The sequence below is a fragment of the Phyllobates terribilis genome, unplaced genomic scaffold (genome assembly GCF_046119375.1).
Source record: "Phyllobates terribilis strain yellow unplaced genomic scaffold, ASM4611937v1 Scaffold_4__5_contigs__length_816908805, whole genome shotgun sequence".
Classification (NCBI taxonomy): Eukaryota; Metazoa; Chordata; class Amphibia; order Anura; family Dendrobatidae; genus Phyllobates; species Phyllobates terribilis.
The window spans coordinates 367984303-368272660 of record NW_027362764.1 but is presented as its reverse complement, the minus strand read 5'-3'; positions in this window follow the sequence as shown (position 1 = coordinate 368272660).

The window sequence follows — 288358 nt, the reverse complement described above, 5'->3', positions numbered from 1 at the left end:
TGATAAACGCCGGAAAAATGACTAAGTCCAAAAAAAATTTTTTTTCAACTTTTTTCAATTTTACCCCCGTGGGATATATATTCTACCCACACACATTTGGAACTCTCCTGGGGTACCCTCACACATATTATTCCCTCATCTAGTGGATATTTTCACAAAAAAGTGAAATTTTCAAAAATCCAAAATATTGTCTGAAAACGACTAAATATCAAGGACTCATTGGGCGAATCGCTCTGGAACTGAAATCGGAACGCTCACTGACATTTGCCCTATCTGAAAGTCTGATAAACGCCGGAAAAATGACTAAGTCCAAAAAAAATTTTTTTTCAACTTTTTTCAATTTTACCCCCGTGGGATATATATTCTACCCACACACATTTGGAACTCTCCTGGGGTACCCTCACACATATTATTCCCTCATCTAGTGGATATTTTCACAAAAAAGTGAAATTTTGAAAAATCCAAAATATTGGCTGAAAACGACTAAATATCAAGGACTCATTGGGCGAATCGCACTGGAACTGAAATCGGAACGATCAGTGACATTTGCCCTATCTGAAAGTCTGATAAACGCCGGAAAAATGACTAAGTCCAAAAAATAATTTTCTCAACTTTTTTCAATTTTACCCCAGTGGGATATATATTCTACCCACACACATTTGGAACTCTCCTGGGGAACCCTCACACATATTATTCCCTCATCTAGTGGATATTTTCACAAAAAAGTGAAATTTTCAAAAATCCAAAATATTGGCTGAAAACGACTAAATATCAAGGACTCATTGGGCGAATCGCTCTGGAACTGAAATCGGAACGCTCACTGACATTTGCCCTATCTGAAACTCTGATAAACGCCGGAAAAATGACTAAGTCCAAAAAAGAATGTTCTCAACTTTTTTCAATTTTACCCCAGTGGGATATATATTCTACCCACACATTTGGAACTCTCCTGGGGTACCCTCACACATATTATTCCCTCATTTAGTGGATATTTTCACAAAAAAGTGAAATTTTCAAAAATCCAAAATATTGGCTGAAAACGACTAAATATCAAGGACTCATTGGGCGAAAGGCTCTAGAACTGAAATCAGAACGCTCACTGACATTTGCCCTATCTGAAAGTCTGATAAACGCCGGAAAAATGACTAAGTCCAAAAAAAATTTTTTTTCAACTTTTTTCAATTTTACCCCCGTGGGATATATATTCTACCCACACACATTTGGAACTCTCCTGGGGTACCCTCACACATATTATTCCCTCATCTAGTGGATGTTTTCAGAAAAAAGTGAAATTTTCAAAAATCCAAAATATTGTCTGAAAACAACTAAATATCAAGGACTCATTGGGCGAATCGCTCTGGAACTGAAATCGGAACGCTCACTGACATTTGCCCTATCTGAAAGTCTGATAAACGCCGGAAAAATGACTAAGTCCAAAAAAAATTTTTTTTCAACTTTTTTCAATTTTACCCCCGTGGGATATATATTCTACCCACACACATTTGGAACTCTCATGGGATACCCTCACACATATTATTCCCTCATCTAGTGGATATTTTCACAAAAAAGTGAAATTTTGAAAAATCCAAAATATTGGCTGAAAACGACTAAATATCAAGGACTCATTGGGCGAATCGCTCTGGAACTGAAATCAGAATGCTCACTGACATTTGCCCTATCTGAAAGTCTGATTAACGCCAGAAAAATGACTAAATCCCCCCAAAAAATTTTTTCAACTTTTTTAAATTTTACCCCGTGGGATATTTATTCTACCCACACACATTTGGGACTCTCCTGGGGTACCCTCACACATATTATTCCCTCATCTAGTGGATATTTTCACAAAAAAGTGAAATTTTCAAAAATCCAAAATATTGGCTGAAAACGACTATATATCAAGGACTCATTGGGCGAATCGCTCTGGAACTGAAATCGGAATGCTCACTGACATTTGCCCTAACTGAAAGTCTGATAAACGACGGAAAAATGACTAAGTCCCAAAAAAAATTTTTTTTCAACTTTTTTCAATTTTACCCACGTGGAATATATATTCTACCCACACACATTTGGAACTCTCCTGGGGTACCCTCACACATATTATTCCCTCATCTAGTGGATATTTTCACAAAAAAGTGAAATTTTCAAAAATCCAAAATATTGTCTGAAAACGACTAAATATCAAGGAGTCATTGGGCGAATCGCTCTGGAACTGAAATCGGAACGCTCACTGACATTTGCCCTATCTGAAAGTCTGATAAACGGCGGAAAAATGACTAAGTCCAAAAAAAATTTTTTTTCAACTTTTTTCAATTTTACCCCCGTGGGATATATATTCTACCCACACACATTTGGAACTCTCCTGGGGAACCCTCACACATATTATTCCCTCATCTAGTGGATATTTTCACAAAAAAGTGAAATTTTCAAAAATCCAAAATATTGGCTGAAAACGACTAAATATCAAGGACTCAATGGGCGAATCGCTCTGGAACTGAAATCGGAACGCTCACTGACATTTGCCCTATCTGAAACTCTGATAAACGCCGGAAAAATGACTAAGTCCAAAAAAAAATGTTCTCAACTTTTTTCAATTTTACCCCAGTGGGATATATATTCTACCCACACATTTGGAACTCTCCTGGGGTACCCTCACACATATTATTCCCTCATTTAGTGGATATTTTCACAAAAAAGTGAAATTTTCAAAAATCCAAAATATTGGCTGAAAACGACTAAATATCAAGGACTCATTGGGCTAAAGGCTCTAGAACTGAAATCAGAACGCTCACTGACATTTGCCCTATCTGAAAGTCTGATAAACGCCGGAAAAATGACTAAGTCCAAAAAAAATTTTTTTTCAACTTTTTTCAATTTTACCCCCGTGGGATATATATTCTACCCACACACATTTGGAACTCTCATGGGATACCCTCACACATATTATTCCCTCATCTAGTGGATATTTTCACAAAAAAGTGAAATTTTGAAAAATCCAAAATATTGGCTGAAAACGACTAAATATCAAGGACTCATTGGGCAAATCGCTCTGGAACTGAAATCAGAACGCTCACTGACATTTGCCGTATCTGAAAGTCTGATAAACGCCGGAAAAATGACTAAGTCCAAAAAAAAATTTTCTCAACTTTTTTCAATTTTACCCCAGTGGGATATATATTCTACCCACACACATTTGGAACTCTCCTGGGGTACCCTCACACATATTAACCCCTCATTTAGTGGATATTTTCACAAAAAAGTGAAATTTTCAAAAACCCAAAATATTGGCTGAAAACGACTAAATATCAAGGACTCATTGGGCGAATCGCTCTGGAACTGAAATCAGAATGCTCACTGACATTTGCCCTATCTGAAAGTCTGATTAACGCCAGAAAAATGACTAAATCCCCAAAAAAAATTTTTTCAACTTTTTTAAATTTTACCCCGTGGGATATTTATTCTACCCACACACATTTGGGACTCTCCTGGGGTACCCTCACACATATTATTCCCTCATCTAGTGGATATTTTCACAAAAAAGTGAAATTTTCAAAAATCCAAAATATTGGCTGAAAACGACTATATATCAAGGACTCATTGGGCGAATCGCTCTGGAACTGAAATCGGAATGCTCACTGACATTTGCCCTAACTGAAAGTCTGATAAACGACGGAAAAATGACTAAGTCCCAAAAAAAATTTTTTTTCAACTTTTTTCAATTTTACCCCCGTGGGATATATATTCTACCCACACACATTTGGAACTCTCCTGGGGTACCCTCACACATATTATTCCCTCATTTAGTGGATATTTTCACAAAAAAGTGAAATTTTCAAAAATCCAAAATATTGGCTGAAAACGACTAAATATCAAGGACTCATTGGGCGAATCGCTCTGGAACTGAAATCGGAACGCTCACTGACATTTCCCCTATCTGAAAGTCTGATAAACGCCGGAAAGATGACTAAGTCTAAAAAAATTTTTTTTCAAATTTTTTCAATTTTACCCCCGTGGGATATATATTCTACCCACACACATTTGGAACTCTCCTGGGGTACCCTCACACATATTATTCCCTCATTTAGTGGATATTTTCACAAAAAAGTAAAATTTTCAAAAATCCAAAATATTGGCTGAAAACGACTAAATATCAAGGACTCGTTGGGCGAATCGCTCTGGAACTGAAATCAGAACGCTCACTGATATTTGCCCTATCTGAAAGTCTGATAAACGCCGGAAAAATGACTAAGTCCAAAAATGAATTTTCTCAACTTTTTTCAATTTTACCCCAGTGGGATATATATTCTACCCACACACATTTGGAACTCTACTGGGGTACCCTCACACATATTATTCCCTCATTTAGTGGATATTTTCACAAAAAAGTGAAATTTTCAAAAATCCAAAATATTGGCTGAAAACGACTAAATATCAAGGACTCATTGGGCGAATCGCTCTGGAATTGAAATCGGAACGCTCACTGACATTTCCCCTATCTGAAAGTCTGATAAACGCCAGAAAGATGACTAAGTCCAAAAAAAATTTTTTTCAAATTTTTTCAATTTTACCCCCGTGGAATATATATTCTTCCCACACACATTTGGAACTCTCCTGGGGTACCCTCACACATATTATTCCCTCATTTAGTGGATATTTTCACAAAAAAGTGAAATTTTCAAAAATCCAAAATATTGGCTGAAAACGACTAAATATCAGGGACTCATTGGGCGAATCACTCTGGAACTGAAATCGGAACTCTCACTGACATTTGCCCTATCTGAAAGTCTGATAAACGCCGGAAAAATGACTAAGTGCAAAAAAGAATTTTCTCAACTTTTTTCAATTTTACCCCAGTGGGATATATTTTCTACCCACACACATTTGGAACTCTCCTGGGGTACCCTCACACATATTATTCCCTCATTTAGTGCATATTTTCACAAAAAAGTGAAATTTTCAAAAATCCTAAATATTGGCTGAAAACGACTAAATATCAAGGACTCATTGGGCGTATCACTCTGGAACTGAAATCGGAACGCTCACTAACATTTGCCCTGTCTGAAAGTCTGCTAAACGCCGGAAAAATGACAAAGTCCAAAAAAAAATTTTCTCAACTTTTTTCAATTTTACCCCAGTGGGATTTATATTCTACCCACACACATTTGGAACTCTCTAGGGGTACCCTAACACATATTATTCCCTCATTTAGTGGATATTTTCACAAAAAAGTGAAATTTTCAAAAATCCAAAATATTGGCTGAAAACGACTAAATATCAGGGACTCATTGGGCGAATCACTCTGGAACTGAAATCGGAACTCTCACTGACATTTGCCCTATCTGAAAGTCTGATAAACGCCGGAAAAATGACTAAGTCCAAAAAAATTTGTTTTCAACTTTTTTCAATTTTACCCCCGTGGGATATATATTCTACAAACACACATTTGGAACTCTCCTGGGGTACCTTCACACATATTATTCCCTCATTTAGTGGATATTTTCACAAAAAAGTGAAATTTTCAATAATCCAAAATATTGTCTGAAAACGACTAAATATCAAGGACTCATTGGGCGAATCACTCTGGAACTGAAATCGGAACGCTCACTGACATTTCCCCTATCTGAACGTCTGATAAACGCAGGAAAAATGACTAAGACCAAAAAAAATTTTTTTAAAACTTTTTTCAATTTTACCCCCGTGGGATATATATTCTACCCACACACATTTGGAACACTCCTGGGGTACCCTCACACATATTATTCCCTCATTTAGTGGATATTTTCACAAAAAAGTGAAATTTTCAAAAATCCAATATATTGGCTGAAAACGACTAATTATCAAGGACTCATTAGGCGAAAGGCTCTAAAACTGAAATCAGAACGCTCACTGACATTTGCCCTATCTGAAAGTCTGATAAACGCCGGAAAAATGACTAACTCCAAAAAAAAATTTTCTCAACTTTTTTCAATTTTACCCCAGCGGGATATATATTCTACCCACACACATTTGGAACTCTCCTGGGGTACCCTCACACTTATTATTCCCTCGTTTAGTGGATGTTTTCACAAAAAAGTGAAATTTTCAAAAATCCAAAATATTGGCTGAAAACGACTAAATATCAAGGACTCATTGGGCGAATCGCTCTGGAACTGAAATCGGAACGCTCACTGACATTTCCCCTATCTGAAAGTCTGATAAACGCCGGAAAGATGACTAAGTCTAAAAAAATTTTTTTTCAAATTTTTTCAATTTTACCCCCGTGGGATATATATTCTACCCACACACATTTGGAACTCTCCTGGGGTACCCTCACACATATTATTCCCTCATTTAGTGGATAATTTCACAAAAAAGTGAAATTTTCAAAAATCCAAAATATTGGCTGAAAACGACTAAATATCAAGGACTCATTGGGCGAATCGCTCTGGAACTGAAATCGGAACGCTCACTGACATTTCCACTATCTGAAAGTCTGATAAACGCCGGAAAGATGACTAAGTCCAAAAAAATTTTTTTTCAAATTCTTTCAATTTTACCCCCGTGGGATATATATTCTACCCACACACATTTGGAACTCTCCTGGGTACCCTCACACATATTATTCCCTCATTTAGTGGATATTTTCACAAAAAAGTGAAATTTTCAAAAATCCAAAATATTGGCTGAAAACGACTAATTATCAAGGACTCATTGGGCGAATCGCTCTGGAACTGAAATCAGAACGCTCACTGATATTTGCCCTATCTGAAAGTCTGATAAACGCCGGAAAAATGACTAAGTCCAAAAAAGAATTTTCTCAACTTTTTCCAATTTTACCCCAGTGGGATATATATTCTACCCACACACATTTGGAACTCTCCTGGGGTACCCTCACACATATTATTCCCTCATCTAGTGGATATTTTCACAAAAAAGTGAAATTTTCAAAAATTTAAAATATTGGCTGAAAACGACTAAATATCAAGGACTCATTGGGCGAATCGCTCTGGAACTGAAATCGGAACGCTCACTGATATTTGCCCTATCTGAAAGTCTGATAAACGCCGGAAAAATGACTAAGTGCAAAAAAGAATTTTCTCAACTTTTTTCAATTTTACCCCAGTGGGATATATTTTCTACCCACACACATTTGGAACTCTCCTGGGGTACCCTCACACATATTATTCCCTCATTTAGTGCATATTTTCACAAAAAAGTGAAATTTTCAAAAATCCTAAATATTGGCTGAAAACGACTAAATATCAAGGACTCATTGGGCGTATCACTCTGGAACTGAAATCGGAACGCTCACTAACATTTGCCCTGTCTGAAAGTCTGCTAAACGCCGGAAAAATGACAAAGTCCAAAAAAAAATTTTCTCAACTTTTTTCAATTTTACCCCAGTGGGATTTATATTCTACCCACACACATTTGGAACTCTCTAGGGGTACTCTAACACATATTATTCCCTCATTTAGTGGATATTTTCACAAAAAAGTGAAATTTTCAAAAATCCAAAATATTGGCTGAAAACGACTAAATATCAGGGACTCATTGGGCGAATCACTCTGGAACTGAAATCGGAACTCTCACTGACATTTGCCCTATCTGAAAGTCTGATAAACGCCGGAAAAATGACTAAGTCCAAAAAAATTTGTTTTCAACTTTTTTCAATTTTACCCCCGTGGGATATATATTCTACAAACACACATTTGGAACTCTCCTGGGGTACCTTCACACATATTATTCCCTCATTTAGTGGATATTTTCACAAAAAAGTGAAATTTTCAATAATCCAAAATATTGTCTGAAAACGACTAAATATCAAGGACTCATTGGGCGAATCACTCTGGAACTGAAATCGGAACGCTCACTGACATTTCCCCTATCTGAACGTCTGATAAACGCAGGAAAAATGACTAAGACCAAAAAAAATTTTTTTAAAACTTTTTTCAATTTTACCCCCGTGGGATATATATTCTACCCACACACATTTGGAACACTCCTGGGGTACCCTCACACATATTATTCCCTCATTTAGTGGATATTTTCACAAAAAAGTGAAATTTTCAAAAATCCAATATATTGGCTGAAAACGACTAATTATCAAGGACTCATTAGGCGAAAGGCTCTAAAACTGAAATCAGAACGCTCACTGACATTTGCCCTATCTGAAAGTCTGATAAACGCCGGAAAAATGACTAACTCCAAAAAAAAATTTTCTCAACTTTTTTCAATTTTACCCCAGCGGGATATATATTCTACCCACACACATTTGGAACTCTCCTGGGGTACCCTCACACTTATTATTCCCTCGTTTAGTGGATGTTTTCACAAAAAAGTGAAATTTTCAAAAATCCAAAATATTGGCTGAAAACGACTAAATATCAAGGACTCATTGGGCGAATCGCTCTGGAACTGAAATCAGAATGCTCACTGACATTTGCCCTATCTGAAAGTCTGATTAACGCCAGAAAAATGACTAAATCCCCAAAAAAATTTTTTTCAACTTTTTTAAATTTTACCCCGTGGGATATTTATTCTACCCACACACATTTGGGACTCTCCTGGGGTACCCTCACACATATTATTCCCTCATCTAGTGGATATTTTCACAAAAAAGTGAAATTTTCAAAAATCCAAAATATTGGCTGAAAACGACTAAATATCAAGGAATCATTGGGCGAATCGCTCTGGAACTGAAATCGGAATGCTCACTGACATTTGCCCTAACTGAAAGTCTGATAAACGACGGAAAAATGACTAAGTCCAAAAAAAAATTTTTTTCAACTTTTTTCAATTTTACCCCCGTGGGATATATATTCTACCCACACACATTTGGAACTCTCCTGGGGAACCCTCACACTTATTATTCCCTCGTTTAGTGGATGTTTTCACAAAAAAGTGAAATTTTCAAAAATCCAAAATATTGGCTGAAAACGACTAAATATTAATGACTCATTGGGCGAATCACTCTGGAACTGAAATCGGAACGCTCACTGACATTTGCCCTATCTGAAAGTCTGATAAACGACGGAAAAATGACTAAGTCCAAAAAAATTTTTTTTTCAACTTTTTTCAATTTTACCCCCGTGGGATATATATTCTACCCACACAAATTTTGAACTCTCCTGGGGTACCCTCACACATATTATTCCCTCATTTAGTGGATATTTTCACAAAAAAGTTAAAATTTCAAAAATCCAAAATATTGGCTGAAAACGACTAAATATCAAGGACTCAATGGGCGAATCGATCTGGAACTGAAATCAGAATGCTCACTGACATTTGCCCTAACTGAAAGTCTGATAAACGACGGAAAAATGACTAAGTCCAAAAAAAAATTTTTTTCACCTTTTTTCAGTTTTACCCCCGTGGGATATATATTCTACCCACACACATTTGGAACTCTCCTGGGGTACCCTCACACATATTATTCCCTCATTTAGTGGATATTTTCACAAAAAAGTGAAATTTTCAAAAATCCAAAATATTGGCTGAAAACGACTAAATATCAAGGACTCATTGGGCAAATCGCTCTGGAACTGAAATCAGAACGCTCACTGACATTTGCCGTATCTGAAAGTCTGATAAACGCCGGAAAAATGACTAAGTCCAAAAAAAAATTTTCTCAACTTTTTTCAATTTTACCCCAGTGGGATATATATTCTACCCACACACATTTGGAACTCTCCTGGGGTACCCTCACACATATTAACCCCTCATTTAGTGGATATTTTCACAAAAAAGTGAAATTTTCAAAAATCCAAAATATTGGCTGAAAACGACTAAATATCAAGGACTCATTGGGCGAATCGCTCTGGAACTGAAATCAGAATGCTCACTGACATTTGCCGTATCTGAAAGTCTGATTAACGCCAGAAAAATGACTAAATCCAAAAAAAAATTTTTTTCAACTTTTTTAAATTTTACCCCAGTGGGATATTTATTCTACCCACACACATTTGGGACTCTCCTGGGGTACCCTCACACATATTATTCCCTCATCTAGTCGATATTTTCACAAAAAAGTGAAATTTTCAAAAATCCAAAATATTGGCTGAAAACGACTAAATATCAAGGACTCATTGGGCGAATCGCTCTGGAACTGAAATCGGAATGCTCACTGACATTTGCCCTAACTGAAAGTCTGATAAACGACGGAAAAATGACTAAGTCCAAAAAAAAATTTTTTTCAACTTTTTTCAATTTTACCCCCGTGGGATATATATTCTACCCACACACATTTGAAACTCTCCTGGGGTACCCTCACACATATTATTCCCTCATTTAGTGGATATTTTCACAAAAAAGTGAAATTTACAAAAATCCAAAATATTGGCTGAAAACGACTAAATATCAAGGACTCATTGGGCGAATCGCTCTGGAACTGAAATCAGAACGCTCACTGACATTTGCCCTATCTGAAAGTCTGATAAACGCCGGAAAAATGACTAAGTCCAAAAAAAAATTTTCTCAACTTTTTTCAATTTTACCCCAGTGGGATATATATTCTACCCAAACACATTTGGAACTCTCCTGGGGTACCCTCACACATATTATTCCCTCATCTAGTGGATATTTTCACAAAAAAGTGAAATTTTCAAAAATCCAAAATATTGGCTGAAAACGACTAAATATCAAGGGCTCATTGGGCGAATCGCTCTGGAACTGAAATCGGAACGCTCACTGACATTTGCCCTATCTGAAAATCTGATTAACGCTAGAAAAATGACTAAAATCCCAAAAAAAAATTTTTTCAACTTTTTTCAATTTTACCCCCGTGGGATATATATTCTACCCACACACATTTGGAACTCTCCTGGGGTACCCTCACACATATTATTCCCTCATTTAGTGGATATTTTCACAAAAAAGTGAAATTTTCAAAAATCAAAAATATTGGCTGAAAACGACTAAATATCAAGGACTCATTGGGCGAATCGCTCTGGAACTGAAATCAGAACGCTCACTGACATTTGCCCTATCTGAAAGTCTGATTAACGCCAGAAAAATGACTAAATCCCCGAAAAAATTTTTTTCAAGTTTTTTAAATTTTACCCCGTGGGATATATATTCTACCCACACACATTTGGAACTCTCCTGGGGTACCCTCACACATATTATTCCCTCATTTAGTGGATATTTTCACAAAAAAGTGAAATTTTCAAAAATCCAAAATATTGGCTGAAAACGACTAAATATCAAGGACTCACTGGGCGAATCGCTCTGGAACTGAAATCAGAATGCTCACTGACATTTGCCCTAACTGAAAGTCTGATAAACGACGGAAAAATGACTAAGTCCAAAAAAAAATTTTTTTCAACTTTTTTCAGTTTTACCCCCGTGGGATATATATTCTACCCACACACATTTGGAACTCTCCTGGGGTACCCTCACACATATTATTCCCTCATCTAGTGGATATTTTCACAAAAAAGTATAATTTTCAAAAATCCAAAATATTGGCTGAAAACGACTAAATATCAAGGACTCATTGGGCGAATCGCTGTGGAACTGAAATCGGAACGCTCACTGATATTTGCCTTATCTGAAAGTCTGATTAACGCCAGAAAAATGACTAAATCCAAAAATAAAATTTTTTCAACTTTTTTCAATTTTACCCCCGTGGGATATATATTCTACCCACACACATTTGGAACTCTCCTGGGGTACCCTCACACATATTATTCCCTCATTTAGTGGATATTTTCACAAAAAAGTGAAATTTACAAAAATCCAAAATATTGGCTGAAAACGACTAAATATCAAGGACTCATTCGGCGAATCGCTCTGGAACTGAAATCGGAACGCTCACTAACATTTGCCCTATCTGAAAGTCTCATAAACGCAGGAAAAATGACTAAGTCCAAAAAAATTTTTTCTCAACTTTGTTCAATTTTACCCCATGGGGATACATATTCTACCCACACACATTTGGAACTCTCCTGGGGTACCCTCACACATATTATTCCCTCATTTAGTGGATATTTTCACAAAAAAGTGAAATTTTCAAAAATCCAAAATATTGGCTGAAAACGACTAAATATCAAGGACTCACTGGGCGAATCGCTCTGGAACTGAAATCAGAATGCTCACTGACATTTGCCCTAACTGAAAGTCTGATAAACGACGGAAAAACGACTAAGTCCAAAAAAAAATTTTTTTCAACTTTTTTCAGTTTTACCCCCGTGGGATATATATTCTACCCACACACATTTGGAACTCTCCTGGGGTACCCTCACACATATTATTCCCTCATCTAGTGGATATTTTCACAAAAAAGTATAATTTTCAAAAATCCAAAATATTGGCTGAAAACGACTAAATATCAAGGACTCATTGGGCGAATCGCTGTGGAACTGAAATCGGAACGCTCACTGATATTTGCCCTATCTGAAAGTCTGATTAACGCCAGAAAAATGACTAAATCCCCAAAAAAAATTTTTTCAACTTTTTTAAATTTTACCCCGTGGGATATGTATTCTACCCACACACATTTGGGACTCTCCTGGGGTACCCTCACACATATTATTCCCTCATCTAGTGGATATTTTCACAAAAAAGTGAAATTTTCAAAAATCCAAAATATTGGCTGAAAACGACTAAATATCAAGGACTCATTGGGCGAATCACTCTGGAACTGAAATCGGAACGCTCACAGACATTTGCCCTATCTGAAAGACTGATAAACGCCGGAAAAATGACTAAGTCCAAAAAAAAATTTTCTCAACTTTTTTTAATTTTACCCCAGTGGGATATATATTCTACCCACACACATTTGGAACTCTCCTGGGGTACCCTCACACATATTAATCCCTCATTTAGTGGATATTTTCACAAGAAAGTGAAATTTTCAAAAATCCAAAATATTGGCTGAAAGCGACTAAATATCAAGGACTCATTGGGCGAATCACTCTGGAACTGAAATCGGAACGCTCACTGACATTTGCCCTATCTGAAAGTCTGATACACGTCGGAAAAATGACTAAGTCCAAAAAAAATTTTTTTTCAACTTTTTTAAATTTTACCCCCGTGGGATATATATTCTACCCACACACATTTGGAACTCTCCTGGGGTACCCTCACACATATTATTCCCTCATTTAGTGGATATTTTCACAAAAAGTGAAATTTTCAAAAATCCAAAATATTGGCTGAAAACGATTAAATATCAAGGACTCATTGGGCGAATCGCTCTGGATCTGAAATCAGAATGCTCACTGACATTTGCCCTATCTGAAAGTCTGATTAACGCCAGAAAAATGACTAAATCCCCCAAAAAAATTTTTTAAACTTTTTTAAATTTTACCCCTGTGGGATATATATTCTACCCACACACATTTGGAACTCTCCTGGGGTACCCTCACACATATTATTCCCTCATTTAGTGGCTATTTTCACAAAAAAGTGAAATTTTCAAAAATCCAAAATATTGGCTGAAAACGACTAAATATCAAGGACTCATTGGGCGAATCACTCTGGAACTGAAATCGGAACGCTCACAGACATTTGCCCTATCTGAAAGTCTGATAAACGCTAGAAAAATGACTAAGTCCAAAAAAAAGTTTTCTCAACTTTTTTCAATTTTACCCCAGTGGGATATATATTCTACCCACACACATTTGGAACTCTCATGGGGTACCCTCACACATATTATTCCCTCATTTAGTGGATATTTTCAAAAAAAAGTGAAATTTTCAAAAATCCAAAATATTGGCTGAAAACGACTAAATATTAAGGACTCATTGGGCGAATCGCTCTGGAACTGAAATCAGAATGCTCACTGACATTTGCCCTATCTGAAAGTCTGATTAACGCCAGAAAAATGACTAAATCCCCAAAAAAATTTTTTTCAACTTTTTTAAACTTTACCCCCGTGGGATATATATTCTACCCACACACATTTGGGACTCTCCTGGGGTTCCCTCACACATATTATTCCCTCATCTAGTGGATATTTTCACAAAAAAGTGAAATTTTCAAAAATCCAAAATATTGTCTGAAAACGACTAAATATCAAGAACTCATTGGGCGAATCGCTCTGGAACTGAAATCGGAACGCTCACTGACATTTGCCCTAACTGAAAGTCTGATAAACGACGGAAAAATGACTAAGTCCAAAAAAAAATTTTCTCAACTTTTTTCAATTTTACCCCAGTGGGATATATATTCTACCCACTCACATTTGGAACTCTCCTGGGGTACCCTCACACATATTATTCCCTCATCTAGTGGATATTTTCACAAAAAAGTGAAATTTTCAAAAATCCAAAATATTGGCTGAAAACGACTAAATATCAAGGACTCATTGGGCGAATCGCTCTGGAACTGAAATCGGAACGCTCACTGACATTTGCCCTATCTGAAAGTCTGATTAACGCCAGAAAAATGACTAAATCCCCCAAAAAATTTTTTTCAACTTTTTTAAATTTTACCCTCGTGGGATATATATTCTACCTCACACATTTGGGACTCTCCTGGGGTTCCCTCACACATATTATTCCCTCATCTAGTGGATATTTTCACAAAAAAGTGAAATTTTCAAAAATCCAAAATATTGGCTGAAAACGACTAAATATCAAGGACTCATTGGGCGAATCGCTCTGGAACTGAAATCGGAACGCTAAATGACATTTCCCCTATCTGAAAGTCTGATAAATGACGGAAAGATGACTAAGACCAAAAAAAAAAATTTTTTTTAAACTTTTTTCAATTTTACCCCCGTGGGATATATATTCTACCCACACACATTTGGAACTCTCCTGGGGTACCCTCACACATATTATTCCCTCATTTAGTGGATATTTTCACAAAAAAGTGAAATTTTCAAAAATCCAAAATATTGGCTGAAAATGACTAAATATCAAGGACTCATTGGGCGAATCGCTCTGGAACTGAAATCGGAACGCTAAATGACATTTCCCCTATCTGAAAGTCTGATAAATGACGGAAAGATGACTAAGACCAAAAAAAAAAATTTTTTTTAAACTTTTTTCAATTTTACCCCCGTGGGATATATATTCTACCCACACACATTTGGAACTCTCCTGGGGTACCCTCACACATATTATTCCCTCATTTAGTGGATATTTTCACAAAAAAGTGAAATTTTCAAAAATCCAAAATATTGGCTGAAAATGACTAAATATCAAGGACTCATTGGGCGAATCGCTCTGGAACTGAAATCGGAACGCTCACTAACATTTGCCCTATCTGAAAGTCTGATAAACGCCGGAAAAATGACTAAGTCCAAAAAAAAATTTTCTCAACTTTTTTCAATTTTACCCCATGGGGATATATATTCTACCCACACACATTTGGAACTCTCCTGGGGTACCCTCACACATATTAATCCCTCATTTAGTGGATATTTTCACAAAAAAGTGAAATTTTCAAAAATCCAAAATATTAGCTGAAAGCGACTAAATATCAAGGACTCATTGGGCGAATCACTCTGGAACTGAAATCGGAATGCTCACTGACATTTGCCCTATCTGAAAGTCTGATAAACGCCGGAAAAATGACTAAGTCCAAAAAAAAATTTTTTTCAACTTTTTTCAATTTTACCCCCGTGGGATATATATTCTACCCAAACACATTTGGAACTCTCCTGGGGTACCCTCACACATATTATTCCCTCATTTAGTGGATATTTTCACAAAAAAGTGAAATTTTCAAAAATCCAAAATATTGGCTGAAAACGACTAAATATTAAGGACTCATTGGGCGAATCGCTTTGGAACTGAAATCAGAATGCTCACTGACATTTGCCCTATCTGAAAGTCTGATTAACGCCAGAAAAATGACTAAATCCCAAAAAAAATTTTTTTCAACTTTTTTAAACTTTACCCCCGTGGGATATATATTCTACCCACACACATTTGGGACTCTCCTGGGGTTCCCTCACACATATTATTCCCTCATCTAGTGGATATTTTCACAAAAAAGTGAAATTTTCAAAAATCCAAAATATTGTCTGAAAACGACTAAATATCAAGAACTCATTGGGCGAATCGCTCTGGAACTGAAATCGGAACGCTCACTGACTAACTGAAAGTCTGATAAACGACGGAAAAATGACTAAGTCCAAAAAAAAATTTTCTCAACTTTTTTCAATTTTACCCCAGTGGGATATATATTCTACCCACACACATTTGGAACTCTCCTGGGGTACCCTCACACATATTATTCCCTCATCTAGTGGATATTTTCACAAAAAAGTGAAATTTTCAAAAATCCAAAATATTGGCTGAAAACGACTAAATATCAAGGACTCATTGGGCGAATCGCTCTGGAACTGAAATCGGAACGCTCACTGACATTTGCCCTATCTAAAAGTCTGATTAACGCCAGAAAAATGACTAAATCCCCCAAAAAAATTTTTTCAACTTTTTTAAATTTTACCCCCGTGGGATATATATTCTACCACACACATTTGGGACTCTCCTGGGGTTCCCTCACACATATTATTCCCTCATCTAGTGGATATTTTCACAAAAAAGTGAAATTTTCAAAAATCCAAAATATTGGCTGAAAACGACTAAATATCAAGGACTCATTGGGCGAATCGATCTGGAACTGAAATCGGAACGCTCACTGACATTTGCCCTAACTGAAAGTGTGATAAACGACGGAAAAATGACTAAGTCCAAAAAAAATTTTTTTTCAACTTTTTTCAATTTTACCCCCGTGGGATATATATTCTACCCACACACATTTGGAACTCTCCTGGGGTACCCTCACACATATTATTCCCTCATTTAGTGGATATTTTCACAAAAAAGTGAAATTTTCAAAAATCCAAAATATTGGCTGAAAATGACTAAATATCAAGGACTCATTGGGCGAATCGCTCTGGAACTGAAATCGGAACGCTCACTAACATTTGCCCTATCTGAAAGTCTGATAAACGCCAGAAAAATGACTAAGTCCAAAAAAAAATTTTCTCAACTTTTTTCAATTTTACCCCATGGGGATATATATTCTACCCACACACATTTGGAACTCTCCTGGGGTACCCTCACACATATTAATCCCTCATTTAGTGGATATTTTCACAAAAAAGTGAAATTTTCAAAAATCCAAAATATTGGCTGAAAGCGACTAAATATCAAGGACTCATTGGGCGAATCACTCTGGAACTGAAATCGGAATGCTCACTGACATTTGCCCTATCTGAAAGTCTGATAAACGCCGGAAAAATGACTAAGTCCCAAAAAAAATTTTTTTCAACTTTTTTCAATTTTACCCCCGTGGGATATATATTCTACCCAAACACATTTGGAACTCTCCTGGGGTACCCTCACACATATTATTCCCTCATTTAGTGGATATTTTCACAAAAAAGTGAAATTTTCAAAAATCCAAAATATTGGCTGAAAACGACTAAATATCAAGGACTCATTGGGCGAATCGCTCTGGAACTGAAATCAGAACGCTCACTGACATTTGCCCTATCTGAAAGTCTGATAAACGCCGGAAAAATGACTAAGTCCAAAATAAAAATTTTTTTCAACTTTTTTCAATTTTACCCCCGTGGGATATATATTCTACCCACACACATTCGGAACTCTCCTGGGGTACTCTCACACATATTATTCCCTCATTTAGTGGATATTTTAACAAAAAAGTGAAATTTTCAAAAGTTCAAAATATTGGCTGAAAACGACTTAATATCAAGGACTCATTGGGCGAATCGCTCTGGAACTGAAATCAGAACGCTCACTGACATTTGTCCTATCTGAAAGTCTGATAAACGCCGGAAAAATGACTAAGTCCAAAAAAATTTTTTTTTCAACTTTTTTCAATTTTACCCCCGTGGGATATATATTCTACCCACACACATTCGGAACTCTCCTGGGGTACCCTCACACATATTATTCCCTCATTTAGTGGATATTTTAACAAAAAAGTGAAATTTTCAAAAGTTCAAAATATTGGCTGAAAACGACTTAATATCATGGACTCATTGGGCGAATCGCTCTGGAACTGAAATCAGAACGCTCACTGACATTTGTCCTATCTGAAAGTCTGATAAACGCCGGAAAAATGACTAAGTCCCAATAAAAATTTTCTCAACTTTTTTCAATTTTACCCCAGTGGGATATATATTCTACCCACACACATTTGGAACTCTCCTGGGGTACCCTCACACATATTATTCCCTCATCTAGTGGATATTTTCACAAAAAAGTGAAATTTTCAAAAATCCAAAATATTGGCTGAAAACTACTAAATATCAAGGACTCATTGGGCAAATCGCTCTGGAACTGAAATCGGAACGCTAAATGACATTTCCCCTATCTGAAAGTCTGATAAATGACGGAAAGATGACTAAGTCCAAAAAAAAAAATTTTTTTTCAACTTTTTTCAATTTTACCCCCGTGGGATATATATTCTACCAACACACATTTGGATCTCTCCTGGGGTACCCTCACACATATTATTCCCTCATTTAGTGGATATTTTCACAAAAAAGTGAAATTTTCAAAAATCCAAAATATTGGCTGAAAACGACTAAATATCAAGGACTCATTGGGCGAATCGCTCTGGAACTGAAATCAGAACGCTTACTGACATTTGCCCTATCTGAAAGTCTGATAAACGCCGGAAAAATGACTAAGTCCAAAAAAAATTTTTCTCAACTTTTTTCAATTTTACCCCAGTGGGATATATATTCTACCCACACACATTTGGAACTCTCCTGGGGTACCCTCACACATATTATTCCCTCATCTAGTGGATATTTTCACAAAAAAGTGAAATTTTCAAAAATCCAAAATATTGGCTGAAAGCGACTAAATATCAAGGACTCATTGGGCGAATTGCTCTGGAACTGAAATCGGAACGCTCACTGACATTTCCCCTATCTGAAAGTCTGATAAACGCCGGAAAAATGACTAAGTCCAAAAAAAATTTTTTTTCAACTATTTTCAATTTTACCCCCGTGGGATATATATTCTACCCACACACATTTGGAACTCTCCTGGGGTACCCTCACACATATTATTCCCTCATTTAGTGGATATTTTCACAAAAAAGTGAAATTTTCAAAAATCCAAAATATTGGCTGAAAACGACTAAATATCAAGGACTCATTGGGCAAATCTCTCTGGAACTGAAATCGGAACGCTCACTGACATTTCCCCTATCTGAAAGTCTGATAAATAGCGGAAAGATGACTAAGTCCAAAAAAAAAAATTTTTTTTCAACTTTTTTCAATTTTACCCCCGTGGGATATATATTCTACCCACACACATTTAGAACTTTCCTGGGGTACCCTCACACATATTATTCCCTCATTTAGTGGATATTTTCACAAAAAAGTGAAATTTTCAAAAATCCAAAATATTGGCTGAAAACGACTAAATATCAAGGACTCATTGGGCAAATCGCTCTGGAACTGAAATCGGAACGCTCACTGACATTTCCCCTATCTGAAAGTCTGATAAACGACGGAAAGATGACTAAGTCCAAAAAAAAAAAATTTTTCAACTTTTTTCAATTTTCCCCCGTGGGATATATATTCTACCCACACACATTTGGAACTCTCTTGGGGTACCCTCACACATATTATTCCCTCATTTAGTGGATATTTTCACAAAAAAGTGAAATTTTCAAAAATCCAAAATATTGGCTGAAAACGACTAAATATCAAGGACTCATTGGGCAAATCGCTCTGGAACTGAAATCGGAACGCTCACTGACATTTCCCCTATCTGAAAGTCTTATAAACGCCGGAAAAATGACTAAGTCCAAAAAAAATTTTTTTTCAACTATTTTCAATTTTACCCTCCTGGGGGTATATATTCTACCCACACACATTTGGAACTCTCCTGGGGTACCCTCACACATATTATTCCCTCATTTAGTGGATATTTTCACAAAAAAGTGAAATTTTCAAAAATCCAAAATATTGGCTGAAAACGACTAAATATCAAGGACTCATTGGGCAAATCGCTCTGGAACTGAAATCGGAACGCTCACTGACATTTGCCCTAACTGAAAGTCTGATAAACGACGGAAAAATGACTAAGTCCAAAAAAAAATTTTCTCAACTTTTTTCAATTTTACCCCAGTGGGATATATATTCTACCCACACACATTTGGAACTCTCCTGGGGTACCCTCACACATATTATTCCCTCATCTAGTGGATATTTTCACAAAAAAGTGAAATTTTCAAAAATCCAAAATATTGGCTGAAAACGACAAAATATCAAGGACTCATTGGGCGAATCGCTCTGGAACTGAAATCGGAACGCTCACTGACATTTGCCCTATCTGAAAGTCTGATTAACGCCAGAAAAATGACTAAATCCCCCAAAAAAATTTTTTCAACTTTTTTAAATTTTACCCCCGTGGGATATATATTCTACCACACACATTTGGGACTCTCCTGGGGTTCCCTCACACATATTATTCCCTCATCTAGTGGATATTTTCACAAAAAAGTGAAATTTTCAAAAATCCAAAATATTGGCTGAAAACGACTAAATATCAAGGACTCATTGGGCGAATCGCTCTGGAACTGAAATCGGAATGCTCACTGACATTTGCCCTATCTGAAAGTCTGATAAACGCCGGAAAAATGACTAAGTCCCAAAAAAAATTTTTTTCAACTTTTTTCAATTTTACCCCCGTGGGATATATATTCTACCCAAACACATTTGGAACTCTCCTGGGGTACCCTCACACATATTATTCCCTCATTTAGTGGATATTTTCACAAAAAAGTGAAATTTTCAAAAATCCAAAATATTGGCTGAAAACGACTAAATATCAAGGACTCATTGGGCGAATCGCTCTGGAACTGAAATCGGAACGCTCACTGACATTTGCCCTATCTGAAAGTCTGATTAACGCCAGAAAAATGACTAAATCCCCCAAAAAAATTTTTTCAACTTTTTTAAATTTTACCCCCGTGGGATATATATTCTACCACACACATTTGGGACTCTCCTGGGGTTCCCTCACACATATTATTCCCTCATCTAGTGGATATTTTCACAAAAAAGTGAAATTTTCAAAAATCCAAAATATTGGCTGAAAACGACTAAATATCAAGGACTCATTGGGCGAATCGATCTGGAACTGAAATCGGAACGCTCACTGACATTTGCCCTAACTGAAAGTGTGATAAACGACGGAAAAATGACTAAGTCCAAAAAAAATTTTTTTCAACTTTTTTCAATTTTTCCCCCGTGGGATATATATTCTACCCAAACACATTTGGAACTCTCCTGGGGTACCCTCACACATATTATTCCCTCATTTAGTGGATATTTTCACAAAAAAGTGAAATTTTCAAAAATCCAAAATATTGGCTGAAAACGACTAAATATCACGGACTCATTGGGCGAATCGCTCTGGAACTGAAATCAGAACGCTCACTGACATTTGCCCTATCTGAAAGTCTGATAAACGCCGGAAAAATGACTAAGTCCAAAATAAAAATTTTTTTCAACTTTTTTCAATTTTACCCCCGTGGGATATATATTCTACCCACACACATTCGGAACTCTCCTGGGGTACTCTCACACATATTATTCCCTCATTTAGTGGATATTTTAACAAAAAAGTGAAATTTTCAAAAGTTCAAAATATTGGCTGAAAACGACTTAATATCAAGGACTCATTGGGCGAATCGCTCTGGAACTGAAATCGGAACGCTCACTAACATTTGCACTATCTGAAAGTCTGATAAACGCCGGAAAAATGACTAAGTCCAAAAAAAAATTTTCTCAACTTTTTTCAATTTTACCCCATGGGGATATATATTCTACCCACACACATTTGGAACTCTCCTGGGGTACCCTCACACATATTATTCCCTCATTTAGTGGATATTTTCACAAAAAAGTGAAATTTTCAAAAATCCAAAATATTGGCTGAAAACGACTAAATATCAAGGACTCATTGGGCAAATCGCTCTGGAACTGAAATCGGAACGCTCACTGACATTTCCCCTATCTGAAAGTCTGATAAACGCCGGAAAAATGACTAAGTCCAAAAAAAATTTTTTTTCAACTATTTTCAATTTTACCCCCCTGGGGGTATATATTCTACCCACACACATTTGGAACTCTCCTGGGGTGCCCTCACACATATTATTCCCTCATTTAGTGGATATTTTCACAAAAAAGTGAAATTTTCAAAAATCCAAAATATTGGCTGAAAACGACTAAATATCAAGGACTCATTGGGCAAATCTCTCTGGAACTGAAATCGGAACGCTCACTGACATTTCCCCTATCTGAAAGTCTGATAAATAGCGGAAAGATGACTAAGTCCAAAAAAAAAAATTTTTTTTCAACTTTTTTCAATTTTACCCCCGTGGGATATATATTCTACCCACACACATTTGGAACTCTCCTGGGGTACCCTCACACATATTATTCCCTCATTTAGTGGATATTTTCACAAAAAAGTGAAATTTTCAAAAATCCAAAATATTGGCTGAAAACGACTAAATATCAAGGACTCATTGGGCGAATCACTCTGGAACTGAAATCGGAACGCTCACTAACATTTGCCCTATCTGAAAGTCTGATAAACGCCGGAAAAATGACTAAGTCCAAAAAAAAATTTTCTCAACTTTTTTCATTTTTACCCCATGGGGATATATATTCTACCCACACACATTTGGAACTCTCCTGGGGTACCCTCACACATATTATTCCCTCATTTAGTGGATATTTTCACAAAAAAGTGAAATTTTCAAAAATCCAAAATATTGGCTGAAAACGACTAAATATCAAGGACTCATTGGGCAAATCGCTCTGGAACTGAAATCGGAACGCTCACTGACATTTCCCCTATCTGAAAGTCTGATAAACGACGGAAAGATGACTAAGTCCAAAAAAAAAAAATTTTTCAACTTTTTTCAATTTTCCCCCGTGGGATATATATTCTACCCACACACATTTGGAACTCTCCTGGGGTACCCTCACACATATTATTCCCTCATTTAGTGGATATTTTCACAAAAAAGTGAAATTTTCAAAAATCCAAAATATTGGCTGAAAACGACTAAATATCAAGGACTCATTGGGCGAATCGCTCTGGAACTGAAATCGGAATGCTCACTAACATTTGCCCTATCTGAAAGTCTGATAAACGCCGGAAAAATGACTAAGTCCAAAAAAAAATTTTCTCAACTTTTTTCAATTTTACCCCATGGGGATATATATTCTACCCACACACATTTGGAACTCTCCTGGGGTACCCTCACACATATTATTCCCTCATTTAGTGGATATTTTCACAAAAAAGTGAAATTTTCAAAATTCCAAAATATTGGCTAAAAACGACTAAATATCAAGGACTCATTGGGCAAATCTCTCTGGAACTGAAATCGGAACGCTCACTGACATTTCCCCTATCTGAAAGTCTGATAAAGAGCGGAAAGATGACTAAGTCCAAAAAAAAAAATTGTTTTTCAACTTTTTTCAATTTTACCCCCGTGGGATATATATTCTACCCACACACATTTGGAACTCTCCTGGGGTACCCTCACACATATTATTCCCTCATTTAGTGGATATTTTCACAAAAAAGTGAAATTTTCAAAAATCCAAAATATTGGCTGAAAACGACTAAATATCAAGGACTCATTGGGCAAATCGCTCTGGAACTGAAATCGGAACGCTCACTGACATTTCCCCTATCTGAAAGTCTGATAAACGACGGAAAGATGACTAAGTCCAAAAAAAAAAAATTTTTCAACTTTTTTCAATTTTCCCCCGTGGGATATATATTCTACCCACACACATTTGGAACTCTCTTGGGGTACCCTCACACATATTATTCCCTCATTTAGTGGATATTTTCACAAAAAAGTGAAATTTTCAAAAATCCAAAATATTGGCTGAAAACGACTAAATATCAAGGACTCATTGGGCAAATCGCTCTGGAACTGAAATCGGAACGCTCACTGACATTTCCCCTATCTGAAAGTCTTATAAACGCCGGAAAAATGACTAAGTCCAAAAAAAATTTTTTTTCAACTATTTTCAATTTTACCCTCCTGGGGGTATATATTCTACCCACACACATTTGGAACTCTCCTGGGGTACCCTCACACATATTATTCCCTCATTTAGTGGATATTTTCACAAAAAAGTGAAATTTTCAAAAATCCAAAATATTGGCTGAAAACGACTAAATATCAAGGACTCATTGGGCAAATCGCTCTGGAACTGAAATCGGAACGCTCACTGACATTTGCCCTAACTGAAAGTCTGATAAACGACGGAAAAATGACTAAGTCCAAAAAAAAATTTTCTCAACTTTTTTCAATTTTACCCCAGTGGGATATATATTCTACCCACACACATTTGGAACTCTCCTGGGGTACCCTCACACATATTATTCCCTCATCTAGTGGATATTTTCACAAAAAAGTGAAATTTTCAAAAATCCAAAATATTGGATGAAAACGACAAAATATCAAGGACTCATTGGGCGAATCGCTCTGGAACTGAAATCGGAACGCTCACTGACATTTGCCCTATCTGAAAGTCTGATTAACGCCAGAAAAATGACTAAATCCCCCAAAAAAATTTTTTCAACTTTTTTAAATTTTACCCCCGTGGGATATATATTCTACCACACACATTTGGGACTCTCCTGGGGTTCCCTCACACATATTATTCCCTCATCTAGTGGATATTTTCACAAAAAAGTGAAATTTTCAAAAATCCAAAATATTGGCTGAAAACGACTAAATATCAAGGACTCATTGGGCGAATCGCTCTGGAACTGAAATCGGAATGCTCACTGACATTTGCCCTATCTGAAAGTCTGATAAACGCCGGAAAAATGACTAAGTCCCAAAAAAAATTTTTTTCAACTTTTTTCAATTTTACCCCCGTGGGATATATATTCTACCCAAACACATTTGGAACTCTCCTGGGGTACCCTCACACATATTATTCCCTCATTTAGTGGATATTTTCACAAAAAAGTGAAATTTTCAAAAATCCAAAATATTGGCTGAAAACGACTAAATATCAAGGACTCATTGGGCGAATCGCTCTGGAACTGAAATCGGAACGCTCACTGACATTTGCCCTATCTGAAAGTCTGATTAACGCCAGAAAAATGACTAAATCCCCCAAAAAAATTTTTTCAACTTTTTTAAATTTTACCCCCGTGGGATATATATTCTACCACACACATTTGGGACTCTCCTGGGGTTCCCTCACACATATTATTCCCTCATCTAGTGGATATTTTCACAAAAAAGTGAAATTTTCAAAAATCCAAAATATTGGCTGAAAACGACTAAATATCAAGGACTCATTGGGCGAATCGATCTGGAACTGAAATCGGAACGCTCACTGACATTTGCCCTAACTGAAAGTGTGATAAACGACGGAAAAATGACTAAGTCCAAAAAAAATTTTTTTCAACTTTTTTCAATTTTTCCCCCGTGGGATATATATTCTACCCAAACACATTTGGAACTCTCCTGGGGTACCCTCACACATATTATTCCCTCATTTAGTGGATATTTTCACAAAAAAGTGAAATTTTCAAAAATCCAAAATATTGGCTGAAAACGACTAAATATCACGGACTCATTGGGCGAATCGCTCTGGAACTGAAATCAGAACGCTCACTGACATTTGCCCTATCTGAAAGTCTGATAAACGCCGGAAAAATGACTAAGTCCAAAATAAAAATTTTTTTCAACTTTTTTCAATTTTACCCCCGTGGGATATATATTCTACCCACACACATTCGGAACTCTCCTGGGGTACTCTCACACATATTATTCCCTCATTTAGTGGATATTTTAACAAAAAAGTGAAATTTTCAAAAGTTCAAAATATTGGCTGAAAACGACTTAATATCAAGGACTCATTGGGCGAATCGCTCTGGAACTGAAATCGGAACGCTCACTAACATTTGCACTATCTGAAAGTCTGATAAACGCCGGAAAAATGACTAAGTCCAAAAAAAAATTTTCTCAACTTTTTTCAATTTTACCCCATGGGGATATATATTCTACCCACACACATTTGGAACTCTCCTGGGGTACCCTCACACATATTATTCCCTCATTTAGTGGATATTTTCACAAAAAAGTGAAATTTTCAAAAATCCAAAATATTGGCTGAAAACGACTAAATATCAAGGACTCATTGGGCAAATCGCTCTGGAACTGAAATCGGAACGCTCACTGACATTTCCCCTATCTGAAAGTCTGATAAACGCCGGAAAAATGACTAAGTCCAAAAAAAATTTTTTTTCAACTATTTTCAATTTTACCCCCCTGGGGGTATATATTCTACCCACACACATTTGGAACTCTCCTGGGGTGCCCTCACACATATTATTCCCTCATTTAGTGGATATTTTCACAAAAAAGTGAAATTTTCAAAAATCCAAAATATTGGCTGAAAACGACTAAATATCAAGGACTCATTGGGCAAATCTCTCTGGAACTGAAATCGGAACGCTCACTGACATTTCCCCTATCTGAAAGTCTGATAAATAGCGGAAAGATGACTAAGTCCAAAAAAAAAAATTTTTTTTCAACTTTTTTCAATTTTACCCCCGTGGGATATATATTCTACCCACACACATTTGGAACTCTCCTGGGGTACCCTCACACATATTATTCCCTCATTTAGTGGATATTTTCACAAAAAAGTGAAATTTTCAAAAATCCAAAATATTGGCTGAAAACGACTAAATATCAAGGACTCATTGGGCGAATCACTCTGGAACTGAAATCGGAACGCTCACTAACATTTGCCCTATCTGAAAGTCTGATAAACGCCGGAAAAATGACTAAGTCCAAAAAAAAATTTTCTCAACTTTTTTCATTTTTACCCCATGGGGATATATATTCTACCCACACACATTTGGAACTCTCCTGGGGTACCCTCACACATATTATTCCCTCATTTAGTGGATATTTTCACAAAAAAGTGAAATTTTCAAAAATCCAAAATATTGGCTGAAAACGACTAAATATCAAGGACTCATTGGGCAAATCGCTCTGGAACTGAAATCGGAACGCTCACTGACATTTCCCCTATCTGAAAGTCTGATAAACGACGGAAAGATGACTAAGTCCAAAAAAAAAAAATTTTTCAACTTTTTTCAATTTTCCCCCGTGGGATATATATTCTACCCACACACATTTGGAACTCTCCTGGGGTACCCTCACACATATTATTCCCTCATTTAGTGGATATTTTCACAAAAAAGTGAAATTTTCAAAAATCCAAAATATTGGCTGAAAACGACTAAATATCAAGGACTCATTGGGCGAATCGCTCTGGAACTGAAATCGGAATGCTCACTAACATTTGCCCTATCTGAAAGTCTGATAAACGCCGGAAAAATGACTAAGTCCAAAAAAAAATTTTCTCAACTTTTTTCAATTTTACCCCATGGGGATATATATTCTACCCACACACATTTGGAACTCTCCTGGGGTACCCTCACACATATTATTCCCTCATTTAGTGGATATTTTCACAAAAAAGTGAAATTTTCAAAAATCCAAAATATTGGCTAAAAACGACTAAATATCAAGGACTCATTGGGCAAATCTCTCTGGAACTGAAATCGGAACGCTCACTGACATTTCCCCTATCTGAAAGTCTGATAAAGAGCGGAAAGATGACTAAGTCCAAAAAAAAAAATTGTTTTTCAACTTTTTTCAATTTTACCCCCGTGGGATATATATTCTACCCACACACATTTGGAACTCTCCTGGGGTACCCTCACACATATTATTCCCTCATTTAGTGGATATTTTCACAAAAAAGTGAAATTTTCAAAAATCCAAAATATTGGCTGAAAACGACTAAATATCAAGGACTCATTGGGCAAATCGCTCTGGAACTGAAATCGGAACGCTCACTGACATTTCCCCTATCTGAAAGTCTGATAAACGCCGGAAAAATGACTAAGTCCAAAAAAAATTTTTTTTCAACTATTTTCAATTTTACCCCCGTGGGATATATATTCTACCCACACACATTTGGAACTCTCCTGGGGTACCCTCACACATATTATTCCCTCATTTAGTGGATATTTTCACAAAAAAGTGAAATTTTCAAAAATCCAAAATATTGGCTGAAAACGACTAAATATCAAGGACTCATTGGGCAAATCGCTCTGGAACTGAAATCGGAACGCTCACTGACATTTCCCCTATCTGAAAGTCTGATAAACGACGGAAAGATGACTAAGTCCAAAAAAAAAAAATTTTTCAACTTTTTTCAATTTTCCCCCGTGGGATATATATTCTACCCACACACATTTGGAACTCTCTTGGGGTACCCTCACACATATTATTCCCTCATTTAGTGGATATTTTCACAAAAAAGTGAAATTTTCAAAAATCCAAAATATTGGCTGAAAACGACTAAATATCAAGGACTCATTGGGCAAATCGCTCTGGAACTGAAATCGGAACGCTCACTGACATTTCCCCTATCTGAAAGTCTGATAAACGCCGGAAAAATGACTAAGTCCAAAAAAAATTTTTTTTCAACTATTTTCAATTTTACCCCCCTGGGGGTATATATTCTACCCACACACATTTGGAACTCTCCTGGGGTGCCCTCACACATATTATTCCCTCATTTAGTGGATATTTTCACAAAAAAGTGAAATTTTCAAAAATCCAAAATATTGGCTGAAAACGACTAAATATCAAGGACTCATTGGGCAAATCTCTCTGGAACTGAAATCGGAACGCTCACTGACATTTCCCCTATCTGAAAGTCTGATAAATAGCGGAAAGATGACTAAGTCCAAAAAAAAAAATTTTTTTTCAACTTTTTTCAATTTTACCCCCGTGGGATATATATTCTACCCACACACATTTGGAACTCTCCTGGGGTACCCTCACACATATTATTCCCTCATTTAGTGGATATTTTCACAAAAAAGTGAAATTTTCAAAAATCCAAAATATTGGCTGAAAACGACTAAATATCAAGGACTCATTGGGCGAATCACTCTGGAACTGAAATCGGAACGCTCACTAACATTTGCCCTATCTGAAAGTCTGATAAACGCCGGAAAAATGACTAAGTCCAAAAAAAAATTTTCTCAACTTTTTTCATTTTTACCCCATGGGGATATATATTCTACCCACACACATTTGGAACTCTCCTGGGGTACCCTCACACATATTATTCCCTCATTTAGTGGATATTTTCACAAAAAAGTGAAATTTTCAAAAATCCAAAATATTGGCTGAAAACGACTAAATATCAAGGACTCATTGGGCAAATCGCTCTGGAACTGAAATCGGAACGCTCACTGACATTTCCCCTATCTGAAAGTCTGATAAACGACGGAAAGATGACTAAGTCCAAAAAAAAAAAATTTTTCAACTTTTTTCAATTTTCCCCCGTGGGATATATATTCTACCCACACACATTTGGAACTCTCCTGGGGTACCCTCACACATATTATTCCCTCATTTAGTGGATATTTTCACAAAAAAGTGAAATTTTCAAAAATCCAAAATATTGGCTGAAAACGACTAAATATCAAGGACTCATTGGGCGAATCGCTCTGGAACTGAAATCGGAATGCTCACTAACATTTGCCCTATCTGAAAGTCTGATAAACGCCGGAAAAATGACTAAGTCCAAAAAAAAATTTTCTCAACTTTTTTCAATTTTACCCCATGGGGATATATATTCTACCCACACACATTTGGAACTCTCCTGGGGTACCCTCACACATATTATTCCCTCATTTAGTGGATATTTTCACAAAAAAGTGAAATTTTCAAAAATCCAAAATATTGGCTAAAAACGACTAAATATCAAGGACTCATTGGGCAAATCTCTCTGGAACTGAAATCGGAACGGTCACTGACATTTCCCCTATCTGAAAGTCTGATAAAGAGCGGAAAGATGACTAAGTCCAAAAAAAAAAATTGTTTTTCAACTTTTTTCAATTTTACCCCCGTGGGATATATATTCTACCCACACACATTTGGAACTCTCCTGGGGTACCCTCACACATATTATTCCCTCATTTAGTGGATATTTTCACAAAAAAGTGAAATTTTCAAAAATCCAAAATATTGGCTGAAAACGACTAAATATCAAGGACTCATTGGGCAAATCGCTCTGGAACTGAAATCGGAACGCTCACTGACATTTCCCCTATCTGAAAGTCTGATAAACGACGGAAAGATGACTAAGTCCAAAAAAAAAAAATTTTTCAACTTTTTTCAATTTTCCCCCGTGGGATATATATTCTACCCACACACATTTGGAACTCTCTTGGGGTACCCTCACACATATTATTCCCTCATTTAGTGGATATTTTCACAAAAAAGTGAAATTTTCAAAAATCCAAAATATTGGCTGAAAACGACTAAATATCAAGGACTCATTGGGCAAATCGCTCTGGAACTGAAATCGGAACGCTCACTGACATTTCCCCTATCTGAAAGTCTTATAAACGCCGGAAAAATGACTAAGTCCAAAAAAAATTTTTTTTCAACTATTTTCAATTTTACCCTCCTGGGGGTATATATTCTACCCACACACATTTGGAACTCTCCTGGGGTACCCTCACACATATTATTCCCTCATTTAGTGGATATTTTCACAAAAAAGTGAAATTTTCAAAAATCCAAAATATTGGCTGAAAACGACTAAATATCAAGGACTCATTGGGCAAATCGCTCTGGAACTGAAATCGGAACGCTCACTGACATTTGCCCTAACTGAAAGTCTGATAAACGACGGAAAAATGACTAAGTCCAAAAAAAAATTTTCTCAACTTTTTTCAATTTTACCCCAGTGGGATATATATTCTACCCACACACATTTGGAACTCTCCTGGGGTACCCTCACACATATTATTCCCTCATCTAGTGGATATTTTCACAAAAAAGTGAAATTTTCAAAAATCCAAAATATTGGATGAAAACGACAAAATATCAAGGACTCATTGGGCGAATCGCTCTGGAACTGAAATCGGAACGCTCACTGACATTTGCCCTATCTGAAAGTCTGATTAACGCCAGAAAAATGACTAAATCCCCCAAAAAAATTTTTTCAACTTTTTTAAATTTTACCCCCGTGGGATATATATTCTACCACACACATTTGGGACTCTCCTGGGGTTCCCTCACACATATTATTCCCTCATCTAGTGGATATTTTCACAAAAAAGTGAAATTTTCAAAAATCCAAAATATTGGCTGAAAACGACTAAATATCAAGGACTCATTGGGCGAATCGCTCTGGAACTGAAATCGGAATGCTCACTGACATTTGCCCTATCTGAAAGTCTGATAAACGCCGGAAAAATGACTAAGTCCCAAAAAAAATTTTTTTCAACTTTTTTCAATTTTACCCCCGTGGGATATATATTCTACCCAAACACATTTGGAACTCTCCTGGGGTACCCTCACACATATTATTCCCTCATTTAGTGGATATTTTCACAAAAAAGTGAAATTTTCAAAAATCCAAAATATTGGCTGAAAACGACTAAATATCAAGGACTCATTGGGCGAATCGCTCTGGAACTGAAATCGGAACGCTCACTGACATTTGCCCTATCTGAAAGTCTGATTAACGCCAGAAAAATGACTAAATCCCCCAAAAAAATTTTTTCAACTTTTTTAAATTTTACCCCCGTGGGATATATATTCTACCACACACATTTGGGACTCTCCTGGGGTTCCCTCACACATATTATTCCCTCATCTAGTGGATATTTTCACAAAAAAGTGAAATTTTCAAAAATCCAAAATATTGGCTGAAAACGACTAAATATCAAGGACTCATTGGGCGAATCGATCTGGAACTGAAATCGGAACGCTCACTGACATTTGCCCTAACTGAAAGTGTGATAAACGACGGAAAAATGACTAAGTCCAAAAAAAATTTTTTTCAACTTTTTTCAATTTTTCCCCCGTGGGATATATATTCTACCCAAACACATTTGGAACTCTCCTGGGGTACCCTCACACATATTATTCCCTCATTTAGTGGATATTTTCACAAAAAAGTGAAATTTTCAAAAATCCAAAATATTGGCTGAAAACGACTAAATATCACGGACTCATTGGGCGAATCGCTCTGGAACTGAAATCAGAACGCTCACTGACATTTGCCCTATCTGAAAGTCTGATAAACGCCGGAAAAATGACTAAGTCCAAAATAAAAATTTTTTTCAACTTTTTTCAATTTTACCCCCGTGGGATATATATTCTACCCACACACATTCGGAACTCTCCTGGGGTACTCTCACACATATTATTCCCTCATTTAGTGGATATTTTAACAAAAAAGTGAAATTTTCAAAAGTTCAAAATATTGGCTGAAAACGACTTAATATCAAGGACTCATTGGGCGAATCGCTCTGGAACTGAAATCGGAACGCTCACTAACATTTGCACTATCTGAAAGTCTGATAAACGCCGGAAAAATGACTAAGTCCAAAAAAAAATTTTCTCAACTTTTTTCAATTTTACCCCATGGGGATATATATTCTACCCACACACATTTGGAACTCTCCTGGGGTACCCTCACACATATTATTCCCTCATTTAGTGGATATTTTCACAAAAAAGTGAAATTTTCAAAAATCCAAAATATTGGCTGAAAACGACTAAATATCAAGGACTCATTGGGCAAATCGCTCTGGAACTGAAATCGGAACGCTCACTGACATTTCCCCTATCTGAAAGTCTGATAAACGCCGGAAAAATGACTAAGTCCAAAAAAAATTTTTTTTCAACTATTTTCAATTTTACCCCCCTGGGGGTATATATTCTACCCACACACATTTGGAACTCTCCTGGGGTGCCCTCACACATATTATTCCCTCATTTAGTGGATATTTTCACAAAAAAGTGAAATTTTCAAAAATCCAAAATATTGGCTGAAAACGACTAAATATCAAGGACTCATTGGGCAAATCTCTCTGGAACTGAAATCGGAACGCTCACTGACATTTCCCCTATCTGAAAGTCTGATAAATAGCGGAAAGATGACTAAGTCCAAAAAAAAAAATTTTTTTTCAACTTTTTTCAATTTTACCCCCGTGGGATATATATTCTACCCACACACATTTGGAACTCTCCTGGGGTACCCTCACACATATTATTCCCTCATTTAGTGGATATTTTCACAAAAAAGTGAAATTTTCAAAAATCCAAAATATTGGCTGAAAACGACTAAATATCAAGGACTCATTGGGCGAATCACTCTGGAACTGAAATCGGAACGCTCACTAACATTTGCCCTATCTGAAAGTCTGATAAACGCCGGAAAAATGACTAAGTCCAAAAAAAAATTTTCTCAACTTTTTTCATTTTTACCCCATGGGGATATATATTCTACCCACACACATTTGGAACTCTCCTGGGGTACCCTCACACATATTATTCCCTCATTTAGTGGATATTTTCACAAAAAAGTGAAATTTTCAAAAATCCAAAATATTGGCTGAAAACGACTAAATATCAAGGACTCATTGGGCAAATCGCTCTGGAACTGAAATCGGAACGCTCACTGACATTTCCCCTATCTGAAAGTCTGATAAACGACGGAAAGATGACTAAGTCCAAAAAAAAAAAATTTTTCAACTTTTTTCAATTTTCCCCCGTGGGATATATATTCTACCCACACACATTTGGAACTCTCCTGGGGTACCCTCACACATATTATTCCCTCATTTAGTGGATATTTTCACAAAAAAGTGAAATTTTCAAAAATCCAAAATATTGGCTGAAAACGACTAAATATCAAGGACTCATTGGGCGAATCGCTCTGGAACTGAAATCGGAATGCTCACTAACATTTGCCCTATCTGAAAGTCTGATAAACGCCGGAAAAATGACTAAGTCCAAAAAAAAATTTTCTCAACTTTTTTCAATTTTACCCCATGGGGATATATATTCTACCCACACACATTTGGAACTCTCCTGGGGTACCCTCACACATATTATTCCCTCATTTAGTGGATATTTTCACAAAAAAGTGAAATTTTCAAAAATCCAAAATATTGGCTAAAAACGACTAAATATCAAGGACTCATTGGGCAAATCTCTCTGGAACTGAAATCGGAACGCTCACTGACATTTCCCCTATCTGAAAGTCTGATAAAGAGCGGAAAGATGACTAAGTCCAAAAAAAAAAATTGTTTTTCAACTTTTTTCAATTTTACCCCCGTGGGATATATATTCTACCCACACACATTTGGAACTCTCCTGGGGTACCCTCACACATATTATTCCCTCATTTAGTGGATATTTTCACAAAAAAGTGAAATTTTCAAAAATCCAAAATATTGGCTGAAAACGACTAAATATCAAGGACTCATTGGGCAAATCGCTCTGGAACTGAAATCGGAACGCTCACTGACATTTCCCCTATCTGAAAGTCTGATAAACGCCGGAAAAATGACTAAGTCCAAAAAAAATTTTTTTTCAACTATTTTCAATTTTACCCCCGTGGGATATATATTCTACCCACACACATTTGGAACTCTCCTGGGGTACCCTCACACATATTATTCCCTCATTTAGTGGATATTTTCACAAAAAAGTGAAATTTTCAAAAATCCAAAATATTGGCTGAAAACGACTAAATATCAAGGACTCATTGGGCAAATCGCTCTGGAACTGAAATCGGAACGCTCACTGACATTTCCCCTATCTGAAAGTCTGATAAACGACGGAAAGATGACTAAGTCCAAAAAAAAAAAATTTTTCAACTTTTTTCAATTTTCCCCCGTGGGATATATATTCTACCCACACACATTTGGAACTCTCTTGGGGTACCCTCACACATATTATTCCCTCATTTAGTGGATATTTTCACAAAAAAGTGAAATTTTCAAAAATCCAAAATATTGGCTGAAAACGACTAAATATCAAGGACTCATTGGGCAAATCGCTCTGGAACTGAAATCGGAACGCTCACTGACATTTCCCCTATCTGAAAGTCTGATAAACGCCGGAAAAATGACTAAGTTCAAAAAAAAATTTTTTTTCAACTTTTTTCAATTTTACCCCCGTGGGATATATATTCTACCCACACACATTTGGAACTCTCCTGGGGTACCCTCACACATATTATTCCCTCATTTAGTGGATATTTTCACAAAAAAGTGAAATTTTCAAAAATCCAAAATATTGGCTGAAAACGACTAAATATCAAGGACTCATTGGGCGAATCGCTCTGGAACTGAAATCGGAATGCTCACTAACATTTGCCCTATCTGAAAGTCTGATAAACGCCGGAAAAATGACTAAGTCCAAAAAAAAATTTTCTCAACTTTTTTCAATTTTACCCCATTGGGGATATATATTCTACCCACACACATTTGGAACTCTCCTGGGGTACCCTCACACATATTATTCCCTCATTTAGTGGATATTTTCACAAAAAAGTGAAATTTTCAAAAATCCAAAATATTGGCTAAAAACGACTAAATATCAAGGACTCATTGGGCAAATCTCTCTGGAACTGAAATCGGAACGCTCACTGACATTTCCCCTATCTGAAAGTCTGATAAAGAGCGGAAAGATGACTAAGTCCAAAAAAAAAAATTGTTTTTCAACTTTTTTCAATTTTACCCCCGTGGGATATATATTCTACCCACACACATTTGGAACTCTCCTGGGGTACCCTCACACATATTATTCCCTCATTTAGTGGATATTTTCACAAAAAAGTGAAATTTTCAAAAATCCAAAATATTGGCTGAAAACGACTAAATATCAAGGACTCATTGGGCAAATCGCTCTGGAACTGAAATCGGAACGCTCACTGACATTTGCCCTATCTGAAAGTCTGATAAACGCCGGAAAAATGACTAAGTTCAAAAAAAAATTTTCTCAACTTTTTTCAATTTTACCCCCGTGGGATATATATTCTACCCACACACATTTGGAACTCTCCTGGGGTACCCTCACACATATTATTCCCTCATCTAGTGGATATTTTCACAAGAAAGTGAAATTTTCAAAAATCCAAAATGTTGTCTGAAAAGGACTAAATATCAAGGACTCATTGGGCGAATCGCTCTGGAACTGAAATCGGAACGCTCACTGACATTTGCCCTAACTGAAAGTCTGATAAACGCCGGAAAAACGACTAAGTCCAAAAAAAAATTTTCTCAACTTTTTTCAATTTTACCCCATGGGGATATATATTCTACCCACACACATTTGGAACTCTCCTGGGGTACCCTCACACATATTATTCCCTCATTTAGTGGATATTTTCCAAAAAAAGTGAAATTTTCAAAAATCCAAAATATTGGCTGAAAACGACAAAATATCAAGGACTCATTGGGCGAATCGCTCTGGAACTGAAATCGGAACGTTCACTGACATTTCCCCTATCTGAAAGTCTGATAAACGCCGGAAAAATGACTAAGTCCAAAAAAAATTTTTTTTCAACTTTTTTCAATTTTACCCCCGTGGGAAATATATTCTACCCACACACATTTGGAACTCTCCTGGGGTACCCTCACACATATTATTCCTTCATTTAGTGGATATTTTCACAAAAAAGTGAAATTTTCAAAAATCCAAAATATTGGCTGAAAACGACTAAATATCAAGGACTCATCGGGCGAATCACTGTGGAACTGAAATCGGAATGCTCACTGACATTTGCCCTATCTGAAAGTCTGAGAAACGCCGGAAAAATGACTAAGTCCAAAAAAAAATTTTTTTCAACTTTTTTCAATTTTACCACCCGTGGGATATATATTCTACCTACACACATTTGGAACTCTCCTGGGGTAACCTCACACATATTATTCACTCATTTAGTGGATATTTTCACAAAAAAAGTGAAATTTTCAAAAATCCAAAATATTGGCTGAAAACGACTAAGTATCAAGGACTCATTGGGCGAATCGCTCTGGAACTGAAATCGGAACGCTCACTGAAATTTCCCCTATCTGAAAGTCTGATAAACGACGGAAAGATGACTAAGTCCAAAAAAAAAATTTTTTCAATTTTACCCCCGTGGGATATATATTCTACCCACACACATTTGGAACTCTCCTGGGGTACCCTCACACATATTATTCCCTCATTTAGTGGATATTTTCACAAAAAAGTGAAATTTTCAAAAATCCAAAATATTGGCTGAAAACGACTAAATATCAAGGACTCATTGGGCGAATCGCTCTGGAACTGAAATCAGATGCTCTCTGACATTTCCCCTATCAGAAAGTCTGATAAACGGCAGAAAAATGGCTAAGTCCAAAAAACAATTTTCTCAACTTTTTTAAATTTTACCCCCGTGGGATATATATTCTACCCACACACATTTGGAACTCTCCTGGGGTACCCTCACACATATTGATCCCTCATTTAGTGGATATTTTCACAAAAAAGTGAAATTTTCAAAAATCCAAAATATTGGCTGAAAACGACTAAATATCAAGGACTCATCGGGCGAATCACTCTGGTACTGAAATTGGAATGCTCACTGACATTTGCCCTATCTGAAAGTCTGATAAACGCCGGAAAAATAAGTAAGTCGAAAAAAAAAAAATTTTCAACTTTTTTCAATTTTACCCCCGTGGGATATATATTTTACCTACACACATTTGGAACTCTTCTGGGGTAACCTCACACATATTATTCCCTCATTTAGTGGATATTTTCACAAAAAAGTGAAATTTTCAAAAATCTAAAATATTGGCTGAAAACGACTAAATATCAAGGACTCATTGGGCGAATCGCTCTGGAACTGAAATCTGAACGCTCACTGACATTTCCCCTATCTGAAAGTCTGATAAACGCCGGAAAAATGACTAAGTCCAAAAAAAAAATGCTTTCAACTTTTTTCAATTTTACCCCCGTGGGATATATTTTCTACACACACACATTTGGAACTCTCCTGGGGTACCCTCAAACATATTATTCCCTCATTTAGTGGATATTTTCACAAAAAAGTGAAATTTTCAAAAATTCAGAAAATTGGCTGAAAACGACTACATATCAAGGACTCAACTTTTTTCAATTTTACCCCCGTGGGATATATATTCTACCCACAGACATTTGGAACTCTCCTGGGGTACCCTCAAACATATTATTACCTCATTTAGTGGATATTTTCACAAAAAAGTGAAATATTCAAAAATCCAGAAAATTGGCTGAAAACAACTAAATATCAAGGACTCATTGGGCGAATCGCTCTGGAACTGAAATCGGAACGCTCACTGACATTTCTCCTATCTGAAAGTCTGATAAACGCTGGAAAAATGACCAAGTCCAAAAAAAAAATTTTTTCAACTTTTTCAATTTTACCCCCGTGGGATATACAGTGTCTACAAGTAGTATTCAACCTCCTGCAGATTTAGCTGGTTGACACATGCGGAATTAACTTGGCATTGTTACATTTGTACTGTAGATCCGCCTGGAAGTGGGAAATGCAATGCAGAAATTTTTTATTTTTTTTTTTTTTTAAAACGTTAAAAGTTAATTCAGAGTGTCATTTATTATTCAACCCCTCAAACCACAAGAATTCTGTTTGGTCCCCCTAAAGTATTAAGAAGTACTTCAGGCACCAAGAATAATGAGCTTCACATATGTGGATTAAAGATCTCTTTTGCCAGCCTTTTCTGACTATTTAAGACCCTCTCCAAACTTGTGAACAGCACTCAGACATGGTCAACATGGGAAAGACAAAGGAGCATTCCAAGGCCATCAGAGACAAGATCGTTGAGGGTCACAAGGCTGGCAAGGGGTATAGAACCCTTTCCAAGGAGTTGGGCCTACCTGTCTCCACTGTTGGGAGCATCATCCGTAAGTGGAAGGCTTATGGAACTACTGTTAGCCTTCCACGGCCTGGACAGCCTTTGAAAGTGTCCTCCTGTGCCGAGGCCAGGCTTGTCCGAAGAGTCAAGGCTAACCCAAGGACAACAAGGAAGGAGCTCCGGGAAGATCTCATGGCAGTGGGGACATTGGTTTCAGTTAATACCATAAGTAACGTACTCCACCGCAATGGTCTCCGTTCCAGGCGAGCCCTTAAGGTACCTTTACTTTCAAAGCGTCATGTCAAGGCTCGTCTACAGTTTGCTCATGATCACTTGGAGGACTCTGAGACAGACTGGTTCAAGGTTCTATGGTCTGATGAGACCAAGATCGAGATCTTTGGTGCCAACCACACACGTGACGTTTGGAGACTGGATGGCACTGCATATGACCCCAAGAATACCATCCCTACAGTCAAGCATGGTGGTGGCAGCATCATGCTGTGGGGCTGTTTCTCTGCCAAGGGGCCTGGCCATCTGGTCCGCATCCATGGGAAGATGGATAGCACGGCCTACCGGGAGATTTTGGCCAAGAACCTCCTTATGCAGCCTGATGTGACTAAGCCGTTTTTGGTTGAGGTTGATGATTCTTCGGTGGGGGTTGGTGCGGTGTTGTCTCAGGAAAACAAGGATGGAGTACATCCCTGTGCCTTTTTTTCAAAAAAATTTTCCGAGACTGAACTTAATTACGATATTGGTAATCGGGAATTGCTGGCGATTAAACTCGCATTTGAACACTGGCGTCACCTCTTGGAAGGTGCTGAATTTCCCATTCAGGTTTTCACTGATCATAAAAATCTGATCTATCTTGATGCTGCCAAGCGCTTGAATGACCGTCAGGCTAGGTGGGCACTTTTTTTCTCGCGGTTTAATTTTTCCATTACTTACATCCCGGGTACCAAGAATGTTAAAGCAGATGCTTTGTCTCGCAGCTTTTCTCCCATGGTCGGTGTTGAGGAGGAAGAGGAGACCATTTTACAAGAAGGTGTTGTGATTGCTGCTTTGGACTCCGTTTTGGAGGATGAGATTCTTAAAGCACAGGAGAATGCCCCATCTAACACTCCCCATGGGAGGTTGTTTGTGAATAGGACCTTTAGGAGAGATTTGTTTGTTGAGTGTCATGAGTCTCGGTTGGCAGGTCATCCAGGAATTTCTGAGACCAAGAAACTTGTGGGTCGCAGTTTTTGGTGGCCTGGATGGCAGAAGGAAGTCATTAAGTGGGTGCGCCAATGTACTGTGTGTGCTAGATCCAAGTCTTCGCATGCTCCTGCTGCGGGGTTGTTTGCCCTCTGGAGGTTCCTAGTGCACCTTGGACACATCTGGCTATGGACTTTATTACTGACCTTCCTCCCTCTGAAGGTTTGACGGTCATCTGGGTGGTCGTGGACCGTTTTAGCAAGATGTGTCACTTGGTTCCCTTCATCAAACTGCCTTGCGCTAAGACACTCGCTAAGGCCTTTGTCAAGGAAATTGTCAGACTACATGGTGTTCCTACTGACATTGTTTCTGATAGGGGACCTCAGTTCGTGGCTCGTTTTTGGCGTGCCTTTTGTGATAGGTTGGGAGTTCATTTGTCGTTTTCATCTGGATATCATCCTGAGTCTAATGGCCAGACAGAAAGGAAGAACCAGGATGTTGAGCAGTTCTTGCGTTGTTTTGTGGCAGACAATCAAGAGGGGTGGTCTGAGTTTCTGTCACTTGCTGAATTTGCTCTTAACAACCATACATCTTCTTCTGCTGGTTGTTCGCCTTTTTTTTGTTGTTCTGGGAGACATCCGTCTTTTGGGTCATTCTCCAAATTGGTTTCGGCTGTGCCTGAGGAGGAGAGTTTTTCCGGTGATTTGGAGAGAGTTTGGACGGATGTGCGTGGTAATCTTCAGGAGGCTAACAAAAAATCTAAGAGGTACTTTGATAGGAAACGGCAAGAGGTTTTGTTTGCTGTTGGTGACATGGTTTGGTTGTCCTCTAAGAATCTGCGATTGAGGATTCCTTCTAAAAAATTGGGTCCCAAGTTCGTAGGGCCCTTTAAGGTGCTTCAGATAGTTAACCAATCTGCTGTTAAGCTGGAGGTTCCTACGTCCTGGAGGATTAATCCGGTGTTTCATGTTTCTCTGTTGAAAAAAGCTGATGTGTCGGATGGTGACGCCTCTGCCACTGTTACTCCGGTGGTGGAGGACAGGGAATATGAAATTTCCCGCATCCTAAATTCTAGACGGTATAGAGGGAGTTTGCAGTATCTCGTTGCTTGGAAGGGTTTCGGACCTGAGGATAACTCATGGGTGAGGGCGGATGATGTTTCTGCTTCCAGACATGTCCGAGCTTTTCACAGGAGGTTTCCTGGTAAGCCTGGGCCTAGGGGATCCGGAGGATCCTCTTAGAAGAGGGGGTACTGTTACAACTCTCCTGTTAGTTTTTTTTTAGTTTGCTGGTCACATGACAATTTTTGCTTATTTAATCCGGCTCCGCCCTCCTGGCATTGCTGGACTTCATTTGTATTTACTACTGTTGAGCTAGCTTGGTGCTCTGTTGCCGTTCTCTGTTAGTTTTGCTAGGTCTTCTGACCTCTTTACTTTTTGTTGTGTGTTTGTCTTTGACTGCTACGATTTCTGCTAGGAGGTTTCCAACTTTTCCCAGTCCCTAGTTCTTGTAGGGATTCCTCCCTCACATCTATAGGTCTTCGTACAGACTAGCCGAGGACTTTAGCGGGTCTGATCGCAGGATCAGGTTCCCCGTTACATCGTAGGGATATAGTTTAGTTCTATTGTAGGGACAGATCTCCTGTCTTTCCTTAGTCTCTGTAGCAGATCATAACAACAACAACCCAAAGCACACAGCCAAGAAAACCAAGGCCTGGTTCAAGATGGAAAAAGTCAAGGTGTTGGAGTGGCCTAGTCAGTCTCCTGACCTTAACCCAATTGAAAACTTGTGGAAGGAGCTCAAGAATAAAGTCCTCATGAGACACCCAAAGAACCTAGATAACTTGGAGAAGATCTGCATGGAGCAGTGGGCCAAGATAACTCCACAGACCTGTGCCGGCCTGATCAGGTCTTATAAAAGATGATTATTAGCTGTAATTGCAAACAAGGGTTATTCCACAAAATATTAAACATAGGGGTTGTATAATAATTGACCCACACTTTTATGTTTAAAATTTAATAAAATTCAACTGAGCAACATAACTTTTTGGTTTGTAAGATTTATGCTTCTGTTCATAAAACCTACTCTCGTTTGCAGTTTGAAGGCTCTAACTTATTTCCATCTTATCAAACCAGATAAATCTGCAGGGGGTTGAATACTACTTGTAGGCACTGTATATTCTACCCACACACATTTGGAACTCTCCTGGGGTACCCTCACACATATTATTCCCTCATTTAGTGGATATTTTCACAAAAAAGTGAAATTTTCAAAAATCCAGAAAATTGGCTGAAAACGACTAAATATCAAGGACTCATTGGGCGAATCACTCTGGAACTGAAATCAAAACGCTCACTGACATTTCCCCTATCTGAAAGTCTGATAAACGCCGGAAAAATGACTAAGTCCAAAAAAAAAAGTTTTAAACTTTTTTTTATTTTACCCCCGTGGGATATATTTTCTACACACACACATTTGGAACTCTCCTGGGGTATCCTCAAACATATTATTCCCTCATTTAGTGGATATTTTCACAAAAAAAGTGAAATTTTCAAAAATTCAGAAAATTGGCTGAAAACGACTAAATATCAAGGACTCAACTTTTTTCAATTTTAAACCCGTGGGATATATATTCTACCCACAGACATTTGGAACTCTCCTGGGGTACCCTCAAACATATTATTCCCTCATTTAGTGGATATTTTCACAAAAAAGTGTCATTTTCAAAAATCCAGAAAATTGGCTGAAAACGACTAAATATCAAGGACTCATTGGGCGAATCGCTCTGGAACTGAAATCGGAATGCTCACTGACATTTTCCCTATCTGAAAGTCTGATAAACGCCGGAAAAATGACTAAGTATAAAAAAAAATTTTTTCAACTTTTTTCAATTTTACCCCCGTGGGATATATATTCTACCTACACACATTTGGAACTCTCCTGGGGTACCCTCATACATATTAATCCCTCATTTAGTGGATATTTTCACAAAAAAGTGAAATTTTCAAAAATCCAGAAAATTGCCTGAAAACGACTAAATATCAAGGTCTCATTCGGCAAATCGCTCTGGAACTGAAATCGGAAAGCTCACTTACATTTCCCCTATCTGAAAGTGTGATAAACGCCGGAAAAATGACTAAGTCCCCAAAAAAATTTTTTTAAACTTTTTTCAATTTTACCCCTGTGGGATATATATTCTACCCACACACATTTGGACCTCTCTTGGGGTACCCTCACACATATTATTCCCTCATTTAGTGGATATTTTCACAAAAAAGTGAAATTTTCAAAAATCCAAAATATTGGCTGAAAACGAATAAATATCAAGGACTCATTGGGCGAATCGCTCTGGAACTGAAATCGGAACGCTCATTGACATTTCCCCTATCTGAAAATCTGATGAACGGCGGAAAAATGACTAAGTCCAAAAAAAAATTTTTTTTAACTTTTTTCAATTTTACCCCCGTGTGATATATATTTTACCTACACACATTTGGAACTCTCCTGGGGTAACATCACACATATTATTCACTCATTTAGTGGATATTTTCACAAAAAAGTGAAATTTTCAAAAATGCAAAATATTGGCTGAAAACGACTAAGTATCAAGGACTCATTGGGCGAATCGCTCTGGATCTGAGATCGGAATGCTCACTGACATTCCCCCTATCTGAAAGTCTGATAAACGGCGGAAAAATGACTGAGTCCAAAAAAAATTTTTTTTCAACTTTTTTAAATTTTACCCCCGTGAGATATATTTTCTACACACACACATTTGGAACTCTCCTGGGGTACCCTCAAACATATTATTCCCTCATTTAGTGTATATTTTCACAAAAAAGTGAAATTTTCAAAAATCCAGAAAATTGGCTGAAAACGACTACATATCAAGGACTCAACTTTTTGCAATTTTACCCACGTGGGATATATATTCTACCCACACATATTTGGAACTCTCCTGGGGTACCCTCAAACATATTATTCCCTCATTTAGTGGATTTTTTCACAAAAAAGTGAAATTTTCAAAAATCCAGAAAATTGGCTGAAAACGACTAAATATCAAGGACTCATTGGGCGAATCACTCAGGAACTGAAATCGGAATGCTCACTGACATTTCCCCTATCTGAAAGTCTGATAAACGGCGGAAAAATGACTAAGTCCAAAAAAAAATTTTTTTCAACTTTTTTCAATCTTACCCCCGTGGGATATATATTCTACCCACACACATTTGGAAATCTCCTGGGGTACCCTCAAACATATTATTCCCTCATTTAGTGTATATTTCCACAAAAAAGTGAAATTTTCAAAAATCCAGAAAATTGGCTGAAAACGACTAAATATCAAGGACTCAACTTTTTTCAATTTTACCCACGTGGGATATATATTCTACCCACACACATTTGGAACTCTCCTGGGGTACCCTCAAACATATTATTCCCTCATTTAGTGGATTTTTTCACAAAAAAGTGAAATTTTCAAAAATCCAGAAAATTGGCTGAAAACTACTAAATATCAAGGACTCATTGGGCGAATCGCTCTGGAACTGAAATCGGAATGCTCACTGACATTCCCCCTATCTGAAAGTCTGATAAACGCCGGAAAAATTACTAAGTCCCAAAAAAAATTTTTTTCAACTTTTTTCAATTTTACCCACGTGGGATATATATTCTACCCACACACATTTGGAACTCTCCTGTGGTACCCTCACACATATTATTCTCTCATTTAGTGGATATTTTCACAAAAAAGTGAAATTTTCAAAAATCCAGAAAATTGGCTGAAAACGACTAAATATCAAGGACTCATTGGGCGAATCGCTCTGGAACTGAAATCGGAACACTCACTGACATTTCCCCTATCTGAAAGTCTGATAAACGCCGGAAAAATGACTAAGTCCAAAAAAATTTTTTTTTCAACTTTTTTCAATTTTACCCCCGTGGGATATATATTCTACCTACACACATTTGGAACTCTCCTGGGGTGCCCTCAAACATATTATTCCCTCATTTAGTGGATATTTTCACAAAAAAGTGAGATTTTCAAAAATCCAGAAAATTGGCTTAAAACGACTACATATCAAGGACTCAACTTTTTTAAATTTTACCCCCGTCGGATATATATTCTACCCACACACATTTGGAACTCTCCTGGGGTACCCTCACGCATATTATTCCCTCATTTAGTGGATATTTTCACAAAAAAGTGAAATTTTCAAAAATCCAGAAAATTGGCTGAAAACGACTAAATATCAAGGACTCAACTTTTTTCAATTTTACCCCCGTGGGATATATATTCTACCCACACACATTTGGAACTCTCCTGGGGCCTGCGGTACCCTCACACATATTATTCCCTCATTTAGTGGATTTTTTCACAAAAAAGTGAAATTTTCAAAAATCCAAAATATTGGCTGAAAACAAAAAATTATCAAGGACTCATTCGGCGAATCGCTCTGGAACTGAAATCGGAATTCTCACTTACATTTCCCCTATCTGAAAGTCTGATAAACGGCGGAAAAATGACTAACTCCCAAAAAAAATTTTTTTCAACTTTTTTCAATTTTACCCCCGTGGGATATATATTCTACCCAAACACATTTGGAACTCTCCTGGGGTACCCTCACACATATTATTCCCTCATTTAGTGGATATTTTCACAAAAAAGTGAAATTTTCAAAAATCCAAAACATTGGCTGAAAACAACTAAATATCAAGGACTCATTGGGCGAATCGCTCTGGAACTGAAATCGGAATGTTCACTGACATTTCCCCTATTTGAAAGTCTGATAAACGCCGGAAAAATGACTAAGTCCAAAAAAAATTTTTTTTCAACTTTTTTCAATTTCACCCCCGTGGGATATATATTCTCCCTACACACATTTGGAACTCTCCTTGGGTACTCTCACACTTATTATTCCCTCATTTAGTGGATATTTTCACTAAAAAGTGAAATTTTCAAAAATCCAGAAAAATGACTAAGTCCCCAAAAAAATTTTTTTCAACTTTTTTCAATTTTACCCCCGTGGGATATATATTCTACCCACACACATTTGGAACTCTCCTGGGGTACCCTCACACATATTATTCCCTCATTTAGTGGATATTTTCACAAAAAAGTGTAATTTTCAAAAATGCTAAATATTGGCTGAAAACAACTAAATATCAAGGACTCATTGGGCTAATCGCTCTGGAACTGAAATCGGAATGCTCACTGACATTTCCACTATCTGAAAGTGTGAGAAATGCCGGAAAAATGAGTAAGTCCAAAAAAAAATTTTTTTCAACTTTTTTCAATTTTACCCCCGTGGGATATATATTCTACCCACACACATTTGCAACTCTCCTGGGGTACCCTCACACATATTATTCCTTCATTTAGTGGATTTTTTCACAAAAAAGTGAAATTTTCAAAAATGCAAAATATTGGCTGAAAACAACTAAATATCAAGGACTCATTGGGCGAATCGCTCTGGAACTGAAATCGGAATGCTCACTTACATTTCCCCTATCTGAAAGTCTGATAAACGGCGGAAAAATGACTAAGTCCAAAAAAAAATTTTTTTCAACTTTTTTCAATTTTACCCCCGTGGGATATATATTTTACCTACACATATTTGGAACTCTCCTGGGGTACCCTCACACATATTATTCCCTCTTTTAGTGGATATTTTCACAAAAAAGTGAAATTTTCAAAAATCCAGAAAATTGGCTGAAAACGACTAAATATCAAGGACTCATTGGGCGAATCTCTCTGGAACTGAAATCGGAATGCTCACTTACATTTCCCCTATCTGAAAGTCTGATAAACGTCGGAAAAATCATTAAGTCCAAAAAATTTTTTTTTTCAACTGTTTTCAATTTTACTCCCGTGGGATATATATTCTACCCACACACATTTGGACCTCTCCTGGGGTACCCTCACACATATTATTCCCTCATTTGGTGGATATTTTCACAAACAAGTGAAATTTTCAAAAATCCAAAATATTGGCTGAAAACGACTAAATATCAGGGACTCATTGGGCGAATCGCTCTGGAACTGAAATCGGAACGCTCACTGACATTTCCCCTATCTGAAAGTCTGATAAACGCCGGAAAAATGACTAAGTCCAAAAAAAAATTTTTTTCAACTTTTTTCAATTTTACCCCCGTGGGATATATATTCTACCTACACACATTTGGAACTCTCCTGGGTTACCCTCAGACATGTTATTCCCTCATTTAGTGGATATTTTCACAAAGAAGTGAAATTTTCAAAAATCCAAAATATTGGCTGAAAACGACTAAATATCAAGGACTCATTGGGCGAATCGCTCTGGAACTGAAATCAGAACGCTCACTGACATTTTCCCTATCTGAAAGTCTGATAAACGCCGTAAAAATGACTAAGTCCAAAAATATTTTTTTTCAACTTTTTTCAATTTTACCCACTTGGGATATATATTCTACTCACACACATTTGGACCTCTCCTGGGGTACCCTAACACATATTATTCCCTCATTTAGTGAATATTTTCGCAAAAAAGTGAAATTTTCAAAAATCCAGAAAATTGGCTGAAAACGACTAAATATCAAGGACTCATTGGGTGAATCGCTCTGGAACTGAAATCGGAATGCTCACTTACATTTCCCCTATCTGAAAGTCTGATAAACGTCGGAAAAATCATTAAGTCCAAAAAATTTTTTTTTTCAACTGTTTTCAATTTTACCCCCTTGGGATATATATTCTACTCACACACATTTGGGCCTCTCCTGGGGTACCCTAACACATATTATTCCCTCATTTAGTGAATATTTTCGCAAAAAAGTGAAATTTTCAAAAATCCAGAAAATTGGCTGAAAACGACTAAATATCAAGGACTCATTGGGCGAATCGCTCTGGTACTGAAATCGGAACGCTCACTGACATTTCCCCTATCTGAAAGTCTGATAAACGCCAGAAACATGACTAAGTCTAAGAAAAAAAATTTTTCAACTTTTTTCAATTTTACCCCCGTGGGATATATATTCTACCCAAACAATTTTGGACCTCTACTGGTGTACCTTCACACATATTATTCCCTCATTTAGTGGATATTTTCACAAAAAAGTGAAATTTTCAAAAATCCAGAAAATTGGCTGAAAACGACTAAATATCAAGGACTCATTAGGTGAATCGCTCTGGAACTGAAATCGGAATGCTCACTTACATTTCCCCTATCTGAAAGTCTGATAAACGCCGGAAAAATGACTAAGTCCAAAAAAAAATTTTTTTCAACTTTTTTCAATTTTACCCTAGTGGGATATATATTTTACCTACACACATTTGGAACTCTCCTGGGGTACCCTCACACATATTATTCCCTCATTTAGTGGATATTTTCACAAAAAAGTGAAATTTTCAAAAATCGAAAATATTGGCTGAAAACGACTAAATATCAAGGACTCAATGGGCGAATCGCTCTGGAACTGAAATCGGAATGCTCACTGACATTTCCCCTATCTGAAAGTCTTATAAACTCCGGAAAAATGACTACGTCTAAGAAAAAAAAATTTTCAAATTTTTTCAATTTTACCCCCGTGGGATATATATTCTACCCACAAACATTTGGAAATCTACTGGGGTACCCTCACACATATTATTCCCTCATTTAGTGGATATTTTCACAAAAAAGTGAAATTTTCAAAAATCCAGAAAATTGGCTGAAAACGACTAAATATCAAGGACTCATTGGTCGAATCGCTCTGGAACTGAAATTGGAACGCTCGCTGACATTTCCCCTATCTGAAAGTCTGATAAACACCGGTAAAATGACAAAGTCTAAGAAAAAAAATTTTCCAACTATTTTCAATTTTACCCCCGTGGGATATGTATTCTACCCACACACATTTGGAACTCTCCTGGGGTACCCTCACACATATTATTCCCTCATTTAGTTGGTATTTTCACAAAAAAGTGAAATTTTCAAAAATCCAGAAAATTGGCTGAAAACGACTAAATATCAAGGACTCATTGGGCGAATCGCTGTGGAACTGAAATCGGAACGCTCACTGACATTTCCACTATCTGAAAGTCTGATAAACGCCAGAAAAATGACTAAGTCTAAGAAAAAAATTTTTTCAACTTTTTTCAATTTTACCCCCGTGGGTTATATATTCCACCCCCACACATTTGGAACTCTCCTGGGGTACCCTCACACATATTATTCCCTCATTTAGTTGATATTTTCACAAAAAAGTGAAATTTTCAAAAATCCAGAAAATTGGCTGAAAACGACTAAATATCAAGGACTTATTGGGCGAATCGCTCTGTAACTGAAATCGGAACGCTCACTGACATTTCCACTATTTGAAAGTCTGATAAACGCCAGAAAAATGACAGTCTAAGAAAAAAATTTTTTCAACTTTTTTCAATTTTACCCCCGTGGGTTATATATTCCACCCCCACACATTTGGAACTCTCCTGGGGTACCCTCACACATATTATTCCCTCATTTAGTTGATATTTTCACAAAAAAGTGAAATTTTCAAAAATACAGAAAATTGGCTGAAAACGACTAAATATCAAGGACTCATTGGGCGAATCACTCTGGAACTGAAATCGGAACGCTCACTGACATTTCCCTTATCTGAAAGTCTGAAACGCCGGAAAAATGACTAAGTCTAAGAAAAAAATATTTTCAACTTTTTTCAGTTTTACCCCCGTCTGATAAATATTCTACCCACACACTTTTGGAACTCTACTGGCGTACCTTCACACATATTATTCCCTAATTTAGTGTGGATATTTTCACAAAAAAGTGAAATTTTCAAAAATACAGAAAATTGGATGAAAACGACTAAATATCAAGGACTCATTGGGCGAATCGCTCTGGAACTGAAATCGGAACGCTCATTGACATTTCCCCTATCTGAAAGTCAGATAAACGTCGTAAAAATGACTAAGTCTAAGAAAAAAATGTTTTAAACTTTTTTCAATTTTACCCCTGTGGGATATAAATTCTACCCACACACATTTGGAACTCTCCCGGGGTACCCTCACACATTTTTTTCCCTCATTTAGTGGATATTTTCACAAAAAAGTGAAATTTTCAAAAATCCAGAAAATTGGCTGAAAACGACTAAACATCAACGACTCATTGGGCGAATCGCTCTGGAACTGAAATCGGAACGCTCACTGACATTTGCCTTATCTGAAAGTCTGATAAACGCCGGAAAAATGACTAATTCCAAAAAAAAATTTATTTCAACTTTTTTCAATTTTACCCCCGTGGGATATATATTCTACCCACACACATTTGGGACTCTCCTGGGGTACCCTCATACATATTATTCAATCACTTAGTGGATATTTTCACAAATAAATGAAATTTTCAAAAATGCAGAAAATTTGCTGAAAACGACTAAATATCTAGGAATCATTGGGCGAATCGCTCTGGAACTGAAATCGCAACGCTCACTGACATTTCCTCTATCTGAAAGTCTGATAAACGCCGGAAAAATGACTAAGTCCAAAAAAATTTTTTTCAACTTTTTTCAGTTTTACCCCTGTAGGATATATATTCTACCAACACACATTTGGAACTCTCCTGGGGTACCCTCACACATATTATTCCCTCATTTAGTGGATATTTTCACAAAAAAGTGAAATTTTCAAATATCCAGAAAATTGGCTGAAAACGACTAAATATCAAGGTCTCATTGAGCGAATCGCTCTGGAACTGAAATCGGAACGCTCATTGACATTTCCCCTATCTGAAAGTCTGATAAACGCCGGAAAAATGACTAAGTCCAAAAAAATTTTTTTTTCAACTTTTTTCAATTTTACCACCATAGGATATATATTCTACCCACACACATTTGGAACTCTCCTGGGGTACCCTCACACATATTATTCCCTCATTTAGTGGATATTGTCACAAAAAAGTGAAATTTTCAAAAATCCAAAATATTGGCTGAAAACGACTAAATATCAAGGACTCATTGGGCGAATCGCTCTGGAACTGAAATCGGAACGCTCACTGACATTTCCCCTATCTGAAAGTCTGATAAACGCCGGAAAAATGAATAAGTCCAAAAAAAATATTTTTTCAACTTTTTTCAATTTTACCCCCGTGGGATATATATTCTACCCACACACATTTGAAACTCTCCTGGGGTACCCTCACACATATTATTCCCTCATTTAGTGGATATTTTCACAAAAAAGTGAAATTTTCAAAAATCCAAAATATTGGCTGAAAACGACTAAATAACAAGTACTCATTGGGCGATTCGCTCTGGAACTGAAATTGGAACGCTCACTGACATTTCCCCTATCTGAAAGTATGGTAAATGCCGGAAAAATGACTAAGTCGAAAAAAAAAATTTTTTCAACTTTTTTCAATTTTACCCCCGTGGGATATATATTCTACCCACACACATTTGGAACTCTCCTGGGGTACCCTCACACATATTATTCCCTCATTTAGTGGATATTGTCACAAAAAAGTGAAATTTTCAAAAATCCAAAATATTGGCTGAAAACGACTAAATATCAAGTACTCATTGGGCGAATCGCTCTGGAACTTAAATCGGAATGCTCACTGACATTTCCCCTATCAGAAAGTCTGATAAACGCTGGAAAAATAACTAAGTGTAAGAAAAAAAAAAATTCAACTTTTTTCAATTTTACCCCTGTGGGATATAAATTCTACCCACACACATTTGGAACTCTCCTGGGGTACCCTCACACATATTATTCCCTCATTTAGTGGATATTTTCACAAAAAAGTGAAATTTTCAAAAATACAGAAAATTGGCTGAAAACGACTAAATATCAAGGACTCATTGGGCGAATCACTGTGGAACTGAAATCGGAACGCTCACTGACATTTCCCCTATCTGAAAGTCTGATAAACGCTGGAAAAATGACTAAGTCTAAGAAAAAAAAATTTCAACTTTTTTCAATTTTACCCCTGTGGGATATAAATTCTACCCACACACATTTGGAACTCTCCTGGGGTACCCTCACACATATTATTCCCTCATTTAGTGGATATTTTCACAAAAAAGTGAAATTTTCAAAAATACAGAAAATTGGCTGAAAACGACTAAATATCAAGGACTCATTGGGCGAATCACTCTGGAACTGAAATCGGAACGCTCACTGACATTTCCCTTATCTGAAAGTCTGATAAACGTCGTAAAAATGACTAAGTCTAAGAAAAAAATGTTTTAAACTTTTTTCAATTTTACCCCTGTGGGATATAAATTCTACCCACACACATTTGGAACTCTCCTGGGGTACCCTCACACATATTATTCCCTCATTTAGTGGATATTTTCACAAAAAAGTGAAATTTTCAAAAATACAGAAAATTGGCTGAAAACGACTAAATATCAAGGACTCATTGGGCGAATCACTGTGGAACTGAAATCGGAACGCTCACTGACATTTCCCCTATCTGAAAGTCTGATAAACGCTGGAAAAATGACTAAGTCTAAGAAAAAAAAATTTCAACTTTTTTCAATTTTACCCCTGTGGGATATAAATTCTACCCACACACATTTGGAACTCTCCTGGGGTACCCTCACACATATTATTCCCTCATTTAGTGGATATTTTCACAAAAAAGTGAAATTTTCAAAAATACAGAAAATTGGCTGAAAACGACTAAATATCAAGGACTCATTGGGCGAATCACTCTGGAACTGAAATCGGAACGCTCACTGACATTTCCCTTATCTGAAAGTCTGATAAACGTCGGAAAAATGACTAAGTCTAAGAAAAAAATATTTTCAACTTTTTTCAATTTTACCCCCGTCTGATAAATATTCTACCCACACACTTTTGGAACTCTACTGGCGTACCTTCACACATATTATTCCCTCATTTAGTGTGGATATTTTCACAAAAAAGTGAAATTTTCAAAAATACAGAAAATTGGATGAAAACGACTAAATATCAAGGACTCATTGGGCGAATCGCTCTGGAACTGAAATCGGAACGCTCACTGACATTTCCCCTATCTGAAAGTCAGATAAACGTCGTAAAAATGACTAAGTCTAAGAAAAAAATGTTTTAAACTTTTTTCAATTTTACCCCTGTGGGATATAAATTCTACCCACACACATTTGGAACTCTCCTGGGGTACCCTCACACATATTATTGCTTCATTTAGTGGATATTTTCACAAAAAGTGAAATTTTCAAAAATCCAAAATATTGGCTGAAAACGACTAAATATCAAGTACTCATTGGGCGAATCACTCTGGAACTGAAATCGGAACGCTCACTGACATTTCCCCTATCTGAAAGTCAGATAAACGTCGTAAAAATGACTAAGTCTAAGAAAAAATATTTTAAAACTTTTTTCAATTTTACCCCCGTGGGATATGTATTCTACCCACACACATTTGGAACTCTCCTGGGGTACCCTCACACATTTTTTTCCCTCATTTGGTGGATATTTTCACAAAAAAGTGAAATTTTCAAAAATCCAGAAAATTGGCTGAAAACGACTAAACATCAAGGACTCATTGGGCGAATCGCTCTGGAACTGAAATCGGAACGCTCACTGACATTTGCCTTATCTGAAAGTCTGATAAACGCCGGAAAAATGACTAAGTCCAAAAAATAATTTATTTCAACTTTTTTCAATTTTACCCCCGTGGGATATATATTCTACCCACACACATTTGGGACTCTCCTGGGGTACCCTCACACATATTATTCAATCACTTAGTGGATATTTTCACAAATAAATGAAATTTTCAAAAATGCAGAAAATTTGCTGAAAACGACTAAATATCTAGGACTCATTCGGCGAATCGCTCTGGAACTGAAATCGGAACGCTCACTGACATTTCCCCTATCTGAAAGTCTGATAAACGCCGGAAAAATGACTAAGTCCAAAAAAATTTTTTTCAACTTTTTTCAGTTTTACCCCTGTAGGATATATATTCTACCAACACACATTTGGAACTCTCCTGGGGTACCCTCACACATATTATTCCCTCATTTAGTGGATATTTTCACAAAAAAGTGAAATTTTCAAATATCCAGAAAATTGGCTGAAAACGACTAAATATCAAGGTCTCATTGAGCGAATCGCTCTGGAACTGAAATCGGAACACTCACTGACATTTCCCCTATCTGAAAGTCTGATAAACGCCGGAAAAATGACTAAGTCCAAAAAAATTTTTTTTTCAACTTTTTTCAATTTTACCACCATAGGATATATATTCTACCCACACACATTTGGAACTCTCCTGGGGTACCCTCACACATATTATTCCCTCATTTAGTGGATATTTTCACGAAAAAGTGAAATTTTCAAAAATCCAAAATATTGGCTGAAAACGACTAAATATCAATGACTCATTGGGCGATTCGCTCTGGAACTGAAATTGGAACGCTCACTGACATTTCCCCTATCTGAAAGTATGGTAAATGCCGGAAAAATGACTAAGTCGAAAAAAAAATTTTTTTCAACTTTTTTCAATTTTACCCCCGTGGGATATATATTCTACCCACACACATTTGGAACTCTCCTGGGGTACCCTCACACATATTATTCCCTCATTTAGTGGATATTGTCACAAAAAAGTGAAATTTTCAAAAATCCAAAATATTGGCTGAAAACGACTAAATATCAAGTACTCATTGGGCGAATCGCTCTGGAACTTAAATCGGAATGCTCACTGACATTTCCCCTATCAGAAAGTCTGATAAACGCTGGAAAAATGACTAAGTGTAAGAAAAAAAAAATTTAAACTTTTTTCAATTTTACCCCTGTGGGATATAAATTCTACCCACACACATTTGGAACTCTCCTGGGGTACCCTCACACATATTATTCCCTCATTTAGTGGATATTTTCACAAAAAAGTGAAATTTTCAAAAATACAGAAAATTGGCTGAAAACGACTAAATATCAAGGACTCATTGGGCGGATCACTGAGGAACTGAAATCGGAACGCTCACTGACATTTCCCCTATCTGAAAGTCTGATAAACGCCGGAAAAATGAATAAGTCCAAAAAAAATATTTTTTCAACTTTTTTCAATTTTACCCCCGTGGGATATATATTCTACCCACACACATTTGAAACTCTCCTGGGGTACCCTCACACATATTATTCCCTCATTTAGTGGATATTTTCACAAAAAAGTGAAATTTTCAAAAATCCAAAATATTGGCTGAAAACGACTAAATATCAAGTACTCATTGGGCGAATCGCTCTGGAACTTAAATCGGCATGCTCACTGACATTTCCCCTATCTGAAAGTCTGATAAACGCTGGAAAAATGACTAAGTCTAAGAAAAAAAAAATTTCAACTTTTTTCAATTTTACCCCTGTGGGATATAAATTCTACCCACACACATTTGGAACTCTCCTGGGGTACCCTCACACATATTATTCCCTCATTTAGTGGATATTTTCACAAAAAAGTGAAATTTTCAAAAATACAGAAAATTGGCTGAAAACGACTAAATATGAAGGACTCATTGGGCGAATCACTGTGGAACTGAAATCGGAACGCTCACTGACATTTCCCCTATCTGAAAGTCTGATAAACGCCGGAAAAATGACTAAGTCTAAGAAAAAAATATTTTCAACTTTTTTCAATTTTACCCCCGTCTGATAAATATTCTACCCACACACTTTTGGAACTCTACTGGCGTACCTTCACACATATTATTCCCTAATTTAGTGTGGATATTTTCACAAAAAAGTGAAATTTTCAAAAATACAGAAAATTGGATGAAAACGACTAAATATCAAGGACTCATTGGGCGAATCGCTCTGGAACTGAAATCGGAACGCTCACTGACATTTCCCCTATCTGAAAGTCAGATAAACGTCGGAAAAATGACTAAGTCTAAGAAAAAAATTTTTTAAACTTTTTTCAATTTTACCCCTGTGGGATATAAATTCTACCCACACACATTTGGAACTCTCCTGGGGTACCCTCACATATATTATTCCTTCATTTAGTGGATATTTTCACAAAAAAGTGAAATTTTCAAAAATCCAAAATATTGGCTGAAAACAACTAAATATCAAGTACTCATTGGGCAAATCGCTCAGGAACTGAAATCGGAATGCTCAGTGACATTTCCCCTATCTGAAAGTCTGATAAACGCCGGAAAAATTACTAAGTCCAAAAAAAACAATTTTTCAACTTTTTTCAATTTTACCCCCGTGGGATATATATTCTACCAACACACATTTGGAACTCTCCTGGGGTACCATCACACATATTATTCCCTCATTTAGTGGATATTTTCAAAAAAAAGTGAAATTTTCAAATATCCAGAAAATTGTCTGAAAACGACTAAATATCAAGGACGCATGGGGCGAATCGCTCTGGAACTGATATCGGAACGCTCACTGACATTTCCCCTATCTGAAAGTCTGATAAACGCCGGAAAAATTACTAAGTCCAAAAAAAACAATTTTTCAACTTTTTTCAATTTTACCCCCGTGGGATATATATTCTACCAACACACATTTGGAACTCTCCTGGGGTACCATCACACATATTATTCCCTCATTTAGTGGATATTTTCACAAAAAAGTGAAATTTTCAAATATCCAGAAAATTGTCTGAAAACGACTAAATATCAAGGACTCATTGGGCGAATCGCTGTGGAACTGAAATCGGAACGCTCACTGACATTTCCCCTATCTGAAAGTCTGATAAACGCCGGAAAAATGACAGTCCAAAAAAATATTTTTTCAACTTTTTTCAATTTTACCCCCGTAGGATATATATTCTACCCACACACATTTGGAACTCTCCTGGGGTACCCTCACACATATTATTCCCTCATTTAGTGGATATTTTCACAAAAAAGTGAAATTTTCAAATATCCAGAAAATTGGCTGAAAACGACTAAATATCAAGGACTCATTGAGAGAATCACTCTGGAACTGAAATCGGAACGCTCACTGACATTTCCCCTATCTGAAAGTCTGATAAACGCCGGAAAAATGACTAAGTCCAAAAAAAATTTTTTTTCAACTTTTTTCAATTTTAACCCCATAGGATATATATTCTACCCACACACATTTGGAACTCTCCTGGGGTACCCTCACACATATTATTCCCTCATTTAGTGGATATTTTCACAAAAAAGTGAAATTTTCAAAAATCCAGAAAATTGGTTGAAAACGACGAAATATCAAGGACTCACTGGACGGATCGCTCTGGAACTGAAATCGGAACGCTCACTGACATTTCCCCCATCTGAAAGTCTGATAAACGCCGGAAAAATGACTAAGTCCAAAAAATAATTTATTTCAACTTTTTTCAATTTTACCCCCGTGGGATATATATTCTACCCACACACATTTGGGACTCTCCTGGGGTACCCTCACACATATTATTCAATCACTTAGTGGATATTTTCACAAATAAATGAAATTTTCAAAAATGCAGAAAATTTGCTGAAAACGACTAAATATCTAGGACTCATTGGGCGAATCGCTCTGGAACTGAAATCGGAACGCTCACTGACATTTCCCCTATCTGAAAGTCTGATAAACGCCGGAAAAATGACTAAGTCCAAAAAAATTTTTTTCAACTTTTTTCAGTTTTACCCCTGTAGGATATATATTCTACCAACACACATTTGGAACTCTCCTGGGGTACCCTCACACATATTATTCCCTCATTTAGTGGATATTTTCACAAAAAAGTGAAATTTTCAAATATCCAGAAAATTGGCTGAAAACGACTAAATATCAAGGTCTCATTGAGCGAATCGCTCTGGAACTGAAATCGGAACACTCACTGACATTTCCCCTATCTGAAAGTCTGATAAACGCCGGAAAAATGACTAAGTCCAAAAAAATTTTTTTTTCAACTTTTTTCAATTTTACCACCATAGGATATATATTCTACCCACACACATTTGGAACTCTCCTGGGGTACCCTCACACATATTATTCCCTCATTTAGTGGATATTTTCACGAAAAAGTGAAATTTTCAAAAATCCAAAATATTGGCTGAAAACGACTAAATATCAATGACTCATTGGGCGATTCGCTCTGGAACTGAAATTGGAACGCTCACTGACATTTCCCCTATCTGAAAGTATGGTAAATGCCGGAAAAATGACTAAGTCGAAAAAAAAATTTTTTTCAACTTTTTTCAATTTTACCCCCGTGGGATATATATTCTACCCACACACATTTGGAACTCTCCTGGGGTACCCTCACACATATTATTCCCTCATTTAGTGGATATTGTCACAAAAAAGTGAAATTTTCAAAAATCCAAAATATTGGCTGAAAACGACTAAATATCAAGTACTCATTGGGCGAATCGCTCTGGAACTTAAATCGGAATGCTCACTGACATTTCCCCTATCAGAAAGTCTGATAAACGCTGGAAAAATGACTAAGTGTAAGAAAAAAAAAATTTAAACTTTTTTCAATTTTACCCCTGTGGGATATAAATTCTACCCACACACATTTGGAACTCTCCTGGGGTACCCTCACACATATTATTCCCTCATTTAGTGGATATTTTCACAAAAAAGTGAAATTTTCAAAAATACAGAAAATTGGCTGAAAACGACTAAATATCAAGGACTCATTGGGCGGATCACTGTGGAACTGAAATCGGAACGCTCACTGACATTTCCCCTATCTGAAAGTCTGATAAACGCCGGAAAAATGAATAAGTCCAAAAAAAATATTTTTTCAACTTTTTTCAATTTTACCCCCGTGGGATATATATTCTACCCACACACATTTGAAACTCTCCTGGGGTACCCTCACACATATTATTCCCTCATTTAGTGGATATTTTCACAAAAAAGTGAAATTTTCAAAAATCCAAAATATTGGCTGAAAACGACTAAATATCAAGTACTCATTGGGCGAATCGCTCTGGAACTTAAATCGGCATGCTCACTGACATTTCCCCTATCTGAAAGTCTGATAAACGCTGGAAAAATGACTAAGTCTAAGAAAAAAAAAATTTCAACTTTTTTCAATTTTACCCCTGTGGGATATAAATTCTACCCACACACATTTGGAACTCTCCTGGGGTACCCTCACACATATTATTCCCTCATTTAGTGGATATTTTCACAAAAAAGTGAAATTTTCAAAAATACAGAAAATTGGCTGAAAACGACTAAATATGAAGGACTCATTGGGCGAATCACTGTGGAACTGAAATCGGAACGCTCACTGACATTTCCCCTATCTGAAAGTCTGATAAACGCCGGAAAAATGACTAAGTCTAAGAAAAAAATATTTTCAACTTTTTTCAATTTTACCCCCGTCTGATAAATATTCTACCCACACACTTTTGGAACTCTACTGGCGTACCTTCACACATATTATTCCCTAATTTAGTGTGGATATTTTCACAAAAAAGTGAAATTTTCAAAAATACAGAAAATTGGATGAAAACGACTAAATATCAAGGACTCATTGGGCGAATCGCTCTGGAACTGAAATCGGAACGCTCACTGACATTTCCCCTATCTGAAAGTCAGATAAACGTCGGAAAAATGACTAAGTCTAAGAAAAAAATTTTTTAAACTTTTTTCAATTTTACCCCTGTGGGATATAAATTCTACCCACACACATTTGGAACTCTCCTGGGGTACCCTCACATATATTATTCCTTCATTTAGTGGATATTTTCACAAAAAAGTGAAATTTTCAAAAATCCAAAATATTGGCTGAAAACAACTAAATATCAAGTACTCATTGGGCAAATCGCTCAGGAACTGAAATCGGAATGCTCAGTGACATTTCCCCTATCTGAAAGTCTGATAAACGCCGGAAAAATTACTAAGTCCAAAAAAAACAATTTTTCAACTTTTTTCAATTTTACCCCCGTGGGATATATATTCTACCAACACACATTTGGAACTCTCCTGGGGTACCATCACACATATTATTCCCTCATTTAGTGGATATTTTCAAAAAAAAGTGAAATTTTCAAATATCCAGAAAATTGTCTGAAAACGACTAAATATCAAGGACGCATGGGGCGAATCGCTCTGGAACTGATATCGGAACGCTCACTGACATTTCCCCTATCTGAAAGTCTGATAAACGCCGGAAAAATTACTAAGTCCAAAAAAAACAATTTTTCAACTTTTTTCAATTTTACCCCCGTGGGATATATATTCTACCAACACACATTTGGAACTCTCCTGGGGTACCATCACACATATTATTCCCTCATTTAGTGGATATTTTCACAAAAAAGTGAAATTTTCAAATATCCAGAAAATTGTCTGAAAACGACTAAATATCAAGGACTCATTGGGCGAATCGCTGTGGAACTGAAATCGGAACGCTCACTGACATTTCCCCTATCTGAAAGTCTGATAAACGCCGGAAAAATGACAGTCCAAAAAAATATTTTTTCAACTTTTTTCAATTTTACCCCCGTAGGATATATATTCTACCCACACACATTTGGAACTCTCCTGGGGTACCCTCACACATATTATTCCCTCATTTAGTGGATATTTTCACAAAAAAGTGAAATTTTCAAATATCCAGAAAATTGGCTGAAAACGACTAAATATCAAGGACTCATTGAGAGAATCACTCTGGAACTGAAATCGGAACGCTCACTGACATTTCCCCTATCTGAAAGTCTGATAAACGCCGGAAAAATGACTAAGTCCAAAAAAAATTTTTTTTCAACTTTTTTCAATTTTAACCCCATAGGATATATATTCTACCCACACACATTTGGAACTCTCCTGGGGTACCCTCACACATATTATTCCCTCATTTAGTGGATATTTTCACAAAAAAGTGAAATTTTCAAAAATCCAGAAAATTGGTTGAAAACGACGAAATATCAAGGACTCACTGGACGGATCGCTCTGGAACTGAAATCGGAACGCTCACTGACATTTCCCCCATCTGAAAGTCTGATAAACGCCGGAAAAATGACTAAGTGCAAAAAAAAATTTTTCAACTTTTTTCAATTTTACCCCCGTAGGATATATATTCTAACCACACACATTTGGAACTCTCCTGGGGTACCCTCACACATATTATTCCCTCATTTAGTGGATATTTTCACAAAAAAGTGAACTTTTCAAAACTCCAGAAAATTGGCTGAAAACGACTAAATATCAAGGACTCATTGGGCGACTCGCTCTGGAATTGAAATCGGAATGCTCTCTGACATTTCCCCTATCTGAAAGTCTGATAAATGCCGGAAAAATGACTAAGTGCAAAAAAAAAATTTTTCAACTTTTTTCAATTTTACCCCGTAGGATATATATTCTACCCACACACATTTGGAACTCTCCTGGAGTACCCTCACACATATTATTCCCTCATTTAGTGGATATTTTCACAAAAAAGTGAAATTTTCATAACTCCAGAAAATTGGCTGAAAACGACTAAATATCAAGGACTCATTGGGCGATTCACTCTGGAACTGAAATCGGAATGCTCTCTCACATTTCCCCTATCTGAAAGTCTGATAAAAGGCGGAAAAATGAATAATTCCAAAAAAAAATTTTTTTAAACTTTTTTCAATTTTACCCCCGTAGGATATATATTCTACCCACACACATTTGGAACTCTCCTGGGGAACCCTCACACATATTATTCCCTCATTTAGTGGATATTGTCACAAGAAAGTGATATTTTCAAAAATCCAAAATATTGGCTGAAAACGACGAAATATCAAGGACTCATTGGGCGAATCGCTCTGGAACTGAAATCGGAACGCTCACTGACATTTCCACTATCTGAAAGTCTGATAAACGCCGGAAAAATGAATAAGTCCAAAAAAAAAAATTTTTCAACTTTTTTCAATTTTACCCCCGTGGGATATATTTTCTACCCACACACATTTGGAACTCTCCTGGGGTACCCTCACACATATTATTCCCTCATTTAGTGGATATTTTCACAAAAAAGTGAAATTTTCAAAAATCCAGAAAATTGGTTGAAAACGACTAAATATCAAGGACTCACTGGACGGATCAGTTCTGGAACTGAAATCGGAACGCTCACTGACATTTCCCCCATCTGAAAGTCTGATAAACGCCGGAAAAATGACTAAGTCCAAAAAAAAATTTTTTTCAACTTTTTTCAATTTTACCCCCGTTTGATATATATTCTACCCACACACATTTAGAACTCTCCTGGGGTACCCTCACACATATTATTCCCTCATTTAGTGGATATTTTCACAAAAAAGTGAAATTTTTAAATATACAGAAAATTGGCTGAAAACGACTAAATATCAAGGACTCATTGGGCGAATCGCTCTGGAACTGAATGCGGAACGCTCACTGACATTTCCCCTGTCTGAAAGTCTGATAAACGCCGGAAAAATGACTAAGTGCAAAAAAAAATTTTTCAACTTTTTTCAATTTTACCCCCGTGTGATATATATTCTACCCACACACATGTGGAACTCTCCTGGGGTACCATCACACATATTATTCCCTCATTTAGTGGATATTTTCACAAAAAAAGTGAAATTTTCAAATATCCAGAAAAATGGCTGAAAATTACTAAATATCAAGGACTCATTGAGTGAATCGCTCTGGAACTGAAATCGGAACGCTCACTGACATTTCACCTATCTGAAAGTCTGATAAAAGGCGGAAAAATGAATAATTCCAAAAAAAATTTTTTTTAAACTTTTTTCAATTTTACCCCCGTAGGATATATATTCTACCCACACACATTTGGAACTCTCCTGGGGAACCCTCACACATATTATTCCCTCATTTAGTGGATATTGTCACAAGAAAGTGATATTTTCAAAAATCCAAAATATTGGCTGAAAACGACGAAATATCAAGGACTCATTGGGCGATTCGCTCTGGAACTGAAATCGGAACGCTCACTGACATTTCCACTATCTGAAAGTCTGATAAACGCCGGAAAAATGAATAAGTCCAAAAAAAAAAATTTTTCAACTTTTTTCAATTTTACCCCCGTGGGATATATTTTCTACCCACACACATTTGGAACTCTCCTGGGGTACCCTCACACATATTATTCCCTCATTTAGTGGATATTTTCACAAAAAAGTGAAATTTTCAAAAATCCAGAAAATTGGTTGAAAACGACTAAATATCAAGGACTCACTGGACGGATCGCTCTGGAACTGAAATCGGAACGCTCACTGACATTTCCCCCATCTGAAAGTCTGATAAACGCCGGAAAAATGAATAAGTCCAAAAAAAAATTTTTTTCAACTTTTTTCAATTTTACCCCCGTTTGATATATATTCTACCCACACAGATTTAGAACTCTCCTGGGGTACCCTCACACATATTATTCCCTCATTTAGTGGATATTTTCACAAAAAAGTGAAATTTTTAAATATAGAGAAAATTGGCTGAAAACGACTAAATATCAAGGACTCATTGGGCGAATCGCTCTGGAACTGAATTCGGAATGCTCACTGACATTTCCCCTCTCTGAAAGTCTGATAAACGCCGGAGAAATGACTAAGTCCAAAAAAAAAAATTTTTCAACTTTTTTCAATTTTACCCCCGTAGGATTTATTTTCTACCCACACACATTTGGAACTCTCCTGGGGTACCCTCACATATATTATTCCCTCATTTAGTGGATATTGTCACAAGAAAGTGAAATTTCCAAAAATCCAAAATATTGGCTGAAAACGACAAAATATCAAGGACTCATTGGGCAAATCGCTCTGGAACTGAAATCGGAACGCTCACTTAAATTTGCCTAATCTGAAAGTCTGATAAACGCCGGAAAAATGACTAAGTCCAAAAAAAAATTTTTTTCAACTTTTTTCAATTTTACCACCGTGGAATATATATTCTACCCACACACATTTGGAACTCTCCTGGGGTACCCTCACACATATTATTCCCTCATTTAGTGTATATTGTCACAAGAAAGTGAAATTTTCAAAATTCCAAAATATTGGCTGAAAACGACTAAATATCAAGGACTCATTGGGCGAATCGCTCTGGAACTGAAATCGGAACGCTCACTGGCATTTGCACTATCTGAAAGTCTGATAAACGCCGGAGAAATGAATAAGTCCAAAAAAATTTTTTTTCAACTTTTTTCAGTTTTATCCCCGTAGGATATATATTCTACCCACACACATTTGGAACTCTCCTGGGGTACCCTCACACATATTATTCCCTCATTTAGTGGATATTGTCACAAGAAAGTGAAATTTCCAAAAATCCAAAATATTGGCTGAAAACGACTAAATATCAAGGACTCAGTGGGCGAATCGCTCTGGAACTGAAATCGGAACGCTCACTGACATTTGCCCTATCTGAAAGTCTGATAAACGCCGGAAAAATGACTAAGTCCCAAAAAATTTTTTTTCAACTTTTTTCAGTTTTACCCCCGTAGGATATATATTCTACCCACACACATTTGGAACTCTCCTGGGGTACCCTCACACATATTATTCCCTCATTTAGTGGATATTGTCACAAGAAAGTGAAATTTTCAAAAATCCAAAATATTGGCTGAAAACGACGAAATATCAAGGACTCATTGGGCGAATCGCTCTGGAACTGAAATCGGAACGCTCATTGACATTTCCCCTCTCTGAAAGTCTGATAAACGCCGGAAAAATGACTAAGTCCAAAAATAATTTTTTCAACTTTTTTCAATTTTACCCCCGTAGAATATATATTCTACCCACACACATTTGGAACTCTCCTGGGGTACCCTCACACATATTATTCCCTCATTTAGTGGATATTGTCACAAGAAAGTGAAATTTCCAAAAATCCAAAATATTGGCTGAAAACGATTAAATATCAAGGACTCAGTGGGCGAATCGCTCTGGAACTGAAATCGGAACGCTCACTGACATTTGCCCTATCTGAAAGTCTGATAAACGCCGGAAAAATGACTATGTCCAAAAAAAAATTTTTTTCAACTTTTTTCAATTTTACCCCCGTGGGATATATATTCTACCCACAAACATTTGGAACTCTCCTGGGGATCCCTCACACATATTATTCCCTCATTTAGTGGATATTTTCACAAAAAAGTGAAATTTTCAAAACTCCAGAAAATTGGCTGAAAACGACTAAATATCAAGGACTCATTGGGCGATTCGCTCTGGAACTGAAATCGGAATGCTCACTGACATTTCCCCTATCTGAAAGTCTGATAAATGCCGGAAAAATGACTAAGTAGAAAAAAAATTTTTTTTAAACTTTTTTCAATTTTACCCCCGTGGGATATATATTCTACCCACACACATTTGGAACTCTCCTGGGGTACCCTCACACATATTATTCCCTCATTTAGTGGATATTGTCACAAGAAAGTGAAATTTCCAAAAATCCAAAATATTGGCTGAAAACGACAAAATACCAAGGACTCATTGGGTGAATCGCTCTGGAACTGAAATCGGAACGCTCACTTAAATTTGCCTAATCTGAAAGTCTGATAAACGCCGGAAAAATGACTAAGTACAAAAAAAAATTTTTTTCAACTTTTTTCAATTTTACCCCCGTGGGATATATATTCTACCCACACACATTTGGAACTCTCCTGGGGTACCCTCACACATATTATTCCCTCATTTAATGGATATTTTCACAAAAAAGTGAAATTTTCAAAACTCCAGAAAAATGGCTGAAAACGACTAAATATCAAGGACTCATTGGGCGAATCGCTCTGGAACTGAAATCGGAACGCTCACTGACATTTGCCCTATCTGAAAGTCTGATAAACGCCGGAGAAATGACTAAGTTCAATAAAAAATTTTTTTCAACTTTTTTCAATTTTACTCCCGTAGGATATATATTCTACCCACACACATTTGGAACTCTCCTGGGGTACCCTCACACATATTATTCCCTCATTTAGTGGATATTGTCACAAGAAAGTGAAATTTCCAAAAATCCAAAATATTGGCTGAAAACGACAAAATATCAAGGACTCATTGGGTGAATCGCTCTGGAACTGAAATCGGAACGCTCACTGACATTTGCCCTATCTGAAAGTCTGATAAACGCCGGAAAAATGACTATGTCCAAAAAAAAATTTTTTTCAACTTTTTTCAATTTTACCCCCGTGGGATATATATTCTACCCACAAACATTTGGAACTCTCCTGGGGATCCCTCACACATATTATTCCCTCATTTAGTGGATATTTTCACAAAAAAGTGAAATTTTCAAAACTCCAGAAAATTGGCTGAAAACGACTAAATATCAAGGACTCATTGGGCGATTCGCTCTGGAACTGAAATCGGAATGCTCACTGACATTTCCCCTATCTGAAAGTCTGATAAATGCCGGAAAAATGACTAAGTAGAAAAAAAATTTTTTTTAAACTTTTTTCAATTTTACCCCCGTGGGATATATATTCTACCCACACACATTTGGAACTCTCCTGGGGTACCCTCACACATATTATTCCCTCATTTAGTGGATATTGTCACAAGAAAGTGAAATTTCCAAAAATCCAAAATATTGGCTGAAAACGACAAAATACCAAGGACTCATTGGGTGAATCGCTCTGGAACTGAAATCGGAACGCTCACTTAAATTTGCCTAATCTGAAAGTCTGATAAACGCCGGAAAAATGACTAAGTACAAAAAAAAATTTTTTTCAACTTTTTTCAATTTTACCCCCGTGGGATATATATTCTACCCACACACATTTGGAACTCTCCTGGGGTACCCTCACACATATTATTCCCTCATTTAATGGATATTTTCACAAAAAAGTGAAATTTTCAAAACTCCAGAAAAATGGCTGAAAACGACTAAATATCAAGGACTCATTGGGCGAATCGCTCTGGAACTGAAATCGGAACGCTCACTGACATTTGCCCTATCTGAAAGTCTGATAAACGCCGGAGAAATGACTAAGTTCAATAAAAAATTTTTTTCAACTTTTTTCAATTTTACTCCCGTAGGATATATATTCTACCCACACACATTTGGAACTCTCCTGGGGTACCCTCACACATATTATTCCCTCATTTAGTGGATATTGTCACAAGAAAGTGAAATTTCCAAAAATCCAAAATATTGGCTGAAAACGACAAAATATCAAGGACTCATTGGGTGAATCGCTCTGGAACTGAAATTGGAACGCTCACTTAAATTTGCCTAATCTGAAAGTCTGATAAACGCCGGAAAAATGACTAAGTCCAAAAAAAATTTTTTTTCAACTTTTTTCAATTTTACCCCCGTGGGATATATATTCTACCCACACACATTTGGAACTCTCCTGGGGTACCCTCACACATATTATTCCCTCATTTAGTGTATATTGTAACAAGAAAGTGAAATTTTCAAAATTCCAAAATATTGGCTGAAAACGACTAAATATCAAGGACTCATTGGGCGAATCGCTCTGGAACTGAAATCGGAACGCTCACTGACATTTGCCCTATCTGAAAGTCTGATAAACGCCGGAAAAATGACTAAGTCCAAAAAAAAATTTTTTTAAACTTTTTTCAATTCTACCCCCGTGGGATATATATTCTACCCACACAAATTTGGAACTCTCCTGGGGTACCCTCACACATATTATTCCCTCATTTAGTAGATATTTTCACAAGAAAGTGAAAATTTCAAAAATCCAAAATATTGGCTGAAAACGACAAAATATCAGGGACTCATTGGGCGAATCGCTCTGGAACTGAAATCGGAATGCTGACTGACATTTCCCCTATCTGAAAGTCTGATAAACGCCGGAAAAATGACTAAGTTCAATAAAAAAATTTTTTCAACTTTTTTCAATTTTACTCCCGTAGGATATATATTCTACCCACACACATTTGGAACTCTCCTGGGGTACCCTCACACATATTATTCCCTCATTTAGTGGATATTGTCACAAGAAAGTGAAATTTCCAAAAATCCAAAATATTGGCTGAAAACGACAAAATATCAAGGACACATTGGGTGAATCGCTCTGGAACTGAAATCGGAACGCTCACTTAAATTTGCCTAATCTGAAAGTCTGATAAACGCCGGAAAAATTACTAAGTACAAAAAAAAATTTTTTTCAACTTTTTTCAATTTTACCCCCGTGGGATATATATTCTACCCACACACATTTGGAACTCTCCTGGGGTACCCTCACACATATTATTCCCTCATTTAGTGTATATTGTCACAAGAAAGTGAAATTTTCAAAATTCCAAAATATTGGCTGAAAACCACTAAATATCAAGGACTCATTGGGCGAATCGCTGTGGAACTGAAATCGGAACGCTCACTGACATTTGCCCTATCTGAAAGTCTGATAAACGCCGGAAAAATGACTAAGTTCAATAAAAAATTTTTTTCAACTTTTTTCAATTTTACTCCCGTAGGATATATATTCTACCCACACACATTTGGAACTCTCCTGGGGTACCCTCACACATATTATTCCCTCATTTAGTGGATATTGTCAAAAGAAAGTGAAATTTCCAAAAATCCAAAATATTGGCTGAAAACGACAAAATATCAAGGACTCATTGGGTGAATCGCTCTGGAACTGAAATCGGAACGCTCACTTAAATTTGCCTAATCAGACAGTCTGATAAACGCCGGAAAAATGACTAAGTCCAAAAAAAATTTTTTTTCAACTTTTTTCAATTTTACCCCCGTGGGATATATATTCTACCCACACACATTTGGAAGTCTCCTGGGGTACCCTCACACATATTATTCCCTCATTTAGTGTATATTGTCACAAGAAAGTGAAATTTTCAAAATTCCAAAATATTGGCTGAAAACGACTAAATATCAAGGACTCATTGGGCGAATCGCTCTGGAACTGAAATCGGAACGCTCACTGACATTTGCCCTATCTGAAAGTCTGATAAACGCCGGAGAAATGAATAAGTCCAAAAAAATTTTTTTTCAACTTTTTTCAGTTTTACCCCCGTAGGATATATATTATACCCACACACATTTGGAACTCTCCTGGGGATCCCTCACACATATTATTCCCTCATTTAGTGGATATTTTCACAAAAAAATGAAATTTTCAAAACTCCAGAAAATTGGCTGAAAACGACTAAATATCAAGGACTCATTGGGCGATTCGCTCTGGAACTGAAATCGGAATGCTCACTGACATTTCCCCTATCTGAAAGTCTGATAAATGCCGGAAAAATGACTAAGTAGAAAAAAAAATTTTTTTAAACTTTTTTCAATTTTACCCCCGTGGGATATACAGTACAGACCAAAAGTTTGGACACACCTTCTCATTTAAAGATTTTTCTGTATTTTCATAAGTATAAAAATTGTACATTCACACTGAAGGCATCAAAACTATGAATTAACACATGTGGAATTATATACTTAACAAAAAAGTGTGAAACAGCTGAAAATATGTCTTATATTCTAGGTTCTTCAAAGTAGCCACCTTTTGCTTTGATGACTGCTTTGCACACTCTTGGCATTCTCTTGATGAGCTTCAAGAGGTAGTCACCGGAAATGGTTTCACTTCACAGGTGTGCCCTGTCAGGTTTAATAAGTGGGATTTCTTGCCTTATAAATGGGGTTGGGACCATCAGTTGTGTTGTGCAGAAGTCAGGTGGATACAAAGCTAATAGTCCTACTGAATAGACTGTTAGCTGCTTTTTTCTTGCCATAATACAAATTCTAAGTAAAGAAAAACGGGTGGCCATCATTACTTTAAGAAATGAAGGTCACTCAGTCCGAAAAATTGGGAAAACTTTGAAAGTGTCCCCAAGTGCAGTTGCAAAAACCATCAAGCGCTACAAAGAAACTGGCTCACATGAGGACCGCCCCAGGAAAGGAAGACCAAGAGTCACCTCTGCTTCTGAGGATAAGTTTATCCGAGTCACCAGCCTTAGAAATCGTAGTTTAACAGCAGCTCAGATTAGAGACCAGGTCAATGCCACACAGAGTTCTAGCAGCAGACACATCTCTTCAACAACTGTTAAGAGTAGACTTTGTGCAGCAGGCCTTCATGGTAAAATAGCTGCTAGGAAACCACTGCTAAAGACAGGCAACAAGCAGAAGAGACTTGTTTGGGCTAAAGAACACAAGGAATGGACATTAGACCAGTGGAAATCTGTGCTTTGGTCTGATGAGTCCAAATCTGAGATCTTTGGTTCCAACCACCGTGTCTTTGTGCGGCGCAGAAAAAGTGAACGGATGGACTCTTCATGCCTGTTTCCCACCGTAAAGCATGGAGGAGGAGGTGTGATGGTGTGGGGATGCTTTTCTCGTGACACTGTTGGGGATTTATTCAAAATTGAAGGCATACTGAACCAGCATGGCTACCACAGCATGTTGCAGCGGCATGCTATTCCATCCGGTTTGCGTTTAGTTGGACCATCATTTATTTTTAAACAGGACAATGACCCCAAACACACCTCCAGGCTGTGTAAGGACTATATGACCAAGAAAGAGAGTGCAGGGGTGCTACGCCAGATGACCTGGCCTCCACAGTCACCAGACCTGAACCCACTCGAGATGGTTTGGGGTGAGCTGGACCGCAGAGTGAAGGCAAAAGGGCCAACAAGTGCTAAGCATCTCTGGGAACTCCTTCAAGGTTGTTGGAAGACCATTTCCGGTGACTACCTCTTGAAGCTCATCAAGAGCATGCCAAGAGTGTGCAAAGCAGTCATAAAAGCAAAAGGTGGCTACTTTGAAGAACTTATAATATAAGACATATTTTCAGTTGTTTCACACTTTTTTGTTAAATATATAATTCCACATGTGTTAATTCATAGTTTTGATGCCTTCAGTGTGAATGTACAATTTTCATAGTCGTGAAAATACAGAAAAATCTTTAAATGAGAAGATGTGTCCAAACTTTTGGTCTGTACTGTATATTCTACCCACACACATTTGGAACTCTCCTGGGTACCCTCACACATATTATTCCCTCATTTAGTGGATATTGTCACAAGAAAGTGAAATTTCCAAAAATCCAAAATATTGGCTGAAAACGACAAAATATCAAGGACTCATTGGGTGAATCGCTCTGGAACTGAAATCGGAACGCTCACTTAAATTTGCCTAATCTGAAAGTCTGATAAACGCCAGAAAAATGACTAAGTACAAAAAAAAAATTTTTTTCAACTTTTTTCAATTTTACCCCCGTGGGATATATATTCTACCCACACACATTTGGAACTCTCCTGGGGTACCCTCACACATATTATTCCCTCATTTAGTGTATATTTTCCCAAAAAATGAAATTTTCAAAACTCCAGAAAATTGGCTGAAAACGACTAAATATCAAGGAGTCATTGGGCGAATTGCTCTGGAACTGAAATCGGAACGCTCACTGACATTTGCCCTATCTGAAAGTCTGATAAACGCCGGAGAAATGAATAAGTCCAAAAAAATTTTTTTTCAACTTTTTTCAGTTTTACCCCCGTAGGATATATATTCTTCCCACACACATTTGGAACACTCCTGGGGTACCCTCACACATATTATTCCCTCCTTAAGTGGATATTGTCACAAGAAAGTGAAAATTTCAAAAATCCAAAATATTGGCTGAAAATGACAAAATATCAAGGACTCATTGGGCGAATCGCTCTGGAACTGAAATCGGAATGCTGACTGACATTTCCCCTATCTGAAATTCTGATAAACGCCGGAAAAATGACTAAGTAGAAAAAAAATTTTTTTTAAACTTTTTTCAATTTTACCCCCGTGGGATATATATTCTACCCAAACACATTTGGAACTCTCCTGGGGTACCCTCACACATATTATTCCCTCATTTAGTGGATATTGTCACAAGAAAGTGAAAATTTCAAAAATCCAGAATATTGGCTGAAAACGACAAAATATCAAGGACTCATTGGGTGAATCGCTCTGGAACTGAAATCGGAATGCTGACTGACATTTCCCCTATCTGAAAGTCTGATAAATGCCGGAAAAATGACTAAGTAGAAAAAAAATTTTTTTTAAACTTTTTTCAATTTTACCCCCGTGGGATATATATTCTACCCACACACATTTGGAACTCTCCTGGGGTACCCTCACACATATTATTCCCTCATTTAGTGGATATTGTCACAAGAAAGTGAAATTTCCAAAAATCCAAAATATTGGCTGAAAACGACAAAATATCAAGGACTCATTGGGTGAATCGCTCTGGAACTGAAATCGGAATGCTGACTGACATTTCCCCTATCTGAAAGTCTGATAAATGCCGGAAAAATGACTAAGTAGAAAAAAAAATTTTTTAAACTTTTTTCAATTTTACCCCCGTGGGATATATATTCTACCCACACACATTTGGAACTCTCCTGGGGTACCCTCACACATATTATTCCCTCATTTAGTGGATATTGTCACAAGAAAGTGAAATTTTCAAAATTCCAAAATATTGGCTGAAAACGACTAAATATCAAGGACTCATTGGGCGAATCGCTCTGGAACTGAAATCGGAACGCTCACTGACATTTGCCCTATCTGAAAGTCTAATAAACGCCGGAGAAATGAATAAGTCCAAAAAAATTCTTTTTCAACTTTTTTCAGTTTTACCCCCGTAGGATATATATTCTACCCACACACATTTGGAGCTCTCCTGGGGTACCCTCACACATATTATTCCCTCATTTAGTGGATATTGTCACAAGAAAGTGAAAATTTCAAAAATCCAAAATATTGGCTGAAAACGACAAAATATCAAGGACTCATTGGGCGAATCGCTCTGCAACTGAAATCGGAATGCTCACTGACATTTGCCCTATCTGAAAGTCTGATAAACGCCGGAGAAATGAATAAGTCCAAAAAAAATTTTTTTCAACTTTTTTCAGTTTTACCCCCGTAGGATATATATTCTACCCACACACATTTGGAACTCTCCTGGGGTACCCTCACACATATTATTCCCTCATTTAGTGGATATTTTCACAAAAAAATGAAATTTTCAAAACTCCAGAAAATTGGCTGAAAACGACTAAATATCAAGGACTCATTGGGCGATTCGCTCTGGAACTGAAATCGGAATGCTCACTGACATTTCCCCTATCTGAAAGTCTGATAAATGCCGGAAAAATGACTAAGTAGAAAAAAAAAATTTTTTAAACTTTTTTCAATTTTACCCCCGTGGGATATATATTCTACCCACACACATTTGGAACTCTCCTGGGGTACCCTCACACATATTATTCCCTCATTTAGTGGATATTGTCACAAGAAAGTGAAATTTCCAAAAATCCAAAATATTGGCTGAAAACGACTAAATATCAAGGACTCATTGGGTGAATCGCTCTGGAACTGAAATCGTAACGCTCACTTAAATTTGCCTAATCTGAAAGTCTGATAAACGCCGGAGAAATGAATAAGTCCAAAAAAATTTTTTTTCAACTTTTTTCAGTTTTACCCCCGTGGGATATATATTCTTCCCACACACATTTGGAACACTCCTGGGGTACCCTCACACATATTATTCCCTCATTTAGTGGATATTGTCACAAGAAAGTGAAAATTTCAAAAATCCAAAATATTGGCTGAAAATGACAAAATATCAAGGACTCATTGGGCGAATCGCTCTGGAACTGAAATCGGAATGCTGACTGACATTTCCCCTATCTGAAAGTCTGATAAACGCCGGAAAAATGACTAAGTAGAAAAAAAATTTTTTTTAAACTTTTTTCAATTTTACCCCCGTGGGATATATATTCTACCCACACACATTTGGAACTCTCCTGGGGTACCCTCACACATATTATTCCCTCATTTAGTGGATATTGTCACAAGAAAGTGAAAATTTCAAAAATCCAGAATATTGGCTGAAAACGACAAAATATCAAGGACTCATTGGGTGAATCGCTCTGGAACTGAAATCGGTATGCTGACTGACATTTCCCCTATCTGAAAGTCTGATAAATGCCGGAAAAATGACTAAGTAGAAAAAAAAATTTTTTTAAACTTTTTTCAATTTTACCCCCGTGGGATATATATTCTACCCACACACATTTCGAACTCTCCTGGGGTACCCTCACACATATTATTCCCTCATTTAGTGGATATTGTCACAAGAAAGTGAAATTTCCAAAAATCCAAAATATTGGCTGAAAACGACAAAATATCAAGGACTCATTGGGTGAATCGCTCTGGAACTGAAATCGGAATGCTGACTGACATTTCCCCTATCTGAAAGTCTGATAAATGCCGGAAAAATGACTAAGTAGAAAAAAAATTTTTTTAAACTTTTTTCAATTTTACCCCCGTGGGATATATATTCTACCCACACACATTTGGAACTCTCCTGGGGTACCCTCACACATATTATTCCCTCATTTAGTGGATATTGTCACAAGAAAGTGAAATTTTCAAAATTCCAAAATATTGGCTGAAAACGACTAAATATCAAGGACTCATTGGGCGAATCGCTCTGGAACTGAAATCGGAACGCTCACTGACATTTGCCCTATCTGAAAGTCTAATAAACGCCGGAGAAATGAATAAGTCCAAAAAAATTCTTTTTCAACTTTTTTCAGTTTTACCCCCGTAGGATATATATTCTACCCACACACATTTGGAGCTCTCCTGGGGTACCCTCACACATATTATTCCCTCATTTAGTGGATATTGTCACAAGAAAGTGAAATTTTCAAAAATCCAAAATATTGGCTGAAAACGACAAAATATCAAGGACTCATTGGGCGAATCGCTCTGCAACTGAAATCGGAATGCTCACTGACATTTGCCCTATCTGAAAGTCTGATAAACGCCGGAGAAATGAATAAGTCCAAAAAAAATTTTTTTCAACTTTTTTCAGTTTTACCCCCGTAGGATATATATTCTACCCACACACATTTGGAACTCTCCTGGGGTACCCTCACACATATTATTCCCTCATTTAGTGGATATTGTCACAAGAAAGTGAAAATTTCAAAAATCCAAAATATTGGCTGAAAATGACAAAATATCAAGGACTCATTGGGCAAATCGCTCTGGAACTGAAATCGGAATGCTCACTGACATTTCCCCTATCTGAAAGTCTGATAAACGCCGGAAAAGTGACTAAGTCCAAAAAAAAAATTTTTTCAACTTTTTTCAATTTTACCCCCGTGGGATATATATTCTACCCACACACATTTGGAACTCTCCTGGGGATCCCTCACACATATTATTCCCTCATTTAGTGGATATTTTCACAAAAAAATGAAATTTTCAAAACTCCAGAAAATTGGCTGAAAACGACTAAATATCAAGGACTCATTGGACGATTCGCTCTGGAACTGAAATCGGAATGCTCACTGACATTTCCCCTATCTGAAAGTCTGATAAATGCCGGAAAAATGACTAAGTCCAAAAAAAAATTTTTTTCAACTTTTTTCAATTTTACCCCCGTGGGATATATATTCTACCCATACACATTTGGAACTCTCCTGGGGTACCCTCACACATATTATTCCCTCATTTAGTGTATATTGTCACAAGAAAGTGAAATTTTCAAAATTCCAAAATATTGGCTGAAAACGACTAAATATCAAGGACTCATTGGGCGAATCGCTCTGGAACTGAAATCGGAACGCTCACTGACATTTGCCCTATCTGAAAGTCTGATAAACGCCGGAAAAATGACTAAGTCCAAAAAAAAATTTTTTTAAACTTTTTTCAATTTCCCCCCCGTGGGATATATATTCTACCCACACACATTTGGAACTCTCCTGGGGTACCCTCACACATATTATTCCCTCATTTAGTAGATATTTTCACAAGAAAGTGAAAATTTCAAAAATCCAAAATATTGGCTGAAAACGACAAAATATCAAGGACTCATTGGGCGAATCGCTCTGGAACTGAAATCGGAATGCTGACTGACATTTCCCCTATCTGAAAGTCTGATAAACGCCGGAAAAATGACTAAGTTCAATAAAAAAAATTTTTCAACTTTTTTCAATTTTACTCCCGTAGGATATATATTCTACCCACACACATTTGGAACTCTCCTGGGGTACCCTCACACATATTATTCCCTCATTTAGTGGATATTGTCAAAAGAAAGTGAAATTTCCAAAAATCCAAAATATTGGCTGAAAACGACAAAATATCAAGGACTCATTGGGTGAATCGCTCTGGAACTGAAATCGGAATGCTGACTGACATTTCCCCTATCTGAAAGTCTGATAAATGCCGGAAAAATGACTAAGTAGAAAAAAAATTTTTTTAAACTTTTTTCAATTTTACCCCCGTGGGATATATATTCTACCCACACACATTTGGAACTCTCCTGGGGTACCCTCACACATATTATTCCCTCATTTAGTGGATATTGTCACAAGAAAGTGAAATTTTCAAAATTCCAAAATATTGGCTGAAAACGACTAAATATCAAGGACTCATTGGGCGAATCGCTCTGGAACTGAAATCGGAACGCTCACTGACATTTGCCCTATCTGAAAGTCTAATAAACGCCGGAGAAATGAATAAGTCCAAAAAAATTCTTTTTCAACTTTTTTCAGTTTTACCCCCGTAGGATATATATTCTACCCACACACATTTGGAGCTCTCCTGGGGTACCCTCACACATATTATTCCCTCATTTAGTGGATATTGTCACAAGAAAGTGAAAATTTCAAAAATCCAAAATATTGGCTGAAAACGACAAAATATCAAGGACTCATTGGGCGAATCGCTCTGCAACTGAAATCGGAATGCTCACTGACATTTGCCCTATCTGAAAGTCTGATAAACGCCGGAGAAATGAATAAGTCCAAAAAAAATTTTTTTCAACTTTTTTCAGTTTTACCCCCGTAGGATATATATTCTACCCACACACATTTGGAACTCTCCTGGGGTACCCTCACACATATTATTCCCTCATTTAGTGGATATTGTCACAAGAAAGTGAAAATTTCAAAAATCCAAAATATTGGCTGAAAATGACAAAATATCAAGGACTCATTGGGCAAATCGCTCTGGAACTGAAATCGGAATGCTCACTGACATTTCCCCTATCTGAAAGTCTGAATAAACGCCGGAAAAGTGACTAAGTCCAAAAAAAAAATTTTTTCAACTTTTTTCAATTTTACCCCCGTGGGATATATATTCTACCCACACACATTTGGAACTCTCCTGGGGATCCCTCACACATATTATTCCCTCATTTAGTGGATATTTTCACAAAAAAATGAAATTTTCAAAACTCCAGAAAATTGGCTGAAAACGACTAAATATCAAGGACTCATTGGGCGATTCGCTCTGGAACTGAAATCGGAATGCTCACTGACATTTCCCCTATCTGAAAGTCTGATAAATGCCGGAAAAATGGCTAAGTCCAAAAAAAAATTTTTTTCAACTTTTTTCAATTTTCCCCCCGTGGGATATATATTCTACCCACACACATTTGGAACTCTCCTGGGGTACCCTCACACATATTATTCCCTCATTTAGTAGATATTTTCACAAGAAAGTGAAAATTTCAAAAATCCAAAATATTGGCTGAAAACGACAAAATATCAAGGACTCATTGGGCGAATCGCTCTGGAACTGAAATCGGAATACTGACTGACATTTCCCCTATCTGAAAGTCTGATAAACGCCGGAAAAATGACTAAGTTCAATAAAAAAAATTTTTCAACTTTTTTCAATTTTACTCCCGTAGGATATATATTCTACCCACACACATTTGGAACTCTCCTGGGGTACCCTCACACATATTATTCCCTCATTTAGTGGATATTGTCAAAAGAAAGTGAAATTTCCAAAAATCCAAAATATTGGCTGAAAACGACAAAATATCAAGGACTCATTGGGTGAATCGCTCTGGAACTGAAATCGGAACGCTCACTTAAATTTGCCTAATCTGAAAGTCTGATAAACGCCGGAAAAATGACTAAGTCCAAAAAAAATTTTTTTTCAACTTTTTTCAATTTTACCCCCGTGGGATATATATTCTACCCACACACATTTGGAACTCTCCTGGGGTACCCTCACACATATTATTCCCTCATTTAGTGTATATTGTCACAAGAAAGTGAAATTTTCAAAAATCCAAAATATTGGCTGAAAATGACTAAATATCAAGGACTCATTGGGCGAATCGCTCTGGAACTGAAATCGGAACGCTCACTGACATTTGCCCTATCTGAAAGTCTGATAAACGCCGGAAAAATGACTAAGTCCAAAAAAAAATTTTTTTTAACTTTTTTCAATTTTACCCCCGTGGGATATATATTCTACCCACACACATTTGGAACTCTCCTGGGGTACCCTCACACATATTATTCCCTCATTTAGTAGATATTTTCACAAGAAAGTGAAAATTTCAAAAATCCAAAATATTGGCTGAAAACGACAAAATATCATGGACTCATTGGGCGAATCGCTCTGGAACTGAAATCGGAATGCTGACTGACATTTCCCCTATCTGAAAGTCTGATAAACGCCGGAAAAATGACTAAGTTCAATAAAAAAAATTTTTCAACTTTTTTCAATTTTACTCCCGTAGGATATATATTCTACCCACACACATTTGGAACTCTCCTGGGGTACCCTCACACATATTATTCCCTCATTTAGTGGATATTGTCAAAAGAAAGTGAAATTTTCAAAAATCCAAAATATTGGCTGAAAACGACTAAATATCAAGGACTCATTCGGCGAATCGCTCTGGAACTGAAATCGGAATGCTCACTGACATTTCCCCTATCTGAAAGTCTGATAAACGCCGGAAAAATGACTAAGTCCAAAAAAAAAAATGTTCAACTTTTTTCAATTTTACCCCCGTGGGATATATATTCTACCTACACACATTTGGAACTCTCCTGGGGTAACCTCACACATATTATTCCCTCATTTAGTGGATATTTTCACAAAAAAGTGAAATTTTCAAAAATCCAAAATATTGGCTGAAAATGACTAAATATCAAGGACACATTGGGCGAATCGCTCTGGAACTGAAATCCGAACCCTCACTGACATTTCCCCTATCTGAAAGTCTGATAAACGCCGGAAAAATGACTAAGTCCAAAAAAAAATTTTTTTCAACTTTTTTCAATTTTACCCCCGTGGGATATATATTCTACCTACACATATTTGGAACTCTCCTGGGGCAACCTCACACATATTATTCCCTCATTTAGTGGATATTTTCACAAAAAAGTGAAATTTTCAAAAATCCAGAAAATTGGCTGAAAACGACTAAATATCAAGGACTCATTGGGCGAATCGCTCTGGAACTGAAATCAGAATGCTCACTGACATTTCCCCTATCTGAAAGTCTGATAAATGCTGGAAAAATGACTAAGTCCAAAAAAAAAAAATTTCAACTTTTTCAATTTGACCCCCGTGGGATATATATTCGACCTACACACATTTGGAACTCTCCTGGGGTACCGTCACACATACTATTCCCTCATTTAGTGGATATTTTCACAAAAAAGTGAAATTTTCAAAAATCCAAAATATTGGCTGAAAATGACTAAATATCAAGGACACATTGGGCGACTCGCTCTGGAACTGAAATCCGAACCCTCACTGACATTTCCCCTATCTGAAAGTCTGATAAACGCCGGAAAAATGACTAAGTGCAAAAAAAAATGTTTTTCAACTTTTTTCAATTTTACCCCCGTGGGATATATATTCTACCCACACACATTTGGAACTCTCCTGGGGTACCCTCAAACATATTATTCCCTCATTTAATGGATATTTTCATAAAAAAGTGATATTTTCAAAAATCCAGAAAATTGGCTGAAAACGATTAAATATCAAGGACTCATTGGGCGAATCGCTCTGGAACTGAAATCGGAATGCTCACTGACATTTGCCCTATCTGAAAGTCTGATAAACGCCGGAAAAATGACTAAGCCAAAAAAAAATTTTTTTAAACTATTTTCAATTTTACCCCCGTGGGATATATCATAGAATCATAGAATCATAGAATGGTAGAGTTGGAAGGGACCTCCTGGGTCATCTGGTCCAACCCCCTGCTCAAAGCAGGATTCACTAAATCATCTCAGACAGATGTCTGTCCAGCCTCTGTTTGAAGACGTCCATTGAAGGGGAACTCACCACCTCTCGTGGCAGCCTGTTCCACTCATTAATCACCCTAACTGTCAAAAAGTTTTTTCTAATATCTAATCTGTGTCTCCTCCCATTTAGTTTCATCCCATTGCTTCTAGTCTTTCCTTGTGCAAATGAGAACAAAGATGATCCTTCTACAATGTGACAGCCCTTGACATATTTGTAGACAGCTATTAAGTCTCCTCTCAGTCTTCTTTTTTGCAAGCTAAACATTCCCAAATCCTGCAACCGTTCCTCATAGGACATGGCTTGCAGACCAGTCACCATTCTGGTCGCTCTTCTCTGAACTTGCTCCAGTTTGTCTATGTCTTTTTTAAAATGTGGTGCCCAAAACTGTACACAGTATTCCAGATGAGGTCTGACCAAAGAGGAGTAAAGACCGATAATGACTTCACGTGATCTAGACTGTATGCTTCTGTTAATACATCCCAGAATTGTATTTGCCTTTTTTGCTGCTGCATCACACTGTTGACTCATGTTCAGTCTATGATCTATTAGTATACCTAAGTCTTTTTCACATGTACTGTTGCTTAGCTCTATTCCTCCCATTCTGTATATGCTTTTTTCATTTTTATTGCCCAGATGTAGTACTTTGCATTTTTCCCTGTTAAAAACCATTCTGTTGGTTGCTGCCCACTGCTCCAGTTTATTTAGGTCTTTTTGAATCCTCTCTCTCTCTTCTCTAGTATTAGCTATCCCTCCTAGCTTTGTGTCATCAGCAAATTTAATCAGTTTACCCTCAATTCCTTCATCTAAATCATTGATAAAGATGTTGAACAATACAGGTCCCAGGACGGAGCCCTGTGGTACCCCACTTGAGACATTCATCCAGCTGGATGTGAAGCCATTTACAACCACCCTTTGAGTCCGATCACTAAGCCAGTTATGAATCCACCTAACAGTTGCCTGGTCCATTGCATACTTGGTCATTTTTTCAATAAGGATGGTGTGAGATACTTTGTCAAATGCTTTGCTGAAGTCAAGATATACTATATCTACAGCATTTCCCTGATCCACCCAGTCAGTGATTCTGTCATAGAAGGAAATTAAGTTAGTCTGACATGACTTGTTAGTTACAAACCCATGCTGACTCTGGTTAATCACTTCATTCTTATCCATGTACTTACATACATGTTGTTTAATAATTTGTTCAAAGATCTTTCCTGGTATAGAAGTCAGACTCACCGGCCTATAGTTCCCTGGGTCCACCTTCTTCCCCTTTTTGAAGATAGGAACAACATTTGCTCTTCTCCAGTCTTCTGGGACTTCTCCTGTTCTCCAAGAATTTTCAAAGATTATGGAGAGTGGTTCTAAAATTTCTTCTACGATCTCCTTCAGTACTCTGGGGTGTAATTCATCTGGACCTGGGACTTGAACTCATTCATGTTAGCTAAATATTCCCTCACAATCTTTCTGTTTACAGATAACTTGGATTCCTCTATTCCTTTAAAAGGACAGTGAAGATCAGTTGATGTTACATTTTCTTTCTGAGAGAAAACAGATGCAAAATAGGAATTAAAAAGTTCGGCCTTCTCAACATCCTCTCTTACCATTTCTCCATTTTCATCCTGTAAAAATCCTATAGCATCTTTGACTTTTCTTTTACTTTTGACATACCCCCAAAATCCTTTTTTATTGCTTTTGACATCTCTTGCAAGCCTTAATTCATTGTCAGCTTTAGCTAACCTGATACGTGCCCTGCAGGATCTGCAGACTGCATTATAATCTTCTTTAGATATGCCTCCCTCTTTCCATTTAATAAACATTTCTTTCTTTCTTTTTAGCATGTGTTTAAGTTCTGTGTTCATCCATCCTGGTTTCCTTAAATGCTTCCCATTCTTCCTACTTTTCGGGATTGTTAACGATTGTGCTTTGAGAATCTCATTTTTAAAAATTTCCCATCCTTCCTGGACATTTTTGTCCTTAAGGACATCCAGCCATTGGATCCCTCCTATTCTCTTTCTGAGTCTCTTAAAATCTGCCTTTCTAAAATCTAACCTTGAAGTTTGAGTCTTCACATGTCTTCCTCCTCTAGTTATCCAAAATTCTAGAATAGCATGATCGCTGCCTCCTAGGGTCCCAGCCACCTTTACCTCCTCAACCATTTCCTCCCTGTTTATAAGGATTAGATCCAAAGTAGCAGATCCCCTTGTTTTCTCCCCTACCTTTTGGAAGATAAAGTTGTCAGCAAGAGAGGATAAGAATTTGCTTGACCTGTTAGTTTTACTTGAGAGAGATTCCCAACAAATGTCTGGATAGTTGAAATCTCCCATGACCACTACGTCATATTTTTTGGAGAACTTGGTCATTTGATACATAGAGAGTTCATCCATATCTTCAGCTTGCCCAGGTGGCCTGTAGTAAATGCCTACAATGGTGTCCTTTCCGTTGTTCTCTCCTTGTATTCTTACCCAAACAGTTTCCACAGAACTCACAGTCTCTGAAGCTTCAATCTCTGTGCAGATATACGCTTTTCTAACATACAATGCAACACCTCCTCCTCGTTTATCAAGTCTGTTTCTTGCAAATAAGTTGTATCCTTTTAGCCTTTTATTCCAATCATGTGTATCGTCCCACCAAGTTTCAGTGATTCCAATGACATCATATTCCTTTTCCTGCATTAGTAGTTCCAATTCTCCTTGTTTGTTGCCCATGCTTTGTGCATTTGTATAAAAACATTTTAGTTTGTGATTGGTTTCTCTTCCTCGCATATTTTTATTATTTAAATTGTTTTGTCTTTGTTCTTCTTTTCCACTTCCAGTAGCAGAGATCTCAATAGTATTTGTCAGCTGTATGGCTTTTTCTGGCCTTTTGCTTCCCTTCCCACATTGTTCTAGTTTAAAGCTCTTCTGATGAGTGTAGCAAGGCGACTTCCAAATACATGTTTTCCAGTCTTCGTAATGTGCACCCCATCTCTAGCAAGTAGTCCATCGTATAGGTAATTCATTCCGTGATCCAGAAATCCAAATCCTTGTTGACGGCACCATCGACGTAGCCAGTTGTTCACCTGTAGAATCTTATTCCACCTCATTGTTCCATGGCCATCCACTGGGAGGATGGATGAGAAGACCACCTGCGCTCCCAATTCTTTCACTTTCTTGCCTAAGTCTTCAAAGTCACTGCAGATGGTTTCCAGGTCCTTTCTTGCGGTGTCATTTGTCCCCACATGTATTAGCAGGAATGGGTAGTGATCTGTAGGTCTGAAGAGTCTTGATATCCTGTCAGACACATCTTTAATTTTTGCTCCTGGAAGACAGCACATTTCTCTTGAGGTTATGTCTGGTCTGCAGATAGCGGCCTCTGTTCCTCTTAACAGGGAATCCCCCATGACCACCACTCTCCGTTTTTTCTTCACAACATTCTTCTTTCTCCATCCAGGAGGATTCTGAGTGCTTACAAGGTTATTCATTGCTGGCAAAGTCTTATTTTGCTGTATTTCTTCATGGTTCTCCTGCGTGAGAGCCTGGTACTGGTTCCTGAGCAGTATGGGTGCTGACTGCCTCTCGATCCTCCTGCTTCTGTGGGTCACATGCTTCCATTCCTCTGTTTCGTCAGGTGCGGTTCGAATTTCTTCTCTTTCTGAATCATGAAGAGATAATTCTGCTCTGTCTAAGAACTCTTCACCTTCCTTAATGATTTTCAAGGTAGTTAACCTCTCTTCTAGATTTTGCAACTTTTCCTCCAACAGGGACACAAGCTTACATTTCTGGCATGTGAAGTTTGGCTTTTCCACTGGCAAGTCTGTGAACATGTAGCAGGATATGCAGCTCACCAAATGGCTCCTGGACTCTTCCATGTTCTTATTGTTAATGTTCTGAAAACAGTGAAAAAAGCTTATATATTCTACCCACACACATTTGGAACTCTCCTGGGGTACCCTCAAACATATTATTCCCTCATTTAATGGATATTTTCGCAAAAAAGTGAAATTTTCAAAAATCCAAAATATTGGCTGAAAACGACTAAATATCAAGGACTCATTGGGCGAATCGCTCTGGAACTGAAATCGGAATGCTCACTGACATTTGCCCTATCTGAAAGTCTGATAAACGCCGGAAAAATGACTAAGCCAAAAAAAAATTTTTTTAAACTATTTTCAATTTTACCCCCGTGGGATATATATTCTACCCACACACATTTGGAACTCTCCTGGGGTACCCTCAAACATATTATTCCCTCATTTAATGGATATTTTCGCAAAAAAGTGAAATTTTCAAAAATCCAAAATATTGGCTGAAAACGACTAAATATCAAGGACTCATTGGGCGAATCGCTCTGGAACTGAAATCGGAATGCTCACTGACATTTGCCCTATCTGAAAGTCTGATAAAAGCCGGAAAAATGACTAAGTCCAAAATAAAAATTTTTTCAACTTTTTTCAATTTTACCCCCGTGGGATATATATTCTAAACACACACATTTGGAACTCTCCTGGGGTACCCTCACACATATTATTCCCTCATTTAGTGGATATTTTCACAAAAAAGTGAAATTTTCAAAAATCCAGAAAATTGGCTGAAAACGACTAAATATCAAGGAGTCATTGGGCGAATTGCTCTGGAACTGAAATCGGAACGCTCACTGACATTTCCCCTATCTGAAAGTCTGATAAACGCCGGAAAAATGACTAAGTCCAAAAAAAAAAATTATCAACTTTTTTCAATTTTACCCCCGTGGGATATATATTCTACCCACACACATTTGGAACTCACCTGGGGTACCCTCACACATATTATTCCCTCATTTAGTGGATATTTTCACAAAAAAGTGAAATTTTCAAAAATCCAAAATATTGGCTGAAAACGACTAAATATCAAGGACTCATTGGGCGAATCGCTCTGGAACTGAAATCGGAATGCTCACTGACATTTCCCCTATCTGAAAGTCTGATAAACGCCGGAAAAATGACTTAAGTCCAAAAAAAAAAAATTTTTCAACTTTTTTCAATTTTACCCCCGTGGGATATATATTCTACCTACACATATTTGGAACTCTCCTGGGGCAACCTCACACATATTATTCCCTCATTTAGTGGATATTTTCACAAAAAAGTGAAATTTTCAAAAATCCAGAAAATTGGCTGAAAACGACTAAATATCAAGGAATCATTGGGCGAATCGCTCTGGAACTGAAATCAGAATGCTCACTGACATTTCGCCTATCTGAAAGTCTGATAAACGCCGGAAAAATGACTAAGTCCAAAAAAAAAAAAATTTCAACTTTTTTCAATTTTACCCCCGTGGGATATATATTCTACCTACACACATTTGGAACTCTCCTGGGGTACCCTCACACATATTATTCCCTCATTTAGTGGATATTTTCACAAGAAAGTGAAACTTTCAAAAATCCAGAAAATTGGCTGAAAACGACTAAATATCAAGGACTCATTGGGCGAATCGCTCTGGAACTGAAATCAGAATGCTCACTCACATTTCCCCTATCTGAAAGTCTGATAAACGCCGGAAAAATGACTAAGCCAAAAAAAATTTTCTTTCAACTTTTTTCAATTTTACCCCCGTGGGATATATATTCTACCCACACACATTTGGAACTCTCCTGGGGTACCCTCAAACATATTATTCCCTCATTTAATGGATATTTTCATAAAAAAGTGATATTTTCAAAAATCCAGAAAATTGGCTGAAAACGATTAAATATCAAGGACTCATTGGGCGAATTGTTCTGGAACTGAAATTGGAACGCTCACTGACATTTCCCCTATCTGAAAGTCTGATAAACGCCGGAAAAATGACTAAGTCCAAAAAAAAAAAAATTTTCAACTTTTTTCAATTTTACCCCCGTGGGATATATATTCTACCTACACACATTTGGAACTCTCCTGGGGTAACCTCACACATATTATTCCCTCATTTAGTGGATATTTTCACAAAAAAAGTGAAATTTTCAAAAATCCAAAATATTGGCTGAAAATGACTAAATATCAAGGACACATTGGGCGAATAGCTCTGGAACTGAAATCCGAACCCTCACTGACATTTCCCCTATCTGAAAGTCTGATAAACGCCGGAAAAATGACTAAGTCCAAAAAAAAAAAAATTTTCAACTTTTTTCAATTTTACCCCCGTGGGATATATATTCTACCTACACACATTTGGAACTCTCCTGGGGTACCCTCACACATATTATTCCCTCATTTAGTGGATATTTTCACAAAAAAGTGAAATTTTCAAAAATCCAGAAAATTGGCTGAAAACGACTAAATATCAAGGACTCATTGGGCGAATCGCTCTGGAACTGAAATCGGAATGCTCACTGACATTTGCCCTATCTGAAAGTCTGATAAACGCCGGAAAAATGACTAAGCCAAAAAAAATTTTCTTTCAACTTTTTTCAATTTTACCCCCGTGGGATATATATTCTACCCACACACATTTGGAACTCTCCTGGGGTACCCTCAAACATATTATTCCCTCATTTAATGGATATTTTCATAAAAAAGTGATATTTTCAAAAATCCAGAAAATTGGCTGAAAACGATTAAATATCAAGGACTCATTGGGCGAATTGTTCTGGAACTGAAATTGGAACGCTCACTGACATTTCCCCTATCTGAAAGTCTGATAAACGCCGGAAAAATGACTAAGTCCAAAAAAAAATGTGTTTCAACTTTTTTCAATTTTACCCCCGTGGGATAAATATTCTACCCACACACATTTGGAACTCTCCTGGGGTACCCTCAAACATATTATTCCCTCATTTAGTGGATATTTTCATAAAAAAGTGATATTTTCAAAAATCCAGAAAATTGGCTGAAAACGTCTAAATATCAAGGACTCATTGGGCGAATTGCTCTGGAACTGAAATTGGAACGCTCACTGACATTTCCCCTATCTGAAATTCTGATAAACGCCGGAAAAATGACTAAGTCCAAAATAAAAATTTTTTTCAACTTTTTTCAATTTTAGCCCCGTGGGATATATATTCTATCCACACACATTTGGAACTCTCCTGGGGTACCCTCACACATATTATTCCCTCATTTAGTGGATATTTTCACAAAAAAGTGAAATTTTCAAAAATCCAGAAAATTGGCTGAAAACGACTAAATATCAAGGACTCATTGGGCGAATCGCTCTGTAACTGAAATAAGAACGCTCACTGACATTTCCCCTATCTGAAAGTCTGATAAACGCCGGAAAAATGACTAAGTCCAAAAAAAAATGTTTTTCAACTTTTTTCAATTTTACCCCCGTGGGATATATATTCTACCTACACACATTTGGAACTCTCCTGGGATACCCTCACACATATTATTCCCTCATTTAGTGGATATTTTCACAAAAAAGTGAAATTTTCAAAAATCCAGAAAATTGGCTGAAAACGACTAAATATCAAGGACTCATTGGGCGAATCGCTCTGGAACTGAAATCGGAATGCTCACTGACATTTGCCCTATCTGAAAGTCTGATAAACGCCGGAAAAATGACTAAGCCAAAAAAAAATTTTTTTAAACTATTTTCAATTTTACCCCCGTGGGATATATATTCTACCCACACACATTTGGAACTCTCCTGGGGTACCCTCAAACATATTATTCCCTCATTTAATGGATATTTTCATAAAAAAGTGATATTTTCAAAAATCCAGAAAATTGGCTGAAAACGACTAAATATCAAGGAGTCATTGGGCGAATTGCTCTGGAACTGAAATCGGAACGCTCACTGACATTTCCCCTATCTGAAAGTCTGATAAACGCCGGAAAAATGACTAAGTCCAAAAAAAAAAATTTTCAGCTTTTTTCAATTTTACCCCCGTGGGATATATATTCTACCCACACACATTTGGAACTCTCCTGGGGTACCCTCACACATATTATTCCCTCATTTAGTGGATATTTTCACAAAAAAGTGAAATTTTCAAAAATCCAAAATATTGGCTGAAAACGACTAAATATCAAGGAGTCATTGGGCGAATCGCTGTGGAACTGAAATCGGAATGCTCACTGACATTTGCCCTATCTGAAAGTCTGATAAACGCCGGAAAAATGACTAAGCCAAAAAAAAATTTTTTTAAACTATTTTCAATTTTACCCCCGTGGGATATATATTCTACCCACACACATTTGGAACTCTCCTGGGGTACCCTCAAACATATTATTCCCTCATTTAATGGATATTTTCATAAAAAAGTGATATTTTCAAAAATCCAGAAAATTGGCTGAAAACGACTAAATATCAAGGACTCATTGGGCGAATCGCTCTGGAACTGAAATCGGAATGCTTACTGACATTTGCCCTATCTGAAAGTCTGATAAACGCCGGAAAAATGACTAAGTCCAAAATAAAAATTTTTTCAACTTTTTTCAATTTTACCCCCGTGGGATATATATTCTACACACACACATTTGGAACTCTCCTGGGGTACCCTCACACATATTATTCCCTCATTTAGTGGATATTTTCACAAAAAAGTGAAATTTTCAAAAATCCAGAAAATTGGCTGAAAACGACTAAATATCAAGGACTCATTGGGCGAATCGCTCTGGAACTGAAATCGGAATGCTCACTGACATTTGCCCTATCTGAAAGTCTGATAAACGCCGGAAAAATGACTAAGCCCAAAAAAAATTTTTTTAAACTATTTTCAATTTTACCCCCGTGGGATATATATTCTACCCACACACATTTGGAACTCTCCTGGGGTACCCTCAAACATATTATTCCCTCATTTAATGGATATTTTCATAAAAAAGTGATATTTTCAAAAATCCAGAAAATTGGCTGAAAACGACTAAATATCAAGGAGTCATTGGGCGAATTGCTCTGGAACTGAAATCGGAACGCTCACTGACATTTCCCCTATCTGAAAGTCTGATAAACGCCGGAAAAATGACTAAGTCCAAAATAAATTTTTTTTCAACTTTTTTCAATTTTACCCCCGTGGGATATATATTCTACACACACACATTTGGAACTCTCCTGGGGTACCCTCACACATATTATTCCCTTATTTAGTGGATATTTTCACAAAAAAGTGAAATTTTCAAAAATCCAGAAAATTGGCTGAAAACGACTAAATATCAAGGACTCATTGGGCGAATCGCTCTGGAACTGAAATCGGAATGCTCACTGACATTTGCCCTATCTGAAAGTCTGATAAACGCCGGAAAAATGACTAAGCCAAAAAAAAATTTTTTTAAACTATTTTCAATTTTACCCCCGTGGGATATATATTCTACCCACACACATTTGGAACTCTCCTGGGGTACCCTCAAACATATTATTCCCTCATTTAATGGATATTTTCATAAAAAAGTGATATTTTCAAAAATCCAGAAAATTGGCTGAAAACGACTAAATATCAAGGAGTCATTGGGCGAATTGCTCTGGAACTGAAATCGGAACGCTCACTGACATTTCCCCTATCTGAAAGTCTGATAAACGCCGGAAAAATGACTAAGTCCAAAATAAATTTTTTTTCAACTTTTTTCAATTTTACCCCCGTGGGATATATATTCTACACACACACATTTGGAACTCTCCTGGGGTACCCTCACACATATTATTCCCTCATTTAGTGGATATTTTCACAAAAAAGTGAAATTTTCAAAAATCTAAAATATTGGCTGAAAACGACTAAATATCAAGTACTCATTTGGCGAATCGCTCTGGAACTGAAATCAGAATGCTCACTGACATTTCGCCTATCTGAAAGTCTGATAAACGCCGGAAAAATGACTAAGTCCAAAAAAAAAAAAATTTCAACTTTTTTCAATTTTACCCCCGTGGGATATATATTCTACCTACACACATTTGGAACTCTCCTGGGGTACCCTCACACATATTATTCCCTCATTTAGTGGATATTTTCACAAGAAAGTGAAACTTTAAAAAATCCAGAAAATTGGCTGAAAACGACTAAATATCAAGGACTCATTGGGCGAATCGCTCTGGAACTGAAATCAGAATGTTCACTGACATTTGCCCTCTCTGAAAGTCTGATAAACGCTGGAAAAATGACTAAGTCCAAAAAAAATTTTTTTTCAACTTTTTTCAATTTTACCCCCGTGGGATATATATTCTACCTACACACATTTGGAACTCTCCTGGGGTACCCTCACACATATTATTCCCTCATTTAGTGGATATTTTCACAAGAAAGTGAAACTTTCAAAAATCCAGAAAATTGGCTGAAAACGACTAAATATCAAGGACTCATTGGGCGAATCGCTCTGGAACTGAAATCAGAATGCTCACTGACATTTCCCCTATCTGAAAGTCTGATAAACGCCGGAAAAATGCTTAAGCCAAAAAAAATTTTCTTTCAACTTTTTTCAATTTTACCCCCGTGGGATATATATTCTACCCACACACATTTGGAACTCTCCTGGGGTACCCTCAAACATATTATTCCCTCATTTAGTGGATATTTTCACAAAAAAGTGAAATTTTCAAAAATCCAGAAAATTGGCTGAAAACGACTAAATATCAAGGACTCATTGGGCGAATCGCTCTGGAACTGAAATCGGAATGCTCACTGACATTTGCCCTATCTGAAAGTCTGATAAACGCCGGAAAAATGACTAAGCCAAAAAAAAATTTTTTTAAACTATTTTCAATTTTACCCCCGTGGGATATATATTCTACCCACACACATTTGGAACTCTCCTGGGGTACACTCAAACATATTATTCCCTCATTTAATGGATATTTTCATAAAAAAGTGATATTTTCAAAAATCCAGAAAATTGGCTGAAAACGACTAAATATCAAGGAGTCATTGGGCGAATTGCTCTGGAACTGAAATCGGAACGCTCACTGACATTTCCCCTATCTGAAAGTCTGATAAACGCCGGAAAAATGACTAAGTCCAAAATAAAAATTTTTTCAACTTTTTTCAATTTTACCCCCGTGGGATATATATTCTACACACACACATTTGGAACTCTCCTGGGGTACCCTCACACATATTATTCCCTCATTTAGTGGATATTTTCACAAAAAAGTGAAATTTTCAAAAATCCAAAATATTGGCTGAAAACGACTAAATATCAAGTACTCATTTGGCGAATCGCTCTGGAACTGAAATCAGAATGCTCACTGACATTTCGCCTATCTGAAAGTCTGATAAACGCCGGAAAAATGACTAAGCCAAAAAAAATTTTTTTTAAACTATTTTCAATTTTACCCCCGTGGGATATATATTCTACCTACACACATTTGGAACTCTCCTGGGGTACCCTCAAACATATTATTCCCTCATTTAATGGATATTTTCATAAAAAAGTGATATTTTCAAAAATCCAGAAAATTGGCTGAAAACGACTAAATATCAAGGAGTCATTGGGCGAATTGCTCTGGAACTGAAATCGGAACGCTCACTAACATTTCCCCTATCTGAAAGTCTGATAAACGCCGGAAAAATGACTAAGTCCAAAATAAAATTTTTTTCAACTTTTTTCAATTTTACCCCCGTGGGATATATATTCTACACACACACATTTGGAACTCTCCTGGGGTACCCTCCCACATATTATTCCCTCATTTAGTGGATATTTTCACAAAAAAGTGAAATTTTCAAAAATCTAAAATATTGGCTGAAAACGACCAAATATCAAGTACTCATTTGGCGAATCGCTCTGGAACTGAAATCAGAATGCTCACTGACATTTCGCCTATCTGAAAGTCTGATAAACGCCGGAAAAATGACTAAGTCCAAAAAAAAAAAAATTTCAACTTTTTTCAATTTTACCCCCGTGGGATATATATTCTACCTACACACATTTGGAACTCTCCTGGGGTACCCTCACACATATTATTCCCTCATTTAGTGGATATTTTCACAAGAAAGTGAAACTTTAAAAAATCCAGAAAATTGGCTGAAAACGACTAAATATCAAGGACTCATTGGGCGAATCGCTCTGGAACTGAAATCAGAATGCTCACTGACATTTGCCCTATCTGAAAGTCTGATAAACGCTGGAAAAATGACTAAGTCCAAAAAAAATTTTTTTTCAACTTTTTTCAATTTTACCCCCGTGGGATATATATTCTACCTACACACATTTGGAACTCTCCTGGGGTAGCCTCACACATATTATTCCCTCATTTAGTGGATATTTTCACAAGAGAGTGAAACTTTCAAAAATCCAGAAAATTGGCTGAAAACGACTAAATATCAAGGACTCATTGGGCAAATCGCTCTGGAACTGAAATCCGAACCCTCACTGACATTTCCCCTATCTGAAAGTCTGATAAACGCCGGAAAAATGACTAAGTTCAAAAAAAATTTTTTTTAAACTTTTTTCAATTTTACCCTTGTGGGATATATATTCTACCCACACACATTTGGAACTCTCCTGGGGTACCCTCACACATATTATTCCCTCATTTAGTGGATATTTTCACAAGAAAGTGAAACTTTCAAAAATCCAGAAAATTGGCTGAAAACGACTAAATATCAAGGACTCATTGGGCGAATCGCTCTGGAACTGAAATCAGAATGCTCACTGACATTTCCCCTATCTGAAAGTCTGATAAACGCCGGTAAAATGCTTAAGCCAAAAAAAATTTTCTTTCAACTTTTTTCAATTTTACCCCCGTGGGATATATATTCTACCACACACATTTGGAACTCTCCTGGGGTACCCTCACACATATTATTCCCTCATTTAGTGGATATTTTCACAAGAAAGTGAAACTTTCAAAAATCCAGAAAATTGGCTGAAAACGACTAAATATCAAGGACTCATTGGGCGAATCGCTCTGGAACTGAAATCCGAACCCTCACTGACATTTCCCCTATCTGAAAGTCTGATAAACGCCGGAAAAATGACTAAGTTCAAAAAAAATTTTTTTTCAACTTTTTTCAATTTTACTCCCGTGGCATATATATTCTATCTACACATATTTGGAACTCTCCTGGGGCAACCTCACACATATTATTCCCTCATTTAGTGGATATTTTCACAAAAAAGTGAAATTTTCAAAAATCCAGAAAATTGGCTGAAAACGAATAAATATCAAGGACTCATTGGGCGAATCGCTCTGTAACTGAAATAAGAACGCTCACTGACATTTCCCCTATCTGAAAGTCTGATAAACGCCGGAAAAATGACTAAGTGCAAAAAAAAATGTTTTTCAACTTTTTTCAATTTTACCCCCGTGGGATATATATTCTACCTACACACATTTGGAACTCTCCTGGGGTACCCTCACACATATTATTCCCTCATTTAGTGGATATTTTCACAAAAAAGTGAAATTTTCAAAAATCCAGAAAATTGGCTGAAAACGACTAAATATCAAGGACTCATTGGGCGAATCGCTCTAGAACTGAAATCGGAATGCTCACTGACATTTGCCCTATCTGAAAGTCTGATAAACTCCGGAAAAATGACTAAGCCAAAAAAAAAAATTTTTAAACTATTTTCAATTTTACCCCCGTGGGATATATATTCTACCCACACACATTTGGAACTCTCCTGGGGTACCCTCAAACATATTATTCCCTCATTTAATGGATATTTTCATAAAAAAGTGATATTTTCAAAAATCCAGAAAATTGGCTGAAAACGACTAAATATCAAGGAGTCATTGGGCGAATTGCTCTGGAACTGAAATCGGAACGCTCACTGACATTTCCCCTATCTGAAAGTCTGATAAACGCCGGAAAAATGACTAAGTCCAAAAAAAAAAATTTTCAACTTTTTTCAATTTTACCCCCGTGGGATATATATTCTACCCACACACATTTGGAACTCTCCTGGGGTACCCTCACACATATTATTCCCTCATTTAGTGGATATTTTCACAAGAAAGTGAAACTTTCAAAAATCCAGAAAATTGGCTGAAAACGACTAAATATCAAGGACTCATTGGGCGAATCGCTCTGGAACTGAAATCAGAATGCTCACTGACATTTCCCCTATCTGAAAGTCTGATAAACGCCGGTAAAATGCTTAAGCCAAAAAAAATTTTCTTTCAACTTTTTTCAATTTTACCCCCGTGGGATATATATTCTACCCACACACATTTGGAACTCTCCTGGGGTACCCTCAAACATATTATTCCCTCATTTAATGGATATTTTCATAAAAAAGTGATATTTTCAAAAATCCAGAAAATTGGCTGAAAACGATTAAATATCAAGGACTCATTGGGCGAATTGTTCTGGAACTGAAATTGGAACGCTCACTGACATTTCCCCTATCTGAAAGTCTGATAAACGCCGGAAAAATGACTAAGTGAAAAAAAAAAAAATGTTCAACTTTTTTCAATTTTACCCCCGTGGGATATATATTCTACCACACACATTTGGAACTCTCCTGGGGTACCCTCACACATATTATTCCCTCATTTAGTGGATATTTTCACAAGAAAGTGAAACTTTCAAAAATCCAGAAAATTGGCTGAAAACGACTAAATATCAAGGACTCATTGGGCGAATCGCTCTGGAACTGAAATCCGAACCCTCACTGACATTTCCCCTATCTGAAAGTCTGATAAACGCCGGAAAAATGACTAAGTTCAAAAAAAATTTTTTTTCAACTTTTTTCAATTTTACTCCCGTGGGATATATATTCTATCTACACATATTTGGAACTCTCCTGGGGCAACCTCACACATATTATTCCCTCATTTAGTGGATATTTTCACAAAAAAGTGAAATTTTCAAAAATCCAGAAAATTGGCTGAAAACGAATAAATATCAAGGACTCATTGGGCGAATCGCTCTGTAACTGAAATAAGAACGCTCACTGACATTTCCCCTATCTGAAAGTCTGATAAACGCCGGAAAAATGACTAAGTGCAAAAAAAAATGTTTTTCAACTTTTTTCAATTTTACCCCCGTGGGATATATATTCTACCTACACACATTTGGAACTCTCCTGGGGTACCCTCACACATATTATTCCCTCATTTAGTGGATATTTTCACAAAAAAGTGAAATTTTCAAAAATCCAGAAAATTGGCTGAAAACGACTAAATATCAAGGACTCATTGGGCGAATCGCTCTAGAACTGAAATCGGAATGCTCACTGACATTTGCCCTATCTGAAAGTCTGATAAACTCCGGAAAAATGACTAAGCCAAAAAAAAAAATTTTTAAACTATTTTCAATTTTACCCCCGTGGGATATATATTCTACCCACACACATTTGGAACTCTCCTGGGGTACCCTCAAACATATTATTCCCTCATTTAATGGATATTTTCATAAAAAAGTGATATTTTCAAAAATCCAGAAAATTGGCTGAAAACGACTAAATATCAAGGAGTCATTGGGCGAATTGCTCTGGAACTGAAATCGGAACGCTCACTGACATTTCCCCTATCTGAAAGTCTGATAAACGCCGGAAAAATGACTAAGTCCAAAAAAAAAAATTTTCAACTTTTTTCAATTTTACCCCCGTGGGATATATATTCTACCCACACACATTTGGAACTCTCCTGGGGTACCCTCACACATATTATTCCCTTATTTAGTGGATATTTTCACAAGAAAGTGAAACTTTCAAAAATCCAGAAAATTGGCTGAAAACGACTAAATATCAAGGACTCATTGGGCGAATCGCTCTGAAACTGAAATCAGAATGCTCACTGACATTTGCCCTATCTGAAAGTCTGATAAACGCCGGAAAAATGACTAAGTCCAAAAAAAAAATAATTTTCAACTTTTTTCAATTTTATCCCCGTGGGATATATATTCTACCTACACACATTTGGAACTCTCCTGGGGTACCCTCAAACATATTATTCCCTCATTTAATGGATATTTTCATAAAAAAGTGATATTTTCAAAAATCCTGAAAATTGGCTGAAAACGATTAAATATCAAGGACTCATTGGGCGAATTGTTCTGGAACTGAAATTGGAACGCTCACTGACATTTCCCCTATCTGAAAGTCTGATAAACGCCGGAAAAATGACTAAGTCCAAAAAAAAATGTTTTTCAACTTTTTTCAATTTTACCCCCGTGGGATATATATTCTACCTACACACATTTGGAACTCTCCTGGGGTGCCCTCACACATATTATTCCCTCATTTAGTGGATATTTTCACAAAAAAGTGAAATTTTCAAAAATCCAAAATATTGGCTGAAAACGACTAAATATCAAGGAGTCATTGGGCGAATCGCTCTGGAACTAAAATCAGAATGCTCACTGACATTTGCCCTATCTGAAAGTCTGATAAACGCTGGAAAAATGACTAAGTCCAAATTAAAATTTTTTCAACTTTTTTCAATTTTACCCCCGTGGGATATATATTCTACCCACACACATTTGGAACTCTCCTGGGGTACCCTCAAACATATTATTCCCTCATTTAGTGGATATTTTCATAAAAAAGTGATATTTTCAAAAATCCAGAAAATTGGCTGAAAACGACTAAATATCAAGGACTCATTGGGCGAATTGCTCTGGAACTGAAATTGAAACGCTCACTGACATTTGCCCTATCTGAAAGTCTGATAAACGCCGGAAAAATGCTTAAGCCAAAAAAAATTTTCTTTCAACTTTTTTCAATTTTACCCCCGTGGGATATATATTCTACCCACACACATTTGGAACTCTCCTGGGGTACCCTCAAACATATTATTCCCTCATTTAATGGATATTTTCATAAAAAAGTGATATTTTCAAAAATCCAGAAAATTGGCTGAAAACGATTAAATATCAAGGACTCATTGGGCGAATTGTTCTGGAACTGAAATTGGAAAGCTCACTGACATTTCCCCTATCTGAAAGTCTGATAAACGCCGGAAAAATGACTAAGTCCAAAAAAAAATGTTTTTCAACTTTTTTCAATTTTACCCCCGTGGGATATATATTCTACCTACACACATTTGGAACTCTCCTGGGGTAACCTCACACATATTATTCCCTCATTTAGTGGATATTTTCACAAAAAAGTGAAATTTTCAAAAATCCAAAATATTGGCTGAAAACGACTAAATATCAAGTACTCATTTGGCGAATCACTCTGGAACTGAAATCGGAATGCTCACTGACATTTGCCCTATCTGAAAGTCTGATAAACGCCGGAAAAATTACTAAGTCCAAAAAAAAATGTTTTTCAACTTTTTTCAATTTTACCCACGTGGGATATATATTCTACCTACACACATTTGGAACTCTCCTGGGGTACCCTCACGCATATTATTCCCTCATTTAGTGGATATTTTCACAAAAAAAGTGAAATTTTCAAAAATCCAGAAAATTGGCTGAAAACGACTAAATATCAAGGACTCATTGGGCGAATCGCTCTGGAACTGAAATCGGAATGCTCACTGACATTTGCCCTATCTGAAAGTCTGATAAACGCCGGAAAAATGACTAAGCCCAAAAAAATTTTTTTTAAACTTTTTTCAATTTTACCTCCGTGGGATATATATTCTACCCACACACATTTGGAACTCTCCTGGGGTACCCTCAAACATATTATTCCCTCATTTAGTGGATATTTTCATAAAAAAGTGATATTTTCAAAAATCCAGAAAATTGGCTGAAAACGACTAAATATCAAGGACTCATTGGGCGAATTGCTCTGGAACTGAAATTGGAACGCTCACTGACATTTGCCCTATCTGAAAGTCTGATAAACGCCGGAAAAATGCTTAAGCCAAAAAAAATTTTCTTTCAACTTTTTTCAATTTTACCCCCGTGGGATATATATTCTACCCACACACTTTTGGAACTCTCCTGGGGTACCCTCAAACATATTATTCCCTCATTTAATGGATATTTTCATAAAAAAGTGATATTTTCAAAAATCCAGAAAATTGGCTGAAAACGATTAAATATCAAGGACTCATTGGGCAAATTGTTCTGGAACTGAAATTGGAACGCTCACTGACATTTCCCCTATCTGAAAGTCTGATAAACGCCGGAAAAATGACTAAGTCCAAAAAAAAATGTTTTTCAACTTTTTTCAATTTTACCCCCGTGGGATATATATTCTACCTACACACATTTGGAACTCTCCTGGGGTAACCTCACACATATTATTCCCTCATTTAGTGGATATTTTCACAAAAAAGTGAAATTTTCAAAAATCCAAAATATTGGCTGAAAATGACTAAATATCAAGGACACATTGGGCGAATCGCTCTGGAACTGAAATCCGAACCCTCACTGACATTTCCCCTATCTGAAAGTCTGATAAACGCCGGAAAAATGACTAAGTCCAAAAAAAAATAAATTTTCAACTTTTTTCAATTTTACCCCCGTGGGATATATATTCTACCCACAAACATTTGGAACTCTCCTGGGGTACCCTCACACATATTATTCCCTCATTTAGTGGATATTTTCACAAGAAAGTGAAACTTTCAAAAATCCAGAAAATTGGCTGAAAACGACTAAATATAAAGGACTCATTGGGCGAATCGCTCTGGAACTGAAATCAGAATGCTCTCTGACATTTCCCCTATCTGAAAGTCAGATAAACGCCGGAAAAATGACTAAGTGCAAAAAAAAATGTTTTTCAACTTTTTTCAATTTTACCCCCGTGGGATATATATTCTACCTACACACATTTGGAACTCTCCTGGGGTTCCCTCACACATATTATTCCCTCATTTAGTGGATATTTTCACAAGAAAGTGAAACTTTCAAAAATCCAGAAAATTGGCTGAAAACGACTAAATATCAAGGACTCATTGGGCGAATCGCTCTGGAACTGAAATCAGAATGCTCACTGACATTTCCCCTATCTGAAAGTCTGATAAACGCCGGAAAAATGACTAAGTCCAAAAAAAAAAAATGTTCAACTTTTTTCAATTTTACCCCCGTGGGATATATATTCTACCTACACACATTTGGAACTCTCCTGGGGTAACCTCACACTTATTATTCCCTCATTTAGTGGATATTTTCACAAGAAAGTGAAACTTTCAAAAATCCAGAAAATTGGCTGAAAACGACTAAATATCAAGGACTCATTGGGCGAATCGCTCTGGAACTGAAATCAGAATGCTCACTGACATTTCCCCTATCTGAAAGTCTGATAAACGCCGGAAAAATGACTAAGCCAAAAAAAATTTTCTTTCAACTTTTTTCAATTTTACCCCCGTGGGATATATATTCTACCCACACACATTTGGAACTCTCCTGGGGTACCCTCAAACATATTATTCCCTCATTTAATGGATATTTTCATAAAAAAGTGATATTTTCAAAAATCCAGAAAATTGTCTGAAAACGATTAAATATCAAGGACTCATTGGGCGAATCGCTCTGGAACTGAAATCGGAATGCTCACTGACATTTGCCCTATCTGAAAGTCTGATAAACGCCGGAAAAATGACTAAGCCAAAAAAAATTTTTTTTAAACTATTTTCAATTTTACCCCCATGGGATATATCATAGAATCATAGAATCATAGAATGGTAGAGTTGGAAGGGACCTCCTGGGTCATCTGGTCCAACCCCCTGCTCAAAGCAGGATTCACTAAATCATCTCAGACAGATGTCTGTCCAGCCTCTGTTTGAAGACGTCCATTGAAGGGGAACTCACCACCTCTCGTGGCAGCCTGTTCCACTCATTAATCACCCTAACTGTCAAAAAGTTTTTTCTAATATCTAATCTGTGTCTCCTCCCATTTAGTTTCATCCCATTGCTTCTAGTCTTTCCTTGTGCAAATGAGAATAAAGATGATCCTTCTACAATGTGACAGCCCTTGACATATTTGTAGACAGCTATTAAGTCTCCTCTCAGTCTTCTTTTTTGCAAGCTAAACATTCCCAAATCCTGCAACCGTTCCTCATAGGACATGGTTTGCAGACCAGTCACCATTCTGGTCGCTCTTCTCTGAACTTGCTCCAGTTTGTCTATGTCTTTTTTAAAATGTGGTGCCCAAAACTGTACACAGTATTCCAGATGAGGTCTGACCAAAGAGGAGTAAAGACCGATAATGACTTCACGTGATCTAGACTGTATGCTTCTGTTAATACATTCCAGAATTGTATTTGCCTTTTTTGCTGCTGCATCACACTGTTGACTCATGTTCAGTCTATGATCTATTAGTATACCTAAGTCTTTTTCACATGTACTGTTGCTTAGCTCTATTCCTCCCATTCTGTATATGCTTTTTTCATTTTTATTGCCCAGATGTAGTACTTTGCATTTTTCCCTGTTAAAAACCATTCTGTTGGTTGCTGCCCACTGCTCCAGTTTATTTAGGTCTTTTTGAATCCTCTCTCTCTCTTCTCTAGTATTAGCTATCCCTCCTAGCTTTGTGTCATCAGCAAATTTAATCAGTTTACCCTCAATTCCTTCATCTAAATCATTGATAAAGATGTTGAACAATACAGGTCCCAGGACGGAGCCCTGTGGTACCCCACTTGAGACATTCATCCAGCTGGATGTGAAGCCATTTACAACCACCCTTTGAGTCCGATCACTAAGCCAGTTATGAATCCACCTAACAGTTGCCTGGTCCATTGCATACTTGGTCATTTTTTCAATAAGGATGGTGTGAGATACTTTGTCAAATGCTTTGCTGAAGTCAAGATATACTATATCTACAGCATTTCCCTGATCCACCCAGTCAGTGATTCTGTCATAGAAGGAAATTAAGTTAGTCTGACATGACTTGTTAGTTACAAACCCATGCTGACTCTGGTTAATCACTTCATTCTTATCCATGTACTTACATACATGTTGTTTAATAATTTGTTCAAAGATCTTTCCTGGTATAGAAGTCAGACTCACCGGCCTATAGTTCCCTGGGTCCACCTTCTTCCCCTTTTTGAAGATAGGAACAACATTTGCTCTTCTCCAGTCTTCTGGGACTTCTCCTGTTCTCCAAGAATTTTCAAAGATTATGGAGAGTGGTTCTAAAATTTCTTCTACGATCTCCTTCAGTACTCTGGGGTGTAATTCATCTGGACCTGGAGACTTGAACTCATTCATGTTAGCTAAATATTCCCTCACAATCTTTCTGTTTACAGATAACTTGGATTCCTCTATTCCTTTAAAAGGACAGTGAAGATCAGTTGATGTTACATTTTCTTTCTGAGAGAAAACAGATGCAAAATAGGAATTAAAAAGTTCGGCCTTCTCAACATCCTCTCTTACCATTTCTCCATTTTCATCCTGTAAAAATCCTATAGCATCTTTGACTTTTCTTTTACTTTTGACATACCCCCAAAATCCTTTTTTATTGCTTTTGACATCTCTTGCAAGCCTTAATTCATTGTCAGCTTTAGCTAACCTGATACGTGCCCTGCAGGATCTGCAGACTGCATTATAATCTTCTTTAGATATGCCTCCCTCTTTCCATTTAATAAACATTTCTTTCTTTCTTTTTAGCATGTGTTTAAGTTCTGTGTTCATCCATCCTGGTTTCCTTAAATGCTTCCCATTCTTCCTACTTTTCGGGATTGTTAACGATTGTGCTTTGAGAATCTCATTTTTAAAAATTTCCCATCCTTCCTGGACATTTTTGTCCTTAAGGACATCCAGCCATTGGATCCCTCCTATTCTCTTTCTGAGTCTCTTAAAATCTGCCTTTCTAAAATCTAACCTTGAAGTTTGAGTCTTCACATGTCTTCCTCCTCTAGTTATCCAAAATTCTAGAATAGCATGATCGCTGCCTCCTAGGGTCCCAGCCACCTTTACCTCCTCAACCATTTCCTCCCTGTTTATAAGGATTAGATCCAAAGTAGCAGATCCCCTTGTTTTCTCCCCTACCTTTTGGAAGATAAAGTTGTCAGCAAGAGAGGATAAGAATTTGCTTGACCTGTTAGTTTTACTTGAGAGAGATTCCCAACAAATGTCTGGATAGTTGAAATCTCCCATGACCACTACGTCATATTTTTTGGAGAACTTGGTCATTTGATACATAAAGAGTTCATCCATATCTTCAGCTTGCCCAGGTGGCCTGTAGTAAATGCCTACAATGGTGTCCTTTCCGTTGTTCTCTCCTTGTATTCTTACCCAAACAGTTTCCACAGAACTCACAGTCTCTGAAGCTTCAATCTCTGTGCAGATATACGCTTTTCTGACATACAATGCAACACCTCCTCCTCGTTTATCAAGTCTGTTTCTTGCAAATAAGTTGTATCCTTTTAGCCTTTTATTCCAATCATGTGTATCGTCCCACCAAGTTTCAGTGATTCCAATGACATCATATTCCTTTTCCTGCATTAGTAGTTCCAATTCTCCTTGTTTGTTGCCCATGCTTTGTGCATTTGTATAAAAACATTTTAGTTTGTGATTGGTTTCTCTTCCTCGCATATTTTTATTATTTAAATTGTTTTGTCTTTGTTCTTCTTTTCCACTTCCAGTAGCAGAGATCTCAATAGTATTTGTCAGCTGTATGGCTTTTTCTGGCCTTTTGCTTCCCTTCCCACATTGTTCTAGTTTAAAGCTCTTCTGATGAGTGTAGCAAGGCGACTTCCAAATACATGTTTTCCAGTCTTCGTAATGTGCACCCCATCTCTAGCAAGTAGTCCATCGTATAGGTAATTCATTCCGTGATCCAGAAATCCAAATCCTTGTTGACGGCACCATCGACGTAGCCAGTTGTTCACCTGTAGAATCTTATTCCACCTCATTGTTCCATGGCCATCCACTGGGAGGATGGATGAGAAGACCACCTGCGCTCCCAATTCTTTCACTTTCTTGCCTAAGTCTTCAAAGTCACTGCAGATGGTTTCCAGGTCCTTTCTTGCGGTGTCATTTGTCCCCACATGTATTAGCAGGAATGGGTAGTGATCTGTAGGTCTGAAGAGTCTTGATATCCTGTCAGACACATCTTTAATTTTTGCTCCTGGAAGACAGCACATTTCTCTTGAGGTTATGTCTGGTCTGCAGATAGCGGCCTCTGTTCCTCTTAACAGGGAATCCCCCATGACCACCACTCTCCGTTTTTTCTTCACAACATTCTTCTTTCTCCATCCAGGAGGATTCTGACGGCTTACAAGGTTATTCATTGCTGGCAAAGTCTTATTTTGCTGTATTTCTTCATGGTTCTCCTGCGTGAGAGCCTGGTACTGGTTCCTGAGCAGTATGGGTGCTGACTGCCTCTCGATCCTCCTGCTTCTGTGGGTCACATGCTTCCATTCCTCTGTTTCGTCAGGTGCGGTTCGAATTTCTTCTCTTTCTGAATCATGAAGAGATAATTCTGCTCTGTCTAAGAACTCTTCACCTTCCTTAATGATTTTCAAGGTAGTTAACCTCTCTTCTAGATTTTGCAACTTTTCCTCCAACAGGGACACAAGCTTACATTTCTGGCATGTGAAGTTTGGCTTTTCCACTGGCAAGTCTGTGAACATGTAGCAGGATATGCAGCTCACCAAATGGCTCCTGGACTCTTCCATGTTCTTATTGTTAATGTTCTGAAAACAGTGAAAAAAGCTTATATATTCTACCCACACACATTTGGAACTCTCCTGGGGTACCCTCAAACATATTATTCCCTCATTTAATGGATATTTTCGCAAAAAAGTGAAATTTTCAAAAATCCAAAATATTGGCTGAAAACGACTAAATATCAAGGACTCATTGGGCGAATCGCTCTGGAACTGAAATCGGAATGCTCACTGACATTTGCCCTATCTGAAAGTCTGATAAAAGCCGGAAAAATGACTAAGTCCAAAATAAAAATTTTTTCAACTTTTTTCAATTTTACCCCCGTGGGATATATATTCTAAACACACACATTTGGAACTCTCCTGGGGTACCCTCACACATATTATTCCCTCATTTAGTGGATATTTTCACAAAAAAGTGAAATTTTCAAAAATCCAGAAAATTGGCTGAAAACGACTAAATATCAAGGAGTCATTGGGCGAATTGCTCTGGAACTGAAATCGGAACGCTCACTGACATTTCCCCTATCTGAAAGTCTGATAAACGCAGGAAAAATGACTAAGTCCAAAAAAAAAAATTATCCACTTTTTTCAATTTTACCCCCGTGGGATATATATTCTACCCACACACATTTGGAACTCTCCTGGGGTACCCTCACACATATTATTCCCTCATTTAGTGGATATTTTCACAAAAAAGTGAAATTTTCAAAAATCCAAAATATTGGCTGAAAACGACTAAATATCAAGGACTCATTGGGCGAATCGCTCTGGAACTGAAATCGGAATGCTCACTGACATTTCCCCTATCTGAAAGTCTGATAAACGCCGGAAAAATGACTTAAGTCCAAAAAAAAAAATTTTTCAACTTTTTTCAATTTTACCCCCGTGGGATATATATTCTACGTACACATATTTGGAACTCTCCTGGGGCAACCTCACACATATTATTCCCTCATTTAGTGGATATTTTCACAAAAAAGTGAAATTTTCAAAAATCCAGAAAATTGGCTGAAAATGACTAAATATCAAGGAATCATTGGGCGAATCGCTCTGGAACTGAAATCAGAATGCTCACTGACATTTCGCCTATCTGAAAGTCTGATAAACGCCGGAAAAATGACTAAGTCCAAAAAAAAAAAAATTTAAACTTTTTTCAATTTTACCCCCGTGGGATATATATTCTACCCACACACATTTAGAACTCTCCTGGGGTACCCTCAAACATATTATTCCCTCATTTAATGGATATTTTCATAAAAAAGTGATATTTTCAAAAATCCAGAAAATTGGCTGAAAACGATTAAATATCAAGGACTCATTGGGCGAATTGTTCTGGAACTGAAATTGGAACGCTCACTGACATCTCCCCTATCTGAAAGTCTGATAAACGCCGGAAAAATGACTAAGTCCAAAAAAAAATGTGTTTCAACTTTTTTCAATTTTACCCCCGTGGGATAAATATTCTACCCACACACATTTGGAACTCTCCTGGGGTACCCTCAAACATATTATTCCCTCATTTAGTGGATATTTTCATAAAAAAGTGATATTTTCAAAAATCCAGAAAATTGGCTGAAAACGTCAAAATATCAAGGACTCATTGGGCGAATTGCTCTGGAACTGAAATTGGAACGCTCACTGACATTTCCCCTATCTGAAAGTCTGATAAACGCCGGAAAAATGACTAAGTCCAAAATAAAATTTTTTTTCAACTTTTTTCAATTTTAGCCCCGTGGGATATATATTCTACCCACAAACATTTGGAACTCTCCTGGGGTACCCTCACACATATTATTCCCTCATTTAGTGGATATTTTCACAAAAAAGTGAAATTTTCAAAAATCCAGAAAATTGGCTGAAAACGACTAAATATCAAGGACTCATTGGGCGAATCGCTCTGTAACTGAAATAAGAACGCTCACTGACATTTCCCCTATCTGAAAGTCTGATAAACGCCGGAAAAATGGCTAAGTCCAAAAAAAAATGTTTTTCAACTTTTTTCAATTTTACCCCCGTGGGATATATATTCTACCTACACACATTTGGAACTCTCCTGGGATACCCTCACACATATTATTCCCTCATTTAGTGGATATTTTCACAAAAAAGTGAAATTTTCAAAAATCCAGAAAATTGGCTGAAAACGACTAAATATCAAGGAGTCATTGGGCGAATCGCTCTGGAACTGAAATCGGAATGCTCACTGACATTTGCCCTATCTGAAAGTCTGATAAACGCCGGAAAAATGACTAAGTCCAAATTAAAAATTTTTTTCAACTTTTTTCAATTTTAGCCCCGTGGGATATATATTCTACCCACACACATTTGGAACTCTCCTGGGGTACCCTCACACATATTATTCCCTCATTTAGTGGATATTTTCACAAAAAAGTGAAATTTTCAAAAATCCAGAAAATTGGCTGAAAACGACTAAATATCAAGGACTCATTGGGCGAATCGCTCTGTAACTGAAATAAGAACGCTCACTGACATTTCCCCTATCTGAAAGTCTGATAAACGCCGGAAAAATGACTATGCAAAAAAAAATGTTTTTCAACTTTTTTCAATTTTACCCCCGTGGGATATATATTCTACCTACACACATTTGGAACTCTCCTGGGGTACCCTCAAACATATTATTCCCTCATTTAATGGATATTTTCATAAAAAAGTGATATTTTCAAAAATCCAGAAAATTGGCTGAAAACGACTAAATATCAAGGAGTCATTGGGCGAATTGCTCTGGAACTGAAATCGGAACGTTCACTGACATTTCCCCTATCTGAAAGTCTGATAAACGACGGAAAAATGACTAAGTCCAAAATAAAAATTTTTTCAACTTTTTTCAATTTTACCCCCGTGGGATATATATTCTACACACACACATTTGGAACTCTCCTGGGGTACCCTCACACATATTATTCCCTCATTTAGTGGATATTTTCACAAAAAAGTGAAATTTTCAAAAATCCAAAATATTGGCTGAAAACGACTAAATATCAAGTACTCATTTGGCGAATCGCTCTGGAACTGAAATCAGAATGCTCACTGACATTTCGCCTATCTGAAAGTCTGATAAACGCCGGAAAAATGACTAAGCCAAAAAAAAATTTTTTTAAACTATTTTCAATTTTACCCCCGTGGGATATATATTCTACCTACACACATTTGGAACTCTCCTGGGGTACCCTCAAACATATTATTCCCTCATTTAATGGATATTTTCATAAAAAAGTGATATTTTCAAAAATCCAGAAAATTGGCTGAAAACGACTAAATATCAAGGAGTCATTGGGCGAATTGCTCTGGAACTGAAATCGGAACGCTCACTGACATTTCCCCTATCTGAAAGTCTGATAAACGCCGGAAAAATGACTAAGTACAAAATAAAAATTTTTTCAACTTTTTTCAATTTTACCCCCGTGGGATATATATTCTACACACACACACATTTGGAACTCTCCTGGGGTACCCTCACACATATTATTCCCTCATTTAGTGGATATTTTCACAAAAAAGTGAAATTTTCAAAAATCCAAAATATTGGCTGAAAACGACTAAATATCAAGTACTCATTTGGCGAATCGCTCTGGAACTGAAATCAGAATGCTCACTGACATTTCGCCTATCTGAAAGTCTGATAAACGCCGGAAAAATGACTAAGTCCCAAAAAAAAAAAATTTCAACTTTTTTCAATTTTACCCCCGTGGGATATATATTCTACCTACACACATTTGGAACTCTCCTGGGGTACCCTCACACATATTATTCCCTCATTTAGTGGATATTTTCACAAGAAAGTGAAACTTTTAAAAATCCAGAAAATTGGCTGAAAACGACTAAATATCAAGGACTCATTGGGCGAATCGCACTGGAACTGAAATCAGAATGCTCACTGACATTTGCCCTATCTGAAAGTCTGATAAACGCTGGAAAAATGAGTAAGTCCAAAAAAAATTTTTTTTCAACTTTTTTCAATTTTACCCCCGTGGGATATATATTCTACCTACACACATTTGGAACTCTCCTGGGGTAGCCTCACACATATTATTCCCTCATTTAGTGGATATTTTCACAAGAGAGTGAAACTTTCAAAAATTCAGAAAATTGGCTGAAAACGACTAAATATCAAGGACTCATTGGGCGAATCGCTCTGGAACTGAAATCCGAACCCTCACTGACATTTCCCCTATCTGAAAGTCTGATAAACGCCGGAAAAATGACTAAGTTCAAAAAAAATTTTTTTTACACTTTTTTCAATTTTACCCCCGTGGGATATACAGTGCCTACAAGTAGTATTCAACCCCCTGCAGATTTAGCTGGTTTGATAAGATGCAAATAAGTTAGAGCCTTCAAACTGCATTCGAGAGTAGGTTTTATGAACAGAAGCATAAATCTTACAAACCAAAAAGTTATGTTGCTCAGTTGAATTTTATTAAATTTTAAACATAAAAGTGTGGGTCAATTATTATTCAACCCCTATGTTTAATATTTTGTGGAATAACCCTTGTTTGCAATTACAACTAATAATCGTCTTTTCTAAGACCTGATCAGGCCGGCACAGGTCTGTGGAGTTATCTTGGCCCACTCCTCCATGCAGATCTTCTCCAAGTTATCTAGGTTCTTTGGGTGTCTCATGTGGACTTTATTCTTGAGCTCCTTCCACAAGTTTTCAATTGGGTTAAGGTCAGGAGACTGACTAGGCCACTCCAACACCTTGACTTTTTCCCTCTTGAACCAGGCCTTGGTTTTCTTGGCTGTGTGCTTTGGGTCGTTGTCTTGTTGGAAGATGAAATTACGACCCATCTTAAGATCCTTGATGGAGGAGCGGAGGTTCTTGGCCAAAATCTCCAGGTAGGCCGTGCTATCCATCTTCCCTTGGATGCGGACCAGATGGCCAGGCCCCTTGGCTGAGAAACAGCCCCACAGCATGATGCTGCCACCACCATGCTTGACTGTAGTGATGGTATTCTTGGGGTCGTATGCAGTGCTATCCAGTCTCCAAACGTCACGTGTGTGGTTGGCACCAAAGATCTCGATCTTGGTCTCATCAGACCATAGAACCTTGAACCAGTCTGTCTCAGAGTCCTCCAAGTGATCATGAGCAAACTGTAGACGAGCCTTGACATGACGCTTTGAAAGTAAAGGTACCATACAGGCTCGTCTGGAACGGAGACCATTGCGGTGGAGTACGTTACTTATGGTATTGACTGAAACCAATGTCCCCACTGCCATTAGATCTTCCCGGAGCTCCTTCCTTGTTGTCCTTGGGTTAGCCTTGACTCTTCGGACAAGCCTGGCCTCGGCACGGGAGGACACTTTCAAAGGCTGTCCAGGCCGTGGAAGGTTAACAGTAGTTCCATAAGCCTTCCACTTACGGATGATGCTCCCAACAGTGGAGACAGGTAGGCCCAACTCCTTGGAAAGGGTTTTGTACCCCTTGCCAGCCTTGTGACCCTCCACGATCTTGTCTCTGATGGCCTTGGAATGCTCCTTTGTCTTTCCCATGTTGACCATGTCTGAGTGCTGTTCACAAGTTTGGGGAGGGTCTTAAATAGTCAGAAAAGGCTGGCAAAAGAGATCTTTAATCCACACATGTGAAGCTCATTATTCTTGGTGCCTGAACTACTTCTTAATACTTTAGGGGGACCAAACAGAATTCTTGTGGTTTGAGGGGTTGAATAATAAATGACACTCTGAATTAACTTTTAAAGCTTTTAAAAAAAAAATAAAAAAAACAAAAACAAAATTTGCTGCAGTGCATTTCCCACTTCCAGTCTGATCTACAGTACAAATGTCACAATGCCAAGTTAATTCCGCATGTGTCAACCAGCTAAATCTGCAGGGGGTTGAATACTACTTGTAGGCACTGTATATTCTACCCACACACATTTGGAACTCTCCTGGGGTACCCTCACACATATTATTCCCTCATTTAGTGGATATTTTCACAAGAAAGTGAAACTTTCAAAAATCCAGAAAATTGGCTGAAAACGACTAAATATCAAGGACTCATTGGGCGAATCGCTCTGGAACTGAAATCAGAATGCTCACTGACATTTCCCCTATCTGAAAGTCTGATAAACGCCGGAAAAATGACTAAGTCCAAAAAAAAAAATTTTTCAACTTTTTTCAATTTTACCCCCGTGGGATATATATTCTACCTACACACATTTGGAACTCTCCTGGGGTACCCTCACACATATTATTCCCTCATTTAGTGGATATTTTCACAAAAAAGTGAAATTTTCAAAAATCCAAAATATTGGCTGAAAATGACTAAATATCAAGGACACATTGGGCGAATCGCTCTGGAACTGAAATCCGAACCCTCACTGACATTTCCCCTATCTGAAAGTCTGATAAACGCCGGTAAAATGCTTAAGCCAAAAAAAATTTTCTTTCAACTTTTTTCAATTTTACCCCCGTGGGATATATATTCTACCCACACACATTTGGAACTCTCCTGGGGCACCCTCAAACATATTATTCCCTCATTTAATGGATATTTTCATAAAAAAGTGATATTTTCAAAAATCCAGAAAATTGGCTGAAAACGATTAAATATCAAGGACTCATTGGGCGAATTGTTCTGGAACTGAAATTGGAACGCTCACTGACATTTCCCCTATCTGAAAGTCTGATGAACGCCGGAAAAATGACTAAGTCCAAAAAAAAATGTTTTTCAACTTTTTTCAATTTTACCACCGTGGGATATATATTCTACCTACACACATTTGGAACTCTCCTGGGGTAACCTCACACATATTATTCCCTCATTTAGTGGATATTTTCACAAGAGAGTGAAACTTTCAAAAATCCAGAAAATGGGCTGAAAACGACTAAATATCAAGGACTCATTGGTCGAATCGCTCTGGAACTGAAATCCGAACCCTCACTGACATTTCCCCTATCTGAAAGTCTGATAAACGCCGGAAAAATGACTAAGTGCAAAAAAAAATGTTTTTCAACTTTTTTCAATTTTACCCCCGTGGGATATATATTCTACCTACACACATTTGGAACTCTCCTGGGGTACCCTCACACATATTATTCCCTCATTTAGTGGATATTTTCACAAAAAAGTGAAATTTTCAAAAATCCAGAAAATTGGCTGAAAACGACTAAATATCAAGGACTCATTGGGCGAATCGCTCTGGAACTGAAATCGGAATGCTCACTGACATTTGCCCTATCTGAAAGTCTGATAAACGCCGGAAAAATGACTAAGCCAAAAAAAAATTTTTTTAAACTATTTTCAATTTTACCCCCGTGGGATATATATTCTACCCACACACATTTGGAACTCTCCTGGGGTACCCTCAAACATATTATTCCCTCATTTAATGGATATTTTCATAAAAAAGTGATATTTTCAAAAATCCAGAAAATTGGCTGAAAACGACTAAATATCAAGGAGTCATTGGGCGAATTGCTCTGGAACTGAAATCGGAACGCTCACTGACATTTCCCCTATCTGAAAGTCTGATAAACGCCGGAAAAATGACTAAGTCCAAAAAAAAAAATTTTCAACTTTTTTCAATTTTACCCCCGTGGGATATATATTCTACCCACACACATTTGGAACTCTCCTGGGGTACCCTCACACATATTATTCCCTCATTTAGTGGATGTTTTCACAAAAAAGTGAAATTTTCAAAAATCGAAAAATATTGGCTGAAAACGACTAAATATCAAGGACTCATTGGGCGAATCGCTCTGGAACTGAAATCGGAATGCTCACTGACATTTGCCCTATCTGAAAGTCTGATAAACGCTGGAAAAATGACTAAGTCCAAAAAAAAAATGTTCAACTTTTTTCAATTTTACCCCCGTGGGATATATATTCTACCACACACATTTGGAACTCTCCTGGGGTACCCTCACACATATTATTCCCTCATTTAGTGGATATTTTCACAAGAAAGTGAAACTTTCAAAAATCCAGAAAATTGGCTGAAAACGACTAAATATCAAGGACTCATTGGGCGAATCGCTCTGGAACTGAAATCCGAACCCTCACTGACATTTCCCCTATCTGAAAGTCTGATAAACGCCGGAAAAATGACTAAGTTGAAAAAAAAATTTTTTTCAACTTTTTTCAATTTTACCCCCGTGGGATATATATTCTATCTACACATATTTGGAACTCTCCTGGGGCAACCTCACACATATTATTCCCTCATTTAGTGGATATTTTCACAAAAAAGTGAAATTTTCAAAAATCCAGAAAATTTGCTGAAAACGACTAAATATCAAGGACTCATTGGGCGAATCGCTCTGTAACTGAAATAAGAACGCTCACTGACATTTCCCCTATCTGAAAGTCTGATAAACGACGGAAAAATGACTAAGTGCAAAAAAAAATGTTTTTCAACTTTTTTCAATTTTACCCCCGTGGGATATATATTCTACCTACACACATTTGGAACTCTCCTGGGGTACCCTCACACATATTATTCCCTCATTTAGTGGATATTTTCACAAAAAAGTGAAATTTTCAAAAATCCAGAAAATTGGCTGAAAACGACTAAATATCAAGGACTCATTGGGCGAATCGCTCTGGAACTGAAATCGGAATGCTCACTGACATTTGCCCTATCTGAAAGTCTGATAAACGCCGGAAAAATGACTAAGCCAAAAAAAATTTTCTTTCAACTTTTTTCAATTTTACCCCCGTGGGATATATATTCTACCCACACACATTTGGAACTCTCCTGGGGTTCCCTCAAACATATTATTCCCTCATTTAATTGATATTTTCATAAAAAAGTGATATTTTCAAAAATCCAGAAAATTGGCTGAAAACGATTAAATATCAAGGACTCATTGGGCGAATTGTTCTGGAACTGAAATTGGAACGCTCACTGACATTTCCCATATCTGAAAGTCTGATAAACGCCGGAAAAATGACTAAGTCCAAAAAAAAATGTTTTTCAACTTTTTTCAATTTTACCCCCGTGGGATATATATTCTACCTACACACATTTGGAACTCTCCTGGGGTGCCCTCACACATATTATTCCCTCATTTAGTGGATATTTTCACAAAAAAGTGAAATTTTCAAAAATCCAAAATATTGGATGAAAACGACTAAATATCAAGGAGTCATTGAGCGAATCGCTCTGGAACTGAAATCGGAATGCTCACTGACATTTGCCCTATCTGAAAGTCTGATAAACGCTGGAAAAATGACTAAGTCCAAAATAAAAATTTTTTCAACTTTTTTCAATTTTACCCCCGTGGGATATATATTCTACCCACACACATTTGGAACTCTCCTGGGGTACCCTCAAACATATTATTCCCTCATTTAGTGGATATTTTCATAAAAAAGTGATATTTTCAAAAATCCAGAAAATTGGCTGAAAACGACTAAATATCAAGGACTCATTGGGCGAATTGCTCTGGAACTGAAATCGGAATGCTCACTGACATTTGCCCTATCTGAAAGTCTGATAAACGCCGGAAAAATTACTAAGTCCAAAAAAAAATGTTTTTCAACTTTTTTCAATTTTACCCACGTGGGATATATATTCTACCTACACACATTTGGAACTCTCCTGGGGTACCCTCACGCATATTATTCCCTCATTTAGTGGATATTTTCACAAAAAAAGTGAAATTTTCAAAAATCCAGAAAATTGGCTGAAAACGACTAAATATCAAGGACTCATTGGGCGAATCGCTCTGGAACTGAAATCGGAATGCTCACTGACATTTGCCCTATCTGAAAGTCTGATAAACGCCGGAAAAATGACTAAGCCCAAAAAAATTTTTTTTAAACTTTTTTCAATTTTACCTCCGTGGGATATATATTCTACCCACACACATTTGGAACTCTCCTGGGGTACCCTCAAACATATTATTCCCTCATTTAGTGGATATTTTCATAAAAAAGTGATATTTTCAAAAATCCAGAAAATTGGCTGAAAACGACTAAATATCAAGGACTCATTGGGCGAATTGCTCTGGAACTGAAATTGAAACGCTCACTGACATTTGCCCTATCTGAAAGTCTGATAAACGCCGGAAAAATGCTTAAGCCAAAAAAAATTTTCTTTCAACTTTTTTCAATTTTACCCCCGTGGGATATATATTCTACCCACACACATTTGGAACTCTCCTGGGGTACCCTCAAACATATTATTCCCTCATTTAATGGATATTTTCATAAAAAAGTGATATTTTCAAAAATCCAGAAAATTGGCTGAAAACGATTAAATATCAAGGACTCATTGGGCGAATTGTTCTGGAACTGAAATTGGAACGCTCACTGACATTTCCCCTATCTGAAAGTCTGATAAACGCCGGAAAAATGACTAAGTCCAAAAAAAAATGTTTTTCAACTTTTTTCAATTTTACCCCCGTGGGATATATATTCTACCTACACACATTTGGAACTCTCCTGGGGTAACCTCACACATATTATTCCCTCATTTAGTGGATATTTTCACAAAAAAGTGAAATTTTCAAAAATCCAAAATATTGGCTGAAAACGACTAAATATCAAGTACTCATTTGGCGAATCGCTCTGGAACTGAAATCGGAATGCTCACTGACATTTGCCCTATCTGAAAGTCTGATAAACGCCGGAAAAATTACTAAGTCCAAAAAAAAATGTTTTTCAACTTTTTTCAATTTTACCCACGTGGGATATATATTCTACCTACACACATTTGGAACTCTCCTGGGGTACCCTCACGCATATTATTCCCTCATTTAGTGGATATTTTCACAAAAAAAGTGAAATTTTCAAAAATCCAGAAAATTGGCTGAAAACGACTAAATATCAAGGACTCATTGGGCGAATCGCTCTGGAACTGAAATCGGAATGCTCACTGACATTTGCCCTATCTGAAAGTCTGATAAACGCCGGAAAAATGACTAAGCCCAAAAAAATTTGTTTTAAACTTTTTTCAATTTTACCTCCGTGGGATATATATTCTACCCACACACATTTGGAACTCTCCTGGGGTACCCTCAAACATATTATTCCCTCATTTAGTGGATATTTTCATAAAAAAGTGATATTTTCAAAAATCCAGAAAATTGGCTGAAAACGACTATATATCAAGGACTCATTGGGCGAATTGCTCTGGAACTGAAATTGGAACGCTCACTGACATTTCCCCTATCTGAAAGTCTGATAAACGCCGGAAAAATGACTAAGTCCAAAATAAACATTTTTTCAACTTTTTTCAATTTTACCCCCGTGGGATATATATTCTAAACACACACATTTGGAACTCACCTGGGGTACCCGCACACATATTATTCCCTCATTTAGTGGATATTTTCACAAAAAAGTGAAATTTTCAAAAATCCAAAATATTGGCTGAAAATGACTAAATATCAAGGACTCATTGGGCGAATCGCTCTGGAACTGAAATCGGAATGCTCACTGACATTTGCCCTATCTGAAAGTCTGATAAACGCCCGAAAAATGACTAAGCCAAAAAAAATTTTCTTTCAACTTTTTTCAATTTTACCCCCGTGGGATATATATTCTACCCACACACATTTGGAACTCTCCTGGGGTACCCTCAAACATATTATTCCCTCATTTAATGGATATTTTCATAAAAAAGTGATATTTTCAAAAATCCAGAAAATTGGCTGAAAACGATTAAATATCAAGGACTCATTGGGCGAATTGTTCTGGAACTGAAATTGGAACGCTCACTGACATTTCCCCTATCTGAAAGTCTGATAAACGCCGGAAAAATGACTAAGTCCAAAAAAAAATGTTTTTCAACTTTTTTCAATTTTACCCCCGTGGGATATATATTCTACCCACACACATTTGGAACTCTCCTGGGGTTCCCTCAAACATATTATTCCCTCATTTAGTGTTTATTTTCATAAAAAAGTGATATTTTCAAAAATCCAGAAAATTGGCTGAAAACGACTAAATATCAAGGACTCATTGGGCGAATTGCTCTGGAACTGAAATTGAAACGCTCACTGACATTTCCCCTATCTGAAAGTCTGATAAACGCCGTAAAAATGACTAAGTTCAAAAAAAAAATTTTTTTCAACTTTTTTCAATTTTACCCCGTGGGATATATATTCTATCTACACATATTTGGAACTCTCCTGGGGCAACCTCACACATATTATTCCCTCATTTAGTGGATATTTTCACAAAAAAGTGAAATTTTCAAAAATCCAGAAAATTGGCTGAAAACGACTAAATATCAAGGACTCATTGGGCGAATCGCTCTGGAACTGAAATCGGAATGCTCACTGACATTACCCCTATCTGAAAGTCTGATAAACGCCGGAAAAATGACTAAGTCCAAAAAAAAATTTTTTTCAACTTTTTTCAATTTTACTCCCGTGGGATATATATTCTACCTACACATATTTGGAACTCTCCTGGGGCAACCTCACACATATTATTCCCTCATTTAGTGGATATTTTCACAAAAAAGTGAAATTTTCAAAAATCCAGAAAATTGGCTGAAAACGACTAAATATCAAGGACTCATTGGGCGAATCGCTCTGGAACTGAAATCGGAATGCTCACTGACATTTCCCCTATCTGAAAGTCTGATAAACGCCGGAAAAATGACTAAGTCCAAAAAAAAATGTTTTTCAACTTTTTTCAATTTTACCCCCGTGGGATATATATTCTACCTACACACATTTGGAACTCTCCTGGGGTACCCTCACACATATTATTCCCTCATTTAGTGGATATTTTCACAAAAAAGTGAAATTTTCAAAAATCCAAAATATTGGCTGAAAACGACTAAATATCAAGGACTCATTGGCCGAATCGCTCTGGAACTGAAATCCGAACCCTCACTGACATCTCCCCTATGTGAAAGTCTGATAAACGCCGAAAAAATGACTAAGTCCAAAAAAAAATGTTTTTTAAATTTTTTCAATTTTACCCCCGTGGGATATATATTCTACCTACACATATTTGGAACTCTCCTGGGGCAACCTCACACATATTATTCCCTCATTTAGTGGATATTTTCACAAAAAAGTGAAATTTTCAAAAATCCAGAAAATTGGCTGAAAACTACTAAATATCAAGGACTCATTGGGCGAATCGCTCTGGAACTGAAATCGGAATGCTCACTGACATTTGCCCTATCTGAAAGTCTGATAAACGCCAGAAAAATTACTAAGTCCAAAAAAAAATGTTTTTCAACTTTTTTCAATTTTACCCCCGTGGGATATATATTCTACCTACAGACATTTGGAACTCTCCTGGGGTACCCTCACGCATATTATTCCCTCATTTAGTGGATATTTTCACAAAAAAGTGAAATTTTCAAAAATCCAGAAAATTGGCTGAAAAAGACTAAATATCAAGGACTCATTGGGCGAATCGCTCTGGAATTGAAATCAGAATGTTCACTGACATTTCCCCTATCTGAAAGTCTGATAAACGCCGGAAAAATGACTAAGTCCAAAAAAAAAAATTTTCAACTTTTTCAATTTTACCCCGTGGGATATATATTCTACCCACACACATTTGGAACTCTCCTGTGGTACCCTCACACATATTATTCCCTCATTTAGTGGATATTTTCATAAAAAAGTGAAATTTTCAAAAATCCAGAAAATTGGCTGAAAACGACTAAATATCAAGGACTCATTGGGCGAATTGCTCTGGAATTGAAATCGGAATGCTCACTGACATTTCCCCTATCTGAAAGTCTGATAAACGCCGGAAAAATGACTAAGTCCAAAAAAAAATGTTTTTCAACTTTTTTCAATTTTACCCCCGTGGGATATGTATTCTACCTACACACATTTGGAACTCTCCTGGGGTACCCTCACACATATTATTCCCTCATTTAGTGCATATTTTCACAAAAAAGTGAAATTTTCAAAAATCCAAAATATTGGCTGAAAACGACTAAATATCAAGGACACATTGGGCGAATCGCTCTGGAACTGAAATCCGAACCCTCACTGACATTTCCCCTATCTGAAAGTCTGATAAACGCCGGAAAAATGACTAAGTCCAAAAAAAAATTTTTTTCAACTTTTTTCAATTTTACCCCCGTGGGATATATATTCTACCTACACACATTTGGAACTCTCCTGGGGTACCCTCACACATATTATTCCCTCATTTAGTGGATATTTTCACAAAAAAGTGAAATTTTCAAAAATCCAAAATATTGGCTGAAAACGACTAAATATCAAGGACTCATTGGCCGAATCGCTCTGGAACTGAAATCCGAACCCTCACTGACATCTCCCCTATGTGAAAGTCTGATAAACGCCGAAAAAATGACTAAGTCCAAAAAAAAATGTTTTTTAAATTTTTTCAATTTTACCCCCGTGGGATATATATTCTACCTACACATATTTGGAACTCTCCTGGGGCAACCTCACACATATTATTCCCTCATTTAGTGGATATTTTCACAAAAAAGTGAAATTTTCAAAAATCCAGAAAATTGGCTGAAAACTACTAAATATCAAGGACTCATTGGGCGAATCGCTCTGGAACTGAAATCGGAATGCTCACTGACATTTCCCCTATCTGAAAGTCTGATAAACGCCGGAAAAATGACTAAGTCCAAAAAAAAATGTTTTTCAACTTTTTTCAATTTTACCCCCGTGGGATATGTATTCTACCTACACACATTTGGAACTCTCCTGGGGTACCCTCACACATATTATTCCCTCATTTAGTGCATATTTTCACAAAAAAGTGAAATTTTCAAAAATCCAAAATATTGGCTGAAAACGACTAAATATCAAGGACACATTGGGCGAATCGCTCTGGAACTGAAATCCGAACCCTCACTGACATTTCCCCTATCTGAAAGTCTGATAAACGCCGGAAAAATGACTAAGTCCAAAAAAAAATTTTTTTCAACTTTTTTCAATTTTACTCCCGTGGGATATATATTCTACCTACACATATTTGGAACTCTCCTGGGGCAACCTCACACATATTATTCCCTCATTTAGTGGATATTTTCACAAAAAAGTGAAATTTTCAAAAATCCAGAAAATTGGCTGAAAACGACTAAATATCAAGGACTCATTGGGCGAATCGCTCTGGAACTGAAATCGGAATGCTCACTGACATTTCCCCTATCTGAAAGTCTGATAAATGCCGGAAAAATGACTAAGTCCAAAAAAAATTTTTTTTAAACTTTTTTCAATTTTACCCCTGTGGTATATATATTCTACCCACACACATTTGGAACTCTCCTGGGGTACCCTCACACATATTATTCCCTCATTTAGTGGATATTTTCACAAAAAAGTGAAATTTTCAAAAATCCAGAAAATTGGCTGAAAACGACTAAATATCAAGGACTCATTGGGCGAATTGCTCTGAAACTTAAATTGGAACGCTCACTGACATTTCCCCTATCTGAAAGTCTGATAAACGCCGGAAAAATGACTAAGTCCAAAAAAAATTTTTTTTCAACTTTTTTCAATTTTACCCCCTTGGGATATATATTCTACCTACACACATTTGGAACTCTGCTGGAGTAACCTCACACATATTATTCCCTCATTTAGTGGATATTTTCACAAAAAAGTAAAATTTTCAAAAATCCAAAATATTGGCTGAAAACGACTAAATATCAAGTACTCATTGGGCGAATCGCTCTGGAACTGAAATCGGAATGCTCACTGACATTTGCCCTATCTGAAAGTCTGATGAACGCCGGAAAAATGACTAAGTCCAAAATAAAAATTTTTTCAACTTTTTTCAATTTTACCCCCGTGGGATATATATTCTAAACACACACATTTGGAACTCACCTGGGGTACCCGCACACATATTATTCCCTCATTTAGTGGATATTTTCACAAAAAAGTGAAATTTTCAAAAATCCAAAATATTGGCTGAAAATGACTAAATATCAAGGACTCATTGGGCGAATCGCTCTGGAACTGAAATCGGAATGCTCACTGACATTTGCCCTATCTGAAAGTCTGATAAACGCCCGAAAAATGACTAAACCAAAAAAAATTTTCTTTCAACTTTTTTCAATTTTACCCCCGTGGGATATATATTCTACCCACACACATTTGGAACTCTCCTGGGGTACCCTCAAACATATTATTCCCTCATTTAATGGATATTTTCATAAAAAAGTGATATTTTCAAAAATCCAGAAAATTGGCTGAAAACGATTAAATATCAAGGACTCATTGGGCGAATTGTTCTGGAACTGAAATTGGAACGCTCACTGACATTTCCCCTATCTGAAAGTCTGATAAACGCCGCAAAAATGACTAAGTCCAAAAAAAAATGTTTTTCAACTTTTTTCAATTTTACCCCCGTGGGATATATATTCTACCCAAACACATTTGGAACTCTCCTGGGGTTCCCTCAAACATATTATTCCCTCATTTAGTGTTTATTTTCATAAAAAAGTGATATTTTCAAAAATCCAGAAAATTGGCTGAAAACGACTAAATATCAAGGACTCATTGGGCGAATTGCTCTGGAACTGAAATCCGAACCCTCACTGACATTTCCCCTATCTGAAAGTCTGATAAACGCCGGAAAAATGACTAAGTTCAAAAAAAAATTTTTTTCAACTTTTTTCAATTTTACCCCCGTGGGATATATATTCTATCTACACATATTTGGAACTCTCCTGGGGCAACCTCACACATATTATTCCCTCATTTAGTGGATATTTTCACAAAAAAGTGAAATTTTCAAAAATCCAGAAAATTGGCTGAAAACGACTAAATATCAAGGACTCATTGGGCGAATCGCTCTGGAACTGAAATCGGAATGCTCACTGACATTTCCCCTATCTGAAAGTCTGATAAACGCCGGAAAAATGACTAAGTCCAAAAAAAAATTTTTTTCAACTTTTTTCAATTTTACTCCCGTGGGATATATATTCTACCTACACATATTTGGAACTCTCCTGGGGCAACCTCACACATATTATTCCCTCATTTAGTGGATATTTTCACAAAAAAGTGAAATTTTCAAAAATCCAGAAAATTGGCTGAAAACGACTAAATATCAAGGACTCATTGGGCGAATCGCTCTGGAACTGAAATCGGAATGCTCACTGACATTTCCCCTATCTGAAAGTCTGATAAACGCCCGAAAAATGACTAAGCCAAAAAAAATTTTCTTTCAACTTTTTTCAATTTTACCCCCGTGGGATATATATTCTACCCACACACATTTGGAACTCTCCTGGGGTACCCTCAAACATATTATTCCCTCATTTAATGGATATTTTCATAAAAAAGTGATATTTTCAAAAATCCAGAAAATTGGCTGAAAACGATTAAATATCAAGGACTCATTGGGCGAATTGTTCTGGAACTGAAATTGGAACGCTCACTGACATTTCCCCTATCTGAAAGTCTGATAAACGCCGGAAAAATGACTAAGTCCAAAAAAAAATGTTTTTCAACTTTTTTCAATTTTACCCCCGTGGGATATATATTCTACCCACACACATTTGGAACTCTCCTGGGGTTCCCTCAAACATATTATTCCCTCATTTAGTGTTTATTTTCATAAAAAAGTGATATTTTCAAAAATCCAGAAAATTGGCTGAAAACGACTAAATATCAAGGACTCATTGGGCGAATTGCTCTGGAACTGAAATCCGAACCCTCACTGACATTTCCCCTATCTGAAAGTCTGATAAACGCCGGAAAAATGACTAAGTTCAAAAAAAAATTTTTTTCAACTTTTTTCAATTTTACCCCCGTGGGATATATATTCTATCTACACATATTTGGAACTCTCCTGGGGCAACCTCACACATATTATTCCCTCATTTAGTGGATATTTTCACAAAAAAGTGAAATTTTCAAAAATCCAGAAAATTGGCTGAAAACGACTAAATATCAAGGACTCATTGGGCGAATCGCTCTGGAACTGAAATCGGAATGCTCACTGACATTTCCCCTATCTGAAAGTCTGATAAACGCCGGAAAAATGACTAAGTCCAAAAAAAAATGTTTTTCAACTTTTTTCAATTTTACCCCCGTGGGATATATATTCTACCCAAACACATTTGGAACTCTCCTGGGGTTCCCTCAAATATATTATTCCCTCATTTAGTGTTTATTTTCATAAAAAAGTGATATTTTCAAAAATCCAGAAAATTGGCTGAAAACGACTAAATATCAAGGACTCATTGGGCGAATTGCTCTGGAACTGAAATCCGAACCCTCACTGACATTTCCCCTATCTGAAAGTCTGATAAACGCCGGAAAAATGACTAAGTTCAAAAAAAAATTTTTTTCAACTTTTTTCAATTTTACCCCCGTGGGATATATATTCTATCTACACATATTTGGAACTCTCCTGGGGCAACCTCACACATATTATTCCCTCATTTAGTGGATATTTTCACAAAAAAGTGAAATTTTCAAAAATCCAGAAAATTGGCTGAAAACGACTAAATATCAAGGACTCATTGGGCGAATCGCTCTGGAACTGAAATCGGAATGCTCACTGACATTTCCCCTATCTGAAAGTCTGATAAACGCCGGAAAAATGACTAAGTCCAAAAAAAAATTTTTTTCAACTTTTTTCAATTTTACTCCCGTGGGATATATATTCTACCTACACATATTTGGAACTCTCCTGGGGCAACCTCACACATATTATTCCCTCATTTAGTGGATATTTTCACAAAAAAGTGAAATTTTCAAAAATCCAGAAAATTGGCTGAAAACGACTAAATATCAAGGACTCATTGGGCGAATCGCTCTGGAACTGAAATCGGAAGGCTCACTGACATTTCCCCTATCTGAAAGTCTGATAAACGCCGGAAAAATGACTAAGTCCAAAAAAAAATGTTTTTCAACTTTTTTCAATTTTACCCCCGTGGGATATATATTCTACCTACACACATTTGGAACTCTCCTGGGGTACCCTCACACATATTATTCCCTCATTTAGTGGATATTTTCACAAAAAAGTGAAATTTTCAAAAATCCAAAATATTGGCTGAAAACGACTAAATATCAAGGACTCATTGGCCGAATCGCTCTGGAACTGAAATCCGAACCCTCACTGACATCTCCCCTATGTGAAAGTCTGATAAACGCCGAAAAAATGACTAAGTCCAAAAAAAAATGTTTTTTAAATTTTTTCAATTTTACCCCCGTGGGATATATATTCTACCTACACATATTTGGAACTCTCCTGGGGCAACCTCACACATATTATTCCCTCATTTAGTGGATATTTTCACAAAAAAGTGAAATTTTCAAAAATCCAGAAAATTGGCTGAAAACTACTAAATATCAAGGACTCATTGGGCGAATCGCTCTGGAACTGAAATCGGAATGCTCACTGACATTTGCCCTATCTGAAAGTCTGATAAACGCCAGAAAAATTACTAAGTCCAAAAAAAAATGTTTTTCAACTTTTTTCAATTTTACCCCCGTGGGATATATATTCTACCTACAGACATTTGGAACTCTCCTGGGGTACCCTCACGCATATTATTCCCTCATTTAGTGGATATTTTCACAAAAAAGTGAAATTTTCAAAAATCCAGAAAATTGGCTGAAAACGACTAAATATCAAGGACTCATTGGGTGAATCGCTCTGGAACTGAAATCAGAATGTTCACTGACATTTCCCCTATCTGAAAGTCTGATAAACGCCGGAAAAATGACTAAGTCCAAAAAAAAAATTTTCAACTTTTTCAATTTTACCCCGTGGGATATATATTCTACCCACACACATTTGGAACTCTCCTGTGGTACCCTCACAAATATTATTCCCTCATTTAGTGGATATTTTCATAAAAAAGTGAAATTTTCAAAAATCCAGAAAATTGGCTGAAAACGACTAAATATCAAGGACTCATTGGGCGAATTGCTCTGGAATTGAAATCGGAATGCTCACTGACATTTCCCCTATCTGAAAGTCTGATAAACGCCGGAAAAATGACTAAGTCCAAAAAAAAATGTTTTTCAACTTTTTTCAATTTTACCCCCGTGGGATATGTATTCTACCTACACACATTTGGAACTCTCCTGGGGTACCCTCACACATATTATTCCCTCATTTAGTGCATATTTTCACAAAAAAGTGAAATTTTCAAAAATCCAAAATATTGGCTGAAAACGACTAAATATCAAGGACACATTGGGCGAATCGCTCTGGAACTGAAATCCGAACCCTCACTGACATTTCCCCTATCTGAAAGTCTGATAAACGCCGGAAAAATGACTAAGTCCAAAAAAAAATGTTTTTCAACTTTTTTCAATTTTACCCCCATGGAATATATATTCTACCTACACACATTTGGAACTCTCCTGGGGTACCCTCACACATATTATTCCCTCATTTAGTGGATATTTTCACAAAAAAGTGAAATTTTCAAAAATCCAAAATATTGGCTGAAAACGACTAAATATCAAGGACTCATTGGCCGAATCGCTCTGGAACTGAAATCCGAACCCTCACTGACATCTCCCCTATCTGAAAGTCTGAAAAACGCCGGAAAAATGACTAAGTCCAAAAAAAATTTTTTTAAAACTTTTTTCAATTTTACCCCTGTGGTATATATATTCTACCCACACACATTTGGAACTCTCCTGGGGTACCCTCACACATATTATTCCCTCATTTAGTGGATATTTTCACAAAAAAGTGAAATTTTCAAAAATCCAGAAAATTGGCTGAAAACGACTAAATATCAAGGACTCATTGGGCGAATTGCTCTGAAACTTAAATTGGAACGCTCACTGACATTTCCCCTATCTGAAAGTCTGATAAACGCCGGAAAAATGACTAAGTCCAAAAAAAATTTTTTTTCAACTTTTTTCAATTTTACCCCCTTGGGATATATATTCTACCTACACACATTTGGAACTCTGCTGGGGTAACCTCACACATATTATTCCCTCATTTAGTGGATATTTTCACAAAAAAGTAAAATTTTCAAAAATCCAAAATATTGGCTGAAAACGACTAAATATCAAGTACTCATTGGGCGAATCGCTCTGGAACTGAAATCGGAATGCTCACTGACATTTGCCCTATCTGAAAGTCTGATAAACGCCGGAAAAATGACTAAGTCCAAAATAAAAATTTTTTCAACTTTTTTCAATTTTACCCCCGTGGGATATATATTCTAAACACACACATTTGGAACTCATCTGGGGTACCCGCACACATATTATTCCCTCATTTAGTGGATATTTTCACAAAAAAGTGAAATTTTCAAAAATCCAAAATATTGGCTGAAAATGACTAAATATCAAGGACTCATTGGGCGAATCGCTCTGGAACTGAAATCGGAATGCTCACTGACATTTGCCCTATCTGAAAGACTGATAAACGCCCGAAAAATGACTAAGCCAAAAAAAATTTTCTTTCAACTTTTTTCAATTTTACCCCCGTGGGATATATATTCTACCCACACACATTTGGAACTCTCCTGGGGTTCCCTCAAACATATTATTCCCTCATTTAGTGTTTATTTTCATAAAAAAGTGATATTTTCAAAAATCCAGAAAATTGGCTGAAAACGACTAAATATCAAGGACTCATTGGGCGAATTGCTCTGGAACTGAAATCCGAACCCTCACTGACATTTCCCCTATCTGAAAGTCTGATAAACGCCGGAAAAATGACTAAGTTCAAAAAAAATTTTTTTTCAACTTTTTTCAATTTTACCCCCGTGGGATATATATTCTATCTACACATATTTGGAACTCTCCTGGGGCAACCTCACACATATTATTCCCTCATTTAGTGGATATTTTCACAAAAAAGTGAAATTTTCAAAAATCCAGAAAATTGGCTGAAAACGACTAAATATCAAGGACTCATTGGGCGAATCGCTCTGGAACTGAAATCGGAATGCTCACTGACATTTCCCCTATCTGAAAGTCTGATAAACGCCGGAAAAATGACTAAGTCCAAAAAAAAATGTTTTTCAACTTTTTTCAATTTTACCCCCGTGGGATATATATTCTACCTACACACATTTGGAACTCTCCTGGGGTACCCTCACACATATTATTCCCTCATTTAGTGGATATTTTCACAAAAAAGTGAAATTTTCAAAAATCCAAAATATTGGCTGAAAACGACTAAATATCAAGGACTCATTGGCCGAATCGCTCTGGAACTGAAATCCGAACCCTCACTGACATCTCCCCTATGTGAAAGTCTGATAAACGCCGAAAAAATGACTAAGTCCAAAAAAAAATGTTTTTTAAATTTTTTCAATTTTACCCCCGTGGGATATATATTCTACCTACACATATTTGGAACTCTCCTGGGGCAACCTCACACATATTATTCCCTCATTTAGTGGATATTTTCACAAAAAAGTGAAATTTTCAAAAATCCAGAAAATTGGCTGAAAACTACTAAATATCAAGGACTCATTGGGCGAATCGCTCTGGAACTGAAATCGGAATGCTCACTGACATTTGCCCTATCTGAAAGTCTGATAAACGCCAGAAAAATTACTAAGTCCAAAAAAAAATGTTTTTCAACTTTTTTCAATTTTACCCCCGTGGGATATATATTCTACCTACAGACATTTGGAACTCTCCTGGGGTACCCTCACGCATATTATTCCCTCATTTAGTGGATATTTTCACAAAAAAGTGAAATTTTCAAAAATCCAGAAAATTGGCTGAAAACGACTAAATATCAAGGACTCATTGGGCAAATCGCTCTGGAACTGAAATCAGAATGTTCACTGACATTTCCCCTATCTGAAAGTCTGATAAACGCCGGAAAAATGACTAAGTCCAAGAAAAAAATTTTTCAACTTTTTCAATTTTACCCCGTGGGATATATATTCTACCCACACACATTTGGAACTCTCCTGTGGTACCCTCACACATATTATTCCCTCATTTAGTGGATATTTTCATAAAAAAGTGAAATTTTCAAAAATCCAGAAAATTGTCTGAAAACGACTAAATATCAAGGACTCATTGGGCGAATTGCTCTGGAATTGAAATCGGAATGCTCACTGACATTTCCCCTATCTGAAAGTCTGATAAACGCCGGAAAAATGACTAAGTCCAAAAAAAAATGTTTTTCAACTTTTTTCAATTTTACCCCCGTGGGATATGTATTCTACCTACACACATTTGGAACTCTCCTGGGGTACCCTCACACATATTATTCCCTCATTTAGTGCATATTTTCACAAAAAAGTGAAATTTTCAAAAATCCAAAATATTGGCTGAAAACGACTAAATATCAAGGACACATTGGGCGAATCGCTCTGGAACTGAAATCCGAACCCTCACTGACATTTCCCCTATCTGAAAGTCTGATAAACGCCGGAAAAATGACTAAGTCCAAAAAAAAATGTTTTTCAACTTTTTTCAATTTTACCCCCGTGGGATATATATTCTACCTACACACATTTGGAACTCTCCTGGGGTACCCTCACACATATTATTCCCTCATTTAGTGGATATTTTCACAAAAAAGTGAAATTTTCAAAAATCCAAAATATTGGCTGAAAACGACTAAATATCAAGGACTCATTGGCCGAATCGCTCTGGAAATGAAATCCGAACCCTCACTGACATCTCCCCTATGTGAAAGTCTGATAAACGCCGAAAAAATGACTAAGTCCAAAAAAAAATGTTTTTTAAATTTTTTCAATTTTACCCCCGTGGGATATATATTCTACCTACACATATTTGGAACTCTCCTGGGGCAACCTCACACATATTATTCCCTCATTTAGTGGATATTTTCACAAAAAAGTGAAATTTTCAAAAATCCAGAAAATTGGCTGAAAACTACTAAATATCAAGGACTCATTGGACGAATCGCTCTGGAACTGAAATCGGAATGCTCACTGACATTTGCCCTATCTGAAAGTCTGATAAACGCCAGAAAAATTACTAAGTCCAAAAAAAAATGTTTTTCAACTTTTTTCAATTTTACCCCCGTGGGATATATATTCTACCTACACACATTTGGAACTCTCCTGGGGTACCCTCACACATATTATTCCCTCATTTAGTGGATATTTTCACAAAAAAGTGAAATTTTCAAAAATCCAAAATATTGGCTGAAAATGACTAAATATCAAGGACTCATTGGGCGAATTGTTCTGGAACTGAAATCCGAACCCTCACTGACATTTCCCCTATCTGAAAGTCTGATAAACGCCGGAAAAATGACTAAGTTCAAAAAAAATTTTTTTTCAACTTTTTTCAATTTTACCCCCGTGGGATATATATTCTATCTACACATATTTGGAACTCTCCTGGGGCAACCTCACACATATTATTCCCTCATTTAGTGGATATTTTCACAAAAAAGTGAAATTTTCAAAAATCCAGAAAATTGGCTGAAAACGACTAAATATCAAGGACTCATTGGGCGAATCGCTCTGGAACTGAAATCGGAATGCTCACTGACATTTCCCCTATCTGAAAGTCTGATAAACGCCGGAAAAATGACTAAGTCCAAAAAAAAATTTTTTTCAACTTTTTTCAATTTTACTCCCGTGGGATATATATTCTACCTACACACATTTGGAACTCTCCTGGGGTACCCTCACACATATTATTCCCTCATTTAGTGGATATTTTCACAAAAAAGTGAAATTTTCAAAAATCCAAAATATTGGCTGAAAATGACTAAATATCAAGGACACATTGGGCGCATCGCTCTGGAACTGAAATCCGAACCCTCACTGACATTTCCCCTATCTGAAAGTCTGATAAACGCCGGAAAAATGACTAAGTCCAAAAAAAAATGTTTTTCAACTTTTTTCAATTTTACCCCCGTGGGATATATATTCTACCTACACACATTTGGAAATCTCCTGGGGTGCCCTCACACATATTATTCCCTCATTTAGTGGATATTTTCACAAAAAAGTGAAATTTTCAAAAATCCAAAATATTGGCTGAAAACGACTAAATATCAAGGACTCATTGGCCGAATCGCTCTGGAACTGAAATCCGAACCCTCACTGACATCTCCCCTATGTGAAAGTCTGATAAACGCCGAAAAAATGACTAAGTCCAAAAAAAAATGTTTTTTAAATTTTTTCAATTTTACCCCCGTGGGATATATATTCTACCTACACATATTTGGAACTCTCCTGGGGCAAACTCACACATATTATTACCTCATTTAGTGGATATTTTCACAAAAAAGTGAAATTTTCAAAAATCCAGAAAATTGGCTGAAAACTACTAAATATCAAGGACTCATTGGGCGAATCGCTCTGGAACTGAAATCGGAATGCTCACTGACATTTGCCCTATCTGAAAGTCTGATAAACGCCAGAAAAATTACTAAGTCCAAAAAAAAATGTTTTTCAACTTTTTTCAATTTTACCCCCGTGGGATATATATTCTACCTACAGACATTTGGAACTCTCCTGGGGTACCCTCACGCATATTATTCCCTCATTTAGTGGATATTTTCACAAAAAAGTGAAATTTTCAAAAATCCAGAAATTTGGCTGAAAACGACTAAATATCAAGGACTCATTGGGCGAATCGCTCTGGAACTGAAATCAGAATGTTCACTGACATTTCCCCTATCTGAAAGTCTGATAAACGCCGGAAAAATGACTAAGTCCAAAAAAAAAAATTTTCAACTTTTTCAATTTTACCCCGTGGGATATATATTCTACCCACACACATTTGGAACTCTCCTGTGGTACCCTCACACATATTATTCCCTCATTTAGTGGATATTTTCATAAAAAAGTGAAATTTTCAAAAATCCAGAAAATTGGCTGAAAACGACTAAATATCAAGGACTCATTGGGCGAATTGCTCTGGAATTGAAATCGGAATGCTCACTGACATTTCCCCTATCTGAAAGTCTGATAAACGCCGGAAAAATGACTAAGTCCAAAAAAAAATGTTTTTCAACTTTTTTCAATTTTACCCCTGTGGGATATGTATTCTTACCTACACACATTTGGAACTCTCCTGGGGTACCCTCACACATATTATTCCCTCATTTAGTGCATATTTTCACAAAAAAGTGAAATTTTCAAAAATCCAAAATATTGGCTGAAAACGACTAAATATCAAGGACACATTGGGCGAATCGCTCTGGAACTGAAATCCGAACCCTCACTGACATTTCCCCTATCTGAAAGTCTGATAAACGCCGGAAAAATGACTAAGTCCAAAAAAAAATGTTTTTCAACTTTTTTCAATTTTACCCCCGTGGGATATATATTCAACCTACACACATTTGGAACTCTCCTGGGGTACCCTCACACATATTATTCCCTCATTTAGTGGATATTTTCACAAAAAAGTGAAATTTTCAAAAATCCAAAATATTGGCTGAAAACGACTAAATATCAAGGACTCATTGGCCGAATCGCTCTGGAACTGAAATCCGAACCCTCACTGACATCTCCCCTATGTGAAAGTCTGATAAACGCCGAAAAAATGACTAAGTCCAAAAAAAAATGTTTTTTAAATTTTTTCAATTTTACCCCCGTGGGATATATATTCTACCTACACATATTTGGAACTCTCCTGGGGCAACCTCACACATATTATTCCCTCATTTAGTGGATATTTTCACAAAAAAGTGAAATTTTCAAAAATCCAGAAAATTGGCTGAAAACTACTAAATATCAAGGACTCATTGGGCGAATCGCTCTGGAACTGAAATCGGAATGCTCACTGACATTTGCCCTATCTGAAAGTCTGATAAACGCCAGAAAAATTACTAAGTCCAAAAAAAAATGTTTTTCAACTTTTTTCAATTTTACCCCCGTGGGATATATATTCTACCTACAGACATTTGGAACTCTCCTGGGGTACCCTCACGCATATTATTCCCTCATTTAGTGGATATTTTCACAAAAAAGTGAAATTTTCAAAAATCCAGAAAATTGGCTGAAAACGACTAAATATCAAGGACTCATTGGGCGAATCGCTCTGGAACTGAAATCAGAATGTTCACTGACATTTCCCCTATCTGAAAGTCTGATAAACGCCGGAAAAATGACTAAGTCCAAAAAAAAAAATTTTCAACTTTTTCAATTTTACCCCGTGGGATATATATTCTACCCACACACATTTGGAACTCTCCTGTGGTACCCTCACACATATTATTCCCTCATTTAGTGGATATTTTCATAAAAAAGTGAAATTTTCAAAAATCCAGAAAATTGTCTGAAAACGACTAAATATCAAGGACTCATTGGGCGAATTGCTCTGGAATTGAAATCGGAATGCTCACTGACATTTCCCCTATCTGAAAGTCTGATAAACGCCGGAAAAATGACTAAGTCCAAAAAAAAATGTTTTTCAACTTTTTTCAATTTTACCCCCGTGGGATATGTATTCTACCTACACACATTTGGAACTCTCCTGGGGTACCCTCACACATATTATTCCCTCATTTAGTGGATATTTTCACAAAAAAGTGAAATTTTCAAAAATCCAAAATATTGGCTGAAAACGACTAAATATCAAGGACTCATTGGCCGAATCGCTCTGGTACTGAAATCCGAACCCTCACTGACATCTCCCCTATCTGAAAGTCTGAAAAACGCCGGAAAAATGACTAAGTCCAAAAAAAATTTTTTTTAAACTTTTTTCAATTTTACCCCTGTGGTATATATATTCTACCCACACACATTTGGAACTCTCCTGGGGTACCCTCACACATATTATTCCCTCATTTAGTGGATATTTTCACAAAAAAGTGAAATTTTCAAAAATCCAGAAAATTGGCTGAAAACGACTAAATATCAAGGACTCATTGGGCGAATCGCTCTGGAACTGAAATCGGAATGCTCACTGACATTTCCCCTATCTGAAAGTCTGATAAACGCCGGAAAAATGACTAAGTCCAAAAAAAAATGTTTTTCAACTTTTTTCAATTTTACCCCCATGGAATATATATTCTACCTACACACATTTGGAACTCTCCTGGGGTACCCTCACACATATTATTCCCTCATTTAGTGGATATTTTCACAAAAAAGTGAAATTTTCAAAAATCCAAAATAATGGCTGAAAACGACTAAATATCAAGGACTCATTGGCCGAATCGCTCTGGTACTGAAATCCGAACCCTCACTGACATCTCCCCTATCTGAAAGTCTGAAAAACGCCGGAAAAATGACTAAGTCCAAAAAAAATTTTTTTAAAACTTTTTTCAATTTTACCCCTGTGGTATATATATTCTACCCACACACATTTGGAACTCTCCTGGGGTACCCTCACACATATTATTCCCTCATTTAGTGGATATTTTCACAAAAAAGTGAAATTTTCAAAAATCCAGAAAATTGGCTGAAAACGACTAAATATCAAGGACTCATTGGGCGAATCGCTCTGGAACTGAAATTGGTATGCTCACTGACATTTCCCCTATCTGAAAGTCTGATAAACGCTGGAAAATGACTAAGTCCAAAAAAAATTTTTTTTAAACTTTTTTCAATTTACCCCCGTGGGATATATATTCTACCCTCACACATTTGGAACTCTCCTGTGGTACCCTCACACATATTATTACCTCATTTAGTGGATATTTTCACAAAAAAGTGAAATTTTCAAAAATCCAGAAAATTGGCTGAAAACGACTAAATATCAAGGACTCATTGGGCGAATCGCTCTGGAACTGAAATCCGAACCCTCACTGACATTTCCCTTATCTGAAAGTCTGATAAACGCCGAAAAAATGACTAAGTCCAAAAAAAAAATGTTTTTCAACTTTTTTCTATTTTACCCCCGTGGGATATGTATTCTACGTACACACCTTTGGAGCTCTCCTGGGGTACCCTCACACATATTATTCCCTCATTTAGTGGATATTTTCACAAAAAAGTGAAATTTTCAAAAATCCAAAACATTGGCTGAAAACGACTAAATATCAAGGACACATTGGGCGAATTGCTCTGGAACTGAAATCCGAACCTTCACTGACATTTCCCCTATCTGAAAGTCTGATAAACGCCGAAAAAATGACTAAGTCCAAAAAAATAATTTTTTCAACTTTTTTCAATTTTACCCCCGTGGGATATATATTCTACCTACACATATTTGGAACTCTCCTGGGGCAACCTCACACATATTATTCCCTCATTTAGTGGATATTTTCACAAAAAAGTGAAATTTTCAAAAATCCAGAAAAATGGCTGAAAATGACTAAATATCAAGGACTCATAGGGCGAATCGCTCTGGAACTGAAATCGGAATGCTCACTGATATTTCCCCTCTCTGAAAGTCTGATAAACGACGGCAAAATGACTAAGTCCAAAAAAAAATTTTTTAAAACTTTTTTCAATTTACCCCCGTGGGATATATATTCTACCCACACACATTTGGAACTCTCCTGTGGTACCCTCACACATATTATTCCCTCATTTAGTGGATATTTTCATAAAAAAGTGAAATTTTCAGAAATCCAGAAAATTGGCTGAAAACGACTAAATATCAAGGACTCATTGGGCGAATCGCTCTGGAACTGAAATCGGAACGCTCACTGACATTTCCCCTGTCTGAATGTCTGATAAACGCCGGAAAAATGACTAAGTCCAAAAAAATTTTTTTTTTAACTTTTTTCAATTTTAGCCCCGTGGGATATATATTCTACCCACACACATTTGGAACTCTCCTGTGGTACACTCACAAATATTATTCCCTCATTTACTGGATATTTTCATAAAAAATTGAAATTTTCAAAAATTCAGAAAATTGGCTGAAAACGACAAAATATCAAGGACTCATTGGGCGAATTGCTCTGGAACTGAAATCGGAACGCTCACTGACATTTCCCCTATCTGAAAGTCTGATAAACGCCGGAAAAATGACTAAGTCGAATAAAAAATTTTTTTCAACTTTTTTCTATTTTACCCCCGTGGGATATGTATTCTACGTACACACCTTTGGAACTCTCCTGGGGTACCCTCACACATATTATTCCCTCATTTAGTGGATATCTTCACAAAAAAGTGAAATATTAAAAAATCCAAAATATTGGTTGAAAACGACTAAATACCAAGGACACATTGGGCGAATCGCTCTGGAACTGAAATCCGAACCCTCACTGACATTTGCCTCTCTGAAAGTCTGATAAACGCCGGAAAAATGAGTAAGTCCAAAAAAAATTTATTTAAACTTTTTTCAATTTTAGCCCCGTGGGATATATTTTCTACCCACACACATTTGGAACTCTCCTGTGGTACCCTCAACACATATTATTCCCTCATTTAGTGGATATTTTCACAAAAAAGTGAAATTTTAAAAAATCCAAAATATTGGCTGAAAACGACTAAATATCAAAGACTCATTGGGCGAATCGCTCTGGAACTGAAATCCGAACCCTCACTGACATTTCCCCTATCTGAAAGTCTGATAAACGCCGGAAAAATGAGTAAGTCCAAAAAAAATTTTTTTTAAACTTTTTTCAATTTACCCCCGTGGGATATATATTCTACCCACACACATTTGGAACTCTCCTTGGGTACCCTCACACATATTATTCCCTCATTTAGTGGATATTTTCACAAAAAAGTGAAATTTTAAAAAATCCAAAATATTGGCTGAAAACGACTAAATATCAAAGACTCATTGGGCGAATCGCTCTGGAACTGAAATCCGAACCCTCACTGACATTTCCCCTATCTGAAAGTCTGATAAACGCTGGAAAAATGAGTAAGTCCCAAAAAAATTTTTTTTCAACTTTTTTCAATTTTACCTTTGTGGGATATATATTCTACCTACACACATTTGGAATTCTCCTGGGGTACCCTCACACATATTATTCCCTCATTTAGTGGATATTTTCACAAAAAAGTGAAACTTTCAAAAATCCAGAAAATTGGCTGAAAACGACTAAATATCAAGGACTCATTGGGCGAATCGCTCTGGAACTGAAATCGGAATGCTCACTGACATTTCCCCTCTCTGAAAGTCTGATAAACGCCGGAAAAATGACTAAGTCCAAAAAAAATGTTTTAAAAACTTTTTTCAATTTCCCCCGTGGGATATACAGTACAGACCAAAAGTTTGGACACACCTTCTCATTTAAAGATTTTTCTGTATTTTCATGACTATGAAAATTGTACATTAACACTGAAGGCATCAAAACTATGAATTAACACATGTGGAATTATATACTTAACAAAAAAGTGTGAAACTACTGAAAATATGTCTTATATTCTAGGTTCTTCAAAGTAGCCACCTTTTGCTTTGATGACTGCTTTGCACACTCTTGGCATTCTCTTGATGAGCTTCAAGAGGTAGTCACCAGAAATGGTTTTCACTTCACAGGTGTGCCCTGTCAGGTTTAATAAGTGGGATTTCTTGCCTTATAAATGGGGTTGGGACCATCAGTTGTGTTGTGCAGAAGTCAGGTGGATACACAGCTGATAGTCCTACTGAATAGACTGTTAGAATTTGTATTATGGTAAGAAAAAAGCAGCTAAGTAAAGAAAAACAAGTGGCCATCATTACTTTAAGAAATGAAGGTCAGTCAGTGCGAAAAATTGGGAAAACTTTGAAAGTGTCCCCAAGTGCAGTTGCAAAAACCATCAAGCGCTACAAAGAAACTGGATCACATGAGGACCGCCCCAGGAAAGGAAGACCAAGAGTCAACTCTGCTTCTGAGGATAAGTTTATCAAAGTCACCAGCCTCAGAAATTGCAGGTTAACAGCAGCTCAGATTAGAGACTAGGTCAATGCCACACAGAGTTCTAGCAGCAGACACATCTCTACAACAACTGTTAAGAGGAGACTTTGTGCAGCAGGCCTTCATGGTAAAATAGCTGCTAGGAAACCACTGCTAAGGACAGGCAACAAGCAGAAGAGACTTGTTTGGGCTAAAGAACACAAGAAATGGACATTAGACCAGTGGAAATCTGTGCTTTGGTCTGATGAGTCCAAATTTGAGATCTTTTGTTCCAACCACCGTGTATTTGTGCGACACAGAAAAGGTGAACGGATGGACTCTACATGCCTGGTTCCCACCGTGAAACATGGAGGAGGAGGTGTGATGGTGTGGGGGTGCTTTGCTGGTGACACTGTTGGGGATTTATTCAAAATTGAAGGCATACTGAATCAGCATGGCTACCACAGCATCTTGCAGCGGCATGCTATTCCTTCCGGTTTGCGTTTAGTTGGACCATCATTTATATTTCAGCAGGACAATAACCCCAAACACACCTCCAGGCTGTGTAAGGGCTATTTGACCAAGAAGGAGAGTGATGGGGTGCTACGCCAGATGACCTGGCCTCCACAGTCACCAGACCTGAACCCAATTGAGATGGTTTGGGGTGAGCTGGACCGCAGAGTGAAGGCAAAAGGGCCAACAAGTGCTAAGCATCTCTGGGAACTCCTTCAAGATTGTTGGAAGACCATTTCCAGTGACTACCTCTTGAAGCTCATCAAGAGAATGCCAAGAGTGTGCAAAGCAGTCATCAAAGCAAAAGGTGGCTACTTTGAAGAACCTAGAATATAAGACATATTTTCAGTAGTTTCACACTTTTTTGTTAAGTATATAATTCCACATGTGTTAATTCATAGTTTTGATGCCTTCAGTGTGAATGTACAATTTTCATAGTCATGAAAATACAGAAAAATCTTTAAATGAGAAGGTGTGTCCAAACTTTTGGTCTGTACTGTATATTCTACCCACAGACATTTGGAACTCTTCTGTGGTACCCTCACACATATTATTCCCTCATTTAGTGGATATTTTCATAAAAAAGTGAAATTTTCAAAAATCCAGAAAATTGGCTGAAAACGACTAAATATCAAGGACTCATTGGGCGAATTGCTCTGGAATTGAAATCGGAACGCTCACTGACATTTCTCCTATCTGAAAGTCTGATAAACGCCGGAAAAATGACTAAGTCCAAAAAAAAATGTTTTTCAACTTTTTTCAACTTTACCCCCGTGGGATATATATTCTACCTACAGACATTTGGAACTCTCCTGGGGTACCCTCACACATATTATTCCCTCATTTAGTGGATATTTTCACAAAAAAGTGAAATTTTCAAAAATCCAGAAAATTGGCTGAAAACGACTAAATATCAAGGACTCATTGGGCGAATCGCTCAGGAACTGAAATTGGTATGCTCACTGACATTTCCCGTATCTGAAAGTCTGATAAACGCCGGAAAAATGACTAAGTCCAAAAAAATTTTTTTTACAACTTTTTTCAATTTTACCCCCATGGGATATATATTCTACCTACACACATTTGGAACTCTCCTGGGGTACCCTCACACATATTATTCCCTCATTTAGTGGATATTTTCACAAAAAAGTGAAATTTTCAAAAATCCAGAAAATTGGCTGAAAACTACTAAATATCAAAGACTCATTGGGCGAATCGCTGTGGAACTTAAATCGGAATGCTCACTGAGATTTGGCCTATCTGAAAGTCTGATAAACGCCGGAAATTGAATAAGTCCAAAAAAAAATTTTTTAAAACTTTTTTCAATTTTAGCCCCGTGGGATATATATTCTACCCACACACATTTGGAACTCTCCTGGGGTAACCTCACACATATTATTCCCTCATTTAGTGGATATTTTCACAAAAAAGTGAAATTTTCAAAAATCCAAATATTGGCTGAAAACGACTAAATATCAAAGACTCATTGGGCGAATCGCTCTGGATCTGAAATCCGAACCCTCACTGACATTTCCCCTATCTGAAAGTCTGATAAACGCCGGAAAACTGAATAAGTCCAAAAAAAAATTTTTTTCAACTTTTTTCAATTTTACCCTTGTGGGATATATATTCTACCTACACACATTTGGAATTCTCCTGGGGTACCCTCACACATATTATTCCCTCATTTAGTGGATATTTTGACAAAAAAGTGAAACTTTCAAAAATCCAGAAAATTGGCTGAAAACGACTAAATATCAAGGACTCATTGGGCGAATCGCTCTGGAACTGAAATAGGTATGCTCACTGACATTTCCCCTATCTGAAAATCTGATAAACGCCGGTAAAATGACTAAGTCCAAAAAAAATTTTTTTTAAACTTTTTTCAATTTACCCCCGTGGGATATATATTCTACCCACACACATTTGGAACTCTCCTGGGGTAACCTCACACATATTATTCCCTCATTTAGTGGATATTTTCACAAAAAAGTGAAATTTTCAAAAATCTAGAAAATTGGCTGAAAACGACCAAATATCAAGGACTCATTGGGCGAATCGCTCTGGAACTGAAATAGGAATGGTCACTGACATTTCCCCTCTCTGAAAGTCTGATAAACGCCGGAAAAATGACTAAGTCCAAAAAAAATTTTTTTCAAACTTTTTTCAATTTACCCCCGTGGGATATATATTCTACCCACACACATTTGGAACTCTCCTGTGGTACCCTCACACATATTATTCCCTCATTTAGTGGATATTTTCACAAAAAAGTGAAATTTTCAAAAATCCAAAATATTGGCTGAAAACGACTAAATATCAAGGACACATTGGGCGAATCGATCTGGAACTGAAATCGGAGCGCTCACTGACATTTCCCCTGTCTGAAAGTCTGATAAACGCCGGAAAAATGACTAAGTCCCAAAAAAATTTTTTTTGAACTTTTTTCAATTTTAGCCCCGTGGTATATATATTCTACCCACACACATTTGGAACTCTCCTGTGGTACCCTCACACATATTATTCCCTCATTTAGTGGATATTTTCACAAAAAAGTGAAATTTTCAAAAATCCAGAAAATTGGCTGAAAACGACTAAATATCAAGGACTCATTGGGCGAATCGCTCTGGAACTGAAATTGGTATGCTCATTGACATTTCCCCTATCTGAAAGTCTGATAAACGCCGGAAAAATGACTAAGTCCAAAAAAAATTTTTTTAAAACTTTTTTCAATTTACCCCCGTGGGATATATATTCTACCTGCACACATTTGGAACTCTCCTGGGGTACCCTCACACATATTATTCCCTCATTTAGTGGATATTTTCACAAAAAAGTGACATTTTACAAAATCCAAAATATTGGCTGAAAACGACTAAATATCAAAGACTCATTGGGCGAATCGCTCTGGAAATGAAATCCGAACCCTCACTGATATTTCCCCTATCTGAAAGTCTAATAAACGCCGGAAAAATGACTAAGTCCAAAAAAAATTTTTTTTCAACTTTTTTCAATTTTACCCCCATGGGATATATATTCTACCTACACACATTTGGAACTCTCCTGGGGTACCCTCACACATATTATTCCCTCATTTAGTGGATATTTTCACAAAAAAGTGAAATTTTCAAAAATCCAGAAAATTGGCTGAAAACGACTAAATATCAAGGACTAATTGGGCGAATCGCTCTGGAACTGAAATCGGAACGCTCACTGACATTTCCCCTATCTGAAAGTCTGATAAACGCCGGAAATTGACTAAGTCCAAAAAAAAATTTTTTTCAACTTTTTTCAATTTTACCCTTGTGGGATATATATTCTACCTACACACATTTGGAATTCTCCTGGGGTACCCTCACACATATTATTCCCTCATTTAGTGGATATTTTGACAAAAAAGTGAAACTTTCAAAAATCCAGAAAATTGGCCGAAAACGACTAAATATCAAGGACTCATTGGGCGAATCGCTCTGGAACTGAAATCGGAATGCTCACTGACATTTGCCCTATCTGAAAGTCTGATAAACGCCGGAAAAATGACTAAGTCCAAAAAAATTTTTTTTTAAACTTTTTTCAATTTTACCCCCGTGGGATATACATTCTACCCACACACATTTGGAACTCTCCTGGGGTACCCTCACACATATTATTCCCTCATTTAGTGGATATTTTCACAAAAAAGTGAAATTTTCAAAAATCCAGAAAATTGGCTGAAAACGACTAAATATCAAGGACTAATTGGGCGAATCGCTCTGGAACTGAAATCGGAACGCTCACTGACATTTCCCCTATCTGAAAGTCTGATAAACGCCGGAAAAATGACTAAGTCCAAAAAAAAAAAAATGTTCAACTTTTTTAAATTTTACCCCCGTGGGATATATATTCTACCCACACACATTTGGAATTCTCCTGTGGTACCCTCACACATATTATTCCCTCATTTAGTGGATATTTTCACAAGAAAGTGAAATTTTCAAAGATCCAAAATATTGGCTGAAAACGACTAAATATCAAGGACACATTGGGCGAATCGCTCTGGAACTGAAATCCGAACCCTCACTGACATTTCCCCTATCTGAAAGTCTGATAAACGCCGGTAAAATGACTAAGTCCAAAAAAAAAATTTTAAAAACTTTTTTCAATTTACCCCCATGGGATATATATTCTAACTACACATATTTGGAACTCTCCTGGGGCAACCTCACACATATTATTCCCTTATTTAGTGGATATTTTCACAAAAAAGTGAAATTTTCAAAAATCCAGAAAATTGGCTGAAAAGGACTAAATATCAAGGACTCTTTGGGCGAATCGCTCTGGAACTGAAATCGGTACGCTCACTGACATTTCCCCTATCTGAAAGTCTGATAAACGCCGGAAAAATGACTAAGTCCAAAAAAAAAAAAATGTTCAACTTTTTTCAATTTTACCCCCGTGGGATATGTATTCTACGTACACACCTTTTCAGCTCTCCTGGGGTACCCTCACACATATTATTCCCTCATTTAGTGGATATTTTCACAAAAAAGTGAAATTTTCAAAAATCCAAAATATTGGCTGAAAACGACTAAATATCAAGGACACATTGGCCGAATCGCTCTGGAACTGAAATCCGAACCCTCACTGACATCTCCCCTATCTGAAAGTCTGATAAACGCTGGAAAAATGACTAAGTCCAAAAAAAATTTTTTTTCAACTTTTTTCAATTTTACCCCCGTGGTATATATATTCTACCCACACACATTTGGAACTCTCCTGGGGTACCCTCACACATATTATTCCCTCATTTAGTGGATATTTTCACAAAAAAGTGAAATTTTCAAAAATCCAGAAAATTGTCTGAAAACGACTAAATATAAAGGACTCATTGGGCGAATCGCTCTGGAACTGAAATTGGTATGCTCACTGACATTTCCCCTATCTGAAATTCTGATAAACGCCGGAAAAATGACTAAGTCCAAAAAAAATTTTTTTTAAACTTTTTTCAATTTACCCCCGTGGGATATATATTCTACCCACACACATTTGGAACTCTCCTGTGGTACCCTCACACATATTATTCCCTCATTTAGTGGATATTTTCATAAAAAAGTGAAATTTTCAGAAATCCAGAAAATTGGCTGAAAACGACTAAATATCAAGGACTCATTGGGCGAATCGCTCTGGAACTGAAATCGGAACGCTCACTGACATTTCCCCTGTCTGAATGTCTGATAAACGCCGGAAAAATGACTAAGTCCAAAAAAATTTTTTTTTCAACTTTTTTCAATTTTAGCCCCGTGGGATATATATTCTACCCACACACATTTGGAACTCTCCTGTGGTACACTCACACATATTATTCCCTCATTTACTGGATATTTTCACAAAAAAGTGAAATTTTCAAAAATCCAGAAAATTGTCTGAAAACGACTAAATATCAAGGACTCATAGGGTGAATCGCTCTGGAACTGAAATCAGAACACTCACTGACATTTCCCTTATCTGAAAGTCTGATAAACGCCGAAAAAATGACTAAGTGCAAAAAAAAATTTTTTTCAACTTTTTTCTATTTTACCCCCGTGGGATATGTATTCTACGTACACACATTTGGAACTCTCCTGGGGTACCCTCACACATATTATTCCCTCATTTAGTGGATATTTTCACAAAAAAGTGAAATTTTCAAAAATCCAGAAATTTGGCTGAAAACGACTAAATATCAAGGACTCATTGGGCGAATCGCTCTGGAACTGAAATCGGAATGCTCACTGACATTTCCCCTCTCTGAAAGTCTGATAAACGCCGGAAAAATGACTAAGTCCAAAAAAAATTTTTTTAAAACTTTTTTCAATTTACCCCCGTGGGATATATATTCTACCCACACACATTTGGAACTCTCCTGTGGTACCCTCACACATATTATTCCCTCATTTAGTGGATATTTTCACAAAAAAGTGAAATTTTCAAAAATCCAAAATATTGGCTAAAAACGACTAAATATGAAGGACACATTGGGCGAATCGCTCTGGAACTGAAATCGGAACGCTCACTGACATTTCCCCTGTCTGAAAGTCTGATAAACGCCGGAAAAATGACTAAGTCCCAAAAAAATTTTTTTTGAACTTTTTTCAATTTTAGCCCCGTGGTATATATATTCTACCCACACACATTTGGAACTCTCCTGTGGTACCCTCAAACATATTATTCCCTCATTTAGTGGATATTTTCATAAAAAATTGAAATTTTCAAAAATTCTGAAAATTGGCTGAAAACGTCAAAATATCAAGGACTCATTGGGCGAATTGCTCTGGAACTGAAATCGGAATGCTCACTGACATTTCCCCTATCTGAAAGTCTGATAAACGCCGGAAAAATGACTAAGTCGAATAAAAAATTTTTTTCAACTTTTTTCTATTTTACCCCCGTGGGATATGTATTCTACGTACACACCTTTGGAACTCTCCTGGGGTACCCTCACACATATTATTCCCTCATTTAGTGGATATCTTCACAAAAAAGTGAAATATTAAAAAATCCAAAATATTGGCTGAAAACGACTAAATACCAAGGACACATTGGGCGAATCGCTCTGGAACTGAAATCCGAACCCTCACTGACATTTGCCCTCTCTGAAAGTCTGATAAACCCGGAAAAATGACTAAGTCCAAAAAAAAAAAATTTTCAACTTTTTTCAATTTTACCCCCGTGGGATATATATTCTACCCACACACATTTGGAACTCTCCTGGGGTAACCTCACACATATTATTCCCTCATTTAGTGGATATTTTCACAAAAAAGTGAAATTTTCAAAAATCCAGAAAATTGGCTGAAAACGACTAAATATCAAGGACTCATAGGGCGAATCGCTCTGGAACTGAAATCGGAATGCTCACTGACATTTCCCCTATCTGAAAGTCTGATAAACGCCGGAAAAATGACTAAGTCCAAAAAAAAATTTTTTTCAACTTTTTTCAATTTTACCCCCATGGGATATATATTCTACCTACACATATTTGGAACTCTCCTGGGGCAACCTCACACATATTATTCCCTCATTTAGTGGATATTTTCACAAAAAAAGTGAAATTTTCAAAAATCCAGAAAATTGGCTGAAAACGACTAAATATCAAGGACTCCTTGGGCGAATCGCTCTGGAACTGAAATCGGAGTTCTCACTGACACTTCCCCTATCTGAAAGTCTGATAAACGCCGGAAAAATGACTAAGTCCAAAAAAAAAAAATGTTCAACTTTTTTCAATTTTACCCCCGTGGGATATATATTCTACCCACACACATTTGGAACTCTCCTGTGGTACCCTCACACATATTATTCCCTCATTTAGTGGATATTTTCACAAAAAAGTGAAATTTTCAAAAATCCAAAATATTGGCTGAAAACGACTAAATTTCAAGGACACATTGGGCGAATCGCTCTGGAACTGAAATCCGAACCCTCATTGACATTTCCGCTATCTGAAAGTCTGATAAACGCCGGAAAAATGACTAAGTCCAAAAAGATATTTTTTTCAACTTTTTTCAATTTTACCCCCATGGGATATATATTCTACCTACACACATTTGGAACTCTCCTGGGGTACCCTCACACATATTATTCCCTCATTTAGTGGATATTTTCACAAAAAATTGAAATTTTCAAAAATCCAGAAAATTGGCTGAAAACGACTAAATATCAAGGACTCATTGGGCGAATCGCTCTGGAACTGAAATTGGTATGCTCACTGACATTTCCCCTATCTGAAAGTCTGATAAACGCTGGAAAATGACTAAGTCCAAAAAAAATTTTTTTAAAACTTTTTTCAATTTACCCCCGTGGGATATATATTCTACCCACACACATTTGGAACTCTCCTTGGGTACCCTCACACATATTATTCCCTCATTTAGTGGATATTTTCACAAAAAAGTGAAATTTTAAAAAATCCAAAATATTGGCTGAAAACGACTAAATATCAAAGACTCATTGGGCGAATCGCTCTGGAACTGAAATCCGAACCCTCACTGACATTTCCCCTATCTGAAAGTCTGATAAACGCCGGAAAAATGAATAAGTCCAAAAAAAATTTTTTTTCAACTTTTTTCAATTTTACCCTTGTGGGATATATATTCTACCTACACACATTTGGAATTCTCCTGGGGTACCCTCACACATATTATTCCCTCATTTAGTGGATATTTTCACAAAAAAGTGAAACTTTCAAAAATCCAGAAAATTGGCTGAAAACGCCTAAATATCAAGGACTCATTGGGCGAATCGCTCTGGAACTGAAATCGGAATGCTCACTGACATTTCCCCTCTCTGAAAGTCTGATAAACGCCGGAAAAATGACTAAGTCCAAAAAAAATGTTTTAAAAACTTTTTTCAATTTCCCCCGTGGGATATACAGTACAGACCAAAAGTTTGGACACACCTTCTCATTTAAAGATTTTTCTGTATTTTCATGACTATGAAAATTGTACATTAACACTGAAGGCATCAAAACTATGAATTAACACATGTGGAATTATATACTTAACAAAAAAGTGTGAAACTACTGAAAATATGTCTTATATTCTAGGTTCTTCAAAGTAGCCACCTTTTGCTTTGATGACTGCTTTGCACACTCTTGGCATTCTCTTGATGAGCTTCAAGAGGTAGTCACCAGAAATGGTTTTCACTTCACAGGTGTGCCCTGTCAGGTTTAATAAGTGGGATTTCTTGCCTTATAAATGGGGTTGGGACCATCAGTTGTGTTGTGCAGAAGTCAGGTGGATACACAGCTGATAGTCCTACTGAATAGACTGTTAGAATTTGTATTATGGTAAGAAAAAAGCAGCTAAGTAAAGAAAAACAAGTGGCCATCATTACTTTAAGAAATGAAGGTCAGTCAGTGCGAAAAATTGGGAAAACTTTGAAAGTGTCCCCAAGTGCAGTTGCAAAAACCATCAAGCGCTACAAAGAAACTGGATCACATGAGGACCGCCCCAGGAAAGGAAGACCAAGAGTCAACTCTGCTTCTGAGGATAAGTTTATCAAAGTCACCAGCCTCAGAAATTGCAGGTTAACAGCAGCTCAGATTAGAGACTAGGTCAATGCCACACAGAGTTCTAGCAGCAGACACATCTCTACAACAACTGTTAAGAGGAGACTTTGTGCAGCAGGCCTTCATGGTAAAATAGCTGCTAGGAAACCACTGCTAAGGACAGGCAACAAGCAGAAGAGACTTGTTTGGGCTAAAGAACACAAGAAATGGACATTAGACCAGTGGAAATCTGTGCTTTGGTCTGATGAGTCCAAATTTGAGATCTTTTGTTCCAACCACCGTGTATTTGTGCGACACAGAAAAGGTGAACGGATGGACTCTACATGCCTGGTTCCCACCGTGAAACATGGAGGAGGAGGTGTGATGGTGTGGGGGTGCTTTGCTGGTGACACTGTTGGGGATTTATTCAAAATTGAAGGCATACTGAATCAGCATGGCTACCACAGCATCTTGCAGCGGCATGCTATTCCTTCCGGTTTGCGTTTAGTTGGACCATCATTTATATTTCAGCAGGACAATAACCCCAAACACACCTCCAGGCTGTGTAAGGGATATTTGACCAAGAAGGAGAGTGATGGGGTGCTACGCCAGATGACCTGGCCTCCACAGTCACCAGACCTGAACCCAATTGAGATGGTTTGGGGTGAGCTGGACCGCAGAGTGAAGGCAAAAGGGCCAACAAGTGCTAAGCATCTCTGGGAACTCCTTCAAGATTGTTGGAAGACCATTTCCAGTGACTACCTCTTGAAGCTCATCAAGAGAATGCCAAGAGTGTGCAAAGCAGTCATCAAAGCAAAAGGTGGCTACTTTGAAGAACCTAGAATATAAGACATATTTTCAGTAGTTTCACACTTTTTTGTTAAGTATATAATTCCACATGTGTTAATTTATAGTTTTGATGCCTTCAGTGTGAATGTACAATTTTCATAGTCATGAAAATACAGAAAAATCTTTAAATGAGAAGGTGTGTCCAAACTTTTGGTCTGTACTGTATATTCTACCCACAGACATTTGGAACTCTTCTGTGGTACCCTCACACATATTATTCCCTCATTTAGTGGATATTTTCATAAAAAAGTGAAATTTTCAAAAATCCAGAAAATTGGCTGAAAACGACTAAATATCAAGGACTCATTGGGCGAATTGCTCTGGAATTGAAATCGGAACGCTCACTGACATTTCTCCTATCTGAAAGTCTGATAAACGCCGGAAAAATGACTAAGTCCAAAAAAAAATGTTTTTCAACTTTTTTCAACTTTACCCCCGTGGGATATATATTCTACCTACAGACATTTGGAACTCTCCTGGGGTACCCTCACACATATTATTCCCTCATTTAGTGGATATTTTCACAAAAAAGTGAAATTTTCAAAAATCCAGAAAATTGGCTGAAAACGACTAAATATCAAGGACTCATTGGGCGAATCGCTCTGGAACTGAAATTGGTATGCTCACTGACATTTCCCCTATCTGAAAGTCTGATAAACGCCGGAAAAATGACTAAGTCCAAAAAAATTTTTTTTAAAACTTTTTTCAATTTACCCCCGTGGGATATAGATTCTACCCGCACACATTTGGAACTCTCCTGGGGTACCCTCACACATATTATTCCCTCATTTAGTGGATATTTTCGCAAAAAAGTGACATTTTACAAAATCCAAAATATTGGCTGAAAACGACTAAATATCAAAGACTCATTGGGCGAATCGCTCTGGAAATGAAATCCGAACCCTCACTGACATTTCCCCTATCTGAAAGTCTAATAAACGCCGGAAAAATGACTAAGTCCAAAAAAAAATTTTTTTCAACTTTTTTCAATTTTACCCCCATGGGATATATATTCTACCTACACACATTTGGAACTCTCCTGGGGTACCCTCACACATATTATTCCCTCATTTAGTGGATATTTTCACAAAAAAGTGAAATTTTCAAAAATCCAGAAAATTGGCTGAAAACTACTAAATATCAAAGACTCATTGGGCGAATCGCTGTGGAACTTAAATCGGAATGCTCACTGACATTTGGCCTATCTGAAAGTCTGATAAACGCCGGAAATTGACTAAGTCCAAAAAAAAATTTTTTAAAACTTTTTTCAATTTTAGCCCCGTGGGAGATATATTCTACCCACACACATTTGGAACTCTCCTGGAGTAACCTCACACATATTATTTCCTCATTTAGTGGATATTTTCACAAAAAAGTGAAATTTTCAAAAATCCAAAATATTGGCTGAAAACGACTAAATATCAAAGACTCATTGGGCGAATCGCTCTGGAACTGAAATCCGAACCCTCACTGACATTTCCCCTATCTGAAAGTCTGATAAACGCCGGAAAACTGAATAAGTCCAAAAAAAATTTTTTTTCAACTTTTTTCAATTTTACCCTTGTGGGATATATATTCTACCTACACACATTTGGAAATCTCCTGGGGTACCCTCACACATATTATTCCCTCATTTAGTGGATATTTTGACAAAAAAGTGAAACTTTCAAAAATCCAGAAAATTGGCTGAAAACGACTAAATATCAAGGACTCATTGGGCGAATCGCTCTGGAAATGAAATAAGTATGCTCACTGACATTTCCCCTATCTGAAAGTCTGATAAACGCCGGTAAAATGACTAAGTCCAAAAAAAAATTTTTTTAAACTTTTTTCAGTTTTCCCCCGTGGGATATATATTCTACCTACACACATTTGGAACTCTCCTGGGGTACCCTCACACATATTATTCCCTCATTTAGTGGATATTTTCACAAAAAAGTGACATTTTCAAAAATCCAGAAAATTGGCTGAAAACGAATAAATATCAAGGACTCATTGGGCGAATCGCTCTGGAACTGAAATCGGAATGCTCACTGACATTTGCCCTATCTGAAAGTCTGATAAACGCCGGAAAAATGACTAAGTCCAAAAAAAAATTTTTTTCAACTTTTTTCAATTTTACCCCCATGGGATATATATTCTACCTACACACATTTGGAACTCTCCTGGGGTACCCTCACACATATTATTCCCTCATTTAGTGGATATTTTCACAAAAAAGTGAAATTTTCAAAAATCCAGAAAATTGGCTGAAAACTACTAAATATCAAAGACTCATTGGGCGAATCGCTGTGGAACTTAAATCGGAATGCTCACTGACATTTGGCCTATCTGAAAGTCTGATAAACGCCGGAAATTGACTAAGTCCAAAAAAAAATTTTTTAAAACTTTTTTCAATTTTAGCCCCGTGGGATATATATTCTACCCACACACATTTGGAACTCTCCTGGAGTAACCTCACACATATTATTTCCTCATTTAGTGGATATTTTCACAAAAAAGTGAAATTTTCAAAAATCCAAAATATTGGCTGAAAACGACTAAATATCAAAGACTCATTGGGCGAATCGCTCTGGAACTGAAATCCGAACCCTCACTGACATTTCCCCTATCTGAAAGTCTGATAAACGCCGGAAAACTGAATAAGTCCAAAAAAAAATTTTTTTCAACTTTTTTCAATTTTACCCTTGTGGGATATATATTCTACCTACACACATTTGGATTTCTCCTGGGGTACCCTCACACATATTATTCCCTCATTTAGTGGATATTTTGACAAAAAGTGAAACTTTCAAAAATCCAGAAAATTGGCTGAAAACGACTAAATATCAAGGCCTCATTGGGCGAATCGCTCTTGAACTGAAATCAGAACGCTCACTGACATTTCCCCTATCTGAAAGTCTGATAAACGCCGGAAAAATGACTAAGTCCAAAAAAAAAAAATGTTCAACTTTTTTCAATTTTAGCCCCGTGGGATATACATTCTACCCACACACATTTGGAACTCTCCTGGGGTACCCTCACACATATTATTCCCTCATTTAGTGGATATTTTCACAAAAAAGTGAAATTTTCAAAAATCCAGAAAATTGGCTGAAAACGACTAAATATCAAGGACTAATTGGGCGAATCGCTCTGGAACTGAAATCGGAACGCTCACTGACATTTCCCCTATCTGAAAGTCTGATAAACGCCGGAAAAATGACTAAGTCCAAAAAAAAATTTTTAAAAACTTTTTTCAATTTACCCCCATGGGATATATATTCTAACTACACATATTTGGAACTTTCCTGGGGCAACCTCACACATATTATTCCCTTATTTAGTGGATATTTTCACAAAAAAGTTAAATTTTCAAAAATCCAGAAAAATGGCTGAAAACGACTAAATATCAAGGACTCTTTGGGCGAATCGCTCTGGAACTGAAATCGGAACGCTCACTGACATTTCCCCTATCTGAAAGTCTGATAAACGCCGGAAAAATGACTAAGTCCAAAAAAAAATTTTTTTCAACTTTTTTCAATTTTACCCCCATGGGATATATATTCTACCTACACATATTTGGAACTCTCCTGGGGCAACCTCACACATATTATTCCCTCATTTAGTGGATATTTTCACAAAAAAGTGAAATTTTCAAAAATCCAGAAAATTGGCTGAAAACGACTAAATATCAAGGACTCCTTGGGCGAATCGCTCTGGAACTGAAATCGGAATGCTCACTGACATTTCCCCTATCTGAAAGTCTGATGAACGCCGGAAAAATGACTAAGTCCAAAAAAAAAAAATGTTCAACTTTTTTCAATTTTACCCCCGTGGGATATATATTCTACCCACACACATTTGGAACTCTCCTGTGGTACCCTCACACATATTATTCCAACATTTAGTGGATATTTTCACAAAAAAGTGACATTTTCAAAAATCCAGAAAATTGGCTGAAAACTACTAAATATCAAGGACTCATTGGGCGAAACGCTCTGTAACTGAAATTAGAACGCTCACTGACATTTCCCCTATCTGAAAGTCTGATAAATGCCGGAAAAATGACTAAGTCCAAAAAAAAAAAAATTTCAACTTTTTTCAATTTTACCCCCGTGGGATATATATTCTACCCACACACATTTGGAACTCTCCTGTGGTACCCTCACACATATTATTCCCTCATTTAGTGGATATTTTCACAAAAAAGTGAAATTTTCAAAAATCCAGAAAATTGGCTGAAAATGACTAAATATCAAGGACTCATTGGGCGAATCGCTCTGGAACTGAAATTGGTATGCTCACTGACATTTCCCCTATCTGAAAGTCTGATTAACGCCGGAAAAATGACTAAGTCCAAAAAAAAAAAATGTTCAACTTTTTTCAATTTTAGCCCCGTGGGATATACATTCTACCCACACACATTTGGAACTCTCCTGGGGTACCCTCACACATATTATTCCCTCATTTAGTGGATATTTTCACAAAAAAGTGAAATTTTCAAAAATCCAGAAAATTGGCTGAAAACGACTAAATATCAAGGACTAATTGGGCGAATCGCTCTGGAACTGAAATCGGAACGCTCACTGACATTTCCCCTATCTGAAAGTCTGATAAACGCCGGAAAAATGACTAAGTCCAAAAAAAAATTTTTAAAAACTTTTTTCAATTTACCCCCATGGGATATATATTCTAACTACACATATTTGGAACTTTCCTGGGGCAACCTCACACATATTATTCCCTTATTTAGTGGATATTTTCACAAAAAAGTTAAATTTTCAAAAATCCAGAAAAATGGCTGAAAACGACTAAATATCAAGGACTCTTTGGGCGAATCGCTCTGGAACTGAAATCGGAACGCTCACTGACATTTCCCCTATCTGAAAGTCTGATAAACGCCGGAAAAATGACTAAGTCCAAAAAAAAATTTTTTTCAACTTTTTTCAATTTTACCCCCATGGGATATATATTCTACCTACACATATTTGGAACTCTCCTGGGGCAACCTCACACATATTATTCCCTCATTTAGTGGATATTTTCACAAAAAAGTGAAATTTTCAAAAATCCAGAAAATTGGCTGAAAACGACTAAATATCAAGGACTCCTTGGGCGAATCGCTCTGGAACTGAAATCGGAATGCTCACTGACATTTCCCCTATCTGAAAGTCTGATGAACGCCGGAAAAATGACTAAGTCCAAAAAAAAAAAATGTTCAACTTTTTTCAATTTTACCCCCGTGGGATATATATTCTACCCACACACATTTGGAACTCTCCTGTGGTACCCTCACACATATTATTCCAACATTTAGTGGATATTTTCACAAAAAAGTGACATTTTCAAAAATCCAGAAAATTGGCTGAAAACTACTAAATATCAAGGACTCATTGGGCGAAACGCTCTGTAACTGAAATTAGAACGCTCACTGACATTTCCCCTATCTGAAAGTCTGATAAATGCCGGAAAAATGACTAAGTCCAAAAAAAAAAAAATTTCAACTTTTTTCAATTTTACCCCCGTGGGATATATATTCTACCCACACACATTTGGAACTCTCCTGTGGTACCCTCACACATATTATTCCCTCATTTAGTGGATATTTTCACAAAAAAGTGAAATTTTCAAAAATCCAGAAAATTGGCTGAAAATGACTAAATATCAAGGACTCATTGGGCGAATCGCTCTGGAACTGAAATTGGTATGCTCACTGACATTTCCCCTATCTGAAAGTCTGATTAACGCCGGAAAAATGACTAAGTCCAAAAAAAATTTTTTTAAAACTTTTTTCAATTTACCCCCGTGGGATATATATTCTACCCACACACATTTGGAACTCTCCTGGGGTACCCTCACACATATTATTCCCTCATTTAGTGGATATTTTCACAAAAAAGTGACATTTTCAAAAATCCAGAAAATTGGCTGAAAACGACTAAATATCAAGGACTCATTGGGCGAAACGCTCTGTAACTGAAATCAGAACGCTCACTGACATTTCCCCTATCTGAAAGTCTGATAAACGCCGGAAAAATGACTAAGTCCAAAAAAAAAAATTTTTTCAACTTTTTTCAATTTTACCCCCGTGGGATATATGTTCTACCCACACACATTTGGAACTCTCCTGGGGTACCCTCACACATATTATTCCAACATTTAGTGGATATTTTCACAAAAAAGTGAAACTTTCAAAAATCCAGAAAATTGGCTGAAAACGACTAAATATCAAGGACTCATCGGGCGAATCGATCTGGAACTGAAATCAGAACGCTCACTGACATTTCCCCTATCTGAAAGTCTGATAAACGCCGGAAAAATGACTAAGTCAAAAAAAAAAAATTTTTTTCAACTTTTTTCAATTTTACCCCCGTGGGATATATGTTCTACCCACACACATTTGGAACTCTCCTGGGGTACCCTCACACATATTATTCCCTCATTTAGTGGATATTTTCACAAAAAATTGAAATTTTCAAAAATCCAGAAAATTGTCTGAAAACGACTAAATATCAAGGACTCATTGGGTGAAACGCTCTGTAACTGAAATCAGAACGCTCACTGACATTTCCCCTATCTGAAAGTCTGATAAATGCCGGAAAAATGACTAAGTCCAAAAAAAACAAAATGTTCAACTTTTTTCAATTTTACCCCCGTGGGATATATATTCTACCCACACACATTTGGAACTCTCCTGGGGTAACCTAACACATATTATTCCCTCATTTAGTGGATATTTTCACAAAAAAGTGACATTTTCAAAAATCCAGAAAATTGGCTGAAAACGACTAAATATCAAGGACTCATTGGGCGAAACGCTCTGTAACTGAAATCAGAACGCTCACTGACATTTCCCCTATCTGAAAGTCTGATAAACGCCGGAAAAATGACTAAGTCCAAAAAAAAAAATTTTTTCAACTTTTTTCAATTTTACCCCCGTGGGATATATGTTCTACCCACACACATTTGGAACTCTCCTGGGGTACCCTCACACATATTATTCCAACATTTAGTGGATATTTTCACAAAAAAGTGAAGCTTTCAAAAATCCAGAAAATTGGCTGAAAACGACTAAATATCAAGGACTCATTGGGCGAATCGCTCTGGAACTGAAATCGGAATGCTCACTGACATTTCCCCTATCTGAAAGTCTGATAAACGCCGGAAAAATGACTAAGTCCAAAAAAAAATGTTTTTCAACTTTTTTCAATTTTACCCCCGTGGGATATATATTCTACCTACACACATTTGGAACTCTCCTGGGGTAACCTCACACATATTATTCCCTCATTTAGTGGATATTTTCACAAAAAAGTGAAATTTTCAAAAATCCAGAAAATTGGCTGAAAACGACTAAATATCAAGGACTCATTGGGCGAATCGCTCTGGAACTGAAATCGAAATGCTCACTGACATTTCCCCTATCTGAAATTCTGATAAACGCCGGAAAAATGACTAAGTCCAAAAAAAAAAAAATTTCAACTTTTTTCAATTTTACACCCGTGGGATATATATTCTACCCACACACATTTGGAACTCTCCTGGGGTACCCTCACACATATTATTCCCTCATTTAGTGGATATTTTCACAAAAAAGTGAAATTTTCAAAAATCCAGAAAATTGGCTGAAAACGACTAAATATCAAGGACTCATTGGGCGAATCGCTCTGGAACTGAAATTTGTATGCTCACTGACATTTCCCCTATCTGAAAGTTTGATTAACGCCGGAAAAATGACTAAGTCCAAAAAAAATTTTTTTTAAACTTTTTTCAATTTACCCCCGTGGGATATATATTCTACCCACACACATTTGGAACTCTCCTGGGGTACCCTCACACATATTATTCCCTCATTTAGTGGATATTTTCACAAAAAAGTGAAATTTTCAAAAATCCAGAAAATTGGCTGAAAACGACTAAATATCAAGGACTCATTGGGCGAATCGCTGTGGAACTGAAATTGGTATGCTCACTGACATTTCCCCTATCAGAAAATCTGATAAACGCCGGAAAAATGACTAAGTCCAAAAAAAACAAAATGTTAAACTTTTTTCAATTTTACCCCCGTGGGATATATATTCTACCCACACACATTTGGAACTCTCCTGGGGTAACCTCACACATATTATTCCCTCATTTAGTGGATATTTTCACAAAAAAGTGAAATTTTCAAAAATCCAGAAAATTGGCTGAAAACGACTAAATATCAAGGACTCATTGGGCGAATCGCTCTGGAACTGAAATCGAAATGCTCACTGACATTTCCCCTATCTGAAATTCTGATAAACGCCGGAAAAAAGACTAAGTCCAAAAAAAAAAAAATTTCAACTTTTTTCAATTTTACACCCGTGGGATATATATTCTACCCACACACATTTGGAACTCTCCTGGGGTACCCTCACACATATTATTCCCTCATTTAGTGGATATTTTCCCAAAAAATTGAAATTTTCAAAAATCCAGAAAAATGGCTGAAAACGACTAAATATCAAGGACTCTTTGGGCGAATCGCTCTGGAACTGAAATCGGAACGCTCACTGACATTTCCCCTATCTGAAAGTCTGATAAACGCCGGAAAAATGACTAAGTCCAAAAAAAAATTTTTTTCAACTTTTTTCAATTTTACCCCCATGGGATATATATTCTACCTACACATATTTGGAACTCTCCTGGGGCAACCTCACACATATTATTCCCTCATTTAGTGGATATTTTCACAAAAAAGTGAAATTTTCAAAAATCCAGAAAATTGGCTGAAAATGACTAAATATCAAGGACTCATTGGGCGAATCGCTCTGGAACTGAAATTGGTATGCTCACTGACATTTCCCCTATCTGAAAGTCTGATTAACGCCGGAAAAATGACTAAGTCCAAAAAAAATTTTTTTAAAACTTTTTTCAATTTACCCCCGTGGGATATATATTCTACCCACACACATTTGGAACTCTCCTGGGGTACCCTCACACATATTATTCCCTCATTTAGTGGATATTTTCACAAAAAAGTGACATTTTCAAAAATCCAGAAAATTGGCTGAAAACGACTAAATATCAAGGACTCATTGGGCGAAACGCTCTGTAACTGAAATCAGAACGCTCACTGACATTTCCCCTATCTGAAAGTCTGATAAACGCCGGAAAAATGACTAAGTCCAAAAAAAAAAATTTTTTCAACTTTTTTCAATTTTACCCCCGTGGGATATATGTTCTACCCACACACATTTGGAACTCTCCTGGGGTACCCTCACACATATTATTCCCTCATTTAGTGGATATTTTCACAAAAAAGTGAAACTTTCAAAAATCCAGAAAATTGGCTGAAAACGACTAAATATCAAGGACTCATCGGGCGAATCGATCTGGAACTGAAATCAGAACGCTCACTGACATTTCCCCTATCTGAAAGTCTGATAAACGCCGGAAAAATGACTAAGTCAAAAAAAAAAAATTTTTTTCAACTTTTTTCAATTTTACCCCCGTGGGATATATGTTCTACCCACACACATTTGGAACTCTCCTGGGGTACCCTCACACATATTATTCCCTCATTTAGTGGATATTTTCACAAAAAATTGAAATTTTCAAAAATCCAGAAAATTGTCTGAAAACGACTAAATATCAAGGACTCATTGGGTGAAACGCTCTGTAACTGAAATCAGAACGCTCACTGACATTTCCCCTATCTGAAAGTCTGATAAATGCCGGAAAAATGACTAAGTCCAAAAAAAACAAAATGTTCAACTTTTTTCAATTTTACCCCCGTGGGATATATATTCTACCCACACACATTTGGAACTCTCCTGGGGTAACCTAACACATATTATTCCCTCATTTAGTGGATATTTTCACAAAAAAGTGACATTTTCAAAAATCCAGAAAATTGGCTGAAAACGACTAAATATCAAGGACTCATTGGGCGAAACGCTCTGTAACTGAAATCAGAACGCTCACTGACATTTCCCCTATCTGAAAGTCTGATAAACGCCGGAAAAATGACTAAGTCCAAAAAAAAAAATTTTTTCAACTTTTTTCAATTTTACCCCCGTGGGATATATGTTCTACCCACACACATTTGGAACTCTCCTGGGGTACCCTCACACATATTATTCCAACATTTAGTGGATATTTTCACAAAAAAGTGAAGCTTTCAAAAATCCAGAAAATTGGCTGAAAACGACTAAATATCAAGGACTCATTGGGCGAATCGCTCTGGAACTGAAATCGGAATGCTCACTGACATTTCCCCTATCTGAAAGTCTGATAAACGCCGGAAAAATGACTAAGTCCCAAAAAAATTTTTTTTCAACTTTTTTTTAAATTTTAGCCCCGTGGGATATATATTCTACCCACACACATTTGGAACTCTCCTGTGGTACCCTCACACATATTATTCCCTCATTTAGTGGATATTTTCACAAAAAAGTGAAATTTTCAAAAATCCAGAAAATTGGCTGAAAACGACTAAATATCAAGGACTCATTGGGCGAATCGCTCTGGAACTGAAATTTGTATGCTCACTGACATTTCCCCTATCTGAAAGTTTGATTAACGCCGGAAAAATGACTAAGTCAAAAAAAAATTTTTTTTAAACTTTTTTCAATTTACCCCCGTGGGATATATATTCTACCCACACACATTTGGAACTCTCCTGGGGTACCCTCACACATATTATTCCCTCATTTAGTGGATATTTTCACAAAAAAGTGAAATTTTCAAAAATCCAGAAAATTGGCTGAAAACGACTAAATATCAAGGACTCATTGGGCGAATCGCTGTGGAACTGAAATTGGTATGCTCACTGACATTTCCCCTATCAGAAAATCTGATAAACGCCGGAAAAATGACTAAGTCCAAAAAAAACAAAATGTTAAACTTTTTTCAATTTTACCCCCGTGGGATATATATTCTACCCACACACATTTGGAACTCTCCTGGGGTAACCTCACACATATTATTCCCTCATTTAGTGGATATTTTCACAAAAAAGTGAAATTTTCAAAAATCCAGAAAATTGGCTGAAAACGACTAAATATCAAGGACTCATTGGGCGAATCGCTCTGGAACTGAAATCGAAATGCTCACTGACATTTCCCCTATCTGAAATTCTGATAAACGCCGGAAAAAAGACTAAGTCCAAAAAAAAAAAAATTTCAACTTTTTTCAATTTTACACCCGTGGGATATATATTCTACCCACACACATTTGGAACTCTCCTGGGGTACCCTCACACATATTATTCCCTCATTTAGTGGATATTTTCCCAAAAAATTGAAATTTTCAAAAATCCAGAAAATTGTCTGAAAACGACTAAATATCAAGGACTCATTGGGCGAATCGCTCTGGAACTGAAATCGGAATGCTCACTGACATTTGCCCTATCTGAAAGTCTGATAAACGCCGGAAAAATGACTAAGTCCAAAAAAAATTTTTTTTCAACTTTTTTTTAAATTTTAGCCCCGTGGGATATATATTCTACCCATACACATTTGGAACTCTCCTGTGGTACCCTCACACATATTATTCCCTCATTTAGTGGATATTTTCACAAAAAAGTGAAATTTTCAAAAATCCAGAAAATTGGCTGAAAACGACTAAATATCAAGGACTCATTGGGCAAATCGCTCTGGAACTGAAATCGTAACGCTCACTGACATTTCCCCTATCTGAAAGTCTGATAAACGCCGGAAAAATGACTAAGTTCAAAAAAAAAATTTTTTAAACTTTTTTCAATTTTACCCCCGTGGGATATATATTCTACCTACACACATTTGGAACTCTCCTGGGGTACCCTCACACATATTATTCCCTCATTCAGTGGATATTTTCACAAAAAAGTGAAATTTTCAATAATCCAGAAAAGTGGCTGAAAATGACTAAATATCAAGGACTCTTTGGGCGAATCGCTCTGGAACTGAAATCGGAACGCTCACTGACATTTCCCCTATCTGAAAGTCTGATAAACGCCAGAAAAATGACTAAGTCCAAAAAAAAAAAAATTTAAAACTTTTTTCAATTTTACCCCCGTGGGATATATATTCTACCCACACACATTTGGAACTCTCCTGTGGTACCCTCACACATATTATTCCCTCATTTAGTGGATATTTTCACAAAAAAGTGAAATTTTCAAAAATCCAAAATATTGGCTGAAAACGACTAAATATCAAGGACACATTGGGCGAATCGCTCTGGAACTGAAATCCGAACCCTCACTGACATTTCCCCTATCTGAAAATCTGATAAACGCCGGAAAAATGACTAAGTCCAAAAAGAAATTTTTTTCAACTTTTTTCAATTTTACACCCGTGGGATATATATTCTACCTACACACATTTGGAACTCTCCTGGGGTACCCTCACACATATTATTCCCTCATTTAGTGGATATTTTCACAAAAAAGTGAAATTTTCAAAAATCCAGAAAATTGGCTGAAAACGACTAAATATCAAGGACTCATTGGGCAAATCGCTCTGGAACTGAAATCGTAACGCTCACTGACATTTCCCCTATCTGAAAGTCTGATAAACGCCGGAAAAATGACTAAGTTCAAAAAAAAAATTTTTTAAACTTTTTTCAATTTTACCCCCGTGGGATATATATTCTACCTACACACATTTGGAACTCTCCTGGGGTACCCTCACACATATTATTCCCTCATTTAGTGGATATTTTCACAAAAAAGTGAAATTTTCAATAATCCAGAAAAGTGGCTGAAAATGACTAAATATCAAGGACTCTTTGGGCGAATCGCTCTGGAACTGAAATCGGAACGCTCACTGACATTTCCCCTATCTGAAAGTCTGATAAACGCCAGAAAAATGACTAAGTCCAAAAAAAAAAAAATTTAAAACTTTTTTCAATTTTACCCCCGTGGGATATATATTCTACCCACACACATTTGGAACTCTCCTGTGGTACCCTCACACATATTATTCCCTCATTTAGTGGATATTTTCACAAAAAAGTGAAATTTTCAAAAATCCAAAATATTGGCTGAAAACGACTAAATATCAAGGACACATTGGGCGAATCGCTCTGGAACTGAAATCCGAACCCTCACTGACATTTCCCCTATCTGAAAATCTGATAAACGCCGGAAAAATGACTAAGTCCAAAAAGAAATTTTTTTCAACTTTTTTCAATTTTACACCCGTGGGATATATATTCTACCTACACACATTTGGAACTCTCCTGTGGTACCCTCACACATATTATTCCCTCATTTAGTGGATATTTTCACAAAAAAGTGACATTTTCAAAAATCCAGAAAATTGGCTGAAAACGACTAAATATCAAGGACTCATTGGGCGAATCGCTCTGGAACTGAAATTTGTATGCTCACTGACATTTCCCCTATCTGAAAGTCTGATTAACGCCGGAAAAATGACTAAGTCCAAAAAAAACAAAATGTTAAACTTTTTTCAATTTTACCCCCGTGGGATATATATTCTACCCACACACATTTGGAACTCTCCTGGGGTAACCTCACACATATTATTCCCTCATTTAGTGGATATTATTCCCTCATTTAGTGGATATTTTCACAAAAAAGTTAAATTTTCAAAAATCCAGAAAATTGGCTGAAAACGACTAAATATCAAGGACTCATTGGGCGAATCGCTCTGGAACTGAAATTGAAATGCTCACTGACATTTCCCCTATCTGAAAGTCTGATAAACGCCGGAAAAATGACTAAGTCCAAAAAAAAAAATTTTTTTCAACTTTTTTCAATTTTACCCCCGTGGGATATATATTCTACCCACACACATTTGGAAGTCTCCTGGGGTACCCTCACACATATTATTCCCTCATTTAGTGGATATTTTCACAAAAAAGTGAAATTTTCAATAATCCAGAAAAGTGGCTGAAAATGACTAAATATCAAGGACTCTTTGGGCGAATCGCTCTGGAACTGAAATCGGAACGCTCACTGACATTTCCCCTATCTGAAAGTCTGATAAACGCCAGAAAAATGACTAAGTCCAAAAAAAAAAAAATTTAAAACTTTTTTCAATTTTACCCCCGTGGGATATATATTCTACCCACACACATTTGGAACTCTCCTGTGGTACCCTCACACATATTATTCCCTCATTTAGTGGATATTTTCACAAAAAAGTGAAATTTTCAAAAATCCAAAATATTGGCTGAAAACGACTAAATATCAAGGACACATTGGGCGAATCGCTCTGGAACTGAAATCCGAACCCTCACTGACATTTCCCCTATCTGAAAATCTGATAAACGCCGGAAAAATGACTAAGTCCAAAAAGAAATTTTTTTCAACTTTTTTCAATTTTACACCCGTGGGATATATATTCTACCTACACACATTTGGAACTCTCCTGTGGTACCCTCACACATATTATTCCCTCATTTAGTGGATATTTTCACAAAAAAGTGAAATTTTCAAAAATCCAGAAAATTGGCTGAAAACGACTAAATATCAAGGACTCATTGGGCGAATCGCTCTGGAACTGAAATTTGTATGCTCACTGACATTTCCCCTATCTGAAAGTCTGATTAACGCCGGAAAAATGACTAAGTCCAAAAAAAACAAAATGTTAAACTTTTTTCAATTTTACCCCCGTGGGATATATATTCTACCCACACACATTTGGAACTCTCCTGGTGTAACCTCACACATATTATTCCCTCATTTAGTGGATATTATTCCCTCATTTAGTGGATATTTTCACAAAAAAGTTAAATTTTCAAAAATCCAGAAAATTGGCTGAAAACGACTAAATATCAAGGACTCATTGGGCGAATCGCTCTGGAACTGAAATTGAAATGCTCACTGACATTTCCCCTATCTGAAAGTCTGATAAACGCCGGAAAAATGACTAAGTCCAAAAAAAAAAAATTTTTTCAACTTTTTTCAATTTTACCCCCGTGGGATATATATTCTACCCACACACATTTGGAAGTCTCCTGGGGTACCCTCACACATATTATTCCCTCATTTAGTGGATATTTTCACAAAAAAGTGAAATTTTCAAAAATCCAAAATATTGGCTGAAAACGACTAAATATCAAGAACACATTGGGCGAATCGCTCTGGAACTGAAATCAGAACGCTCACTGACATTTCCCCTATCTGAAAGTCTGATAAACGCCGGAAAAATGACTAAGTCCAAAAAAAACAAAATGTTCAACTTTTTTCAATTTTACCCCCGTGGGATATATATTCTACCCACACACATTTGGAACTCTCCTGGGGTACGCTCACACATATTATTCCCTCATTTAGTGGATATTTTCACAAAAAAGTGACATCTTCAAAAATCCAGAAAATTGGCTGAAAACGACTAAATATCAAGGACTCATTGGGTGAAACGCTCTGGAACTGAAATCGGAACGCTCACTGACATTTCCCCTATCTGAAAGTCTGATAAACGCCGGAAAAATGACTAAGTCCAAAAAAAATTTTTTTTCAACTTTTTTCAATTTACCCCCGTGGGATATATATTCTACCCACACACATTTGGAACTCTCCTGGGGTACCCTCACACATATTATTCCCTCATTTAGTGGATATTTTCACAAAAAAGTGACATTTTCAAAAATCCAGAAAATTGGCTGAAAACGACTAAATATCAAGGACTCATTGGGCGAAACGCTCTGTAACTGAAATTAGAACGCTCACTGACATTTCCCCTATCTGAAAGTCTGATAAACGCCGGAAAAATGACTAAGTCCAAAAAAAAAAAATTTTTTTAAACTTTTTTCAATTTTACCCCCGTGGGATATATATTCTACCTACACACATTTGGAACTCTCCTGGGGTACCCTCACACATATTATTCCCTCATTTAGTGGATATTTTCACAAAAAATTGAAATTTTCAAAAATCCAGAAAATTGTCTGAAAACGACTAAATATCAAGGACTCATTGGGCGAATCGCTCTGGAACTGAAATCGGAATGCTCACTGACATTTGCCCTATCTGAAAGTTTGATAAACGCCGGAAAAATGACTAAGTCCAAAAAAAATTTTTTTTCAACTTTTTTCAATTTACCCCCGTGGGATATATATTCTACCCACACACATTTGGAACTCTCCTGGGGTACCCTCACACATATTATTCCCTCATTTAGTGGATATTTTCACAAAAAAGTGACATTTTCAAAAATCCAGAAAATTGGCTGAAAACGACTAAATATCAAGGACTCATTGGGCGAAACGCTCTGTAACTGAAATTAGAACGCTCACTGACATTTCCCCTATCTGAAAGTCTGATAAACGCCGGAAAAATGACTAAGTCCAAAAAAAAAAATTTTTTTCAACTTTTTTCAATTTTACCCCCGTGGGATATATGTTCTACCCACACACATTTGGAACTCTCCTGGGGTACCCTCACACATATTATTCCAACATTTAGTGGATATTTTCACAAAAAAGTGAAACTTTCAAAAATCCAGAAAATTGACTGAAAACGACTAAATATTAAGGACTCATTGGGCGAATCGCTCTGGAACTGAAATCGGAATGCTCACTGACATTTCCCCTATCTGAAAGTCTGATAAACGCCGGAAAAATGACTAAGTCCAAAAAAAAAAAAATTTTAAACTTTTTTCAATTTTACCCCCGTGGGATATATATTCTACCCACACACATTTGGAACTCTCCTGGGGTACCCTCACACATATTATTCCAACATTTAGTGGATATTTTCACAAAAAAGTGAAACTTTCAAAAATCCAGAAAATTGGCTGAAAACGACTAAATATCAAGGACTCATTGGGCGAATCGCTCTGGAACTGAAATCGGAACGCTCACTGACATTTCCCCTATCTGAAATTCTGATAAACGCCGGAAAAATGACTAAGTCCAAAAAAAAAAATTTTTAAACTTTTTTCAATTTTACCCCCGTGGGATATATATTCTACCTACACACATTTGGAACTCTCCTGGGGTACTCTCACACATATTATTCCCTCATTTAGTGGATATTTTCACAAAAAATTGAAATTTTCAAAAATCCAGAAAATTGTCTGAAAACGACTAAATATCAAGGACTCATTGGGCGAATCGCTCTTTAACTGAAATCGGAATGCTCACTGACATTTGCCCTATCTGAAAGTCTGATAAACGCCGGAAAAATGACTAAGACCAAAAAAAATTTTTTTACAACTTTTTTTTTAATGTTAGCCCCGTGGGATATATATTCTACCCACACACATTTGGAACTCTCCTGTGGTACCCTCACACATATTATTCCCTCATTTAGTGGATATTTTCACAAAAAAGTGAAATTTTCAAAAATCCAGAAAATTGTCCTAAAACGACTAAATATCAAGGACTCATTGGGCGAATCGCTCTGGAACTGAAATTGGTATGCTCACTGACATTTCCCCTATCTGAAAATCTGATAAACGCCGGAAAAATGACTAAGTCCAAAAAGAAATTTTTTTCAACTTTTTTCAATTTTACACCCGTGGGATATATATTCTACCTACACACATTTGGAACTCTCCTGGGGTACCCTCACACATATTATTCCCTCATTTAGTGGATATTTTCACAAAAAACTGAAATTTTCAAAAATCCAGAAAATTGTCTGAAAACGACTAAATATCAAGGACTCATTGGGCGAATCGCTCTGGAACTGAAATCGGAATGCTCACTGACATTTGCCCTATCTGAAAGTTTGATAAACGCCGGAAAAATGACTAAGTCCAAAAAAAATTTTTTTTCAACTTTTTTCAATTTTACACCCGTGGGATATATATTCTACCCACACACATTTGGAACTCTCCTGTGGTACCCTCACACATATTATTCCCTCATTTAGTGGATATTTTCACAAAAAAGTGAAATTTTCAAAAATCCAGAAAATTGTCTGAAAAAGACTAAATATCAAGGACTCATTGGGCGAATCGCTCTGGAACTGAAATCGGAATGCTCACTGACATTTGCCCTATCTGAAAGTCTGATAAACGCCGGAAAAATGACTAAGTCCAAAAAAAAAAATTTTTAAACTTTTTTCAATTTTACCCCCGTGGGATATATATTCTACCCACACACGTTTGGAACTCTCCTGTGGTACCCTCACACATATTATTCCCTCATTTAGTGGATATTTTCACAAAAAAGTGAAATTTTCAAAAATCCAGAAAATTGGCTGAAAACGACTAAATATCAAGGACTCATTGGGCGAATCGCTCTGGAACTGAAATTGGTATGCTCACTGACATTTCCCCTATCTGAAAGTCTGATAAACGCCGGAAAAATGACTCAGTCCAAAAAAAATTTTTTTAAAACTTTTTTCAATTTACCCCCGTGGGATATATATTCTACCCACACACATTTGGAACTCTCCTGGGGTACCCTCACACATATGATTCCCTCATTTAGTGGATATTTTCACAAAAAAGTGACATCTTCAAAAATCCAGAAAATTGTCTGAAAACGACTAAATATCAAGGACTCATTGGGTGAAACGCTCTGGAACTGAAATCGGAACGCTCACTGACACTTCCCCTATCTGAAAGTCTGATAAACGCCGGAAAAATGACTAAGTCCAAAAAAAAATTTTTTTTCAACTTTTTTCAATTTTACCCTCGTGGGATATATGTTCTACCCACACACATTTGGAACTCTCCTGGGGTACCCTCACACATATTATTCCAACATTTAGTGGATATTTTCACAAAAAAGTGAAACTTTCAAAAATCCAGAAAATTGGCTGAAAACGACTAAATATTAAGGACTCATTGGGCGAATCGCTCTGGAACTGAAATCGGAATGCTCACTGACATTTCCCCTATCTGAAAGTCTGATAAACGCCGGAAAAATGACTAAGTCCAAAAAAAAAAAAATTTTAAACTTTTTTCAATTTTACCCCCGTGGGATATATATTCTACCCACACACATTTGGAACTCTCCTGGGGTACCCTCACACATATTATTCCAACATTTAGTGGATATTTTCACAAAAAAGTGAAACTTTCAAAAATCCAGAAAATTGGCTGAAAACGACTAAATATCAAGGACTCATTGGGCGAATCGCTCTGGAACTGAAATCGGAACGCTCACTGACATTTCCCCTATCTGAAAGTCTGATAAACGCCGGAAAAATGACTAAGTCCAAAAAAAAAAATTTTTAAACTTTTTTCAATTTTACCCCCGTGGGATATATATTCTACCTACACACATTTGGAACTCTCCTGGGGTACCCTCACACATATTATTCCCTCATTTAGTGGATATTTTCACAAAAAATTGAAATTTTCAAAAATCCAGAAAATTGTCTGAAAACGACTAAATATCAAGGACTCATTGGGCGAATCGCTCTTTAACTGAAATCGGAATGCTCACTGACATTTGCCCTATCTGAAAGTCTGATAAACGCCGGAAAAATGACTAAGACCAAAAAAAATTTTTTTTCAACTTTTTTTTTAATTTTAGCCCCGTGGGATATATATTCTACCCACACACATTTGGAACTCTCCTGTGGTACCCTCACACATATTATTCCCTCATTTAGTGGATATTTTCACAAAAAAGTGAAATTTTCAAAAATCCAGAAAATTGTCCTAAAACGACTAAATATCAAGGACTCATTGGGCGAATCGCTCTGGAACTGAAATTGGTATGCTCACTGACATTTCCCCTATCTGAAAATCTGATAAACGCCGGAAAAATGACAAAGTCCAAAAAGAAATTTTTTTCAACTTTTTTCAATTTTACACCCGTGGGATATATATTCTACCTACACACATTTGGAACTCTCCTGGGGTACCCTCACACATATGATTCCCTCATTTAGTGGATATTTTCACAAAAAAGTGACATCTTCAAAAATCCAGAAAATTGTCTGAAAACGACTAAATATCAAGGACTCATTGGGTGAAACGCTCTGGAACTGAAATCGGAACGCTCACTGACATTTCCCCTATCTGAAAGTCTGATAAACGCCGGAAAAATGACTAAGTCCAAAAAAAAATTTTTTTTCAACTTTTTTCAATTTTACCCCCGTGGGATATATGTTCTACCCACACACATTTGGAACTCTCCTGGGGTACCCTCACACATATTATTCCAACATTTAGTGGATATTTTCACAAAAAAGTGAAACTTTCAAAAATCCAGAAAATTGGCTGAAAACGACTAAATATCAAGGACTCATTGGGCGAATCGCTCTGGAACTGAAATCGGAACGCTCACTGACATTTCCCCTATCTGAAAGTCTGATAAACGCCGGAAAAATGACTAAGTCCAAAAAAAAATTTTTTTAAACTTTTTTCAATTTTACCCCCGTGGGATATATGTTCTACCCACACACATTTGGAACTCTCCTGGGGTAACCTCACACATATTATTCCCTCATTTAGTGGATATTTTCACAAAAAATAGAAATTTTCAAAAATCCAGAAAATTGACTGAAAACGACTAAACATCAAGGACTCATTGGGCGAATCGCTCTGGAACTGAAATCGGAATGCTCACTGACATTTCCCCTATCTGAAAGTCTGATAAACGCCGGAAAAATGACTAAGTCCAAAAAAAAATGTTTTTCAACTTTTTTCATTTTTACCCCCGTGGGATATATATTCTACCTACACACATTTGGAACTCTATTGGGGTACCCTCACACATATTATTCCCTCATTTAGTGGATATTTTCACAAAAAAGTGAAATTTTCAAAAATCCAGAAAATTGGCTGAAAACGACTAAATATCAAGGACTCATTGGGCGAATCGCTCTGGAACTGAAATTTCTATGCTCACTGACATTTCCCCTATCTGAAAGTCTGATAAACGCCGGAAAAATGACTAAGTCCAAAAAAAAATGTTTTTCAACTTTTTTCAATTTTACCCCCGTGGGATATATATTCTACCTACACACATTTGGAACTCTCCTGGGATACCCTCACACATATTATTCCCTCATTTAGTGGATATTTTCACAAAAAAGTGAAATTTTCAAAAATCCAGAAAATTGGCTGAAAACGACTAAATATCAAGGACTCATTGGTCGAATCGCTCTGGAACTGAAATCAGAACGCTCACTGACATTTCCCCTATCTGAAAGTCTGATAAACGCTGGAAAAATGACTAAGTCCAAAAAAAACAAAATGTTCAACTTTTTTCAATTTTACCCCCGTGGGATATATATTCTACCCACACACATTTGGAACTCTCCTGGGGTAACCTCACACATATTATTCCCTCATTTAGTGGATATTTTCACAAAAAAGTGAAATTTTCAAAAATCCAGAAAATTGGCTGAAAACGACTAAATATCAAGGACTCATTGGGCGAAACGCTCTGTAACTGAAATCAGAACGCTCACTCACATTTCCCCTATCTGAAAGACTGATAAACGCCGGAAAAATGACTAAGTCCAAAAAAAAATATTTTTCAACTTTTTTCAATTTTACCCCCGTGGGATATATGTTCTACCCACACACATGTGGAACTCTCCTGGGGTACCCTCACACATATTATTCCAACATTTAGTGGATATTTTCACAAAAAAAGTTAAACTTTCAAAAATCCAGAAAATTGGCTGAAAACGACTAAATTTCAAGGACTCATTGGGCGAATCGCTCTGGAACTGAAATCGGAACGCTCACAGACATTTCCCCTATCTGAAAGTCTGATAAACGCCGGAAAAATGACTAAGTCCAAAAAAAAATATTTTTCAACTTTTTTCAATTTTACCCCCGTGGGATATATATTCTACCTACACACATTTGGAACTCTCCTGGGGTACCCTCACACATATTATTCCCACATTTAGTGGATATTTTCACAAAAAAGTGAAACTTTCAAAAATCCAGAAAATTGGCTGAAAACGACTAAATATCAAGGACTCATTGGGCGAATCGCTCTGGAACTGAAATTGGTATGCTCACTGACATTTCCCCTATCTGAAAGTCTGATAAACGCCGGAAAAATGACTCAGTCCAAAAAAAATTTTTTTAAAACTTTTTTCAATTTACCCCCGTGGGATATATATTCTACCCACACACATTTGGAACTCTCCTGGGGTACCCTCACACATATGATTCCCTCATTTAGTGGATATTTTCACAAAAAAGTGACATCTTCAAAAATCCAGAAAATTGTCTGAAAACGACTAAATATCAAGGACTCATTGGGTGAAACGCTCTGGAACTGAAATCGGAACGCTCACTGACACTTCCCCTATCTGAAAGTCTGATAAACGCCGGAAAAATGACTAAGTCCAAAAAAAAATTTTTTTTCAACTTTTTTCAATTTTACCCTCGTGGGATATATGTTCTACCCACACACATTTGGAACTCTCCTGGGGTACCCTCACACATATTATTCCAACATTTAGTGGATATTTTCACAAAAAAGTGAAACTTTCAAAAATCCAGAAAATTGGCTGAAAACGACTAAATATTAAGGACTCATTGGGCGAATCGCTCTGGAACTGAAATCGGAATGCTCACTGACATTTCCCCTATCTGAAAGTCTGATAAACGCCGGAAAAATGACTAAGTCCAAAAAAAAAAAAATTTTAAACTTTTTTCAATTTTACCCCCGTGGGATATATATTCTACCCACACACATTTGGAACTCTCCTGGGGTACCCTCACACATATTATTCCAACATTTAGTGGATATTTTCACAAAAAAGTGAAACTTTCAAAAATCCAGAAAATTGGCTGAAAACGACTAAATATCAAGGACTCATTGGGCGAATCGCTCTGGAACTGAAATCGGAACGCTCACTGACATTTCCCCTATCTGAAAGTCTGATAAACGCCGGAAAAATGACTCAGTCCAAAAAAATTTTTTTTAAAACTTTTTTCAATTTACCCCCGTGGGATATATATTCTACCCACACACATTTGGAACTCTCCTGGGGTACCCTCACACATATGATTCCCTCATTTAGTGGATATTTTCACAAAAAAGTGACATCTTCAAAAATCCAGAAAATTGGCTGAAAACGACTAAATATCAAGGACTCATTGGGTGAAACGCTCTGGAACTGAAATCGGAACGCTCACTGACACTTCCCCTATCTGAAAGTCTGATAAACGCCGGAAAAATGACTAAGTCCAAAAAAAAATTTTTTTTCAACTTTTTTCAATTTTACCCTCGTGGGATATATGTTCTACCCACACACATTTGGAACTCTCCTGGGGTACCCTCACACATATTATTCCAACATTTAGTGGATATTTTCACAAAAAAGTGAAACTTTCAAAAATCCAGAAAATTGGCTGAAAACGACTAAATATTAAGGACTCATTGGGCGAATCGCTCTGGAACTGAAATCGGAATGCTCACTGACATTTCCCCTATCTGAAAGTCTGATAAACGCCGGAAAAATGACTAAGTCCAAAAAAAAAAAAATTTTAAACTTTTTTCAATTTTACCCCCGTGGGATATATATTCTACCCACACACATTTGGAACTCTCCTGGGGTACCCTCACACATATTATTCCAACATTTAGTGGATATTTTCACAAAAAAGTGAAACTTTCAAAAATCCAGAAAATTGGCTGAAAACGACTAAATATCAAGGACTCATTGGGCGAATCGCTCTGGAACTGAAATCGGAACGCTCACTGACATTTCCCCTATCTGAAAGTCTGATAAACGCCGGAAAAATGACTAAGTCCAAAAAAAAAAATTTTTAAACTTTTTTCAATTTTACCCCCGTGGGATATAGATTCTACCTACACACATTTGGAACTCTCCTGGGGTACCCTCACACATATTATTCCCTCATTTAGTGGATATTTTCACAAAAAATTGAAATTTTCAAAAATCCAGAAAATTGTCTGAAAACAACTAAATATCAAGGACTCATTGGGCGAATCGCTCTTTAACTGAAATCGGAATGCTCACTGACATTTGCCCTATCTGAAAGTCTGATAAACGCCGGAAAAATGACTAAGACCAAAAAAAATTTTTTTTCAACTTTTTTTTTAATGTTAGCCCCGTGGGATATATATTCTACCCACACACATTTGGAACTCTCCTGTGGTACCCTCACACATATTATTCCCTCATTTAGTGGATATTTTCACAAAAAAGTGAAATTTTCAAAAATCCAGAAAATTGTCCTAAAACGACTAAATATCAAGGACTCATTGGGCGAATCGCTCTGGAACTGAAATTGGTATGCTCACTGACATTTCCCCTATCTGAAAATCTGATAAACGCCGGAAAAATGAGTAAGTCCAAAAAGAAATTTTTTTCAACTTTTTTCAATTTTACACCCGTGGGATATATATTCTACCTACACACATTTGGAACTCTCCTGGGGTACCCTCACACATATTATTCCCTCATTTAGTGGATATTTTCACAAAAAACTGAAAATTTTCAAAAATCCAGAAAATTGTCTGAAAACGACTAAATATCAAGGACTCAGTGGGCGAATCGCTCTGGAACTGAAATCGGAATGCTCACTGACATTTGCCCTATCTGAAAGTTTGATAAACGCCGGAAAAATGACTAAGTCCAAAAAAAATTTTTTTTCAACTTTTTTCAATTTTACACCCGTGGGATATATATTCTACCCACACACATTTGGATCTCTCCTGTGGTACCCTCACACATATTATTCCCTCATTTAGTGGATATTTTCACAAAAAAGTGAAATTTTCAAAAATCCAGAAAATTGTCTGAAAAGACTAAATATCAAGGACTCATTGGGCGAATCGCTCTGGAACTGAAATCGGAATGCTCACTGACATTTGCCCTATCTGAAAGTCTGATAAACGCCGGAAAAATGACTAAGTCCAAAAAAAAATTTTTTTCAACTTTTTTTTTAATTTTAGCTCCGTGGGATATATATTCTACCCACACACATTTGGAACTCTCCTGTGGTACCCTCACACATATTATTCCCTCATTTAGTGGATATTTTCACAAAAAAGTGAAATTTTCAAAAATCCAGAAAATTGTCTGAAAACGACTAAATATCAAGGACTCATTGGGCGAATCGCTCTGGAACTGAAATTGGTATGCTCACTGACATTTCCCCTATCTGAAAGTCTGATTAACGCCGGAAAAATGACTAAGTCCAAAAAAAATTTTTTTAAAACTTTTTTCAATTTACCCCCGTGGGATGTATATTCTACCCACACACATTTGGAACTCTCCTGGGGTACCCTCACACATATGATTCCCTCATTTAGTGGATATTTTCACAAAAAAGTGACATCTTCAAAAATCCAGAAAATTGGCTGAAAACGACTAAATATCAAGGACTCATTGGGTGAAACGCTCTGGAACTGAAATCGGAACGCTCACTGACACTTCCCCTATCTGAAAGTCTGATAAACGCCGGAAAAATGACTAAGTCCAAAAAAAAATTTTTTTTCAACTTTTTTCAATTTTACCCTCGTGGGATATATGTTCTACCCACACACATTTGGAACTCTCCTGGGGTACCCTCACACATATTATTCCAACATTTAGTGGATATTTTCACAAAAAAGTGAAACTTTCAAAAATCCAGAAAATTGGCTGAAAACGACTAAATATTAAGGACTCATTGGGCGAATCGCTCTGGAACTGAAATCGGAATGCTCACTGACATTTCCCCTATCTGAAAGTCTGATAAACGCCGGAAAAATGACTAAGTCCAAAAAAAAAAAAATTTTAAACTTTTTTCAATTTTACCCCCGTGGGATATATATTCTACCCACACACATTTGGAACTCTCCTGGGGTACCCTCACACATATTATTCCAACATTTAGTGGATATTTTCACAAAAAAGTGAAACTTTCAAAAATCCAGAAAATTGGCTGAAAACGACTAAATATCAAGGACTCATTGGGCGAATCGCTCTGGAACTGAAATCGGAACGCTCACTGACATTTCCCCTATCTGAAAGTCTGATAAACGCCGGAAAAATGACTAAGTCCAAAAAAAAAAATTTTTAAACTTTTTTCAATTTTACCCCCGTGGGATATATATTCTACCTACACACATTTGGAACTCTCCTGGGGTACCCTCACACATATTATTCCCTCATTTAGTGGATATTTTCACAAAAAATTGAAATTTTCAAAAATCCAGAAAATTGTCTGAAAACAACTAAATATCAAGGACTCATTGGGCGAATCGCTCTTTAACTGAAATCGGAATGCTCACTGACATTTGCCCTATCTGAAAGTCTGATAAACGCCGGAAAAATGACTAAGACCAAAAAAAATTTTTTTTCAACTTTTTTTTTAATGTTAGCCCCGTGGGATATATATTCTACCCACACACATTTGGAACTCTCCTGTGGTACCCTCACACATATTATTCCCTCATTTAGTGGATATTTTCACAAAAAAGTGAAATTTTCAAAAATCCAGAAAATTGTCCTAAAACGACTAAATATCAAGGACTCATTGGGCGAATCGCTCTGGAACTGAAATTGGTATGCTCACTGACATTTCCCCTATCTGAAAATCTGATAAACGCCGGAAAAATGAGTAAGTCCAAAAAGAAATTTTTTTCAACTTTTTTCAATTTTACACCCGTGGGATATATATTCTACCTACACACATTTGGAACTCTCCTGGGGTACCCTCACACATATTATTCCCTCATTTAGTGGATATTTTCACAAAAAACTGAAAATTTTCAAAAATCCAGAAAATTGTCTGAAAACGACTAAATATCAAGGACTCAGTGGGCGAATCGCTCTGGAACTGAAATCGGAATGCTCACTGACATTTGCCCTATCTGAAAGTTTGATAAACGCCGGAAAAATGACTAAGTCCAAAAAAAATTTTTTTTCAACTTTTTTCAATTTTACACCCGTGGGATATATATTCTACCCACACACATTTGGATCTCTCCTGTGGTACCCTCACACATATTATTCCCTCATTTAGTGGATATTTTCACAAAAAAGTGAAATTTTCAAAAATCCAGAAAATTGTCTGAAAAGACTAAATATCAAGGACTCATTGGGCGAATCGCTCTGGAACTGAAATCGGAATGCTCACTGACATTTGCCCTATCTGAAAGTCTGATAAACGCCGGAAAAATGACTAAGTCCAAAAAAAAATTTTTTTCAACTTTTTTTTTAATTTTAGCTCCGTGGGATATATATTCTACCCACACACATTTGGAACTCTCCTGTGGTACCCTCACACATATTATTCCCTCATTTAGTGGATATTTTCACAAAAAAGTGAAATTTTCAAAAATCCAGAAAATTGGCTGAAAACGACTAAATATCAAGGACTCATTGGGTGAAACGCTCTGGAACTGAAATTGGTATGCTCACTGACATTTCCCCTATCTGAAAGTCTGATTAACGCCGGAAAAATGACTAAGTCCAAAAAAAATTTTTTTAAAACTTTTTTCAATTTACCCCCGTGGGATGTATATTCTACCCACACACATTTGGAACTCTCCTGGGGTACCCTCACACATATGATTCCCTCATTTAGTGGATATTTTCACAAAAAAGTGACATCTTCAAAAATCCAGAAAATTGGCTGAAAACGACTAAATATCAAGGACTCATTGGGTGAAACGCTCTGGAACTGAAATCGGAACGCTCACTGACATTTCCCCTATCTGAAAGTCTGATAAACGCCAGAAAAATGACTAAGTCCAAAAAAAATTTTTTTTCAACTTTTTTTTTAATTTTAGCCCCGTGGGATATATATTCTACCCACACACATTTGGAACTCTCCTGTGGTACCCTCACACATATTATTCCCTCATTTAGTGGATATTTTCACAAAAAAGTGAAATTTTCAAAAATCCAGGAATTGTCTGAAAACGACTAAATATCAAGGACTCATTGGGCGAATCGCTCTGGAACTGAAATTGGTATGCTCACTGACATTTCCCCTATCTGAAAGTCTGATTAACGCCGGAAAAATGACTAAGTCCAAAAAAAAATTTTTTTAAACTTTTTTCAATTTTACCCCCGTGGGATATATGTTCTACCCACACACATTTGGAACTCTCCTGGGGTAACCTCACACATATTATTCCCTCATTTAGTGGATATTTTCACAAAAAATTGAAATTTTCAAAAATCCAGAAAATTGACTGAAAACGACTAAACATCAAGGACTCATTGGGCGAATCGCTCTGGAACTGAAATCGGAATGCTCACTGACATTTCCCCTATCTGAAAGTCTGATAAACGCCGGAAAAATGACGAAGTCCAAAAAAAAATGTTTTTCAACTTTTTTCATTTTTACCCCCGTGGGATATATATTCTACCTACACACATTTGGAACTCTATTGGGGTACCCTCACACATATTATTCCCTCATTTAGTGGATATTTTCACAAAAAAGTGAAATTTTCAAAAATCCAGAAAATTGGCTGAAAACGACTAAATATCAAGGACTCATTGGGCGAATCGCTCTGGAACTGAAATTTCTATGCTCACTGACATTTCCCCTATCTGAAAGTCTGATAAACGCCGGAAAAATGACTAAGTCCAAAAAAAAATGTTTTTCAACTTTTTTCAATTTTACCCCCGTGGGATATATATTCTACCTACACACATTTGGAACTCTCCTGGGATACCCTCACACATATTATTCCCTCATTTAGTGGATATTTTCACAAAAAAGTGAAATTTTCAAAAATCCAGAAAATTGGCTGAAAACGACTAAATATCAAGGACTCATTGGTCGAATCGCTCTGGAACTGAAATCAGAAAGCTCACTGACATTTCCCCTATCTGAAAGTCTGATAAACGCTGGAAAAATGACTAAGTCCAAAAAAACCAAAATGTTCAACTTTTTTCAATTTTACCCCCGTGGGATATATATTCTACCCACACACATTTGGAACTCTCCTGGGGTAACCTCACACATATTATTCCCTCATTTAGTGGATATTTTCACAAAAAAGTGAAATTTTCAAAAATCCAGAAAATTGGCTGAAAACGACTAAATATCAAGGACTCATTGGGCGAAACGCTCTGTAACTGAAATCAGAACGCTCACTCACATTTCCCCTATCTGAAAGTCTGATAAACGCCGGAAAAATGACTAAGTCCAAAAAAAAAAATTTTTTCAATTTTACCCCCGTGGGATATATGTTCTACCCACACACATGTGGAACTCTCCTGGGGTACCCTCACACATATTATTCCAACATTTAGTGGATATTTTCACAAAAAAAGTTAAACTTTCAAAAATCCAGAAAATTGGCTGAAAACGACTAAATTTCAAGGACTCATTGGGCGAATCGCTCTGGAACTGAAATCGGAACGCTCACAGACATTTCCCCTATCTGAAAGTCTGATAAACGCCGGAAAAATGACTAAGTCCAAAAAAAAATATTTTTCAACTTTTTTCAATTTTACCCCCGTGGGATATATATTCTACCTACACACATTTGGAACTCTCCTGGGGTACCCTCACACATATTATTCCCTCATTTAGTGGATATTTTCACAAAAAAGTGAAATTTTCAAAAATCCAGAAAATTGGCTGAAAACGACTAAATATCAAGGACTCATTTTGCGAATCGCTGTGGAACTGAAATTGGTATGCTCACTGACATTTCCCCTATCAGAAAATCTGATAAACGCCGGAAAAATGACTAAGTCCAAAATAATTTTTTTTTAAATTTTTCTCAATTTACCCCCGTGGGATATATATTCTACCCACACACATTTGGAACTCTCCTGGGGTACCCTCACACATATTATTCCCTCATTTAGTGAATATTTTCACAAAAAAGTGACATTTTCAAAAATCCAGAAAATTGGCTGAATTCGACTAAATATCAAGGACTCAATGGGCGACACGCTCTGTAACTGAAATCAGAACGCTCACTGACATTTCCCCTATCTGAAAGTCTGATAAACGCCGGAAAAATGACTAAGTCCAAAAAAAAATTTTTTTTCAACTTTTTTCAATTTTACCCCCGTGGGATATATATTCTACCTACACACATTTGGAACTCTCCTGGGGTACCCTCACACATATTATTCCCACATTTAGTGGATATTTTCACAAAAAAGTGAAACTTTCAAAAATCCAGGAAATTGACTGAAAACGACTAAATATCAAGGACTCATTGGTTGAATCGCTCTGGAACTGAAATCAGAATGCTCACTGACATTTCCCCTATCTGAAGGTCTGATAAACGCCGGAAAAATGACTAAGTCCAAAAAAAAAAATTTTTCAACTTTTTTCAATTTTACCCCCGTGGGATATATATTCTACCCACACACGTTTGGAACTCTCCTGTGGTACCCTCACACATATTATTCCCTCATTTAGTGGATATTTTCACAAAAAAGTGAAATTTTCAAAAATCCAGAAAATTGGCTGAAAACGACTAAATATCAAGGACTCATTGGGCGAATCGCTCTGGAACTGAAATTGGTATGCTCACTGACATTTCCCCTATCTGAAAGTCTGATAAACGCCGGAAAAATGACTCAGTCTAAAAAAAATTTTTTTAAAACTTTTTTCAATTTACCCCCGTGGGATATATATTCTACCCACACACATTTGGAACTCTCCTGTTTTACCCTCACACATATTATTCCCTCATTTAGTGGATATTTTCACAAAAAAGTGAAATTTTCAAAAATCCAGAAAATTGGCTGAAAACGACTAAATATCAAGGACTCATTGGGCGAATCGCTCTGGAACTGAAATCGGAATGCTCACTGACATTTGCCCTATCTGAAAGTCTGATAAACGCCGGAAAAATGACTAAGTCCAAAAAAAAGTTTTTTTCAACTTTTTTTTTAATTTTAGCCCCGTGGGATACATATTCTACCCACACACATTTGGAACTCTCCTGTGGTACCCTCACACATATTATTCCCTCATTTAGTGAATATTTTCACAAAAAAGTGACATTTTCAAAAATCCAGAAAATTGGCTGAAAACGACTAAATATCAAGGACTCAATGGGTGACACGCTCTGTAACTGAAATCAGAACGCTCACTGACATTTCCCCAATCTGAAAGTCTGATAAACGCCGGAAAAATGACTAAGTCCAAAAAAAAATTTTTTTTCAACATTTTTCAATTTTACCCCCGTGGGATATATATTCTACCTACACACATTTGGAACTCTCCTGGGGTACCCTCACACATATTATTCCCACATTTAGTAGATATTTTCACAAAAAAGTGAAACTTTCAAAAATCCAGGAAATTGGCTGAAAACGACTAAATATCAAGGACTCATAGGGCGAATCGCTCTGGTACTGAAATCCGAACCCTCACTGACATTTCCCCTATCAGAAAGTCTGATAAACTCCGGAAAAATGACTAAGTCCAAAAAAAAATTTTTTGCAACTTTTTTCAATTTTACCCCCGTGGGATATATATTCTACCTACACACATTTGGAACTCTCCTGGGGTACCCTCACACATATTATTCCCTCATTTAGTGGATATTTTCACAAAAAAGTGAAATTTTCAAAAATCCAGAAAATTGGCTGAAAACGACTAAATATCAAGGACTCATAGGGCCAATCGCTCTGGAACTGAAATCAGAACACTCACTGACATTTCCCTTATCTGAAAGTCTGATTAACGGCGAAAAAATGACTAAGTCCAAAAAAAAATTTTTTTCAACTTTTTTCTATTTTACCCCTGTGGGATATGTATTCTACGTACACACATTTGGAACTCTCCTGGGGTACCCTCACACATATTATTCCCTCATTTAGTGGATATTTTCACAAAAAAGTGAAATTTTCAAAAATCCAAAATATTGGCTGAAAACGACTAAATATCAAGGACACATTGGGCGAATCGCTCTGGAACTGAAATCCGAACCCTCACTGACATTTCCCCTATCTGAAAGTCTGATAAACTCCGGAAAAATGACTAAGTCCAAAAAAAATTTTTTTTCAACTTTTTTCAATTTTACCCCTGTGGGATATACAGTCATATGAAAAAGTTTGGGCACCCCTATTAATCTTAAGCTTAATGTTTTATAAAAATTGGTGTCTTTGCAACAGCTATTTTAGTTTGATATATGTAATAACTGTTGGACACAGTAATGTTTCTGCCTTGAAATGAGGTTTATTGTACTAACAGAAAATGCGCAATCTGCATTCAAACAAAATTTGACAGGTGCATAAGTATGGGCACCCTTATCATTTTCTTGTTTTAAATACTCCTACCTACTTTTTACTGACTTACTAAAGCCCTTTTTTTGGTTTTGTAACCTCATTGAGCTTTGAACTTCATAGCCAGGTGTATGCAATCATGAGAAAAGCTACTTAAAGTGGCCACTTGCAAGTTGTTCTCCTGTTTGAATCTCTTCTGAAGAGTGGCATCATGGGCTCCTCAAAACAACTGTCAAATGATCTGAAAACAAAGATTGTTCAACATAGTTGTTCAGGGGAAGGATACAAAAAGCTGTCTCAGAGATTTAACCTGTCAGTTTCCACTGTGAGGAACATAGTAAGGAAATGGAAGAACGCAGGGACAGTTTTTGTTAAGGCCAGAAGTGGCAGGCCAATAAAAACATCAGAAAGGCAGAGAAGAAGAATGGTGAGATCAGTCAAGGACAATCCTCAGACCACCTCCAGAGAGCTTCAGCATCAACTTGCTGCAGATGGTGTCACTGTGCATCGGTCAACTATACAACGCACTTTGCACAAGGAGAAGCTCTATGGGAGAGTGATGCGAACGAAGCCGTTTCTGCAAGCACGCCACAAACAGAGTCGGCTGAGGTATGCAAAAGCACATTTGGAGAAGCCAATTTCTTTTTGGAAGAAGCTCCTGTGGACTGATGAAACCAAGATTGAGTTGTTTGGTCATACAAAAAGGCGTTATGCATGGTGGCAAAAAAACACAGCATTCCAAGAGAAACACTTGCTACCCACAGTAAAATTTGGTGGAGGTTCCATCATGCTTTGGGGCTGTGTGGCCAATGCCGGCACTGGGAATCTTGTTAAAGTTGAGGGACGCATGGATTCCACTCAGTATCAGCAGATTCTTGACAATAATGTTCAAGAATCAGTGATAAAGTTGAAGTTATGCAGGGGATGGATCTTTCAGCAAGACAATGATCCAAAACACCGCTCCAAATCTACTCAGGCATTCATGCAGAGGAACAATTACAATGTTCTGGAATGGCCATCCCAGTCCCCAGACCTGAATATCATTGAACATCTGTGGGATCATTTGAAGAGGGCTGTCCATGCTCGGCGACCATCAAACGTAACTGAACTGGAATTGTTTTGTAAAGAGGAATGGTCAAAAATACCTTCATACAGGATCCATGAACTAATTAAAAGCTACAGGAAGCGACTAAAGGCTGTTATTTTTGGAAAAGGAGGATCTACTAAATATTAATGTCACTTTTCTGGTGAGGTGCCCATACTTATGCACCTGTCAAATTTTGTTTGAATGCAGATTGCACATTTTCTGTTAGTGTAACAAACCTCATTTCAAGGCAGAAACATTACTGTGTCCAACAGTTATTACATATATCAAACTGAAATAGCTGCTGCAAAAACACCAATTTTTATAAAACATTAAGCTTAAGATTAATAGGGGTGCCCAAACTTTTTCATATGACTGTATATTCTACCTACAAACATTTGGAACTCTCCTGGGGTACCCTCACACATATTATTCCCTCATTTAGTGGATATTTTCACAAAAAAGTGAAACTTTCAAAAATCCAGAAAATTGGCTGAAAACGACTAAATATCAAGGACTCATTGGTCGAATCCCTCTGGAACTGAAATCGGAATGCTCACTGACATTTTCCCTATCTGAAAGTCTGATAAACGCCGGAAAAATGACTAAGTCCAAAAAAAAATAATTTTCAACTTTTTTCAATTTTACACCCGTGGGATATATATTCTACCCACACACATTTGGAACTCTCCTGTGGTACCCTCACACATATTATTCCCTCATTTAGTGGATATTTTCACAAAAAAGTGAAATTTTCAAAAATCCAGAAAATTGGCTGAAAACGACTAAATATCAAGGACTCATAGGGCGAATCGCTCTGGAACTGAAATCAGAACACTCACTGACATTTCCCTTATCTGAAAGTCTGATTAACGGCGAAAAAATGACTAAGTCCCAAAAAAAATTTTTTTTCAACTTTTTTCTATTTTACCCCCGTGGGATATGTATTCTACGTACACACATTTGGAACTCTCCTGGGGTACCCTCACACATATTATTCCCTCATTTAGTGGATATTTTCACAAAAAAGTGAAATTTTCATAAATCCAGAAAATTGGCTGAAAACAACTAAATATCAAGGACTCATTGGGCGAATCGCTCTGGAACTGAAATTGGTATGCTCACTGACATTTCCCCTATCTGAAAGTCTGATAAACGCCGGAAAAATGACTAAGTCCACTAAAAAATTTTTTAAAACTTTTTTCAATTTACCCCCGTGGGATATATATTCTACCCACACACATTTGGAACTCTCCTGGGGTACCCTCACACATATTATTCCCTCATTTAGTGGATATTTTCACAAAAAAGTGACATTTTCAAAAATCCAGAAAATTGGCTGAAAATGACTAAATATCAAGGACTCATTGGGCGAATCGCTCTGGAACTAAAATCAGAACGATCAATGACATTTCCCCTATCTGAAAGTCTGATAAACGCCGTAAAAATGACTAAGTCCAAAAAAAAATTTTTTTCAACTTTTTTCAATTTTACCCCCGTGGGATATATATTCTACCTACACATATTTGGAACTCTCCTGGGGTAACCTCACACATATTATTCCCTCATTTAGTGGATGTTTTCACAAAAAAGTGAAACTTTCAAAAATCCAGAAAATTGGCTGAAAACGACTAAATATCAAGGACTCATTGGGCGAATCGCTCTGGAACTGAAATCGGAATGCTCACTGACATTTGCCCTATCTGAACGCCTGATAAAGGCCGGAAAAATGACTAAGTCCCAAAAAAAATTTTTTTCAACTTTTTTCAATTTTAGCCCCGTGGGATATATATTCTACCTACACATATTTGGATCTCTCCTGGGGTAACCTCACACATATTATTCCCTCATTTAGTGGATATTTTCACAAAAAAATGAAATTTTCAAAAATCCAGAAAATTGGCTGAAAACGACTAAATATCAAGGACTCATTGGTCGAATCCCTCTGGAACTGAAATCGGAACGCTCACTGACATTTTCCCTATCTGAAAGTCTGATAAACGCCAGAAAAATGACTAAGTCCAAAAAAAATTTTTTTTCAACTTTTTTCAATTTTACCCCCGTGGGATATATATTCTACCTACACATATTTGGAACTCTCCTGGGGTAACCTCACACATATTATTCCCTCATTTAGTGGATATTTTCACAAAAAAGTTAAACTATCAAAAATCCAGAAAATAGGGTGAAAACGACTAAATATCAAGGACTCATTGGGCGAAACGCTCTGTAACTGAAATCAGAACGCTCACTGACATTTCCCCTATCTGAAAGTCTGATAAACGCCGGAAAAATAACTAAGTCCAAAAAAAAAATTTTTTCAGCTTTTTTCAATTTTACCCCCGTGGGATATATATTCTACCCACACACATTTGGAACTCTAGTGGGGTACCCTCACACATATTATTCCCTCATTTAGTGGATATTTTCACAAAAAAAGTGACGTTTTCAAAAATCCAGAAAATTGGCTGAAAACGACTAAATATCAAGGATTCATTGGGCGAATCGCTCTGGAACTGAAATCGGAATGCTCACTGACATTTGCCCTATCTGAACGTCTGATAAACGCCGGAAAAATGACTAAGTCCCAAAAAAAATTTTTTTCAACTTTTTTCAATTTTACCCCCGTGGGATATATATTCTACCTACACATATTTGGAACTCTCCTGGGGTAACCTTACACATATTATTCCCTCATTTAGTGGATGTTTTCACAAAAAAGTGAAACTTTCAAAAATCCAGAAAATTGGCTGAAAACGACTAAATATCAAGGACTCATTGGGCGAATCGCTCTGGAACAGAAATCAGAATGCTCACTGACATTTCCCCTATCTGAAAGTCTGATAAACGCCGGAAAAATGACTAAGTCTAAAAAAAAAAAAAAATTTTCAACTTTTTTCAATTTTACCCCCGTGGGATATATATTCTACCCACACACATTTGGAACTCTCCTGGGGTACCCTCACACATATTATTCCCTCATTTAGTGGATATTTTCACAAAAAAGTGAAATTTTCAAAAATCCAGAAAATTGGCTGAAAACGACTAAATATCAAGGACTCATTGGGCGAATCGCTCTGGAACAGAAATCAGAATGCTCACTGACATTTCCCCTATCTGAAAGTCTGATAAACGCCGGAAAAATGACTAGGTCCAAAAAAAAAAATTTTCAACTTTTTTCAATTTTACCCCCGTGGGATATATATTCTACCCACACACATTTGGAACTCTCCTGGGGTACCCTCACACATATTATTCCCTCATTTAGTGGATATTTTCACAAAAAAGTGAAACTTTCAAAAATCCAGAAAATTGGCTGAAAACGACTAAATATCAAGGACTCATTGGGCGAATGGCTCTGGAACTGAAATCGGAATGCTCACTGACATTTCCCCTATCTGAAAGTCTGATAAACGCCGGAAAAATGACTAAGTCTAAAAAAAAAAAAAAATTTCAACTTTTTTCAATTTTACCCCCGTGGGATATATATTCTACCGACACACATTTGGAACTCTCCTGGGGTACCCTCACACATATTATTCCCTCATTTAGTGGATATTTTCACAAAAAAGTGAAATTTTCAAAAATCCAGAAAATTGGCTGAAAACGACTAAATATCAAGGACTCATTGGTTGAATCCCTCTGGAACTGAAATTGGAATGCTCACTGACATTTTCCCTATCTGAAAGTCTGATAAACGCCGGAAAAATGACTAAGTCCAAAAAAAATTTTTTTAAACTTTTTTCAATTTTACCCCCGTGGGATATATATTCTACCTACACATATTTGGAACTCTCCTGGGGTAACCTCACACATATTATTCCCTCATTTAGTGGATATTTTCACAAAAAAGTGAAACTTTCAAAAATCCAGAAAATTGGCTGAAAACGACTAAATATCAAGGACTCATTGGGCGAATCGCTCTGGAACTGAAATCGGAATGCTCACTGACATTTGCCCTATCTGAACGCCTGATAAAGGCCGGAAAAATGACTAAGTCCCAAAAAAAATTTTTTTCAACTTTTTTCAATTTTAGCCCCGTGGGATATATATTCTACCTACACATATTTGGATCTCTCCTGGGGTAACCTCACACATATTATTCCCTCATTTAGTGGATATTTTCACAAAAAAATGAAATTTTCAAAAATCCAGAAAATTGGCTGAAAACGACTAAATATCAAGGACTCATTGGTCGAATCCCTCTGGAACTGAAATCGGAACGCTCACTGACATTTTCCCTATCTGAAAGTCTGATAAACGCCAGAAAAATGACTAAGTCCAAAAAAAATTTTTTTTCAACTTTTTTCAATTTTACCCCCGTGGGATATATATTCTACCTACACATATTTGGAACTCTCCTGGGGTAACCTCACACATATTATTCCCTCATTTAGTGGATATTTTCACAAAAAAGTTAAACTATCAAAAATCCAGAAAATAGGGTGAAAACGACTAAATATCAAGGACTCATTGGGCGAAACGCTCTGTAACTGAAATCAGAACGCTCACTGACATTTCCCCTATCTGAAAGTCTGATAAACGCCGGAAAAATAACTAAGTCCAAAAAAAAAATTTTTTCAGCTTTTTTCAATTTTACCCCCGTGGGATATATATTCTACCCACACACATTTGGAACTCTAGTGGGGTACCCTCACACATATTATTCCCTCATTTAGTGGATATTTTCACAAAAAAAGTGACGTTTTCAAAAATCCAGAAAATTGGCTGAAAACGACTAAATATCAAGGATTCATTGGGCGAATCGCTCTGGAACTGAAATCGGAATGCTCACTGACATTTGCCCTATCTGAACGTCTGATAAACGCCGGAAAAATGACTAAGTCCCAAAAAAAATTTTTTTCAACTTTTTTCAATTTTACCCCCGTGGGATATATATTCTACCTACACATATTTGGAACTCTCCTGGGGTAACCTTACACATATTATTCCCTCATTTAGTGGATGTTTTCACAAAAAAGTGAAACTTTCAAAAATCCAGAAAATTGGCTGAAAACGACTAAATATCAAGGACTCATTGGGCGAATCGCTCTGGAACAGAAATCAGAATGCTCACTGACATTTCCCCTATCTGAAAGTCTGATAAACGCCGGAAAAATGACTAAGTCTAAAAAAAAAAAAAAATTTTCAACTTTTTTCAATTTTACCCCCGTGGGATATATATTCTACCCACACACATTTGGAACTCTCCTGGGGTACCCTCACACATATTATTCCCTCATTTAGTGGATATTTTCACAAAAAAGTGAAATTTTCAAAAATCCAGAAAATTGGCTGAAAACGACTAAATATCAAGGACTCATTGGGCGAATCGCTCTGGAACAGAAATCAGAATGCTCACTGACATTTCCCCTATCTGAAAGTCTGATAAACGCCGGAAAAATGACTAGGTCCAAAAAAAAAAATTTTCAACTTTTTTCAATTTTACCCCCGTGGGATATATATTCTACCCACACACATTTGGAACTCTCCTGGGGTACCCTCACACATATTATTCCCTCATTTAGTGGATATTTTCACAAAAAAGTGAAACTTTCAAAAATCCAGAAAATTGGCTGAAAACGACTAAATATCAAGGACTCATTGGGCGAATGGCTCTGGAACTGAAATCGGAATGCTCACTGACATTTCCCCTATCTGAAAGTCTGATAAACGCCGGAAAAATGACTAAGTCTAAAAAAAAAAAAAAATTTCAACTTTTTTCAATTTTACCCCCGTGGGATATATATTCTACCGACACACATTTGGAACTCTCCTGGGGTACCCTCACACATATTATTCCCTCATTTAGTGGATATTTTCACAAAAAAGTGAAATTTTCAAAAATCCAGAAAATTGGCTGAAAACGACTAAATATCAAGGACTCATTGGTTGAATCCCTCTGGAACTGAAATTGGAATGCTCACTGACATTTTCCCTATCTGAAAGTCTGATAAACGCCGGAAAAATGACTAAGTCCAAAAAAAATTTTTTTAAACTTTTTTCAATTTTACCCCCGTGGGATATATATTCTACCTACACATATTTGGAACTCTCCTGGGGTAACCTCACACATATTATTCCCTCATTTAGTGGATATTTTCACAAAAAAGTGAAATTTTCAAAAATCCAGAAAATTGGCTGAAAACGACTAAATATCAAGGACTCATTGGGCGAATCACTCTGGAACTGAAATCAGAACGCTCACTGACATTTCCCCTATCTGAAAGTTTTATAAATGCCGGAAAAATGACTAAGTCCAAAAAAAAAAATTTTCAACTTTTTTCAATTTTACCCCCGTGGGATATATATTCTACCCACACACATTTGGAACTCTCCTGGGGTACCCTCACACATATTATTCCCTCATTTAGTGGATATTTTCACAAAAAAGTTAAACTATCAAAAATCCAGAAAATAGGGTGAAAACGACTAAATATCAAGGACTCATTGGGCGAAACGCTCTGTAACTGAAATCAGAACGCTCACTGACATTTCCCCTATCTGAAAGTCTGATAAACGCCGGAAAAATAACTAAGTCCAAAAAAAAAATTTTTTCAGCTTTTTTCAATTTTACCCCCGTGGGATATATATTCTACCCACACGCATTTGGAACTCTAGTGGGGTACCCTCACCCATATTATTCCCTCATTTAGTGGATATTTTCACAAAAAAGTGAAATTTTCAAAAATCCAGAAAATTGGCTGAAAACGACTAAATATCAAGGAATCATTGGGCGAATCGCTCTGGAACTGAAATCGGAATGCTCACTGACATTTGCCCTATCTGAACGTCTGATAAACGCCGGAAAAATGACTAAGTCCCAAAAAAAATTTTTTTCAACTTTTTTCAATTTTAGCCCCGTGGGATATATTATTCTACCTACACATATTTGGAACTCTCCTGGGGTAACCTCACACATATTATTCCTTCATTTAGTGGATATTTTCACAAAAAAATGAAATTTTCAAAAATCCAGAAAATTGGCTGAAAACGACTAAATATCAAGGACTCATTGGTCGAATCCCTCTGGAACTGAAATCGGAACGCTCACTGACATTTTCCCTACCTGAAAGTCTGATAAACGCCGGAAAAATGAATAGGTCCAAAAAAAAAAATTTTCAACTTTTTTCAATTTTACCCCCGTGGGATATATATTCTACCCACACACATTTGGAACTCTCCTGGGGTACCCTCACACATATTATTCCCTCATTTAGTGGATATTTTCACAAAAAAGTGAAACTTTCAAAAATCCAGAAAATTGGCTGAAAACGACTAAATATCAAGGACTCATTGGGCGAATCGCTCTGGAACTGAAATCGGAATGCTCACTGACATTTCCCCTATCTGAAAGTCTGATAAACGCCGGAAAAATGACTAAGTCTAAAAAAAAAAAAAAAATTTCAAGTTTTTTCAATTTTACCCCCGTGGGATATATATTCTACCGACACACATTTGGAACTCTTCTGGGGTACCCTCACACATATTATTCCCTCATTTAGTGGATATTTTCACAAAAAAGTGAAATTTTCAAAAATCCAGAAAATTGGCTGAAAACGACTAAATATCAAGGACTCATTGGTTGAATCCCTCTGGAACTGAAATCGGAATGCTCACTGACATTTTCCCTATCTGAAAGTCTGATAAACGCCGGAAAAATGACTAAGTCCAAAAAAAATTTTTTTAAACTTTTTTCAATTTTACCCCCGTGGGATATATATTCTACCTACACATATTTGGAACTCTCCTGGGGTACCCTCACACATATTATTCCCTCATTTAGTGGATATTTTCACAAAAAAGTGAAATTTTCAAAAATCCAGAAAATTGGCTGAAAACGACTAAATATCAAGGACTCATTGGGCGAATCACTCTGGAACTGAAATCAGAACGCTCACTGACATTTCCCCTCTCTGAAAGTTTTATAAATGCCAGAAAAATGACTAAGTCCAAAAAAAATTTTTTTTCAACTTTTTTCAATTTTACCCCCGTGGGATATATATTCTACCTACACATATTTGGAACTCTCCTGGGGTAACCTTACACATATTATTCCCTCATTTAGTGGATGTTTTCACAAAAAAGTGAAACTTTCAAAAATCCAGAAAATTGGCTGAAAACGACTAAATATCAAGGACTCATTGGGCGAATCGCTCTGGAACAGAAATCAGAATGCTCACTGACATTTCCCCTATCTGAAAGTCTGATAAACGCCGGAAAAATGACTAAGTCTAAAAAAAAAAAAAAATTTTCAACTTTTTTCAATTTTACCCCCGTGGGATATATATTCTACCCACACACATTTGGAACTCTCCTGGGGTACCCTCACACATATTATTCCCTCATTTAGTGGATATTTTCACAAAAAAGTGAAATTTTCAAAAATCCAGAAAATTGCCTGAAAACGACTAAATATCAAGGACTCATTGGGCGAATCACTCTGGAACAGAAATCAGAATGCTCACTGACATTTCCCCTATCTGAAAGTCTGATAAATGCCGGAAAAATGACTAAGTCTAAAAAAAAAAAAAAAATTTCAACTTTTTTCAATTTTACCCCGTGGGATATATATTCTACCCACACACATTTGGAACTCTCCTGGGGTACCCTCACACATATTATTCCCTCATTTAGTGGATATTTTCACAAAAAAGTGAAACTTTCAAAAATCCAGAAAATTGGCTGAAAACGACTAAATATCAAGGACTCATTGGGCGAATCGCTCTGGAAGAGAAATCAGAATGTTCACTGACATTTCCCCTATCTGAAAGTCTGATAAACGCCGGAAAAATGACTAGGTCCAAAAAAAAATTTTTTTAAACTTTTTTCAATTTACCCTCGTGGGATATATATTCTACCCACACACATTTGGAACTCTCCTGTGGTACCCTCACACATATTATTCCCTCATTTAGTGGATATTTTCACAAAAAAGTGAAATTTTCAAAAATCCAGAAAATTGGCTGAAAACGACTAAATATCAAGGACTCATTGGGCGAATCGCTCTGGAACAGAAATCAGAATGCTCACTGACATTTCCCCTATCTGAAAGTCTGATAAACGCCGGAAAAATGACTAGGTCCAAAAAAAAATTTTTTAAAACTTTTTTCAATTTACCCCCGTGGGATATATATTCTACCCACACACATTTGGAACTCTCCTGTGGTACCCTCACACATATTATTCCCTCATTTAGTGGATATTTTCACAAAAAAGTGAAATTGTCAAAAATCCAGAAAATTGGCTGAAAACGACTAAATATCAAGGACTCATTGGGCGAAACGCTCTGTAACTGAAATCAGAACGCTCACTGACATTTCCCCTATCTGAAAGTCTGATAAACGCCCGAAAAATGACTAAGTCCAAAAAAAAATTTTTTTCAACTTTTTTCAATTTTACCCCCGTGGGATATATATTCTACCCACACACATTTGGAACTCTCCTGGGGTATCCTCACACATATTATTCCCTCATTTAGTGGTTATTTTCACAAAAAAGTGACATTTTCAAAAATCCAGAAAATTGGCTGAAAACGACTAAATATCAAGGACTCATTGGGCGAATCGCTCTGGAACTGAAATCGGAATGCTCACTGACATTTCCCCTATCTGAAAGTCTGATAAACGTCGGAAAAATGACTAAGTCTTAAAAAAAAAAAAAAAAATTTCAACTTTTTTCAATTTTACCCCCGTGGGATATATATTCTACCCACAAACATTTGTAACTCTCCTGGGGTACCCTCACACATATTATTCCCTCATTTAGTGGATGTTTTCACAAAAAAGTGAAATTTTCAAAAATCCAGAAAATTGGCTGAAAACGACTAAATATCAAGGACTCATTGGGCGAATCGCTCTGGAACAGAAATCAGAATGCTCACTGACATTTCCCCTATCTGAAAGTCTGATAAACGCCGGAAAAATGACTAAGTCTAAAAAAAAAAAAAAAATTTCAACTTTTTTCAATTTTACCCCGTGGGATATATATTCTACCCACACACATTTGGAACTCTCCTGGGGTACCCTCACACATATTATTCCCTCATTTAGTGGATATTTTCACAAAAAAGTGAAATTTTCAAAAATCCAGAAAATTGGCTGAAAACGACTAAATATCAAGGACTCATTGGGCGAATCGCTCTGGAACTGAAATCGGAATGCTCACTGACATTTGCCCTATCTGAAAGTCTGATAAACGCCGGAAAAATGACTAAGTCCAAAAAAAATTTTTTTTCAACTTTTTTCAATTTTAGCCCCATGGGATATATATTCTACCCACACACATTTGGAACTCTCCTGGGGTACCCTCACACATATTATTCCCTCATTTAGTGGATATTTTCACAAAAAAGTGAAATTTTAAAAAATCCAGGAAATTGGCTGAAAACGACTAAATATCAAGGACTCATTGGGCGAATCGCTCTGGAACTGAAATCGGAATGCTCACTGACATTTGCCCTATCTGAAAGTCTGATAAACGCCGGAAAAATGACTAAGTCCAAAAAAAATTTTTTTTCAACTTTTTTCAATTTTAGCCCCGTGGGATATATATTCTACCTACACATATTTGGAACTCTCCTGTGGTACCCTCACACATATTATTCCCTCATTTAGTGGATATTTTCACAAAAAAGTGAAATTTTCAAAAATCCAGAAAATTGGCTGAAAACGACTAAATATCAAGGACTCATTGGGCGAATCGCTCTGGAACTGAAATCGGAACGCTCACTGACATTTCCCCTATCTGAAAGTCTGATAAACGCCGGAAAAAAGACTATGTCCAAAAAAAATGTTTTTCAACTTTTTTCAATTTTACCCCCGTGGGATATATATTATACCTACACACATTTGGAACTCTCCTGGGGTACCCTCACACATATTATTCCCTCATTTAGTGGATATTTTCACAAAAAAGTGAAATTTTCAAAAATCCAGAAAATTGGCTGAAAACGACTAAATATCAAGGACTCATTGGGCGAATCGCTCTTGAACTGATATCGGAATGCTCACTGACATTTCCCCTATCTGAAAGTCTGATATACGCCGGGAAAATTACTAAGTCCAAAAAAAAATTTTTTTAAACTTTTTTCAATTTACCCCCGTGGGATATATATTCTACCCACACACATTTGGAACTCTCCTGTGGTACCCTCACACATATTTTTCCCTCATTTAGTGGATATTTTCACAAAAAAGTGAAACTTTCAAAAATCCAGAAAATTGGCTGAAAACGACTAAATATCAAGGACTCATTGGGTGAATCGCTCTGGAACTGAAATCAGAATGCTCACTGACATTTCCCCTATCCGAAAGTCTGATAAACGCCGGAAAAATGACTAAGTCCAAAAAAAAAAAATTTCAACTTTTTTCAATTTTACCCCCGTGGGATATATATTCTACCCACACACATTTGGAACTCTCCTGTGGTACCCTCACACATATTATTCCCTCATTTAGTGGATATTTTCATAAAAAAGAGAAATTTTCAAAAATTCAGAAAATTGGCTGAAAACGACTAAATATCAAGGACTCATTGGTCGCATTGCTCTGGAATTGAAATCGGAACGCTCATTGACATTTCCCCTATCTGAAAGTCTGATAAACGCCGGAAAAAAGACTATGTCCAAAAAAAATGTTTTTCAACTTTTTTCAATTTTACCCCCGTGGGATATATATTATACCTACACACATTTGGAACTCTCCTGGGGTACCCTCACACATATTATTCCCTCATTTAGTGGATATTTTCACAAAAAAGTGAAACTTTCAAAAATCCAGAAAATTGGCTGAAAACGACTAAATATCAAGGACTCATTGGGTGAATCGCTCTGGAACTGAAATCAGAATGCTCACTGACATTTCCCCTATCCGAAAGTCTGATAAACGCCGGAAAAATGACTAAGTCCAAAAAAAAAAAATTTCAACTTTTTTCAATTTTACCCCCGTGGGATATATATTCTACCCACACACATTTGGAACTCTCCTGGGGTACCCTCACACATATTATTCCCTCATTTAGTGGATATTTCACAAAAAAGTGAAACTTTCAAAAATCCATAAAATTGGCTGAAAACGACTAAATATCAAGGACTCATAGGGCAAATCGCTCTGGAACTGAAATCAGAACACTCACTGACATTTCCCTTATCTGAAAGTCTGATAAACTCCGAAAAAATGACTAAGTCCAAAAAAAAATTTTTTTCAACTTTTTTCTATTTTACCCCCGTGGGATATGTATTCTACGTACACACATTTGGAACTCTCCTGTGTTACCCTCACACATATTAATCCCTCATTTAGTGGATATTTTCACAAAAAAGTGAAATTGTCAAAAATCCAGAAAATTGGCTGAAAACGACTAAATATCATGGACTCATAGGGCGAATCACTCTGGAACTGAAATCAGAACACTCACTGACATTTCCCCTATCTGAAAGTCTGATATACGCCGGAAAAATGACTAAGTCCAAAAAAAATTTTTTTTAAACTTTTTTCAATTTACCCCCGTGGGATATATATTCTACCCACACACATTTGTAACTCTCCTGTGTTACCCTCACACATATTAATCCCTCATTTAGTGGATATTTTCACAAAAAAGTGAAATTGTCAAAAATCCAGAAAATTGGCTGAAAACGACTAAATATCAAGGACTCATAGGGCGAATCACTCTGGAACTGAAATCAGAACACTCACTGACATTTCCTCTATCTGAAAGTCTGATATACGCCGGAAAAATGACTAAGTCCAAAAAAATTTTTTTTTAAACTTTTTTCAATTTACCCCCGTGGGATATATATTCTACCCACACTCATTTGGAACTCTCCTGTGGTACCCTCACACATATTATTCCCTCATTTAGTGGATATTTTCACAAAAAAGTGAAACTTTCAAAAATCCAGAAAATTGGCTGAAAACGACTAAATATCAAGGACTCATTGGGTGAATCGCTCTGGAACTGAAATCAGAATGCTCACTGACATTTCCCCTATCTGAAAGTCTGATAAACGCCGGAAAAATGACTAAGTACGAAAAAAAAAATTTTTCTACTTTTTTCAATTTTACCCCCGTGGGATATATATTCTACCCAGACACATTTGGAACTCTCCTGGGGTATCCTCACACATTATTCCCTCATTTAGTGGATATTTCACAAAAAAGTGAAACTTTCAAAAATCCATAAAATTGGCTGAAAACGACTAAATATCAAAGACTCATTGGGCGAATCGCTCTGGAACTGAAATCTGAATGCTCTCTGACATTTCCCCTATCTGAAAGTCTGACAAACGCTGGAAAAATGACTAAGTCCCAAAAAATTTTTTTTCAACTTTTTTCAATTTTAGCCCCGTGGGATATATATTCTACCCACACACATTTGGAACTCTCCTGTGGTACCCTCACACATATTATTCCCTCATTTAGTGGATATTTTCACAAAAAAGTGAAACTTTCAAAAATCCAGAAAATTGGCTGAAAACGACTAAATATCAAGGACTCATTGGGCGAATCGCTCTGGAACTGAAATCAGAACGCTCACTGACATTTCCCCTATATGAAAGTCTGATAAACGCCGGAAAAATGACTAGGTCCAAAAAAAAGTTTTTTTCAACTTTAGCCCCGTGGGATATATATTCTACCAACACACATTTGGAACTCTCCTGGGGTACCGTCAATCATATTATTCCCTCATTTAGTGGATATTTTCATAAAAAAGTGAAATTTTCAAAAATCCAGAAAATAGGCTGAAAACGACTAAATATCAAGGACTCATTGGGCGAATTGCTCTGGAACTGAAATCGGAACGCTCGCTGACATTTCCCCTATCTGAAAGTCTGATAAACGCCGGAAAAATGACTAAGTTCCAAAAAAAATTTTTTTCAACTTTTTTCAATTTTACCCCCGTGGGATATATATTCTACCCACACACATTTGGAACTCTCCTGGGATACCCTCACACATATTTTTCCCTCATTTAGTGGATATTTTCATAAAAAAGTGAAATTTTCAAAAATCCAGAAAATTGGCTGAAAACGACTAAATATCAAGGACTCATTGGGCGAATTGCTTTGGAACTGAAATCGGAATGCTCACTGACATTTCCCCTATCTGAAAGTCTGATAAACGCTGGAAAAATGACTAAGTCCAAAAAAATTTTTTTGCAACTTTTTTCAATTTTAGCCCCGTGGGATATATATTCTACCCACGCACATTTGGAACTCTCCTGGGGTACCCTCAAACATATTATTCCCTCATTTAGTGGATATTTTCATAAAAAAGTGAAATTTTAAAAAATTCAGAAAATTGGCTGAAAACGACTAAATATCAATATCATTGGGCGAATTGCTCTGGAACTGAAATCGGAACGCTCACTGACATTTCCCCTATCTGAAAGTCTGATAAACGCCGGAAAAATGACTAGGTCCAAAAAAAATTTTTTTTCAACTTTTTTCAATTTTAGCCCCGTGGGATATATATTCTACCCACACACATTTGGAACTATCCTGTGGTACCGTCACACATATTATTCCCTCATTTAGTGGATATTTTCACAAAAAAGTGAAATTTTCAAAAATCCAGAAAATTGGCTGACAACAACTAAATATCAAGGACTCATTGGGCGAATCGCTCTGGAACTGAAATCAGAATGCTCACTGACATTTGCCCTATCTGAAAGTCTGATAAACGCCGGAAAAATGACTAAGTCCAAAAAAATTTTTTTTTAAAACTTTTTTCAATTTTACCCCCGTGGGATATATATTCTACCCACGCACATTTGGAACTCTCCTGGGGTACCCTCAAACATATTATTCCCTCATTTAGTGGATATTTTCATAAAAAAGTGAAATTTTTAAAAATTCTGAAAATTGGCTGAAAACGACTAAATATCAATATCATTGGGCGAATTGCTCTGGAACTGAAATCGGAACGCTCATTGACATTTCCCCTATCTGAAAGTCTGATAAACGCCGGAAAAATGACTAAGTCCAAAAAAATTTTTTTTTAAACTTTTTTCAATTTTACCCCCGTGGGATATATATTCTACCCACGCACATTTGGAACTCTCCTGGGGTACCCTCAAACATATTATTCCCTCATTTAGTGGATATTTTCATAAAAAAGTGAAATTTTTAAAAATTCAGAAAATTGGCTGAAAACGACTAAATATCAATCTCATTGGGCGAATTGCTCTGGAACTGAAATAGGAACGCTCACTGACATTTCCCCTATCTGAAAGTCTGATAAACGCCGGAAAAATGACTAGGTCCAAAAAAAATTTTTTTTCAACTTTTTTTCAATTTTAGCCCCGTGGGATATATATTCTACCCACACACATTTGGAACTCTCCTGTGGTACCGTCACACATATTATTCCCTCATTTAGTGGATATTTTCACAAAAAAGTGAAATTTTCAAAAATCCAGAAAATTGGCTGAAAACGACTAAATATCAAGGACTCATTGGTCGAATCGCTCTGGAACTGAAATTGGTATGCTCACTGACATTTCCCCTACCTGAATGTCTGATAAACGCCGGAAAAATGACTAAGTCCAAAAAAAATTTTTTTAAAACTTTTTTCAATTTACACCCGTGGGATGTATATTCTACCCACACACATTTGGAACTCTCCTGTGGTACCCTCACACATATTATTCCCTCATTTAGTGGATATTTTCACAAAAAAGTGAAATTTTCAAAAATCCACAAAATTGGCTGAAAACGACTAAATATCAAGGACTCATTGGGCGAATCACTCTGTAACTGAAATCAGAACGCTCACTGACATTTCCCCTATCTGAAAGTCTGATAAACGCCGGAAAAATGACTAAGTCCAAAAAAAAAATTTTTTTCAACTTTTTTCAATTTTACCCCCGTGGGATATGTATTCTACCCACGCACATTTGGAACTCTCCTGGGGTACCCTCAAACATATTATTCCCTCATTTAGTGGATATTTTCATAAAAAAGTGAAATTTTAAAAAATTCAGAAAATTGGCTGAAAACGACTAAATATCAATATCATTGGGCGAATTGCTCTGGAACTGAAATCGGAACGCTCACTGACATTTCCCCTATCTGAAAGTCTGATAAACGCCGGAAAAATGACTAGGTCCAAAAAAAATTTTTTTTCAACTTTTTTCAATTTTAGCCCCGTGGGATATGTATTCTACCCACACACATTTGGAACTATCCTGTGGTACCGTCACACATATTATTCCCTCATTTAGTGGATATTTTCACAAAAAAGTGAAATTTTCAAAAATCCAGAAAATTGGCTGAAAACAACTAAATATCAAGGACTCATTGGGCGAATCGCTCTGGAACTGAAATCAGAATGCTCACTGACATTTGCCCTATCTGAAAGTCTGATAAACGCCGGAAAAATGACTAAGTCCAAAAAAATTTTTTTTTAAAACTTTTTTCAATTTTACCCCCGTGGGATATATATTCTACCCACGCACATTTGGAACTCTCCTGGGGTACCCTCAAACATATTATTCCCTCATTTAGTGGATATTTTCATAAAAAAGTGAAATTTTTAAAAATTCAGAAAATTGGCTGAAAACGACTAAATATCAATATCATTGGGCGAATTGCTCTGGAACTGAAATCGGAACGCTCATTGACATTTCCCCTATCTGAAAGTCTGATAAACGCCGGAAAAATGACTAAGTCCAAAAAAATTTTTTTTTAAACTTTTTTCAATTTTACCCCCGTGGGATATATATTCTACCCACGCACATTTGGAACTCTCCTGGGGTACCCTCAAACATATTATTCCCTCATTTAGTGGATATTTTCATAAAAAAGTGAAATATTTAAAAATTCAGAAAATTGGCTGAAAACGACTAAATATCAATCTCATTGGGCGAATTGCTCTGGAACTGAAATCGGAACGCTCACTGACATTTCCCCTATCTGAAAGTCTGATAAACGCCGGAAAAATGACTAGGTCCAAAAAAAATTTTTTTTCAACTTTTTTCAATTTTAGCCCCGTGGGATATATATTCTACCCACACACATTTGGAACTCTCCTGTGGTACCGTCACACATATTATTCCCTCATTTAGTGGATATTTTCACAAAAAAGTGAAATTTTCAAAAATCCAGAAAATTGGCTGAAAACGACTAAATATCAAGGACTCATTGGTCGAATCGCTCTGGAACTGAAATTGGTATGCTCACTGACATTTCCCCTACCTGAATGTCTGATAAACGCCGGAAAAATGACTAAGTCCAAAAAAAATTTTTTTAAAACTTTTTTCAATTTACCCCCGTGGGATATATATTCTACCCACACACATTTGGAACTCTCCTGTGGTACCCTCACACATATTATTCCCTCATTTAGTGGATATTTTCACAAAAAAGTGAAATTTTCAAAAATCCACAAAATTGGCTGAAAACGACTAAATATCAAGGACTCATTGGGCGAATCACTCTGTAACTGAAATCAGAACGCTCACTGACATTTCCCCTATCTGAAAGTCTGATAAACGCCGGAAAAATGACTAAGTCCAAAAAAAAAATTTTTTTCAACTTTTTTCAATTTTACCCCCGTGGGATATATATTCTACCCACACACATTTGGAACTCTCCTGGGGTACCCTCACACATATTTTTCCCTCATTTAGTGGATATTTTCACAAAAAAGTGAAACTTTCAAAAATCCAGAAAATTGGCTGAAAACGACTAAATATCAAGGACTCATTGGGCGAATTGCTCTGGAACTGAAATCGGAATGCTCACTGACATTTGCCCTATCTGAAAGTCTGATAAACGCCGGAAAAATGACTAAGTCCAAAAAAATTTTTTTTTAAAACTTTTTTCAATTTTACCCCCGTGGGATATATATTCTACCCACACACATTTGGAACTCTCCAGGGGTACCCTCAAACATATTATTCCCTCATTTAGTGGATATTTTCATAAAAAAGTGGAATTTTTAAAAATTCAGAAAATTGGCTGAAAACGACTAAATATCAATATCATTGGGCGAATTGCTCTGGAACTGAAATCGGAACGCTCACTGACATTTCCCCTTTCTGAAAGTCTGATAAACGCCGGAAAAATGACTAAGTCCAAAAAAATTTTTTTGCAACTTTTTTCAATTTTAGCCCCGTGGGATATATATTCTACCCACACACATTTGGAACTCTCCTGTGGTACCCTCACACATATTATTCCCTCATTTAGTGGATATTTTCACAAAAAAGTGAAACTTTCAAAAATCCAGAAAATTGGCTGAAAACGACTAAATATCAATATCATTGGGCGAATTGCTCTGGAACTGAAATCGGAACGCTCACTGACATTTCCCCTTTCTGAATGTTTGATAAACGCCGGAAAAATGACTAGGTCCAAAAAAAATATTTTTTTTCAACTTTTTTCAATTTTAGCCCCGTGGGATATATATTCTACCCACACACATTTGGAACTCTCCTGTGGTACCGTCACACATATTATTCCCTCATTTAGTGGATATTTTCACAAAAAAGTGAAATTTTCAAAAATCCAGAAAATTGGCTGAAAACGACTAAATATCAAGGACTCATTGGTCGAATCGCTCTGGAACTGAAATTGGTATGCTCACTGACATTTCCCCTACCTGAATGTCTGATAAACGACGGAAAAATGACTAAGTCCAAAAAAATTTTTTTTAAAACTTTTTTCAATTTACCCCCGTGGGATATATATTCTACCCACACACATTTGGAACTCTCCTGTGGTACCCTCACACATATTATTCCCTCATTTAGTGGATATTTTCACAAAAAAGTGAAATTTTCAAAAATCCAGAAAATTGGCTGAAAACGACTAAATATCAAGGACTCATTGGGCGAATCACTCTGTAACTGAAATCAGAACGCTCACTGACATTTCCCCTATCTGAAAGTCTGATAAACGCCGGAAAAATGACTAAGTCCAAAAAAAAAATTTTTTTCAACTTTTTTCAATTTTACCCCCGTGGGATATATATTCTACCCACACACATTTGGAACTCTCCTGGGGTACCCTCACACATATTTTTCCCTCATTTAGTGGATATTTTCACAAAAAAATGAAACTTTCAAAAATCCAGAAAATTGGCTGAAAACGACTAAATATCAAGGACTCATTGGGCGAATCGCTCTGGAACTGAAATCGGAATGCTCACTGACATTTGCCCTATCTGAAAGTCTGATAACCGCCGGAAAAATGACTAAGTCCAAAAAAAATTTTTTTAAAACTTTTTTCAATTTACACCCGTGGGATGTATATTCTACCCACACACATTTGGAACTCTCCTGTGGTACCCTCACACATATTATTCCCTCATTTAGTGGATATTTTCACAAAAAAGTGAAAGTTTCAAAAATCCACAAAATTGGCTGAAAACGACTAAATATCAAGGACTCATTGGGCGAATCACTCTGTAACTGAAATCAGAACGCTCACTGACATTTCCCCTATCTGAAAGTCTGATAAACGCCGGAAAAATGACTAAGTCCAAAAAAAAAATTTTTTTCAACTTTTTTCAATTTTACCCCCGTGGGATATATATTCTACCCACACACATTTGGAACTCTCCTGGGGTACCCTCACACATATTTTTCCCTCATTTAGTGGATATTTTCACAAAAAAGTGAAACTTTCAAAAATCCAGAAAATTGGCTGAAAACGACTAAATATCAAGGACTCATTGGGCGAATCGCTCTGGAACTGAAATCAGAACGCTCACTGACATTTCCCCTATCTGAAAGTCTGATAAACGCCGGAAAAATGACTAAGTCCAAAAATAATTTTTTTTAAACTTTTTTCAATTTTACCCCCGTGGGATATATATTCTACCCACGCACATTTGGAACTCTCCTGGGGTACCCTCAAACATATTATTCCCTCATTTAGTGGATATTTTCATAAAAAAGTGAAATTTTAAAAAATTCAGAAAATTGGCTGAAAACGACTAAATATCAATATCATTGGGCGAATTGCTCTGGAACTGAAATCGGAACGCTCACTGACATTTCCCCTATCTGAAAGTCTGATAAACGCCGGAAAAATGACTAGGTCCAAAAAAAATTTTTTTTCAACTTTTTTCAATTTTAGCCCCGTGGGATATATATTCTACCCACACACATTTGGAACTATCCTGTGGTACCGTCACACATATTATTCCCTCATTTAGTGGATATTTTCACAAAAAAGTGAAATTTTCAAAAATCCAGAAAATTGGCTGAAAACAACTAAATATCAAGGACTCATTGGGCGAATCGCTCTGGAACTGAAATCAGAATGCTCACTGACATTTGCCCTATCTGAAAGTCTGATAAACGCCGGAAAAATGACTAAGTCCAAAAAAATTTTTTTTTAAAACTTTTTTCAATTTTACCCCCGTGGGATATATATTCTACCCACGCACATTTGGAACTCTCCTGGGGTACCCTCAAACATATTATTCCCTCATTTAGTGGATATTTTCATAAAAAAGTGAAATTTTTAAAAATTCAGAAAATTGGCTGAAAACGACTAAATATCAATATCATTGGGCGAATTGCTCTGGAACTGAAATCGGAACGCTCATTGACATTTCCCCTATCTGAAAGTCTGATAAACGCCGGAAAAATGACTAAGTCCAAAAAAATTTTTTTTTAAACTTTTTTCAATTTTACCCCCGTGGGATATATATTCTACCCACGCACATTTGGAACTCTCCTGGGGTACCCTCAAACATATTATTCCCTCATTTAGTGGATATTTTCATAAAAAAGTGAAATATTTAAAAATTCAGAAAATTGGCTGAAAACGACTAAATATCAATCTCATTGGGCGAATTGCTCTGGAACTGAAATCGGAACGCTCACTGACATTTCCCCTATCTGAAAGTCTGATAAACGCCGGAAAAATGACTAGGTCCAAAAAAAATTTTTTTTCAACTTTTTTCAATTTTAGCCCCGTGGGATATATATTCTACCCACACACATTTGGAACTCTCCTGTGGTACCGTCACACATATTATTCCCTCATTTAGTGGATATTTTCACAAAAAAGTGAAATTTTTAAAAATTCAGAAAATTGGCTGAAAACGACTAAATATCAATATCATTGGGCGAATTGCTCTGGAACTGAAATCGGAACGCTCACTGACATTTCCCCTTTCTGAAAGTCTGATAAACGCCGGAAAAATGACTAAGTCCAAAAAAATTTTTTTGCAACTTTTTTCAATTTTAGCCCCGTGGGATATATATTCTACCCACACACATTTGGAACTCTCCTGTGGTACCCTCACACATATTATTCCCTCATTTAGTGGATATTTTCACAAAAAAGTGAAACTTTCAAAAATCCAGAAAATTGGCTGAAAACGACTAAATATCAATATCATTGGGCGAATTGCTCTGGAACTGAAATCGGAACGCTCACTGACATTTCCCCTTTCTGAATGTTTGATAAACGCCGGAAAAATGACTAGGTCCAAAAAAAATATTTTTTTTCAACTTTTTTCAATTTTAGCCCCGTGGGATATATATTCTACCCACACACATTTGGAACTCTCCTGTGGTACCGTCACACATATTATTCCCTCATTTAGTGGATATTTTCACAAAAAAGTGAAATATTCAAAAATCCAGAAAATTGGCTGAAAACGACTAAATATCAAGGACTCATTGGTCGAATCGCTCTGGAACTGAAATTGGTATGCTCACTGACATTTCCCCTACCTGAATGTCTGATAAACGACGGAAAAATGACTAAGTCCAAAAAAATTTTTTTTAAAACTTTTTTCAATTTACCCCCGTGGGATATATATTCTACCCACACACATTTGGAACTCTCCTGTGGTACCCTCACACATATTATTCCCTCATTTAGTGGATATTTTCACAAAAAAGTGAAATTTTCAAAAATCCAGAAAATTGGCTGAAAACGACTAAATATCAAGGACTCATTGGGCGAATCACTCTGTAACTGAAATCAGAACGCTCACTGACATTTCCCCTATCTGAAAGTCTGATAAACGCCGGAAAAATGACTAAGTCCAAAAAAAAAATTTTTTTCAACTTTTTTCAATTTTACCCCCGTGGGATATATATTCTACCCACACACATTTGGAACTCTCCTGGGGTACCCTCACACATATTTTTCCCTCATTTAGTGGATATTTTCACAAAAAAATGAAACTTTCAAAAATCCAGAAAATTGGCTGAAAACGACTAAATATCAAGGACTCATTGGGCGAATCGCTCTGGAACTGAAATCGGAATGCTCACTGACATTTGCCCTATCTGAAAGTCTGATAACCGCCGGAAAAATGACTAAGTCCAAAAAAAATTTTTTTAAAAACTTTTTTCAATTTTACCCCCGTGGGATATATATTCTACCCACGCACATTTGGAACTCTCCTGGGGTACCCTCAAACATATTATTCCCTCATTTAGTGGATATTTTCATAAAAAAGTGAAATTTTTAAAAATTCAGAAAATTGGCTGAAAACGACAAAATATCAATATCATTGGGCGAATTGCTCTGGAACTGAAATCGGAACGCTCAATGACATTTCCCCTTTCTGAAAGTCTGATAAATGCCGGAAAAATGACTAAGTCCAAAAAAATTTTTTTGCAACTTTTTTCAATTTTACCCCCGTGGGATATATATTCTACCCACACACATTTGGAACTCTCCTGGGGTACCCTCAAACATATTATTCCCTCATTTAGTGGATATTTTCATAAGAAAGTGAAATTTTCAAAAATTCTTAAATTGGCTGAAAACGACTAAATATCAATATCATTGGGCGAATTGCTCTGGAACTGAAATCGGAACGCTCACTGACATTTGCCCTATCTGAAAGTCTGAAAAACGCCGGAAAAATGACTAAGTCCAAAAAAAATTTTTTTCAACTTTTTTCAATTTTAGCCCCGTGGGATATATATTCTACCCACACACATTTGGAACTCTCCTGTGGTACCCTCACACATATTATTCCCTCATTTAGTGGATATTTTCACAAAAAAGTGAAATTTTCAAAATTCCAGAAAATTGGCTGAAAACGACTAAATATCAAGGACTCATTGGGCGAACCATTCTGTAACTGAAATCAGAACGCTCACTGACATTTCCCCTATCTGAAAGTCTGATAAACGCCGGAAAAATGACTAAGTCCTAAAAAATTTTTTTTAAACTTTTTTCAATTTACCCCCGTGGGATATGTATTCTACCCACACACATTTGGAACTCTCCTGTGGTACCCTCACACATATTATTCCCTCATTTAGTGGATATTTTCACAAAAAAGTGAAATTTTTAAAAAATTCCAGAAAATTGGCTGAAAACGACTAAATATCAAGGGCTCATTGGGCGAATCACTCTGTAACTGAAATCAGAAAGCTCACTGACATTTCCCCTATCTGAAATCTGATAAACGCCGGAAAAATGACTAAGTCCAAAAAAAAAATTTTTTTCTACTTTTTTCAATTTTACCGCCGTGGGATATATATTCTACCCACACACATTTGGAACTCTCCTGGGGTACCCTCACACATATTATTCCCTCATTTAGTGGATATTTTCACAAAAAAGTGAAACTTTCAAAAATCCAGAAAATTGGCTGAAAACGACTAAATATCAAGGACTCATTGGGCGAATCGCTCTGGAACTGAAATCGGAATGCTCACTGACATTTGCCCTATCTGAAAGTCTGATAAACGCTGGAAAAATGACTAAGTCCAAAAAAAATTTTTTTTTAAACTTTTTTCAATTTTACCCCCGTGTGATATATATTCTACCTACACACATTCGGAACTCTCCTGGGGTACCCTGACACATATTATTCCCTCATTTAGTGGATATTTTCACAAAAAAGTGAAATTTTCAAAAATCCAGAAAATTGGCTAAAAACGACTAAACATCAAGGACTCATTGGGCGAATCGCTCTGGAACTGAAATCAGAACGCTCACTGACATTTCCCCTATCTGAAAGTCTGATAAACGCCGGAAAAATGACTAAGTCCAAAAAAAAAAATTTTTCAACTTTTTTCAATTTTACCCCCGTGGGATATATATTCTACCCACACACATTTGGAACTCTCCTGGGGTACCCTCACACATATTATTCCCTCATTTAGTGAATATTTTCACAAAAAAGTGAAATTTTTAAAAATCCAGAAAATTGGCTGAAAACGACTAAATATCAAGGACTCATTGGGAGAATCGCTCTGCAACTGAAATCGGAATGCTCACTGACATTTGCCCTATCTGAAAGTCTGATAAACGCCGGAAAAATTACTAAGTCCAAAAAAAAATTTTTTTTAAACTTTTTTCAATTTTACCCCCGTGGGATATATATTCTACCCACGCACATTTGGAACTCTCCTGGGGTACCCTCAAACATATTATTCCCTCATTTAGTGGATATTTTCATAAAAAAGTGAAATTTTCAAAAATTCAGAAAATTGGCTGAAAACGACTAAATATCAAGGACTCATTGGGCGAACCATTCTGTAACTGAAATCAGAACGCTCACTGACATTTCCCCTATCTGAAAGTCTGATAAACGCCGGAAAAATTACTAAGTCCAAAAAAAAAAATGTTTTCAACTTCTTTAAATTTTATCCCCGTGGGATATATATTCTACCCACACACATTTGGAACTCTCCTGGGGTACCCTCACACATATTATTCCCTCATTTAGAGGATATTTTCACAAAAAAGTGAAATTTTCAAAAATCCAGAAAATTGGCTGAAAACGACCAAATATCAAGGACTCATTGGGCGAATCACTCTGTAACTGAAATCAGAAAGCTCACTGACATTTCCCCTATCTGAAATCTGATAAACGCCGGAAAAATGACTAAGTCCAAAAAAAAAATTTTTTTCAACTTTTTTCAATTTTACCGCCGTGGGATATATATTCTACCCACACACATTTGGAACTCTCCTGGGGTACCCTCACACATATTATTCCCTCATTTAGTGGATATTTTCACAAAAAAGTGAAACTTTCAAAAATCCAGAAAATTGGCTGAAAACGACTAAATATCAAGGACTCATTGGGCGAATCGCTCTGGAACTATAATCAGAACGCTCACTGACATTTCCCCTATCTGAAAGTCTGATAAACGCCGGAAAAATGACTAAGTCCAAAAAAAAAAAATTTTCAACTTTTTTCAATTTTATCCCCGTGGGATATATATTCTACCCACACACATTTGGAACTCTCCTGGGGTACCCTCACACATATTATTCCCTCATTTAGTGGATATTTTCACAAAAAAGTGAAACTTTCAAAAATCCAGAAAATTGGCTGAAAACGACTAAATATCAAGGACTCATTGGGCGAATCGCTCTGGAACTGAAATCGGAATGCTCACTGACATTTGCCCTATCTGAAAGTCTGATAAACGCTGGAAAAATGACTAAGTCCCAAAAAAATTTTTTTTTTAACTTTTTTCAATTTTACCCCCGTGGGATATATATTCTACCTACACACATTTGGAATTCTCCTGGGGTACCCTCACACATATTATTCCCTCATTTAGTGGATATTTTCATAAAAAAGTGAAATTTTCAAAAATCCAGAAAATTGGCTGAAAACGACTAAATATCAAGGACTCATTGGGCGAATCACTCTGTAACTGAAATCAGAACGCTCACTGACATTTCCCCTATCTGAAAGTCTGATAAACGCCGGAAAAATGACTAAGTCCAAAAAAAAAAATTTTTTCAACTTTTTTCAATTTTACTCCCGTGGGATATATATTCTACCCACACACATTTGGAACTCTCCTGGGGTACCCTCACACATATTATTCCCTCATTTAGAGGATATTTTCACAAAAAAGTGAAATTTTCAAAAATCCAGAAAATTGGCTGAAAACGACCAAATATCAAGGACTCATTGGGCGAATCACTCTGTAACTGAAATCAGAAAGCTCACTGACATTTCCCCTATCTGAAATCTGATAAACGCCGGAAAAATGACTAAGTCCAAAAAAAAAATTTTTTTCAACTTTTTTCAATTTTACCGCCGTGGGATATATATTCTACCCACACACATTTGGAACTCTCCTGGGGTACCCTCACACATATTATTCCCTCATTTAGTGGATATTTTCACAAAAAAGTGAAACTTTCAAAAATCCAGAAAATTGGCTGAAAACGACTAAATATCAAGGACTCATTGGGCGAATCGCTCTGGAACTATAATCAGAACGCTCACTGACATTTCCCCTATCTGAAAGTCTGATAAACGCCGGAAAAATGACTAAGTCCAAAAAAAATAAATTTTCAACTTTTTTCAATTTTACCCCCGTGGGATATATATTCTACCCACACACATTTGGAACTCTCCTGGGGTACCCTCACACATATTATTCCCTCATTTAGTGGATATTTTCACAAAAAAGTGAAACTTTCAAAAATCCAGAAAATTGGCTGAAAACGACTAAATATCAAGGACTCATTGGGCGAATCGCTCTGGAACTGAAATCGGAATGCTCACTGACATTTGCCCTATCTGAAAGTCTGATAAACGCCGGAAAAATGACTAAGTCCAAAAAAAAATTTTTTTTAAACTTTTTTCAACTTTACCCCCGTGGGATATATATTCTACCCACACACATTTGGAACTCTCCTGTGGTACCCTCACACATATTATTCCCTCATTTAGTGGATATTTTCATAAAAAAGTGAAATTTTCAAAAATCCAGAAAATTGGCTGAAAACGACTAAATATCAAGGACTCATTGGGCGAATCACTCTGTAACTGAAATCAGAACGCTCACTGACATTTCCCCTATCTGAAAGTCTGATAAACGCCGGAAAAATTACTAAGTCCAAAAAAAAAAATGTTTTCAACTTTTTTCAATTTTACCCCCGTGGGATATATATTCTACCCACACACATTTGGAACTCTCCTGGGGTACCCTCACACATATTATTCCCTCATTTAGAGGATATTTTCATAAAAAAGTGAAATTTTCAAAAATCCAGAAAATTGGCTGAAAACGACCAAATATCAAGGACTCATTGGGCGAATCACTCTGTAACTGAAATCAGAACGCTCACTGACATTTCCCCTATCTGAAATCTGATAAACGCCGGAAAAATGACTAAGTCCAAAAAAAAAAATTTTTTCAACTTTTTTCAATTTTACCGCCGTGGGATATATATTCCACCCACACACATTTGGAACTCTCCTGGGGTACCCTCACACATATTATTCCCTCATTTAGTGGATATTTTCACAAAAAAGTGAAACTTTCAAAAATCCAGAAAATTGGCTGAAAACGACTAAATATCAAGGACTCATTGGGCGAATCGCTCTGGAACTATAATCAGATCGCTCACTGACATTTCCCCTATCTGAAAGTCTGATAAACGCCGGAAAAATGACTAAGTCCAAAAAAAAAAATTTTCAACTTTTTTCAATTTTACCCCCGTGGGATATATATTCTACCCACACACATTTGGAACTCTCCTGGGGTACCCTCACACATATTATTCCCTCATTTAGTGGATAGTTTCACAAAAAAGTGAAACTTTCAAAAATCCAGAAAATTGGCTGAAAACGACTAAATATCAAGGACTCATTGGGCGAATCGCTCTGGAACTGAAATCGGAATGCTCACTGACATTTGCCCTATCTGAAAGTCTGATAAACGCCGGAAAAATGACTAAGTCCAAAAAAAAATTTTTTTTAAACTTTTTTCAACTTTACCCCCGTGGGATATATATTCTACCCACACACATTTGGAACTCTCCTGTGGTACCCTCACACATATTATTCCCTCATTTAGTGGATATTTTCATAAAAAAGTGAAATTTTCAAAAATCCAGAAAATTGGCTGAAAACGACTAAATATCAAGGACTCATTGGGCGAATCACTCTGTAACTGAAATCAGAACGCTCACTGACATTTCCCCTATCTGAAAGTCTGATAAACGCTGGAAAAAGGACTAAGTCCAAAAAAAAATTTTTTTCAACTTTTTTCAATTTTACCCCCGTGGGATATATATTCTACCCACAAACATTTGGAACTCTCCTGGGGTACCCTCACACATTTTATTCCCTCATTTAGTGGATATTTTCACAAAAAAGTGAAACTTTCAAAAATCCAGAAAATTGGCTGAAAACGACTAAATATCAAGGACTCATTGGGCGAATCGCTCTGGAACTGAAATCAGAACGCTCACTGACATTTCCCCTATCTGAAAGTCTGATAAATGCCGGAAAAATGACTAAGTCCAAAAAAAAGAAAATTTCAACTTTTTTCAATTTTAGCCCCGTGGGATATATATTCTACCCACACACATTTGGAACTCTCCTGGGGTACCCTCACACATATTATTCCCTCATTTAGTGGATATTTTCACAAAAAACTGAAACTTTCAAAAATCCAGAAAATTGGCTGAAAACGACTAAATAACAAGGGCTCATTGGGCGAATCGCTCTGGAACTGAAGTCAGAACGCTCACTGACATTTCCCCTATCTGAAAGTCTGATAAACGCCGGAAAAATGACTAGGTCCAAAAAAAAATTTTTTTCAACTTTTTTCAATTTTAGCCCCGTGGGATATATATTCTACCCACACACATTTGGAACTCTCCTGTGGTACCGTCACACATATTATTCCCTCATTTAGTGGATATTTTCACAAAAAAGTGAAATTTTCAAAAATCCAGAAAATTGGCTGAAAACGACTAAATATCAAGGACTCATTGGGCGAATCGCTCTGGAACTGAAATTGGTATGCTCACTGACAGACATTTCCCCTACCTGAATGTCTCATAAACGCCGGAAAAATGACTAAGTCCAAAAAAATTTTTTTTAAAAATTTTTTCAATTTACCCCCGTGGGATATATATTCTACCCACACACATTTGGAACTCTCCTGTGGTACCCTCACACATTATTCCCTCATTTACTGGATATTTTCACAAAAAAGTGAAATTTTCAAAAATCCAGAAAATTGGCTGAAAACGACTAAATATCAAGGACTCATTGGGCGAATCGCTCTGGAACTATAATCAGAACGCTCACTGACATTTCCCCTATCTGAAAGTCTGATAAACGCCGGAAAAATGACTAAGTCCAAAAAAAAAAATTTTTTCAACTTTTTTCAATTTTACCCCCGTGGGATATATATTCTGCCCACACACATTTGGAACTCTCCTGGGGTACCCTCACACATATTATTCCCTCATTTAGTGGATATTTTCACAAAAAAGAGACATTTTCAAAAATCCAGAAAATTGGCTGAAAACGACTAAATATCAAGGACTCATTGGGCGAATCGCTCTGGAACTGAAATCGGAATGCTCACTGACATTTCCCCTATCTGAAAGTCTGATAAACGCTGGAAAAATGACTAAGTCCAAAAAAAAATTTTTTTCAACTTTTTTCAATTTTACCCCCGTGGGATATATATTCTACCCACAAACATTTGGAACTCTCCTGGGGTACCCTCACACATATTATTCCCTCATTTAGTAGATATTTTCATAAAAAAGTGAAATTTTCAAAAATCCAGAAAATTGGCTGAAAACGACTAAATATCAAGCACTCATTGGGCGAATCGCTCTGGAACTGAAATTGGTATGCTCACTGACATTTCCCCTATCTGAAAGTCTGATAAACACCGGAAAAATGACTAAGTCCAAAAAAAAATGTTTTTAAACTTTTTTCAATTTACCCCCGTGGGATATATATTCTACCCACACACATTTGGAACTCTCCTGTGGTACCCTCACACATATTATTCCCTCATTTAGTGGATATATTCATAAAAAAGTGAAATTTTCAAAAATCCAAAATATTGGCTGAAAAGGACTAAATATCAAGGACAAATTGGGCGAATCGCTCTGGAACTGAAATCCGAACCCTCACTGACATTTCCCCTATCTGAAAGTCTGATAAACGCCGGAAAAATGACTAAGTCCAAAAAAAAATAATTTTCAACTTTTTTCAATTTTACCCCCGTGGGATATATATTCTACCAACACACATTTGGAACTCTCCTGGGGTACCCTCACACATATTATTCCCTCATTTAGTGGATATTTTCACAAAAAAGTGAAACTTTCAAAAATCCAGAAAATTGGCTGAAAACCACTAAATATCAAGGACTCATTGGGCGAATTGCTCTGGAATTGAAATCGGAACGCTCACTGACATTTCCCCTATCTGAAAGTCTGATAAATGCCGGAAAAATGACTAAGTCCAAAAAAAAATGTTTTTCAACTTTTTTCAATTTTACCCTGTCTGATATATATTCTACCTACACACATTTGGAACTCTCCTGGGGTACCCTCACACATATTATTCCCTCATTTAGTGGATATTTTCATAAAAAAGTGAAATTTTCAAAAATTCAGAAAATTGGCTGAAAACGACTAAATATCAAGGACTCATTGGGCGAATCGCTCTGGAACTGAAATTGGTATGCTCACTGACATTTCCCCTATCTGAAAGTCTGATAAACGCCGGAAAAATGACTAAGTCCAAAAAAAATTTTTTTTAAAACTTTTTTCAATTTACCCCCGTGGGATATATATTCTACCCACACACATTTGGAACTCTCCTGTGGTACCCTCACACATATTATTCCCTCATTTAGTGGATATTTTCACAAAAAAGTGAAATTTTCAAAAATCCAGAACATTGGCTGAAAACGACTAAATATCAAGGACTCATTGGGCGAATCGCTCTGGAACTGAAATTGGAATGCTCACTGACATTTCCCCTATCTGAAAGTCTGATAAACGCCGGAAAAATGACTAAGTCCAAAAAAAAATTTTTTAAAACTTTTTTCAATTTACCCCGTGGGATATATATTCTACCCACACACATTTGGAACTCTCCTGGGGTACCCTCACACATATTATTCCCTCATTTAGTGGATATTTTCACAAAAAAGTGAAACTTTCAAAAATCCAGAAAATTGGCTGAAAACGACTAAATATCAAGGACTCATTGGGCCAATCGCTCTGGAACTGAAATCAGAACGCTCACTGACATTTCCCCTATCTGAAAGTCTGATAAACTCCGGAAAAATGACTAAGTCCCAAAAAAAAATGTTTTTCAACTTTTTTCAATTTTACCCCTGTGGGATATATATTCTACCTACACACATTTGGAACTCTCCTGGGTACCCTCACACATATTATTCCCTCATTTAGTGGATATTTTCACAAAAAAGTGAAATTTTCAAAAATCGAGAAAATTGGCTGAAAACGACTAAATATCAAGGACTCATTGGGCGAATCGCTCTGGAACTGAAATTGGTATGCTCACTGACATTTCCCCTATCTGAAAGTCTGATAAACGCCGGAAAAATGACTAAGTCCAAAAAAAAATTTTTTTAAACTTTTTTCAATTTACCCCCGTGGGATATATATTCTACCCACACACATTTGGAACTCTCCTGTGGTACCCTCACACATATTATTCCCTCATTTAGTGGATATTTTCATAAAAAAGTGAAATTTTCAAAAATCCAGAAAATTGGCTGAAAACGGCTAAATATCAAGGACTCATTGGGCGAATTGCTCTGGAATTGAAATTGGAACGCTCACTGACATTTCCCCTATCTGAAAGTCTGATAAACGCCGGAAAAATGACTAAGTCCAAAAAAAAATGTTTTTCAACTTTTTTCAATTTTACCCCTGTGGGATATATATTCTAACTACACACATTTGGAACTCTCCTGGGGTAGCCTCACACATATTATTCCCTCATTTAGTGGATATTTTCACAAAACAGTGAAACTTTCAAAAATCCAGAAAATTGGCTGAAAACGACTAAATATCAAGGACTCATTGGGCCAATCGCTCTGGAACTGAAATCAGAACGCTCAATGACATTTCCCCTCTCTGAAAGTCTGATAAACGCCGGAAAAATGACAGTCCCAAAAAAAAAATTTTCAACTTTTTTCAATTTTACCCCCGTGGGATATATATTCTACCCACACACATTTGGAACTCTCCTGTGGTACCCTCACACATATTATTCCCTCATTTAGTTGATATTTTCATAAAAAAGTGAAATTTTCAAAAATCGAGAAAACTGGCTGAAAACGACTAAATATCAAGGACTCATTGGGCGAATCGCTCTGGAACTGAAATTGGTATGCTCACTGACATTTCCCCTATCAGAAAGTCTGATAAACGCCGGAAAAATGACTAAGTCCAAAAAAAAATTTTTTAAAACTTTTTTCAATTTACCCCCGTGGGATATATATTCTACCCACACACATTTGGAACTCTCCTGTGGTACCCTCACACATATTATTCCCTCATTTAGTGGATATTTTCACAAAAAAGTGAAACTTTCAAAAATCCAGAAAATTGGCTGAAAACGACTAAATATCAAGGACTCATTGGGCCAATCGCTCTGGAACTGAAATCAGAATGCTCACTGACATTTCCCCTATCTGAAAGTCTGATAAACGCCGGAAAAATGACAGTCCAAAAAAAAAAATTTTCAACTTTTTTCAATTTTACCCCCGTGGGATATATATTCTACCCACACACATTTGGAACTCTCCTGTGGTACCCTCACACATAGTATTCCCTCATTTAGTGGATATTTTCACAAAAAAGTGAAATTTTCAAAAATCCAAAATATTGGCTGAAAACGACTAAATATCAAGGACACATTGGGCGAATTGCTCTGGAACTGAAATCCGAACCCTCACTGACATTTCCCCTATCTGAAAATCTGATAAACGCCGGAAAAATGACTAAGTCCAAAAAAAAAATTTTTTCAACTTTTTTCAATTTTACCCCCGTGGGATATATATTCTACCTACACACACTTGGAACTCTCCTGGGGTACCCTCACACATATTATTCCCTCATTTAGTGGATATTTTCACAAAAAAGTGAAATTTTCAAAAATCCAGAAAATTGGCTGAAAACGACTAAATATCAAGGACTCATTGGGCGAATCGCTCTGGAACTGAAATCGGAATGCTCACTGACATTTCCCCTATCTGAAAGTCTGATATACGCCGGAAAAATGACTAAGTCTCAAAAAAAATTTTTTAAAACTTTTTTCAATTTACCCCCGTGGGATATATATTCTACCCACACACATTTGGAACTCTCCTGTGGTACCCTCACACATATTATTCCCTCATTTAGTGGATATTTTCACAAAAAAGTGAAACTTTCAAAAATCCAGAAAATTGGCTGAAAACGACTAAATATCAAGGACTCATTGGGCCAATCGCTCTGGAACTGAAATCAGAACGCTCACTGACATTTCCCCTATCTGAAAGTCTGATAAACGCCGGAAAAATGACAGTCGAAAAAAAAAAATTTTCAACTTTTTTCAATTTTACCCCCGTGGGATATATATTCTACCCACACACATTTGGAACTCTCCTGTGGTACCCTCACACATATTATTCCCTCATTTAGTGGATATTTTCACAAAAAAAGGAAAATTTTCAAAAATCCAGAAAATTGGCTGAAAACGACTAAATATCAAGGACTCATTGGGCGAATCGCTCTGGAACTGAAATTGGTATGCTCACTGACATTTCCCCTATCTGAAAGTCTGATAAACGCCGGAAAAATGACTAAGTCCAAAAAAAAAATTTTTTCAACTTTTTTCAATTTTACCCCCGTGGGATATATATTCTGCCCACACACATTTGGAACTCTCCTGGGGTGCCCTCACACATATTATTCCCTCATTTAGTGGATATTTTCACAAAAAAGTGAAATTTTCAAAAATCCAGAAAATTGGCTGAAAACGACTAAATATCAAGGACTCATTGGGCGAATCGCTCTGGAACTGAAATCAGAACGCTCACTGACATTTCCCCTATCTGAAAGTCTGATAAATGCCGGAAAAATGACTAAGTCCAAAAAAAAATTTTTTCAACTTTTTTCAATTTTACCCCCGTGGGATATATATTCTGCCCACACACATTTGGAACTCTCCTGGGGTACCCTCACACATATTATTCCCTCATTTAGTGGATATTTTCACAAAAAAGTGAAATTTTCAAAAATCCAGAAAATTGGCTGAAAACTACTAAATATCAAGGACTCATTGGGCGAATCGCTCTGGAACTGAAATCAGAATGCTCACTGACATTTCCCCTATCTGAAAGTCTGATAAACGCTGGAAAAATGACTAAGTCCAAAAAAAAATTTTTTTCAACTTTTTTCAATTTTAGCCCCGTGGGATATATTTTCTACCCAAACAAATTTGGAACTCTCCTGGGGTACCCTCACACATATTATTCCCTCATTTAGTGGATATTTTCACAAAAAAGTGAAATTTTCAAAAATCGAGAAAACTGGCTGAAAACGACTAAATATCAAGGACTCATTGGGCGAATCGCTCTGGAACTGAAATTGGTATGCTCACTGACATTTCCCCTATCTGAAAGTCTGATAAACGCCGGAAAAATGACTAAGTCCAAAAAAAAATTTTTTAAAACTTTTTTCAATTTACCCCCGTGGGATGTATATTCTACCCACACACATTTGGAACTCTCCTGTGGTACCCTCACACATATTATTCCCTCATTTAGTGGATATTTTCACAAAAAAGTGAAATTTTCAAAAAAACAGAAAATTGGCTGAAAACGACTAAATATCAAGGACTCATTGGGCGAATCGCTCTGGAACTGAAATCGTAATGCTCACTGACATTTCCCCTATCTGAAAATCTGATGAACGCCGGAAAAATGACTAAGTCCAAAAAAAAATTTTTTTCAACTTTTTTCAATTTTAGCCCCGTGGGATATATATTCTACCCAAACACATTTGGAACTCTCCTGGGGTACCCTCACACATATTATTCCCTCATTTAGTGGATAATTTCACAAAAAAGTGAAATTTTCAAAAATCCAGAAAATTGGCTGAAAACGCCTAAATATCAAGGACTCATTGGGCCAATCGCTCTGGAACTGAAATCAGAATGCTCACTGACATTTCCCCTATCTGAAAGTCTGATAAACGCCGGAAAAATGACAGTCCAAAAAAAAAAATTTTCAACTTTTTTCAATTTTACCCCCGTGGGATATATATTCTACCCACACACATTTGGAACTCTCCTGTGGTACCCTCACACATAGTATTCCCTCATTTAGTGGATATTTTCACAAAAAAGTGAAATTTTCAAAAATCCAAAATATTGGCTGAAAACGACTAAATATCAAGGACATATTGGGCGAATTGCTCTGGAACTGAAATCCGAACCCTCACTGACATTTCCCCTATCTGAAAGTCTGATAAACGCCGGAAAAATGACTAAGTCCAAAAAAAAAATTTTTTCAACTTTTTTCAATTTTACCCCCGTGGGATATATATTCTACCCACACACATTTGGAATTCTCCTGGGGTACCCTCAAACATATTTTTCCCTCATTTAGTGGATATTTTCACAAAAAATTGAAATTTTCAAAAATCCAGAAAATTGGCTGATAACGACTAAATATCAAGGACGCATTGGGAGAATCGCTCTGGAACTGAAATCAGAACACTCACTGACATTTCCCCTATCTGAAAGTCTGAAAAACGCTGGAAAAATGACTAAGTCCAAAAAAAAAATGTTTTCAACTTTTTTCAATTTTACCCCCGTGGGATATACATTCTACCCACACACATTTGGACCTCTCCTGGGGTACCCTCACACATATTATTCCCTCATTTAGTGGATATTTTCACAAAAAATTGAAATTTTCAAAAATCCAGAAAATTGGCTGAAAACGACTAAATATCAAGGACTCATTGGGCGAATCGCTCTGGAACTGAAATCAGAACGCTCACTGACATTTCCCCTATCTGAAAGTCTGAAAAACGCTGGAAAAATGACTAAGTCCAAAAAAAAAATGTTTTCAACTTTTTTCAATTTTACCCCCGTGGGATATATATGCTACCCACACACATTTGGAACTCTCCTGGGGTAACCTCACACATATTATTCCCTCATTTAGTGGATATTTTCACAAAAAAGTGAAATTTTCAAAAATCCAGAAAATTGGCTGAAAACGACTAAATATCAAGGACTCATTGGGCGAATCGCTCTGGAACTGAAATCAGAACGCTCACTGACATTTCCCCTATCTGAAAGTCTGATAAACGCCGGAAAAATGACTAAGTCCAAAAAAAAATTTTTTTCAACTTTTTTCAATTTTACCCCCGTGGGATATATATTCTACCCACACACATTTGGAACTCTCCTGGGGTACCCTCACACATATTATTCCCTCATTTAGTGGATATTTTCACAAAAAAGTGAAATTTTCAAAAATCCAGAAAATTGGCTGAAAACGACTAAATATCAAGGACTCATTGGGCGAATCGCTCTGGAACTGAAATCGGAATGCTCACTGACATTTCCCCTATCTGAAAATCTGATGAACGCCGGAAAAATGATTAAGTCCAAAAAAATTTTTTTTTCAACTTTTTTTAATTTTACCCCCGTGGGATATATATTCTACCCACACACATTTGGAACTCTCCTGGGGTACCCTCAAACATATTTTTCCCTCATTTAGTGGATATTTTCACAAAAAATTGAAATTTTCAAAAATCCAGAAAATTGGCTGATAACGACTAAATATCAAGGACTCATTGGGCGAATCGCTCTGGAACTGAAATCCGAACGCTCACTGACATTTCCCCTATCTGAAAGTGTGATAAACGCCGGAAAAATGACTAAGTCCAAAAAAAAAATGTTTTCAAATCTTTTCAATTTCCCCCCCGTGGGATATATATTCTACCCACACACATTTGGACCTCTCCTGGGGTACCCTCACACATATTATTCCCTCATTTAGTGGATATTTTCACAAAAAATTGAAATTTTCAAAAATCCAGAAAATTGGCTGAAAACGACTAAATATCAAGGACTCATTGGGCCAATCGCTCTGGAACTGAAATCAGAATGCTCACTGACATTTCCCCTATCTGAAAGTCTGATAAACGCCGGAAAAATGACAGTCCAAAAAAAAAAATTTTCAACTTTTTTCAATTTTACCCCCGTGGGATATATATTCTACCCACACACATTTGGAACTCTCCTGTGGTACCCTCACACATAGTATTCCCTCATTTAGTGGATATTTTCACAAAAAAGTGAAATTTTCAAAAATCCAAAATATTGGCTGAAAACGACTAAATATCAAGGACACATTGGGCGAATTGCTCTGGAACTGAAATCCGAACCCTCACTGACATTTCCCCTATCTGAAAATCTGATAAACGCCGGAAAAATGACTAAGTCCAAAAAAAAAATTTTTTCAACTTTTTTCAATTTTACCCCCGTGGGATATATATTCTACCTACACACACTTGGAACTCTCCTGGGGTACCCTCACACATATTATTCCCTCATTTAGTGGATATTTTCACAAAAAAGTGAAATTTTCAAAAATCCAGAAAATTGGCTGAAAACGACTAAATATCAAGGACTCATTGGGCGAATCGCTCTGGAACTGAAATCGGAATGCTCACTGACATTTCCCCTATCTGAAAGTCTGATATACGCCGGAAAAATGACTAAGTCTCAAAAAAAATTTTTTAAAACTTTTTTCAATTTACCCCCGTGGGATATATATTCTACCCACACACATTTGGAACTCTCCTGTGGTACCCTCACACATATTATTCCCTCATTTAGTGGATATTTTCACAAAAAAGTGAAACTTTCAAAAATCCAGAAAATTGGCTGAAAACGACTAAATATCAAGGACTCATTGGGCCAATCGCTCTGGAACTGAAATCAGAACGCTCACTGACATTTCCCCTATCTGAAAGTCTGATAAACGCCGGAAAAATGACAGTCGAAAAAAAAAAATTTTCAACTTTTTTCAATTTTACCCCCGTGGGATATATATTCTACCCACACACATTTGGAACTCTCCTGTGGTACCCTCACACATATTATTCCCTCATTTAGTGGATATTTTCACAAAAAAAGGAAAATTTTCAAAAATCCAGAAAATTGGCTGAAAACGACTAAATATCAAGGACTCATTGGGCGAATCGCTCTGGAACTGAAATTGGTATGCTCACTGACATTTCCCCTATCTGAAAGTCTGATAAACGCCGGAAAAATGACTAAGTCCAAAAAAAAAATTTTTTCAACTTTTTTCAATTTTACCCCCGTGGGATATATATTCTGCCCACACACATTTGGAACTCTCCTGGGGTGCCCTCACACATATTATTCCCTCATTTAGTGGATATTTTCACAAAAAAGTGAAATTTTCAAAAATCCAGAAAATTGGCTGAAAACGACTAAATATCAAGGACTCATTGGGCGAATCGCTCTGGAACTGAAATCAGAACGCTCACTGACATTTCCCCTATCTGAAAGTCTGATAAATGCCGGAAAAATGACTAAGTCCAAAAAAAAATTTTTTCAACTTTTTTCAATTTTACCCCCGTGGGATATATATTCTGCCCACACACATTTGGAACTCTCCTGGGGTACCCTCACACATATTATTCCCTCATTTAGTGGATATTTTCACAAAAAAGTGAAATTTTCAAAAATCCAGAAAATTGGCTGAAAACTACTAAATATCAAGGACTCATTGGGCGAATCGCTCTGGAACTGAAATCAGAATGCTCACTGACATTTCCCCTATCTGAAAGTCTGATAAACGCTGGAAAAATGACTAAGTCCAAAAAAAAATTTTTTTCAACTTTTTTCAATTTTAGCCCCGTGGGATATATTTTCTACCCAAACAAATTTGGAACTCTCCTGGGGTACCCTCACACATATTATTCCCTCATTTAGTGGATATTTTCACAAAAAAGTGAAATTTTCAAAAATCGAGAAAACTGGCTGAAAACGACTAAATATCAAGGACTCATTGGGCGAATCGCTCTGGAACTGAAATTGGTATGCTCACTGACATTTCCCCTATCTGAAAGTCTGATAAACGCCGGAAAAATGACTAAGTCCAAAAAAAAATTTTTAAAACTTTTTTCAATTTACCCCCGTGGGATATATATTCTACCCACACACATTTGGAACTCTCCTGTGGTACCCTCACACATATTATTCCCTCATTTAGTGGATATTTTCACAAAAAAGTGAAATTTTCAAAAAAACAGAAAATTGGCTGAAAACGACTAAATATCAAGGACTCATTGGGCGAATCGCTCTGGAACTGAAATCGTAATGCTCACTGACATTTCCCCTATCTGAAAGTCTGATAAACGCCGGAAAAATGACAGTCGAAAAAAAAAATTTTTCAACTTTTTTCAATTTTACCCCCGTGGGATATATATTCTACCCACACACATTTGGAACTCTCCTGTGGTACCCTCACACATATTATTCCCTCATTTAGTGGATATTTTCACAAAAAAGTGAAACTTTCAAAAATCCAGAAAATTGGCTGAAAACGACTAAATATCAAGGACTCATTGGGCCAATCGCTCTGGAACTGAAATCAGAACGCTCACTGCCATTTCCCCTATCTGAAAGTCTGATAAACGCCGGAAAAATGACAGTCGAAAAAAAAAAATTTTCAACTTTTTTCAATTTTACCCCCGTGGGATATATATTCTACCCACACACATTTGGAACTCTCCTGTGGTACCCTCACACATATTATTCCCTCATTTAGTGGATATTTTCACAAAAAAGGAAAATTTTCAAAAATCCAGAAAATTGGCTGAAAACGACTAAATATCAAGGACTCATTGGGCGAATCGCTCTGGAACTGAAATCAGAATGCTCAATGACATTTGCCCTATCTGAAAGTCTGATAAACGCTGGAAAAATGACTAAGTCCAAAAAAAAATTTTTTTCAACTTTTTTCAATTTTAGCCCCGTGAGATATATATTCTACCCACACACATTTGGAACTCTCCTGGGGTACCCTCACACATATTATTCCCTCATTTAGTGGATATTTTCACAAAAAAGTGAAATTTTCAATAATCCAGAAAATTGGCTGAAAACGACTAAATATCAAGGACTCATTGGGCGAATTGCTCTGGAACTGAAATCGGAATGCTCACTGACATTTGCCCTATCTGAAAGTCTGATAAACGCTGGAAAAATGACTAAGTCCAAGAAAAAAATTTTTTCAACTTTTTTCAATTTCCCCCCCGTGGGATATATATTCTACCCACAAACATTTGGAACTCACCTGGGGTACCCTCAAACATATTTTTCCCTCATTTAGTGGATATTTTCATAAAAAAGGGAAATTTTCAAAAATCCAGAAAATTGGCTGAAAACGACTAAATATCAAGGACTCATTGGGCGAATTGCTCTGGAACTGAAATCGGAACGCTCACTGACATTTCCCCTATCTGAAAGTCTGATAAACGCCGGAAAAATGACTAAGTCCAAAAAAAAAATGTTTTCAAATCTTTTCAATTTTACCCCCGTGGGATATATATTCTGCCCACACACATTTGGAACTCTCCTGGGGTGCCCTCACACATATTATTCCCTCATTTAGTGGATATTTTCACAAAAAAGTGAAATTTTCAAAAATCCAGAAAATTGGCTGAAAACGACTAAATATCAAGGACTCATTGGGCGAATCGCTCTGGAACTGAAATCAGAACGCTCACTGACATTTCCCCTATCTGAAAGTCTGATAAATGCCGGAAAAATGACTAAGTCCAAAAAAAAATTTTTTCAACTTTTTTCAATTTTACCCCCGTGGGATATATATTCTGCCCACACACATTTGGAACTCTCCTGGGGTACCCTCACACATATTATTCCCTCATTTAGTGGATATTTTCACAAAAAAGTGAAATTTTCAAAAATCCAGAAAATTGGCTGAAAACTACTAAATATCAAGGACTCATTGGGCGAATCGCTCTGGAACTGAAATTGGTATGCTCACTGACATTTCCCCTATCTGAAAGTCTGATAAACGCCGGAAAAATGACTAAGTCCAAAAAAAAATTTTTTAAAACTTTTTTCAATTTACCCCCGTGGGATATATATTCTACCCACACACATTTGGAACTCTCCTGTGGTACCCTCACACATATTATTCCCTCATTTAGTGGATATTTTCACAAAAAAGTGAAATTTTCAAAAATCCAAAATATTGGCTGAAAACGACTAAATATCAAGGACATATTGGGTGAATTGCTCTGGAACTGAAATCCGAACCCTCACTGACATTTCCCCTATCTGAAAGTCTGATAAACGCCGGAAAAATGACTAAGTCCAAAAAAAAAATGTTTTCAAATCTTTTCAATTTTACCCCCGTGGGATATATATTCTACCCACACACATTTGGACCTCTCCTGGGGTACCCTCACACATATTATTCCCTCATTTAGTGGATATTTTCACAAAAAATTGAAATTTTCAAAAATCCAGAAAATTGGCTGAAAACGACTAAATATCAAGGACTAATTGGGCGAATCGCTCTGGAACTGAAATCAGAATGCTCACTGACATTTCCCCTATCTGAAAGTCTGATAAACGCCGGAAAAATGATTAAGTCCAAAAAAAATTTTTTTTCAACTTTTTTCAATTTTACCCCCGTGGGATATATATTCTACCCACACACATTTGGAATTCTCCTGGGGTACCCTCAAACATATTTTTCCCTCATTTAGTGGATATTTTCACAAAAAATTGAAATTTTCAAAAATCCAGAAAATTGGCTGATAACGACTAAATATCAAGGACGCATTGGGAGAATCGCTCTGGAACTGAAATCAGAACACTCACTGACATTTCCCCTATCTGAAAGTCTGAAAAACGCTGGAAAAATGACTAAGTCCAAAAAAAAAATGTTTTCAACTTTTTTCAATTTTACCCCCGTGGGATATACATTCTACCCACACACATTTGGACCTCTCCTGGGGTACCCTCACACATATTATTCCCTCATTTAGTGGATATTTTCACAAAAAATTGAAATTTTCAAAAATCCAGAAAATTGGCTGAAAACGACTAAATATCAAGGACTCATTGGGCGAATCGCTCTGGAACTGAAATCAGAACGCTCACTGACATTTCCCCTATCTGAAAGTCTGAAAAACGCTGGAAAAATGACTAAGTCCAAAAAAAAAATGTTTTCAACTTTTTCAATTTTACCCCCGTGGGATATATATTCTACCCACACACATTTGGAACTCTCCTGGGGTAACCTCACACATATTATTCCCTCATTTAGTGGATATTTTCACAAAAAAGTGAAATTTTCAAAAATGCAGAAAATTGGCTGAAAACGACTAAATATCAAGGACTCATTGGGCGAATCGCTCTGGAACTGAAATCAGAACGCTCACTGACATTTCCCCTATCTGAAAGTCTGATAAACGCCGGAAAAATGACTAAGTCCAAAAAAAAATTTTTTTCAACTTTTTTCAATTTTACCCCCGTGGGATATATATTCTACCCACACACATTTGGAACTCTCCTGGGGTACCCTCACACATATTATTCCCTCATTTAGTGGATATTTTCACAAAAAAGTGAAATTTTCAAAAATCCAGAAAATTGGCTGAAAACGACTAAATATCAAGGACTCATTGGGCGAATCGCTCTGGAACTGAAATCGGAATGCTCACTGACATTTCCCCTATCTGAAAATCTGATGAACGCCGGAAAAATGATTAAGTCCAAAAAAAATTTTTTTTCAACTTTTTTTAATTTTACCCCCGTGGGATATATATTCTACCCACACACATTTGGAACTCTCCTGGGGTACCCTCAAACATATTTTTCCCTCATTTAGTGGATATTTTCACAAAAAATTGAAATTTTCAAAAATCCAGAAAATTGGCTGATAACGACTAAATATCAAGGACTCATTGGGCGAATCGCTCTGGAACTGAAATCCGAACGCTCACTGACATTTCCCCTATCTGAAAGTCTGATAAACGCCGGAAAAATGACTAAGTCCAAAAAAAAAATGTTTTCAAATCTTTTCAATTTCCCCCCCGTGGGATATATATTCTACCCACACACATTTGGACCTCTCCTGGGGTACCCTCACACATATTATTCCCTCATTTAGTGGATATTTTCACAAAAAATTGAAATTTTCAAAAATCCAGAAAATTGGCTGAAAACGACTAAATATCAAGGACTCATTGGGCGAATCGCTCTGGAACTGAAATCAGAACGCTCACTGACATTTCCCCTATCTGAAAGTCTGAAAAACGCTGTAAAAATGACTAAGTCCAAAAAAAAAATGTTTTCAACTTTTTTCAATTTTACCCCCGTGGGATATATATTCTACCCACACACATTTGGAACTCTCCTGGGGTAACCTCACACATATTATTCCCTCATTTAGTGGATATTTTCACAAAAAAGTGAAATTTTCAAAAATCCAGAAAATTGGCTGAAAACGACTAAATATCAAGGACTCATTGGGCGAATTGCTCTGGAACTGAAATCGGAACGCTCACTGACATTTCCCCTATCTGAAAGTCTGATAAACGCCAGAAAAATGACTAAGTCCAAAAAAAAAAATGTTTTCAACTCTTTTCAATTCCCCCCCCGTGGGATATATATTCTACCCACACACATTTGGAACTCTCCTTTGGTACCCTCACACATATTATTCCCTCATTTAGTGGATATTTTCACAAAAAAGTGAAATTTTCAAAAATCCAGAAAATTGGCTGAAAACGACTAAACATCAAGGACTCATTGGGCGAATTGCTCTGGAACTGAAATCGGAATGCTCACTGACATTTGCCCTATCTGAAAGTCTGATAAACGCCGGAAAAATGACGAAGTCCAAAAAAAAATTTTTTTTCAACTTTTTTCAATTTTAGCCCCGTGGGATATATATTCTACCCAAACACATTTGGAACTCTCCTGGGGTACCCTCACACATATTATTCCCTCATTTAGTGGATATTTTCACAAAAAAGTGAAATTTTCAAAAATCGAGAAAATTGGCTGAAAACGACTAAATATCAAGGACTCATTGGGCGAATCGCTCTGGAACTGAAATTTGTATGCTCACTGACATTTCCCCTATCTGAAAGTCTGATAAACGCCGGAAAAATGACTAAGTCCAAAAAAAAATTTTTTAAAACTTTTTTCAATTTACCCCCGTGGGATATATATTCTACCCACACACATTTGGAACTCTCCTGTGGTACCCTCACACATATTATTCCCTCATTTAGTGGATATTTTCACAAAAAAAGGAAAATTTTCAAAAATCCAGAAAATTGGCTGAAAACGACTAAATATCAAGGACTCATTGGGCGAATCACTCTGGAACTGAAATTGGTATGCTCACTGACATTTCCCCTATCTGAAAGTCTGATAAACGCCGGAAAAATGACTAAGTCCAAAAAAAAAATTTTTTCAACTTTTTTCAATTTTACCCCCGTGGGATATATATTCTGCCCACACACATTTGGAACTCTCCTGGGGTGCCCTCACACATATTATTCCCTCATTTAGTGGATATTTTCACAAAAAAGTGAAATTTTCAAAAATCCAGAAAATTGGCTGAAAACGACTAAATATCAAGGACTCATTGGGCGAATCGCTCTGGAACTGAAATCAGAACGCTCACTGACATTTCCCCTATCTGAAAGTCTGATAAATGCCGGAAAAATGACTAAGTCCAAAAAAAAATTTTTTCAACTTTTTTCAATTTTACCCCCGTGGGATATATATTCTACCCACACACATTTGGAACTCTCCTGGGGTACCCTCACACATATTATTCCCTCATTTAGTGGATATTTTCACAAAAAAGTGAAATTTTTAAACATCCAGAAAATTGGCTGAAAACGATTAAATATCAAGGACTCATTGGGCAAATCGCTCTGGAACTGAAATCGGAACGCTCACTGACATTTCCCCTATCGGAAAGTCTGATAAATGCCGGAAAAATGACTAAGTCCAAAAAAAAATTTTTTTCAACTTTTTTCAATTTTAGCCCCGTGGGATATATTTTCTACCCAAACAAATTTGGAACTCTCCTGGGGTACCCTCACACATATTATTCCCTCATTTAGTGGATATTTTCACAAAAAAGTGAAATTTTCAAAAATCCAAAATATTGGCTGAAAACGACTAAATATCAAGCACTCATTGGGCGTATCACTCTGGAACTGAAATCGGAATGCTCACTGACATTTGCCCTATCTGAAAGTCTGATAAACGCTGGAAAAATGACTAAGTCCAAAAAAAAATTTTTTTCAACTTTTTTCAATTTTACCCCCGTGGGATATATATTCTACCCACACACATTTGGAACTCTCCTGGGGTACCCTCAAACATATTATTCCCTCATTTAGTGGATATTTTCACAAAAAAGTGAAATTTTCAAAAATCCAGAAAATTGGCTGAAAACGATTAAATATCAAGGACTCATTGGGCGAATCGCTCTGGAACTGAAATCAGAACGCTCACTGACATTTCCCCTATCTGAAAGTCTGATAAATGCCGGAAAAATGACTAAGTCCAAAAAAAAATTTTTTCAACTTTTTTCAGATTTACCCCCGTGGGATATATATTCTGCCCACACACATTTGGAACTCTCCTGGGGTACCCTCACACATATTATTCCCTCATTTAGTGGATATTTTCACAAAACAGTGAAACTTTCAAAAATCCAGAAAATTGGCTGAAAACGACTAAATATCAAGGACTCATTGGGCCAATCGCTCTGGAACTGAAATCAGAACGCTCAATGACATTTCCCCTATCTGCAAGTCTGATAAACGCCGGAAAAATGACAGTCCAAAAAAAAAAATTTTCAACTTTTTTCAATTTTACCCCCGTGGGATATATATTCTACCCACACACATTTGGAACTCTCCTGTGGTACCCTCACACATATTATTCCCTCATTTAGTTGATATTTTCATAAAAAAGTGAAATTTTCAAAAATCAAGAAAACTGGCTGAAAACGACTAAATATCAAGGACTCATTGGGCGAATCGCTCTGGAACTGAAATTGGTATGCTCACTGACATTTCCCCTATCTGAAAGTCTGATAAACGCCGGAAAAATGACTAAGTCCAAAAAAAAATTTTTTAAAACTTTTTTCAATTTACCCCCGTGGGATATATATTCTACCCACACACATTTGGAACTCTCCTGTGGTACCCTCACACATATTATTCCCTCATTTAGTGGATATTTTCACTAAAAAGTGAAATTTTCAAAAAAACAGAAAATTGGCTGAAAACGACTAATTATCAAGGACTCATTGGGCGAATCGCTCTGGAACTGAAATCGTAATGCTCACTGACATTTCCCCTATCTGAAAATCTGATGAACGCCGGAAAAATGACTAAGTCCAAAAAAAAATTTTTTTCAACTTTTTTCAATTTTAGCCCCGTGGGATATATATTCTACCCAAACACATTTGGAACTCTCCTGGGGTACCCTCACACATATTATTCCCTCATTTAGTGGATAATTTCACAAAAAAGTGAAATTTTCAAAAATCCAGAAAATTGGCTGAAAACGCCTAAATATCAAGGACTCATTGGGCCAATCGCTCTGGAACTGAAATCAGAATGCTCACTGACATTTCCCCTATCTGAAAGTCTGATAAACGCCGGAAAAATGACAGTCCAAAAAAAAAAATTTTCAACTTTTTTCAATTTTACCCCCGTGGGACATATATTCTACCCACACACATTTGGAACTCTCCTGTGGTACCCTCACACATAGTATTCCCTCATTTAGTGGATATTTTCACAAAAAAGTGAAATTTTCAAAAATCCAAAATATTGGCTGAAAACGACTAAATATCAAGGACATATTGGGCGAATTGCTCTGGAACTGAAATCCGAACCCTCACTGACATTTCCCCTATCTGAAAGTCTGATAAACGCCGGAAAAATGACTAAGTCCAAAAAAAAAATGTTTTCAACTTTTTTCAATTTTACCCCCGTGGGATATATATTCTACCTACACACACTTGGAACTCTCCTGGGGTACCCTCACACATATTATTCCCTCATTTAGTGGATATTTTCACAAAAAATTGAAATTTTCAAAAATCCAGAAAATTGGCTGAAAACGACTAAATATCAAGGACTAATTGGGCGAATCGCTCTGGAACTGAAATCAGAATGCTCACTGACATTTCCCCTATCTGAAAGTCTGATAAACGCCGGAAAAATGATTAAGTCCAAAAAAAATTTTTTTTCAACTTTTTTCAATTTTACCCCCGTGGGATATATATTCTACCCACACACATTTGGAATTCTCCTGGGGTACCCTCAAACATATTTTTCCCTCATTTAGTGGATATTTTCACAAAAAATTGAAATTTTCAAAAATCCAGAAAATTGGCTGATAACGACTAAATATCAAGGACGCATTGGGAGAATCGCTCTGGAACTGAAATCAGAACACTCACTGACATTTCCCCTATCTGAAAGTCTGAAAAACGCTGGAAAAATGACTAAGTCCAAAAAAAAAATGTTTTCAACTTTTTTCAATTTTACCCCCGTGGGATATACATTCTACCCACACACATTTGGACCTCTCCTGGGGTACCCTCACACATATTATTCCCTCATTTAGTGGATATTTTCACAAAAAATTGAAATTTTCAAAAATCCAGAAAATTGGCTGAAAACGACTAAATATCAAGGACTCATTGGGCGAATCGCTCTGGAACTGAAATCAGAACGCTCACTGACATTTCCCCTATCTGAAAGTCTGAAAAACGCTGGAAAAATGACTAAGTCCAAAAAAAAAATGTTTTCAACTTTTTTCAATTTTACCCCCGTGGGATATATATTCTACCCACACACATTTGGAACTCTCCTGGGGTAACCTCACACATATTATTCCCTCATTTAGTGGATATTTTCACAAAAAAGTGAAATTTTCAAAAATCCAGAAAATTGGCTGAAAACGACTAAATATCAAGGACTCATTGGGCGAATCGCTCTGGAACTGAAATCAGAACGCTCACTGACATTTCCCCTATCTGAAAGTCTGATATACGCTGGAAAAATGACTAAGTCCCAAAAAAAATTTTTTAAAACTTTTTTCAATTTACCCCCGTGGGATATATATTCTACCCACACACATTTGGAACTCTCCTGTGGTACCCTCACACATATTATTCCCTCATTTAGTGGATATTTTCACAAAAAAGTGAAACTTTCAAAAATCCAGAAAATTGGCTGAAAACGACTAAATATCAAGGACTCATTGGGCCAATCGCTCTGGAACTGAAATCAGAACGCTCACTGACATTTCCCCTATCTGAAAGTCTGATAAACGCCGGAAAAATGACAGTCGAAAAAAAAAATTTTTCAACTTTTTTCAATTTTACCCCCGTGGGATATATATTCTACCCACACACATTTGGAACTCTCCTGTGGTACCCTCACACATATTATTCCCTCATTTAGTGGATATTTTCACAAAAAAGGAAAATTTTCAAAAATCCAGAAAATTGGCTGAAAACGACTAAATATCAAGGACTCATTGGGCGAATCGCTCTGGAACTGAAATCAGAATGCTCAATGACATTTGCCCTATCTGAAAGTCTGATAAACGCTGGAAAAATGACTAAGTCCAAAAAAAAATTTTTTTCAACTTTTTTCAATTTTAGCCCCGTGAGATATATATTCTACCCACACACATTTGGAACTCTCCTGGGGTACCCTCACACATATTATTCCCTCATTTAGTGGATATTTTCACAAAAAAGTGAAATTTTCAATAATCCAGAAAATTGGCTGAAAACGACTAAATATCAAGGACTCATTGGGCGAATTTCTCTGGAACTGAAATCGGAATGCTCACTGACATTTGCCCTGTCTGAAAGTCTGATAAACGCTGGAAAAATGACTAAGTCCAAGAAAAAAATTTTTTCAACTTTTTTCAATTTCCCCCCCGTGGGATATATATTCTACCCACAAACATTTGGAACTCACCTGGGGTACCCTCAAACATATTTTTCCCTCATTTAGTGGATATTTTCATAAAAAAGGGAAATTTTCAAAAATCCAGAAAATTGGCTGAAAACGACTAAATATCAAGGACTCATTGGGCGAATTGCTCTGGAACTGAAATCGGAACGCTCACTGACATTTCCCCTATCTGAAAGTCTGATAAACGCCGGAAAAATGACTAAGTCCAAAAAAAAAATGTTTTCAAATCTTTTCAATTTTACCCCCGTGGGATATATATTCTACCCACACACATTTGGACCTCTCCTGGGGTACCCTCACACATATTATTCCCTCATTTAGTGGATATTTTCACAAAAAATTGAAATTTTCAAAAATCCAGAAAATTGGCTGAAAACGACTAAATATCAAGGACTAATTGGGCGAATCGCTCTGGAACTGAAATCAGAATGCTCACTGACATTTCCCCTATCTGAAAGTCTGATAAACGCCGGAAAAATGATTAAGTCCAAAAAAAATTTTTTTTCAACTTTTTTCAATTTTACCCCCGTGGGATATATATTCTACCCACACACATTTGGAATTCTCCTGGGGTACCCTCAAACATATTTTTCCCTCATTTAGTGGATATTTTCACAAAAAATTGAAATTTTCAAAAATCCAGAAAATTGGCTGATAACGACTAAATATCAAGGACGCATTGGGAGAATCGCTCTGGAACTGAAATCAGAACACTCACTGACATTTCCCCTATCTGAAAGTCTGAAAAACGCTGGAAAAATGACTAAGTCCAAAAAAAAAATGTTTTCAACTTGTTTCAATTTTACCCCCGTGGGATATACATTCTACCCACACACATTTGGACCTCTCCTGGGGTACCCTCACACATATTATTCCCTCATTTAGTGGATATTTTCACAAAAAAGTGAAATTTTCAAAAATCCAGAAAATTGGCTGAAAACGACTAAATATCAAGGACTCATTGGGCGAATCGCTCTGGAACTGAAATCAGAACGCTCACTGACATTTCCCCTATCTGAAAGTCTGATAAACGCCGGAAAAATGACTAAGTCCAAAAAAAAATTTTTTTCAACTTTTTTCAATTTTACCCCCGTGGGATATATATTCTACCCACACACATTTGGAACTCTCCTGGGGTACCCTCACACATATTATTCCCTCATTTAGTGGATATTTTCACAAAAAAGTGAAATTTTCAAAAATCCAGAAAATTGGCTGAAAACGACTAAATATCAAGGACTCATTGGGCGAATCGCTCTGGAACTGAAATCGGAACGCTCACTGACATTTCCCCTATCTGAAAATCTGATGAACGCCGGAAAAATGATTAAGTCCAAAAAAAATTTTTTTTCAACTTTTTTTAATTTTACCCCCGTGGGATATATATTCTACCCACACACATTTGGAACTCTCCTGGGGTACCCTCAAACATATTTTTCCCTCATTTAGTGGATATTTTCACAAAAAATTGAAATTTTCAAAAATCCAGAAAATTGGCTGATAACGACTAAATATCAAGGACTCATTGGGCGAATCGCTCTGGAACTGAAATCCGAACGCTCACTGACATTTCCCCTATCTGAAAGTCTGATAAACGCCGGAAAAATGACTAAGTCCAAAAAAAAAATGTTTTCAAATCTTTTCAATTTCCCCCCCGTGGGATATATATTCTACCCACACACATTTGGACCTCTCCTGGGGTACCCTCACACATATTATTCCCTCATTTAGTGGATATTTTCACAAAAAATTGAAATTTTCAAAAATCCAGAAAATTGGCTGAAAACGACTAAATATCAAGGACTCATTGGGCGAATCGCTCTGGAACTGAAATCAGAACGCTCACTGACATTTCCCCTATCTGAAAGTCTGAAAAACGCTGTAAAAATGACTAAGTCCAAAAAAAAAATGTTTTCAACTTTTTTCAATTTTACACCCGTGGGATATATATTCTACCCACACACATTTGGAACTCTCCTGGGGTAACCTCACACATATTATTCCCTCATTTAGTGGATATTTTCACAAAAAAGTGAAATTTTCAAAAATCCAGAAAATTGGCTGAAAACGACTAAATATCAAGGACTCATTGGGCGAATTGCTCTGGAACTGAAATCGGAACGCTCACTGACATTTCCCCTATCTGAAAGTCTGATAAACGCCAGAAAAATGACTAAGTCCAAAAAAAAAATGTTTTCAACTCTTTTCAATTCCCCCCCCGTGGGATATATATTCTACCCACACACATTTGGAACTCTCCTTTGGTACCCTCACACATATTATTCCCTCATTTAGTGGATATTTTCACAAAAAAGTGAAATTTTCAAAAATCCAGAAAATTGGCTGAAAACGACTAAATATCAAGGACTCATTGGGCGAATTGCTCTGGAACTGAAATCGGAATGCTCACTGACATTTGCCCTATCTGAAAGTCTGATAAACGCCGGAAAAATGACGAAGTCCAAAAAAAAATTTTTTTTAAACTTTTTTCAATTTTAGCCCCGTGGGATATATATTCTACCCAAACACATTTGGAACTCTCCTGGGGTACCCTCACACATATTATTCCCTCATTTAGTGGATATTTTCACAAAAAAGTGAAATTTTCAAAAATCCAGAAAATTGGCTGAAAACGACTAAATATCAAGGACTCATTGGGCGAATTGCTCTGGAACTGAAATCGGAATTCTCACTGACATTTGCCCTATCTGAAAGTGTGATAAACGCTGGAAAAATGACTAAGTCCAAAAAAAAAATGTTTTCAACTCTTTTCAATTTTCCCCCCGTGGGATAAATATTCTACCCACACACATTTGGAACTCTCCTGGGGTACCCTCACACATATTATTCCCTCATTTAGTGGATATTTTCACAAAAAAGTGAAATTTTCAAAAATCCAGAAAATTGGCTGAAAACGACTAAATATCAAGGACTCATTGGGCGAATCGCTCTGGAACTGAAATCAGAATACTCACTGACATTTCCCCTATGTGAAAATCTGATGAACGCCGGAAAAATGATTAAGTCCAAAAAAAATTTTTTTTCAACTTTTTTCAATTTTAGCCCCGTGGGATATATATTCTACCCACACACATTTGGAACTCACCTGGGGTACCCTCAAACATATTTTTCCCTCATTTAGTGGATATTTTCATAAAAAAGTGAAATTTTCAAAAATCCAGAAAATTGGCTGAAAACGACTATATATCAAGGACTCATTGGGCGAATTGCTCTGGAACTGAAATCGGAACTCTCACTGACATTTCCCCTATCTGAAAGTCTGATAAACCCCGGAAAAATGACTATGTCCAAAAAAAAATGTTTTCAACTCTTTTCAATTTCCCCCCCGTGGGATATATAGTCTACCCACACACATTTGGAACTCTCCTGGGGTACCCTCACACATATTATTCCCTCATTTAGTGGATATTTTCACAAAAAAGTGAAATTTTCAAAAATCCAGAAAATTGGCTGAAGATGACTAAATATCAAGGACTCATTGGGCGAATCGCTCTGGAACTGAAATCAGAACGCTCACTGACATTTCCCCTATCTGAAAGTCTGATAAACGCCGGAAAAATGACTAAGTCCAAAAAAAAATTTTTTTCACCTTTTTTCAATTTTACCCCCGTGGGATATATATTCTACCCACACACATTTGGAACTCTCCTGGGGTACCCTCCCACATATTATTCCCTCATTTAGTGGATAATTTCACAAAAAAGTGACATTTTCAAAAATCCAGAAAATTGGCTGAAAACGACTAAATATCAAGGACTCATTGGGCGAATCGCTCTGGAACTGAAATCGGAATGCTAACTGACATTTGCCCTATCTGAAAGTCTGATAAACGCTGGAAAAATGACTAAGTCCAAAAAAAAAATTTTTTCAACTTTTTCAATTTACTCCCCGTGGGATATATATTCTACCCACACACATTTGGAACTCACCTGGGGTACCCTCAAACATATTTGTCCCTCATTTAGTGGATATTTTCATAAAAAAGTGAAATTTTCAAAAATCCAGAAAATTGGCTGAAAACGACTAAATATCAAGGACTCATTGGGCGAATTGCTCTGGAACTGAAATCGGAACGCTCACTGACATTTCCCCTATCTGAAAGTCTGATAAACGCCGGAAAAATGACTAAGTCCAAAAAAAAAATGTTTTCAACTCTTTTCAATTCCCCCCCGTGGGATATATATTCTACCCACACACATTTGGAACTCTCCTTTGGTACCCTCACACATATTATTCCCTCATTTAGTGGATATTTTCACAAAAAAGTGAAATTTTCAAAAATCCAGAAAATTGGCTGAAAACGACTAAATATCAAGGACTCATTGGGCGAATCGCTCTGGAACTGAAATCGGAACGCTCACTGACATTTCCCCTATGTGAAAATCTGATGAACGCCGGAAAAATGATTAAGTTCAAAAAAAATTTTTTTTCAACTTTTTTCAATTTTAGCCCCGTGGGATATATATTCTACCCACACACATTTGGAACTCACCTGGGGTACCCTCAAACATATTTTTCCCTCATTTAGTGGATATTTTCATAAAAAAGTGAAATTTTCAAAAATCCAGAAAATTGGCTGAAAACGACTATATATCAAGGACTCATTGGGCGAATTGCTCTGGAACTGAAATCGGAACTCTCACTGACATTTCCCCTATCTGAAAGTCTGATAAACCCCGGAAAAATGACTAAGTCCAAAAAAAAATGTTTTCAACTCTTTTCAATTTCCCCCCCGTGGGATATATAGTCTACCCACACACATTTGGAACTCTCCTGGGGTACCCTCACACATATTATTCCCTCATTTAGTGGATATTTTCACAAAAAAGTGAAATTTTCAAAAATCCAGAAAATTGGCTGAAGATGACTAAATATCAAGGACTCATTGGGCGAATGACTCTGGAACTGAAATCAGAATGCTCACTGACATTTCCCCTATCTGAAAGTCTGATAAACGGCGGAAAAATGACTAAGTCCAAAAAAAATTTTTTTTCAACTTTTTTCAATTTTACCCCTGTGGGATATATATTCTACCCACACACATTTGGAACTCTCCTGGGGTACCCTCACACATATTATTCCCTCATTTAGTGGATATTTTCACAAAAAAGTGAAATTTTCAAAAATCCAGAAAATTGGCTGAAAACGGTTAAATATCAAGGACTCATTGGGCGAATTGCTCTGGAATTGCAATTGGAACTCTCACTGACATTTGCCCTATCTGAAAGTCTGATAAACGCTGGAAAAATGACTAAGTCCCAAAAAAATTTTTTTTTAACTTTTTTAAATTTTACCCCCGTGGGATATATATTGTACCCACACACATTTGGAACTCTCCTGGGGTACCCTCACACATATTATTCCCTCATTTAATGGATATTTTCACAAAAAAGTGAAATTTTTGAAAAATCGAAAATATTGGCTGAAAACGACTAAGTATCAAGGACTCATTGGGCGAATCACTCTGTAACTGAAATCGGAACGCTCACTGACATTTCCGCTATCTTAAAGTCTGATAAACGCCGGAAAAATGACTAAGTCCAAAAAAAAATTTTTTCAACTTTTTTCAATTTTAGCCCCATGGGATATATATTCTACCCAAACACATTTGGAACTCTCCTGGGGTACCCTCACACATATTATTCCCTCATTTAGTGGATATTTTCACAAAAAAGTGAAATTTTCAAAAATCCAGAAAATTGGCTGAAAACGACTAAATATCAAGGACTCATTGGGCGAATCGCTCTGGAACTGAAATCGGAATGCTCACTGACATTTGCCCTATCTGAAAGTCTGATAAACGATGGAAAAATTACTAAGTCCAAAAAAAATATTTTTTCAACTTTTTTAAATTTTACCCCCGTGGGATATATATTCTACCCACACACATTTGGAACTCTCCTGGGGTACCCTCACACATATTATTCCCTCATTTAGTGGATATTTTCACAAAAAAGTGAAATTTTCAAAAATCCAAAACATTGGCTGAAAACGACTAAGTATCAAGGACTCATTGGGCGAATCGCTCTGGAACTGAAATCAGAACGCTCACTGACATTTCCCCTATCTGAAAGTCTGATAAACGCCGGAAAAATGACTAAGTCCAAAAAAAAATTTTTTTCAACTTTTTTCAATTTTAGCCCCGTGGGATATATATTCTACCCAAACACATTTGGAACTCTCCTGGGGTACTCTCACACATATTATTCCCTCATTTAGTGGATATTTTCACAAAAAAGTGAAATTTTCAAAAATCCAGAAAATTGGCTGAAAACGACTAAATATCAAGGACTCATTGGGCGAATCGCTCTGGAACTGAAATCGGAATGCTCACTGACATTTGCCCTATCTGAAAGTCTGATAAATGCTGGAAAAATGAATAAGTCCAAAAAAAATTTTTTTTCAACTTTTTTAAATTTTACCCCCGTGGGATATATATTCTACCCACACACATTTGGAACTCTCCTGGGGTACCCTCACACATATTATTCCCTCATTTAGTGGATATTTTCACAAAAAAGTGAAATTTTCAACAATCCAAAACATTGGCTGAAAACGACTAAGTATCAAGGACTCATTGGGCGAATCGCTCTGTAAATGAAATCGGAACGCTCACCGACATTTCCCCTATCTGAAAGTCTGATAAACGCCGGAAAAATGACTAATTCTAAAAAAAAATTTTTTTCAACTTTTTTCAATTTTAGCCTCGTGGGATGTATATTCTACCCAAACACATTTGGAACTCTCCTGGGGTACCCTCACACATATTATTCCCTCATTTAGTGGATATTTTCACAAAAAAGTGAAATTTTCAAAAATCCAGAAAATTGGCTGAAAATTATTAAATATCAAGGACTCATTGGGCGAATCGCTCTGGAATTGAAATTGGAAGTCTCACTGACATTTGCCCTATCTGAAAGTCTGATAAACGCTGGAAAAATGACTAAGTCCCAAAAAAAATTTTTTTCAACTTTTTCAAATTTTACCCCCGTGGGATATATATTCTACCCACACACATTTGGAACTCTCCTGGGGTACCCTCACACATATTATTCCCTCATTTAGTGGATATTTTCACAAAAAAGTGAAATTTTCAAAAATCCAGAAAATTGGCTGAAAACGACTAAATATCAAGGACTCATTGGGCGAATCGCTCTGGAACTGAAATCAGAACGCTCACTGACATTTCCCCTATCTGAAAGTCTGAAAAACGCTGGAAAAATGACTAAGTCCAAAAAAAAAATGTTTTCAACTTTTTTCAATTTTACCCCCGTGGGATATACATTCTACGAACACACATTTGGAGCTCTCCTGGGGTACCCTCACACATATTATTCCCTCATTTAGTGGATATTTTCACAAAAAAGTGAAATTTTCAAAAATCCAGAAAATTGGCTGAAAACGACTAAACATCAAGGACTCATTGGGCGAATTGCTCTGGAACTGAAATCGGAATGCTCACTGACATTTGCCCTATCTGAAAGTCTGATAAACGCCGGAAAAATGACGAAGTCCAAAAAAAAATTTTTTTCAACTTTTTTCAATTTTAGCCCCGTGGGATATATATTCTACCCAAACACATTTGGAGCTCTCCTGGGGTACCCTCACACATATTATTCCCTCATTTAGTGGATATTTTCACAAAAAAGTGAAATTTTCAAAAATCCAGAAAATTGGCTGAAAACGACTAAATATCAAGGACTCATTGGGCGAATCGCTCTGGAACTGAAATCGGAACGCTCACTGACATTTCCCCTATGTGAAAATCTGATGAACGCCGGAAAAATGATTAAGTCCAAAAAAAATTTTTTTTCAACTTTTTTCAATTTTAGCCCCGTGGGATATATATTCTACCCACACACATTTGGAACTCACCTGGGGTACCCTCAAACATATTTTTCCCTCATTTAGTGGATATTTTCATAAAAAAGTGAAATTTTCAAAAATCCAGAAAATTGGCTGAAAACGACTATATATCAAGGACTCATTGGGCGAATTGCTCTGGAACTGAAATCGGAACTCTCACTGACATTTCCCCTATCTGAAAGTCTGATAAACCCCGGAAAAATGACTAAGTCCAAAAAAAAATGTTTTCAACTCTTTTCAATTTCCCCCCCGTGGGATATATAGTCTACCCACACACATTTGGAACTCTCCTGGGGTACCCTCACACATATTATTCCCTCATTTAGTGGATATTTTCACAAAAAAGTGAAATTTTCAAAAATCCAGAAAATTGGCTGAAGATGACTAAATATCAAGGACTCATTGGGCGAATGACTCTGGAACTGAAATCAGAATGCTCACTGACATTTCCCCTATCTGAAAGTCTGATAAACGGCGGAAAAATGACTAAGTCCAAAAAAAAATTTTTTTCAACTTTTTTCAATTTTACCCCTGTGGGATATATATTCTACCCACACACATTTGGAACTCTCCTGGGGTACCCTCACACATATTATTCCCTCATTTAGTGGATATTTTCACAAAAAAGTGAAATTTTCAAAAATCCAGAAAATTGGCTGAAAACGATTAAATATCAAGGACTCATTGGGCGAATTGCTCTGGAATTGCAATTGGAACTCTCACTGACATTTGCCCTATCTGAAAGTCTGATAAACGCTGGAAAAATGACTAAGTCCCAAAAAAATTTTTTTTTAACTTTTTTAAATTTTACCCCCGTGGGATATATATTGTACCCACACACATTTGGAACTCTCCTGGGGTACCCTCACACATATTATTCCCTCATTTAATGGATATTTTCACAAAAAAGTGAAATTTTTGAAAAATCGAAAATATTGGCTGAAAACGACTAAGTATCAAGGACTCATTGGGCGAATCACTCTGTAACTGAAATCGGAACGCTCACTGACATTTCCGCTATCTTAAAGTCTGATAAACGCCGGAAAAATGACTAAGTCCAAAAAAAAATTTTTTTCAACTTTTTTCAATTTTAGCCCCATGGGATATATATTCTACCCAAACACATTTGGAACTCTCCTGGGGTACCCTCACACATATTATTCCCTCATTTAGTGGATATTTTCACAAAAAAGTGAAATTTTCAAAAATCCAGAAAATTGGCTGAAAACGACTAAATATCAAGGACTCATTGGGTGAATCGCTCTGGAACTGAAATCGGAATGCTCACTGACATTTGCCCTATCTGAAAGTCTGATAAACGATGGAAAAATTACTAAGTCCAAAAAAAATATTTTTTCAACTTTTTTAAATTTTACCCCCGTGGGATATATATTCTACCCACACACATTTGGAACTCTCCTGGGGTACCCTCACACATATTATTCCCTCATTTAGTGGATATTTTCACAAAAAAGTGAAATTTTCAAAAATCCAAAACATTGGCTGAAAACGACTAAGTATCAAGGACTCATTGGGCGAATCGCTCTGGAACTGAAATCAGAACGCTCACTGACATTTCCCCTATCTGAAAGTCTGATAAACGCCGGAAAAATGACTAAGTCCAAAAAAAAATTTTTTTCAACTTTTTTCAATTTTAGCCCCGTGGGATATATATTCTACCCAAACACATTTGGAACTCTCCTGGGGTACCCTCACACATATTATTCCCTCATTTAGTGGATATTTTCACAAAAAAGTGAAATTTTCAAAAATCCAGAAAATTGGCTGAAAACGACTAAATATCAAGGACTCATTGGGCGAATCGCTCTGGAACTGAAATCGGAATGCTCACTGACATTTGCCCTATCTGAAAGTCTGATAAATGCTGGAAAAATGAATAAGTCCAAAAAAAATTTTTTTTCAACTTTTTTCAATTTTAGCCCCGTGGGATATATATTCTACCCACACACATTTGGAACTCTCCTGGGGTACCCTCACACATATTATTCCCTCATTTAGTGGATATTTTCACAAAAAAGTGAAATTTTCAAAAATCCAAAACATTGGCTGAAAACGACTAAGTATCAAGGACTCATTGGGCGAATCGCTCTGTAAATGAAATCGGAACGCTCACCGACATTTCCCCTATCTGAAAGTCTGATAAACGCCGGAAAAATGACTAATTCTAAAAAAAAATTTTTTTCAACTTTTTTCAATTTTAGCCTCGTGGGATGTATATTCTACCCAAACACATTTGGAACTCTCCTGGGGTACCCTCACACATATTATTCCCTCATTTAGTGGATATTTTCACAAAAAAGTGAAATTTTCAAAAATCCAGAAAATTGGCTGAAAACGACTAAATATCAAGGACTCATTGGGCGAATTGCTCTGGAACTGAAATCGGAACGCTCACTGACATTTCCCCTATCTGAAAGTCTGATAAACGCCGGAAAAATGACGAAGTCCAAAAAAAAATTTTTTTCAACTTTTTTCAATTTTAGCCCCGTGGGATATATATTCTACCCAAACACATTTGGAATTCTCCTGGGGTACCCTCACACATATTATTCCCTCATTTAGTGGATATTTTCACAAAAAAGTGAAATTTTCAAAAATCCAGAAAATTGGCTGAAAACGACTAAATATCAAGGACTCATTGGGCGAATTGCTCTGGAACTGAAATCGGAATGCTCACTGACATTTCCCCTATGTGAAAATCTGATGAACGCCGGAAAAATGATTAAGTACAAAAAAAATTTTTTTTCAACTTTTTTCAATTTTAGCCCCGTGGGATATATATTCTACCCACACACATTTGGAACTCACCTGGGGTACCCTCAAACATATTTTTCCCTCATTTAGTGGATATTTTCATAAAAAAGTGAAAATTTCAAAAATCCAGAAAATTGGCTGAAAACGACTATATATCAAGGACTCATTGGGCGAATTGCTCTGGAACTGAAATCGGAACTCTCACTGACATTTCCCCTATCTGTAAGTCTGATAAACCCCGGAAAAATGACTAAGTCCAAAAAAAAATGTTTTCAACTCTTTTCAATTTCCCCCCCGTGGGATATATAGTCTACCCACACACATTTGGAACTCTCCTGGGGTACCCTCACACATATTATTCCCTCATTTAGTGGATATTTTCACAAAAAAGTGAAATTTTCAAAAATCCAGAAAATTGGCTGAAGATGACTAAATATCAAGAACTCATTGGGCGAATAACTCTGGAACTGAAATCAGAATGCTCACTGACATTTCCCCTATCTGAAAGTCTGATAAACGGCGGAAAAATGACTAAGTCCAAAAAAAAATTTTTTTCAACTTTTTTCAATTTTACCCCTGTGGGATATATATTCTACCCACACACATTTGGAACTCTCCTGGGGTACCCTCACACATATTATTCCCTCATTTAGTGGATATTTTCACAAAAAAGTGAAATTTTCAAAAATCCAGAAAATTGGCTGAAAACGACTAAATATCAAGGACTCATTGGGCGAATCGCTCTGGAACTGAAATCGGAATGCTCACTGACATTTGCCCTATCTGAAAGTCTGATAAACGCCGGAAAAATGACTAATTCTAAAAAAAAATTTTTTTCAACTTTTTTCAATTTTAGCCTCGTGGGATGTATATTCTACCCAAACACATTTGGAACTCTCCTGGGGTACCCTCACACATATTATTCCCTCATTTAGTGGATATTTTCACAAAAAAGTGAAATTTTCAAAAATCCAGAAAATTGGCTGAAAATTATTAAATATCAAGGACTCATTGGGCGAATCGCTCTGGAATTGAAATTGGAAGTCTCACTGACATTTGCCCTATCTGAAAGTCTGATAAACGCTGGAAAAATGACTAAGTCCCAAAAAAAATTTTTTTCAACTTTTTTCAATTTTAGCCCCATGGGATATATATTCTACCCAAACACATTTGGAACTCACCTGGGGTACCCTCACACATATTATTCCCTCATTTAGTGGATATTTTCACAAAAAAGTGAAATTTTCAAAAATCCAGAAAATTGGCTGAAAACGACTAAATATCAAGGACTCATTGGGCGAATCGCTCTGGAACTGATATCGGAATGCTCACTGACATTTGCCCTATCTGAAAGTCTGATAAACGATGGAAAAATGACTAAGTCCAAAAAAAAATTTTTTTCAACTTTTTTAAATTTTACCCCCGTGGGATATATATTCTACCCACACACATTTGGAACTCTCCTGGGGTACCCTCACACATATTATTCCCTCATTTAGTGGATATTTTCACAAAAAAGTGAAATTTTCAAAAATCCAAAACATTGGCTGAAAACGACTAAGTATCAAGGACTCATTGGGCGAATCGCTCTGTAAATGAAATCGGAACGCTCACCGACATTTCCCCTATCTGAAAGTCTGATAAATGCCGGAAAAATGACTAATTCTAAAAAAAAATTTTTTTCAACTTTTTTCAATTTTAGCCTCGTGGGATGTATATTCTACCCAAACACATTTGGAACTCTCCTGGGGTACCCTCACACATATTATTCCCTCATTTAGTGGATATTTTCACAAAAAAGTGAAATTTTCAAAAATCCAGAAAATTGGCTGAAAATTATTAAATATCAAGGACTCATTGGGCGAATCGCTCTGGAATTGAAATTGGAAGTCTCACTGACATTTGCCCTATCTGAAAGTCTGATAAACGCTGGAAAAATGACTAAGTCCCAAAAAAAATTTTTTTCAACTTTTTTAAATTTTACCCCCGTGGGATATATATTCTACCCACACACATTTGGAACTCTCCTGGGGTACCCTCACACATATTATTCCCTCATTTAGTGGATATTTTCACAAAAAAGTGAAATTTTCAAAAATCCAAAATATTGGCTGAAAACGACTAAGTATCAAGGACTCATTGGGCGAATCGCTCTGTAACTGAAATCGGAACGCTCACTGACAATTCCCCTATCTTAAAGTCTGATAAAAGCCGGAAAAATGACTAAGTCCAAAAAAAATTTTTTTTCAACTTTTTTCAATTTTAGCCCCGTGGGATATATATTCTACCCAAACACATTTGGAACTCTACTGGGGTACCCTCACACATATTATTCCCTCATTTAGTGGATATTTTCACAAAAAAGTGAAATTTTTGAAAAATCGAAAATATTGGCTGAAAACGACTAAGTATCAAGGACTCATTGGGCGAATCACTCTGTAACTGAAATCGGAACGCTCACTGACATTTCCGCTATCTTAAAGTCTGATAAACGCCGGAAAAATGACTAAGTCCAAAAAAAAATTTTTTTCAACTTTTTTCAATTTTAGCCCCATGGGATATATATTCTACCCAAACACATATGGAACTCTCCTGGGGTACCCTCACACATATTATTCCCTCATTTAGTGGATATTTTCACAAAAAAGTGAAATTTTCAAAAATCCAGAAAATTGGCTGAAAACGACTAAATATCAAGGACTCATTGGGCGAATCGCTCTGGAACTGATATCGGAATGCTCACTGACATTTGCCCTATCTGAAAGTCTGATAAACGATGGAAAAATGACTAAGTCCAAAAAAAAATTTTTTTCAACTTTTTTAAATTTTACCCCCGTGGGATATATATTCTACCCACACACATTTGGAACTCTCCTGGGGTACCCTCACACATATTATTCCCTCATTTAGTGGATATTTTCACAAAAAAGTGAAATTTTCAAAAATCCAAAACATTGGCTGAAAACGACTAAGTATCAAGGACTCATTGGGCGAATCGCTCTGTAAATGAAATCGGAACGCTCACCGACATTTCCCCTATCTGAAAGTCTGATAAACGCCGGAAAAATGACTAATTCTAAAAAAAAATTTTTTTCAACTTTTTTCAATTTTAGCCTCGTGGGATGTATATTCTACCCAAACACATTTGGAACTCTCCTGGGGTACCCTCACACATATTATTCCCTCATTTAGTGGATATTTTCACAAAAAAAGTGAAATTTTCAAAAATCCAGAAAATTGGCTGAAAATTATTAAATATCAAGGACTCATTGGGCGAATCGCTCTGGAATTGAAATTGGAAGTCTCACTGACATTTGCCCTATCTGAAAGTCTGATAAACGCTGGAAAAATGACTAAGTCCCAAAAAAAATTTTTTTCAACTTTTTTAAATTTTACCCCCGTGGGATATATATTCTACCCACACACATTTGGAACTCTCCTGGGGTACCCTCACACATATTATTCCCTCATTTAGTGGATATTTTCACAAAAAAGTGAAATTTTCAAAAATCCAAAATATTGGCTGAAAACGACTAAGTATCAAGGACTCATTGGGCGAATCGCTCTGTAACTGAAATCGGAACGCTCACTGACAATTCCCCTATCTTAAAGTCTGATAAAAGCCGGAAAAATGACTAAGTACAAAAAAAAATTTTTTTCAACTTTTTTCAATTTTAGCCCCGTGGGATATATATTCTACCCAAACACATTTGGAACTCTACTGGGGTACCCTCACACATATTATTCCCTCATTTAGTGGATATTTTCACAAAAAAGTGAAATTTTTGAAAAATCGAAAATATTGGCTGAAAACGACTAAGTATCAAGGACTCATTGGGCGAATCACTCTGTAACTGAAATCGGAACGCTCACTGACATTTCCGCTATCTTAAAGTCTGATAAACGCCGGAAAAATGACTAAGTCCAAAAAAAAATTTTTTTCAACTTTTTTCAATTTTAGCCCCATGGGATATATATTCTACCCAAACACATTTGGAACTCTCCTGGGGTACCCTCACACATATTATTCCCTCATTTAGTGGATATTTTCACAAAAAAGTGAAATTTTCAAAAATCGAGAAAATTGGCTGAAAACGACTAAATATCAAGGACTCATTGGGCGAATCGCTCTGGAACTGAAATCGGAATGCTCACTGACATTTGCCCTATCTGAAAGTCTGATAAATGTTGGAAAAATGACTAAGTCCAAAAAAAATTTTTTTTCAACTTTTTTAAATTTTACCCCCGTGGGATATATATTCTACCCACACACATTTGGAACTCTCCTGGGGTACCCTCACACATATTATTCCCTCATTTAGTGGATATTTTCACAAAAAAGTGAAATTTTCAAAAATCCAAAACATTGGCTGAAAACGACTAAGTATCAAGGACTCATTGGGCGAATCGCTCTGTAAATGAAATCGGAACGCTCACCGACATTTCCCCTATCTGAAAGTCTGATAAACGCCGGAAAAATGACTAATTCTAAAAAAAAAATTTTTTCAACTTTTTTCAATTTTAGCCTCGTGGGATGTATATTCTACCCAAACACATTTGGAACTCTCCTGGGGTACCCTCACACATATTATTCCCTCATTTAGTGGATATTTTCACAAAAAAGTGAAATTTTCAAAAATCCAGAAAATTGGCTGAAAATTATTAAATATCAAGGACTCATTGGGCGAATCGCTCTGGAATTGAAATTGGAAGTCTCACTGACATTTGCCCTATCTGAAAGTCTGATAAACGCTGGTTAAATGACTAAGTCCCAAAAAAAATTTTTTTCAACTTTTTTAAATTTTACCCCCGTGGGATATATATTCTACCCACACACATTTGGAACTCTCCTGGGGTACCCTCACACATATTATTCCCTCATTTAGTGGATATTTTCACAAAAAAGTGAAATTTTCAAAAATCCAAAATATTGGCTGAAAACGACTAAGTATCAAGGACTCATTGGGCGAATCGCTCTGGAACTGAAATCGGAATGCTCACTGACATTTGGCCTATCTGAAAGTCTGATAAACGCCGGAAAAATGATTAAGTCCCAAAAAAATTTTTTTCAACTTTTTTCAATTTTAGCCCCGTGGGATATATATACTACCCAAACACATTTGGAACTCTCCTGGGGTACCCTCACACATATTATTCCCTCATTTAGCGGATATTTTCGCAAAAAAGTGAAATTTTCAAAAATTCAGAAAATTGCCTGAAAATGACGAAATATCAAGGACTCATCCGGCGAACAGCTCTGGAACTGAAATCGGAACGCTCACTGACATTTGCACTATCTGAAAGTCTGATAAACGCCGGAAAAATGCCGAAGTTCCAAAAAAGTTTTTTTCAACTTTTTTCAATTTTACCCCTGTGGGATATATATTCTACCCACACGCATTTGGAACTCTCCTGGGGTACCCTCACACATATTATTCCCTCATTTAGTAGATATTTTCACAAAAAACTGAAATTTTCAAAAATCCAGAAAATTAGCTGAAAACGACCGAATATCAAGGACTCATTGGGCGAATCGCTCTGGAACTAAAATCGGAATGCTCACTGACATTTCCCCTAGCTGAAAGTCTGATAAACGCCGGAAAAATGACTAAGTCCAAAAAAAAATAATTTTCAACTTTTTTCAATTTTACCCCGTGGGATATATATTCTATCCACACACATTTGGAACTCTCCTGGGGTACCCTCACACATATTATTCCCTCATTTAGTGGATATTTTCACAAAAAGTGAAATTTTCAAAAATCCAAAATATTGGCTGAAAACGACTAAGTATCAAGGACTCATTGGGCGAATCACTTTGCAACTGAAATCGGAACGCTCACTGACATTTTCCCTATCTGAAAGTCTGATAAACGCCGGAAAAATGACTAAGTCCAAAAAAAAAATTTTTTAAACTTTTTTCAATTTTAGCCCCGTGGGATATATATTCTACCCAAACACATTTGGAACTCTCCTGGGGTACCCTCACACATATTATTCCCTCATTTAGTGGATAATTTCACAAAAAAAGTGAAATTTTCAAAAATCCAGAAAATTGGCTGAAAACGACTAAATATCAAGGACTCATTGGGCGAATTGCTGTGGAACTGAAATCGGAATGCTCACTGACATTTGCCCTATCTGAAAGTCTGATAAACGCTGGAAAAATGACTAAGTCCAAAAAAAAAATTTTTTCAACTTTTTTCAATTTTACCCCCGTGGGATATATATTCTACCCACACACATTTGCAACTCTCCTGGGGTACCCTCAAACATATTATTCCCTCATTTAGTGGATATTTTCACAAAAAAGTGAAATTTTCAAAAATCCAGAAAATTGGCTGAAAATGATTAAATATCAAGGACTCATTGGGCGAATCGCTCTGGAATTGAAATTGGACGTCTCACTGACATTTGCCCTATCTGAAAGTCTGATAAACGCTGGAAAAATGACTAAGTCTCAAAAAAAATTTTTTTCAACTTTTTTAAATTTTACTCCCGTGGGATATATATTCTACCCACACACATTTAGAACTCTCCTGGGGTACCCTCACACATATTATTCTCTCATTTAGTGGATATTTTCACAATAAAGTGAAATTTTCAAAAATCCAAAATATTGGCTGAAAATGACTAAGTATCATGGACTCATTGGGCGAATCGCTCTGGAACTGAAATCGGAACGCTCACTGACATTTCCCCTATCTGAAAGTCTGATAAACGCCGGAAAAATGACTAAGTCCAAAAAAAAAATTTTTTCAACTTTTTTCAATTTTAGCCCCGTGGGATATATATTCTACCCAAACACATTTGGAACTCTCCTGGGGTACCCTCACACATATTATTCCCTCATTTAGTGGATATTTTCACAAAAAAAGTGAAATTTTCAAAAATCCAGAAAATTGGCTGAAAACGACTGAATATCACGGACTCATTGGGCGAATCACTCTGGAACTGAAATCGGAATGCTCACTGACATTTCCCCAATCTGAAAGTCTGATAAACGCCATAAAAATGACTAAGTCCAAAAAAAAAAAATGTTTCAACTTTTATCAATTTTACCCCCGTGGGATATATATTCTACCCACACACATTTGTAACTCTCCTGGGGTTCCCTCACACATATTATTCCCTCATTTAGCGGATATTTTCGCAAAAAAGTGAAATTTTCAAAAATTCAGAAAATTGCCTGAAAATGACGAAATATCAAGGACTCATCCGGCGAACAGCTCTGGAACTGAAATCGGAACGCTCACTGACATTTGCACTATCTGAAAGTCTGATAAACGCCGGAAAAATGCCGAAGTCCCAAAAAAGTTTTTTTCAACTTTTTTCAATTTTACCCCTGTGGGATATATATTCTACCCACACGCATTTGGAACTCTCCTGGGGTACCCTCACACATATTATTCCCTCATTTAGTAGATATTTTCACAAAAAACTGAAATTTTCAAAAATCCAGAAAATTAGCTGAAAACGACCGAATATCAAGGACTCATTGGGCGAATCGCTCTGGAACTAAAATCGGAATGCTCACTGACATTTCCCCTTGCTGAAAGTCTGATAAACGCCGGAAAAATGACTAAGTCCAAAAAAAAATAATTTTCAACTTTTTTCAATTTTACCCCGTGGGATATATATTCTACCCACACACATTTGTAACTCTCCTGGGGTACCCTCACACATATTATTCCCTCATTTAGTGGATATTTTCACAAAAAAGTGAAATTTTCAAAAATTCAGAAAATTGCTTGAAAATGACTAAATATCAAGGACTCATCCGGCGAATAGCTCTGGAACTGAAATTGGAACGCTCACTGACATTTGCCCTATCTGAAAGTCTGATAAACGTCGGAAAAATGACTAAGTCCAAAAAAAATTTTTTAAAACTTTTTTCAATTTTACCCCTGTGGGATATATATTCTACCCACACACAGTTGGAACTCTCCTGGGGTACCCTCACACATATTATTCCCTCATTTAGTGGATATTTTCACAAAAAAGTGAAATTTTCAAAACTTCAGAAATTTGCCTGAAAATGACGAAATATCAATGACACATCCGGCGAATAGCTCTGGAACTGAAATCGGAACGCTCACTGACATTTCCCCTATCTGAAAGTCTGATAAACGCCGGAAAAATGACTAAGTCCAAAAAAAAATAATTTTCAACTTTTTTCAATTTTACCCCCGTGGGATATATATTCTACCCACACACATTTGGAACTTTCCAGGGGTACCCTCACACATATTATTCCCTCATTTAGTAGATATTTTCACAAAAAAGTGAAATTTTCAAAAATCCAGAAAATTGGCTGAAAACGACCGAATATCAAGGACTTATTGGGCGAATCGCTCTGGAACTAAAATCGGAATGCTCACTGACATGTCCCCTAGTTGAAAGTCTGATAAACGCCGGAAAAATGACTAAGTCCCCCCCAAAAAAATTTTCTACTTTTTTCAATTTTAACCCTGTGGGATATGTATTCTACCAACACACATTTGGAAGTCTCCTGGGGTAGACTCACACATATTATTCCCTCATTTAGTGGATATTTTCACAAAAAAGTGAAATTTTCAAATATTCAGAAAATTGCCTGAAAATGACGAAATATCAAGGACTCATCCGGCGAATAGCTCTGGAACTGAAATCGAAATGCTCACTGACATTTCTCCTATCTGAAAGTCTGATAAACGCCAGAAAAAAGGCTAAGTCCAAAAAACACATTTTTTTCAACTTTTTTCAATTTTACCCCTGTGGGATATATATTCTACCCACACACATTTGGAACTCTCCTGGGGTACCCTCACACATATTATTCCCTCATTTAGTGGATATTTTCACAAAAAAAGTGAAATTTTCAAAAATCCAGAAAATTGGCTGAAAGCGACTAAATATCAAGGACTCACTGGGCGAATCGCTCTGGAACTGAAATCGGAATGCTCACTGACATTTGCCCTATCTGAAAGTCTGACAAACGCCGGAAAAATGACTAAGTCCAAAAAACAAATTTTTTTCAACTTTTTTCAATTTTACCCCTGTGGGATATATATTCTACCCACACACATTTGGAGCTCTCCTGGGGTACCGTCACACATATTATTCCCTCATTTAGTGGATATTTTCACAAAAAAGTGAAATTTTCAAAAATCCAGAAAATTGGCTGAAAACGACTAAATATCAAGGACTCATTGGGCGAATCGCTCTGGAACTGAAATGGGAGCACTCACTGACATTTCCCCTATCTGAAAGTCTGATAAACGCCAGAAAAATGCCTAAGTCCAAAAAAAAAAAAAAAAAGTCAACTTTTTTCAATTTTACCCCCGTGGGATATATATTCTACCCACACACATTTGTAACTCTCCTAGGGTACCCTCACACATATTATTCCCTCATTTAGTGGATATTTTCACAAAAAAAGTGAAATTTTCAAAAATCCAGAAAATTGGCTGAAAACGACTAAATATCAAGGACTCATTGGGGGAATCACTCTGGAACTGAAATCGGAGCAATCACTGACATTTCCCCTATCTGAAAGTCTGATAAACACCAGAAAATGACTAAGTCTAAAAAAAATTTTTTTAAACTTTTTTCAATTTTACCCCGTGGGATATATATTCTACCCACACACATTTGGAACTGTCCTGGAGTACCCTCACACATATTATTCCCTCATTTAGTGGATATTTTCACAAAAAAGTGAAATTTTCAAAAATTCTGAAAATTGCCTGAAAACGACAAAATATTAAGGACTCATCCGACGAATCGCACTGGAACTAAAATCGGAATGCTCACTGACATTTCCCCAATCTGAAAGTCTGATAAACGCCGGAAAAATGACTAAGTCCAAAAAAAATTTTTTTTCAACTTCTTTCAATTTTTCCCCCGTGGGATATATATTCTACCCACACACATTTGTAACTCTCCTGGGGTACCCTCACACATATTATTCCCTCATTTAGTGGATATTTTCACAAGAAAGTGAAATTTTCAAAAATCCAGAAAATTGGCTGAAAACGACTAAATATCAAGGTCTCATTGGGCGAATCGCTCTGGAACTGAAATCGGAGCACTCACTGACATTTCCCCTATCTGAAAGTCTGATAAACGCCAGAAAAATGCCTAAGTCCAAAAAAAAAAAAAGTCAACTTTTTTCAATTTTACCCCCGTGGGATATATATTCTACCCACACACATTTGGAACTCTCCTGGGGTACCCTCACACATATTATTCCCTCATTTAGTGGATATTTTCACAAAAAAGTGAAATTTTCAAAAATTCAGAAAATTGCCTGAAAACGACAAAATATTAAGGACTCATCCGACAAATCGCTCTGGAACTAAAATCGGAATGCTCACTGACATTTCCCCAATCTGAAAGTATGATAAACGCCGGAAAAATGACTAAGTCGAAAAAAAATTTTTTTTCAACTTCTTTCAATTTTACCCCCGTGGGATATATATTCTACCCACACACATTTGGAGCTCTCCTGGGGTACCCTCACACATATTATTCCCTCATTTAGTGGATATTTTCACAAAAAAGTGAAATTTTCAAAAATCCAGAAAATTGGCTGAAAACGACTAAATATCAAGGACTCATTGGGCGAATCGCTCTGGAACTGAAATCGGAGAACTCACTGACATTTCCCGTATCTGAAAGTCTGATAAACGCCGGATAAATGACCAAGTCCAAAAAATTTTTTTTTTCAACTTTTTTCAATTTTACCCCCGTGGGATATATATTCTACCCACACACATTTGTAACTCTCCTGGGGTACCCTCACACATATTATTCCCTCATTTAGTGGATATTTTCACAAAAAAGTGAAATTTTCAAAAATCCAGAAAATTGGCTGAAAACGACTAAATATCAAGGACTCATTGGGCGAATCGCTCTGGAACTGAAATCGGAACGCTCACTGACATTTTCCCTATCTGAAAGTTTGATAAACGCCGGAAAAATGACTAAGTCCAAAAAAAATTTTTTTTCACCTTTTTAGTTTTACCCCCATGGGATATATATTCTACCCACACACATTTGGAACTCTCCTGGGGTACCCTCACACATATTATTCCCTCATTTAGTGGATATTTTCACAAAAAAGTGAAATTTTCAAAAATCCAGAAAATTGGCTGAAAACGACTAAATATCAAGGACTCACTTGGCGAATCGCTCTGGAACTGAAATCGGAACGCTCACTAACATTTGCCCTATCTGAAAGTCTGATAAACGCCGGAAAAATGACTAAGTCCAAAACAAATATTTTTCAACTTTTTTCTACTTTACCCCTGTGGGATATACAGTGCCTACAAGTAGTATTCAACCCCCTGCAGATTTAGCTGATTGACACATGCGGAATTAACTTGGCATTGTGACATTTGTACTGTAGATCAGCCTGGAAGTGGGAAATGCACTGCAGCAACTTTTTTTTCTTTTTTTTTTAAACGTTAAAAGTTTATTCAGAGTGTCATTTATTATTCAACCCCTCAAACCACAAGAATTCTGTTTGGTCCCCCTAAAGTATTAAGAAGTAGTTCAGGCACCAAGAATTATGAGCTTCACATGTGTGGATTAAAGATCTCTTTTGCCAGCCTTTTCTGTCTATTTAAGACCCTCCCCAAACTTGTGAACAGCACTCAGACATGGTCAACATGGGAAAGACAAAGGAGCATTCCAAGGCCATCAGAGACAAGATCGTGGAGGGTCACAAGGCTGGCAAGGGGTACAAATCCCTTTCCAAGGAGTTGGGCCTACCTGTCTCCACTGTTGGGAGCATCATCCGTAAGTGGAAGGCTTATGAAACTACTGTTAGCCTTCCACGGCCTGGACAGCCTTTGAAAGTGTCCTCCCGTGCCGAGGCCAGGCTTGTCCGAAGAGTCAAGGCTAACCCAAGGACAACAAGGAAGGAGCTCCGGGAAGATCTCATGGCAGTGGGGACATTGGTTTCAGTCAATACCATAAGTAACGTACTCCACCGCAATGGTCTCCGTTCCAGACGAGCCTTTAAGGTACCTTTACTTTCAAAGCGTCATGTCAAGGCTCGTTTACAGTTTGCTCATGATCACTTGGAGGACTCTGAGACAGACTGGTTCAAGGTTCTATGGTCTGATGAGACCAAGATTGAGATCTTTGGTGCCAACCAAACACGTGACGTTTGGAGACTGGATGGCACTGCATACGACCCCAAGAATACCATCCCTACAGTCAAGCATGGTGGTGGCAGCATCATGCTGTGGGGCTGTTTCTCTGCCAAGGGGCCTGGCCATCTGGTCCGCATCCATGGGAAGATGGATAGCAAGGCCTACCTGGAGATTTTGGCCAAGAACCTCCGCTACTCCAACAAGGATCTTAAGATGGGCCGTAATTTCATCTTCCAACAAGACAACGACCAAAAGCACACAGCCAAGAAAACCAAGGCCTGGTTCAAGAGGGAAAAAGTCAAGGTGTTGGAGTGGCCTAGTCAGTCTACTGACCTTAACCCAATTGAAAACTTGTGGAAGGAGCTCAAGAATAAAGTCCACATGAGACACCCAAAGAACCTAGATAACTTGGAGAAGATCTGCATGGAGGAGTGGGCCAAGATAACTCCACAGACCTGTGCCAGCCTGATCAGGTCTTATAAAAGACGATTATTAGCTGTAATTGCAAACAAGGGTTATTCCACAAAATATTAAACATAGGGGTTGTATAATAATTGACCCACACTTTCATGTTTAAAATTTAATAAAATTAAACTGAGCAACATAACTTTTTGGTTTGTAAGATTTATGCTTCTGTTCATAAAACCTACTCTCGTTTGCAGTTTGAAGGCTCTAACTTATTTGCATCTTATCAAACCAGCTAAATCTGCAGGGGGTTGAATACTACTTGTAGGCAATGTATATGCTACCCACACACATTTGGAACTCTCCTGGGGTACCCTCACACATATTATTCCCTCATTTAGTGGATATTTTCACAAAAAAGTGAAGTTTTCAAAAATCCAAAATATTGGCTGAAAACGACTAAATATCAAGGACTCATTGGGCGAATTGCTCTGGAACTGAATTCGGAACGCTCACTGATATTTGCCCTATCTGAAAGTCTGATAAACACCGGAAAAATGACTAAATCTAAGAAAAAAAGATTTTCAACTTTTTTCAATTTTACCCCCGTGTGATATATATTCTACCCACACACTTTTGGAACTCTACTGGTGTACCTTCACACATATTATTCCCTCATTTAGTTGATATTTTCACAAAAAAGTGAAATTTTCAAAAATCCAGAAAATTGGCTGAAAACGACTAAATGTCAAGGACTCATTGGGCGAATCGCTCTGGAACTGAAATCGGAACGCTCAGTGACATTTCCCCTATCTGAAAGTCTGATAAACGCCGGAAAAATGACTAAGTGTAAGAAAAAAAATTTTTCAACTTTTTTCAATTTTACCCCGTGGGATATATATTCTACCCACACACATTTGGAACTCTCCTGGGGGACCCTCACACATATTATTCCCTCATTTAGTGGATACTTTCACAAAAAAAGTGAAATTTTCAAAAATCCAGAAAATTGGCTGAAAACGACTAAATATCAAGGACTCATTGGGCGAATCGCTCTGGAACTGAAATCGGAACGCTCACTGACATTTCCCCTATCTGAAAGTCTGATTAACGCCGGAAAAATGACTAAGTCCAAAAAAAAAATGTTTTCAACTCTTTTCAATTTTACCCCCGTGTGATATGTATTCTACCCACACACTTTTGGAACTCTACTGGCGTACCTTCACACATATTATTCCTTCATTTAGTGGATATTTTCACAAAAAAGTGAAATTTTCAAAAATCCAAAATGTTGGCTGAAAACGACTAAATGTCAAGGACTCATTGGGCGAATCGCTCTGGAACTGAAATCGTTACGCTCACTGACATTTCCCCTATCTGAAAGTCTGATAAACGCCGGAAAAATGACTAAGTCTAAGAAAAAATTTTTTTAACTTTTTTCAATTTTGCCCCCGTGGGATATATATTCTACCCACACACATTTGGAACTCTCCTGGGGTACCCTCACACATATTATTCCCTCATTTAGTGGATATTTTCACAAAAAAGTGAAATTTTCAAATATCCAGAAAATTGGCTGAAAACGACTAAATATGAAGGACTCATTGGGCGAACCGCTCTGGAACTGAAATCGGAACGCTCACTGACATTTCCCCTATCTGAAAGTCTGATAAACACCGGTAAAATGACAAAGTCTAAGAAAAAAAGATTTTCAACTTTTTTCAATTTTACCCCCGTGTGATATATATTCTACCCACACACTTTTTGAACTCTACTGGCGTAGCTTCACACATAATATTCCCTCATTTAGTGGATATTTTCACAAAAAAGTGAAATTTTCAAAAATCCAGAAAATTGGCTGAAATCGACTAAATATCAAGGACTCATTGAGAGAATAGCTCTGGAACTGAAATTGGAACGCTCACTGACATTTCCCCTATCTGAAAGTCTGATAAACGCCGGAAAAATGACTAAGTCTAAGAAAAAAAGATTTTCAACTTTTTTCAATTTTACCCCCGTGTGATATATATTCTACCCACACACATTTGGAGCTCTCCTGGGGTACCCTCACACATAATATTCCCTCATTTAGTGGATATTTTCACAAAAAAGTGAAATTTTCAAATATCCATTAAATTGGCTGAAAATGAATAATATCAAGGACTCATTGGGCGAATCGCTCTGGAACTGAAATCGGAACGCTCACTGACATTTCCCCTATCTGAAAGTCTGATAAACGCCAGAAAAATGACTAAGTCCAAAAAAAATATTTTTCAACGTTTTTCAATTTTACCCCCGTGTGATATGTATTCTACCCACACACTTTTGGAACTCTACTGGCGTACCTTCACACATATTATTCCTTCATTTAGTGGATATTTTCACAAAAAAGTGAAATTTTCAAAAATCCAAAATGTTGGCTAAAAACGACTAAATGTCAAGGACTAATTGGGCGAATCGCTCTGGAACTGAAATCGGAACGCTCACTGACATTTCCCCTATCTGAAAGTCTGATAAACGCCGGAAAAATGACTAAGTGTAAGAAAAAAATTTTTCAACTTTTTTCAATTTTGCCCCCGTGGGATATATATTCTACCCACACACATTTGGAACTCTCCTGGGGTACCCTCACACATATTATTCCCTCATTTAGTGGATATTTTCACAAAAAAGTGAAATTTTCAAAAATCCATTAAATTGGCTGAAAATGAATAAATATCAAGGACTCATTGGGCGAATCGCTCTGGAACTGAAATCGGAACGCTCATTGACACTGGCCCTATCTAAAAGTGTAATAAACGCCGGAAAAATCACTAAGTCCAAAAAAAAATTTTTTCAACGTTTTTCAATTTTACCCCTGTGGGATATAAATTCTACCCACACACATTTGGAACTCTCCTGGGGTACCCTCACACATATTATTCCCTCATTTAGTGGATATTTTCACAAAAAAGTGAAATTTTCAAAAATCCAAAATATTGGCTGAAAACGACTAAATATCAAGGACTCATTGGGCGAATTGCTCTGGAACTGAATTCGGAACGCTCACTGACATTTGCCCTATCTGAAAGTCTGATAAACACCGGAAAAATGACTAAATCTAAGAAAAAAAGATTTTCAACTTTTTTCAATTTTACCCCCGTGTGATATATATTCTACCCACACACTTTTGGAACTCTACTGGTGTACCTTCACACATATTATTCCCTCATTTAGTTGATATTTTCACAAAAAAGTGAAATTTTCAAAAATCCAGAAAATTGGCTGAAAACGACTAAATATCAAGGACTCATTGGGCGAATCGCTCTGGAACTGAAATCGGAACGCTAACTGACATGTCCACTATCTGAAAGTCTGATAAACGCTGGAAAAATGACTAAGTCCAAAAAAAAAATTTTTCAGCGTTTTTCAATTTTACCCCTGTGGGATATAAATTCTACCCACAAACATATGGATCTCTCCTGGGGTACCCTCACACATATTATTCCCTCATTTAGTGGATATTTTCACGAAAAAGTGAAATTTTCAAAAAATCCAGAAAATTGGCTGAAAACGACTAAATATCAAGGACTCATTGGGCGAATCGCTCTGGAACTGAAATTGGAACGCTCACTGACATTTGCCTTATCTGAAAGTCTGATAAACGCCGGAAAAATGACTAAGTCGAAAAAAAAAAAATTTTCAACTTTTTTCAATTTTACCCCCGTGGGATATATATTTTACCCACACACATTTGGAACTCTCCTGGGGTACCCTCACACATTTTTTCCCTCATTTAGTGGATATTTTCACAAAAAAGTGAAATTTTCAAAAATCCAGAAAATTGGCTGAAAACGACTAAACATCAAGGACTCATTGGGCGAATCGCTCTGGAACTGAAATCGGAACGCTCACTGAAAGTCTGATAAACGCCGGAAAAATGACTAAGTACAAAAAAAAATTTTTTTAAACTTTTTTCAATTTTACCCCCGTGGGATATATATTCTACCGACACACATTTGGAACTCTCCTCGGGTATCCTCACACATATTATTCCCTCATTTAGTGGATACTTTCACAAAAAAAGTGAAATTTTCAAAAATCCATTAAATTGGCTGAAAATGAATAATATCAAGGACTCATTGGGCGCATCGCTCTGGAACTGAAATCGGAACGCACACTGACATTTGCCCTATCCAAAAGTGTAATAAATGCTGGAAAAATGACTAAATCTAAGAAAAAAATTTTTTAAACTTTTTTCAATTTTGCCCCCGTGGGACATATATTCTACCCACACACATTTGGAACTCTCCTGGGGTACCCTCACACATATTATTCCCTCTTTTAGTGGATATTTTCTCAAAAAAGTGAAATTTTCAAAAATCCAGAAAATTGGCTGAAAACGACTAAACATCAAGGACTCATTGAGAGAATACCTCTGGAACTGAAATTGGAACGCTCACTGACATTTCCCCTATCTGAAAGTCTGATAAACGCCGGAAAAATGACTAAGTCTAAGAAAAAAATTTTTTCAACTTTTTTCAATTTTACCCCCGTGGGATATGTATTCTACCCACACACATTTGGAACTCTCCTGGGGTACCCTCACACATATTATTCCCTCATTTAGTGGATATTTTCACAAAAAAGTGAAATTTTCAAAAATCCATTAAATTGGCTGAAAATGAATAAATATCAAGGACTCATTGGGCGAATCGCTCTGGAACTGAAATCGGAACGCTCATTGACACTGGCCCTATCTAAAAGTGTAATAAACGCCGGAAAAATGACTAAGTCCAAAAAAAATTTTTTTCAACGTTTTTCAATTTTACCCCTGTGGGATATAAATTCTACCCACACACATTTGGAACTCTCCTGGGGTACCCTCTCACATATTATTCCCTCATTTAGTGGATATTTTCACGAAAAAGTGAAATTTTCAAAAATCCAAAATATTGGCTGAAAATGACTAAATATCAAGGACTCATTGGGCGAATTGCTCTGGAACTGAAATCGGAACGCTCACTGACATTTGCCCTATCTGAAAGTCTGATAAACACCGGAAAAATGACTAAATCTAAGAAAAAAAGATTTTCAACTTTTTTCAATTTTACCCCCGTGTGATATATATTCTACCCACACACTTTTGGAACTCTACTGGCGTACCTTCACACATATTATTCCCTCATTTAGTTGATATTTTCACAAAAAAGTGAAATTTTCAAAAATCCAGAAAATTGGCTGAAAACGACTAAATATCAAGAACTCATTGGGCGAATCGCTCTGGAACTGAAATCGAAACGCTAACTGACATGTCCACTATCTGAAAGTCTGATAAACGCCGGAAAAATGACTAAGTCTAAGAAGAAAAAAATTTCAACTTTTTTCAATTTTACCCCCGTGGGATATGTATTCTACCCACACACATTTGGAACTCTCCTGGGGTACCCTCACACATATTATTCCCTCATTTAGTGGATATTTTCACAAAAAAGTAAAATTTTCAAAAATCCAGAAAATTGTCTGAAAACGACTAAATATCAAGGACTCATTGGGCGAATCGCTCTGGAACTGAAATCGGAACGCTCACTGACATTTGCCCTATCCAAAAGTGTAATAAATGCCGGAAAAATGACTAAATCTAAGAAAAAAAATGTTTCAACTTTTTTCAATTTTGCCCCCGTGGGACATATATTCTACCCACACTCATTTGGAACTCTCCTGGGGTACCCTCACACATATTATTCCCTCATTTAGTGGATATTTTCACAAAAAAAGTGAAATTTTCAAAAATCCAGAAAATTGGCTGAAAACGACTAAATATCAAGGACTCATTGGGCGAATTGCTCTGGAACTGAAATCGGAACGCTCACTGACATTTGCCCTATCTGAAAGTCTGATAAACACCGGAAAAATGACTAAATCTAAGAAAAAAAGATTTTCAACTTTTTTCAATTTTACCCCCGTGTGATATATATTCTACCCACACACTTTTGGAACTCTACTGGCGTACCTTCACACATATTATTCCCTCATTTAGTTGATATTTTCACAAAAAAGTGAAATTTTCAAAAATCCAGAAAATTGGCTGAAAACGACTAAATATCAAGGACTCATTGGGCGAATCGCTCTGGAACTGAAATCGAAACGCTAACTGACATGTCCACTATCTGAAAGTCTGATAAACGCCGGAAAAATGACTAAGTCTAAGAAGAAAAAAATTTCAACTTTTTTCAATTTTACCCCCGTGGGATATGTATTCTACCCACACACATTTGGAACTCTCCTGGGGTACCCTCACACATATTATTCCCTCATTTAGTGGATATTTTCACAAAAAAGTAAAATTTTCAAAAATCCAGAAAATTGTCTGAAAACGACTAAATATCAAAGACTCATTGGGCGAATCGCTCTGGAACTGAAATCGGAACGCTCACTGACATTTGCCCTATCTGAAAGTCTGATAAACGCCGAAAAAATGACTAAGTCCAAAAAAAAATATTTTTCAACGTTTTTCAATTTTACCCCCGTGTGATATGTATTCTACCCACACACTTTTGGAACTCTACTGGCGTACCTTCACACATATTATTCCTTCATTTAGTGGATATTTTCACAAAAAAGTGAAATTTTCAAAAATCCAAAATGTTGGCTGAAAACTACTAAATGTCAAGGACTCATTGGGCGAATCGCTCTGGAACTGAAATCGGAACGCTCAGTGACATTTCCCCTATCTGAAAGTCTGATAAATGACGGAAAAATGACTAAGTGTAAGAAAAAAATTTTTTCAACTTTTTTCAATTTTACCCCGTGGGATATATATTCTACCCACACACATTTGGAACTCTCCTGGGGGACCCTCACACATATTATTCCCTCATTTAGTGGATACTTTCACAAAAAAAGTGAAATTTTCAAAAATCCAGAAAATTGGCTGAAAACGACTAAATATCAAGGACTCATTGGGCGAATCGCTCTGGAACTGAAATCGGAACGCTCACTGACATTTCCCCTATCTGAAAGTCTGATTAACGCCGGAAAAATGACTAAGTCCAAAAAAAAAATGTTTTCAACTCCTTTCAATTTTACCCCCGTGTGATATGTATTCTACCCACACACTTTTGGAACTCTACTGGCGTACCTTCACACGTATTATTCCTTCATTTAGTGGATATTTTCAAAAAAAAGTGAAATTTTCAAAAATCCAAAATGTTGGCTGAAAACGACTAAATGTCAAGGACTCATTGGGCGAATCGCTCTGGAACTGAAATCGTTACGCTCACTGACATTTCCCCTATCTGAAAGTCTGATATACGCCGGAAAAATGACTAAGTCTAAGAAAAAATTTTTTCAACTTTTTTCAATTTTGCCCCCGTGGGATATATATTCTACCCACACACATTTGGAACTCTCCTGGGGTACCCTCACACATATTATTCCTTCATTTAGTGGATATTTTCACAAAAAAGTGAAATTTTCAAATATCCAGAAAATTGGCTGAAAACGACTAAATATCAAGGACTCATTGGGCGAATCGCTCTGGAACTGAAATCGGAACGCTCACTGACATTTCCCCTATCTGAAAGTCTGATAAACACCGGTAAAATGACAAAGTCTAAGAAAAAAAGATTTTCAACTTTTTTCAATTTTACCCCCGTGTGATATATATTCTACCCACACACTTTTTGAACTCTACTGGCGTACCTTCACACATAATATTCCCTCATTTAGTGGATATTTTCACAAAAAAGTGAAATTTTCAAAAATCCAGAAAATTGGCTGAAATCGACTAAATATCAAGGACTCATTGAGAGAATAGCTCTGGAACTGAAATTGGAACGCTCACTGACATTTCCCCTATCTGAAAGTCTGATAAACGCCAGAAAAATGACTAAGTCTAAGAAAAAAAGATTTTCAACTTTTTTCAATTTTACCCCCGTGTGATATATATTCTACCCACACACTTTTTGAACTCTACTGGCGTACCTTCACACATATTATTCCCTCATTTAGTGGATATTTTCACAAAAAAGTGAAATTTTCAAAAATCCAGAAAATTGGCTGAAAACGACTAAATATCAAGGACTCATTGAGAGAATAGCTCTGGAACTGAAATTGGAACGCTCACTGACATTTCCCCTAGCTGAAAGTCTGATAAACGCCGGAAAAATGACTAAGTCTAAGAAAAAAAAATTTTCAACTTTTTTCAATTTTACCCCCGTGGGATATGTATTCTACCCACACACATTTGGAACTCTCCTGGGGTACCCTCACACATAATATTCCCTCATTTAGTGGATATTTTCACAAAAAAGTGAAATTTTCAAAAATCCATTAAATTGGCTGAAAATGAATAATATCAAGGACTCATTGGGCGAATCGCTCTGGAACTGAAATCGGAACGCTCACTGACATTTGCCCTATCCAAAAGTGTAATAAATGCCGTAAAAATGACTAAATCTAAGAAAAAAATTTTTTCAACTTTTTTCAATTTTTCCCCCGTGGGACATATATTCTACCCACACACATTTGGAACTCTCCTGGGGTACCCTCACACATATTATTCCCTCATTTAGTGGATATTTTCACAAAAAAAGTGAAATTTTCAAAAATCCAGAAAATTGGCTGAAAACGACTAAATATCAAGGACTCATTGGGCGAATCGCTCTGGAACTGAAATCGGAACGCTCACTGACATTTCCCCTATCTGAAAGTCTGATAAACGCCAGAAAAATGACTAAGTCCAAAAAAAATATTTTTCAACGTTTTTCAATTTTACCCCCGTGTGATATGTATTCTACCCACACACTTTTGGAACTCTACTGGCGTACCTTCACACATATTATTCCTTCATTTAGTGGATATTTTCACAAAAAAGTGAAATTTTCAAAAATCCAAAATGTTGGCTGAAAACGACTAAATGTCAAGGACTAATTGGGCGAATCGCTCTGGAACTGAAATCGGAACGCTCACTGACATTTCCCCTATCTGAAAGTCTGATAAACGCCGGAAAAATGACTAAGTGTAAGAAAAAAATTTTTCAACTTTTTTCAATTTTGCCCCCGTGGGATATATATTCTACCCACACACTTTTTGAACTCTACTGGCGTACCTTCACACATATTATTCCCTCATTTAGTGGATATTTTCACAAAAAAGTGAAATTTTCAAAAATCCAGAAAATTGGCTGAAAACGACTAAATATCAAGGACTCATTGAGAGAATAGCTCTGGAACTGAAATTGGAATGCTCACTGACATTTCCCCTATCTGAAAGTCTGATAAACGCCGGAAAAATGACTAAGTCTAAGAAAAAAATTTTTTCAACTTTTTTAAATTTTACCCTGTGGGATATATATTCTACCCACACACATTTGGAACTCTCCTGGGGTACACTCACACATATTATTCCCTCATTTAGTGTATATTTTCACAAACAAGTGAAATTTTCAAAAATCCATTAAATTGGCTGAAAATGAATAAAATCAAGGACTCATTGGGCGAATCGCTCTGGAACTGAAATCGGAACGCTCACTGACATTTGCCCTATCCAAAAGTGTAATAAACACCGGAAAAATGACTAAGTCTAAGAAAAAAAGATTTTCAACTTTTTTCAATTTTACCCCCGTGTGATATATATTCTACCCACACACTTTTGGAACTCTACTGGCGTACCTTCACACGTATTATTTCCTCATTTAGTGGATATTTTCACAAAAAAGTAAAATTTTCAAAAATCCAGAAAATTGGCTGAAAACGACTAAATATCAAGGACTCATTGGGCGAATCGCTCTGGAACTGAAATTGGAACGCTCACTGACATTTCCCCTATCTGAAAGTCTGATAAACGCCGGAAAAATGACTAAGTCCAAAAAAAAATTTTTTCAGAGTTTTTCAATTTTACCCCTGTGGGTTATAAATTCTACCCACAAACATATGGATCTCTCCTGGGGTACCCTCACTTATATTATTCCCTCATTTAGTGGATATTTTCACGAAAAAGTGAAATTTTCAAAAATCCAGAAAATTGGCTGAAAACGACTAAATATCAAGGACTCATTGGGCGAATCGCTCTGGAACTGAAATCGGAACGCTCATTGACATTTCCCCTATCTGAAAGTCTGATAAACACCGGTAAAATGACAAAGTCTAAGAAAAAAAGATTTTCAACTTTTTTCAATTTTACCCTGTGGGATATATATTCTACCCACACACATTTGGAACTCTCCTGGGGTACACTCACACATATTATTCCCTCATTTAGTGGATATTTTCACAAAAAAGTGAAATTTTCAAAAATCCATTAAATTGGCTGAAAACGACTAAATATCAAGGACTCATTGAGAGAATAGCTCTGGAACTGAAATTGGAATGCTCACTGACATTTCCCCTATCTGAAAGTCTCATAAACGCCGGAAAAATGACTAAGTCTAAGAAAAAAAAAATTTCAACTTTTTTCAATTTTACCCCCGTGGGATATATATTCTACCCACACACATTTGGAACTCTCCTGGGGTACCCTCACACATATTATTCCCTCATTTAGTGGATATTTTCACAAAAAAGTGAAATTTTCAAAAATCCATTAAATTGGCTGAAAATGAATAATATCAAGGACTCATTGGGCGAATCGCTCTGGAACTGAAATCGGAACGCTCACTGACATTTGCCCTATCCAAACGTGTAATAAACACCGGAAAAATGACTAAGTCTAAGAAAAAAAGATTTTCAACTTTTTTCAATTTTACCCCCGTGTGATATATATTCTACCCACACACTTTTGGAACTCTACTGGCGTACCTTCACACATATTATTCCTTCATTTAGTTGATATTTTCACAAAAAAGTGAAATTTTCAAAAATCCAAAATATTGGCTGAAAATGACTAAATATCAAGGACTCATTCGGCGAATCGCTCTGGAACTGAAATCGGAACGCTCACTGACATTTTCCCTATCTGAAAGTCTGATAAACGCCGGAAAAATGACTAAGTCTAAGAAAAATTTTTTTTCAACTTTTTTCAATTTTACCCCTGTGGGATATATATTCTACCCACACACATTTGGAAATCTACTGGGGTACCCTCACTCATATTGTTCCCTCATTTAGTGGATATTTTGACAAAAAAGTGAAATTTTCAAAAATCCAGAAAATTGTCTGAAAACGACGAAATATCAAGGACTCATTGGGCGAATCGCTCTGGAACTGAAATCGGAACGCTCGCTGACATTTCCCCTATCTGAAAGTCTGATAAACGCCGGAAAAATGACTAAGTCCAAAAAAATTTTTTTCAACGTTTTTCAATTTTACCCCTGTGGGATATAAATTCAACCCACACACATAGAATCATAGAATGGTAGAGTTGGAAGGGACCTCCTGGGTCATCTGGTCCAACCCTCTGCTCAAAGCAGGATTCACTAAATCATCTCAGACAGATGTCTGTCCAGCCTCTGTTTGAAGACGTCCATTGAAGGGGAACTCACCACCTTTTGTGGCAGCCTGTTCCACTCATTAATCACCCTAACTGTCAAAAAGTTTTTTCTAATATCTAATCTGTGTCTCCTCCCATTTAGTTTCATCCCATTGCTTCTAGTCTTTCCTTGTGCAAATGAGAATAAAGATGATCCTTCTACAATGTGACAGCCCTTGACATATTTGTAGACAGCTATTAAGTCTCCTCTCAGTCTTCTTTTTTGCAAGCTAAACATTCCCAAATCCTGCAACCGTTCCTCATAGGACATGGTTTGCAGACCAGTCACCATTCTGGTCGCTCTTCTCTGAACTTGCTCCAGTTTGTCTATGTCTTTTTTAAAATGTGGTGCCCAAAACTGTACACAGTATTCCAGATGAGGTCTGACCAAAGAGGAGTAAAGACCGATAATGACTTCACGTGATCTAGACTGTATGCTTCTGTTAATACATCCCAGAATTGTATTTGCCTTTTTTGCTGCTGCATCACACTGTTGACTTATGTTCAGTCTATGATCTATTAGTATACCTAAGTCTTTTTCACATGTACTGTTGCTTAGCTCTATTCCTCCCATTCTGTATATGCTTTTTTCATTTTTATTGCCCAGATGTAGTACTTTGCATTTTTCCCTGTTAAAAACCATTCTGTTGGTTGCTGCCCACTGCTCCAGTTTATTTAGGTCTTTTTGAATCCTCTCTCTCTCTTCTCTAGTATTAGCTATCCCTCCTAGCTTTGTGTCATCAGCAAATTTAATCAGTTTACCCTCAATTCCTTCATCTAAATCATTGATAAAGATGTTGAACAATACAGGTCCCAGGACGGAGCCCTGTGGTACCCCACTTGAGACATTCATCCAGCTGGATGTGAAGCCATTTACAACCACCCTTTGAGTCCGATCACTAAGCCAGTTATGAATCCACCTAACAGTTGCCTGGTCCATTGCATACTTGGTCATTTTTTCAATAAGGATGGTGTGAGATACTTTGTCAAATGCTTTGCTGAAGTCAAGATATACTATATCTACAGAATTTCCCTGATCCACCCAGTCAGTGATTCTGTCATAGAAGGAAATTAAGTTAGTCTGACATGACTTGTTAGTTACAAACCCATGCTGACTCTGGTTAATCACTTCATTCTTATGGATCTCTCCTGGGGTACCCTCACACATATTATTCCCTCATTTAGTGGATATTTTCACGAAAAAGTGAAATTTTCAAAAATCCAGAAAATTGGCTGAAAACGACTAAATATCAAGGACTCATTGGGCGAATCACTCTGGAACTGAAATCGGAATGCTCACTGACATTTCCCCTATCTGAAAGTGTTATAAACGCCGGAAAAATGACTAAGTCTAAGAAAAAAATTTTCAACTTTTTTCAATTTTACCCCCGTGGGATGTATATTCTACCTACACACATTTGGAAATCTACTGGGGAACCCTCACACATATTATTCCCTCTTTTAGTGGATATTTTCTCAAAAAAGTGAAATTTTCAAGAATCCAGAAAATTGGCTGAAAACGACGAAATATCAAGGACTCATTGGGCGAATCGCTCTGGAACTGAAATCGGAACGCTCGCTGACATTACCCCTATCTGAAAGTCTGATAAAAGCCGGGAAAATGACTAAGTCCAAAAAAAATATTTTTTTCAACTTTTTTCAATTTTACCCTCGTGGGATATAAATTCTACCCACACACATTTGGAATTCTCCTGGGGTACCCTCACACATATTATTCCCTCATTTAGTGGATATTTTCACAAAAAAGTGAAATTTTCAAAAATACTGAAAATTGGCTGAAAACGAATAAATATCAAGGACTCATTGGGCGAATCGCTCTGGAACTGAAATCGGAATGCTCACTGACATTTCCCCTATCTGAAAGTCTGATAAACGCCGGAAGAATGACTAAGTCCAAAAAAAAAATGTTTTAAACTCTTTTCAATTTTACCCCCGTGGGATATATATTCTACCCACACACATTTGGAACTCTCCTTTGGTACCGTCACACATATTATTCCCTCTTTTAGTGGATATTTTCACAAAAAAGAGAAATTTTCAAAAATCCAGAAAATTGGCTGAAAACGACAAAATATCAAGGACTCATTGGGCGAATCGCTCTGGAACTGAAATCGGAACGCTCACTGACATTTCCCCTATCTGAAAGTCAGATAAACGCCGGAAAAATGACTAAGTCCAAAAAAAAATATTTTTTCAACTTTTTTCAATTTTACCCCCGTGGGATATATATTCTACCCACACACATTTGAAACTCTCCTGGGGTACCCTCACACATATTATTCCCTCATTTAGTGGATATTTTCACAAAAAAGTGAAATTTTCAAAAATCCAAAATATTGGCTGAAAACGACTAAATATCAAGTACTCATTGGGCGAATAACTCTGGAACTGAAATCGGAATGCTCACTGACATTTCCCCTATCTGAAAGTCTGATAAACGCTGGAAAAATGACTAAGTCTAAGAAAAAAAGATTTTCAACTTTTTTCAATTTTACCCCCGTGTGATATATATTCTACCCACACACTTTTGGAACTCTACTGGCGTACCTTCACACATATTATTCCTTCATTTAGTTGATATTTTCACAAAAAAGTGAAATTTTCAAAAATCCAAAATATTGGCTGAAAATGACTAAATATCAAGGACTCATTCGGCGAATCGCTCTGGAACTGAAATCGGAACGCTCACTGACATTTTCCCTATCTGAAAGTCTGATAAACGCCGGAAAAATGACTAAGTCTAAGAAAAAATTTTTTTCAACTTTTTTCAATTTTACCCCTGTGGGATATATATTCTACCCACACACATTTGGAAATCTACTGGGGTACCCTCACTCATATTGTTCCTTCATTTAGTGGATATTTTCACAAAAAAGTGAAATTTTCAAAAATCCAGAAAATTGTCTGAAAACGACGAAATATCAAGGACTCATTGGGCGAATCGCTCTGGAACTGAAATCGGAACGCTCGCTGACATTTCCCCTATCTGAAAGTCTGATAAACGCCGGAAAAATGACTAAGTCCAAAAAAATTTTTTTCAACGTTTTTCAATTTTACCCCTGTGGGATATAAATTCAACCCACACACATAGAATCATAGAATGGTAGAGTTGGAAGGGACCTCCTGGGTCATCTGGTCCAACCCCCTGCTCAAAGCAGGATTCACTAAATCATCTCAGACAGATGTCTGTCCAGCCTCTGTTTGAAGACGTCCATTGAAGGGGAACTCACCACCTTTTGTGGCAGCCTGTTCCACTCATTAATCACCCTAACTGTCAAAAAGTTTTTTCTAATATCTAATCTGTGTCTCCTCCCATTTAGTTTCATCCCATTGCTTCTAGTCTTTCCTTGTGCAAATGAGAATAAAGATGATCCTTCTACAATGTGACAGCCCTTGACATATTTGTAGACAGCTATTAAGTCTCCTCTCAGTCTTCTTTTTTGCAAGCTAAACATTCCCAAATCCTGCAACCGTTCCTCATAGGACATGGTTTGCAGACCAGTCACCATTCTGGTCGCTCTTCTCTGAACTTGCTCCAGTTTGTCTATGTCTTTTTTAAAATGTGGTGCCCAAAACTGTACACAGTATTCCAGATGAGGTCTGACCAAAGAGGAGTAAAGACCGATAATGACTTCACGTGATCTAGACTGTATGCTTCTGTTAATACATCCCAGAATTGTATTTGCCTTTTTTGCTGCTGCATCACACTGTTGACTTATGTTCAGTCTATGATCTATTAGTATACCTAAGTCTTTTTCACATGTACTGTTGCTTAGCTCTATTCCTCCCATTCTGTATATGCTTTTTTCATTTTTATTGCCCAGATGTAGTACTTTGCATTTTTCCCTGTTAAAAACCATTCTGTTGGTTGCTGCCCACTGCTCCAGTTTATTTAGGTCTTTTTGAATCCTCTCTCTCTCTTCTCTAGTATTAGCTATCCCTCCTAGCTTTGTGTCATCAGCAAATTTAATCAGTTTACCCTCAATTCCTTCATCTAAATCATTGATAAAGATGTTGAACAATACAGGTCCCAGGACGGAGCCCTGTGGTACCCCACTTGAGACATTCATCCAGCTGGATGTGAAGCCATTTACAACCACCCTTTGAGTCCGATCACTAAGCCAGTTATGAATCCACCTAACAGTTGCCTGGTCCATTGCATACTTGGTCATTTTTTCAATAAGGATGGTGTGAGATACTTTGTCAAATGCTTTGCTGAAGTCAAGATATACTATATCTACAGAATTTCCCTGATCCACCCAGTCAGTGATTCTGTCATAGAAGGAAATTAAGTTAGTCTGACATGACTTGTTAGTTACAAACCCATGCTGACTCTGGTTAATCACTTCATTCTTATGGATCACTTCATTCTTATGGATCTCTCCTGGGGTACCCTCACACATATTATTCCCTCATTTAGTGGATATTTTCACGAAAAAGTGAAATTTTCAAAAATCCAGAAAATTGGCTGAAAACGACTAAATATCAAGGACTCATTGGGCGAATCACTCTGGAACTGAAATCGGAATGCTCACTGACATTTCCCCTATCTGAAAGTGTTATAAACGCCGGAAAAATGACTAAGTCTAAGAAAAAAAATTTTCAACTTTTTTCAATTTTACCCCCGTGGGATATATATTCTACCTACACACATTTGGAAATCTACTGGGGTACCCTCACACATATTATTCCCTCTTTTAGTGGATATTTTCTCAAAAAAGTGAAATTTTCAAGAATCCAGAAAATTGGCTGAAAACGACGAAATATCAAGGACTCATTGGGCGAATCGCTCTGGAACTGAAATCGGAACGCTCGCTGACATTACCCCTATCTGAAAGTCTGATAAAAGCCGGGAAAATGACTAAGTCCAAAAAAAAATATTTTTTCAACTTTTTTCAATTTTACCCTCGTGGGATATAAATTCTACCCACACACATTTGGAACTCTCCTGGGGTACCCTAACACATATTATTCCCTCATTTAGTGGATATTTTCACAAAAAAGTGAAATTTTCAAAAATACTGAAAATTGGCTGAAAACGACTAAATATCAAGGACTCATTGGGCGAATCGCTCTGGAACTGAAATCGGAACGCTCACTGACATTTCCCCTATCTGAAAGTCTGATAAACGCCGGAAGAATGACTAAGTCCAAAAAAAAAATGTTTTAAACTCTTTTCAATTTTACCCCCGTGGGATATATATTCTACCCACACACATTTGGAACTCTCCTTTGGTACCGTCACACATATTATTCCCTCTTTTAGTGGATATTTTCACAAAAAAGAGAAATTTTCAAAAATCCAAAATATTGGCTGAAAACGACTAAATATCAAGTACTCATTGGGCGAATAACTCTGGAACTAAAATCGGAATGCTCACTGACATTTCCCCTATCTGAAAGTCTGATAAACGCTGGAAAAATGACTAAGTCTAAGAAAAAAAAAATTTCAACTTTTTTCAATTTTACCCCCGTGGGATATAAATTCTACCCACACACATTTGGAACTCTCCTGGGGTACCCTCACACATATTATTCCCTCATTTAGTGGATATTTTCACAAAAAAGTGAAATTTTCAAAAATACAGAAAATTGGCTGAAAACGACTAAATATCAAGGACTCATTGGGCGAATCGCTCTGGAACTGAAATCGGAATGCTCACTGACATTTCCCCTATCTGAAAGTCTGATAAACGCCGGAAAAATGACTAAGTCTAAGAAAAAAATAGTTTCAACTTTTTTCAATTTTACCCCCGTGTGATATATATTCTACCCACACACTTTTGGAACTCTACTGGCGTACCTTCACACATATTATTCCCTCATTTAGTGTGGATATTTTCAGAAAAAAGTGAAATTTTCAAAAATCCAGAAAATTGGCTGAAAACGACTAAATATTAAGGACTCATTGGGCGAATCGCTCTGGAACTGAAATCGGAACGCTCACTGACATTTCCCCTATCTGAAAGTCTGATAAACGCCGGAAAAATGACTAAGTCTAAGAAAAAAATATTTTCAACTTTTTTCAATTTTACCCCCGTGTGATATATATTCTACCCACACACTTTTGGAACTCTACTGGCGTACCTTCACACATATTATACCCTCATTTAGAGTGGATATTTTCACAAAAAAGTGAAATTTTCAAAAATCCAGAAAATTGGCTGAAAACGACTAAATATCAAGGACTCATTGGGCAAATCGCTCTGGAACTGAAATCGGAACGCTCACTGACATTTCCCCTATCTGAAAGTCTGATAAACGCCGGAAAAATGACTAAGTCTAAGAAAAAAATATTTTCAACTTTTTTCAATTTTACCCCCGTGTGATATATATTCTACCCACACACTTTTGGAACTCTACTGGCGTACCTTCACACATATTATTCCCTCATTTAGTGGATATTTTCACAAAAAAGTGAAATTTTCAAAAATCCAAAACATTGGCTGAAAACGACTAAATATCAAGTACTCATTGGGCGAATCACTCTGGAACTGAAATCGGAATGCTCACTGACATTTCCCCTATCTGAAAGTCTGATAAACACTGGAAAAATGACTAAGTCTAAGAAAAAAAAAATTTCAACTTTTTTCAATTTACCCCCGTGGGATATAAATTCTACCCACACACATTTGGAACTCTCCTGGGGTACCCTCACACATATTATTCCCTCATTTAGTCGATATTTTCACAAAAAAGTGAAATTTTCAAAAATACAGAAAATTGGCTGAAAACGACTAAATATCAAGGACTCATTGGGCGAATCGCTCTGGAACTGAAATCGGAATGCTCACTGACATTTCCCCTATCTGAAAGTCTGATAAACGCTGGAAAAATGACTAAGTCTAAGAAAAAAAAAATTTCAACTTTTTTCAATTTTACCCCCGTGGGATATAAATTCAACCCACACACATTTAGAACTCTCCTGGGGTACCCTCACACATATTATTCCCTCATTTAGTGGATATTTTCACAAAAAAGTGAAATTTTCAAAAATCCAAAATATTGGCTTAAAACGACTAAATATCAAGTACTCATTGGGCGAATCGCTCTGGAACTGAAATCGGAAAGCTCACTGACATTTCCCCTATCTGAAAGTCTGATAAACGCTGGAAAAATGACTAAGTCTAAAAAAAAAAATTTCAACTTTTTTCAATTTTACACCCGTGGGATATATATTCTACCCACACACATTTGGAACTCTCCTGGGGTACCCTCACACATATTATTCCTTCATTTAGTGGATATTTTCACAAAAAAGTGAAATTTTCAAAAATCCAAAATATTGGCTGGAAACGACTAAATATCAAGTACTCATTGGGCGAATCGCTCTGGAACTGAAATCGGAACGCTCACTGACATTTCCCCTATCTGAAAGTCTGATAAACGCCGGAAAAATGACTAATTCCAAAAAAAAAATGTTTTAAACTTTTTTCAATTTTACCCCCGTGTGATATATATTCTACCCACACACATTTGGAACTCTCCTGGGGTACCCTCACACATATCATTCCCTCATTTAGTGGATACTTTCACAAAAAACGTGAAATTTTCAAAAATCCAGAAAATTGGCTGAAAACGACGAAATATCAAGGACTCATTGGGCGAATCGCTCTGGAACTGAAATCGGAACGCTCACTGACATTTCCCCTATCTGAAAGTCTGATAAACGCCGTGAAAATGACTAAGTCCAAAAAAAAAATTTTTTAAACTTTTTTCAATTTTACCCCCGTGGGATATATATTCTACCCACACACATTTGGAACTCTCCTGGGGTAGCCTCACACATATTATTCCCTCTTTTAGTGGATATTTTCACAAAAAAGTGAAATTTTCAAAAATCCAGAAAATTGGCTGAAAATGACTAAATATCAAGGACTCATTAGGCAAATCGCTCTGGAACTGAAATCGGAACGCTCACTGACATTTCCCCTATCTGAAAGTCTGATAAACGCCGGAAATATGACTAAGTCCAAAAAAAATATTTTTCAACGTTTTTCAATTTTACCCCCGTGTGATATGTATTCTACCCACACACTTTTGGAACTCTACTGGCGTACCTTCACACATATTATTCCTTCATTTAGTGGATATTTTCACAAAAAAGTGAAATTTTCAAAAATCCAAAATGTTGGCTGAAAACGACTAAATGTCAAGGACTCATTGGGCGAATCGCTCTGGAACTGAAATCGGAACGCTCACTGACATTTCCCCTATCTGAAAGTCTGATAAACGCCGGAAAAATGACTAAGTCTAAGAAAAAATTTTTTCAACTTTTTTCAATTTTGCCCCTGTGGGATATATGTTCTACCCACACACATTTGGAACTCTCCTGGGGTACCCTCACACATATTATTCCCTCATTTAGTGGATATTTTCACAAAAAAGTGAAATTTTCAAATATCCAGAAAATTGGCTGAAAACGACTAAATATCAAGGACTCATTGGGCGAATCGCTCTGGAACTGAAATCGGAACGCTCACTGACATTTCCCCTATCTGAAAGTCTGATAAACACCGGTAAAATGACAAAGTCTAAGAAAAAAAGATTTCCAACTTTTTTCAATTTTACCCCCGTGTGATATATATTCTACCCACACACTTTTTGAACTCTACTGGCGTACCTTCACACATATTATTCCCTCATTTAGTGGATATTTTCACAAAAAACTGAAATTTTCAAAAATCCAGAAAATTGGCAGAAAACGACTAAATATCAAGGACTCATTGAGAGAATAGCTCTGGAACTGAAATTGGAACGCTCACTGACATTTCCCCTATCTGAAAGTCTGATAAACGCCGGAAAAATGAATAAGTCCAAAAAAAAATATTTTTTCAACTTTTTTCAATTTTACCCCTGTGGGATATATATTCTACCCACACACATTTGAAACTCTCCTGGGGTACCCTCACACATATTATTCCCTCATTTAGTGGATATTTTCACAAAAAAGTGAAATTTCAAAAATCCAAAATATTGGCTGAAAACGACTAAATATCAAGTACTCATTGGGCGAATAACTCTGGAACTGAAATCGGAATGCTCACTGACATTTCCCCTATCTGAAAGTCTGATAAACGCTGGAAAAATGACTAAGTCTAAGAAAAAAATATTTTCAACTTTTTTCAATTTTACCCCCGTGTGATATATATTCTACCCACACACTTTTGGAACTCTACTGGCGTACCTTCACACATATTATTCCCTCATTTAGTGTGAATATTTTCACAAAAAAGTGAAATTTTCAAAAATCCAGAAAATTGCCTGAAAACGACTAAATATCAAGGACTCATTGGGCGAATCGCTCTGGAACTGAAATCGGAACGCTCACTGACATTTCCCCTATCTGAAAGTCTGATAAACGCCGGAAAAATGACTAAGTCTAAGAAAAAAATATTTTCAACTTTTTTCAATTTTACCCCCGTGTGATATATATTCTACCCACACACTTTTGGAACTTTACTGGCGTACCTTCACACATATTATTCCCTCATTTAGTGTGGATATTTTCACAAAAAAGTGAAATTTTCAAAAATCCAGAAAATTGGCTGAAAACGACTAAATATCAAGGACTCATTGGGCGAATCGCTCTGGAACTGAAATCGGAACGCTCACTGACATTTCCCCTATCTGAAAGTCTGATAAACGCCGGAACAATGACTAAGTCTAAGAAAAAAATATTTTCAACTTTTTTCAATTTTACCCCCGTGTGATATATATTCTACCCACACACTTTTGGAACTCTACTGGCGTACCTTCACACATATTATTCCCTCATTTAGTGGATATTTTCACAAAAAAGTGAAATTTTCAAAAATCCAAAATATTGGCTGAAAACGACTAAATATCAAGTACTCATTGGGCGAATCACTCTGGAACTGAAATCGGAATGCTCCCTGACATTTCCCCTATCTGAAAGTCTGATAAACACTGGAAAAATGACTAAGTCTAAGAAAAAAAAAATTTCAACTTTTTTCAATTTTACCCCCGTGGGATATAAATTCTACCCACACACTTTTGGAACTCTCCTGGGGTACCCTCACACATATTATTCCCTCATTTAGTCGATATTTTCACAAAAAAGTGAAATTTTCAAAAATACAGAAAATTGGCTGAAAACGACTAAATATCAAGGACTCATTGGGCGAATCGCTCTGGAACTGAAATCGGAACGCTCACTGACATTTCCCCTATCTGAAAGTCTGATAAACGCCGGAAAAATGACTAAGTCTAAGAATAAAATATTTTCAACTTTTTTCAATTTTAGCCCCGTGTGATATATATTCTACCCACACACTTTTGGACCTCTACTGGCTTACCTTCACACATATTATTTCCTCATTTAGTGTGGATATTTTCACAAAAAAGTGAAATTTTCAAAAATCCAGAAAATTGGCTGAAAACGACTAAATATCAAGGACTCATTGGGCGAATCGCTCTGGAACTGAAATCGGAACGCTCACTGACATTTCCCCTATCTGAAAGTCTGATAAACGCCGGAAAAATGACTAAGTCTAAGAAAAAAATATTTTCAACTTTTTTCAATTTTACCCCCGTGTGATATATATTCTACCCACACACTTTTGGAACTTTACTGGCGTACCTTCACACATATTATTCCCTCATTTAGTGTGGATATTTTCACAAAAAAGTGAAATTTTCAAAAATCCAGAAAATTGGCTGAAAACGACTAAATATCAAGGACTCATAGGGCGAATCGCTCTGGAACTGAAATCGGAATGCTCACTGACATTTCCCCTATCTGAAAGTCTGATAAACGCCGGAAAAATGACTAAGTCTAAGAAAAAAATATTTTCAACTTTTTTCAGTTTTACCCCCGTGTGATATATATTCTACCCACACACTTTTGGAACTCTACTGGCGTACCTTCACACATATTATTCCCTCATTTAGTGTGGATATTTTCACAAAAAAGTGAAATTTTCAAAAATCCAGAAAATTGGCTGAAAACGACTAAATATCAAGGACTCATTGGGCGAATCGCTCTGGAACTGAAATCGGAACGCTCACTGACATTTCCCCTATCTGAAAGTCTGATAAACGCCGGAACAATGACTAAGTCTAAGAAAAAAATATTTTCAACTTTTTTCAATTTTACCCCCGTGTGATATATATTCTACCCACACACTTTTGGAACTCTACTGGCGTACCTTCACACATATTATTCCCTCATTTAGTGGATATTTTCACAAAAAAGTGAAATTTTCAAAAATCCAAAATATTGGCTGAAAACGACTAAATATCAAGTACTCATTGGGCGAATCACTCTGGAACTGAAATCGGAATGCTCCCTGACATTTCCCCTATCTGAAAGTCTGATAAACACTGGAAAAATGACTAAGTCTAAGAAAAAAAAAATTTCAACTTTTTTCAATTTTACCCCCGTGGGATATAAATTCTACCCACACACTTTTGGAACTCTCCTGGGGTACCCTCACACATATTATTCCCTCATTTAGTCGATATTTTCACAAAAAAGTGAAATTTTCAAAAATACAGAAAATTGGCTGAAAACGACTAAATATCAAGGACTCATTGGGCGAATCGCTCTGGAACTGAAATCGGAACGCTCACTGACATTTCCCCTATCTGAAAGTCTGATAAACGCCGGAAAAATGACTAAGTCTAAGAATAAAATATTTTCAACTTTTTTCAATTTTAGCCCCGTGTGATATATATTCTACCCACACACTTTTGGACCTCTACTGGCTTACCTTCACACATATTATTCCCTCATTTAGTGTGGATATTTTCACAAAAAAGTGAAATTTTCAAAAATACAGAAAATTGGCTGAAAACGACTAAATATTAAGGACTCATTGGGCGAATCGCTCTGGAACTGAAATCGGAACGCTCACTGACATTTCCCCTATCTGAAAGTCTGATAAACGCCGGAAAAATGACTAAGTCTAAGAAAAAAATATTTTCAACTTTTTTCAATTTTACCCCCGTGTGATATATATTCTACCCACACACTTTTGGAACTTTACTGGCGTACCTTCACACATATTATTCCCTCATTTAGTGTGGATATTTTCACAAAAAAGTGAAATTTTCAAAAATCCAGAAAATTGGCTGAAAACGACTAAATATCAAGGACTCATAGGGCGAATCGCTCTGGAACTGAAATCGGAATGCTCACTGACATTTCCCCTATCTGAAAGTCTGATAAACGCCGGAAAAATGACTAAGTCTAAGAAAAAAATATTTTCAACTTTTTTCAGTTTTACCCCCGTGTGATATATATTCTACCCACACACTTTTGGAACTCTACTGGCGTACCTTCACACATATTATTCCCTCATTTAGTGTGGATATTTTCACAAAAAAGTGAAATTTTCAAAAATCCAGAAAATTGGCTGAAAACGACTAAATATCAAGGACTCATTGGGCGAATCGCTCTGGAACTGAAATCGGAACGCTCACTGACATTTCCCCTATCTGAAAGTCTGATAAACGCCGGAACAATGACTAAGTCTAAGAAAAAAATATTTTCAACTTTTTTCAATTTTACCCCCGTGTGATATATATTCTACCCACACACTTTTGGAACTCTACTGGCGTACCTTCACACATATTATTCCCTCATTTAGTGGATATTTTCACAAAAAAGTGAAATTTTCAAAAATCCAAAATATTGGCTGAAAACGACTAAATATCAAGTACTCATTGGGCGAATCACTCTGGAACTGAAATCGGAATGCTCCCTGACATTTCCCCTATCTGAAAGTCTGATAAACACTGGAAAAATGACTAAGTCTAAGAAAAAAAAAATTTTAACTTTTTTCAATTTTACCCCCGTGGGATATAAATTCTACCCACACACTTTTGGAACTCTCCTGGGGTACCCTCACACATATTATTCCCTCATTTAGTCGATATTTTCACAAAAAAGTGAAATTTTCAAAAATACAGAAAATTGGCTGAAAACGACTAAATATCAAGGACTCATTGGGCGAATCGCTCTGGAACTGAAATCGGAACGCTCACTGACATTTCCCCTATCTGAAAGTCTGATAAACGCCGGAAAAATGACTAAGTCTAAGAATAAAATATTTTCAACTTTTTTCAATTTTAGCCCCGTGTGATATATATTCTACCCACACACTTTTGGACCTCTACTGGCTTACCTTCACACATATTATTCCCTCATTTAGTGTGGATATTTTCACAAAAAAGTGAAATTTTCAAAAATACAGAAAATTGGCTGAAAACGACTAAATATTAAGGACTCATTGGGCGAATCGCTCTGGAACTGAAATCGGAACGCTCACTGACATTTCCCCTATCTGAAAGTCTGATAAACGCCGGAAAAATGACTAAGTCGAAGAAAAAAATATTTTCAACTTTTTTCAATTTTACCCCCGTGTGATATATATTCTACCCACACACTTTTGGAACTCTACTGGCGTACCTTCACACATATTATTCCCTCATTTAGTGGATATTTTCACAAAAAAGTGAAATTTTCAAAAATCCAAAATATTGGCTGAAAACGACTAAATATCAAGGACTCATTGGGCGAATCGCTCTGGAACTGAAATCAGAACGCTCACTGACATTTGCCCTATCTGAACGTCTGATAAACGCCGTGAAAATGACTAAGTCCAAAAAAAAAATTTTTTAAACTTTTTTCAATTTTACCCCCGTGGGATATATATTCTACCCAAACACATTTGGAACTCTCCTGGGGTACCCTCACACATATTATTCCCTCTTTTAGTGGATATTTTCTCAAAAAAGTGAAATTTTCAAGAATCCAGAAAATTGGCTGAAAACGATGAAATATCAAGGACTCATTGGGCGAATCGCTCTGTAACTGAAATCGGAACGCTCGCTGACATTTCCCCTATCTGAAAGTCTGATAAACGCCGGGAAAATGACTAAGTCGAAAAAAAATATTTTTTCAACTTTTTTCAATTTTACCCTCGTGGAATATAAATTCTACCCACACACATTTGGAACTCTCCTGGGGTACCGTCACACATATTATTCCCTCTTTTAGTGGATATTTTCCAAAAAAGAGAAATTTTCAAAAATCCAGAAAATTGGCTGAAAACGACAAAATATCAAGGACTCATTGGGAGAATCGCTCTGGAACTGAAATCGGAACGCTCACTGACATTTCCCCTATCTGAAAGTCTGATAAACGCCGGAAAAATGAATAAGTCCAAAAAAAAATATTTTTTCAACTTTTTTCAATTTTACTCCCGTGGGATATATATTCTACCCACACACATTTGAAACTCTCCTGGGGTACCCTCACATATATTATTCCCTCATTTAGTGGATATTTTCACAAAAAAGTGAAATTTTCAAATATACAGAAAATTGGTTGAAAACGACTAAATATCAAGGACTCATTGGGCGAATCGCTCTGGAACTGAAATCGGAATGCTCACTGACATTTCCCCTATCTGAAAGTCTGATAAACGCCGGAAAAATGACTAAGTCTAAGAAAAAAATATTTTCAACTTTTTTCAATTTTACCCCCGTGTGATATATATTCTACCCACACACTTTTGGAACTCTACTGGCGTACCTTCACACATATTATTCCCTCTTTTAGTGTGGATATTTTCACAAAAAAGTGAAATTTTCAAAAATCCAGAAAATTGGCTGAAAACGACAAAATATCAAGGACTCATTGGGCGAATCGCTCTGGAACTGAAATCGGAACGCTCACTGACATTTCCCCTATCTGAAAGTCTGATAAACGCCGGAACAATGACTAAGTCTAAGAAAAAAATATTTTCAACTTTTTTCAATTTTACCCCCGTGTGATATATATTCTACCCACACACTTTTGGAACTCTACTGGCGTACCTTCACACATATTATTCCCTCATTTAGTGGATATTTTCACAAAAAAGTGAAATTTTCAAAAATCCAAAATATTGGCTGAAAACGACTAAATATCAAGTACTCATTGGGCGAATCACTCTGGAACTGAAATCGGAATGCTCCCTGACATTTCCCCTATCTGAAAGTCTGATAAACACTGGAAAAATGACTAAGTCTAAGAAAAAAAAAATTTCAACTTTTTTCAATTTTACCCCCGTGGGATATAAATTCTACCCACACACTTTTGGAACTCTCCTGGGGTACCCTCACACATATTATTCCCTCATTTAGTCGATATTTTCACAAAAAAGTGAAATTTTCAAAAATACAGAAAATTGGCTGAAAACGACTAAATATCAAGGACTCATTGGGCGAATCGCTCTGGAACTGAAATCGGAACGCTCACTGACATTTCCCCTATCTGAAAGTCTGATAAACGCCGGAAAAATGACTAAGTCTAAGAATAAAATATTTTCAACTTTTTTCAATTTTAGCCCCGTGTGATATATATTCTACCCACACACTTTTGGACCTCTACTGGCTTACCTTCACACATATTATTCCCTCATTTAGTGTGGATATTTTCACAAAAAAGTGAAAATTTTAAAAATACAGAAAATTGGCTGAAAACGACTAAATATTAAGGACTCATTGGGCGAATCGCTCTGGAACTGAAATCGGAACGCTCACTGACATTTCCCCTATCTGAAAGTCTGATAAACGCCGGAAAAATGACTAAGTCGAAGAAAAAAATATTTTCAACTTTTTTCAATTTTACCCCCGTGTGATATATATTCTACCCACACACTTTTGGAACTCTACTGGCGTACCTTCACACATATTATTCCCTCATTTAGTGGATATTTTCACAAAAAAGTGAAATTTTCAAAAATCCAAAATATTGGCTGAAAACGACTAAATATCAAGGACTCATTGGGCGAATCGCTCTGGAACTGAAATCAGAACGCTCACTGACATTTGCCCTATCTGAACGTCTGATAAACGCCGTGAAAATGACTAAGTCCAAAAAAAAAATTTTTTAAACTTTTTTCAATTTTACCCCCGTGGGATATATATTCTACCCAAACACATTTGGAACTCTCCTGGGGTACCCTCACACATATTATTCCCTCTTTTAGTGGATATTTTCTCAAAAAAGTGAAATTTTCAAGAATCCAGAAAATTGGCTGAAAATGATGAAATATCAAGGACTCATTGGGCGAATCGCTCTGGAACTGAAATCGGAACGCTCGCTGACATTTCCCCTATCTGAAAGTCTGATAAACGCCGGGAAAATGACTAAGGCCAAAAAAAATATTTTTTCAACTTTTTTCAATTTTACCCTCGTGGAATATAAATTCTACCCACACACATTTGGAACTCTCCTGGGGTACCGTCACACATATTATTCCCTCTTTTAGTGGATATTTTCCAAAAAAGAGAAATTTTCAAAAATCCAGAAAATTGGCTGAAAACGACAAAATATCAAGGACTCATTGGGAGAATCGCTCTGGAACTGAAATCGGAACGCTCACTGACATTTCCCCTATCTGACAGTCTGATAAACGCCGGAAAAATGAATAAGTCCAAAAAAAAATATTTTTTCAATTTTTTTCAATTTTACCCCCGTGGGATATATATTCTACCCACACACATTTGAAACTCTCCTGGGGTACCCTCACACATATTATTCCCTCATTTAGTGGATATTTTCACAAAAAAGTGAAATTTTCAAAAATCCAAAATATTGGCTGAAAACGACTAAATATCAAGGACTCATTGGGCGAATCGCTCTGGAACTGAAATCAGAACGCTCACTGACATTTGCCCTATCTGAAAGTCTGATAAACGCCGTGAAAATGACTAAGTCCAAAAAAAAAATTTTTTAAACTTTTTTCAATTTTACCCCCGTGGGATATATATTCTACCCAAACACATTTGGAACTCTCCTGGGGTACCCTCACACATATTATTCCCTCTTTTAGTGGATATTTTCTCAAAAAAGTGAAATTTTCAAGAATCCAGAAAATTGGCTGAAAACGATGAAATATCAAGGACTCATTGGGCGAATCGCTCTGTAACTGAAATCGGAACGCTCGCTGACATTTCCCCTATCTGAAAGTCTGATAAACGCCGGGAAAATGAATAAGTCCAAAAAAAAATATTTTTTCAACTTTTTTCAATTTTACCCCCGTGGGATATATATTCTACCCACACACATTTGAAACTCTCCTGGGGTACCCTCACACATATTATTCCCTCATTTAGTGGATATTTTCACAAAAAAGTGAAATTTTCAAAAATCCAAAATATTGGCTGAAAACGACTAAATATCAAGTACTCATTGGGCGAATAACTCTGGAACTGAAATCGGAATGCTCACTGACATTTCCCCTCTCTGAAAGTCTAATAAACGCTGGAAAAATGACTAAGTCTAAGAAAAAAATATTTTCAACTTTTTTCAACTTTACCCCCGTGTGATATATATTCTACCCACACACTTTTGGAACTCTACTGGCGTACCTTCACACATATTATTCCCTCTTTTAGTGTGGATATTTTCACAAAAAAGTGAAATTTTCAAAAATCCAGAAAATTGGCTGAAAACGACAAAATATCAAGGACTCATTGGGCGAATCGCTCTGGAACTGAAATCGGAACGCTCACTGACATTTCCCCTATCTGAAAGTCTGATAAACGCCGGAAAAATGAATAAGTCCAAAAAAAAATATTTTTTCAACTTTTTTCAATTTTACCCCCGTGGGATATATATTCTACCCACACACATTTGAAACTCTCCTGGGGTACCCTCACACATATTATTCCCTCATTTAGTGGATATTTTCTCAAAAAAGTGAAATTTTCAAGAATCCAGAAAATTGGCTGAAAATGATGAAATATCAAGGACTCATTGGGCGAATCGCTCTGGAACTGAAATCGGAACGCTCGCTGACATTTCCCCTATCTGAAAGTCTGATAAACGCCGGGAAAATGACTAAGGCCAAAAAAAATATTTTTTCAACTTTTTTCAATTTTACCCTCGTGGAATATAAATTCTACCCACACACATTTGGAACTCTCCTGGGGTACCGTCACACATATTATTCCCTCTTTTAGTGGATATTTTCCAAAAAAGAGAAATTTTCAAAAATCCAGAAAATTGGCTGAAAACGACAAAATATCAAGGACTCATTGGGAGAATCGCTCTGGAACTGAAATCGGAACGCTCACTGACATTTCCCCTATCTGACAGTCTGATAAACGCCGGAAAAATGAATAAGTCCAAAAAAAAATATTTTTTCAATTTTTTTCAATTTTACCCCCGTGGGATATATATTCTACCCACACACATTTGAAACTCTCCTGGGGTACCCTCACACATATTATTCCCTCATTTAGTGGATATTTTAACAAAAAAGTGAAATTTTCAAAAATCCAAAATATTGGCTGAAAACGACTAAATATCAAGTACTCATTGGGCGAATAACTCTGGAACTGAAATCGGAATGCTCACTGACATTTCCCCTCTCTGAAAGTCTGATAAACGCTGGAAAAATGACTAAGTCTAAGAAAAAAAAAATTTCAACTTTTTTCAATTTTACCCCCGTGTGATATATATTCTACCCACACACTTTTGGAACTCTACTGGCGTACCTTCACACATATTATTCCCTCTTTTAGTGTGGATATTTTCACAAAAAGTGAAATTTTCAAAAATCCAGAAAATTGGCTAAAAACGACTAAATATCAAGGACTCATTGGGCGAATCGCTCTGGAACTGAAATCGGAACGCTCACTGACATTTCCCCTATCAGAAAGTCTGATAAACGCCGGAAAAATGACTAAGTCTAAGAAAAAAATATTTTCAACTTTTTTCAATTTTACCCCCGTGTGATATATATTCTACCCACACACATTTGGAACTCTCCTTTGTTACCCTCACACATATTATTCCCTCTTTTAGTAGATATTTTCAAAAAAAAAAGTGAAATTTTCAAAATCCAAGATATTGGCTGAAAACGACTAAATATCAAGGACTCATTGGGCGAATCGCTCTGGAACTGAAATCGGAACGCTCACTGACATTTCCCATATCTGAAAGTCTGATAAAAGCTGTAAAATTGACTAAGTCCAAAAAAAAATATGTTTTCAACTTTTTTCAATTTTAACCCCGTGGGATATATATTCTACCCACACACATTTGGAACTCTCCTGGGGTACCCTCACACATATTATTCCCTCATTTAGTGGATATTTTCACAAAAAAGTGAAATTTTCAAAATCCAAGATATTGGCTGAAAACGACTAAATATCAAGGACTCATTGGGCGAATCGCTCTGGAACTGAAATCGGAATGCTCACTGACATTTCCCATATCTGAAAGTCTGATAAACGCCGTAAAATTGACTAAGTCCAAAAAAAAATGTTTTCAACTTTTTTCAATTTTAACCCCGTGGGATATATATTCTACCCACACACATTTGGAACTCTCCTGGGGTACCCTCACACATATTATTCCCTCATTTAGTGGATATTTTCACAAAAAAGTGAAATTTTCAAAAATTCAGAAAATTGTCTGAAAACGACGAAATATCAAGGACTCATTAGGCGAATCGCTCTGTGACTGAAATCGGAACGCTCTCTGACGATTGCCGTATCTGAAATTCTGATAAACGGCGGAAAAATGACTAAGTCCAAAAAAAAATTTTTTTCAACATTTTTCAATTTTAACCCCGTGGGATATATATTCTACCCACACACATTTGGAACTCTCCTGGGGTACCCTCACACATATTATTCCCTCATTTAGAGGATATTTTCACAAAAAAGTGAAATTTTCAAAAATCCAGAAAATTGGCTGAAAACGACTAAATATCAAGTACTCATTGGGCGAATCGCTCTGGAACTGAAATTGGAACGCTCACTAACATTTCCCCTATCTGAAAGTCTGAAAAACGTCGGAAAAATGACAAAGTCCAAAAAAAATTTTTTTTCAACTTTTTTCAATTTTACTCCCGTGGGATATATATTCTACCCACACACATTTGGAACTCTCCTGGGGTACCCTCACACATATTATTCCCTCATTTAGTGGATATTTTCACAAAAAAGTGAAATTTTCAAAAATCTAAAATATTGGCTGAAAACGACTAAATATCAAGGACTCATTTTGCAAATCCCTGTAGAACTGAAATCGGAACGATCAATGACATTTGACCTATCTGAAAGTCTGCTAAACGCCGGAAAAATGACTAAGTCAAAAAAAAATTTTTTCAACTTTTTTAAATTTTACCCTCGTGGGATATATATTCTACCCACACACATTTGGAACTCTCCTGGGGTACCCTCACACATATTATTCCCTCATTTAGTGGATATTTTCACAAAAAAGTGAAATTTTCAAAAATTCAGAAAATTGTCTGAAAACGACGAAATATCAAGGACTCATTGGGCAAATCGCTCTGGAACTGAAATCGGAACGCTCACTAACATTTGCCGTATCTGAAAGTCTGATAAACGCCGTAAAATTACTAAGTCCAAAAAAAAAATTTTTCAACTTTTTTCAATTTTAACCCCCGTTGGATATATATTCTACCCACACACATTTGGAACTCTCCTGGGGTACCCTCACACATATTATTCCTTCATTTAGTGGATACTTTCACAAAAAAAGTGACATTTTCAAAAATCCAGAAAATTGGCTGAAAACGACTAAATATCAAGGACTCATTGGGCGAATCGCTCTGGAACTGAAATCGGAACGCTCACTGACATTTCCCCTATCTGAAAGTCTGATAAACGCCGGAAAACTGACTAAGACCAAAAAAAAATTTTTTTCAACTTTTTTCAATTTTACCCCCGTGGGATATATATTCTACCCACACACATTTGGAACTCTCCTGGGGTACCCTCACACATATCATTCCCTCATTTAGTGGATACTTTCACAAAAAAAAAGTGAAATTTTCAAAAATCCAGAAAATTGTCTGAAAACGACTAAATATCAAGGACTCATTGGGCGAATCACTCTGGAACTGAAATCGGAACGCTCACTGACATTTCCCCTATCTGAAAGTGTGATAAACGCCGGAAAAATGACTAAGTCCAAAAAAAAAAAAATGTTTTCAACTCTTTTCAATTTTACCCCCGTGGGATATATTCTACCCACACACATTTGGAACTCTCCTGGGGTACCCTCACACATATTATTCCCTCTTATTGTGGATATTTTCTCAAAAAAGTGAAATTTTCAAAAATCCAGAAAATTGGCTGAAAGCAAGGAAATATCAAGGACTCATTGGGCGAATCGCTCTGGAACTGAAATCGGAATGCTCACTGACATTTCCCCTATCTGAAAGTCTGATAAACGCCGGGAAAATGACTAAGTCCAAAAAAAAAATGTTTTCAACTCTTTTCAATTTTACCCCCGTGGGATATATATTCTACCCACACAGATTTGGAACTCTCCTGGGGTACCCTCACACATATTACTCTGTCATTTAGTGGATATTTTCACAAAAAAGTGAAATTTTCAAAAATCCAAAATATTGGCTGAAAACGACTAAATATCAAGGACTCATTGTGAGAATCCCTCTTGAACTGAAATCGGAACGCTCACTGACATTTGCCGTATCTGAAAGTCTGATAAACGCCGTACAATTACTAAGTCCAAAAAAAAAATTATTCAACTTTTTTCAATTTTACCCCTGTAGGATGTATATTCTACCCACACACATTTGGAACTCTACTGGGGTACCCTCACACATATTATTCCCTCATTTAGTGGATATTTTCACAAAAAAGTGAAATTTTCAAAAATCCAGAAAATTGGCTGAAAATGACTAGATATCAAGTAATCATTGGGCGAATCGCTCTGGAATTGAAATCGGAGCATTCACTGACATTTGCCCTATCTGAAAGTCTGATAAACGCCGGAATAATGACTAAGTCCAAAAAAAATTTTTTCAACTTTTTTGAAATTTACCCCCGTGGGATATATATTCTACCCACACACATTTGGAACTCTCCTGGGGTACCCTCACACATATCAATCCCTCATTGATTGGATATTTTCACAAAAAAAAGTGAAATTTTCAAAAATCCAGAAAATTGGCTGAAAACGACTAAATATCAAGGACTCATTGAGAGAATAGCTCTGGAACTGAAATCGGAACGATCACTGACATTTCCCCTATCTGAAAGTCTGATAAACGCCGGAAAAATGACTGAGTCCAAAAAAAAAATGTTTTCAACTCTTTTCAATTTTACCCCTGTGGGATACATATTCTACCCACACACATTTGGAACTCTCCTTTGGTACCCTCACACATTATTCCCTCTTTTAGTGGATATTTTCACAAAAAAGAGAAATTTTCAAAAATCCAGAAAATTGGCTGAAAACGACAAAATATCAAGGACTCATTGGGCGAATCGCTCTGGAACTGAAATCGGAACGCTCACTGACATTTCCCCTATCTGAAAGTCTGATAAAGGATGGAAAAATGAATGAGTCCAAAAAAAATATTTTTTCAACTTTTTTCAATTTTAACCCCGTGGGATATATATTCTACCCACACATATTTCTAACTCTCCTGGGGTACCCTCACACATATTATTCCTTCATTTAGTGGATATTTTCACAAAAAAGTGAAATTTTCAAAAATCCAAAATATTGGCTGAAAACGACTAAATATCAAGGACTCATTTTGCGAATCCCTGTAGAACTGAAATCGGAACGATCAATGACATTTGACCTATCTGAAAGTCTGCTAAACGCCGGAAAAATGACTAAGTCCAAAAAAAATTTTTTCAACTTTTTTAAATTTTACCCTCGTGGGATATATATTCTACCCACACACATTTGGAACTCTCCTGGGGTACCCTCACACATATTATTCCCTCATTTAGTGGATATTTTCACAAAAAAGTGAAATTTTCAAAAATTCAGAAAATTGTCTGAAAACGACGAAATATCAAGGACTCATTGGGCAAATCGCTCTGGAACTGAAATCGGAACGCTCACTAACATTTGCCGTATCTGAAAGTCTGATAAACGCCGTAAAATTACTAAGTCCAAAAAAAAAATTTTTCAACTTTTTTCAATTTTAACCCCCGTTGGATATATATTCTACCCACACACATTTGGAACTCTCCTGGGGTACCCTCACACATATTATTCCTTCATTTAGTGGATACTTTCACAAAAAAAGTGACATTTTCAAAAATCCAGAAAATTGGCTGAAAACGACTAAATATCAAGGACTCATTGGGCGAATCGCTCTGGAACTGAAATCGGAACGCTCACTGACATTTCCCCTATCTGAAAGTCTGATAAACGCCGGAAAACTGACTAAGACCAAAAAAAAATTTTTTTCAACTTTTTTCAATTTTACCCCCGTGGGATATATATTCTACCCACACACATTTGGAACTCTCCTGGGGTACCCTCACACATATCAATCCCTCATTGATTGGATATTTTCACAAAAAAAAGTGAAATTTTCAAAAATCCAGAAAATTGGCTGAAAACGACGAAATATCAAGGACTCATTGGGCGAATCGCTCTGGAACTGAAATCGGAACGATCACTGACATTTCCCCTATCTGAAAGTCTGATAAACACCGGAAAAATGACTGAGTCCAAAAAAAAAATGTTTCAACTCTTTTCAATTTTACCCCTGTGGGATACATATTCTACCCACACACATTTGGAACTCTCCTTTGGTACCCTCACACATATTATTCCCTCATTTAGTGGATACTTTCACAAAAAAAAAGTGAAATTTTCAAAAATCCAGAAAATTGTCTGAAAACGACTAAATATCAAGGACTCATTGGGCGAATCACTCTGGAACTGAAATCGGAACGCTCACTGACATTTCCCCTATCTGAAAGTGTGATAAACGCCGGAAAAATGACTAAGTCCAAAAAAAAAAAAATGTTTTCAACTCTTTTCAATTTTACCCCCGTGGGATATATTCTACCCACACAGATTTGGAACTCTCCTGGGGTACCCTCACACATATTACTCTGTCATTTAGTGGATATTTTCACAAAAAAGTGAAATTTTCAAAAATCCAAAATATTGGCTGAAAACGACTAAATATCAAGGACTCATTGTGAGAATCCCTCTTGAACTGAAATCGGAACGCTCACTGACATTTGCCGTATCTGAAAGTCTGATAAACGCCGTACAATTACTAAGTCCAAAAAAAAAATTATTCAACTTTTTTCAATTTTACCCCTGTAGGATGTATATTCTACCCACACACATTTGGAACTCTACTGGGGTACCCTCACACATATTATTCCCTCATTTAGTGGATATTTTCACAAAAAAGTGAAATTTTCAAAAATCCAGAAAATTGGCTGAAAATGACTAGATATCAAGTAATCATTGGGCGAATCGCTCTGGAACTGAAATCGGAACGATCACTGACATTTCCCCTATCTGAAAGTCTGATAAACGCCGGAAAAATGACTGAGTCCAAAAAAAAAATGTTTTCAACTCTTTTCAATTTTACCCCTGTGGGATACATATTCTACCCACACAGATTTGGAACTCTCCTGGGGTACCCTCACACATATTACTCTGTCATTTAGTGGATATTTTCACAAAAAAGTGAAATTTTCAAAAATCCAGAAAATTGGCTGAAAACGACAAAATATCAAGGACTCATTGGGCGAATCGCTCTGGAACTGAAATCGGAACGCTCACTGACATTTCCCCTATCTGAAAGTCTGATAAAGGATGGAAAAATGAATGAGTCCAAAAAAAATATTTTTTCAACTTTTTTCAATTTTACCCCCGTGGGATATATATTCTACCCACACATATTTGAAACTCTCCTGGGGTACCCTCACACATATCATTCCCTCATTTAGTGGATATTTTCACAAAAAAGTGAAATTTTCAAAAATCCAAAATATTGGCTGAAAACAAATAAATAGGACTTATTGGGCGAATCGCTCTGGAACTGAAATCGGAACGCTCACTGACATTTCCCCTATCTGAAAGTCTGATAAACGCTGGAAAAATGACTAAGTGCAAAAAAAAAATTTTATCAACTTTTTTCAATTTTACCCCCGTGGGATACATATTCTACCCACACACATTTGGAACTCTCCTGGGGTACCCTCACACATAGTACTCCGTCATTTAGTGGATATTTTCACAAAAAAGTGAAATTTTCAAAAATCCAAAATATTGGCTGAAAATGACTAAATATCAAGGACTCATTGTGCGAATCATTCTGGAACTGAAATCGGAACGATCAATGAAATTTGACCTATCTGAAAGTCTGCTAATCGCCGGAAAAATGACTAAGTCCAAAAAAATTTTTTTCAACTTTTTTAAATTTTACCCCCGTGGGATATATATTCTACTCACACACATTTGGAACTCTCCTGGGGTACCCTCACACATATTATTCCCTCATTTAGTGGATATTTTCACAAAAAAGTGAAATTCTCAAAAATTCAGAAAATTGGCTGAAAATAACTAGATATCAAGTAATCATTGGCCGAATCGCTCTGGTATTGAAATCGGAGCACTCACTGACATTTGCCCTATCTGAAAGTCTGATAAACGCCGGAATAATGACTAAGTCCAAAAAAATTTTTTTTTCAACTTTTTTCAATTTTACCCCCGTGGGATATATATTCTACCCACACACATTTGGAACTCTCCTGGGGTACCCTCACACATATCAATCCCTCATTTAGAAGATATTTTCACAAAAAAAAGTGAAATTTTCAAAAATCCAGAAAATTGGCTGAAAACGACAAAATATCAAGGACTCATTGGGCGAATCGCTCTGGAACTGAAATCGGAACGCTCACTGACATTTCCCCTATCTGAAAGTCTGATAAAAGACGGAAAAATGACTAAGTCCAAAAAAAAAATTTTTTCAACTTTTTTCAATTTTACCCTCGTGGGATATATATTCTACCCACACACATTTGGAACTCTCCTGGGGTACCCTCACACATAGTACTCCGTCATTTAGTGGATATTTTCACAAAAAAGTGAAATTTTCAAAAATCCAAAATATTGGCTGAAAATGACTAAATATCAAGGACTCATTGTGCGAATCCCTCTGGAACTGAAATCGGAACGATCAATGAAATTTGACCTATCTGAAAGTCTGCTAATCGCCGGAAAAATGACTAAGTCCAAAAAAATTTTTTTCAACTTTTTTAAATTTTACCCCCGTGGGATATATATTCTACTCACACACATTTGGAACTCTCCTGGGGTACCCTCACACATATTATTCCCTCATTTAGTGGATATTTTCACAAAAAAGTGAAATTCTCAAAAATTCAGAAAATTGGCTGAAAATAACTAGATATCAAGTAATCATTGGCCGAATCGCTCTGGTATTGAAATCGGAGCACTCACTGACATTTGCCCTATCTGAAAGTCTGATAAACGCCGGAATAAAGACTAAGTCCAAAAAAATTTTTTTTTCAACTTTTTTCAATTTTACCCCCGTGGGATATATATTCTACCCACACACATTTGGAACTCTCCTGGGGTACCCTCACACATATCAATCCCTCATTTAGAGGATATTTTCACAAAAAAAAGTGAAATTTTCAAAAATCCAGAAAATTGGCTGAAAACGACAAAATATCAAGGACTCATTGGGCGAATCGCTCTGGAACTGAAATCGGAACGCTCACTGACATTTCCCCTATCTGAAAGTCTGATAAAAGACGGAAAAATGACTAAGTCCAAAAAAAAATTTTTCAACTTTTTTCAATTTTACCCCCGTGGGATATATATTCTACCCACACACAA